This window comes from Triplophysa dalaica, chromosome 19, assembly GCF_015846415.1.
Source record: "Triplophysa dalaica isolate WHDGS20190420 chromosome 19, ASM1584641v1, whole genome shotgun sequence".
In the NCBI taxonomy this organism is placed as follows: Eukaryota; Metazoa; Chordata; class Actinopteri; order Cypriniformes; family Nemacheilidae; genus Triplophysa; species Triplophysa dalaica.
This window is the reverse complement of record NC_079560.1, coordinates 15,029,310-15,283,057: the sequence shown is the minus strand read 5'-3', so window position 1 is coordinate 15,283,057 and position 253,748 is coordinate 15,029,310. Positions and strand designations below refer to the sequence as shown.

At 37.9% G+C, this 253,748-nt stretch overlaps 5 protein-coding genes across 7 annotated transcripts; 1 reads left to right on the top strand and 4 right to left on the bottom strand.

Annotated features, from left to right (window-relative positions):
• Positions 1–62,840: 62,840 nt before the first annotated feature.
• On the bottom strand, positions 62,841–169,715 carry ebf1b (EBF transcription factor 1b). 3 transcript variants are annotated; one of them, XM_056731275.1, is made up of 17 exons: positions 169,112–169,715; positions 168,453–168,609; positions 167,537–167,600; positions 166,621–166,676; positions 159,690–159,763; positions 156,884–156,952; positions 102,436–102,517; positions 99,305–99,446; positions 93,484–93,614; positions 90,349–90,475; positions 79,504–79,592; positions 70,917–70,982; positions 70,568–70,745; positions 70,133–70,312; positions 68,194–68,388; positions 67,224–67,292; positions 62,841–65,929 (listed from the first exon to the last, which is right to left on the bottom strand). In XM_056731275.1, exons 1-16 carry the CDS (start codon positions 169,243–169,245, stop codon positions 67,225–67,227), a joined length of 1,812 nt encoding a protein of 603 aa, XP_056587253.1. In that variant the 5' UTR covers positions 169,246–169,715; the 3' UTR covers positions 62,841–65,929; position 67,224. The 3 variants fall into 3 exon arrangements, with proteins under 3 accessions (XP_056587253.1, XP_056587254.1, XP_056587255.1); XM_056731276.1 differs by having other exon boundaries at positions 70,568–70,730; XM_056731277.1 differs by lacking the exon at positions 67,224–67,292.
• A 3,098-nt stretch (positions 169,716–172,813) lies between these two features.
• On the bottom strand, positions 172,814–189,921 carry rnf145b (ring finger protein 145b). Its single transcript, XM_056731604.1, has 11 exons — positions 189,781–189,921; positions 188,603–188,814; positions 182,945–183,053; positions 182,471–182,562; positions 178,627–178,862; positions 176,900–177,075; positions 176,524–176,664; positions 176,230–176,412; positions 175,376–175,523; positions 174,908–175,264; positions 172,814–174,824 (listed from the first exon to the last, which is right to left on the bottom strand). Exons 2-11 carry the CDS (start codon positions 188,784–188,786, stop codon positions 174,423–174,425), a joined length of 2,028 nt encoding a protein of 675 aa, XP_056587582.1. The 5' UTR covers positions 188,787–188,814; positions 189,781–189,921; the 3' UTR covers positions 172,814–174,422.
• A 2,420-nt stretch (positions 189,922–192,341) lies between these two features.
• On the top strand, positions 192,342–199,666 carry LOC130408076 (15-hydroxyprostaglandin dehydrogenase [NAD(+)]-like). The gene is made up of 8 exons (XM_056731501.1): positions 192,342–192,368; positions 192,748–192,846; positions 194,936–195,059; positions 195,150–195,256; positions 197,472–197,568; positions 197,650–197,726; positions 197,829–197,992; positions 198,105–199,666. The coding sequence occupies exons 2-8, from the start codon at positions 192,754–192,756 to the stop codon at positions 198,250–198,252; spliced, it is 810 nt and encodes a 269-aa protein (XP_056587479.1). The 5' UTR covers positions 192,342–192,368; positions 192,748–192,753; the 3' UTR covers positions 198,253–199,666.
• A 368-nt stretch (positions 199,667–200,034) lies between these two features.
• Positions 200,035–205,958, bottom strand: wdr55 (WD repeat domain 55). Its single transcript, XM_056731500.1, has 8 exons — positions 205,893–205,958; positions 205,544–205,686; positions 204,963–205,063; positions 204,744–204,831; positions 204,387–204,566; positions 203,121–203,220; positions 202,847–203,016; positions 200,035–201,140 (listed from the first exon to the last, which is right to left on the bottom strand). The coding sequence occupies exons 1-8, from the start codon at positions 205,926–205,928 to the stop codon at positions 200,804–200,806; spliced, it is 1,155 nt and encodes a 384-aa protein (XP_056587478.1). The 5' UTR covers positions 205,929–205,958; the 3' UTR covers positions 200,035–200,803.
• A 2,783-nt stretch (positions 205,959–208,741) lies between these two features.
• On the bottom strand, positions 208,742–252,300 carry chm (CHM Rab escort protein). Its single transcript, XM_056731684.1, has 15 exons — positions 252,236–252,300; positions 244,098–244,164; positions 241,981–242,053; positions 241,722–241,852; positions 237,373–237,703; positions 236,976–237,092; positions 236,251–236,371; positions 234,896–235,118; positions 226,888–226,965; positions 222,042–222,146; positions 220,047–220,110; positions 217,861–217,957; positions 214,284–214,394; positions 211,172–211,329; positions 208,742–209,573 (listed from the first exon to the last, which is right to left on the bottom strand). Exons 1-15 carry the CDS (start codon positions 252,285–252,287, stop codon positions 209,307–209,309), a joined length of 1,995 nt encoding a protein of 664 aa, XP_056587662.1. The 5' UTR covers positions 252,288–252,300; the 3' UTR covers positions 208,742–209,306.
• Between the last annotated feature and the right edge of the window lie 1,448 nt (positions 252,301–253,748).

Below are 253,748 nucleotides of genomic sequence, written 5' to 3'. Positions count from 1 at the left end.
AGTCTCCATCTTTATTTACTCTAGCGGCGTTTACAGAGATGCAAACATACACATTTTATTTTGGGCACAACCAACAAGGGGGAATGCTTTTCAGGGTTGTTAAAGTAAAAGGAGCCATTTTTGAGTCACATTTCTCATCTAGGGAATGCTGAGACTTGGGCCCATGGGATAGAAGAACTCTTTTGAATGTAACAACATGAATTGTTCATTTTGTCACGTTTGTAACTGTGCTTTTAACAGGAGGGAGATAACTGTGTCACAACACACAGCTTTTTTGAACATGCTTGTTTCATTTTTTAATTAAAACCGATAACAGAACCTTGTAAGTTTCCCAGAATAAGGCTTATTACTGAGCTAACAACAGAATCTTGGTCATGGATTCTTAAAACATCCCAAATAAAGGCATATTTTTCTTTTTTTTCTAGTTTCTATCCTCATTAAGTCTCTGCATGTAAAGACACAAGACACACAATAGATGCTCACAAGCATCTGTTGTTTTACAGACACAATGATTTAAGAATACAGTTCAGACCCGCTGTTATCATTATTAGTTTATGTGTACAATGGCATTGAAGAAAAGTGATCATCTTTCAAGGAAATAGACATTGATAGTAGGAGAAATCAAACTATTTATGTTATAACTTACTATGATGAAAAATGTTGAAGTATATCCAAGCTAAATTATCCCTCAGAGTTGTTTAACAGTGTGTTTATATAAATTGCTTTTGGAAAATTTATCCTATATTCACTATTATTCCATTTTATCTAATTTTATTCTGTTTAAGCAGAGAAACTAGCAGAATTTACAGACATACGCCTTCATTTCCTGTATTGATCACAATCATTTGTCATTTTTTTGCACACACACTTGCAGGCATTCTAGTAAGAAGCATAAGCATGGTGGACATGGCCGAGATCTACTGAGGGTCTTTACATGGAGACGAAAAATATTTGTTAACCATCCTGTTCCTGAAAATCCCACTTTATTGATATCGAATGTATGGAATTAGCGTTTGGATGCAACTACATCAATAAAAGGTGCAAATCCTCAAATTTTGAACATATTTACATTTAGTCATTACATTTAGTCGTTTAGTAGACGCTTTTATCCAAAGCAACTTACAAGTTGGGTAAACAATGGAAGCAATTGGGTCAACATTAGTGCAATAAGTTTAAGGAAGCATATTCTATAACTTTTCTCATATTATTTCTTTTTCTTAAAACAAGCAAAAATATTTGCCACGAGGGGTAAGAGAAATAAATTTGAATAAAATGCTACCTCTTTAGTAGGTAACAGACTTAAATACAAATAATACAAGACACTTTTTCTTGATTGTTTGAACCAATTTGTTGAAATTATGCCCCGTATTCTCAAAACAGTAAACACAAATCCATTAAATCTCACCCAATTCCCCAAACATTCTATTTTCAGGTCAAAATGAAGCTCTCTTCTCAAAGCCATTCAAACTTGAGGGCTTGTGTAAAACAATCACACTACAACATAGTTTTAGACACTGGTGAGATCAATTCAAACCACTGTAACTCATACCTCTTATTGGGATTCAAAAATAATTAGACAGCTTAGTGTTTATTAGAAAAGAGTGCACATGGAGCAAAATGCAAGAATGAGCTTTAGGAAAAATGGAGAAGAAAACATTACAACTACTTTAAAATAGATGAAGATGATCTTACAATACAAGAAAAGTTCAAAAACCAAGGAACATTGTCAACTAGTCATTCAACACAATACAGTTTACAACTGCCCAAATAACATTTACATTCAGGCATTTAGCAGATGCTTTTTTTTCAAAGCGACTTACAGAGAAGATAAAGGAAACAAAAATTGAAGCGATTTGTCAATAGGTGGCATTGTAAAACAAATGGCATCCTCTGTACCTTTGGCACGATTTTGTAAATACAGAACAGGGAAATAAGGCTACAAAAGCACATTTGTAGACTTGACAATCACAAATTTGAGCTAAACACGTGCTACAGTAAACTGGACACAGTGACATTTCTCTCATATAAAGCGTGTACTGTAATTATACTGTATGTTTACAGTAAGTAGTATAAAGCCCAGTAGATGAAGGATGCACAATGACATGTGCTCCTATTGATATGATCCTGAAATTCTGATTGGTGCGTCATCAGTTTTGCTACTGAATGTTTACTGATGGATAAATGTGTGATATTTGAGTTTAAATCTTGACACTTCAGCTCATTATATTGTGTTTTCTGAATGAGAACATGGTCAAACCGTTGCAATATGAGGCTGTTTGTGTGTGGGGTTTGCAACGTTGGTGGCCTTCTCTGAGAATGTGTTTATTGTCATCAGAAAATGGTGAATTGTTTCATGAATTGTCTGTTAGCAATCGAGAAATTACAGAAATGTGGCAGTTGCATATGTACAGATGTACAAATTAGGTTTAAAACAACACAAAAAACATTTTACTTTACAAAAATATATTTTTGGACGCCCCAGCCACCAGAATATTATACTTTTTTACAATATGTGTAAGAAATTCATTCTATCCATCTTAGTTCCTAACCCATGATAAAAGAGCGCTGGTCAGATATTTTTCTATTACACTGTTTGATTCAGAGTCAGTCACAAAAGATAACATTGCTTATTCTTTGCAGTGGTTTATAAGTGGCCTACACTTAACAGAATTTCATCATCCAAAACACTGAGTTGCCAAAATAAACTTGTGAGAAGACGGACCTTTAACACCCATTCCCAATCTGAAGTTGTAAAACGGCTCAATTTCTGCACAAATATTGACAGTTGGACATTGGTTTCACACGGACTAATTCAAAGGCAGTGACGGGAAACACTAAACTTGCAAGGGTGAGGTCAACACAAAAATATTCCTAAATGTCATAAATATGTCGTCCTTTCAAAAAAAAAAATCCTGACTAGATTAACATCAAAACATTATGGAACACAGAAATATATAGGTGATTTAAATAGGCAAAACGTTTCTGTGCTGGACTACAAATCTCGTCCAAAGTGGGCAGTGGGAGAGTTCAGGTTCTTAAAACAACACAGGGCTGTCAAAGCGGTTCTTAAAGGGTGCTGAAATGTAGAGTTTGAAACGGTAAAGTTTTCGTTAGCTGACGTGAACCGTATTACCGCTGGCATAAACAAATATTATTGGTTCACCGGCCAGAGTGGGAGCGAGCTGCGCCTTGGAAAAGGTGTTAATTGTTTTCAGACTGTCATCTTTAAGAGCTGTTGAGATCAATTAACGTCATGGCGGCGCTGAGAGCGTATGTGTGGTGAGGAAACCCAGCTTGAGTGTGCTGTGTGTCTGGAATGTAAAGAGCTGATATAGATTAAGCGTGTGAAAGTCAGCAGTGAGGGAACACTTCAGGAGGAATGTACGGTCCAATTAGTGTCTCAGCTTGACTGAGAGAATTGATAAAAAAACATTGAAACTATGTCAAATAAAACGTAAATGACTATAATCAAGCTTTTGAAGGATTGGTTTAACCGAAAATAAAAGTTCTGTCATGATTTACTCTCATGACAAAAGAGAGTTTCAGACTCACATTACCTTTTGTAGAACAAAACAATACACTCCAAAACAATAGTGCCTAGCACTTAACGTGGTTTAACATAGGGGAGCCACTTTTTGTTTTATATAGAACCATATAGAACTATGCAGGGGCTTAACAGGTTCTTTGTACGGAAATATATAGCACCTCGGTCACCTCAAAGAACCACCGAAGCACCAGATATGGTGCTATATAGAACTTAAAGATGTTCCCCTATGATAACGAGCAAAGAACCCCCCCCTTAGTCCTACATAGCACCATTTTTTTAGTGTAACAAAAATATTCAGTCAAATTGCAGAACTGCGAAAGTTAGTGTGGTCAAATTTTTGTGTTTATATAATATGTTTATATATGTGTGTAGGACATGTATATTTATAAATACACAAACATACATGTATGTATTTAAGAAAGATGAGTAATTTATATTTATACATAATGTAACTTATAAATAAATTAGGGCTGTCAAATGATTTTTCTTGATTACTCGCATCCAGAATAAAAGTTTGTGTTTACATAATAAATGTCTGTGTACCATGCATATCAATCTTGTATTTGTAAACAAATACACGTACATGCATATTTTTCAGGAAAATATAAAATAAAGATATTAACATTTATATATATACATATAAATTATTGGTAAACATAAGTAAATACATGTAAATATTTCCTAAATATGCATATACAGCCCTAATAAAAAAATATATGTATGTATATTTATGTAAATATTTGTTATATATACACATTTGTGTGTGGATTTATAGGCTACAGATTTATATTATATAAACAAACAATTTTTTGTCGATTTGACACTACTGAATATAACAAGAATATATTGACCAGGGGCTGTCAATCTCCAAAAACGACAACAAGCTCTATAAAAGTAGTCACTATGCAACATATACTGGTATCAAATATTGTGATAGCAAGTGTTCATAGTATTTATTAATTTTTTTAAAGTGTATGGCAAGTTGGCTCATTTGTATGAATTCGTATTTTGTGAACCATACAAAACCCTACAATTATAAAAAAAGCTAATGATATAAATTCATATGAATTAACTACCTTGTGAAATAGTGACACATTACCTTAATATTATGTTGACACTACTGTATGGCAGCTACAAATAAAACAAGCAAAGCAAAATAAAAAAAGTTCATCTGAATATTTGATGGAGAAAGTTCGAAGCCCCCAACATACAGGTCTCTTTTACTGAGTAAAGTCAGGAGGCCTCGCAGTTCTCAATAAAAACAGTGAAAATTGGATAAATGCCCCAAGGCTCAACTCCACAACCACCTTTTTGGCTTGTCCACCTGTCAGTGCAAATAAATGTTGGGTCACTGTGTAGAAAAACACATTAGTGTGGAGTTCACTGAGGACTTGAGCGAAATGACTGAAATATGGTTGTTTCAGTACTAGATCCAGAGGTGTGTGTGGTCAACTCACTGTTTCTTTTCATTTTATTATAGCGTACAACGATAACAGTTTACACAGTTTTAAAATACAGTTTATAAACACAAGACTTAACTGAATCATGCCCGGTTTTACACACAAGCTCCCACACTGAAAAGTTTGCTGCTTGTCCAACTTAACTTAAGTGAAATCAAGACATTTTTTGTTAAATTCTTAAGTTTATTTTTTAAAAGTTCTCTAAATTCAATAACTTCTTATTGAAGAAAAGTTATTTGAATTGTTCCAGCAATTTTTTTTAATGCATTCATTGAATATGCTAATCAATAAATCTGGGTTTTTATTTTGGTTCATGTAAAATATACATTTAACAAACTTAATCAAGTTAATGATTTAAAACAAAGAAAAAGACTCTTAATTTGATTTAACTAATCTACATTAACTTTATGTTAGTATCCTAAATTTACTGAAATAGATAATGTTGCTTAAGATGCACACCAGTGATGTTTTATTAATGGCATTCCAATGGCATTTAGGCAAACCCTGGTCTGTGAAGCCGGGCCTCAACCATATTTTATGCTTTAGTCATTTTTTTGGACTACCAGAGAAGTTTCAGATTGGTAAACATTCAACAACTCAAACCACAGATGATGAATTTTTCATGTCATGTTTGCATGGGCTGTCCTACAGATCAGAGCCCTCGTTCATTATCCCAGTGTGGAGATGAGCTTGGCTTTCTAAAATGAGGAGGAGCCCATGTCTTCTGCCCCATCAACATTAATTGTCAGTAATCAGCGGAGGGAAAACTATTATCACTAATGCTTGGAGAAACCTGAATCTGCACAGATGGGTCTTTTCCTCTCTCCACCTACCTGTGATGAATCCTGAGAGAGTTTTCTGCATTAGATAATAGCTGTCAATCTATAAAGCAGGACAGCTTGTACTCCTCCCCGATCCTGAAGAACTTCCTCAAGACTGATCAGATGCTGTTGTTCCCACCAAGGTAGCTCAAGACTGTTTTAAAGTCCCAATTTCTCTGTATGACAGAATTATTCTGCTTATACATAAAGTGTAATAAACAATAAAATTCTATGATTCTATATATTCTACAAGACTAAATAATTCTACAACATCAACATATTTCATTTAGAGAGTAAATAGCGATCTTATATACTCCAGCTAGTGCTTATCTATAATCTAACTGAGCTATAAAAACAAAGAGTCTGAGAAACTGTCAGAAAAAGGATGACAAAAGATTCTATATCAATGATCTAATAGCTTGTTGTTAAGACTGTAGTGCTCTATATGTCTAGACCAGGGGTTCTCAAAGGGGGGTGCGCGTAACCCCAGGGGTACTTTGGGGTACTGCAGGGGGTACGTGAGAGAAACTGACATTTAGGTATAAATAATGAAAATCAATAAATTATAAGTATTTTTTATGAAATTAGGACTACACAAATATACATAAAAAATGTTTTTTATTAAAAAAAAGTAAAATGTTGTTGTCTGGTCAAGGGGTACTTGGCTTGAAAAACTCTTTAAAAGTGGTACTTGTGCCAAAAAAGTTTGAGATCCACTGTTCTAGACCTACAATATATGCAATACTCATGTGTTTCCATAATTGCAACCTTTGCAGATTTAGAGATTTGCAATTTCAGACCACTAATCAGAAAATTAGGCCAACATGTCCACTTATAGTGACCCCAGATGAAACACCCTGATACTTGATTCTAGGTCTGAGGTGGGTAAATAGGATCTCTATATTTATGCACTAATAATATATATAACAAATCATTTTCATCCACATACGTTCACAAGTTTCTGTAAGAGCCAGCCCACAAGAAAACAAAAATGGACTCATGATAGATAACTAAAGATAACTGTGCTGCAGTTTTACCTTTTCTACCAGCTCTTAAAATCTATATGGATCATAATCACACAATTTGCTTGTATACTTTATAGTTGTAGTGTGGACTCTGTTATTCTCTTAATTTTAGACTAATTTTTTTGCGGTTGTCCTTTGAGTGAACGGGCTCAATTCTCGTTTGTCTTCTTTTCCTCACACAGTTTCTGCATTTTAGCGTTCATTTTTCTCAAACAAATAATGTCATAGTAAAATCTGCCATGTGATTTCTCTTTGATTGATTAAGGAGGAGTGGACTGGGGTCAGATTTAAGGGCCTGTTTTACGAAACCATAAATGTAAAAGTGGCTCTATTTTCTTTCTCAACTGACTGTAGCCTACATGTTTGTTTGTCTGCACTCAAAAGTCTGGACCGTGACAACTCTGTCCGCTCTTGTATGTGGTTCAAGATATGAATTGAGGCATACACTCTCTCACTTTGCCCCCCACCCTCCCTTAAACTCTCTCTCTCTGTGTCTCACCCCAGGGGAAAGAGCAGCTGTCAGCCCTCAGCGCATGAGGGACCCTGCAGGGCACCCGGGGACCGAGATCCGGTCTGTCAGTGAGTAGCCACCCTCGGGGATGCCTGAAACAGCGGTTCACCCCTCTCTCTTATTCCAGGCCTTTATCTTAGTGTCTTTCTTCCTTCAGATGAGCTCTCTGTGACAGATGAGGCAGGACAGTGTGAAGATGTGCACCTGTCTATACAGCGAATGTGCATTACTGTAAGAGCTGTCCTTCACACACGGGGTCTGATCTTCTGTCGGCCCAAAGAGCCCGAATCACGTCTGCTGACACGGGACATATGTCTAGCTGAATATGAGAACGTGTTCGCATGTTTGTGACTATAAAGGTACATTAGATGCCAAAATTGCTTCTGTTTGCTCAGCGTGGTTGGGTTTCGTTTCAAACTTGGAGGTGGAATATAAATTGCATTGGTCACGCATCACAGGATGATGAAAGGAAATTGAATAGGAATGACAGAAAGGTGAATTGACTGAGCTTCAATTCGCTCCATTTTGGAATACAACACACGTATATTTAAAACATATAAAATACAATTATAATTACTATTAAATGATATAATACAATAATATGATTATTCTTCATATTTGGATCATATGTAAAATAAATAAATAATTAATATATAATAATATTAAACAATAATAATACAATTTATAATAATATAAAATGCATTCTGCAAACTTCAGTAATTTTGAACATTTTTAAATTTTGAGTGGTGAACAAGCCTTGCACAGTTATTTGCAAAACCTTAAAGCCTTTGGGAAATCTGATATATTATATATATAAATATATGATATATATAAATATATGATATATATAAATCTGAATATTTTCTCTTAATTTTTACATTGTAAATCACAGCATTTGCAGTAAACCACAGAAGGGCTGAGAGAATCTTCATCAGGCCCAGAAACCTTTCAAAACATTTAGCCTCACACATCCTGTCCCATATATTCTCTCATGGGAGCGCAGAGAAAAATATCTTCACTTCCTGTTCCAGCATGACCTCATAATGCCATTACGCCAACTCTTACAGTCTGGAAAATATGACTGCAGCCTGCGGGAATACCAGCTCTTATAAGCGAGGTGTGGTTGGACCGATCTGTAATTGTGTAAAAAAAAATGTGTTTTACTGGGTATGGCACCAAATTGTTCTCGTACAGAAGTGAGTCCTTCAACAATATGAATTTATATTTAATCTGATATTGGATATGATTACGCAGATTTTAAGGTTAAACATGATCAATCATTGAGGATATATTAAGAAATATTTTTTATATTTATTGGCATAATATGGCAGTCTTGTAAATGATTAAAACGAAAGAATTAAGTAGAATCAGAACAGAATTTTGAAGAGGACTTCGTCTGGGTGTTTTTCTATCTAAAATTTTTCTAACCACTTAAAACATCAACATTTACTAATTCAAATCTGTGAAAATAATTTTGGCATTGATTCATTTCCTTCACCCAAGGGAAAGAAAATGAGAAAATATAAAAATTTCTTAACCTCATGTTTATCTTAACTCTTATGACTCTTTTGCGCAAACACTTATGTGCACATTCAGACACGGAGCCTCGGGACCAGTCTTGGCATTAATAAACATCATTGGTTTTCGTGACAGATTTATCAGTGCTCTTAAATGTTTCGAATCAACACACCGATGAGGTTTGAAAGTTGCAGAGAAGAACTACATGAGCGTGAGTACATGATGGCAGGAGTATTATTTTGTGAAGATAAGCAGACGATTACCAATCTTAGACAAGCGTTACATACTGTTGAATTTGTCCGAGAAATTAAGGTTTAACCTAAACTTCATTTCGCCTATTTTGATTATCAAATTAAAAAGACTGAGGTATTGTACATAAAACTGACCAGAAGTAAAAAAAAGAATGAAATATTCAAACTATTTATTTAAAAGACTCCAAAGATCTGTGTGTGTTTCAAGTAATGATCTTTTGGACATTGAAATGTGTGTTTGTATGTGTGTGTTTGAGCCGGTCTCAAGGTCAGACAGGAAATGCCTTTACAGATGTTGTCTTTATGTCAATGGTTATGAGAGTATCCCAGCTCAGACAGGAAACGGGTGCGCTTTGTAGCTTATCGCAGTGTTGAGATATATCCACACTCAGATGAAATAAAACACTGAACGAGCAGAGTTGTTGAAAACAGCTCAGTTCTGTTACCTGATCAAATGCTATGACAAATGGTAAGACGAGTCTGTTAAGAAAACATTTAGAAAATGGCCTACATTTATGACATTTTGACCTCCATAACATTTTGTATATTGCACACAATCATATATCCATATTTATCTATATTTGTAGCAAAGTTCACAGTAGGGCAGGAAGGAGGTGGGAACTGGTGAACATTCAAACAAACTTTAATAAAAATGAACAAACAATAACATGCAAGTAAAAGGCCACAAGAACATATATACAAACTTAACACATGTCCGGCCCAGGTCCTCTCTTGTACGTAGTCCAGTCATTCTTCCTCTTATGCTCCCGATCTCTTCCGTGAGATATGCGGGACCGGTGTGCGCACAGCTGATTCCCACTATCACAAGAAATTCTCGCCCGGATCTGCATCTCACCAGTGAATGCCGCACAACAGTTTCACGAATGGAAATGCAAGGACTCCGAGCCGGTGTGCTACCAGGCTTCGCAGCTAGTCCGCCTCGCTCACCTATGGCTAGTCCTAGAGAGTACCACAGCATCCCTGGTCACCGAGAAGGTCATGATTGACCCCTTGCTCTGCGCGCTCCCCCGACATTTCCGGGGGCAGGTTAGTATGAGAGATCCGAAGACCTACCGGGAGGTGGTAGAGGCAATGGAGCTTTCGGAGGCGGCGCTGCCAGGTATACGGGAGAGAGAGCGTTGGTCCCGACCCGAAGGGTGGTTCCCGTATGGCAAGGTCCGGATGGTACCTCTCGACCGGTAGACAGAACAGCGGCTCCCTATTCCCGTGATATACCCATGCCTACAGAACCTGACTCCAGAGGGCCACCGGCGTGGCACTGCCCTGCGACTCTCCGTCAACTAATCTGTTTTCGGATCTGTTCCACGAGGTAACCACGGAAGGTTCCTTTGGGAAGGAGAAGAGTGTCAGGTCAGAATAGTTGACAGAGAAACACGCCAGCTAGCGCCTCACCCAACCCCACATTTTATCGTCCAGAACGTTCTTGTAGTAGAGTAGGCGGGGCGAGACCGTGGTTCGAGTCCGGTGAGTAATTGTGAATTAGCGCCAGCTGTGTGCACACCGGGCTCGAATCACGTAGGAGATGGGAGCATAAAAGGAACGAGCGACCGGACCGTCGAAGAGAGAGGACCGGGCCCGAACTTATGTTATGTTTGTATTTATATTATGTTTTGTTCGCCGGCGGTCGTCCGTGAGGGGCCGCCGGCTGTTATATTACTTTATTAAATGTTTAAATGTTTGCCGGTTCCCGCCTCCTTCCCTCAGTTTTATTGAGATTTGTTACAGTTCTGCTCTACTGTGTCGCCCAGAGCAAAGGGAGGAAAAGTGTCTACTGGTAGTCCCAAAGACTGAGACGTCCACCGTTCTGGAGGTGGGCCCCTCCAATACCCTAGCCGGATTCCTGGGTGTGGCAAACATGGTCCTACGCATTCATGACCGGTTTCACTGGCCAGGCTTGGAAGGAGACGTCAGATGGTTTTGTCAGTGCTGTCCGAGGGTACCTTAAGATGTCACCAAAACACCCCAGATATAGTGCACGAGAATATGGCTAGATAAAGCAAAACAAAATAATGATAAAGAACAATGAAAAAGTCTATTAACCTGCAGATGTGTTAAAGATTTGAGTGTCCATTGTGAGGCTGGGAACATTTGTCTGTGCAGCACACAACATAACAGTTCGTAAGCTTTGCTGCTTTTGCCATGGTGTTTGAACTTCACACATGTAAAAAACAAAAATGGCAGCGGCCCAACGGATTGACGCGTTCAGAACAAGGGGCAGACCGGGCGTCGACGTTGGCACCGTTGTAGCATCGCTAACATTAGCCATGAACGGAGGGGGGAACCCAAATGCAGGCAGGCACGATGGTGAAGGGGTTTTAACAGATATTTATTTTACAAAAGGACAAAACAAAACCCACGATGGGGAAAACAAGACTGGATAAACTATAAACAACAAAAGAACACAGACTTAACTAGAAAATAAACCCTGGTACAAACACAAAACTAGACTTACTAAAACTCGAGGAAACAGGAACTTGGTAGACAAGATTACTCATAGAGGGAACAGCAGACATGTACAGACATGTACAGACATGTACAGACATGTTCAGACATGTACAGACATGTTCAGACATGTACAGACATGTTCAGACATGTACAGACATGTTCAGACATGTACAGACATGTTCAGACATGTACAGACATGTTCAGACATGTACAGACATGTTCAGACATGTACAGACATGTACAGACATGTACAGACATGTACAGACATGTTCAGACATGTACAGACAGCTTTCAGGTACAGACAATGACCGACCCAAGACAATGAAACATGAGGACTCTTCAATGGGAACAGACACAGGATAATTGATAGGGACCAGGTGCTGAGGATTAAACACTAAAGGGAAGATAACAAGGAAACGAGATGGCGGGAAACACTGACGAGACATGGAGAGAGAGTGAGAAGGCCCCTAGGGAAACTATCTCTCCCTCCACATAACTTAAGGCTATGCCATGACTCCACTGCAAGAACAAGAATAAACATGGCATGTTAGCGGTATCATGACAACATAAGCTGAGCTGCTGGCTGATGTTGATTCACGAGGAGGTATACATTTTTCAAATGAAATTTTTGTTTGCCTCACCCAACCCCGCATTTTATCGTCCAGAACGTTCTGCTCTACTGTGTCGCCCAGAGCAAAGGGAGGAAAAGTGTCTACTGGTAGTCCCAAAGACTGAGACGTCCACCGTTCTGGAGGTGGCCCACTCCAATACTCTAGCCGGATTCCTGGGTGTGGCAAACATGGTCCAACGCATTCATGACCGGTTTCACTGGCCAGGCTTGGAAGGAGACGTCAGATGGTTTTGTCAGTGCTGTCCGAGGGTACCTTAAGATGTCACCAAAACACCCCAGATATAGTGCACGAGAATATGGCTAGATAAAGCAAAACAAAATAATGATAAAGAACAATGAAAAAGTCTATTAACCTGCAGATGTGTTAAAGATTTGAGTGTCCATTGTGAGGCTGGGAACATTTGTCTGTGCAGCACACAACATAACAGTTCGTAAGCTTTGCTACTTTTGCCATGGTGTTTGAACTTCACACATGTAAAAAACAAAAATGGCAGCGGCCCAACGGATTGACGCGTTCAGAACAAGGGGCAGAGCGGGAGTCGACGTTGGCACCGTTGTAGCATCGCTAACATTAGTCATGAACGGAGGGGGGGGGGGGGGGGAGAACCCAAATGCAGCCAGGCACGATGGTGAAGGGGTTTTAACAGATATTTATTTTACAAAAGGACAAAACAAAACCCACGATGGGGAAAACAAGACTGGATAAACTATAAACAACAAAAGAACACAGACTTACTTAACTAGAAAATAAACACTGGTACAAACACAAAACTAGACTTACTAAAACTCGAGGAAACAGGAACTTGGTAGACAAGATTACTCATAGAGGGAACAGCAGACATGTACAGACATGTACAGACATGTACAGACATGTTCAGACATGTTCAGACATGTACAGACATGTTCAGACATGTACAGACATGTTCAGACATGTACAGACATGTTCAGACATGTTCAGACATGTACAGACATGTTCAGACATGTTCAGACATGTTCAGACATGTACAGACATGTTCAGACATGTTCAGACATGTTCAGACATGTACAGACATGTACAGACATGTTCAGACATGTACAGACAGCTTTCAGGTACAGACAATGACCGACCCAAGACAATTAAACATGAGGACTCTTCAATGGGAACAGACACAGGATAATTGATAGGGACCAGGTGCTGAGGATTAAACACTAAAGGGAAGATAACAAGGAAACGAGATGGCGGGAAACACTGACGAGACATGGAGAGAGAGTGAGAAGGCCCCTAGGGAAACTATCTCTCCCTCCACATAACTTAAGGCTATGCCATGACTCCGCTGCAAGAACAAGAATAAACATGGCATGTTAGCGGTATCATGACAACATAAGCTGAGCTGCTGGCTGATGTTGATTCACGAGGAGGTATACATTTTTCAAATGAAATTTTTGTTTGCCTCACCCAACCCCGCATTTTATCGTCCAGAACGTTCTGCTCTACTGTGTCGCCCAGAGCAAAGGGAGGAAAAGTGTCTACTGGTAGTCCCAAAGACTGAGACGTCCACCGTTCTGGAGGTGGCCCACTCCAATACTCTAGCCGGATTCCTGGGTGTGGCAAACATGGTCCAACGCATCAATGACCGGTTTCACTGGCCAGGCTTGGAAGGAGACGTCAGATGGTTTTGTCAGTGCTGTCCGAGGGTACCTTAAGATGTCACCAAAACACCCCAGATATAGTGCACGAGAATATGGCTAGATAAAGCAAAACAAAATAATGATAAAGAACAATGAAAAAGTCTATTAACCTGCAGATGTGTTAAAGATTTGAGTGTCCATTGTGAGGCTGGGAACATTTGTCTGTGCAGCACACAACATAACAGTTCGTAAGCTTTGCTACTTTTGCCATGGTGTTTGAACTTCACACATGTAAAAAACAAAAATGGCAGCGGCCCAACGGATTGACGCGTTCAGAACAAGGGGCAGAGCGGGAGTCGACGTTGGCACCGTTGTAGCATCGCTAACATTAGTCATGAACGGAGGGGGGGGGGGGGGGGGAGAACCCAAATGCAGCCAGGCACGATGGTGAAGGGGTTTTAACAGATATTTATTTTACAAAAGGACAAAACAAAACCCACGATGGGGAAAACAAGACTGGATAAACTATAAACAACAAAAGAACACAGACTTACTTAACTAGAAAATAAACACTGGTACAAACACAAAACTAGACTTACTAAAACTCGAGGAAACAGGAACTTGGTAGACAAGATTACTCATAGAGGGAACAGCAGACATGTACAGACATGTACAGACATGTTCAGACATGTACAGACATGTTCAGACATGTACAGACATGTTCAGACATGTACAGACATGTTCAGACATGTACAGACATGTACAGACATGTTCAGACATGAACAGACATGTTCAGACATGTACAGACATGTTCAGACATGTACAGACATGTTCAGACGTGTACAGACATGTACAGACATGTTCAGACACCCCGCATTTTATCGTCCAGAACGTTCTGCTCTACTGTGTCGCCCAAAGCAAAGGTAGGAAAAGTGTCTACTGGTAGTCCCAAAGACTGAGAGGTCCACCGTTCTGGAGGTGGCCCACTCCAAGCCCTAGCCGGATTCCTGGGTGTGGCAAACATGGTCCAACGCATTCATGACCGGTTTCACTGGCCAGGCTTGGAAGGAGACGTCAGATGGTTTTGTCAGTGCTGTCCGAGGGTACCTTAAGATGTCACCAAAACACCCCAGATATAGTGCACGAGAATATGGCTAGATAAAGCAAAACAAAATAATGATAAAGAACAATGAAAAAGTCTATTAACCTGCAGATGTGTTAAAGATTTGAGTGTCCATTGTGAGGCTGGGAACATTTGTCTGTGCAGCACACAACATAACAGTTCGTAAGCTTTGCTACTTTTGCCATGGTGTTTGAACTTCACACATGTAAAAACAAAAATGGCAGCGGCCCAACGGATTAACGCGTTCAGAACAAGGGGCAGAGCGGGCGTCGACGTTGGCACCGTTGTAGCATCGCTAACATTAGCCATGAACGGAGGGGGGAAACCCAAATGCAGGCAGGCACGATGGTGAAGGGGTTTTAACAGATATTTATTTTACAAAAGGACAAAACAAAACCCACGACGGGGAAAACAAGACTGGATAAACTATAAACAACAAAAGAACACAGACTTACTTAACTAGAAAATAAACACTGGTACAAACACAAAACTAGACTTACTAAAACTCGAGGAAACAGGAACTTGGTAGACAAGATTACTCATAGAGGGAACAGCAGACATGTACAGACATGTACAGACATGTTCAGACATGTACAGACATGAACAGACATGAACAGACATGGAGGATGTAAATACATAATAGACAAGACTTGCAACAGGGTAAAATAATCCAGCCCGGCAAGCAGCCATCCGGTCCAGTGGCATTATGGCGCCGCTCACAGACCCGCTTATCAGGCTGGGGGTTCAAAGCTACGGAGGCGTATGTCAGTAAAATAACGCGAGAGTGACTGTAAACACACAGACCAATCTGCACTTGTCTCTCGCTGTACTTAACACAATGAATCAGCGCAGCGCTGAATTAAGTCTTTGGTTATGCGTGTTCAGGTGTGTTTTATTAGAGTCAGGGCTAATCTTGTTTGGCAGAAAGTGGTTCTCGCGAGCCAGATTTGAGTAAGGCTGCGTAAGCTAAACTTTAGCTAACTTATTACATGGTAGCCCATGAGTTACAAGCGAGACAAATTACTCATGTTTTGCTTTTATCTTTTGGATTATCAGCAGTAACGATAAAGTAGCTTAATATTTTTTATCATTACTCACCGCACACCGTTACAAAATCAACTGGAACAGGGGGGCTTAAATTCTGCGGTTCTATGCTTGAGCCTGTCTGCGATGTGCTGACAATGTTTGCTTTACCATACAGGTGCTGGTCATATAATTAGAATATCATCAAAAAGTTTATTTATTTCACTAACTCCATTCAAAAAGTGAAACTTGTATAATGTACACATTCCTTCCCCACTGACTGATACATGTTTATTTCTTTTAATTTTGATGATTATAACTGACAACTAATGAAAACCCCAAATTCAGTATCTCAGAAAATTTGAATATTGTGAAAATGTTCAATATTGAAGACACCTTGTGCCACATTCTAATCAGCTAATTAACTCAAAACACCTGCAAAGGCCTTTTTAATGGTCTCTCATTCTAGTTCTGTAGGCAACACCATCATGGGAATGACCAAAAGATGACCATTGATACCTTGCACAAGGAGGGCAAGACACAAAAGGTCATTGCAAGAGGCTGGCTGTTCACAGAACTCTGTGTCCAAGCACTTCAATAGAGGCGAAGGGAAGGAAAAGATGTGGTAGAAAAAAGTGTACAAGCAATAGGGATAACCGCACCCTGGAGAGGATTGTGAAACAAAATCCATTCAAAAATGTGGGGGAGATTCACAAAGAGTGGACTGCAGCTGGAGTCAGTGCTTCAAGAACCACTACGCACAGACGTATGCAAGACATGGGTTTCAGCTGTCACATTCCTTGTGTCAAGCCACTCTTGAACAACAGACAGCGTCAGAAGCGTCTCGCCTGGGCTAAAGACTAAACGGCAGTGGTGGACAGTAACGAAGTAAATGTAATTCGTTACTGTACTTAAGTAGTTTTTTTGTGTATCTGTACTTTACTCAAGTACTTCAATTTTTTTGAGACTTTTACTTTAACTCCACTACATTTCAAAGTCAAATATCTTACTTTTTACTCTACTACATTTTCAAAATCAGTCGTTCCTTTTTATTTATAAGTCAGTAAAAACTTAACTGGTAAAACGAGCCACCAATCACAGAACATCGCGCGCTTTATTTTGAACTTGTATTGTTTTGCCCCCGTTGTCGCCTTGGTCACGTTATCTACTTAGCGCGAAAATACGATTAAACACATCAGATTCAGTGCAACTGTCTGCAACAACATAACATTTCGACTGGCAATATCTTTAGTGAAATCATGGAAGAAACTGCAGAATCTAACCTTGCTCAAAACCCATCGTTTAAAAGAAGAACGAGTCTTTCATTTTTAAGTGCCTTCTCTGCCTGCCTCGGTCCTGTACAATTTCTTCATACAAGAATTCTCCTTCCAATAAGGGAACACATAGAGGTAAGCCATTTTAATTTCACTCATTTAAAATAAAGAGATATAAATCTAACAGTAGCTTGCAGAACACATTTTGGTTAAAATATAGACTGTTACGCTACCATGAACATTGTACACGTCGTCAGACAAGTAAACTTAGCTGTTTCAGCTTATTTCATATTTGAATTTGAAACTTTTCAAGCTGAGTGCTCTGATATTGTGAAATGGGAATCAATCGAATTTAACATTTTATTTTGGAATTTAAATTAGTTATATTTTGACTAGGCTGCACCGATTCAATTCACATTTATTTGTATTAGCGTTTTTCACAATACATATAGTTTCAAAACAGCTTGAATTTACATAAATATTTTGAGTGATCTGTTATGAGAGGTGACTGTCTAAGTTATCTAAATGTACAGTTTTAAGATAATACAAATCATGCTGTTATAGCTAACATCATGTATTCATTTAAAGAAGGAAACAATGAGCTAATTAAAGTGATTATTACAAGTTGGGAACACAATGATTATATTATAAGAAAATTTTGCATTGGTGCATGTATAATGCTAAAACAGTTGACTGTTGGAGTGGATTGCTCCTTATTAACAGGTATTGTTATTTTCTAAAGCTTCCAAAGACTGATCTAAGTAAGCCTATGCTGAAAATAATATACTCTGTATATACTCTGTATTTCTTATGACATGCTAAAAGAAAAGCACATAAAATATATTATATTAATTTTTTTAATAAAAATTATAGTACTTGGGCGTGAGTGAATGAGTGAGTGTGTGTGCCCTGCGATGGGTTGGCACTCCATCCAGGGTGTATCCTGCCTTGATGCCCGATGACTCCTGAGATAGGCGCAGGCTCCCTGTGACCCGAGGTAGTTCGGATAAGCGGTAGAAAATGGATGGATGGATGGATGGATGGATGGATAGTACTTGGATACTTGAGTACATTTGAAGGCAAATACTTTTGTACTTTTACTCAAGTAAAAGTTTAAAGGCAGCACTTCTACTTTTACTTGAGTAATATTTTTCCTTGGGTATCTCTACTTTTACTCAAGTACATGGTTTGTGTACTTCGTCCACCACTGCTAAACGGACTGGACTGCTGCTGAGTGGTCCAAAGTTATGTACTCAGATGAAGGTAAATTTTGCATTTCCTTTGGAAATTAGGGTCCCAGAGTCTGGAGGAAGAGAAGAGAGGCACAGAATCCACGTTGCTTGAAGTCCAGTGTAAAGTTTCCACAGTCATTGATGGTTTGGGTGCCATGTCATCTGCTGGTGTTGGTCCACTGTGTTTTCTGAGGTCCAAGGTAAACATAGCCGTATACCAGGACGTTTTAGAGCACTTCATGCTTCCTGCTGCTGACCAACTTTATGGAGATGCAGATTTTATTTTCCAACAGGACTTGGCAACTGCACACAGTGCCAAAGCTACCAGTACCTGGTTTAAGGACCATGGCATCCCTGTTCTTAATTGGCCAGCAAACTCGCCTGACCTTAACCTCATAGAAAATCTATGGGGTGTTGTGAAGAGGAAGATGCATAATTCCTGAGCAGTGCCACAGACTGATCGACTCCATGCAACGCTGCATTGCTGCAATAATTCAGGCAAAAGGAGCCCCAACTAAGTATTGAGTGCTGTACATGCTCATACTTTTCATGTTCATACTTTTCAGTTGGCCAAGATTTCTAAAAATCCTTTCTTTGTATTGGTCTTAAGTAATATTCTAATTTTCTGAGATACTGAATTCGGTGTTTTCATTACTTGTCAGTTATAATCATCAAAATTGAAAGAAATAAACACTTGAAATATATCAGTTTGTATGGAATAAATGTAAACATAACACAAGTTTTACTTTTTGAATGGAATTACATTAGTGAAATAAATCAACTTTTTGATGATTTTCCAATTATATTACCAGCACCTTTATGTCACTTACATTAATTGTCACTAACCCTAATAAAGAGTTTATTACATACATATGTCATACGAGAGCGTTTCTTCCAGTGCTTCACAGGTCTGTCTTCGAGCCCGTCTATAAAATCATCGTCGTTTAAAATTCATGTGAAGGTGTTTGCACATTTGTTATTTCCTCACTTGCTAAGAAAAACATCTTAACGCTGATGACAGTTTAGCCGCAAACATTGCTCTCCTTAAAACGGAATTGTGAAGTTTAAGCACAATCACGTATGTAGTAGCATATAATGTGACGAAAGTTTCAATGATGAGAGCGCATATGGACAAAAAGTTAAATCGAGTGTTTTCCCCCCAAATATGCATCTACAAACATATATCTACATATATCCAGAGGAAGTATATATGTGTTAATGATATTATTGTCATATAACATATATGACAAGATCAAAACTGATATAGGGTCATCCATGTCATATATTATATTTCCGTATAGGCGTGCAGACAAGTATCAATGTATGTCTCATGAAGCATTTATTCATATGTACATAGACATGCTAACATTTCAAGGCCAAACACACAAACTACATGTTATACATGACAGGGTAATATTTAAAGGAAGTTGGGGTAATTTTGGGACAGGATCTGTTTTTCCTTACTGTCACGTTTCTACCACCTTTAAACTTGGATGCATACATAACCAGAAACAATTAGTGTGATGCATGCACAAAAGCAACAGTGTAAGTCTCATGAAGCATTTATTAATAATTACATATACATGCTTAAATTTCAATGCCATGCACACGTTACACATGACAAGATAATATTTAAAGGGATTTAAGATACAATTTAAAGGGATTTTGGGAAAGGATCTGTTTTACCTAACTGTCACGTTTCTACCCCCTTTAAACTTGGATGCATTTATAGCCAGAAACAATAAGTTTGATGCACCCACGGAAATGTTATATATGTGCACACATTGAATATCCCTATATGAATTACATGTTTGTATTAGAGATGCGCGGATGAGCTAAAATGTCACCCGCAACCACTGCTTCAAATAAATTATCCACCCGCCACCCGCCCCCACGTATAATTTTCTCTGATATAGATATCCGCAGCTGATCGTCACTTTAATTACACTAATTCTTTGTTTTGAGCATAATGTTATCAGATTCAGTGACTTTAGAACTAAGCTGCCAATCTCTGATGGCACAATAATACGCAGATCGTAAAATGCTTTTAAAGGAACATTTATTTATAAAACAAAAGTTTGTCTTTGGCCAGATTAGCCTACACTTTTTCAATAAAATAAACACATGCTTTACTACCTTCAGACTTTGAATATCGCCGTTTCTGTCACTGCAACACACAAACACACACTAATGACTGGATAAATTGTACATTTTCTAGCACTGTATATGTCTGCAAATGCTTAAATCTAATCCTTTGATTTAGCACACACATGATGTACCATATTCAAGGTCTTGTGGCTTTCATATACACACACAATGCCTCACCGTCGTTCCATATTACATACCCATCACTTGATTCATCCTCGTTAACCACTTCGCTAAAACGGTCACACGCGGTACTTTTCTTCTTTCTTTCCTTCCATTTGTTTTGTTTTCAATTCCCCCACCCTCCCGGATCTGTTACGCCTCCATTTCTGCTTTAAGATTTATCCGCCTTCCATGCATCACTATTTTGTATATACCCAATCCATATATGTCAATATATGAAATTGTTCTATTTTCTAATAGGATTCTTATATGTCTACCCTATACAAAAATATGTGTTTATGTATGTTTTTTACGTGTATTGTCATATACAGAATGTACATAATTGTTAATATATGTGAGATATGGTTTTGTTCATACCTATCTCACCGTTTTCAGTTTGTAGGAATAATCAATGAGGTGTCACGCAAAGCACTAGTACCGTATGGCGTGCCACAGGGCTCAGTCTTAGGGCCTCTGCTCTCCGCACTGTACCTCCTACCTATAGGTGTAATTAAGAAACACAGAGTAAGTTTTTACAGCTATGCTGATGATACTGAACTCTATATTTCCTCGAGACCTCACAAAACACACCAGTTCACCAGCAAGCAACTTTTCAATGTTCAACTAGGAAAAACAGAAGTTTATGGACAGAAAACCGGCATATGTAACCACCAAAAATACTACTTAACTATGGACGGATGCTCAATAATCTGGGCATTTTATTCAATAGTAATCTGTCATTTGAAAACTATGTTGCCAACACCTGCAAAACCGTGTTTTTTCATTTTAAGAATATATCTAAATTGTGTAATTTGCTGTCACTATCGAATGCAGAAAAATTAATTCACGCATTCATGACGTCAAGGCTAGATTATTGTAATGCGCTTTTAGGAGGTTGCCCTGCAGGTTTATTACAAAAATCAAACTAGTTCAAAACGCGGCAGCTAGAGTTCTTAAACAAACAAAAAAGTATGAGCATATTAGCCAGGTCCTGTCAACATTGCACTGGTTACCTATTAAGCAACGTATTAACTTAAATCTTACTGACTGTACCTGAGTGAGCTTCTACTACTAAACCGTCCCCAATGATCACTGCGCTTTTTGGGCTCTGGACAGTTGGTAATAACTAGAGTTTCAAAATTGAGTGCAGGTGGTAGATCCTTTTCTTTGCCCAAACTCTGGAGCAGTCTTCCAAACAGTCTGTGGGCGGCAGACGCAATCTGACAGTATAAATCTAGATTAAAGACGCATATCTTCAACCTTTCGTACACAAAACTTCTATAATACATATCCGATAAGTGATTATTAGGCTCCATTCTTTAGATCAACCGGAAACAAGAAACTTCCTATAACAACTGATGCACTTGTATAACGGTATACTGCTCTCAGTTGTCTTTTCTCATTGTTTTGAGGTCTGTAGCCAGTGTAAATGGTGGAGCTGAAAGAGGGTGGTGGCGACCGGACATGTCCTCACTACACAACAACATTGCAACTGCAATTAGAACCACTATTAGAATATTAAAATAAATGTAATCTATCCCTTTCCACTTTTTTATTCATCCTAGTTATGCAAGCACTGTCAAGCTTGTAGAGATGCAGCAGTAGTGCCATGTGAGAACTGGTTCCCCTGGCTGGGAGTTTTGGGTTCCTCGCCACAGTTTATACACTGGCTGCACTTGTTTTACTCGCCGGGGGGCTGCTGACATAAGCTTTAGAATTTTGTACTCGTTAATATTATTCTTTAATGTAACATTTTGCATGAATTATTCTTACCCCATAAAGGAATTGAAAGTCTGCATAAAATATTAGCTGTGTTTCTCTTCTTTTTTCATCTGTCTCTATCTGTGTGTGTGTGTGTCTGTGTGTGTCTGTTTGGTGTGCGTTAGTGTGTGTCAGTACGTGTATGTTATTTAATGGATTGCTTAAAGTGAACATGTCTTCATGTACATCAACTTTGAAACAATGAACATTGTAAAAAGTGCTATACAAAAAAAAATTGAGATTAGTTAAATTGAGCATAATATTTATGGGTTAAGGGTAATTTTGGGGAAGGATCTGTTATACCTTACTGTCACGTTTCTTCCCCCTTTAAACGTATGCATGGATTCATATACCCAGATACAAAAAGTTTGATGCATGCAAACAAGCAACACTGTATGTCTCATTAAGCATTTATTCATAATTACATAGACATAGACACATTTCAAGGGCACACACTACATGTTACACAAGACATGACACACAATAGCTGCAAATCAACCTCCAATTCAACAAATACTGTAGGACAATTACTTCTACTACTTAAGAATTGTTTCTAGATATTCTTACTGAATTTTCTCAATTCTCTAGCATTTTTGATAACCAAGAAGATCTTGATACTATCGCGAAAATATTAACTCTGTCTAAAGAAAATGATCACAGGCACGCTCTTTAAGAAAGAAATTGAAGTAACCAAAATTAGGGGTATTTGACAAAATCCTCATTTAATTTTTTCAATTTTCATTGTTGCAAAGCGGCTGTACATGAAAACATGCTAACTATAAGCAATCCATTAAATATTCTACATGTACTTGCACAAACTAACGCACACCAAACACACTCGGACACACACACACTGCATGGGACTCCACAGGGAGTTGTGTGTTTTTCTTCCATCTCGTGGACTAAGCCAGCCGAGCTTTTTTTTTTTGCGGACGTGTGATCGGCGCACCTTTGGGAGTTGTAGAAAAACCCTGGCAGCTCGCCATGCTTTCCATTCATTAATATATGAACCTCTGTACATCTCAGTGCAGTTTCAGACTACCGAGTAACCGTTGGTACGGCTGCTATGTTATTAGAAACAAATCTGTGACCACCTTTCAATCACGCGGTAACACAACAAGTGAAAAAATAAATGATTACTCGAAAAAATATAAACAACCAGATTTTGAAAACTATTCTACATGTACATCTGCCAGACGTATAAAAACCAGTACGTATTTTATTATGTTTTGTTTGTTTTTTCTTATAGAACACAAAGCACATTGCTCTTTTATGAATGCTGTTGAGGGCACAAAATGACAAAAAATGGTGCGTGCATCTAATATATGAAAGAGTTCCAAATAAAAAGCAAAGGTGATTGATTTTCAGTTAATGCTTCTTGCTTTTGATTCATTTTGTGACTTTGCAGTCTTCTTATATTGAAAAGAGCAGTACATTATTTAAAACGTCACTTCAAAACTAGGTTCCATGACCTAAAGTTGAGAAAATAATAACAGAATCTTCATTATTAGTGAATATCTTACTTTATAGGAACCCTGTTCTTTTATTTCGCTTTAGTGTATTTGTCTAGCTATAATACAATTAGTACAACATTGGAAGAGACACAATTGCTCAATCTTCCCCATTCACTTTTTTTATGGAAAGCATGTTCAGATAGATGAATACAACAACATTGTGATTATTAACATCTGCACATCTCCGTCCGTTAACAGGGATAGAATGAAAGAGGAAAGAAAATCTGTTTCATCCAGTTGAGAATGAAGACTGGAGATGCAAATTCAAGCGCATCAAAGATGTCATCTTCAAGGGAATATGGTTATCAATCCCAAAGTGAAAATGCTTTGGCAGTGCCAGTCAATTCAGGTAGATATGTATGTATGTCAGTTTGTATGTGTGTGTGTGTGTGTGTGTGTGTGAGAGAGATAGAGAGAGAGGGTGGATTTGAAACAAGATTGTAAAGTGTGTGGACGTGTTTTCATCTTTGTGCTTCATGAAGTTTGTATATTTTCCAATGAAGTGTGTATGTGTTGAGATTTTGTGTGTGTGGAACAGGAAGAGAAAGCAAGAGGTTGTGATTTCATCAAAAGCCAGTGAAGACAAAGAGAGCTGATCTCCCCTGTGGAAAGTTCTGGAGATGACTAATTCATGAGTGAGTGAATTCAGAGGCCACCAAGAAAGAAAGACATTACCAGACTGATTATCTCCTGTCCCTCCAGCTTTCCCACAAAGACTCTAATTAAATTAAACACTCCTTGACTAGTGAAGTCCTCTTTACTTTAGTCATTATGAATCTGTTATGTTAAACGTGAACTTGATATGTTTAACGGATCAGAATCAGGATGACATAACTCCAGGGTAGCTATATAGGCTACTGTCTTTCTTGTCTAAACGGTTAAGACCGACTAAACTCATCGTATTATTACCTTTGGTAATATTATTTAGAAGGATTTTCAGACTTCTTGTCTGCTGCACTTTCCTCTACGAGCTCTCTGTAACAGTTTTGCAATTTACAGTAATTAGTACAGATGCAGACAAAGTGTTTGCATCAGGTGGATCAAACAACTCAGTCTCACGGCTGCTGCTTTCGGAAACGTTAAGTCGCTTCTTTCAGGAGACTAAAGCGCGTTTGCTACAGTAAATTTTGGGACGATCGTGAATGAATGACTTACTTAGGTGCACACAAGTCTGTTATTGTGGGGAAATATCCTCGCTTCTAAACATGGCGCGGCACAAAATGATACTGGAATGATATTCATCTTTCAGTCATATTGTCTCTTGGGCGGGCCTTGACCAAAAAAAAGAGGCCAAAGTTACCAGACCTTCAGTATGCAAACCCAACCACTGGGTTAAATTAAAATGTTAATAATTGACCCAACAATGGGTAAAACAGCATAGGTTATTTACATCGGTGGGGTTCGTCCCTGTTTGACCCAATGTTGAGTTGAAAATAACTACACATCTTTAAGAGTGTACTTCGTATGACATTTACCAATTTTTTTTTTCAAGTTATCTTATGGGCTTTTCCGTTGTGACGACATCCGCATTCCAGTGTGCCAAGCTCTGTTTGAGACAGCTCTCCCCTTCTTCTGAACTCCAAAACAGACAAAGATCTGATCAGAGCTCCTAATGCTCTGCTTGTGGTCTAAGTAGAGGCGCAGTGCGTGTACTGGACACAACACAGATGTGGTTCGGTCTTCCTCCCCGATGGGGAGTGCCTGCAAGTTCACCACCTGGTCCCGAAAGGGAGTGGTGGGAACTTTGGGCATGTAGCCAGGCAGGGGTCTCAGGATAGCGTGAGAATCACCGGGCCCGAATTCTAGGCAATCAGGGGAAACAGAGAATGCTTGTAGGTCCCCTATCCACTTGATGGAGGCGAACAGCAATCAGTAGAACTGTCTTCATCGTGAGATGAGGAAGAGCGGCATCTCCGAGGGGCTCGAAGGGGGGCCTCTTGAGACCTGCTAGGACTTCATCAAGGTCCCAAGAGGGTAAGGAGTGCGGTTGAGGCGAATTCCACCTTCTCGCGCCCCTTATGAACCTGATGACCAGGTCGTGCTTTCCCAGAGACTTTCCAACAACTGGGTAGTGATGAGCGGCAATGGCGGCTACATACACTTTCAGTGTGGAAGGGGAGAGGTTAGTATCAAGTCTCTCTTGTAGAAGGGTCAGCACGTTCCTGATCGAGCAACTCAACCACCACAGGGGGTAGGCCACTCGGGATCTCATCGTCCCATCCAGGGGCCAGACATGGAATTTCCAGATATCTGGCCTGGGATGCCATATCGTGCCCTTCCCCTGAGAAAGCAGGTCCTTCGTCAGGGGAGTCGGCTAGGGGGGAGTTGTCGTCAGGAGCATTATCTCGGAGAACCAAGTCCGGTTGGGCCAGTACGGCGCAACTAGTAACACTTGTCGCATCCTCTTCCCTGGGCTTACACAGGATCTGTGCAATGAGGCTCACTGGGGGGAAGGCGTACTTCAGCTTGTCCCGCGGCCAGCTGTGAGTAGAGCATCCGTGCCAAGGGGGGCCTCCGACAGGGAGTTCCAAAGCGGGCAATGGGTGGTGTCCAGGGAGTCAAACAGGTCCGAACTGCACCCAAAACGAGCTGGACTGCGCAGGGGTGGAGTCGTCACTCTCCGCGAGGCGTCGACTGACGAGAGAGCACGTCGGCTCTCTGGTTCAGGTCGCCAGGGATATGTTTGGCTCGCAGGGAGCGGATCACCTGCTGATTCCACAGGAGGAGGCGTTGGGCGAGTCGTGTTAACTGCTGTGAGCGAATGCCACCCTGTTGGTTGATATACGCTACGGCAGTTGTGCTGTCCGACCAGACCAGCACGTGCTTGTCCTGCACGAGAGGTTGTAGGTGGGGGCCTGTCCATCGCCACGACACTGCGTGCCCGTTGCACCCCTGCACCCCAACTCTGCAGGGAGCCATCTGTCGTCAACACGATGCGCCTCGTAACCTGCCTGAGAGGGACCCCTGTCCATAGAAAGGTCATTGAGGACCAAGGGGTTAGGGTGCGTCGGCAGAGAGATGTAATTACTATACGCCTGCTGCCGGTGTGCCACGCTCTCCAAGGAACTTGACTCTGTAGCCAGTGTTGTAGCCTGAGGGGTATCACTCCCGCCGAGGATGCCACGTGTCGCAGGAGCCTTTGAAATTGTTTCAGGGGGACGGCTGACTGCTTGAAATGTTCCAGGCAGTTCAACACAGACTGAGCGCACTCTTTAGTCAGTCGTGCTGTAATGGAGACAGAGTTGAGTTCTATACCGAGAAAGAGGATGCTCTGCACAGGGGAGAGCTTGCTCTTTTCTCGGTTGATCTGTAGTCCCAATCGATCTAGATGCCGGGCACTAGGTCCCTGTGCGTACATAACAGATCTCGCGAGTGTGCCAAGATGAGGCAGTCGTCGAGATAGTTTAGTACCCTCACAGCTCTCTCCCTGAGGGGAGTGAGGACGGCTTCCATGATCTTTGTGAAGACTTGTGTGGACAGGCACAGACCGAAAGGGAGGACTCTGTATTGATATGCCGACCCTTGAAAGCGAATCGTAGGAACGGGCGATGACAAGGGAGAATCGAGACATGAAAGTAAGCGTCCTTCAGGTCGATTGCCATGAACCAATCTTGACATCTGATAGTAGCCAGGATGCGGTTCTGAGAGAGCATCCTGAACGGCAGCTTGTGCAGGTGCCTGTTCAGGGTACGCAGATATAGATTGGGGCGCAACCCCCTGTCTTTTTTGAGGACGATGAAGTACCGGCTGTAAAACCCATTGAACATCTGGGCAAGAGGGACGAGCTCGATCGCTTCCTTCGCCAGAAGGAAGGCGACCTCGGCCCGAAGCACATTAGCATTAGCAAAACCTCTGGAACCGCAAGACGCCCAGGGGAAGTCGCTGCAGAGAGGGACAGTCCGCTGCACCACGTCGTAGGAATCCGGCAGGCTAGTAGAGATCTTATAGTCTCAAAGTTTGTTAGTCATGAGCGAAGGCTCCGAAGAACAAAAGGTGAATGAATGCAGCACGCCGTCTCCCTTTTATACCCGGATATCTGGGGGCGGAATCTGGAATGCAAATTTAATTCACCATTTTTCATTGGCCTTTTCTAAACTATTCAGAAGCTGATAGATTCTCAAGGGCGAACTCCATCTGTCGGTTCGACACAACGTTGAGAGACCGACAGAAAGGGTTTTCTTGATTTTCTTGAATAGCATCAATTTGCAAGCAAAACGTACTATGAACAAGACTAATTCTGTGGTCACACAAGACTTTGAATATGCTGAATTCGTTCTGTCAATTTGTATGCGTATGAATGGAAGTCAATGGAACGAAAAGTCAAATGACTGTAGCTTAAATAAGGCTACAGTTATGTAGGTATTTGCCCAGAGATCCTAAGCCTTATCGCCATAATCACACCCATCCTACATGTTTACATACTATATATTTCAAATATCGCACTTGAACCAAATGAAAATGCCATTTCTGTGAACTCTTGTATGGTTCTCATAAGCTCTTGTAATGTTTCAGCATTTATAGACTTCTAGAAGGACTTAATAATGACATTAAGAGAGTAGAGGAAGTTTTGTGTGTGTTTCATGTCTGAGAAGGTGAAAATGTGAAGCACTCATGTTCTTGTAGTACAAGAACGTCTTCAGAATGCCTGTAAGAGTCCAGCATATCAATTCCAATGAGGACCCAATCTGATCTCAGACGAGGCAGATTTTTTGTAAATTTGTACAACTTAGATCATACAAAAATGACCAACTTTTAAAAAAAAGCAAGAAACTTATACATCACTTGGGCAAAAGCAGATCGAATCTAAAATCATAAAATAGGACGAATCGGCAAAACTTTGTTGTACTTGCAAATAAAGACCTTTGTGTCACATTTATTGTAAAGTAAAAAATAAAGAATTCACGCTCAGACACTTTCATGGTTCAAAATTCTAACAGCAAACGGTCCGTCTCGACGTAGAACATATTTTTGTCCTCCAGAAGCTAAGCTTCCGTCTGCTTTTATGATTGACAGGTAGACAGACAGGTAAACTAAAGGGCATCTGTAGGTTTTGATAAAGCTGCCTTCATTCTTATTCAGCGTTTCAGTGTTCGCCTTTGTGGCAACTCGCATTTTCACCAACACATACTCTCCTTCTCTAGACCTCATATGCATTTTCAGGTCACGTGGGACGCCATTTGCATTAGAAAGCAGAATACAATCACTTTAATTTTTAACAACACATTTTGAATGTGCCACAAAGGCAGAATCTCGTCAACTGGCGGCGCTCACGAACGGATAGAAAAAAGGAATTATTATGCAGGGAATTAAAGGCAAGCCGGGGTTGACGTCGCGTTGACATCAATCGGCTGTTGCGAGCCTCGCGGAGAGGGAGAAATGCACTGCATCAATGTTTCTGATAAAAATAACATTAAAGTAAATCTGCCGTTAATCTTGCATATTGATCAAGGTCGGCGTTGAGGAATTAATCATGAGTAGCACGCTATACATCAAACAGTCATAAATAAATAAACAGCTCTTACGGTGTAGCGTGTCTAGGCCGGGGTCAATACCTCATTAGTGGGGGGTGTCTATGAAAACCGCGATTATTTTGAACAATGAAACTGGATGTGAACTAAAGTTTTATTTTATAAGAATTATGTTCGATTGTCAGTGGACGTGGGGAAATATCTTTGCACTTTAATGTACCTCAAAACATTCCAAATGACCATTTATATGACGGATGAAAAGGCCTTTTAAGCTTTCATGAATCTTATCTCAACTTCGAAGTCAATACTGGAAACAATGTAAAACAAATTAATTTGGCCCAAGGCCCCTTAAAGGGAGAGTTGTCAATATTTATTTAATGTCATGTCATTCAAAACTTATATAACTTTACTTTTAATGTGGAACAAAAAGGAAGATATTTTGAGAAATGTCTCAGTGGTTTTATGTTCATAAAATGGAAGTCAATGTGGTTCAATGTTGTTCGGTTTCCAACATTATTCAAAATATCTTAAATTCTGTATCTTAAAGTCATGCAGGTTTGAAATGAAATGAGTGCAAGTAAATGATGAAACGATGAAAGAATTTTCATTTTTGGCTGAACTCAGTCCAGGTAGACAATATGAACAATGATCAGGTTATCGACTTGTCGAGCAAAATATTAACATGATGTTGGCGATGGTCGTCTTTTATAAAAAACAGGCGACGAAAAGAGCAATACGACTAACCTAAAAAGTAATCTGAGACAGAAGTTGGAGATGGACAGCGATCTTCCAAACAGTTTGTGGCGAGAAAAGGTGCAGTAATACCTTAATACAAACACACCTCTTCTGTTTAATGCCAAGTTTCCATCGATACTAGACGTCAGCACAAAAAATCTTGGAGGCCAAATAGTTTCCATTTTGATAAAATCATTGCTCAAATTTCACACTTATGTAGGTTAAACAAGGCACCATGAGTTCTATCAACCCCGTGTCAGGTCTCTGTGGGAAACTCTCATTTGTTGTACTTATTATGGTGATCTGCAAACTTAATTGTTCCATTTTCCTCCCTCTTCTTCTCACTTCTTTGGTGAGGGCACTCGCCTCCTAACCACCTATTGTGTTTAGTGGCACTCATGACTGGCACAGCCGATGCCCAGTGGGGTTTAAGAAGAGGGTTCTCTGAACAGCTTCAGGACCTGCCATATACGTGTCATGTTCCACACCTTTTATCAATGGCTCAAAAGTGCCACAGCAACCCTATTAAACCATGTGGTACTGAACCTCCATTAGCACACGGGTTGAGTGTTAAGTAGTGAAATGAATCAGGGCTAATTCTCCAATGTTTCAATAAATCGAGTGCTGAATACTCATGAGGTAAATACTTTGTCATTGTTTGATCCGAGCACTTTAATAGTCTACAGAAACAAGGTTTCATTATGCAACAGGGAAAAGCTTCCTGTAACGGGGGGTTCGGTTTTACCGTTGACATCTGCCACAGTCTTTGGAGATAACCTGATCCTTTGTGGGTCAGGTGTCGCAAACAATTACACCCGCCCCGTCCTGTCTCAACAGACCTGCATATTGAGGCCGAACGCCAGCTACCCATTATCATCCCACCCATATGTCTTTAATCGTCTCACCTTCAGAAACTCATTTAAGCTGCTTTCCTTTAGGGAGTTTATTAACACTCGGCTTGTGAGAAACAGGTGACTGTCATCTCTGCTTGACTAACCACTATAATGAAGGTTTAATTATGAGAATCTTCAGAATTTCCCTGTATGGCACTTTTCCACTACATAGTACTACACGGTACGGTGCGGTAGAGCTCACTTTTGGGGGGTTTCAACTGGGTACAGTAGATAGTACCTGATACTTTTTTTAGGACCACCTCTGTTGAGGTTCCACGCGTACTGTACCAATACCAAAATGTGACGCGTTTACACACAGATCACTGATAAGGCAGAGAGAATCATTACCAGCGTCATTGGATTTGCATCACATGAATACACATTTTAATACGTAATATTGGCATTTCGTTTAATGCTTCGAGCAAATTTCAAATCTAATGATGCTCCTACTTCGTCACATTGTCCTATATTACTGTACGTGGTTATCTTTCTGTTAATCTAACAGTGTTCTTTGTATTTTCCTGAAAGTTCAGTAGTTCAGTAGGCCAAAACACAATTAAACATCTGCTTCACCATCCAAGAACAGATGTGCACCTATAAACATAATTCACATCATAAAAGTAGCAAAAGCGCACCAAATGTGGCAACAAATGTTAACCAGTGGTCGACATTTTAACAAAAATGTTATTTCATAATAAAGAGTGAAGATCTCTTTATCTACCCTGTTAGAAGACTGGCCAAACTAGATTTAATCTTTTCGTTTTGATGCAATCGGACTTGTTTTGTAATGTGGTTTTTGCAAAGCGGTTAGCAACGGCATTAGAACCTATAGGCCTATGAATATAAACCATATAAGCTGTCACCATATTTGATTGATGGAAGTGGCCTCCTGGTGTGGATATTAAGCAACATTCTTGGCTTAAACAAGCTAAATACCCCCAAAACCTCAGATGGCTATTAAAGAAGGATGTTGACATAAAGATGAGGTTAAATGCAGAGACAGTAAGGTGGGGCACAGTTACTGTGTACCCCTTACTGTTTCAATTCCTCAATTTGATCTGGCCACACTTCCTTCAAAGGGCGGTCTGGTCAAAGCAGGAATAAAACAACTAGGTTCTTACATTTTTAAGATAATGTGAGTGGTGTTTGCTATAGTAAAACCTCAGTTTTACGGCTGGTTGCTAGGGTGCTTTGAGGTGGTTTCTGGGGTGTTTTCAAAGTTGTTGCTTGCTGGATCAGTTGATAAAGAGCACATCTCAAATCACAGTGATATTTATGTTTTATTTAACAGTTATTTAACACTTTGAATTTTATAGAATAAAAATAAATTATCATCCAAATAATACTACTATGTCGTACGTCATACTATTTTGTATGATGGGGTACACGAGAGCCACATTAAGTGAAAAAGGTAGTATTTTCACTACAGAGCACTAAAATCCACAAGAAGTATGAAATATTAAAATTGTTGATGTGTGATGTACAGCAAGTCAATTCAGTAATAAGTTATAAAATGGTAAAAAATATTTGAAATTGACCAGAAAAGGGGCAGTGTTTACCAAACATTTGAAAACAGTGTTGATTGATCAATACAATTATTAATAGCTTCTTGTTCTAAAGGGAAAGTTCACTCAAAAATGAAGATTCTGTTATCATTAACTCACCCGCAAGTTGTTTCAAACCTGTATTAATGTCTTCGTACTGTTTTACAAAAAATATATTTTAAATAATGTGTGAAACTATACAGTTCTGGGGCCTCAATACTGTTTGATTAAAAACATTTTCCTAATATTTTTTTGTGTGCAGCAAAACAAAAAAAAATGTATACCGGTTTGGAACAACTTGAGTAAATGATGACAGAATGTTCATTTTTGGGTGAACTGTCCCTTCGAAGGGATGATTTTAATAAGTCCCTCTCTTTCTCTTCTCAATTGCTCTTAAAACGAAACAATATTGTGTCTCATTTAAAATTCAGTTTGTGTCTATGGGCGGCTAATACCCCTTTTGTTTTCTTTCATAACTAGCCACTTGGGCTTTGCTTAATACTATCGCATGCATACAAGTGCAAATCAGGATTAGCCATCATCCGCTCAGGCCCGTTCTCCGGTGTGACCAGCGCACTTCTGGTGGCACCTACTGAGATCCATAATGTCGAGCAGCTGTTTGAGGCATCTGGACACAGGTGAGGAAGTGCAGGATGATGCTCAACCCATGATGCAATTCTGACGGTTTCCAGTACGACTGCATTACAGAGGTCGAAAGATCATCTCCACTAGCAACAAAGAATTAAGGATTAGCTTTGTAACATAGGAGGCCCTTTTTGTCTGCAGCGAATGCTAATGGAACACACAAAACAAATGGGAGGTGATGGGCTGTCAGATTAGGGTGTCTCGATGCTGTGAATAAATTAGATTCTGAAGGGCAGATGGTTTTCAGATAATTTGCAGTTATGATCTAACATATATATTTGTTTTGTTTATTTTAGGCACTCTTAAATGGCACTATGTTTGTGTTCATTTATATAACTACAGTGACTTTTGACCTTCTTTTGGTATGATGCTTTAGGACCAAAAGAGGGCAGTATAGTTCTGTATGAAAATTATAAGTTTAGTAACTTGTTTTAATAGAATGAGATAATAACGTTATTGAAAAATGTTTAAAACAACACTTTTTTTTAAACTTGAGAAAAATTACATGTAATTTCACACAGCAATAGTAGCTGGGATTTTTTTTTTTTTTATAAACGAAATCAGACATTAACTCTGTTTACATGCAAACACAGATGGCAGATCTCCAAAATGTCTCTTTTTTGGTTTATTTTCTTGTATTTTAAGGGAAGTCTGTTTGTTGGTTTGTCCCCTGAGAGCAGGATTGATGTTGATGTTAAGAAGCATGTAGCCTATTATTGTTTATGATGGTGGTCATGTTTAATTAAAACAAACAAAACATATGTAGAAGTGAGATGTATTCATCTGAAAATTCCTGATCTGAATGCCAGGATGACCCAAAAAACATTTAAATCTTTCAGTGCAAATTGTCGTTGTACTAGATTTCATGAAATTAATTGCGTAAACTTTACTTTATAGTTTGTATTCTTATTTATATAATTATTGAGCGAATGTAACATAATTTTATCATGTTCAACCAAACATGATTGTTTATGTAAATGTCACTTAATAAGCAGTGAATTTAAAGTTCCCACCATGCTTTGCATGCAGCTGCATTACAGAGTAACTTTTGTGATAAAAGTGTTATTTAATGTGCTTTACGATAAAATGCAGGACTTGATAGTGTTTATTGTTCCGTTGTCTGCAAGATTTAGAAGAGATTCTGTTTGTATCTATCGTTTAGAAGAGTGGAGCTTGAGCTTAGGCTATGAGAGAGCTCATGATGTGTGTTTCTTCAATTAGTGAACGGTAATGGTCTAATACCAGTGGTGAGACAACTCTCTATGTTGTAAACAACAATAAATGTTAAAAAGAAGGTAAAAAAGAACAATCATGTGATATGTTCTTCAATAATTTAGGTAGTTTTACTTGATTTACTAATGGAATATTGCGTTAAAAATATGCTTTTAAAGTACTTACTAACTATTTTCTATAACATTGTTATAGATGCCATTTATTACATTGTGTCCTGTGGCAATCAATTTTCATTTATTTACATTTTGTATAGATTTATCAACTTTAAATTACAGGACACTATCTGTGGACTAACAATATATTTCACATTTTTTGAGGAAATAATAGCTTATACCAGAAGTGCATGTGATTCAGCTAATACTGGTGTCATGATGTATTAATATTAATCAGTTATAGGTTTTTAACTTACCTTTGTGAAGCTACAAAAACTCTCTTGGTTTTTAAGCACTATATTTTAATTTTATTAAAAGTAATAGTAAGTGAAATTACAAAAAAGTGAAATTGTAAGTGAAATATTAATCCATTAAACTTTGTTAAATGCAAAAAAGCAGCTATTGAGGAAGTACACAGTGTTTAATATAGTTCCTTATTTTAAAGGGAAAGCTTAATATTATCATTTATGTCGAGTCAGATTTTGAAGGAAATATCTGTTTGACTTCATTTGACTTTAAACCATGTGAGGAATATAATGTAATGCTTCAAACAGAGATGGTGACAGAGTGAGAAAAGCTACAAATTGTAACAAAAAATGTAAGCAGGCCTGGTGCCCTGAACACATCTCCATTGACCCCTGTTGGTAGTCAAAATCCAGAATTATCCAATCAAATGTTTTGAATATTTTTTTACACATCAGTAGTGTAAATAATGTTTACACATTACATTATCAAACATACATCACTTACTGCTTTCACTTGTGTGAAATTAAACATGACGTCTGCTCTTACCACAGCGTACGTCTAGACATTATCCATCGTGTCTGACCTCTTCAGTGTTGTTTGTCAGTGTTGCATTCATACAGTACCTCCACGTTACCAGCGGGACGGCACGCAGCGTCGTGCGTGGCAGATGTGGCACAGTGGCGTCTGCCGCTTCCGACTGTACATCTCTGTGTGATGTGACTGAAGAGATGAAAGGCGAGGTTGTTGCCGTGGCGGTAATTACCGCGGATACAAACGGGAACAAAAAGCTGCTTTGTTTGCCATTCTGTCACCCAATCAGTAGGGAGGCGTAAATCTATCTGATACATCTGACACATTTATCAAAACGTTTTTTCATCTCCTTACAAACTAATGATATGTAATGAATTTGATGTTATGTGGATATCATCATATACTATTGGTGTTCGAAACGGTCGTGGGTTCGATCGTGGGACCAAACGTGCTGATGAAAAACATATACCTTGAATGCACCTTAAATCAAAGTCAAATGGATAAATGCAAAATGTAGATTGTATGTAGAGTAAATCAATTGTCAGTTCAGGAACCTGAAATGAGATCCGGTGTGTTTGTTCCGCTTGCTTAACGAAAGACTGCAATTAAATGACAAGTGCAACACAAGTCAACAAACACCTTATTAGTTTGTTGGGGCCGCCGTCTTCCAGTCATTTATATGCTCAATAAATAAAAAAACCTTCTCGTTTTATCCGTTCCTTCTTGGTTTCCTCTGAAGTCTGGATGTAAGTGGTCCACACCCAGATTTAATGAGAGTGAGAGGTGTCACGTAGCATTGAATGATTGACTGACAGTGTGCCGGGACGAACTGATGAGCTTTTAAATAGCTACCTTATTTAGGATGATCATTAGCTGGTGTCAGGTTTGAGTTGTTCGGTACCTGATGCAATCACTAGCAACTATTAATTGCAAGCTGTCGTAAGTGGAAGCTTGCTAAAACGTCTGTTCTGATAGTTTTTTCGTCAACGTAATGAAGTGCAAGTCTTTATCAGTTTGCCAGCTCCCTCACTTCAGGATTGTGTACTTTATATCCTTCTCTGTATAATTTTGCTGTTTTGCTGCTTTTGGGTGTCACTTATCAGTGTTGTCCTCGCTGAGACTAAGACTAATTCAAAAACAATTGATCTAAGGCACCCGAAGAAAATAAATAAGGCGATGTGAACGGAAGCGAAAAGAGTTGTTGAAAAAGAAAATCAGCAAAAATAAATCAAAAGATTTTCATAGTCATTAAGTATTCATCACAGCATGTGGGAGAAGACGTCCCATCTCCAGATGGGGATTTTGCATGTGATGCTACAAGAAGTTACTGATATTAAACGAACACGTGCTGTGTACAGGAAGGTTTAAGGATGATAATAAATATGACCTGAGGATGAGAAATTAGGTCTCAGGTGAGTTTCATGTAACACACCTTCATAAACAAGTTTCATAAATTTGACAACATGGTGTCTACTTAAATTACTTATAGGAGAAATTAAAATATAAATAAATGAGATTACATTAAGAATATGGAGCCGTAAAATTAAATGCATTGATTATATGGATAAAATCATCTGGATTTAAGTCAATTCAATCAACAATGTTTAAGTTCATATTAAAATGTTCAGTAAATTGATTTTGAATGGCAAATATGAGCTCAGTTTGTGACATATCTTTTGAACTCTTAAAGAGACTTTTCTGAGATTTCTGTCTCTTATTCTGGGGAGAAACAGCTTAGACACAGGAGACTTAATCAAAAGTTACTACTCGCCAACATGGGAGATATTAAAGAGATCATACAATATTTTTATGGTGATTTGACTTATGTTGGATTTATTGTCGTCATGAGGTTAAAACTCACATTGTCGAAAATCATTTGTGTCTTGTCACTAATGATTTTAACATAAAAATGACTTGGCTTTGTTGTCATCTCATCTCACCTCATTAAAATACCCAATAAACTCAGGCAACGTTCTGTTGATTTCTCAAATATTTCATAACTATAACTGCTAAAAGAAAAAACATTCATTAAAATAAAATAAAAATGTAACTTACCATATACTAAACTGTAACTAATCTCATTTTTTTAATAAATTAATCAAATGAATTCATAAAATATACAAATGAATTTTTTCCTGAAAACTAAACTGTGACTTATCTTATAAAATAATACATAAATTAATGAAAATAATAAAAAATACAGTGTTCCTGTAGCTCAATTGGAAGACCATTACGTTAGCAGCACAAGTCATCGGTTCATTCCTATAGGGTCACACATACTAACAAAAGTTTATTTGTTTCTAAGCGTCTTACGAATGCAAATGTAAAACGAATTTGAAACTGCACATCTATACCAACCCTGGTCCACCAATTCCCAGCAGTTCCTAGTAGAAACAAAGACGTCTGCTATTCAAAAATAGCCCCGTGTGCAGCTGCCGCCCATTCTCTATCAGTTAACCCCTCAATCAAGACTCCGGTCCTGGGTGGGCTGCCCTACTTCCACCCCCAGTGATCAGCACTGGAGTTGAGCCAAGTCCCAACTTCCCCCAACATGACCAGTCGTCCCGAAGGTTAATGTGGGCCCAGTCTCCACTCGATCGGCTCTCATTACTAATGTTCGGGGTATGGAATATCAAATTGCTCCCAATTGGGCAAACGGTGCGAGGCTTTGTGCCCGAAGCGAACGGCTCCGTGGAAATAATTATCAGTGGTCGGCCAGCGGGTCACTACCACATGTTCGCACATACTGAAGGACATGTAGAAACAAGGCCGTGACTATAGGTCCAAGACAGCTGATAATGTTTTAAGTACCGGTGAGGTCTTTATATTGTTGCCCAAGACATTGTCAAAGCATGCCTTGTGCTTGCTAATGCTGTGTGACAGCGATATTAGATATTTCTACAGCCAGCAACAAGGGATTGTTTTAATGCTTTGCCAAGATAAGCCGTCCTAGTAGAAATTCAAACAACACATGCTGCAGTACACGGTGGGTTGGGTGTTATTAACAGGTTTTGATAGGAAGGCAACAAATACACGTACATAGGGACACATGGGCAGATGCAGGGCACACTACACCCTACGGCACGGCACGATTGGGTGATTCGGGATGTTTAAGAAAGGGGGGCGAGAAATTGGACTTATTGAAATACTCTGTCATTACAAGCCTCATTATAATAGCAATAAGGTGATCTTAGATAAGAAAGAAAGCTGGAGGAACTGACATGGAAACCCAGATAAAGATCACATCTATTTCCACTGATTGGAGCCAAAACACTAGTCATTACGCACAGGCCACTATATTCCAATTACAGACTATTTGGGCTTTTCCACAAACAAATGGGGTTACGACGACTAATCTTGCTTGTTGTTTCTGTCCGAAGTGTGCGTAATTGTGTCGGCTTCATTGTTGCTCCCGGTGCGCATTCAGAGATTTATAGTTAAGAGCATTTGGAAGTGAGTGAGTAAAGCTAAGAGTATGTCAGTGGCTAGAGGTTGTGTGATCATCCAACGGAACGACGAAATTAGTTGAACTTCAGCGTGATTATCAGCCTCCCACCCTGTAGCCCACCCACCTAAAAATTTCGTAAAAAAAGAGTCTAGCGGAAAAACACTTAAGCAGTGAAAAAAGGTGAAAATACACATCACATCCCCCTTACAAACCATCCTCACCTCGGAATGACAAAAGCATTTTTCGAAACCTGTTAAAAACACATTTCATTTCCAGGTGAAATTGCAGTAAATTGGGCCCATGGGCTTTCACAACACTCGGCAGGGCTGTGCATACGTTTCCATACCTGCCGAAGTCTCGTATTTTATGTGTTTTTGTGAAGCTGTTTCTGGGAGGCAATACGGAATATTAATATTCAATGAGGATGTGATTTTTTTACCTGTTGACAATGATAATCCGTCTTTATTTTAGGAGAAAAAAAAACAGCAGCATCACAAGTTTAAATATTAATGTGTATTAGTGCCTACTTCTGGTCAATGTAGTAAATTATATGAAAATTTACAAATGAAAAGTGTTAGGTTGATAGGTAGCTAAACACTAAAAGATAGGCTACAAATAACTGTCTGAATATCAATGTTATAGTTTCACATTAGGTCATGTTATGTATTGATAAAGAAACACTCATCAAACTGAAATAATATTATTAAATGATGATAATCATGGCTTCATTGGAAACCGCTCTTAAAGTAACAGTTCAAATTTTAACTCTGTCTTCATTTACTCACCCTCAAGTGGTTCCAAATCTGTATAAATGTCTTTGTTCTGATGAATACAGAGAAATATGTGACCCTGGACCACGAAACCCGTCTTAAGTGTGTGGAAAAGCCGACAAAACATTGTATGGGTCAAAATGATAAAGTTTTCTTTTACGCCAATAATCATTAGGATATTTAGTAAAGATCATGTTCCATTAACATATTTTGTACATTTCCTACCGTAAATACTTTATTTTTGTGAGTGAATGCAGCAAAAAAATGTCCGGAAACACACCTAACAAACTTCACTCGCTGCTGCCTGCTCTGTTGAAAGACTGGCTTTGTTGTCCAGGGTCATGTATATTTGGAAGAATGCTTGATACCAAACAGTTCTTGGCCACCATTGACTGCATTGTAGAAAAAAAATGCTTTATTAAATTCTTTGCCCTGTTGAACACAAAGAAAGATATTTTGACAACTGTCGGGAAGCAAACAGTTCTGGGAAAATTTGGACTGCCATTGTCATTTTTCCTACTATGGTAGTAGCTAATGGTGGTCATTCTGAATTTTAACCAATTGACAGCTCTCGAATGTATTCTACTAACACCAGTGTGACTGTCCTCCAGTGAGCCTTCCAGTCGACTGCAATTTAAGAATTAATCTATCTATAGATAATTAAACCTCATACTGGCCTCCAAGTTGAGCAGATGCCATGCTCCACTGAATTTCTTCAGTGCTCATTCCGCTCACCTGTTAGCCTCGTGTTTAACAGCATCCACCCGTCGTTAGCACCTGTCACACTCCCACCCCGGGCAAGAGCTGGACCCCAGTAAAAGAGAAACATAAAGGGGAAGATCCGCCACATGTGCCCTGGTGCTACTGACGGGGCTCGAGCAAGTGATGACAGACACCCACCGCTACTGACAGGCTGCTTAACCCGACTGCACACAGAGGTTCACAGAGCTACCAGGATGACATAAGTCAACACACAGATGCACTTTTGTGAATATACTTTACCACATGCCTATGCAGGGGGTCTATTGAATAATAAAAACATTTTGAAAGTTAGGATAGTTAATAAAAGCAAAAAACTGAATAATAATAATAATAATAAAATGTACTACAAAATACAAAATAGCTGTAAAACATATTTGGACGTTAAAATGCCAAACCAAGAGTTTTTATTTTGAAGAAAACACAAGCATATTTTCAAGTACAACTTTTTTTAAAAGTAAGCAAAAATAAATGCATAAATGGAGTAACATATTTAGAGGGTTAAAGCGACTTTCCAAAATGGCACAGAAACCGTGTTTTCTGAGAGAAAGCGCCGTGTTGCCAGGATTTCATTTTAATCCGTGCAAATAAAAGAAAAAACAAGCAAGGGATTCGTTTAAAAAAAGTCATGAAATATTAACATTTGAGAAAATAAATGTATATTGCTTTTACCATTTTGCTTTATTTTTGCTTTTCATTTTCTTTGTTAAGGAGCTGTCCTCAATTACTTTGAAACAGTATAAGAAAATATGATTTGCAAGATCAGATAACTTATGTATAAATTATATATGCATATGTAAATGTGTGTAGCTTCTAAAATGCATAGTGATAAGAACGTATGTATAGCCTACAGCTAAATAATATCAAGTGTAGTATATTAATATTTGAATAATTATGTTGTTTTACCTTGCATGCAAATAGTTGCCAGATAGATATTCATGGATTCAGATGTACCATGATTCTTTTCAGCATTATGCAGGAATATTGTAAGCTGCTAAAATGCTGCAAAATCCTGTTCGACTTTATTCATTTCTCCTTCATGGAGGACAGCAGGATCTTTGGACGAAGAATTACTTCACGGCTACTGTATCTTTTGTCATGTCAACTCACAGTGTTCATACAGATTGTCATATAACATCTTGTGAAAAACTCACTGAAAATACGGAATGAGTAGCAACAATGTCATTGATAAATACAGTTTTCGACATGAGAATGCTTTGACTGTTTTAAAAAAAGTAGTTATGTTAAAAACGCAAATACTGACAATTTGACTTCATAAATGTTAAATAAATTAAGGATCGAATCCTTATAAATAGTATGTAATGTTAAACAACTACACTGCAGGTTTTTGTTAATTTTGTAAAATACTACAGAAACCATTATACTGTACATCCATACTCCTGCATTTGTAGTTCTTCTTACCTTATATCTCCCAATGAAACCTCAAAAAGCCATTTTTTTCTTTTGAATTCTTTTTCAAAACTCAAGAATCCCATAGCCAAGCTCACCAATGTTCAAAGATGTGTTGACAGGTGTTGAATCTGAGATCATGCCATTAAAATGGTGGCATCCCGCCGGGAACACCAAGTGTCCAGTGCTCGAGAGATACAAAAGGTTAGCAGTTTAACATGAAGTCAAAGGATCAGAGGTACTGATCATAGTCAATGTAATTTGAAAGTAATGCAAATGTCAAGTGTGTCTAATTGTGCGGCACTTAGTCCCAATTATAGTTAAACAATTGGCATTCGTGTTTGAACAGACAGTAGTGTCATGACCTCATAGACCTGAACTTGACTATGGCCCATGCGTGACGGTAGTGTAACTGCTAGTGTTTGAAAGCTGTGAAGTGTGTTAACCTCACTTTCCTATCTCAAAAGGTTCTATAGAGACATACGATAGAAAGAATGACCTTGTAAGAGCGACCCCGTACCAGACCAACACAATTTTCGTAACTATTTAACAAGGTGGCTAAATCATATGAAATTGTAATTCGTATGTTAGAGTACCATTCCTTTTTCTAATAATCGTCAAATTTTGAACGATTAACATGGTACAAAGTCATACGAATTAGCCACCTCGTAATTAGGAAATATAAGTCGTTCAATAAAAAGTATTCTCTGGGCTTCCTAAAATGATATAAAATGGCAGATTTGTTGGTGAACTCATGATGAAGTTGTGGTGATCATGTGTTACAGGTTTGAGTCCAGCTGTTGGTGTGTCCAGAAACGACAGACATCTCTGTGACCAGTTGATCAACCGCCGTAACGAAAACCTAGAAATTCCCCGCAAGACATTAGGCTTGTATTACTGTCAATCATGTAATAAGACCTGACTTGAAACAGCAGTGAATCTGACTAAGGCACATAGAGTTTTCAGCACACGCCTCTGGGGAAGGAGTACGAGTCAACTCAATACACAATACAATAAAGAACAAAACACAAAACAAATCCAACATACCTGTGGGATTTCTTATTTCTGTCTCCAGCTGATAATAAAAAGAGAGAACAGTTGTTGTTGCATGAGGTATATTTGAATAGTCCACAAGTGTATCTCACAAAATCATGTTATCAAATCATGTAGTCTAACACCCCCCCCCCCCCCCCCCCCCGAAAACAAAATCATAATAGGCTTTCTTATAATATTGTGCATGAAGCCGGAATTGAAACATCACAAAGGCTATGATTTTGTCATTATGACTGTATATTAATTGCAATTCAGCTCATTACCGTAATTCATTTTAATGCTAAAATTATGATAAAATAGTGATATCTTTGTTCAAACTTAAAAATATCACTCTTGTGCATTACAAATAAATAAAACATTGTACTGCCTTTGCATTTTTAACTTTGGTTTATATACCATCTCAAGCATCTACATATGTGCTCTTTTTGTGAACCTGAACCCTTTCACCTGAAGTGATCGTGCATTATAAACGTAACACACTGAAAGACGAGCAGCGAACAAACACACCCACCGGGAATTGAAGTCGGGTCCGGGAACATCGCGTGGGGGAAGATGATCCCAGCCAGCGATTGCTTTATTTTCCCACTCATCACACACAATGATTGGCACCCCGAATCCATTCTCTGACTATCAAGGGCTTGTTACCTTTGACAACTCTGTTTCAGGTTCGCCTGCGCGTATGCGCGTGTTTGTAAGCGCAAGTTTTGGGGGGTACCGCAAGAGCATGTTCCATTTGGAGGCGGGGGCCAGAAAGGCAAACACTACACAGTAGTTGCCATTGCGACTAACTATGTCTGCCTTTGTAACACGAGACTCGGTGACAGCTTTTGCGCGCCAAACTAAAAGGCCATTTTACAGCTGTCAGGAGCTGACAGCCATTACCCTGCTTACACACGGCTCTCAGTGTGCACTGTCAGACGCCGCAACTCCCCACCTGTGTCAGCCGCGGCAGCTATCATTTCCACTCTAATTAGCTACACTTCTCTTCGTCGCGCAAAACAAAGAGACCTTCTATTTTTGGCCCCATATATATATTCTGACGTCTTTGGTCTCCTACGCATGTTTCGCGCTTTCTTCCTCCTCTCTTCTTCCTTTCATGTGTTCTTTCCCTCCCCCATTCTCCTTGTTTGTTTGTTGGCAGAGCTGCGCATTTCATCACCCACATCCTCCGCCGAGCGTGTGATTCCAACCGTCGTTAAACGAGACTTAAATTAAAACAGACAACGGGGAAAGTTTTTCCCTAACACCCGGATTCTCTCTCTTTTGCGGCGATTGTTATGCAGAGTTGCGTGAGGTGGAACGTTTTCTCCGTCAATGAAGGCAGTGTTCATTAAGCAAAATGCGAATAATAATGATTCCAGACGACCTGGATTGCAGTCTTGTTGGGTTAAAATCAAGTGTCACGTTCTTGTTTCTCCGAAACCCATTAGCATTCCAACTTGTTGCATGTTGCCTCAACGTAGCTTCAACAATACCATAAGCTGTCATAACTGGTTAGCGTTAAACATCACCCGGTGGGATGTCACGAAGACAATATTCTTTTGTTTATAGGCTGATGAAATTTGTAAGATTTTAAGGGCATAGCGATCATTATAGCCGGGCAGCAAAGTTTTTTAAACTTGCTTTATGCAAGAACAAAAATATGGGTTGCTTGTACAAAACAGCCCAGGTAACAATTTTTGGTTTCCAGAAGGTTCTTGACATGTTAGTTTTTGGTTCCCAGAATATTGTTTTCAAGGTTTGTTTTGGTTCCTCAGGAAAGTTTTCTGTAGCCTGTTAACTGTCACCCGTTCCGTATATGGGACACCTAAGTTTGCGTCAATATTGTGCATGTAATTTCTAATCGAATCATGACAAACTATATCGTTGGAAAGGTCTAAGACTCTAGAATACAGATTTCTTGTTATCATGTTATCATGTTTTCGCTACTTTCCTGAAGGAGATAACATATCTATGAAACGCGTAGAACTGTAGAAACAACATGGCGGGTTGTGTGGAAGGTGACCCACAGTGTATGTAGATAGAAGAAGCTCATTCTAAGGTAATACATGCATATTACTTTATTATGTAAGGTCTTTATACACATCTGAAGACAAAGTTATGTATATTAAACTGCATTTATGTGAATAGATCCTAAAAAATTTTGAAACTGGACCTTCAATGATTGGTTTTATCACTGATGTAATTTCTGACAGTTTAAAAAACTTGCACTGACCTCAGCTGTCCCAATTGCACGTAATAGCTGTCATTATATTCTTCTTATTCATAGCTGATTCAGAAGCTAATATAAATGAATATGACAAATGGCAAACAAATACCAACAAGCACCGACAAGTAAAAGATTTTTGGTACAAAAACTAAATTCCACAGCGACCAAGATCCACTGAAACAAACGTGTCTATGTGCACAATGCACATTAACAATTGCCAGCTGAACTAGTCAGATGAATCTAGTGTTTATTAACAAGATGTGTTTGTGTTTGTTAGCAAGTTTCCATGGGAGGAAACCAGCAAGTTTGCTCTGATGCAGGGGGTTTGCAACACAAAAACATTGTGTTGCAATTTTCGCCTGTACAGCCTTCACTCTCTTTGATCCCACCCCCCAAAAAACTGTATCTCTTTCTGAGATAAAAAGATTACAATTCCCCCTAAATTCCTCCATTGCAATAACACTTTTGCACAGGGAGAGAAAAATAACACGGAGGCACCAAACCGCGGGCACTTCATACAGACTGCTGTGAAAATAAACCATGCTCCCCTGTTTGCACTGTTTCGTGTGCCAGCCCCTCACGCAGTCAGAGACGGCAGGGTTGCACTGTCATGGCAGCCTTGAGAAAGAAATAAACAAGAGCTAGAAAGGCGATGAGTGTTTGTGGGTCGGCTGGATAGAAGTATAAAGCTTTTTATTCTCTGCCAGGATGTGCATGTAGATGCCAAGAGAGTGAAGCAGCGATGATGAAACTGATATGCAGCTAGTGACATATAATGATTTAAACATCATCCAAACTAACCATAAGTAAGATAAGTAAGATGAAAAGAAAACGTCATATTGTAGCCTAGTGAATGTTTTTTATACAAGCTAAGTCACAATCAAGTAAGCAATGTTTTAATGAAATAGTACTGTTTATAAAAGTAACTCTTATGGAATGAGGCTAAAATACATTTAATTTAATTGAAAACCAACTGACAACTGTAACAACATTGGCATAGCTTTAGGGAAATTTTTCTATTCTATTTTTTATTTAAAAAATGTACAATGTTAAAAAGTGTCTGCTTAATGAATAAATATAAAATGTTAACTTATGACACACAGTATAAGCCAAAAGCGATGTACAGAGGGGCATATTTGCACAATGTTCGCTGTCAATGAAACCATCAAAATATTGGCAGTCCAAAATGGACAAAACTCTAAACTTGGTTAAGATATTTATTTTATTTGGCATGTGTTCTGTATTACAAAAAGCTACAAACTACAGTGCATCAGGGAACATGGATTTTATTCCAGTAAATGCATAGACAAACAAAAAGCTCACATTAAATCAAACATTATCAGTTATTAATATCTTGTTGATCTTCTTGATTTGACTACAGTAGTTCTTTTGTAAAGAAAATGTGTTTTTCATGCTATTTTACACCCTACTTATAAATGTGCATTATACGTTTAACATTTGGACTATATTTCAAAAATATGTTAAAATACGTTAAATAAACATTACAGAAACGTAATATAAACGTATTATAAACGTTCTATAAAGCAATACTTAGATAAAATTATGTTTTTTCACTGTGCATAAGCTGCGCATGTGTTGTGGTATTTACCATTCTTCTTAATGCTGAGCTTCAGTTTACACACAACTATACAGCATGCAATGTTTGAATGCATTTTAAATATGATTAAATAGAGGAAAAATACATCAATAATCCAATGTTGGAAATCACTTTTGGCCACTCTTGTATATATGTTTCTTGGAATCAAATGTAAATACTATTATATTGATATGATGTACCATGTTATAGGCCTACATCAAAGACCCAAGGTTTGCCATTTATTACCCTAAATTGTTGCCACAACAGTCCAACATCTATCTATCTATCCATCCATTTGTTTGTCTGTGTCTGTCTTTACATCCCCATCGTCTTGACTCCATCCATCTACCTGTTTACCCATCCATCCTGCATGCTGTAATTTCTCTCTCTGCTTGTCTGTGTGCTGGTGGGGCCCCTGAGGTCTGTGAGGAGCAGCTGTTTCGCTCTAACAGTATTATTCTGCCCGCGGCTCCTCAGGGACCCCAACCGTCTCGTTAATCAAAGCCTCTGTGAGCTTTAGCCAGCGCTGGTGCATCTTCCCCTGCCCCATCCATCATAAACCCCCAGCACTGCTGCGTGCGTGTGCACGCGCTCCTCCAGGTTTCAGAAATAAATTGAGACGCTACAAGAAGAAAGCAATTAAGGGAGGTCTTTGGTCTATCATTCACGGGCTAATGGATCAACCTTAAGAGGAATCTCTTATTTATTTATCTGTAGTGGAAATGGCAATAGTTTTGAGTATTGTGAAGTTTGAGGTTCCTCCTATTCTGTCTCTCAAAAGAGAATCTAAGGGAATCTATCACGGCCCGATGTGTGGAATTATGAGCAGGAGCTGACGGACAGTCAGTGCGATATTTAGAGAGCTTGAACTGAAGTCATGAGAACATTAGACACACTTGTCATAGTCACTTCGAAAACAATATGTTTGAAATCTTTCATCATTTACTTACTGTTTGACTCTCTTTCCTCTGCAGAACACAAAATTAGGATACTTTAAATAATGCTGGGAACCAAACAACCCCATTTGCTTTCATTAGATGGACAAAAAACCATTGAGACATTTCTTAAAATATCTTCTTTTGTGTTCCGCAGAAGAAAAAAAAAAAACAGATTGAACCCCTAAGAAAGAAGATCCAATATATCCGTAGCCTGTTAACTGTCACCCGTTCCATGTACGGGACACTCGAGTTTGCGTCAATATTGTGCAAGTAATTTCTAATCGAATCATGACAAACTATATATCATTGGAAAGGTCTATGACTCTAGAATACAGATTTTCTTGTTGTTTTTTATTATAATTTATGTAGGGAGAGTGTGCTTAGATATTTTGTGATCCTTTTTAGACCCGTATTTTTTTAATGTATGTTTTATCAAAGAAAAACATAAACTTTTTTTATTAATTTTTTACAATAAACCTAACAACATACCTTTATTTTTTGTGTGTGTGTGATTTTTTTGCCACAATCATCTACTTTTCTTTTTTCAAACGACACCAACCCTAAGTCTGCATTACAAAGAATTCATGTGTCACCGCCATTTTTGTTCCAACTTGTGAAGGCTCAAAAAAGGCTCTGAAAGTTAACAGGTATCCTTTCTTATTTGATTTCACTCATTTTGTCTATATAAAACATTATAATCGGTTTCATAAGAACGAACGGACAGCAGTATGAACAATTATAATGTCTACAATATGTCCACCTGAACTTCATCTTCTATGATATTTACAAATAAATTATCTTTTCAAATATCCTTGTTAAAATCCTATCCAAACATTCCAAAGGTTTTCCAAAGATACCTTACACCAGTAAAGTGCTGTAATTTAGGGCCAAAAGTGCTGCGTTCTGAAACTGAGAGAGATAAATTTCTCTTAAATAACCTGCACTACCAGGGACAGTAATGTTATTTTGACTGCAGCTCCAGTAATGTATTCTGACTTCACATAGCACGGTTGAGGGGAGAGAGGAGAAAGAAATGGGTGCTATTGTAATGGAAACCCCATTATAGCCCAGTTTAAGGGTAGGAGTAAGTGGGTGGTATGGTATAATTACCTGTCTCCATTAAATCCCAGGTCAAAGGGTTAGACTGCAATTGCATCAAATTGACCGCATTTGGGGGTACTTGGGCAATTGCGATGTAGATAGCTCTTCCTGGCAATCTGAAGTCCTGGATTTCTATTTGAATAATAGAAATAAGTCCGGGACTGCTTTGGTTGGATTTGGCTGTATGAGAGGTGGTTAAAAGTGAATTTGTTTATTTCTTTGTGTAAACTTACTCTTCTAGTTATTTGTTGATATCAATTAAAAATACAATTTTATAAAAATAAAATGCATGATGAAAAAGGAATGGGGTTGAAATCAAATGGACATAACTGATGACATTGTTGCTAATATTATTATTGTTGTTTTTGTCAAACAGGACGTTTGAATCCAAAGCACATATACGAATGCATTTATTAAATCAGTTTTAGTAAAGTTGTTTATGATTTACATTGTAAATTTATGTATTTGTAAAACTTCTTTTCTATGTAAACAACTAATCCTGACTTCTATCATTCAGCCTTAAGTGAAACGCTCAAATTGTACGCAAATAATAATTCTTAACCATCCCTACAAAGCAGAATGTTCCGGCTACATTGCTTAATCCGAACATCGGTTCATCAAAGTGGTGCGAAATGTTTTTCTTTGGGTTCAGAGAAAGTCCATTCTCTTCATTTGCATGAACGTGCATTCATTAAAACGGAAATGTCTGTCGCTATTTTGACAAACTTTTAATGGTCCTTCCCATTGCATCAATTTGCATCACTTTGCTCTGAAACGGCCCTTACGCGCCACAGTAACGGTACTGATCACGACAGCACAGCAAATGGAAAGCAGGACTCTCTTGTAATGCGGATACAATTACTGTAGATTACTGGGTAATGGTTAACACATGGACACAACCAGAACCTGATAATCCCCCCTTCACCCCAACACATACATCCACATGCCTTCCTTACATTCGCCACCATGGACAGAGAAAGCAAAAGGCCACTGAAGAGAAATACAGACTATGGGAAAATATGTAAGCGAGCTGACATCGAGAATAAGAAACAGCCCGGATAGAAAATGAAGGCTGATGGATATTTGTATTCCTGCCCAGGTTTTCATTCTTTCTAATTTCCTGTTCAGCTTTTACATGGTGTCAGAGCAGGGGGATGCTGTCAGGCTTGGCTCATTCACACCGTTGAGCCTCATTCAACTCTTGGGTTTATCATATAGGAGAGGTTACAAGAATCCTACTGCCTGGAAGGTGACTTTGCTTGGGGTCTGGATCAGCTCTGTAGAAGTAAATCAATCTGCGGGGTGCTCAATGCTTGTTGCAGGCTTTTATTTGGGACTCTGTAAAGGTTAACAATGAGTACTGCGGTGACTTTAACCGATTACAATACTCAAGACAGAATGTTGAGAATAATTATAAGATTATGGCTCAATCTGATTTCCCAAAGGTTTATGATTGGTCACACTTAATTGTGATGGTCAGTTGACTATAAATAGACTATAAATAGATATAAAAACTCTCATTACAGTAATAGGGTAAGGAATGTGTAGGATTGGAGTTAGTCGAATAAGTTGGCATGTACTTATAAAGTTACATATAGTTAGTAGAATGTTTGTTGTAGAACCATCAAAATAAAGTGAATCCATGATTATTAAAAAAATGTTGTCCTTAAAGATGAAGTCTGAAAGTGTGACATTGCTGCAAGAAAAAAAAAAAAGTGCACTGCAAAAAAAAAAATTAACAACAAAAAATTACATATAAACTTTTTTTCTGAAAAAAATACAAATTATAAGTAATCTTAAAAACAAGGGTGACGTAAAGTGGGGAGGTAAGGATTATCTATCGCGATTCAGGGGGCCTAGAAGCGCTTGCGGTCGCTCTGGATAAGTTTGAATAGCCGTTTAGTTTGTAAAGTTTGCCTAAAGTTGTATAGTGTTTAAAGACTTATTACCGTACCTGTCAGGATTTGAGACCCCTGGTCGCGAACCAGAGAGATGATCACATGTCTCAAATGTTAGAGAGTTTCCATGATAAATAAACAAAAGGGAGACTCCATGGAGTCCAGGCCACAACAAGTGTTTGCAGGTCAAATTTATGGATATGACCCCAAAATAATGCCAAAATACTCCAAAACAGCCTCCACTATTCGCAAACAGTGGATAAAACCTTTTGAAAAATGATATATGAGTTGCCAAATAACAGAGATGCCGATTCGCACGGGACTAATGTTATCATAGGACCTCTGTGTTAATATATTGTAGGTAATTTGTGGGGAATTTTTACTTTACAAATTACAGACATGGCCGATTCGCAGGGGATTAAGATCAGGGACCTCCTCTGCAATTACTACAAATGACAAGAGGTCCCCAGGTAATGCTAATCCCGTGTGAATAGGGCTCACAGGGTATATAAAGCAATCTCCAACAAAGCAATAGTGACGCATTGTACAAAAATGTTGTACTCACAAAAGCTTGCTGCGTCATTCCTATCAGTTCCAATATTGACGGCACAGCACTGCTTTTTAATTTTAGTCTCTGCAAATCCATCTTCGACCTTTGCCTTATTCACAAGGAATCGGCAGTAATGTTTTACCCACTTGAGCTGTAACATCTTTAAAAATAAACTTCAACCACACATTACCAATGTCAGAATCCTGAGGAAGGTAATGCACATGTGTTCTACCATAACCAGGCACTAACTGCACAATATTTTTGATCTTTAATGATAAGTTTATTGATTGTTCTATCTGGTTCCACCCAATTTGTGTTACATCAGTACTGTCATGCACGAACCAGTGGGCAGGGCTGGAGTAGTAGTCGTTGATATTCTTCTGTGGAGGAGGTGTTCAACCTATCATAAATAGGTGCATTCCAGGACAATTTCAGTTGTAATTTCAGTGACAAGGGCGTTTTCAGTTCTGACAATTACAGGATGTTCATTTGAATACAAGTACTTTTTATATAACAAAAGCTCAGGTTAAAATTGATATCTTAAGTCATGGCTCCTTTAAGTGTGGTGTCAAAAAGTTTGTTTTTTGGATTAGTTCAAATCACAGCTATTTTATGTGGTGGCTAATTTGTCTGAATTCGTACAATCTTATTTGCTTATTTTAGTACAATTTGCTTTGATGTCAGTCGTGGTTACATACCTTTAGGGACGGGGCATTATTAATCTTTTTGTTTTTGGTCACCCTTTATTTTAAGGTACCCTCGTTACACATCTATTAACTATAGCATTAACAATAAATAATGCATAATAACATGTAGCTATCCCTAAACCACACATTTGATGTCTTCCAATTGTGCCACAAGTAAAGTATCAAAAATCAACCTTTACTTTTACTATCAAAATCCAATAATAAAGTCCCGAATGAATACATCATTGGTCCAGGTGGATTACACAAAGTTAAAGGCATCTATTTGAGCAGACCCAGATGAACACAAAATGGCCTTGAGTGTTGTGTAGTCTGTGTGAAGAGCAGCTGTAGGGTAGAGAGGGTCAGCAGTGGGCGTCGGCTGAGAGTTAGGGTGCATATGTTGCTGCCCAGCCCACTTACTGATTGATGATTACCTCAAACACTGAGAGGAAGGAACTGAGCCACGGGCTCTCAGCACATCCATCCATCTCACGGTCACCAGCTCGCCGGGGTGTGGACAGATGGACCTTCAGAAAGTGAGAGGGCTTGCTGGACCCTGTGCTACAACCAAGGATAGACTTTCAAGATGAGTAGGTGGATAGATCACAGTGTGTACTCTGAGGTTATAAAGGTTGATAACGTGTGCTGCAGATGTGTGGTTTATGTCAGAGAATGTGAGGTTCATGTGATGGAAACCATGGGAAAGTTTGGTTGTTTTAAGAACTAATGTGGAAAGATTACTTCATTGTGAATACTAAATCTTAGTACTGTACTGCAGATCATTACATATACAGTTACATATCTGGAAAATATCCATACCATTCACTGTGCTGTGTTTTACATTTTCTGTTTTTCTCCTGTTAAGCTGCTTTGGAACAGTCCACATTGTGAAAAGCGTTGTGTACTGTAAATAAAATTTCAAAATGATGTATTTCTAAAATTGAACTATGTGCCTCCAGAAAATAATTGCAAAAGAAATGTTCCTGTGTTTTCAAGAAAAAAATAATCTTGTATCAATGTTTTCAATGTTCTAAAATATTTTCCTACTTTTGTAATGATTTACAAAGCGAAATATTATGATTTGCTTGTCAACAACCCAGTGAAGGACAGACACATCTTTGACCATTAAAGACTTTTTATGTTTTATGCAAAGCTGTGAGTTCATATGGAGCTGTTTAAAGGGGATCTTCTGAATTTTCTCAGGGTGTAAAAAGTAATGTAGCTCTTGTGGGATGTCAGCCAACCTCCTCTAAAGCGAACTGAAAGAATGTGAGCTTGTGAGGAAAAACATATTTAAACATAAAATAAATGCCAATGCGTTTACAAAAAGCATGAAATTCAATAATTCAAGTGAATTAATGCTGGTTAGTGCTAAGCATTGTACTACCAGTCAAAAGGTAGAAAAGTAGTCAACAGACCATTCCCATATGATTGTCCTCTTTGTCATCTCTGCCGGGATGATGCTTGTCTGCCTGGTTTCTTGGTTTAAAGAGGATTCTACAAAAATATGGAATTTGTTAATATGTACTATAAATGTGGAATATTTAGGTCCACTGCTTGGTTCACAACTTTTTTAAAACTTTGAAGTTAAACATTCGTGGCTGTTATACATATTATTTTAAGCAAATGCATCACATCCGTGTTGTTTACAAGCTTTCTTTTAAAGCTGGTTGTCAAAGGTAGTCTTATTGGTTAAGATGGTTTGGTGGCCACTTCAACACCACGTATGAAAGTGGCCAGCTGTGCCTTTAATGTCAACAAGGTGATAAACTAGATGAAATGCATATGTCATCTGAATGTATCAATTACATGTATGTATTCAAGTGAGTGTATCACTTCTTATAGTGTGTCGATCACAGACGGCTTCCTCTTGAGAACATGAGTTGTGATTTGGAAAGCAGTGATACAGTTTCATTTTTAAAGAACAGAGTAATTGTTTTATTGTTTAAAAGTGAACATTAGTTAGTACCATTTGTATTTCAATGACATCAAATTCGCTGTGAAAAAAAAGATTTCAAAATCCAACAGTCCATCAGTGAAACACTTGTTTGTCCGATTTTCTTTTGAGGTTTGCAGTTGTTAGAGCACAATTCAGAGAAGATATAATAGTGTGCTATAATTTTATACGGTTCCCAACTATCAAAGTCTGGCCTGAAAGCAAGATAAATCCATCAAGAACTCTTAGACCATTCAAGCCATAATAAACATTACTAACAGAACCGGAATTGCAGTTCACACTGAACTTGATCCGTAAAATGAAGTATTCAGTAACATACCGTTGGATGTTTGTGATTCATCATTTGTGTTAGTTTTGTGAGAATAATACATTAACATCAACCTCCGTTTACCCTCTTTTCTCTCAGTCTTCCCACCCAGCCAATCCTGGATGATGCTTTCATTACAGCATTCTGGGTGTGATCAGTTGACGCCCCAGTGAACAAGAAGACGCCGCACCCTCCTTCTCTACGTCCAATCACTCAATGCTCTCAGTCTTGCATAACCAATTGGCAGAGCAGATTTGGCTTTTTGCGATCTGAAGTCATTTCTTGTCATGGCGTTATGAAATGAGATTACATTTTGAGTATTGTTCACCCAAGAACTTTTTGTTTTCAGTGTTTCTTGAAGGAAAATTTAAACATAATATAAAGTAGAATAATGAATGCATGCTCTTAAAACAGTTAATGGTCTTTGTATTCACATCTGTTCATTTAGTCAGGACTTTTGAGGCGTTCTGAAATAGATGACTTAATTTATTTTTTAAACAGTGTCTGGAGGAAATGAGAGGATAATGTGAACAAACATTCAACAGTTCACCAAAGCACACATTTGCAAGATAATCGCAAAGAGAAATACTCAAAATGAATATTAGCAGTACAAACCAGCTATAAGTCACCTTTAATTTGTTGTCTACGCTCACGTCATTTATATGCTAGTTTATTGCAGATGTTTGACATTTAGATTTTTCACTTTGTAAACCAAAAGAGGTGATGACCCATGTTGCACTCAAATATGTACAGTTACAACATAGTCCAAAAATAAGAATCAGAATGAGTCGTGGTGTCAAACCAGCACAAAATCATTGGTCATGGCTTTGACATAAAACTAAAGGCTATTTCCTATTTCAAAAAACTATTGTTTCATAGTTCCTTTATTGCACCTGCAACCAAAAAATAATATGGTTTGTCGAGATGACTTGAGAATGGGGAATTCCTGGCCAGCTTTTACATTGTTTGAAGACCAATGCCAGGATCCAACTATGAGTTCAAACCAAAACACCAGCTGAGTTTGCAATCAATGCACAGCAAAAATAGGTAGTTCTTGTAGCTCAATTGGTACAATCTTAGCTTTACATTAGAATTCAGATGCCATGCTATAGGTTTGATCGCTTTGAAGCTTAAATGCACTGTAAGCCACTTTGGCTAAATCTGTCTACAATCGATATAAATGTAAAAGTTACGCTGATGCTCACGTAAACTAGATTTCTATGCTGCAGTATTAGACTCGGTGTACACATGAATGACCATCACTGAAATCTAGTTACCAGAAGGTCATTAAAGAACCATTCCCCCCATATAGTGCAAGGCTGTTCCAGTTGAGTAACTACAGTGACAATTTGACGATCATTCCCATAGCAATTATAGGAAAATTGTGTGTGGTTTAATTACTGAGCTGTACTCGTGAGCTTGATGTACCAGTAGGTATATATTATATGTAATGCAATGTATTATTATACAATTTGAAAGATTTGCTTTTGAACACACATCTATGTTTATAATTAAATAACTCTTATACAGTACACTGACTTTTGTTTTTAAAGGAACGTGAGCATTAGCATGACATTACTTTTAATTTCCCTTTTTTCAATTTGTTCAAATCTGCCTTATTTCAACCAATGTTTACCCAATGTTTAGCTGGGCCGAGTACCGATCCTTGTGGCACTCTAGTAGCTAGTTGTTGTTTTTGGAAACCTGAGGCTATATAACATAAACTTATATCACACAAGTTTTTAAAACTGAACAATTAAACATATCAGTGAGACTAAATTACTAAAATGATCAGATAAGGTGGGAGTACACTGTTAAGAAGTTGATATGTGGCTATTGATACTGTTTATAATTCTTAATAAAACTCTAAACCGAGGAGCCCAAATCCTGTATACAGAAAATGACTGATAAGTTACGGTGATGAGAACCAAAGATTAAGAACAAAAGTGTTGAGGGCCCTTATTAAAGCTAATAAAATGACCAACTTTGAAGCTAGAGAGATCCAGGCTTAGTTTGCAGTTGAACAGTTGAGCTATGAGGGTCATCTTAAAATCAGACTGAAAGAATTGACCCTCTTGTAAGCTAAACTTTCAAGATCAAGGATGTTACATCTTTCCCCTTTTTAGGACCTCTGTGACTGTTTGGAGTTCATGGGTTTGGCATTTTACACTGCTCAATTGAGAAAATGACTGTGACTCCAGTTACTAAATATCTGGTTATTGTCTGGATGATGGTCCAATATGCAATATAGTAGCAACTAGGAAGGTTTCAATGTATAGTTACATGCATTTATTGATGTTATTTATTACATTACATTATTACATTTACACATTTCAAAAATGTTCACAGTTCAACCAAGCTTCCATACATCAATAAATATACCTTACCTAATTGAAATTAGTGTTTGTGTAAAGTTTCCTATTTTCCCTGAAATTACTCTCAAATTCCTGTGGCTCAGTGTACAGAGTATGGCACTATCAACGTTAAGGTCATGGGTTCGATCCTAGGTATTGCCCATTCTCAGATACAAAGTATAACAGAATGCAATACAATTCGCTTTAGATAAAAGCATTTGCCAAATGCGCATATTCTCATTATTTTGAGTTATTTTGTCGTTGTCATTCCACACAGCAGAAAGCAACAAATCACTCCATTTCAGTGTTTCAAATCTGTGAAATTATGTGGAGAAAAAATCAACAGGAGGCCAAGAAAAACACACCAGAGTTTTGGCCCTAGAGCACTTTGAGATTTCCTTTCACATCCTGAACTTAAATATGATCTCTGTGCCTCCTGTGAGGAAAGAATGGGTCAAAGCATAAGAGCCATGGCTCACCAAACTACGCTGTCTCTGAAAATTTCATCACAGTTTAAATGCAGTGTACTCAACACGCCATTCATACTGAGCATGTTTGTTCTTTTCATACAGGACTGTATATTAACTTTTCAAGCAGTGTTATAACATCATGGTATGTGGATGTTTTGTTTCCGTGTAAAAATATTTAAATTTAGTTAAAATCAGAAGAATATTAAATAATAGAAAATACAATCTCTTGATATAATATATGATGTATTCTCTTAAGAAACAGTAAGACACATGAGATTTTTTATGAAAATTGACAGGTGTTGTACAAACCAGGGTGTGAGATATAGCACAAGATCCCGATTATGAGTCCAGATTATTTTAACAACGTTCACAGTGATTTTACAGTGACTTTACCACAGCTCACCCAGTTATATTAGAGGTGATGAGACAATATTTCAAAATGAAGTGAGTTGTTCGTCAGATGTTTATTAGCCATCATATTAAAAACACATGCATGCACGCACACACAAACAAATTTAACACACATACACACAGAATGGTGAATTGTATAATAACAACCAGATGACACATTTTTTTTTGTCTGTAAATTGAACTAGTCATTTTGGAATGTGGAGATTTTCCAAGTTTCATTTTGAAAAATGCTGAAATTTCTCACATCTTCCTTTTCAAATGTTCTTGTTTCCTGCAAAGAAATACATAAAAGAAACAAACATATCAGAGTATAAATGTATACAAACTGTTCCTGCAACATAAAATTAAGACTTAAACCTGTCCATGAAACATTACCCCTTGGTGGCATTAATAATGTGAAAATCATTCATCATCTATGCTAAAAAGTAACAAAAATATGCTGAAACAAAACATTTTTCAAAGTGACAGAATGACAGAAGCAAAGTTAAATAGAGAAAGGACTACAAGGAAAGGAAACCTTGGAATTCACATTTTTGAGGTTGTGACATTCTTTGAGAGGTGTTTGGTTTAGCAGTGGGGTTGTGAAGGGCTGGAGGGGTAATTCCATAATTCCCAGAGTTTGAGTTGATCCTGGAACATGTTATTCCCAATCTCCTGGTTTTGGCTACATTTACACCAGCTGTACGAGGGTGGAGGGAGGAGAGTAAGTTAAACATCTTCAGATGCTCACCATCACCCCAAGTGTCATGTCATATTTCAAACCTTTTATTCTAGAAGCCTATACACAAACATAGACACCTGGCTCAAGAAAACAAAGATGTGCAATCACTATTCTGCATTGTCCGTCTATTTACAAGGGCTGTGGGCTGTTGAATGACTGGACGATGTTTTTAGGTCAACTTCCTGATAAAACACAAACTATTTTACCACATTGTCTCAAACTGAATAGGACAGGGCCGGACTTTATCCATTACGAACTGATTTGATCGTAAAAGTAGGCAATACTTGAATTGATGAATAAAGGATTGATGTTTTTATTTCTTATTGATTTAATGTTAAAATCACCTCTATATACAGTAAGCTCCCACACCATATCCACTCATATCATACCGGACCCTTCAGAACGAGTACTTTCATTTCAGACCAGACGTGTTGCTCCAAGTGTCTCTACTTGAGCTCATTCAATCTGGTTCATTATCTGATATGTGGATCCTGCATGTTAACATGTCAAATTAGCACTAATTAATGGTTTGGTCCGCAAGGGGGAGAGCCAAAAAAAGCACAACTAACTATTGCGCAAACGTGGTTACTTGATACCCTCAGGACCTGTTCTAAGGACAAGGCAAGGATTTAAGTAGAAAATAGAATCAAACATTCACCTTTGTTTGTTTTTAGTGTTACTGATGCTAGTTGTACGACATGCAACAAATCATCTAAAGTATTTGAGTCAATAAAATGTAGAAACCTTTCTGAAAGATGAATATAACACACTGTTCTGGTTTTGTGTAATACCTAACTTACTGCTTACTGTACATATATCGTCCTTAAACCAAAAACATCTGAAAAATGTGTAAATTTCAGCATCATTTGTCATGTTAACCAACAGTAACAATAATTTCCCAAAGAAAATTTGAGGTCAAGTCTATTCATGGATCTTGGTGAGATAGAAAAGCCTGATTATAGATAAAGTAATGGTGTCCAGGACGACCGCCAGAAACTTAAGGTTTCTTACGGTTTATGGTTTCACTGTATTGGGACTACTGTTGAAACCTGTTCTGTATTTGGTATAGCAGAGAATAAACTGCCTTTATTAGTCTAAAATATCCTTCATTTTAACGTTGTCATTTCAACTTTTTTAAATGTATTATGCAACTATTAGTGTGGTATTTTAAGATTGTGGAAAAATGGTGAAAAGAGAGTTGAATTTCAAATATTCACAAATCTTACTATTATATCGACCTTTAAATAGGGCTTTCAGGCAAAGTGTAAGCGTTTTCATTGAGCCAGATGTTGTTGGAGCTGGAGTTGGCCTGAGGGGCTGCCAGATGAATGTTGAATAATTATGGGAGAGGACCTTGCTTGTGTTTTAAGTGTTTTCATTATGATGAATGGCTCATGAAAATCTTCAAGCTGATCCGAGGCCCCTTTCCGAGAGAAAGAGAGAGAGAGAGAGAGAGAGAGAGAGAGAGCGAGAGAGAGAGTGAGAGAAAGAGAGAGAGAGAGAAGAGAGAGAGAGAGAAAGAGAGAGAGAGAGAGAGAGAGAGAGAGAGAGAGAGTGAGAGAGAGAGAGAGAGAGAGAGAGAGAGAGAGAGTGAGACTCAAGAAGAGAGAGACTCAAGAAGCTCAAACCTGGCTGCAAGTCCTGCCACGACCAAAGAAAAAGCAGCACAACACAAAACAACACTGACAGGACAACACACACAAACAAATGTGTGAATGGAAATATCAATTGAATGATAACAGATACTAAATAAACTTTAATTGAATAGTTGAAAAGAACTCACCCACATGTCATTCAAACCTGAATGTTTTAATATCCATCCATCCATTTTCTACCGCTTATCCGAACAATGTTTTAATATGAATGTATTTTTATTTTTTTATTCTAGAGTCAAATTACATTTTTCAAGTCTCATTGTCACTTTTATTGAATTGTATGTAAAATATCATATTTGGCATTCTGTTAAACATCTTTGTTTCTGTTTCAGTGAGGGAAAAACTGTGAACAACATGAGGGTGATTAGAGAATGACAGACCTTTCACACAGAACATGTTCTCTCTCTTACTCTGTTCACTTCTGAATCCAACAGAGTTGCATTTGTCAAGGAATTTTGCCTGTTTTGATAAATGGTTACGTGTTTTGTTTAGATAGAGTATTTAACAACATCAATAAACACAGCACATCTGAATTCATAGCTAATGGCAAAACCTCATATTGAAAGCATCAAGAGTCATTTTCAAAACATACACAAAAGAATCAAAAACATTTTATATAATATAGTTGATGCGATCCAACTATCAACAGCCAAATGTCACAATGAAATGTGTTAGTCAATGCTTGGTCAACTGCACATATTGTCAGTACCACAGAATAACGAGAGCAGTGATAGAGGCTCACATCTATGGGAACGGTGCTCTGAATCATCTTGCACAATATTCACTTCACTCAACTTAACAATGTTGTAGGGCCAAAAACCTCTGCTCATGTTAATGTTGGCTTGTGCTCATTTAGAGTTTCCAAATATTGTGAAAGTGTGGTATTCGGCCTCTAGGAGAGATTCTCAGTACTGGTCAGCGTTGGGCAACTACAGTCTTTAACCCACCAAACACAATGGAGCACAAAATGAAGACTAAAACAGATTTATAGATGAGAGGTGACGACTGGAAAAAAGACCAGAGCTGAGATAACCAGATGCAATTCTAAAGTGGATTAAACATTAATCTTTCTTCACTTGCACAATACTGTACTGCTGAGAACACTATTACAATTTCTGAGGTATTTTCAAAACATTTCTGGGTCAAAAAGGGACAAATCCATCCCAATATATAAATATATACATATATATATATGTTTAACCCAGCAAGGTTTAAAACAAGATGCATGGTTGATGCATGGTTGAATTAACCAAAGCCGATGTTTTCAACCTGAAGCTCAGTGGTTAGAGCATGGCATTATTATTAGAAACAAATGTAAAGTTTAATTCAATGTAAGTCGCTGTAAAGTGTTTGGTAAGCGTAAACTTACCAAACAAGTGAAGCCAAAAGAAGATCATTTGAGAAATGTTGTTTGGTTACCAAATTTCTTCTTTTGTGTTCAATAGATATTCATGTTGGTTTTGCATGACATTAGGGTGAGTAATTGATGACAGAATTTTCTTACTGAGGTGAACAATCTCTGTTCATCATGACAATAAATGGAGATGGAGAGACAAAAGATTTATTGTTCTGTACAATAGGGGTCTCCAGGCCCTTCATGCAGGTTTTATAATGGCCCTAAAATCTCTGACCACAGGAAGTGCCCTGTCAAATATTTAAGAGGACTTAATGTGACATCACAGATTGTAATGATCTCAATTATTTAGTGTGTAGGGTTTCATGACATCATCAGGGCCTTTCTTGGTTATGCAGTTGATTTGAAAAATGTTCCTAATAGAGTCATAATAGTCAAACATTATCTTACAGCAAGAGTAAACAAATCAGTGTTCAGATTTCAATATTAGACAACAGTGATAAAATATGAACAATGAATTAAAGATTACTCACTCACTCAATCAAAAAAAAGAATCAAGAATAAAATCCTAAACTGAGAACTAAAATAAATGAATAAAATCACTTGCACCAAAACTGTGATATCAACATGTTAAAATAATCAATAAAATATTAAAATGTATTAAAAATATTATTTTATATTTTAAATATAAATTAAAACAATAATGCATTACTGTTCAAAAATCAATAATCAAAATATAATAATATTGACTATCAATAAAAAATCGATTGCATTCTATACATGAAATGTGCACATCATCATGATAACTTTACTAACCATGAGTTCCAAATTCAGATTAAATGACATCAGGCTTTCATTTCACAGACCAAAACTGAGCCAGAATCAGCTGTCCCCTCCCTCTCATTAACCCTGCGGAAATCTCGAACCTTTCGTGGGTCCGCCACGATTTTTACAAGCTCCCTGTCAGTCAGGATAAATAGCTTTCCATCCCTGATTGTTAAATTATGTCCTTTATTATTCATCAATCTGAGCGGCTGCATTAGAGGAGGGTTTGACTGACAGGTGGGGGCGAGGGGGGTGGGATCTCGCAGGGGTTAAACGCAGGAGGGAAGTGGTGAGACACACACTCACTGATCCATTAGCTAATGGAAGCCTTAAGCACTGTCACTTAACCCCCTGTGTTCACATCACTGTCACACACACCGCCCATCCTTGTGTGGTGTGTGTGTGTGTTTGTGTGCGAACATTTGTGCTCACGTGAAGGTAATAAAAAGAAGATCAAGTGTAGTATTCATGAGCCGGGGCTTAAGAGAGCGTTACCTGTGGAAATGGAGGTGTTTTAACACAGAAGCGACCACATATACACACCCCGCTTCTTTTGGATGCCAAAACACAATCTCCCCGTTTGTGTTCATTTTAATCATTCGCCACTTCTATCCCATCATGCATTGCAGAAAGTATTTAAATTTGGTGCGTATGTTATATTATAGTAATATTTTTATTGTACAAAGATAAGGAATAAAACGTCAAACTTGGCACAGAACTAAACCTCATGTGCTGAAAATGCAGAGTGAGGTCAGATAGAAATCATAGTCGAATCACTTTAAACTATATGAGCATATCTGCTGATGACTGTAAATGTAAATGATGAATCAATTAAGTGCCGAATGCAGTTTCATTATAAGAGCAGAGCTGTAATTCATGTGTTGAAGAAACAGTGGCCATATTCTGTGTGCCAGAAGGATGTAATATATTAACTGCCCACTGTATAACTGCCCACTGTAAGTCCAGTCTACAACAGAGTAATGCATTCAACAGGAATAATAACAGACGTCAGGTCAGTGTGACATATTAACCAATACATCAATTGATCATCAAATGTTGATAACTGATTCATGACCATTTTATAAAATCTTCAACAATGGAGAAAGCCGCGATTCAAAAAGAAATAAATATGCGACACAAGTGACGTGTTTGGGGAAGCAGTTCATTAGGCTACATGTAATACAACAGAAAGTGATGGGGTGAGAATCTTTAAGACATGACATGTGAGTGTTATGGAATGAGATGTGTATGACTAAATGACTGTATAGACTCTTGTGCTGTTACTCCACAGTTTAACCTATACTTCTTTTGTAATATGCAAACCATCTAAATACATTTCTTCAAAAATAAATAAATAATAAGACATTTGATTGTTGGTACACTTCCATGAGATAACCGGGGAATTATTGAGGAGGATTGAGAAACCAACTCTTGAGAGAAAGGCAATGTTAGATTTTCTGTGCATTAAAACAATAACTCGCTTTCTTTCCGTGAGATCCCGGCAAGCGAAATTGAAAGATATGATATATTTATATTGTTTACCTGGTGAATATATTCTCAGTAAAGTATATACTATTATTACTAAATTTTGCCATCTGAAACAAAATATGTTACAAAATGCTAACAACACACAATTTCATTAACATAAACTCTAAACGCGACCACGAATGGACTAGAAGAAACATGGTACTTTGACATACAAAATTGCTATACAAATGACATCTTAAAATCACATTTACGGACAAAAAAAACATGTCGCCAAAGAGTAAAAATGATGAAAACGCAGATTGGACAACTGAAGTAGATTCGAGCCATACATACATGCATGATTCATATGGATATCCTACACATTTCTCTTCATGATCATAATAACATCCGAGCTAAACTCTATGAGATCTGCGTATGCCGTAAACATTAGATCATTGACACCAAGTTGTTCAAAGCTGCCTTTTGACTCCATTTTGATGTATAAATATATTTTAACAAGGACTTTGGCTAAAAAAAGGAGAAACTTACAAAATCAAACATATTTATCATTCTGTACAAAAGCACACAAATGTAATGGCTTCATCTATAGGTGGTCAATTATTCATTGAAAGAGACTTCACATTGCTAGAATGATTCTTGTATCAGCTCGAATGAACGTGAAATACTTTCATCGTCTCATTCCACTATCTTTGAATCAGTCATGATCTGTTTGTGGGAGGAAGCACATTGCAACTAAATGATTATCACAGTTTGTCTATAAAAGAAACAAAATTACTCAAGAAGACATACAATGAATTTCTCTCTTCGGCACATTTGAATGCAACTAAACAAAAAATCCTTCATATTTCTTTGAATAAAGCAGATAGAAAGAGCTTTAAAAAAACTTGGGGTAATTTGACCCCCTTGGCTCCGTAACTATTGTGTATTTGTGCAGAGTCTATTTTGTGTGACTATATGAGTAAGTGTTTGGTCTATACACTTTATAATGAGATAAGACTGGGTAGGGGTGAGAATGACATGTCTAATGCTGCCTTAAAGTCACATCAGATCGGTTTTAGGAGACGAGTTCCGTGAACCCAAGAACCATAGATATGTATACATAGATGCCACATTGTAAGAGTTAACATTTGCGTTTCTGGCATCTCTCACAGTTCGAAACCAATGGGTTTTCCATAACGCTACAACATTGTGTAGCTTCTGTTTGTAAAAACCGAAAAGTTTTAAATTTATGAAGGAATTCGATACGCTTTCATCGTTGAAAATGAGTTGGTTTGTTTTTATATCAAGTCAATATTTTAAGTTTTTAAACTATGATAACTTTTTAAAGTTGCGTTGACTAACACCTTCATCTTGTTGTATTTTGTAAATTTAGCAATTACAATGCTTGAATCTACACAACAGGACGTAACATCTGCATTTTAAATTTTTACATAATTTTATGTAACATTTCTTATGTTATCTTTTTTTTTCAGATTTTAGACAGTCAAAACCACTGAATTACAGAAAAAGACTGCAAATTGCTTTTAACCATGATACCGATTATTTGCCGATATATCGGTGCATCTCTAGTGTTCAAAAACTAAGTTTTTAACTGGCCATTTATTTAAAAAGTATGAAGTTAAACTGAAAGGCAGCATTATGTTAACTAATGGAACATGAGTGTAAAGGTCATGACATGACAACAACAATGCTCCATTTGGCAAACACAAAAATGATGTGGTTTTAACCCAATGTCAAAGAGCTAAATTTAATTTTTGTCCCTTTATCAGTTTTAGGACTTAGTTTGAGGGAATTTAATTCACATTGCTGGCACATTTTGTAGACTGGCTAATTGACATTAGGGCCATTAGGGTGTCCTCAAAACCCCAAAACAGGCATGGAAATTTAGCGGTACATTAACCTCCATGAACATCACTGGTAATCCTTCATTCAGCATACAAAATCATAAATAGAAACCACTGCAATACTGTGTCATCTCATAAAAATGGCGGCACAAACAAGAACACACAAATCCGATGGCAAATCAATAACTGTTAAGGTTTTTTCTTAAATAAATAGACCTCTCATGTAATAGTTCAGATAGGGCGGGTAAGCTTTGCCTGTGCTGTGCCTCTTATCTTAAAAAGTGTCAACAAGGTGAGTACAAACATTAAAACAGGGAGGTACAATAGTTCAGTTCAATGTTTTTATCTCTCTCGTATTGTTCTTCCTCTAGTTCAAAGCAGATTGTGTTTAAAAAGGGCCTGAGTTTGTTGGTTTTCATCCTTCAGAGCAGGACTGCGGCGTCAGTCCCATGCCGGAGTCTTCTGCACACGCTCGGTGAGACAAGTGGCATGACAGAGCGTTTCATCTTTCTGTCTGTCTACACACAAACACACACACACACACACATGCACGCACACACACACAAACACACCCTACATGGGAGGAACAATCATCCCAGGGATCACTGTGAAGAGAGAGAGAGAGAGAGAGAGAGAGGGAGAGAGAAAGAAAGATAACATGTTAATTCACTCTAATCTTTTAAGCATTCACTTATTGAAATATATCTACCAACAAAAGGAAGTGTGAGTGATTGAAACATGACAACCACGTGAAGCTGAAATGGAATTGTAAAGATGACGAGCACACAGTTATATAAAGACTGTATACAAATCTGAGAAGACTTGAGCTCTCCATCTCTCTCTCTCTAATAATCTTACTGTCTTGGAGACATTACAAACAGATATATTAAAAGAGATCTCATTTGTGAGTGTTCTTTGAGTTGTTCAATATTTTCCACATACTGTATAATAACTCTTTAAACACGGCAATCTGTTTCCACATCTGCGTGACAAACCGGCGGCCTTTCAGATGAGGGATAAATATAATGTCTTTTCAGCATCAGTGCAGAATTGGCAGAAACGAGACACTTGAAGCACTTTATTAAAAGTGTTTGAAGCGACTTCTAATCGTCTGCAAACAGTTTGTGTCATTGTTCTGGCTTTGTAAGGCCATGGATCATTCTGGTTTCAAACGGGTGGGATGCTTGTCAACATGTGAAAAACAGAGTGTTCACATGCCTTTCAAAAAGCTGGCAACATCCAAAAATACTGATCAACAACACGCAAATCATAAATAAATAAAATAAATAAAAATGCAAGCACCACTTATAATAATGAAATTTGATAAATGAATATTTTTTTGGTACTTTATTTAAAATTGTTATTTAATTGTTTCTTTTTTGTTATTGTATTTACATTTTATGTTATTTTGGATTGTTATTTTATTGTTTATTTTATTGTAACATAACTTATATGAATTTTATTGTTATAATACTTTTTGTTTAGTGCTGCAGATCTGACTCAGCATGAGATAGCAAATACTGAAAGAGATGACATGCATTTGTGCATGCAGACACACACAAACATTGACACTCAAAAATAATACACACACAGACATTAGTCGTGTGGACAAGTCTACAAAACTACGATTTTGCTTTCTAACATGCAAATAATAACACAATAAGATGTTAAAGTAGAGTCTGACATAATGGCCAATAACTCCCAAGTGTTTTTGAAGCACTTTTCAGGAAAATATGATCTACATCCTGTTGATTTTACATATCCGACACAATCTTATACTCATTCATTCAAATAATTTACAATCTGTAGAGTTGCAGGGGTGAAAATTCTTTGTAGTCATATGTTTTTTGTAGAAATGAGAAGGCATAAATATGAGAGCAGTATGGAGGAGTAACATACTTCAGGAGAAGGCCAGGCCCTGGAGTGCGCTGGCTGTGGAGTACTTGTTAGAGTCGACAAAAGACTGATCTGAGAACAGGGGTGGAGAAAAGAGGACGGAAAGAGAGAGTGGTTAATATCTAATGGGTGAGTATATGGTCAAAGAAAGGTTAGACATTCATTCTGCTACACTAGTTTACTACATCTACACTCTTAAAAATAAAAGTGCTTAAAAGGTTCTTCACAGCGATGCCATGAAATAAGCATTTTTGGTTCCACAAAGAACAATTCAGACAAAGGTTCTCCTTTTTGAATCTACACATGAAAACGCATAATGGGGCTAAAATGGCTGTAACTCATGAATTCTATGGAATACAGACTTACGGTTGGTCTCGTTGTTTTAAAAAGAAAAGTAGATTGCTAAAAAAAATACACACACACACAAAAAAATGAAAGGTATGTTGTAAAAAATAAATAAAAAGATTATATTTTTATTTGATAAACAATACCTTAATAAAATACGGGTCGCAAAAGGATAACAAAAAATCTTAAAACACTCTTTAGAAAAAATAATCAATTACTCTCCCTACATAAATTATTTGAAAAACACCAAAGAAATCTGTATTCTAGAGTCTATGACCTTTGTGTTATAGTTTGTCATGATTCGATTAGAAATGAGTTAACAGGCTACAGGACCATCTCTTTCTTACTTTTTTATAATCTGAAGAGCCTTTTTTTCACCACAAAGAACCTAATGTGAAACAAAAATGTTCTTCAGATGTAAAAGGTTCTTTATAGAACCAAAATGTTCTTCGATGACACCACAGAACCTTTTGAAGCACCTTTTTTTAAGCAAGTGGAGTGAAGTTTTCACAAAAAGTATAGCCCCGAAAATCTCTGCATTGCGCTGGATAAGCGGTGAGTAATGGCACCATCCCTTTTGAATATTTCAAAAATGTGTGACATTATCACTGCTGATAAAAAATGTCACCTTGGAGACCGTTTCCATTGGTGCTGGTGCATGTGGGTGGAGGCGATGACTGAGGCCGGACGACAGGAGCGAAGGCGCTCTTCTGCTTGACAGCTGAAACCATGTTTGCTGGAGAGAAGGAGAAGATGCCAGAGGAACTGCTGCAGTTTGACGGCAGGCTGGTGGATGAGGCCATGGTGGGACTGGACGGGACAACTGCAGGAATACACAAAGTTAAGTTAAGAAAGAGATTCACAGGTTGACTTTTGAGAGTAACTTTGGGGAGTAACAGAAACAACTTTACTGTTCTGCATTCGAGAACATTTTAATCTTGAAATGACATGTATTTACAATTATAAATTCACGTTTTTTATTATTTTATTCATTTTTTATTGTTGTTATTTGTGCAAGTATTTTAAGAAAAAGTTACTTTTAAAAATGTGTGGGAAAAAACGTTACAAAAATTGTAAATAAGGAAAACTTAAAAACACAAATGAACACATTTTTGTTGTTTTTTACAGTGGATGAATTTAATGTTGCCACATTAAATAAGTTGAGCAAATCAAGGCTTATCAAGCTATAACAAGGGTCTCTTGGATTGATCAGAAGTGTCTGATAGAGTCAGAAAACCTTTTAAAATACTGGATGTTAGTATTGAAATTGAATTGTTACGCCTTTAATGACTTTATTGATTTAATTACTTAAGTCTTTCATTCAGAAGACAAAATGAATCGTGTCTTTGAAGTGAAACACTTAAACCCAAACAACGTTTCGTTTCGTGCATAGAAACTCTTTTTAAGAAAGCCATCGGAGGATAAAGTGGGCAGAGATGGATTGTTAACTTCCTTCATGTTTGTACTTTTTGTAGATTTATTTTCACATTTCTCCCCAGACACACAGTCCTCACTTCAAGTGATAATTAAGTCAAACAAACACTCTCTGAGTCTCTGAACATTCCCAATTCTTTTGTCTCTCACCCCGTCTGGTTAATTGGAAAGATGGAGCAATTAAGAATGAGCGGGATAAATAACAGCTGGAGGGAGGTGGCGCTGTCAGACAAGTGGACGGGAGAAAGAAAAGGCAGAACCGGAGCATTGTGGAAATTCTCATTTGGGAATTCGATCAGACCTCCAGGCCCATACTGTCAGACATCCGGCAACATCGTGCATCAAACACAGAAGTTTGCTCTGAAACTGTGAATTCTGCTGTGAACTATGAATTAAACTATCCTTCTGTACTTCTTCCGTCTCTTTTTTTAACAATTATACAAAAACTCAACTAATCCCTGAATAGTTCTGCTCCTCTAGTTTGAGAGACGCATGACATTTCCAGAACGCTGATATTTTGTATTAATATTGGAACATTTCAGTGTTTGTCTCACTGGGTTGTCTATATTTGCAATGTGTGTATTATCTTTCAAACGTTTTGTTGACAGAGCACAAATGAACAACACTTTCTTGCTCACTGTATAAAGCGATATCATCATGCTATTGAACTGTACTGAACGTTAGCGCTAATATTTTGTGCCAATATTCACAACAGCATTCTTGCTATTAAAACAATTAATAATTTATGCAAGTTAATACTGATATTATTATAATTATTTATTACTTATTCATTATTACGGTCCAATGCTTTTTTTCACGTGGGCAAATATATTACTATTCCAGTCAAAAATGAAATAGCTTGTTCTACAATACCTGTACTGAACTGTATTTTATCTCTTTCTGTGTTTTTCTTTAATCCTGTAAAGCTGCTTTGAAAAAGAAATGCACATTTTAAAAAACGATAAATTGATATATATAAAGTTGAATCGAATTGAAAAACCCAGAAAAATTTAAATGTAAAAAAAAGGATTCGGGAACAAATAAAATGGAATAAGGTAACTAAGTGATTTCATAGGGCCCTACAATTGTTATCGAGCGGTTGTTGTTGTGTATTAACATAGCAAGATACTCACTGGCATATGGTGAATTGGCGGCGGAGCCGTTCAGGAAACTCGGCGAGCCGGTCAGGTTGGTCATGGCACTGTTGCCGTAGCCATTCATGTTGGTGGAGACCGTACTGTAAGTGCTCTGTTGAGGGGTGGAGCTTGGCACATAACCATGTGGAGATACACTACTTGTGTTACGAGAGTAACCTGTAGTCAGACGTGAAGAAAACAATATGTGGTGGTCTAATAGTACAATAAACGTGAAATATGATATTCCGTGGTATTTCAAAGAATACCAAAATATTTAAAATAAACTATTAAATCAAACTGTTAACATAAATGGATTAAGGGAATCTCTTAGTAATGATAATATAAACCAAATATTTTCACTTTATATAGTATTGGTTTAAGGTTGTACAGTATGTGTCTGTATGAAAGAGCATGAGAGAAAGAATATCTCACCCTGGTTTCCGCCCTGAGACGACTCTGAGACGTTAACAGCGAGCTGTCCAGTGAAGGAGTTCACTCCCATCATGCTCGCATGGACGGAGCTGTTGGTCAGGCCGGTCAGCTGGTTGTGGTTTCGCGGCACATTGTACAAGGCCTCAGCAATGTCAGCTGCTCGCTTTAGAATGATTTCCTAACGAAAAATGATCCATCATCTCCCAAATTTACACTTTTATTAGAAATATGATTGGGTCCTTAACTACAGACACTCGAATGTCCCAGATATTGAGTATTGAGTGCTCGGTGTGTGAATGGAAATCATATAGGCATCAGGTATCAATAATAATGTGTAATTCGTCTTCACCTGGTTGTTATGTGGCATCCCATAAAGTGCTTCCACCAAATCTGCGGCTCTCTTCAAAATCACTTCCTGTATTCAGAAAAAAAAGGGGGAAAAACACACACATTGAGACCTTTTCACATTTTACAGTTCACGATACTTCTGACTTAACAATGTGATGTTCTTTTTCAAAGATGAAAAAACGCTGCATTGAATAACATCGCAGCCAAGTGGAACACATGGAGATGATGTTTGCTCAATTGTTCAGTGTCTGTCAGGATGAAAAAGTGCAGCATTTCAGCAAACATCTGCTTTGCGTTGGGGAAGGACAATGCGATCTATGTTTGAAGCGAAGGTCACTCGGTTTCATAGCGCTCGGCAATAACTCAGCTGAAAGCCAGCGCTCATAAGAGCTCTTGTGATGACGGTACATCAGAGATGGAATCGATGTGTTCCCGCTAATGAGAAGTAATTACTTTAACATAAGCTTTTCTGTGCAGTCACATGACGGGGGAGAAGGCCGACGGGTATCATGATTGTTTAAGTGCTACGGCTGAAAAACATTAGCGGCCTTGGCATTCTTTTTATTATGTGATGATGTGGTCCGTGCAATCTCCACATTATCAAGCTAGCATGTGGTGTATTAGCATGGGAGAAGTGCATTAAATCAGCCTCTTAACCAGAATGCTTCCGTTATCATGTTTTTCTTTTTAGACTTTCTATTCATTCAACATCGTGTTGCTCACTGTATGACTTTCTTCTGTGAAACACTAAAGAAGATATTTGAAGAAATGACTCAGTGGTTCATTAAGTGAAGATCAAAAGGGTCCAATGTTGTATGGTCACCAACCTTCGTCAAAATATCTTCCTTTCTGTTCTGCACAAGAAAGAAAGTCATTTGGGTTTTGATAGACATGAGAGTGACTACAGAATTTTTCACTTTTGGGTGAACTTTCCCTTTAATGATTTTAAGGTAACGTTATTTCAACGTTACGTCAACGTTATGTCAACATTAAAGAAAAAAATTAAAAGTAACCTAGCTAAAAAGTGCTGCAAATTTCATGTTTGAGTCACATTTGACATGTTTTTCCTTTTATAAGATCCCACAATAAATAAAAAAAACATGTTTGGTGTAATTCATGAAACACAAGCAAATTTTGATATATTTATTTTTAAATAAAACTATTACTAGATTATTGTAGCATTTTTAAACCATTATTGTACAATCTGTCACATTCATATGAATGTTACAAGTCACAGCTAAATTCTGGAATAAAAAGAAACTCATGTTTCCCATGAAAGACCCATTCGTTTAACATGCGATTAGGAATTTTCGTCTGACAAACTGTTCTCGTGGTTCTCAAGCATGTATCGCTTTCACGTTTCTCTGTCATGTACGTGTGCACTTGGAAGGTTTTAAGGAGAAGTTAATGCAGAAGGGCACTGTTCCAGCTAACAGAGTGACAGGCAGAAAATTGCTCCCCCCCGCATGCAACCTTCACCAGGATCTAACCCTTTAGCATGTGTGTGAGCGCTCTGTTGGAACATATTGCCTCTCAATCAGCCGTGGGGTGTGTCGCCTCGCGTGCAGACGCTCGCACACAAACAAAACATGACGGGGGGTCAGGCGAGCCATGAGGAGTTTAGTGCGCTGTCCAAGGTGCTAAATTCACTCAATTATGGCCGTTCTGGCACTGTGTTAACCTCTCATTATCATCACGGGGAGCCGCTCGAGCGATAGATCCTGCGGCGAGAGAGAGAGGAGGCGGAGGAGGGACCCTCTGCAGCCCAGTGGCAGGGAGCGCGAAAGGGATACGGGCGAGCGAAAGGCCCTTGAATGAACGAGGGGAGGCCTGGAGGCGGCGAATTCCCTGAACGTGTGTATACAGCCAAAACATCAATCAGGTGCGGTGGAAAAGATGAGGAACAGAGGTGGATGATGAATATTGCGGCGCAAAAACACTGAACTCTATATATCATGCTGGTAAAAATATAATAAGCAAGTTTTTCATGTCTCTGGACCAGGTGCTGAAACTCATTTGTAAAAGTCAAAAAGCCATCAAATCGGTGGGGAAATCATAACTTGGTTACTTTTCCAACAAAGATTCCATCATCATTACAAACTATCACTTCACACTCCTGAAATAGTGTCTCTACAATGGGTTTTAGGGTCTTTTTTGTACAGTTTAGTGTTCTTGAGTTGGCTGTATGGTAACAATAGGGTTGAAAAGACAACTCCTATCAAACATCTTTCACAATCGATAATGGTCATGTAAACGTTTAATAATAGTGTAAAGTCACTCCACATCTCCCGACATTGGCTTTGCTCTAAACGTATAACAGGAAGTGACACAGCATGTATTGATCATGATTTTGAAAGTGATACAACTGATACACGTTTTACTAATGCACGCCGTCCGGATGATTAGATCAGCTCTGATGCAGCATGACATCATCATGTACAGTTCTTTTACAGTAACAATATGGCAACATAGTTTGGTCACAAAAAGATATCAGAAATGTGAGTTGCTTTCGAGGAAACCCTACATTTTTCTTTGACAATTTTGTTTGGTTCAGACGTATCTTCATTTCTCACATTTCAGTCTGTTCATCACATTAAGCTTTCAAATAACTTTGAATATAGTGCATATGTTGTAAAGATATGTTCGTAGTGCTTTATTGGCACTTGCTAGCTGGTGGTCACTGTTTACATAAATTACATATATTCAAAATACAGAAATATACCAAGGGTATTAGAAAGAGGGGGGCGGGGTCACCCCTGTGGTACTGTGTCCTCCAATGACAGTTTTGTTTAATATCAAACTAGTTTGAAATGGGTTGATATGAACTAAACTAAAATTAGTGTATTAGTTTATAATAAACATTAAAACTAGAGATTCACCAATATATCGGCCAATAATCGGAACGATCAGGGCCGATATATCCTGTCAATCAAAAGAGCAGAGGAAAATGCAATATATTTGTGCTCTGTATATAGAATAATGTTAAGAAACATCACCAGTTTGATGTTAAAAATTTATGTTAATTATATGAATTAAAAACATTCAGAAAGTTAAGAAATATGAATTTAATCTTCAGAATCGGTATCGGCAGATATTACTCTGAACAATCGGCTATCAGAGCATATTTAATTAAAATCTATTTAAAATAAGAAGCATAAAATTACCATATTCGATGATACATAATCAGTCAAACTAAAACATTGTGTATTGTATTATATTTTCATTATCATGTGACTTTGAATACTGTACTTGTTTTAATATGTTTGTAATGTATAAGCATCATTACAAAGTGTCAATTTATAGTCAAGTTTAAAATTCTGTTGTTCCCTGAAAAAGGTGTAATTCCAACAATTCAACAATGATTCAAAAACAAATCGATGCAGATAAACAACTGTAATAAAAAAGATTAAATAAAGCTTTAAAATGGTCAGTTTGTGTTGGTACTGTAGAAGCCACCATAACAGAAGCAGGACTCATTGTCAGTGTTGATGTCCAGCAAAGCATTCAAACTTCTGTCATCCTCTCTAATCCTTTCATACGGGCTACTACACCGTCTGTCCTTCTGCTGTGTCTGGGTTTGAGCTCAGAATAATAAAGCTTCCATATGAATCACATCTGATTGTATTGTACATGAGATTACAAAGTCAAATATCACTTTGGACTGAAAAATATACCAGACACTTTTTCAAAGCTTATGGTGAGTGTCATGACTGTCATGACTTGCTGATGACAAGTGACTTATGTAAGTGTCAAAATGTGGGGAAATAAATATATTGCAAGCATTATTTTGCAAATAAAGCAGTGTTTGTTGAAGATAAGTGCTTCATATTTGAAAACATGAAAAGAGGAGGCAATTTGGCACGACTGTGTGAATTTAAACTTTCTCTTGTACTAAAAATTAAAAAAATAACAAATATATGCTAATGCATTCATATTAAGACTAAAATGCTTTTTTTTTAGCTTGTGTTCTTATGTTTGTGTGTCTGTGTGCGCGTGTGTGTGCACGTAGGTGCTGGAATGTACAAAGATAATTAAGATGCTAGTTAAATGTGTCAAAAAATCAACTTGGGGCATCCACAAATACATTTTTAATTCAACAATTCAAAATATATATATATATATATTTAATAAATAAACTATCAAAAATGGTGCTCTATATCACTCAAAGTGGTTCTTTGCTTGTAATCATAAGGGAACCACATTAAGTGCCATACAGAACAATATCTTGGTTCTTTAGGGGTTCTTTAGCGGTTTGGGTGCTATATAGAACCGTGGAAGAACCAAGATATGAAAAGTTGTTCCCCTATGATTACGAGCCCAGAACCAATTTTAGTGCTATAGGGCACCATTTTTAAGAGTATATTTATTTATTGAATATTTTTATATATTTTGAATTGCTGAAATATTTTTTTTTCCGAATGCACCAAGTTGCAATTTGTCACATTTAGCTAGCTTCTTAATTATCTATATACACCTCAACACGCACACACACGCCTGCACCCACATGTATAGATCTTCAGCGCTTCTATATAGCACCTCAGTCACTGAAGAATCACTGAAGCACCAAGATATGGTGGCTATAGCACTTAAAGTGGTTCCCCTGAAATTACGAGTCAAGAACCACTTTTTCTGTGATAAAGCCATTTACATTTACATTTAGACATTTAGCACACGCTTTTATCCAAAGCGACTTACAAAGAGTTTAGGAGCAATAAGCGATAGTTATGATTTAATCATACTTTGGGGCATTTAGAGAAATATTAAAAATATATATATATAATACTACCAAAGGTATTTCTATATAGTATATTAGGGGATCAAATGTTAGTTAAATATGATTTAACCTAGCCTTGGGGCAATATCAATAAAAATGTAAAAAAATGAAGGTATTTGCTGTAGGTATTCTAAAATAGGCAAAAAATGGAGTTAGGGCAAATCTAATGTACTTATTATCAGCTTCAAAGTAAAGCAATAGAACTCCACGATGTGTCCTCACTTACAGTTACATTTATTCATAAAGCTTACAAATGAGAAAGCATTAATCATTTTGTCAAAGGCTCCAAAAATAATAATCAAGCAACCAAAAGCATTGTCCTCATAGCCTACAACTCAAAGTGAATGAGTGAGTGTGTGCGGCAGGCGCTTTCCCTGTCGTCGCTCTGTTTGGCTGCTATGATTGAGGTGAGCAGTTGAAAAGAGAGTCCGTCAACAAACTGTTATTACCCCAATAAGGATGAGAAAATCGATGGGGCAGCGAGGAACATAACGTGTGTGTGTGTGTGTGTGTGTGAGAGACGCCACCGCTGCCAATGGGACAGCGGCCAAGCTGTGAGAGAGAGAGAGAGAGAGATTATGTATGATTCTCTCTTCCTCCATATGTCCGACCTCTTCATCGAGCTCAACACTGTTCTGAATGTCAGAGGTGCCAGTGTGCTGGAATAATTTTTTGTAGTCGTCTCCAACACGCACACACCCGCCGCCGTGACTCAATTACTGGTGCTGGAGCAATAATAAAGTCCGGCCCGGCGGAGACTTCGATCGCTGACCTGCCAGGGGGCAACGCTGGACAGCTGACTTTACCATGATGGATCACCTCTGGGTGCCCGTGCTCGTAAATGTACGCACACACACACACCACTTAAACATACACACACGTGCATATACTAGACGCATAAAACACAGGTCACACTTGCATACAAACACGTACCTCGCTAAAGTCTGAGAATATACAAAACAAGCAAAACAGTAACAAAGGTGAGCTATCCTGATTTTGGTAAATTCTCCAAGATCATGAGCTGATCCTGTAACAACATTGGTATCAACCAATCAGATTTGAGGTTTAGGGTTAAGATTCGCTTGGATTTTATTGCACAACTCAATTGAATGCTTGATCTCATTCAAACATCAACAAAATAAACATCACAGCAGATTAAAGTCACCATTTGCTAACAGATTAAGAATGGATTAAAACAATATTACGTGAGAAACTGCCATTATGTACACTATAAAAATAATTATCTGGACTACAGAAGTTATAATAACTTAATTAAATATTTTAAAATATTTTCTTAGTGGGACATAATTTTTTTTACACAAATCCAACAGTTATTTTCTCAAAATTTGACATATATTATTTAAGTTTATTTAATTAAAAAAAAATTGTATTTAATTAACCATTTTTTCTCCACACTTAATATTTTGCGTAAATTCTAATACAAATATTTAAGTTAAAATTGTTTTACTTACATCTACATGTTATACAGTATATTTCATTGATTTCACAGTTTTAAAATGTACAATTTTTTTAGTGTAAATTGTAAAATCACAGTTAAATTTGAAAAGCTCTTCTCAAAAAAGTCTCCTTCTTAAACACTGTATCACCATATTTCATAATTTTTGCTTCATCATTATCATTTTTCATAATTTATATTTTCATCATTATTCTTAATCACCCTTTATGTTTGTCACTGGGTTTCGCAAATATCTAACCAATAAAAAGTACTTAAAAGTGCTTTGATAATACAGTATTAAATCATTTAAAGAGTTCACTTTTTTTTTTTTTTTTTCTTGAAGAACAGCGAATTTGGACATGCAAGTTTTCGGAAGGACAGCGACGATATATTCGCCACCTGGATGAATTTATGCAAACTGGTAAATTTTGTGTACTTTCCTTTCTTGGGAAAGTACGGTTAGTTGGAATATGGGGGATTCCAAAACGACTGGTGAGAATATAAGTTTACATGTGTACTTTGCACAGGGCTTTACCAAAAAATCAGTCTGTGCTAAAAGTAAATTTAATAATGAAGCATATGAGCGATACAGTTTGTCAGGTGCATCATACAGAGCTGCGTTTGTATAAAGTTTGTTTATCATTGTGCTTGTTCATGTGTGTGTTTAACTAATAGCGCACCATTATTTATTTTCGTTTTTGCAATTATAACTTGTTTTCCGGCAGCATTGAGTCCATTGATCTGCGCAATGTGAGAAAACATGAATTCTACAATTGAAATATGTCCTCTGCTTGTTCTGCGTGTCTATGAGTGAATGAGTTGCACACTTTAGCACGTAACAAGCGTGACACTTGTGGTTTTGTCTGTATCTCACTATACGAGGAGATGAACTTCATCCATAGAGTTGTTGTAAGTTTATTTTAGGAGCGTTTCACTGTTTAATTGAAGCCTCTGTCAAACACATTGAAGCTGAAGCGTCTACGCGACCACCCGCCAAAATAAAAGTCCACCTTTTGAAACAGATGATAAAAATAATTTACTTGTAGTAAATGTACTAACTGTAGTAAACACAAAAGTATACTTTATAACTTACTATAATAAGTTTCAAATATATATAGTACACAAGAATTTACTGCAGTTTTATGTAGTAAATACTAAAGTATACTACAGTATTTTTATGCACAAATGCATGACATATCGCTTTGGATAAAAGCGTCTGCTAAATGTCTAAATGTAAATGTATTTACTACTGTGTAGTAAAGCATTGAAAATACAGAACTTTTTTTAAGTAAAAAACGAATTTGGGAAGAAAAAAAAACAGCCCTGATTATGCAGCTTTATGGTTCCTCAAATATGAACCATACATTTGAGAATATAATGATAAATGGTTCTCACAGTTAAGCACAATGTCCCTATTTTCCATGATCTGATGTTTTGATCCCAAATTCTATCACTAACCCAAATATATGCCTGGTTTACCCTACCCCAAACTTAAAACAACTAAAATCAGTTGGAAAAGAAAGACTGTATGTAGTTCAAGGCCATAACCTCAGGTCTAACCTAAATCTGATTATGACAACACTGTACAAACACATTGACCCCTAAATGCACAACAATGAAAATAAAAATGTTTGGCCTTTAAGGGATATAATCCAGAGACCCTTGTTGAATATCATAATGTGCTTTATAGCAATGATGACTAAAGTATTTGTCAAAGCAATGATGTATGTAAAGACGTATTAATGCTCACATTAATTCTCTTTTTCATTCAGACCAAAGGTAGCGACCCGAAAAACAGACAATACGCTGCAGTACAACTGAATCCCCCAAGGATCCATTTACAACACAACACATGCAAAACATGCCTTTGTCTATCTGAGAAGAACAACAGCAATAGTCAGAAGTTGCGTGATGCAACTCTCTCGGCCCTTTTGCAACAGACTCGAATGTTCATCCAAGTGGAATGATTACCATATGAGTTTCATCACCATGACAATGATGACATAACAGGCCAGAGTGCCATGTCAGTCCTTCAGAAGTGAGAATTGATACTTTGATGTTACAGCTAATGCTTTAGTGCTCATTCAAAGTCAGGACAAGAGAATCTGGAGTCACTTAAGAAACGATGAAATGCACCCAACTCTCACCCAAACATTCCACTTGATGAATCTGTTTCTTAAAATAATTTTGTATAGTTTTTAGAGTGTTGTGAAATTATTTTTCGAGGAGCTGCCTAGGTTGCCACTCACGCTAAAGATTCAGTGGTAGAATCTTGACATTTCTTCTGTCTTCAATCATTTATGAAGCTGTTACCTCTGTGTTAGCTGGTGTGGTGAACATGACATTCATAATGCGTACCTTAGGCAAACGCTCAGGGTCTCCAGGGTGCCGGGGTATCACCTTCTGTAACCGCTGAAAACCGTAGTCTATGGTGGGTTCATTCAGGGCTACGGAAAGAGAGACAAGCAGAGACGATTCATTAATATGATGGAACTTTATAAAAGACTCACTTTTGTAGAAAAGCTCACGGGCAGATCAAATTGTATCTTTAAATACACCCAAATCTCCAGCCATGTAAGGTGCAGCGTATATAGCATTAAAAGAAAGACGTTTACATTTTACATTTAGCGCAGCAATTACTTTGCATAAAGTCTTTATGCTGTCACAAACACGAAAGCCTGTCACTCCAGAGATGGAGGATGGGGGAGATTTTAACATGCTATCTGACATCATTTGCTTCTGTAATGGAGAGAAAATGGAAGGAGCGGAGGACCTGTTTGTGATGGTGTTTTGTTTGTAAAGTGCCACAGTGTAAAGAGCTTCTTTTGAAACAAAAGACGATTGAAGACGCTTTATTCTAGCCATCACAGACAAACATTAGAGGGAGAAAAATCTGGCTAAAATATTCAGTAACATTTTTATTATATTATTTACCAATGACTCTAATAAACCTTATTTTCTAATGCTTGAATAGTAACTATTGCAATGTCCTTAACATTACATTTCATGCAGTGTGTAATGTTGCTGGGTGTGAATGTAAGCAGTCTGCCAATTTGTAAAGCAGAAAGTGAACGTAAAACAAAGTTCATTTCACAAATGAATATTTACACTTAAGTAGTTAATGTAGTCACAACATTTATCAAATGTTGATTTACACACACATATAGTATATTACATATATGTGTGTGACCCTGGACCACAAAACCAGTCATTGGTAGCATGGGAATTTTTTGGGCAAAACACAAAAAAATATTGTATAGGTCAAAATTATAGATTTTTCTTTTATGCCCAGAAACGATATTAAGTAAAGATTATGTTCCATGAAGATATTGTGTACATGTCCTACTGTAAATGTATTAACACTTTATTTTTGTAATATGCGATTTTATCAGTATTTGGATTGTTTACGCCCTCAGATTTTAGAGTTTCAATTAGTTGTATCTCTGCCAAATGCTGTTCTATCCTATCCTAACAAATCATTGGAAAGCTTATTTATTTAGCTTTGAGATAATTTTATAATTGACCCATAAGACCAGGTTCACATATATACATATATACATACACACTCACCTAAAGGATTATAAGGAACAACATACTAATACTGTGTTTGACCCCCTTTCGCCTTCAGAACTGCCTTAATTCTACGTGGCATTGATTCAACAAGGTGCTGAAAGCATTCTTTAGAAATGTTGGCCCATATTGATAGGACAGCATCTTGCAGTTGATGGAGATTTATGGGATGCATGAAGCTCCCGTTCCATCACATCCCAAAGATGCTCTATTGGGTTGAGATCTGGTGACTGTGGGGGCCATTTTAGTACAGTGAACTCATTGTCATGTTCAAGAAACCAATTTGAAATGATTCGGGCTTTGTGACATTGTGCATTATCCTGCTGGAAGTAGCCATCAGAGGATGGGTACATGGTGGTCATAAAGGGATGGACATGGTCAGAAACAATGCTCAGGTAGGCCGTGGCATTTAAACAATGCCCAATTGGCACTAAAACATCCCAACCATTACACCACCAGCCTGCACAGTGATGACAAGGCATGATGGATCCATGTTCTCATTCTGTTTACGCCAAATTCTGACTCTACCATCTGAATGTCTCAACAGAAATCGAGACTCAATTTTGGTGAGCTCGTGCAAATTGTAGCCTCTTTTTCCTATTTGTAGTGGAGATGAGTGGTACCCGGTGGGATCTTCTGCTGTTGTAGCCGATCCGCCTCAAGGTTGGGCGTGTTGTGGCTTCACAAATGCTTTGCTGCATACCTCGGTTGTAACGAGTGGTTATTTCAGTCAAAGTTGCTCTTCTATCAGCTTGAATCAGTCGGCCCATTCTCCTCTGACCTCTAGCATCAACAAGGCATTTTCGCCCACAGGACTGCCGCATGCTGGATGTTTTTCCCTTTTCACACCATTCTTTGTAAACCCTAGAAATGGTTGTGCGTGAAAATCCCAGTAACTGAGCAGATTGTGAAATACTCAGACCGGCCCGTCTGGCACTAACAACCATGCCACGCTCAAAATTGCTTAAATCACCTTTCTTTCCCATTCTGACATTCAGTTTGGAGTTCAGGAGATTGTCTTGACCAAGACCACACCCCTAAATGCATTGAAGCAACTGCCATGTGATTGGTTGATTAGATAATCGCATTAATGATAAATTGAACAGGTGTTCATAATAATCCTTTAGGTGAGTGTATATATATATATATAGAGAGAGAGAGAGAGAGAGAGAGAGATAGATAAAGAGAGAGAGAGAAAGAAAGAGAGAGAAAGAAAGGGAGGGAGAGAGAGAGTATGTGTGCGTGTGTGTGTTTGTGTGCGTGCATGTGTGCGCCTGTGCGTGTATGTATATCTTCACATTATAATTACATTAATCATAATTATTATATTAATTGTAAAGTTAATATATAGTGCAAAAAATATATATTCTTTAATATATTCTACCATGATCATACAAAACCTATTACATACAAAGCATGTTTATGTGGAATATTGAAAATGCATTTTATATAGAGCTTGTATAATTATATATGACATATAAAATAAGCCAATAATCTGAATGATGTTTCAATATGGGACCATTTATTAAAACCTGTTCAAGATCCCTTGATCATGTTTTCATAACTTTACTCTGTGATTTGCTTTGAATGAGGTTCAAAACCTAATCGGATCCAATAATTGGTCCAACATATGACAACATATTGCAAGACAGTCACAGTGTCTGATCCAAAGCTTGTGAATGATGGAGCTGTGAGAAGAAAGAAAGAAAAGAGGAAGAGAGAAAGACAGAGTGGTTTGGACCGTTTGAGAGTGAGCGAGTGTCAGGGGCTGCTGGGGCATGAAACGTAGGTGCTTTCCTGTCGGTTGAAGCAGATGGTGAAGAAACAATAACTTCTGTTGGGAGTTTTATCGAAGTTAGTATGTGACCATTGAGAAGATACGGGATGATGACCATGTGGTGGTGTTTACAGTTTGTAATGTGAACAAAAGTACCTTACAGTGAACGTTTAGTCAGATCTGTTGGTAGATAATCAGTCTGGACGACGGAGAAAGACATGTGATCAGGAATCGGTTTGTGTGTGCGTGTGGAGCGCATTAGTTAATAAAATGGTATGGAGATGGATGTGCGCTAGGAAACACATCCATGAGCTTGTAGGTGTCAGGAGTAGTTCATTTCACCCTTATTGCCATTGATTTCTACATTGTATCCAATCCTCTCATTCAGCCTGGGGAAAACATTCACTTACACAGAGAGAGTTAGAGAGAGAGAGAAGAGAAGAGAGAGAGGCACAGAGATAAAGCGGAGGAGTGAAAAGATAATAAATAAAATGGCGACAGAGAAATTCTGAAGACATGTGGGGAAAGATATAAGAATGGATGTTCATTCTGACAAGCAATTGCTTTAAGGAATCGACAATAATTGATGCATTGGTCTTAAAAGACATCATACATGTAAATGCAATATGGACACTTACATGTGATTTAGATTCAGTTTTGTTATACAGTTTGAAAATCTATTAAAATCCTGATCAACGGCATATTTGGTTACTTTAAACATGACATCCTTGTAAACTTGAGGAGAACTGACATTACATTGTACATCCAATGAAATTCACCTCAGGGACATTTGATTAACAACTCTGGTTGAGAAAAATGAAGCTCTGCTATTACTTATGTGTAGACATCACTTCATTTGAAATTTCTTATCTTATGCAATTTCAACAATTTCCAAACATTTTTTGCAAAGACAACACACACAGTGGCAGCAATGCTCCCTTCTCGTTGACCAGCTTGAAAAGTCAAGATCCGAACGGCTTTTAAAAAATAACCAAGCTAGACCAAACGGTGGTTTACAAAATTCAAAGGATCTTATGAAAGTTTTCAACTCTTCTCCACTTTCAACACAGGCACAGTTATCTCTGGGTTATTGGGTTATGAGTCAATGTGTTCCTCAAGAGGGTATAAAGGGATAGTTCAACCAAAAATGAAAATTCTGATTTGGCCAATTACATGAAAATTTCAACCTTACCACGAAAAAATATGTTAGGGTTTTTACCATGGTAAAGGCACAAATTTAAACATTGGGTTCAAATATAAAAATGTGAGATCTCGCTTCAAATCTGTAAAAGATTTGTTTTATTTTTAGTGCATTATTTTTCATAGTCTGGTAAGTGACATTTTCGGGATTGTCACATCCATAACACTACATATTCCTCATAAATGGACACATGAAAATTAATATAAAGTAACTATTTGAAGTTCTATAAAGAGGCATGTCTTCTCCAATTAGTGGGTATTATTGCTTCAGGATTGTGCATTTTGTTTTACAGAAATCCTATAAAGTTTATCGTCTCCCAAAATGTGGTACCAATGTCACGTCCATAATGCAAAATGTCATGTCCATAACGCTGGAATTGCCCATGTACTCACCCTCATTTTAAACCTGTATGACTTTCTTTCTTCTGCAGAACACAAAAGAAGATCTTTTGAAGAATGTTGGTAACCGAACGATGGCGGCACCCATTAGATTACATTTTGAGTCCATACAAAGATTTGTGTCCATATAATAGAAATGAATGGGTAATGCCATTGTTCAGTTACCAACATACTTCAAAATATCTTCTTTTGTGTTCTGCAGAAGAAAGAAAGTCATACAGGTTTGCAATGACAAGAGATATGTAGAACTGCTGCAGAACACTACGTTTCCATGAATAGTGGAACCATCAAGTGTTTTTAAGGCGTTAAATAAAACAATATCAGGCCAATGAAGTTCTCAAAAGCAAATGAAGTCCATCAACTTTCTAAAATCTCCACTGTAAGAGAACTTCTCCCAAAATGGGGAAGTGGGATTGTTTTTGGCCTAACTTTTCCCTGTAGACGAGCGCAGTATTCACTACATGTGAAACAAGCGCTAACCACACAGTAAGTATTTATAGCTTGGCTTAACTCCACTTCTTCAAACTGTTTTATTGTTTTTCTCATATTAATACCACATGGCATCAATTTGCACAGGGATGTTGGTTTACAGTTTTCCCTTGGTGGCTTTAGTGGTTAAAGAGCCCAAAATAGCACACCGGCCTATAAGTGACAGAAGTATCCAACTGAACTGTGCTAAAAGCTTATTTAGCAACTTCAAATGTTTCAAAAGGGAGATGTTAAAAGAATATTGGTTCAAGTAAGGGATGATGTGCTGGATAAAAGAAAGGAACCGAATGCATCTGAATCGACATGACAAATTCATATCCTTGCATTTTGTACCCTCTTTATCCATCACCTTGCTGGTGTTCATTGGTTTATGCTGGTCTCCTAGTCATGTGGTGGTCAGCCAGCTGGTTTTAAAGCCAAAATTACTTTCTTATATCATGGACATTATCATATTGATATGAATAACGAATTAATGAGAAATAAATCTCACTGTCTGAGAAAAATCATGGAGATCATGGAGATCAGTGGAATAGTTCACCTGCAAAATACAAATTCTTTCATCATTTACTCACTCCTGTGTGTCTTTCTTTCTTCCCCAGAACACAAAAGAAGATATTTTGAGGAATGTTGGTAACAGAAAACCGTTGGTCCCCTTTGACTTGCATTGGTTTTCTGTCCATACAATAGAAGTCAATGTGGACCAATGGTTTTTGGTTGCCAAGATGAAAATCACACAGGTTTAAAATTTCATTAGTGTGAGGAAATGATGACAGAAGTTTCATTTTAAAGATGAACTTATCCTTTTATGAAGTTTTATAAGGCTGTATTTTTATTTCATTATTTCGATAAAGTAGTGTATTACCAAACACAAATACAAACGTATAAAATAAAAACATAGTGGGATGAGATGTGAGTTTGAGCATATTACAATGGCATGACGGGTGCATTTGAGTCAGACATTTGTGACTCTTTTCTTATTTAAACATTTATTCAGTCAATAAAATCCAATTGAATTCAACATGACTTTTGGAATCTATATTAAAACAAATTTTATTAAAAAAACAGCAGCGGCATGACTGTATGGATCATATTTTAATTCGTTTTCTTTTAAAAACATGCTGAAATGATTCGAATCAAACTGAATGATTCAAGCCGAACTGATCAACTTAAAGCGAATATACTGAATCTAGTAGTCAGACATGAAGACATTGTTTTTATTTGACGTGCAAATATCAAACTGAATCGAAGTTCACAAATCTAAATTGTTTTGATTCTTAAACCAGCAGGCGTGTGGCTACGAGCGAATGGATCGCCTTTAACCAAAACATTATTTTTTCCCATTCTCTCCCTGCCACGGTGTTGCAGTAATGAGCAAGGGAATGTCACCATTTTCCTCCCCCTCCTCGTCTCCTTCCCTCCGTCTTCCCAAAGGGCACGCAGGGTTTTTTTACTCCTTCAGGTACGAGCTCAAGGCAAGAGCTCAGGGGGATCAATACCTGTGGCAGTGGAGCGTTCGATACCTCTGAATTATTGCTTCATTCTTTCCCCCTTATTATAGATGAGTTATTTTTTCCAAGCCACACTACTTTAAGATCAATAAAGAACAATTTTATCCCTGTGTCTCTCCGTCTCTCTCTCTCTCTTTCTGTGTGCCGCTCGTTTCTTTGTAACGTTGCATCTCTATGATACAAAACAACAGATATACTAGAAGAGATGTAGGCGGCTGTAAAAGAGGTGCTGATAAAATTTGGTTTAAAGTGTGTTCTTTACCAAATGAAGGAAACTGAACTATATAAAAAAGTAAATTAAATGTCATAAATGAAGTTTCTTGGGCAGTCTTGGACTTTTTCAGCTTTGTGTGGTGACTAATAACATATTTCAATTGTGATCTTGTTTTTCAGCTGGACAGTGTTATATAATAAAGCCATAAAACTAGTCCTTTGGGGTCTTGTTAGCAGTGTGTGTGCAAGTCTACCATTATCTACAGTGTTACTTGACTCAATTTTATCCATCGTGACCGCTGCAGAGATGTGCGCTCGAAGGACTGAATCGCTGTGACCTCGAATTGCCTGTAATCTAATTGGAGGTGCTTGTTTCTTTCGACAATAAAGCATTTAGTTGGGGACTGTAGCTATTTCACGTCACACTTTTCACATTGCTTGCCTGGCTGACAGAGCTTCTTGCACGAAAAAACTATTTATTTAGATATTCGGTTAAAATGTCCATTGAAAATGTACAATGTTTTACAGTAAATATGTACTTTTTTACCGTGAAATCTAAACTTACCCTATTTTCTTTCTTAAGGCAATTTTCTGTTGATGATTCTTTAATGCATGTTTTTAAAGAAAAATCGTACATTCATGTCAACAAGCTCTACCTCTAAAACACCTTTCCTATTTAGCTGACATCATCATCATCTCTTATTTAACTCCTCCCCTTAATTTACACTGTCATATACAAGGTCCATAATCCAATCAATGATTTACAATTTTGATCTACACTTCATCATTTCAAAACACATCACTTTATAGAAATGTGATCCATAACTGATATGAAATATAGCAGATGTAGAAAATTGCAAAATCTAGTAGGGGGATACAAAAAAAGCTATTATAAGAAAACAAATATGAAAACATTCTTTCTTTTCCATATCTGGTTCCCTATGATGTTATGGCAGTTCCATAACCAGGATTTGTCTCTGTTGCTCCAATGGTTTATCGATTGGTACTTTGAACTTCCTAACAAACACACGGCGCTGACATTCAGCTTTGGAAGTGACACGGAACCTACACTGTCAATTATATGAGATGTATTAGTTTGTCCCCAGAGATCCGTCATGGTGCCCAGTGAAACTGAAACACCACGACGACACGCCACTGTAAAAATACAGACAACACAGATAAAACCGGCCTAAAGTCTTCCTGGTCGCAGTGCTATTTTCCATTAGATAGATTGGTCTGCTCTGGTCTGGTCTGAAAAGGGGTTTGCGCACCTCAGTAACCAAACAGACCACCTTAACCCACTTAGACCACCAAACAATCTCAGGTTTCTTAATGTTTCTTTAATGTTTTAACAAGATGAAAGAAGTAACGAATGGATTTACATTACATTTACATTTAGGCATTTGGCAGACGCTTTTATCCAAAGCGACTTACATTGCTTTATCCTATAAATTTTACAAAGGTATTTGCAATCCCCTGGGATCGAACCCACAACCTTGCGTCGTTAACGCAATGCTCTTACCACTGAGCTACAGGAAAGCTAATTTACAGTTATGCATTTGGCATATGCTTTTATTTAAGAACTTATGGTGCATATTTTATTACCACATATGTTTTTTGAAATGTAACGCTTTGTTCGTTGCGTTGACGCAATTTCCACTGAAACAGGTCACAGAAACAGGCTCCTCCCCCTTTTAAAACAGCCAGTAGTGTTTGAATGAGCTGCAGTGCAGAATGATGTCATAAAAAACCTTTTCGGAATTGGTGGACGTTCGACATTATACATATTGACATCTTCTAAACCGGAATTTCGTCAATGTTGTTCTGCATGTTACTAATACATGTCCTTAAAGCTATCATAGTTCAACTTTAAAGCACCAAAATCGTTGACGTCCTCACGTCACTATCTACATGACCTCTGACTCATGTTACATTCCTGTTGCGGTTGACTGATTTAGCCATCTATGGATTCTGATGTTGCAATCGTAGTTTCCAGGTACCCATTGATTAATGCCTGGCCAGGACCTAGTGGGAGGCGTGCGTGGCTTTGCCTGTATTGATTCAATTAGTTCTGAGGGTTTGCTAGTGTTCTATGCAAATAACCGTTGCTAGCGGCCTAGGCTAAAAGAGTCTTATTAACATGGCCAGCTGTCTACTGGTTGCTTCTAATACCCCTGCCAGCTGCCATCTCCTCCTGCCAGTTGTGTAGCGCTGGTGATGCCTAGAAAGGTGCCAACTGTGATCGTTTGTCAAGAATAAGGTAAATAATCTCAATGTTGTGCTTTTGTTGAATTTTCTATGTCTGAATTTGGCTTTTTAAACATGACAGAGTTTTACCTGTAGCTTAGATTTACAAAAACAGAAGAAATTTCTCAAGATGTATTTCTCTTTTCGTAGATTGCCCACCCATCTTTCATATCGACTGATATATTCATACTTGTGGGTGAAAGAATTAAAAAAAGAAATTTACCATCTGTGCCTTCCTCCGAATGTCACTGGTTGCCACCTACAACTCTTATACCATGTTTATCATGGCACTTAAGTTCTGTGGACATGCATGCTGTTTTCTGCTCTCTCTCTCTCACTCTCTCACTCTCTCACTCTCTCTCTCTCTCTGTGTGTGTGTGTCAGTGGAATAAGTCCGTCACCCTCGCGTACGATCCATCTGTGCACCAGATCACAGCTATTTTTCTCTTTAAATTCGCCTTTGATTTCCAATCACTTTCAAGTCTGTCCTCTTGTTTGTGTGGGTGTGCGTGATGATTTAACACCCACGAGCAAGCACAAACAAAATGATGCTGAAAAAATAACTGTGAAATTTGTCAATGAGCTGTCAGAGAGATGACCTTTGACCTCTTTAAAGAAGTGGGCATCGATTGGAGGGGGATCTGCGGGTTGATTTTTGCCTAAACAATTTTTAACAACTGTTATTTAAAGATAAAATAAAAAGGTCTTGGAATCTTTCAACATGAATCATTAGATTTTTTTAAACACTATAGTAATGTATTAATAATATTGTTAAGTTTACTTTAAAAATACAAATTGTTACATTTTTTATTACGAAAAATGTGTAAGTTATTTTCAACCAGTCTGTAATTAAGTCAATCTAGTGATTCAAAAGTCTGAAGATTATTTGCATACAAAGATAGACATTAAATAAGAAAGATAAACTAGTCAGCCCTTCTGTTTCAAAATAACTTAAATATTTATTTCCACCACTGTAGTATCTACTACACAAACAAGTCCTGTCTATAAATGAATTATTGATAATAGTTTAGAATAAAGCAAATGAAGAGAAGCAACATTTATTAAAGAAAGACACAAATAGTTGCTGATGTGTTATGGTAAAATGTAGAGTTTCTTTCCAAAATGAGACTACGTTTTAAAAATTGATCAAAAATCATGTTTTTTTTATTGTGCCATCCAATTATTATCAATCAAACTGCAGTTAGTTTGTTTTGATTTATGTCATAATAACTCCAAAAATGCAGCTAATAATAAAAACAATAAAATCATGAAATCATAATAAAAAACATTATTAATATTTTCTTTGAAATCTCACTTAGGAAACAGACTCTAAAAAAATGCAAAATTATATTGCATGTGTACATATGTTTGTATGTGGTGCCTATTAAAGTGTGTAAAAATAACTGAGGTATTGAAATGTCTGTTGGTATATTTATGCCTAAACGGTTGTGTGTAAGCTGCACGGCTACACAGTTTGTTTCCATGTTTAAATGGCTTCAATATGGAGGTCTATAAAGCGCAGCTTGTTTTCGTCCTTAATTGTAACAGGTTTTATAAGCATTAGTTGTGATATTCTCTCCATCAACAGTAATTAAGCTAACAACCCGTGTTTTTCGACAGAGCGTGTTGGTGTGCAAAAGAAATCCTTCACATAACAAACCGCCCGTTCGCCACTCTCCAATAACAAAAACGAATCCTCAACCTTTAGCATCACAGATTGTTTCCACCATAGTGGGGAGTACAAACTATATAAATATAAATTTTACTACTGTACTGTAGGTTCACACATTTAAATCTTACCTGTGTAGATGAATCTGCCAGGTGTGCCTTTGCAAAACTGTTTGGACTTGTAGGAGAGCGTGACCTCGACCACCCCGGGGATGTGACGTGGAGGGGTCTGAACTCTGATGGCATGAGGTGTGATGAGCTGTGGAGGAGAGATGTGGGGGGTTAGAATCTCGAACAGCTACATTTGAAAAACAAAACAATCCACTACAAGCATATAAAAATGTGCGTTTAGCATTGTGCAGCATATGTTTCAGGCCATCCACACACAATTGACCCTACATACCAAGCCTAACACACAACGTTCAGCACTGTCGTCTACAAGCCCGCGAGTGAAAGTGGTCTTAAAAAGGAAACTATGTGAACGTGACCTTTAGAACGTGAAAGAGGAAAGCGAGCTAACATGGAGTCTCATGGCAGTTCATATGTACTCTCACAGGAATAATCAAGGCTATTTCTGACCCTCCTTAAGTGCCTGTTCGTCTCTAACTGCCCATTTGTACACTCCACATGCTAAGACGGGGTTGACGTGAGTCCACAAAAAGACCACGATTCAACAAAACCCTATGTTACTGAATGGTGCTTTTTAGGAACGGCAGACAACTATCGCTGTGTTTGGCGGACGGTGAACGGGTGGGAGGGAAAGAAATAATAGAAACAGATCCGCCTTGGTCCTATTCTCTCGTCCTCTTCCTCCCTTGTTAGATGTTATCTGTTGTAATCAGATCCCCGCTGGCACTGCAGCTGAGGGGAACCGCATGGTTCGAAACGAGGCCCCCTGTATAGTGTCACGGGGTCAGGAGGTAAAGGGCAAAGGTTACAAGGTCAACAGGAACGCCTATAGGGAGATTTCAGCACAGTGTATTTAATCGGTACCAGATGTAGTTCATCATAAAACACACACACGGTCATTAGTTTGTTTCTTTGGGAGCTAACAGCATACAGGAAGATTAAAGGAGCTTGTTGAGTATCTACAGTAGAAGGACCTTTGAAATCTCAAGAAATGGTGGTGTGTTTGTTTCAGCGTGGCAGTCCTTAAACCGCCTGTTAGCGGGCGTTACATAAGCTACTCCATTTCTTGTACAAAGACACGTCAAAACAATTGAGTATTTTTTTGAGAGTATTACATTTTGTAATCACTTAAGCACAGTAACTTAATCATCTGCTTAATGTCGGCCTAACGTGTCAGTAATGTATTCTGAAATGAGAAAGCGTGTCTTTGACAGCCGCTGCAAATGTGATGGATATAACCGTTTAAGGTAATCTGTTTAAATAACAACACAGGATGACTTCTATTAAGCAGAACATTTGTAGGAGAAATGATTTGCTTAAAGCGCTTCATATGAATTTAATATTTACACAGCTAGAAACCATTTATTTCAACTGAACTAATACTGATATTAGAGAGAAGTGTGTACGAAATAACAGACAACACAATATACATTGAATATTTAAGCATTTTTATTGGGGCTGTTAAACGATTAATCGTGATTAATCACATTTTCTTTAAATAAAAGTTTGTATTTTTAATATATTCTGTGTGCTGTGCATATTAATTTTGTTTTTATAAACACATACACAAACATGCATACATATTTGTATGTAAATGTATTTTTTATATTTATCAATAATTTAAATTATATGTACATTTTATATTTTATATTTTTCTTAAATATATGTTTGTGTGTTTATAAATAAAATGTATATATATATATAACTATACACTCACCTAAAGGATTATTAGGAACACCTGTTTCATTTCTCATTAATGTAATTACGGTGGTGGTGTAATGGTGTGGGGGATGTTTTCTTGGCACACTTTAGGCCCCTTAGTGCCAATTGGGCATCGTTTAAATGCCACGGCCAACCTGAGCGTTGTTTCTGACCATGTCCATCCCTTTATGACCACCATGTACCCATCCTCTGATGGCTACTTCCAGCAGGATAATGCACCATGTCACAAAGCTCGAATCATTTCAAATTGGTTCCTTGAACATGACAATGAGTTCACTGTACTAAAATGTCCCCCACAGTCACCAGATCTCAACCCAAAAGAGCATCTTTGGGATGTGGTGGAACGGGAGCTGCACAAATCTCCATCAACTGCAAGATGCTATCCTATCAATATGGGCCAACATTTCTAAAGAATGCTTTCAGCACTTTGTTGAATCAATGCCACGTAGAATTAAGACAGTTCAGAAGGCGATAGGGGGTCAAACACAGTATTAGTATGGTGTTCCTAATAATCCTTTAGGTGAGTGTATATATATATTATATGTTTAATATGCACAGTACACAAACGTATATTATGTAAACATTTTATTCATTATTTTGGCACAAACTTTTATTCTAGATGCGATTAATCTAGAGATTATTTAGATATTTTTAAAGAAAATTCGAAGCCCTGGAGGAAATTATTTCAATTATTTACAACCATTACTACATTTGCACTAGAATTTATTTGTCAAAATGTGTTGTAGCTTTATGTCGCCCCATTCCATTCCATTTTCTACCGCTTATCCGAACTACCTCAGGTCACGGGGAGCCTGTGCCTATCTCAGGAGTCATCGGGCATCAAGGCAGGATACACCCTGGATGGAGTGCCAACCCATCGCAGGGCACACACACTCACTCATTCACTCACGCACTCACACCCTACGGACAATTTTTCCAGAGATGCCAATCAACCTACCATGCATGTCTTTGGACCAGGGGAGGACACCGGAGTACCCGGAGGAAACCCCCGAGGCACGGGGAGAACATGCAAACTCCACACACACAAGTCGGAAGCAGGAATCGAACCCCCAACCCTGGAGGTGTGAGGCGAACGTGCTAACCACTAAGCCACCGTGCCCCCCCTTTATGTCGCCCCTTATAATTAAAATCATGTATGGCTATTCAGTTAAAGTACTTTAAAATAACCCAATGGAACATCTATTAACCAATCAGAACAACGTGTGGACAAAACGTTTAATGTGGCAGCATCATTTTTTAACATGGAAGATAGCTCTAGTACAGATATTTCTAGAGCTGAAGTTTAACTAAGCTTTTTCAACGTTTGTGAGCTTATATTCAGAGACAACTTGGCTACAGGCAGCTACAAAATCAAAAATCGAGTCGGACGTACGGCACAAAACATTCATATCTCACCTCGCTCCAGACCAACATAGTGCCGAAGATGACCTGCAGACCGTCAAAAAAGTTGTCTCCGATGATGATGACAGTAGCGCCGCCTGTTGTCCAGCCTTCACTGGGACTGATGGCTTTGACACAAGGTGCTGCTGCTCCCAGCAACAAGACGGGACCAAATTTGAGGAAAGAAAGAAAATAAACAGAATGTAATATTTGTACTTCTCACAGCATTTCAACAAATCATTGTTTGATCAGGATTAAACAGTAAGTAGTTGTGAATGTTCAAGACCAGAAAGATTTCACCCAACATTTAATGCGGTCTCTTAGCTAAGGGGTTAAAGGTGGGATTCTAACGTGGTTTATTTCCTGAGGTCTGAGGAAAGTTTTGACACCTCTCCTTCTCGCATTTCAAGGCCAGAACAGGAAACCAAAAACACACAAATGTCACCATGGAAACTCACACAGCTGGATCCAACTAAGAGTCCCATAACAGACGCCCTGGAAAAGTGTTGGTGGTTTTCACAGCTCTTGTAGCACATATTAGGCATTAAAACAAAGATGATTATGCTTTTACCAAGAAAACTGTGCCTGAGCTGATGTAAACATTAGCACTGAAGAAAACCGAATTAAACATTAACACCGAAGTGGTTTGGTACGTTCAGTGTGTAAATACAGTGACCCCAGGCCTCCCGCAGCAGGAAACACGTGTTTTTGTCACCGGGCGCCGAGGTACACAGTCTCGCTTAGCGCGCCCTGTTTGTTGCTCTCCACGGTGTCCGTGGATCTGCGGCTGAGCGAGAAAGGGACCACCACGGAGAAAGGTCAGTTTGCTTATTAGAGCTGTCGGCTCCCCTCACGAGACGAAGAGTCTCGCGCTAGCAGGGGGCAAAGAAAGCAATTTAGCCAGCCAGCGTTTACCTGCATTTAGCTCTCAAATGCCAAAGAGTCACTCCCAGTAATGAGATATAAAGAGAGGAAGGGTTGTGACCACCAGCGTGACTGTTCACTTCACACGCTGCGAGATGCGCGTCAGGATAGATACGTTGTAACCTTGCTGTGATACGATGAAACAGTCCACCCAAGAGTATTAATGATGTGAACAGTGGTGGAATGTAAATAAGCAGTTATGATAGTGGCATCTGTTGACATCAGGTCCTTAAAAATGATACCTTTCAGAAGTGTTTAAATTGTATCTTTCTTGGTGTACACTCTAAAAAAAAAGGTGCTTCAAAAGGTACTTTGGTTCCATAAAAAACCTTTAAGGTTTCACAAAAGGTTCTTTGTGGACCAAAAATGGTTCTTCTATGGTATCGCTTTTTATTAAGAGTGTAAATAAGTGTAAATTTTGTTCTATTCATGACATATATATTTCTGCATTTAATGTAATATAGACGGTTTCAGCGGAAACAACATACAAACATTATGTGGTCCAAACTTATCTTATGGAGACCGGTAGTAGTTTTAATTTAATTTAATTTAAATGTAGAGTAGTTTTAAGGTTAATTAATACAATTAATATACAATAAAATGTGAAAATTGGTTAATTGAATATGAAAAGAATGGGTATATTATAACCAAACACAGACTGGAAGTTAACTTTGGGCCGGGCGGCTGCATCCGATGAAACCATTTATAATCACAATCATTTCTAATAATTTATGTCTAATAATAATAATAAATCTGATAATATATGTAACATTTTATACCATATGATGTCCTTACAGGTGGAACATTGTAAAATTGTTGTAAAAATTAATTATGAAAGTGTCATTAATATGTTTCGATCAAATGTTTCAAAAAGATTATAACTCATATTGTACTTCCCTGATTCTGAAAAAATCAGTGCTCTCAAATACAAAAAGTTGTTGACACATTTCTAAAACCTCAATCATTTTATTATTACATTTCAATAGGCCAAAAGCTTAATCTGTGGCCAGTATTTACATTTATTCCCTGTTTTATTTTGAACAAAATCTCTAAATCCTAATCACAACAGATTTAGATTACAGAAAAGAACAACTTCTCATGTTCCCGTAAACACATGTTAATCTTCTTTTTACATATCGAGTTTGTGTCTGATGCTAGAAAGGAAAGAAATCCTGGAGGGTGAAACCACACACACACGCACACACGCACGCACGCACACACAGACGTTGGCATTGGGTAGGGTGGTAAAGTGTGGAAGATGAGGTGCAATCTGTGCCGGTAATCTTGGCGTGAGTGGAGGTTTCTGGCGGAGACTGAATTGGTAGCTGGATTAAGCAGATGGAGACGCATGAATCCATCTGATAGGATTAAACTTTCTGTGGCTTTCTCTGAGCCATCTGCTCAACACGCTGCTCCCAGACACACACATGCACACACACACACACACATGCATTTACAATGTACAAAGTCTCACACATGAAACACAAAGGCGAAAAACAGAGGTACAAACACGGGGCAACACGCTTTGAGTAATTACGCTCGAATACACGCAGTACGGCAGAGAAACATGCAACTAATGTCAAAAATAAGCAGGTTAGAGAGAAACTAACGGCCGAACAGCATGAATAACTTGAAAAACACAACTTTTTCCATCTACAATTTGTTTGTTTTGTAACACTGTATCGCACAACATGCTTCTTCTAGAATAGTCCTCTTTCTTTTTAGCAGCAGGTGAAATCTGAATCATTTCAGTTTATTGGTTCCTTCAGATGATTCAGTGAACAGGATTTGAACAAAGATTTGTTGATTCATATTGAGTAATCAAATAATGTGTTTTAATTTTTTTTATTATTAAATTACCTTTTAAATAATGTATTAAAATTATTAATAACAGTTGAGGAGTTTACTTCGAAACAGAGAAGTATTTTTTTAAAGGTAAAAAAATCATGTTTTATTGTTTATTCCAAGTAATATCAATCAAACTGATGCTGGTGTGTTTTGATAAAGTAATAATAAATAATACATATAGTTTAATAACACAACAAAAACACAATAACATAGTTTAAACATGATTTTTGATCTGTTTTTGAAAATAAACTCTTCAATTACCGATTTAAATTAACTTTTTTATTTTAGTGATATAAGCGTGATAAATGTAGCAATACAAATAATACAAATAACGCAATTAACATAAAAATAGTCCCTACACAAGGTATGTGACACACGCATAAGTGCACACCATGGCCAGATTGTATCTTTTTTTCTGTGTCCCCTGGGTTTGTGTTTGGAGTTCTGGGACAGCGAGACCATCTTCCGCTGGGATGGATTCAGCTGAGCCATTTCACCTGCTTTCTCTTTCATGTGAACTCATTTAATGTATAAATACATCCACCGATGGTCTACGTGTCAAGAGTTCCCATTAAATACTGTTATTAAGACACGTTCATACCTGATCTGGTGTCAGGCCCGTTAAAATTTCGACATTAAACTTGAATCTTTATATACCTTTCTAAACCATGCAATGCTAGAAAGTAATAAAATCAGCTTAATCTCGATTTAAGGCGAAACACAAGTAACTTTGTAAATATAGTTTGTAATAATAGAAAAATCCTTATTGACTTAATTCAGCATAATGTCGTTTTAAAACCTCAGTGTACTGTCAACCAGTTTTTACCTTAAAAAAAACTTAACAAGCATGACTGATTAAACCCGTGAACTGCACGTGAACGGCCATCTCATGAGCATATCCATCTGAACGCAATAGATTGAAACCCTGTCCAAAAACCCCATAACAGAGGCTTACAGTCAACACAAACTGTAAATCTGTACTTTCTGTCTTTCATCCAAATATGAACAGACCGCCTGATAGCGCTTGATTCCGCCAGCACACAGCCAGAGACCCCCAGAGACCATCTCAGCTTATCACACCATATTCATCCACGACCATAAATCACCGCCATCATATGTTCTGTTCTCCCATCCAGATCCAACAAATTTCCCCGGACATCGAAATCCTTGACAGACTAAATGGGACACTGATTGGATTCGCTGAACGTCTAGATAAATACTTCAAGCTTCTTTGTAAAGCACGTCAGAGTTCGGTTATGCGCAGATGGTCTTTGGATAGACTAGCGAAGGCAGAATTGACACCGAGTGACTTTACCGCACGTCAACGTGAGTTTGGTCTTGTGCAGATGGTCTTTGGAAATGCAAGCGAAAGCTAAATTACCATGGAGTGAGTATACAGACATAAAACTCACTAGTGATCGAGGAAATGACTGCTTTCTGCTTTTTAAAAGCCCTGAAAAGCCTTTTATTTTGAAGCGAATGAAGTAAAAATGGCAATCCGAGCCAATTTTTGACATATATTATTGAAGCAAAGAGTCAGCCGTCAGTAATCCATTGTGATGGATGTGGCATGGGGAGCAGAAATTTCTACCGCAGTTCATCAGCAGGTTTTCAAGGTGAATGTACGACGACATTGTTACGAATAAGCAAGTGATGCAATAAGCATACATTTTTTTATATCGACAGCATGCTTTTGTAGTCTTTGTCAACAGGAATTAGCCAATGGCAAATCAAAAAACACATTTCAGCGACGGACCAATCAAAAAGTAAAACGATGCGAGAGAATGACCTATCAGGATGTTGTATTATTTATTAACAAATGGTCAACCAGTAACCAGATTGTTCAGAGATAGGAATTGTGTTATTAGCTTAGCAACATGCTCAAGTTGCGAGTCAAGTTGATTTCAATTACCAATCTATTTTTTTTACGATTCAATTCTGTCTCCTCATAAAATCGTTCTGAATTCTCCAAAAATTAGTTTTGAACTACCCTGCAAATGCCCAAGTGTGAACATGGCTTTCATTCAGTACCATGATCTTAACATGTGATATCATACCACTGTCTCATCACTGTTCTTTTTTGTAGGGGCATAAAAATATCCAGTTGAATTTAATTTATCTGTCTACATGAATCAATTTTATCCTCCACATTTATTAAAGCCCAACATATTCATTTGCGCAGATGGAGGGATGGGTTAAAACTGAGGCGGGACACAGGTTAGTGCTTTAATTAATCTCTGCTTCATCTTTTACTCTCCTCGCATCACTGGAGAAATGACTTAAAGGGCCAAAGCTCACAGACGCCTCTGACAGCTAAGCGTTATCTCTCACCAACTCATTCACACATACTGCACTGGATGAAGCTAAAAGATTTTGTTTCATCACACTATTAATTAAATGTGGACTTGTGTGTGGTTATTGTCAGAGACTTGCAGAGGTTTACTGCGTATTTCATCACGTCGTTAATACTGCTTGAATATACATGCTGTCGGCATCTCTGTTAAACTACTAGAATCTCACAATTACTTTCTTTTCTAAGTTCTGCTGCATACCAGTTTGTTAAAGTTAACATACCGTTTTATTTTGGAAAATATCGCTCAGGAAAGTAAATCATGGTTTTTAACACCAAGTATTCGGGTTATTGTGGCTAAACCATATTATTGGTATTAACCATATTATAATTGGGTGATAATGTGGTTTTAATATTAGTAAGACCCAAAACATGATGCTTGTAGTTAAAACATTCATTATTTTAATGTGGTTTTCTGTTGAAAACGAAAGAAAATGTATTGGGTCGAAAGAATTAAAAAAAATTGTTGTTTGCATTATTGAAACACTTCTGGTGAAAACCATTTGTGTATAGAAATATAATGGAGCGACACACTAAATACATAATAATACAAAATTATTTAATCAACTGTGAAGGACTATAATTATTTTTGTGTAATGGCCTATTTTTATTTTTTAATAATTTCAGATATTCTGAATAATCCAATTGGCTAGCCTGAATTATGTGCAGATCCTCATCTATATTAATCTTAGGTTTACAGCAACAGTAACCTACCGTGCTCCAGGTATGACTGCGATCCCTCTGACGGGTCTAGTCTCCGGGCTCTTCTGCCATGTTTGGAGTTGTTGTGCACAAACATGTTATCTGAAACAGCCAGCACGTGTCCTTCTACACTCACTGTTGTCGACACAACCACCTGTTAAAAGAAGAGCGCAGGGTTTAGATGACACACATCAAAGACATTGTTTAGGTTTGGAAACCAGATTTCCGTTGTTAGAAGGTTTTTGCCATATTAAATAGCACATTTTTATAAGATGGGAAAATAAACCCACCCCCTCCCCACTTCCACAGTATCCTTTATTGGTCAGCCGTACATGAAGCCAAGGCATGTCGACTCAAACAGAGATTTGTTTTAATAGCACCTATGACACATTTCCAACCTAACAGGCAAACTTATACGAGTAAGAAGTAACTGATTTGAATTTTACCGCACTGTGGTAATCGTACACTTTTTTAACACAGGGATATTGAGGCATGTATTGCAGAAATAATCCCTTACCAGCAATACTTCAATTAAACACTAAATCTTTATTCGTTTCTATTCTGTACACTAATTCACACATACAAACACACCTCTCTGTCTATCCCACAATGCAGTGAGCTCTCTGATTGAATGCTGGCATAGCTTGGCTCAGATTAATTCGATTAAAAAGCGGGTAGCACTCAAGCGTCCTGAGACAATGACAAGAAGGTAATAAGTATTCAATTTTCAATATGAGTGGCACAAACAGGTCCTTTTGAGGCACAGAGGCCCCCTGGTACCTCTGCCTAGAGCCTCTTATTTCAATGGCTGTTGAGCTCTGAGAGAAATCCTGCCTCTTCAAAAAGAAAAGGACAGAGGCACAGAGAGGTAAGTGTTTGAGGGATGATCGAGCACACACGTACATTCTCTTTAATTCTCTCTCTCTCTCTCTCTTACTCAGCGTCTCTTCTCCTGTTGTCCTTTTGACTTGTAGAAAATAAAATCTCTTTATATTTCAACATTTTGAGGAATAATGATTTTGCGTGAAATGTGAACTACTACAGCACTACATCAGTGTGTAGAGAATTGAACTGCATCATGTGCATAAACACAATCTCCATCTATCATGCATTCTTGCATACTCATGTAAAATAGGACTGCATTCTGGTGCTAAATACATAATCACTGTGGGCTCGCATATAGTGCAGCGCAAATTATTCATTAGACAGAACTAAACACACATCTTACAGCTTACCTAAAAACTGACAACACAATAAAAACAGGCTGAGATTTTGTTAAAGGGGTCATATGACACGGCTAAAATGAATATTATGGTTTGTTTTAGGTGTAAAGCATTGTGTATACACGATTTAAGGTTAAAAAACGTTGTGTTTTCCACATACCGTGCATATTTGTTTCTCATCTTTGCTGATTTTTCATCGCTCTGAAAATCGAGGTGTGCTATGATTGGCCAGTTCACCAGTGTGTAGTGATTGGTCGAGTACTGCAAGCATGTGACGGAAATGTAACGCCTCTTACCATATTTGGAACAACAGGTCAATCGCACACCTTATTTATATACTGAATACATACATAATTTGGCCGGTCTTTGTCAGTCAAACAACGAACTGACGTAGATTTGTGGGGCTGTGGTTACACAAGGTATTTCAGGCAGGTCTGTGTGAGCATTCGCTTTTAGATAGAATGCATTTTTTGTTCCCACTCTTTCATTTTTGCACTTTTATGTGTCTAATACATGCATGTGCAACTTATAACACACCAAAGACAAAAAACACGTATTCGTGCCATATGACCCTTTAAGAAGACTTTTGGAGAAACAACTGTTGGTGGTTAACATAAATGATCAGATAGATTTTTAAATGTATAGCAGAAACTTGATATCTTCCAAGAGAATTTGATTGAACGGGGAGAAGCTGGGGCCAGATTCAGGAAACTGTTCTTAAACAAAATATATGATTATTCTAAAAATAAATCATAGGAAGTTCGTAAGAATGTTGCGTCTTAAATTATGCGTTAACAAATTCGTTAATCTTTAAAACATATTCCTTATACACAGTGAATCGCAATCAGAAAGAAGTAGATTTATATTTATATTCCATGATGGGAGGCAAGATAACACAGACGTTTCGGCTAATGCCTTCTTCAGTGTCTTAAGAAGTTCTCAAATAATTTTTTAAGAATATACTTTTTTTCAATCTTAAGAAAAAATATAACTGTAAGACTTTTTTCAGGAGTACGAAAACTTTTGTCTTAAATTAGAATAAAAAAAATATGGCAGTCAAGAAGAATTTAGGGTACCACTTTCGTTGAAGCATGTATGTATAATGCATTATAAAGGGTTGTTAAAGGGTAAAATGCATTACAATTCTTCATAATGTGTAAAATAAAATTATTTGTAATCCCTTATGTAGTTGTAAAGAATGATAGCCAATTTTAAATGTGTAGTGTAACAATGTATTGAAGTGTTATAATGTATAAACTGTAATAACAATTAATTATAAGACATTACAATGCACTTAAAGGTGCATTACAATGCTTAAAAACTACATTTATAATGCATTATACATACACAAATCAAGGAAAGTGTAACAGAATTTTCTTCTTAAAAATGTTTTTTGAATCCGGCCCCTGGTGTGAAGACTTTAGGCTGTAGAAAGTTTCTGTGTGTGCGTAGTGTGTGAGTGAATGAGGGTCACATTCCAATGAAAGACTGGAGGTCAAGGTTATGTGTTTCTTACAAAGCAGTGATAGGTTGTTTACACAACGTCTAAACACAATTACACATACCCCTACTGTGTGAGTGACAGTGTTGTGCAATTATGTGTGTTTACAGACGCAGAGGCAGACTTTACCATGATCTAACACTGAATGGAGTGAAACTACAGGCAGAAAAAAGAATATCTTCCACATTAAAAGACTTTCAATGGCGCTACATCATTGATCAAAAGATATACAAAAAGATCATAAAATGTGACCTCACATATGCAGCTGGTATGATGTTGTGCCAACACTCTGAAGTCATTAAACTGAGATCAGATCAGCAAAAACAGACCAAAGTTTTATGGAGACATTAATGGAAGAAGAGTGTTCGGAAATTATGAACAACTGGATGATGTGAAAGACAAACAGATGAACGGCTTACCTGAAAGCGTCGCATGTCTCGTGGGTTTCCTGCATTCTTCAGACAGTTCTGATTGCATTTCAGGAAAAACTTCAGGAAAAACCTGTAAGAGAAAAAAAAAAGAGTTACAGTTTGACTGAAAGAAACATGAAATGTTCAGAAAGTTAGCGTAGGAGAACCTTTGTAAGTTTAGTCAAAAACATTGTTAGAGTCATTTAAGAAACCAACTACAGCATGAAATATTTACTATATTGACCTCTTGTTGGCTGGTAATGTTAATGCATTTGTCCTTTTTACATTTATTAATTTAAACAAAGATTTTTACTAGTAATTTGAGTTCGATAGACATGGTTCATGAAAGATGCAAAGTCTCATTGTAGAGAGCATTTTCTTGTCTTTTATCCAGATGAGAAATAGCAAATAGTTATTAGAAAAAATATTATTACTACATTAATAATAATAATCAATATTATTATAATTGTTTTATTATTTGTTTATTTAAAATGATTAATTTAATGTAATAATAATCATAATAATACTCATATTTAAATAATAAGTTAATGTTATTATTATTACTATTATTGTTATATTATGATTGTTTCATTAAAAATAACACTAATATGCATTACTATTATTGAACAACAACAATAATGACAACTATAATTGTTGTTATTATTATTATTATTATTATTATCATTGTTGTTGTTGTTGTTGTTAAAAATACCTATGATAATAATATTACTAATAACATTTACTTTTTTATTTAAATATTATTATTATTATTATTATTAGAATAATTATTATATTAAATTATTATTAATTATATAACATTTAGAATAATTAAAACACATGAATAAATAAAAAACTTAAACTTAAACAATAAAAAACAAACAAGTTAACATTAAATTATGTAATAAAAAAGGTTCTCGATAAGAAAAAGGCTTCTTGCTGGACTGTATGAGCATTTACAGTACATATCCTAAAAGTTTATCAAACCAAACACGTTACACACAGCAACAGGCGGTGTGCTGAAATGTGAAGCCCCCATCTGTCACTAGGGACTATGGAAGCTCACTGATTCAAAGAGACATTCCCTCATCCAGTCACGTCTGTCTCTTTCATAATCACGCTTAAGCAGAAAAATGAGCACATTCATGGGCACTGACACAAACCCCTAACTCAAACCGTGGCATTAGAGCTATAAAAGCACAATACCAGCTGAAAACAGTCTGTTTATACTGTAACAGGATAATGCGTGTCTGTCAGGACCCTCATCATCATGTTTTCTCTCTTCTCTTCTCTCTGTGTTGGCACTTTTGTCTCTATTGTCAATATGATACTGAATGTGTTATACTGCACTGAATCAGCTCTCTTTCACACACTGACAACATTACAACAGCACGCTGTGACTCCACTCCTGAGCTTGACTTCCCTCATGGTTGCTTAAGCTTTTGACAAACGTGTATGATAATATGTTTGCAGTCAACTGCTTTAATATATTGCCACGTAATGCAAGGATATTCATCCGTTCTCAACCGCCACTTAAGTGTCCGCATAATTTCTGACCCACTGCAGACACGCGCTCTGTGTTTGTCCATTTTAATACATGCTTTTATAAATGTCACCTTAATATCAGGAGGCTGGTTAATACTTTAACCTAATGTGGCCTGACAAGCCCGGTTATACAGCAAAGAGCACTCAGGTGTGTGCGCGGATCATGTTATGAACACGCACACACTCAGAGTCACCGCATGCTTCCATAATTGATAGGGCCTTGCTGTCGCCTTCAGTTAAGGGCTCTCCAATGAAGCCCAATTACAGATGGGTTGAGTGTGGTGGGGACGTACTTACTTACACCAGCTAACACACGGACCCCTGTGACCTCTCAATAACACTCCAGATCACAGTACATCACTACTTCTGACTCCAAGAGGAAAAAAGCGCAATACACCAAATAACAACTCAAAATTGTTGGTGATGTTGTCATAGCTTTTGCGTACAATAGGCCCACTTGTGAGTTTATATTGTCGCACAATATGAACTCTGGTGATAGCAGGTGAAGGTTGTGAGATGTCTGGTGAAGTGGTTAGACTTCACACAGAGAGGAGCCAAGCACATCTGTTATGAAGGTCACATCTGGAACTGTACAACATGCAAGAAACACACACGCACTCTCTTGGTGTGTAAATATTAAAAGTATGAGAAAGCCTTAGGCATTGTTAATCCAAAAATGAAAATGGTTTTATCATTCACTCATCCTTGCGTCACAACAAACCTGTAAGACTTTCTTTCTTAAGGAGAACAGAAAAAAGGATATTTTGAAGAATGTTGGTAACCAAACACCGTTGACCCCCATTGACATCCATTGTATGGACACAAATCCATTGGAGATGATCTTATTTTCCAAGGGTAAATAAATGATGATAGATTTTTCTTCATTTGTATTATTTTTGGGTTAACTAGAATAATACTTATAATAACTTATAATAATATAATAATAATTTATTTTTTGTATTATATAAGTATTTGTTCAATTTTATTGGATTTGTTTTAAGAATTCATTCCACCATATTCATTACCTTTTTCTAAAATGAACAATTTCAGAAATTACATAATGAATCCACTTCAAAAGAGGTTCAAGAGCAAACGTGTGAAGAAGCAGGAGCGAGATTTTTAAGTTAAGGCAATCTAATTTGGTTACTAAATGCAAAACAGCCGCCATAGCTGCCTGTGCCATATTCCTGTATGGTGCGAACAGCACAGCAGCATAAATTATTCAGGGGCTGAGATGGCAATTATGGCTCTGAGCACAACCAATATTAATATTTTATGAGGGCTAACGCATACTTCCAAGTGAATCAGAGAGAGAGAGAGAGAGAGAGAGAGAGAGAGAGATCGGGGGTGTCTTCCCTATCCACTTTCTTTGTATTTTTGTTGGCTCTCTCTCTCTCTCTCTCTCTCTCTCTCTCTCTCTCTCTCTGGATCTCAGACTCATCTCTGTTTAATTATTAAAATTATAACATTCACCATTGCCCAATTTTGACCAATACTTGTGTTATAATATAGCTGTTACAAACGTTTTGTGCAAATGTACATTTCTCCGTGTATAGAGACTTTTAAATATACAGTTGGGCATGTGTACTATAAAAAGGAAAGTCTGATAAAACTTAACAATGGAAAACATCCAGAAACATGACAAATAATTCAGTCCCAATCCGCATACACAAACAATGAATGTGAAAGCTTTTCTGCATCAAAACATACAGAGACTTCGCATGCAGACATGACATGGTGCACAAAGGTTTGTTGTGCCAGAAGTAATGTCAATAACATCAAGCTAAATGGGCTTTATTTCATTATCGATGCCAAACTTGCTGTAATGCAAGTTAATAAATAATAATTTTACATACACAAACAACCATTTTTTACATCACCTTTTTACATCATTATCTGATAAAAGGCAAGCGAACTTGTGTTCCACTAAAGAAACAAGTTAGATGAGTTTAGATCAACATCATCATGAGTACTCGATGACAACATTTTGATATTGGATACATTCTTTCTTTCTTATCCCTTTCTAACTCTTCACTGACTCAGTACGGGTGTGACACCATTACTAAATGTGATGTCAACATTCCGTATAGCAATGATGTCATCCTCCGATTGAATTGGCAAATGGGTTGACTCACTGCTAACTCTCATTAAGTCTCTACATGACATACTACTCTCTCTGTATTTCTAATACACATGCAACCCACTGATTCCCTCTATAAACCACATACTACACAGAAAGAGAAAAAATGCATCATTCTAGATGAGGAACTCTTAATATGCAGAACTGGTAATTGCTGACCGCAGTGTGGAAACAGAGAGTTGTCAATCAAACCGAGAGATCTCTGGAGATATGGAAATCAAGCTGATGGTTCACCTGGATCATATTCATTCGGCATTGTAGATGCAATTACTCTATAATAAGCTAGATTGTTGGACTTCTGAGTTCAACTAAATTCTCGCGGTGCTTATGAGACTACCAACTAAAGTTAATTCGTTATAATTCCCTTTAAATTCAGTCCTATGATGTTGTGGTTCCAGTAATAGCAGTAATCCAGCTCCTCACAGCAGCATCTTGCATTGACTCAATACAAAAATCGACTTTTCGTTCAAAAGCGCACACACATGGTCTATACCTGCACATGCCTAGAAAGATGACCTGACCTCAGAACACCTTATTGAAAGAGTGGCCAACAAACCATGCCAATGAAAGAAATAGAGAAACGAGAGAGTGGACATCCAGTAAGAGAGAGAAATAAAAAATGAAAGAGGAAGACAGGTCTCCTTTAGTGTCTATTGTAACAGACAGAAGGCAAACAACTCAATAATTCATGAGAGCAAGATTGATTTTGGGGGCTAGCTCAGGGGGTCGCGGGGGGCTGGTCTGGTGGTCTAGCTGGGAAATCATTAGCCCCACAAACACACACACACACACACAGAAGCGGGGCTGATTAACGGCTGGAAGGCATCCGAGGGTCCTGTACAGTACCTTATGGGCTAACAGATTTACTACTTTTGTTAAAACGTGAAAACGTAGTTTGCTTTTTGAATATGGGCCCTGAGGTTTGACTGTACTCTTGGTCTATATCTTCAGAGCTTTTGCCGTACATTACACTTGCAGCGGGAAAAAATAAAAAGCCTTAAACCCAACTTAAGATATCATACTTTGTTAGAGAATGTCAAGCAATCATTACAGAACCGAATAAGAACCTGCAGTGTACACAGAGAGCATCTCACACAGTCTATAACACAAGACAGCTAACCCGCTCTGCGCTTCAGGCACAACGTACGTTTTTTTTGCATGTGTCAGCAGACAGCTAACACAACGTTGAGAGGCACTTTCCCGTCTACGCAATAAATCGCCTATTAAATGTCTCACTCCACATATCAAAGAAGCGCAAGCGTGTGTACAGATGTAAAAATGCTCAGCAGATACACACAAGTTCCTGAATACGGATGTTTCCATGTCATGTTTCTCACAAATGTCAAAAGGAGGAGGTGGCGTCTGAAGGGACACATTCTTTAGTCATCACTGGCTCCACAAATAATTCATAGACAACCGAGTGAAGCCACATCACTGAGAACTCAAACTGGCATCCGGCACGTCCAAATCCTTCCACCTGTCTCTTCCTGTCTTCAGAAGAGACAAAATAAAACGACAACAAGACGGTTTTCCCGCTCTGCTTGGTCAGCTGTCTCAAAATGATGACCTCATTCATGGTCCATCTGATCTGGGGGTGCTTTGATTTACAGGATAAGGGAGGAAATAGTGATGTCATGTGGTTTTCGGCAATGGCACGATTATATGACTAATACAAGACAGTTTCTACCTCACATTCATATTCTGAAAAGAGATATGTCCTGTGGTAAACTAAGTGGTAACCAAGCTAAAGCCGCTAACATCGCTAAACTTCCTGAGATGTGCTCATTAGCATGGTCATAACATCTTCGTGTTGTGTTTGCATTCTGTCTAGTGTAAGAGTACATCTTTCAAAAGTGTCCACGTTTCATATATTTACATGGTTTCTGTTTACACTACAAGTTGCTTGGTTGCTTGGAAAAAGAAAGAAGTTGCTAAAAGGTAAATTATGTCATTAAGTCTCGCGATAAATTGGTAAAAGATGGCAACATTGATCCATATGCCATATTAGAAGATGTAAACAACGCTGGTCAAAATACAACCAACAGAACATTTATAACCAACTGAAAATGTTAAGCAAATATCTTTAAGATTTATTATGAAATTGAGATAAAAAATACTATAAAAATTCAACTGGAAGTGCTTGTGTTTCAGGTCTCCTGGAAGTCAAGTTTGGGCAACATAACGTATGTTGTTGCCTCTGAAACTGTCTATAGACAACCATTCTGTTTCAATTATAGACACTTTGTGCTGGTTGGCTCCACCCTTAGGAAAATCTCATTGGACCAAAATCCCTCGCCCAAATCTAGTGGCTATAGCTCAAGCCGCTAACTTCGTCAGTTGCGCTAATAAATTTTCATAACATCTTTGCGTTGTGTTTGCATTCTGTCTAGTGAAAAAGTAAGTCTTTCTAGTGTCCGCGTTTATATATATATGTTTTCTGTAAAAACAAAATTAAGAAACCCATTTAAACCACAAGTTGCTTTGTTGCTTGAAAGAAAGGAAGAAGTCACTTAGGGTGTCTGACATGTCACTTCATGTCACAAAACATTGCTAAGTTGGCAACGCTGATCCATGTAGGCCATATTAGAAGATGTAAACAACGCTGGTTCAACGTCCTTTGAACAAAATACAACCAACAGAACATTTATAGCCAAATAAAAATGTTAAACAAATATCTTTAAGATTTTATAAGGTAATTGAGATAAAATAATAAACAATAAATGAAACTGGAAGTACTTCTGCTTCAGGTCTACCGGAAGTTCAGTTCGGGCCACATAACGTTTGTTTAAGTTGTTGGCTCCACCCATAGTGAATTCTCATTGGTCCAAAATCCCTCGCCAAATTTAGTGGCTTTAGATTAATGTTTTATCAATGTTATATTCAAATTACAATTTCTGACTAGTAAAAATTATTCATTTTATTCAATTGTGTTATAAACCTATAATTACTTATAATTATAATATACTCTAAATCTTTATATTTTCTTTATGCGTCCACACTGTTGACCCTATGTGCTCATTTTCCTACATGTACTGTTGCCTTTAGATCACATCAATCTTCAAAAACATCTTCGTTCCTTTAACAAGCGCTTTGATTGACATTAGCCGCTGACTATTTCCCCTCACGAAATCCCCCCTTTGGCTTTATCGCTCGTGTCTGGACTTTAGGTTCACTTTCTCTCTGCTCTGAACATCTGCTCGGTGTTGAGCTACAGTTGGATTCGCCCATCTTGCTCCATGAGCTCTAGCTAATTAGCGGATGGAGATTAGGCAGGATAATAGACAGGATAATAGACAGGGAAAATCTCCTGATTATCTCCCCGAATCCTGGGAAAGAGTTACATTATAGAGGAGATTCCCTCACCTTCTTATTCGCATCTGGCTTCATTACTGAGAATGGGTCAAGTTCAGAAGTGCCTTTGATAGCATGTGATGGCCACAGCTGTGTATCGTTTTTCGGTGGCTAAATAAAGAATATTGTGTGTGTTGGCAGGAAAGTTTAACAACAGGAAATACATTTTCACTACACTTGGAAACAGCAGCAAAATGTACTTAGTATTTTAATGTAGTTACAAATGACTGCAGTAAAAATGGTTTACAATGTCATGATTCCAAAAATATAAAGGTCAGTTTCCCACACTCAGATATGGCTCAGCACAGACTTAAACATATGGTCAATGAATAATCATCATTATGTAATAAAAACAGATCTGGGGTTATGTATTTTTAGGAAAGGGGTCCGAAAAGGTGGTCAAGAATTATTCCAGCGGCAGGAATATATTACGTTGAATTAAGGCAAAAAGTCATGCAAACAATTACGGCATATTAAATGCAGATAATATATGCAGATAGGAAGTGTAACCGATAAAATGATGTGGGTTTCTTCTCAATAATAACAGTCTCTTGATTTTTGGAATGTTTTCATTATTTACAGTATTCACTATTTGTTGGACTTATTTCAGTGGTTTAATATCCACTGTGCCTGAGGAAACTACCATCATAATGATGAAAGCGGTTTATAAAATTTAGGGAATTAATAAGGCTTTGGCAAAATGTTAATCTGATTTGTAAACACACTTTTTCAGTTTGCATTTGGATGTTTTTATGCACATCTTCGTACCCCCTCATGCGCACTTCATTATAAATGGCCGTGAGGGAAATGTCTTTTATTATTTACAGTATATACTTCAGGGGAAGTCATGGCTCGTATTTACCAAGCTAGAAAATGGGCTATGGAATGCTTTTTACTCTCTTTGAACAAATGGAAAAGTATGTGTGCATTCGTACCGCTATCAATAAGTGCAATTCAACGGGTCAGTAAAACAAACATTTGTCCTTTAATTAATGAATTTAAATGAAACTATTTTACCTTAAAGGGACAGTTCACCCAAAAATGCCCTCCTGTCATTTCAAACGGCTTTCTTCTGCCGAACACAAAAGATGATTTTTAAAGAATGTCAGTATCCAAACAACGGCGGTACCCATTGACTTCTATAGCGTTGACACAAAATCAATGCAAGTCAATGAGAACCGTCGTTGTTCAGTTACCATTCTTCAAAATATCTTCTTTTGCGTTCTGCAGAAGAAAGTTAGTCATACAGGTTTGAAATGAAAAGAGGGTGAGTAAATGATGACAGAATATTCATTTTTGGGTGAAACGTCCAGTTAAGCCATAGATGCATGCAATGGAATAAACGCACACAGACACATAAACACTAGTTCAGGAAGAGCAAGAGAGCCGCCCATCTGGGAAGGGTACTACGACAGCGGGGGAAGCGTGGGATTTTACGAGAACCAGTGATCCACGTTATGAGTAAGTGTGTGTGTGTGTGAGAGAGAGTGTGTGTAACCCAACCCGGGCAGCGGAGCAGCCAGGTCTAGCGTTACACAGCCTCCAGGCAGCTACATCTGCATCAGGTCGTGTCCGACAATACATAGAGACTCCAGCCAAACTCACAGACACGCTGACATCATCAACCGGTCGCTTCTGCTGTGTGTTCCTCAAACCAACAAAACACTGGTAGTTGATAAAGAGTCATACTGCTGTTCTTGACTCTGTATTACTTCATACACAATGAATGCAAAAAAAATCAGCTTCCATAGTATTTGAATGAAAATGTATAAGTTACGCAACTTTTACGACGAGTGATGAGGTCATAGCATATAAATCAACGTAACGAAGGATCAGTGTTAGTAAGTGTGGATTTACTCTGTCATTGACAAAATGTTCGATTTCCACTGTAACCCGATGTTTTTTGTGCTCATGTGTCGTGTGTTGCAAGAGGTCAACTCTGGCCTCAGAGGTCAGGGGGTCAGGACCCTCTCGAGAAGCCGGAATAATAATCAGCGTGACAGCAAACACATGTCATTCATTTGCCTCCTGCTAAAATGTGTAAACTTGTGCTTCCACACTCTCCCTCTCTCTCTGAATGCTATACATCAATGACAACTCAAACTGGATCACTGTTGTCGCGTACTGCCTTCTTCTCTTTCTCTCTTCGTGCCTCCAGGCTCTTTAAGGTGATAGATGGCGCTCTGTGTCTCGTGCCAAAAGCACAGCCATGGCAGACCCATGGGAGGCCGAGCTGCCATCAATAATACAGAAACCAGTACAGACTCTCAGTCTAGACTAAGAGAACTCAACACACTGGTTGAGTTTGGACTTCGGTCTTAAAAATTACATCATTATTGAGATCCGTCAAAATGGCAGTGATGAATGTGCCATTGTGTTCCTTGAGATTCGAACCCACTACCTGTTCACACAATGCTCAACCGATTGAGCTACGTAACACACTATTTGTCCATTTTCCATCTATTCCAAAGGTCCGGTTAAAGTATATCTGCTTAAAAAGTGTGTCCGAGGATTTATAACAAAGATATTATTTCACATTAAGAGTGTAAGATAGTCAGATGACGGCACGATCTCGCAGTGAGATTCTCAACCTTGTGACAGTAAGAGTGGGCTCAGCACACAGCCATTTCTTTTTCAGGTTCAATCTTTTATTTAGTCACAACATCCCAGCGTCATGAAATATTTATGGCAGCGTGTTTCTCGACTAATACTCCACATGTCCTGCAACGCCATGGCATCTTTAAATATTTCTCAGAACAAATGCACTCTAGCCTATTCACCGTTCTCCTGCTGTACTGCTCACCTGCACTGGATCTGATTGAGAACATCAGGTGTTTGGTGCATTAGTCATGCTGATGCATTAGAGGGGACCTTGACATTGCAGTGAAGCTTTCATTAAATGGTCGACCATATCTTTTCAGAATAATAGATTTTTTGGAAGGTTTCTAAACTGTGTTGGGAGAACGGTTGTTTCCCAGGATACAAACCACTGCTATTTTAATAAAGCAGCACAACTACAGTCAAGCTAAACTCTAAGTAGTTGCTACAAACTAAATTTACATTGTAAAAAGAATCCGGTAAAAAAAAACAAATTACTTTTTTTTAAGAATTTCAAAATACACAAAATCCTGTTAAAAAAGTATTTTTTTCCAGCAGCTGGGGTGGCAGAAAAAATCTAGTTTTTCTTGTTTTTCTTTAAAAAAGTCGTTCTCTGTAATTTGACTCTTTTTAGAGTGTTTCAAAAATATATAATTTCAAAAATATATATATATATATACTTACATTTCTGTAAAATTTCAGTTTTATACAATGAGCTAAATTAGTTGTTGTATAGTAGGAAGGGTGCAATATTTAAAAAAACTAAAAAGCTTGTTACTCTAAAATCTCCATTATTTGGGAAATAAACTTGTCACGCTTGTTAAAAATGTACTGTCAAGTTAGTATTTATTCTGCAGCACTGTAAATGGGGATTTTTATAAGGACTGGTGTATTTTTATCGTTGTTGTGACGGCCATGTAACCCTGGCCTTAATAAACCCACAAATCAAAACAGTGCCATAAGAATGATACTACACAATCAGGAGGCAGATTAAAAAAAACGAAACAAATATAGCGAAATATGTCTTGAACATTGAATATGAACACTGCCAATATAGGCCAGAACTCTTCCTGCGATCTACACCTCATTAATTTCAGCAGGGGCCAATCTGACAGGCATCAGGGGCCGTTCCGACTCTGCTTGGGATCCTGCAGGAGTCCCGAGCCCTGGCGAGGGGCTCATTTTCAGCCGCACCACCCCCCACAGTACTAATATATGGCCCTTATGGCTGACAATGACAAATAGAGCTGTTAGGATTCAATGTGACAGACTGGTCAAGTAGAGATTGTTACTACATTTACTGTATGTGCATAGGAATATTCTGCTACTGTCCGAATTACGGCCCATTCAGAGTAGTCTTCTGTCATTTAAAGATTAAGGAAACTTTGTACATGTTTATCTTAAGGCATCTGGGTCGACATGAAAGTGAATAAATGAAGAAAGACTTTCATTTTTGAGTGAACTTTCCTTTAAATCACTGTCTATCCCATAATATTAACAGTCACAGAAACTCAAACAGACACTAAAATACATTTCCCACTAAAATAGATTATTTCCATACATGTAAATTCATATGTATAAACAAAATTGTAAAAAAGCACTTTTTCCAATACTGGTTTTGTGTATTAGTGAATGATAAAATGTTAAAATTGTTGTCGGTTAAGTTTTATCTAAGAAAGTGCAAGCACTAAATATAGCATGTGTGAAAAATGATTCACTGGGTTGCATATCGCGAAAGTATTTCTGGTAAACTGTCACGACCTGAAAATCCAAATTTCGTCCTTTATGTGAATTTTACCTCGTTTCAATTCTCACTTGCACTGAACGACCTTGAAAATCTGCAAACTCCGCAGGAGCTTTACGGATTTTTAAAGAGCCAATTTCATCACAGACGTGTCGACTGATGACAGGATCACAGGTTTCAAAAAAGGTAAGAGACGTGGGGGTGGGCGCGAGTCGAATCGAAAACAAACACTCGCCTTTGAAACAGGACACTGGAGACCATCACAAATTGAGGGTCAAACCAGAAGACCCGGAAATATAAAAAGGGCCGAGATGATGTAACCGCAAGGCTGATCATGAACTACATCGATGTTCGCGCGATTTCCATCTATCACGTGCTCTCTGCGCCGTTGTCACACCCATGGTTTTCGCGGCGACTGACGCTACGGGGGAGCCTCTCGCGCCCCGCCATGGAAAGCAGATAGGAGAGCAAACGGACGGGTGGCAGAGGACGTGTTGCGGCCCCCGCCGTGTTTGTCAAACAAATTAAACGTGTTGGAGATTCCTCACCTGCCTTCCGCACCGCTTCCACATATGGCCCACCCGTTCAAAATAAGGAAATATGCATACATTACCATACCTAATAACCAACCCTCTCCATTTAATATGCAAATGCGCTGAAATATTACTGAACGCCGTCTGTTCTAAATGAATAAATTTGAATTGCAATTAGAATAATCCTTTGTAATTAATGAAAACTGTCAATTTTGGTTCAGGAGTAATTTGATTAACTGGATGATGGGATGATGGTTGGGGCCAGTTTGGGGGGGGGCACTGGGGAGGAATGCTGGTTTATTGCATCCATGACTATTCATGGACAGCGGGGAGGACCCCTTCATTATTGATTACACCCGCTAATAAACCCTGGGAGAAGAGCCTAGACCGGGAACACCGGCCGATTTGATAGGCCAGCCACCCTGAGATGTTTCAGTTAATCGGGGAAAAGCCGACATCCACCCCCCATCAGTCGTCTCCAGGAATTTGGAGAGAGTCATTACAAAAACATAAAGAAAGCAGAAACTGCTAAACTCGTCATAGATGACCTCATTCCCATCCCAAAGAAAGCCATGTGTGTCTTGACGTCATCAAGCCAGGTCCGTGCATCACCATTGTGATATTTCAATGCATTATGTGTAATAGCAGGAAATGATGTTCACAATAGGTAATCGTTTGAATGACACCTGCAAAATGAGATCTTGGACTATTTCCATATGGAAAGACGCCAACCCATCTTGAGACGCTAACACCCAAACCTCCCAATCTCCAAAAACAACAAGAGAAACAAATGTGCCCTTACCTGTTTGTGCAAATTGCGCCGAAGACCCGCGGGACATGAAAGAGAAGAAAGGAAATGCTGATTAGTTAATTATACTGTTAATTTTAAAACATGTGGCTTGAACGCCAATATCGGAATAACATTTGTAAAAACCTGCAAAGGTGTAAAGTAACAGACAGATGGAGACGGCTTACAGTTACAACACATTAAAGAGGCTGTCACAACATGAAATACATTACGAAAGCAAAGCTGGAAGGACTTCTCTGTTTGCTTTCGAAAGAAATATCACCAGGATTCACGACACAGATTTTGCGAAGCGAACTGGCAGCGACTAGATCGTCGATTTGATAAATGTGAAATGTTCAGACATTTTACGACAACTGAGGTTTTTTAGAATAACAATTGGATAAGAAACATTTGTGTGATCTTTCAAAATCACTGAAGAGTACAACACATGGGAGCCTAAAGATCAAATCTGACGTTTGAAAAGCATATATTAATAGCAGATTAAAGCCCCATAAAATAAATGTGAAGTTTAGTGGTTAAATGTCTTTATGTTTATTGAGCTTTGGCCTCAAGCAGAAAACATTTATACATATGAAAATTGTGGTTTTGCTAGGATATGACAAAAAAGGCTAATGCTAAACTAACGTTATAGACCTTTGATATGTGTTGACCCTAATTCCTGTTTTAATAAGAAATGCAGGAAACAACTGTTTCCTTCATTTCCAAGCTGTACATTTAAAGCAGAAACCTTAGGCAACCTTAACCGCACATACTGAAACCATGCGAGAAATACTGCAAAGTAATGGCTAAGGATTTACAGTCAACAAAGTCAAAGCTGTGGACGTTGGGATTGAAATAAAGGTCTTCCTCTTTTTGCCAGATTGTTCTAGAAGCAATTAAGTGTTTTCTGGCAGGTCGCTAGTGCTGCTGGACCTCGTAATGGTGTCATTTACACAGTCACAAGTAGCTGTCGCTCAGCCCTGCCAATAACCAGCCCGAGACGCCACACCAATGTAGCGGCTAATTAGCAAATTACGTAGAAAAAAGCGAAGCCCGTAATTAACAGTTATTATGGCATTTCAGGAGTTGTAGCTTTAATTAGTGCAGAATGGGCGCTTGCATTTCAATACTCTCTCTCTCTCTCTCTCTCTCTCTCTCTCTTTCTCTCTCTCACACACTCTGTCCATACTGTTTACATATTACTGTTGCATATGTTATATTATAACTCTGTTGCTTTTAAGAAAACACTGCTTGGTAACCCTTTGCAATAAAATTTGCTATTATTTTAATATGTGTTCATTTTAGTTAACTACATAAGTAACATAAACTAGCATTTATTAATCATACTGTAGTTCATGTTAATTTTTACATTAGCTCATAAAATCCAAATAAAATCCAATTCTATTATTGGTTAATGTCATAACATGAATGAATAATTAACAATTGTGTTTGCTCTGATAAACATTAGAGATGCCGTAAAGCAGTTTATTGTTAGTTCATGTTAGCTTATGTATTATTAATGTTAACCAATAGAAGTTTACTGTAAAATAACCTTATGGTCAAATAAGTCAAGTCAACTTTATTTATATAACGCTTTTTAAATGTTCATTGATACAAAGAAGCTGTCCATGAAACATGTTTACTATAAGCTAAACATTTAAGTTATACAAGATAAAACAATAAAAGTGAACTCCCTGAATACAAGAAACACTGGTTCATACACAACCACATGCATAAAACACAACTCCAGACGCGCAGAACACTGACACACGCAAGTCCGCACACATACACACACAGCGTAGTTATCTCAGAGATGCACACATTTAAAACAGAGGTGAGAAACACAGGTCAAATATTATACAGACTGAATATTCCTTTATGTAATAATAAATAAATTAAGAACAATGTTACGTTTTAAAGTTATATTAATACATACGTGTACATATGTGAGCTGGCAAACAGTATGCAAACGGAGGCGAGAGAAACCTAAAGCTCCTATAGAGTAAAAAAACATAACAACAACCATGATCGATAAGGTAAGTTCGAGATCTACCATCACTAACACAATATATGAGTAATTCTTTATGCAAAATTGTTGCGCATTTAATAATGTTTTATGCAGGAAGTTGCAGGAAACAGGTATTTATTTTGGTCTATTACTGGGAAGAGCAATCCATCATCACCAAAATGGCCTCTTCGCTCAACATTTCCTTTGCAGTTTATTGCAGTTTTTTTTGTAAATGTGTGTTATGTTGTTGTGTCTATATGGGCTTCGCTTTCATAGCAGGCACGTTCTGAGCACGACTTCATCCTGCATCAAAGTCAAAAGCCGGCACTTTAATTAAGTGACACTAATGAGCTTGTTGAAAGAGGACTACTGTAGCACAGTGGTTAATGCGTTCATACAGGGTGTCAGTCCTGATGGGTACCTCTGTCCTCATCTTCCTCAGCCTGAGGTGAGAGGACAAGAAGTGGATTTAGAAATGAAGCTGCATTAGGTCTCGGAGTATTTTATTTATATTCATACACTATGTCTTGGTGGTTGTGATGACGCTTAACCTGATGCTAATGTATTAGAATGCAATGCAATTCACAGTGGCTAACCGCTAGGATAACCCACAAGTGCTCAACCAAGATGACATGAAGTAATGTTTTAACCTCATTAAAGCCTCTGCAAAGCCTCGGTTGTACAGTTATACAGATATATTTTACAGCTGCCGTTTTGGACCATTAGACCTTTTCATGAAATTCTTGTTAATTGTATTTTTTCCTGTGATACGTCTACATTTCTACAAGAGTTTAGTTGTCATGTGATATCACAAAAATTGTATTTCTTTCTGCAAATGAGTAAATGTGTCCTGTGGTGTGCTATTTTATAATATCTGTTTTAAATTCCCCAAAATTCAGTGAATGTCAACATAAAAACACAAAAACCTATTATTGGGTATTTGTGTTTTAATTGCAATATTTACTACAGTAATAACTTTCCCCAATCTAAAATATTTTTTTCTATTCGGCTATACTCACACATTTCTTTTCCATCTCACTACTTGACTACATTCTTGTATAAATATGTACGTTTACAGTGCATTTCTTGATGCATAAAGTGCGATCTCACAGTATATTTGGTGGAATATCTTGGTGGAATATCTTTTTACAAACATCGCAAGACATCTCCCAGAAAAGTGTTTTTTTATTGTCAGGTTATGCATATATGATGTAGGCATGTCAACAAAAGCATCAGAAATACATGTGTGCATGTATCCGGTACCCAAGTATTAGGCAGTAGTGTGCATGGGGGATGATTGACAGATGGCATTCTGATCGCTCTTGGATGGATAGACAGGTGATGCTAATCTGTGCTCAGAAATGTCACGGAACACCAGATCCTACCGAAACCAGTGTCACCATTGGCTGACCACGCCTACGGCTAAATGCCAAAGACCACAATGTATTGAAATGTAATGTATGATTCTAGCGCATTAGCATCTGCATTGCACTGTTTAGCGAATTGGCCCATTTCTTGTAGTTTTACCCAGAGATTTCAGGTCACCTCCAACTCCGAAGTCACTTTGAATCCTGTTCATATGTCGACCGCTCATCTTTGAGTCCTTCCACTATCTCTCGTTTCTCCCCTTTTCGATTGTTATGGAAATTCCAAGCGTCGTCTTGAAGATTACTTATCTTTCAAACAGCGTAATCCTGCCCAGGATGCTAAATTCCTCCCTCGAAACACATCTTTGTTTCCGTTCTTTGTTGGCTTTTGTTCATTTACTTCTTGAATATTCATAACACCGATGCCGAGCTCGTTGGCTTTCCCCTTTTGTTTTTGCATTTTGTTAAATATTCAGAAAGCGGATGCAATTAACATGTTGTTAATGAATAATTAATCAGAACTAAAGCAGCCTCCAAATTTATGCACTTTAATTATTGAAACCGTAAATATGAAAACACAGTACTGCTGCCTTTTATCAACCCCTTATTTAGTGTGCGTCCTTACATTCAAATGAGTACATGAGTGTGTATGAGATCATTATGATACGCAGGATGACTTTGTGTGTGTGTATGTGTGCGCAAGAACTTTGCATCCTACTTTGAAACAACAGATCCGCAGCATCTCTGTGTCCGAGGGACGCCATTAGACATTGTCTATCCGGAGTACTGTACTTTTTATCTGTTCCTATCACGGTTAAAGAACTGGTCTAACCCGCAAAAAAATCTATATATTTTTAATACAATACTGGATGCTTTTTTCCATGTAAAGAGTGTAAATGGGACTGGGGCTTTCAAGCCCCAAATGACCAAAATGAACAATGAACTTATCATGAAAGTAGTTCATACAACTATGATTCTCACAAAGTCTCACAAAGCTGTATGATAGGTCTGTGTAAAAACAAAATTGATCCAAAACTTTTGTCCAAAGGTTTTAAATGTACACTGTGAAAGACTTTTTCTGTATTTTTTTTACAGATTTTCCAGGTATTATGTTATTTTACTGTATTTTTTGTTTACAGATCTTTCTTGTATTTTTGAAATGTGCATATTTTGCATGTAACCTAAAACGGAAAAATAGAGCAAGTTATAAGAGTTGCCTTTATGATACTTTTAAAACACAATGCGTGCGTATCATAATAATACTTTGACTTTTATAATTTGACTCACTTTGGAGCTAAACCACTCCAGTCCCCATCCGCTTTAATTGTAAAGAATGGACATAATATTACCAAAAAAACATGTTTCACATGTTTCACAGACGTCACAGAACGTCAAATAGATTAAAAAAATAATGACACTGATTAAACTACTGTAAAAATAATCACCTATTTTATTTCAAGACGGTTCCTTTAAGAGCAACCGGGCCTGATCCAATAGCACACCTTACACTGCCTACCACAGTACTGAATTATAGTCTTATTTCTTGCTCATTAAACCGTGTGTGTGTGTTCGCCGGCTCATTAGGGCAGATCTAATTATTACAGTTGCATGCAAAAGCTTGCTGGTCGTGTTGTTTGCGAACACGAAAATGTTGTCCTGAGTTGTTGCGCTCCATCTCGAATAAAACAACAGTGGGGGAAGTCGCAGAGCGAGCGAGAGAGACCTATCCGACCCAGCTAATTGAGATTTGTTTCTGGGAAGGCGGCGACGCTGAGCATAACAACAGGAACTTGACCGTACGCCACATAAAATCCAAGGCGGTCCAAAAATAGGCATTAGCGCGCGGTACATGCTTGCTCAGTACTTCAGGAAGCTCGACACACATTACGGAACCGTATAGCGAGAAATGCTGAGGCGCGTGGACGAAAATATTCGATATATCCTAATACGCCGCGCTGGCTTGTTATGAAACGGTGGCCATTTATCTTTAGCATCAGCAAGATTAAGCTGCACTCCTTATAATGATGATACTGCTGACACTTTGCACCTTGTATGTCTTTTGAGAGAGGGAGGAAACTGCTCTCTCGTCCGTTTTTTTGCTCACCTACTTCCTCGTCTTTGCTCAGGATCCATGTGAAAAATGATATGTGACAGAAAGCCAAAAATCCTGTTAATAAAAGGCCTCTTCCTCTCCGCCAACACTACATTTTAGAGCAGGAAGAGGCCCGGAGAGGGTTCTGACAGGTTTCGGTGACTGCCGAAGCTGAAGATGAATGTACGTGTGTGCATACGTGTGGAAGACATTGCATCTGTCATACAAACACACCCACGTCACGTTTGGAGAGGACTGACAGCTCACCGACTGTGGCACGCACGCACACGCGGGAGCAGATGCCATGCTCTTACCATCAGACCCAATCAAACGCTCCTCATAGCTGGCTTGCCATTGCCTGGTTTTTGTTCCCTCTCAAAGGATCATAAATAAATGACTGGCTCTAGGAAGATGAAGGCTTCGACCTGTCAGGCGGTGTACGTTCGGGCGTACCTGATTTGGCATCACATTTGCTCTTAGAATCTTCTCTAACAGGACCACACTGGTGTGTACAGCAACGGATATAAAGTTGTTATGTTGATAGACTCCTAACAAGCAGTCAGATGACTTGTGTTTTAAGATCTGAGAGTTCGCTACTGAATTATTTGTGGTGTTTGCTAAGGCAAGCGTGACTGTTGCTAGAACTTGGGATTTGAAAAAATATACATCGTATTATATCACGCCGCTTATTGCGTTTTATTGTCATCCTTATGATCAGATTTACAATTTTCACATGGTGTGAACTAAAATACCAGTTTTTAATCTTGGGCCAACAACAACTTCTTAGCAAACACCCAGAGGACCACAGTGATGCCTTAGCAACCGCTGAGAAAACCTTAGCGACCTCACAGCTACACCTAGCAACCACAACAGCTTAGTATCATGCTGATGAGTTTTGCAACCCAAGTCGCACATACACACATTTGTTTTATAAGCTGTTGATATTGTACGTATCCAAATGTACAAAACTGTTAACTTAACATGTAAATACTAACTAATATTTTCACATTTAGTGTAATCAGTGCATCTTAGTTAGCAAAAGTTACTGTATTCTAGGTATTTTATATATTTTATAATATCCTGTTTTACTTCTGTCACCCCTGTTTGTATAAATATGTATAGAGGGTTTCAAAATGACAACATAAACAAACGTAACTGCGCATGCGCGCGATTGTGGCCTGCCATTTACTGCAGGTACACATTCATAAACAATACAGTGCTTGTAGATTATTTCTGATGACAAGGAAAAGAAACCGATAAGAACCGTTACTTGGCTAAACTTGTCTCTCCAATATTTTGAATTAAGAATGCGACAACAAACTCAACCGCTAGATGTTAATGAAGCATAAGGTTTTTTAAATGTGACAAAACTACAGCACCCATTCAACAAATAGTTTTTTTTGTAAAATTAGCAACAAAATTCAACAAATTGATATTTTAATAAAATTATTATACAAGAAAATAATAACATTAAATAACATTAACATAAATAAATGAAAATGTAAATAGTTATATTATCAGACACTAGCCAAACACAGACCAGAAGTAAACTGCAGTCCCAGCACACGTGTCCGATGAAACTGTCAATTTACTGTAAAGCTGCTTTGCCATGATGCAAAACTGTGAAAAGCACTATAGATATGCATTTTGAATTGTATTTTTTGTGATACTAATAAGATCATGTTGAATATACAGAAAGACACATTTCACAACTGTGAAAAAAATTAAGATACAAATTTTAAATTTCTTTCTGTTTTATCTGTATGTACTATTTATAGGTAGCCTGTGTATAGGTTTTAGTTAGATTTTTGTTTCATTCTGTAAACTACTAACAATATTTCTCCCAAATTTTAAATAAAAATATTGTTTCTATTTACACATTTATTTGCAGAAAATGAAAACTGGAGAAACAGGTCAAAATAACAGAAAAGATGCTCTGTATTTTTGGTTTTAAGACAAAATAGTTTTCATATTCACTTAAACATGTATTTAGAAAAAGTTCAATAATATTTTTTCTGTGATAACCTGGATTTTAATCACAATTTTCATGTGTCTTGTCATGCTGTCAGTCTTTCACATTGCTGCTAGATGTCTTTTTGTCACTCCTGTGGTTTGATTTTGTTGAGATTCAACAGACACTGGACTGGAATGACCACAATACATCTATAAATGCTGATTAAATGGAAATTTGGAATGCTTTCTTAATTTTTTCCACAGATGTATATTTTGTATAAAATATATAAACTCTTCACATATAAAAAAACACAAATCAGATGAATGTCAAAGATAAAGTACATTAAACACTCAACTGTCTCAAACGTCTATCAGCTGGTACGGAGACAGATTATCTGTCTTTCCTTCACGCTTTCTCGAACATCCTCAGAATTATTTCTCTCTCATTGCTGCAACTTTACCAATAAGTCTTCAGGAAATCTTTTGTTACTGACAATCTGCTTTTCCTTCTCATAAAACTCACGGGGGGAATGAAAGAGAGCAAACAAAGCATGCAGTCAGGCCTCCGTCTTCAAAACGCTTTCTTTTAAGACAGCATCATTCCTTTTAATTAGCGTTCCGGCGGTGATCAAAGATGAGTCACCTCTGCTGCCGGAGATATCGATATGCCACAGGAAAAAAATATAGTCACGCAGACATCAACACATGCTAGGTATGATGCTGGCACCGCTAAGATCTGTGCCAAGTCGGCAATGGCGATCCGTCGAAGACACACTTATGAAAACAAGGATGAAACAGTGATGACTGTCACTTATTCATAGAACAATGACTGCTTAATTACCCATTCATAGAAACACATATTCTGATGATTACAGAACAGATGTATTATGCAAAATCAGTTGACAAACACTGTGCAGTGTTACGAAAAAACAGATCAAATAGCGTGTCAAGTTATTGACGGTAATGATGCGAGAGCTTCAGAAAACTGAGAGATGGTGAGCTGTCAAACTTGTCTTAAACATTTAAGAGATCCACACAATTCATACATGTAAAGCTGAAATTACAGCGCGGGGTTGATATTCTATAAATACTGTATTTTTGTCACATTTTTTAAAATTGTATTCAGCACAAACTGCTGTTGATAAATTTTGCCTTTGACTTGCTATCTATTTTTGTTTTTTTTAGAATTATTACACAATTAAATATTAAAGCTTAAAGAACCAATGTGTAGTTTTGGAAGATCTATTGACAGAAATGTAATAAAATATACGTAACTTTGTCTTCAGAGGTGTATAAAGACCTTACACTAAAGCGTTATGTTTTTATTACCTTAGAATTAACTACTTCTATCTACATACGCCACGGGTATCCTTACATGGAATGTCAACATGTTGTACAGTAGCCCTAAATATACTGCTCTTCAGAACGCTTTTCGTAAATACGAAATCTCTTATACGAAAAGAGCGAAAACGTTACATCTTAATCCTCTCCGTAGTGCTTCAAAAGGGAAAGGGCAGGGGTGGAGTGAGCCGTTGGTTGCAATTCGCAACCTCACCACTAGATGCTGCAAAAAAATTACACACAGCACCTTTAACATATTTTTGCGTTATTTTGAACCAGCAGTCATGTAAAATTGTGATATTTTCACAAAGAACAGTGGAAAGGAGTATGAGTAGACCTAAAAATACAAGTTAAAAATACATAAAACTCTGTGTAATATAGAAATTGTTCCTATTTCAGGCCTTTAAGAAATCAAGCAAGCCATCACAAGTTAATTTAAGAATAAACGTTATTTTATACAAGATCAAAGTCAATTTTTCTGTACTATGACAGACATTTTGGCTTTCAGACAGTCTTCTCTGAGAGTGTTTGTGTGTGTATGTATGTGTGTGTGTCTCCACCTTGTTTTCTTCACTCGTGCTGTTTTTGAAGAGTGAAGTCTCAGAGGGGAATAGAGCTGCCTGATGTTTGTGCGAGCCTCAAACACCACAACAACGTTTCTCTACAACGCTCGACAAATGTGACGTATGCCGCTCTCAAAGGCATCTTTAAAACTTCACAAAAAGGTTGGCCGAGACTCTCCACTAGGCCTAAAGTACCATCAAACATCTAATAATTGTCAGAATCACAATAATAAAGTAATTGCTGTTTTTTTTTGCTTAGTGGTTAGTAAGCAAAGAGGACGCTTGACAACCTTAATGACAACAAATGTAATTCCATTTCATGTCTCGTAAGCAATTCAAATCTGTTAAATTTGCATAAGCGTGAATGAAATTTGTGAATTGAGATGAACATGTTGGGATTTTGGGTCTGTTCCTATCTATCATATAGATTCGGGAGGTTTAAAATGAAGTGCACGGCATGTAAAACACTTGTTTTGGTTTCACTAAAAAATAAACTAAATCTTTGACATGATATGAGAGTATATAAATAATCCCGTGTGTTACTCGACTCATGAAAGCCACAAATCAGACCACCCTCAATAGAAATGATGGGTATTTTTTTGCAAAGTACAAAAGAAGATATTTTGAAGAACGTTGGTACACAAAAAACATTGCCCCTCATTAACTTCCATCGTATAAACACAAACACTTGAGACATTTCTCAAAAGAGACATAATGAGGGCGAATAAAGGATGACAATTCTTATTTTCGGGTGAATTATCCCTTTAAAACAAACACATTAGCTAACCTTAAATCTTACAGCCTGCTCTCTTTCTTTCACCAATAACAGGAACACCTCACTGCTCAGGTTGTCCCCGTTTCCATAACCAGCCAAGTTCAATTATTTTACTTCCCAAGCGCCGTTCACAAGAGACCTGAATGCATATTAAAATCTTCCTCAACTTTTACCAGCAATAAAGTATCAGAGAATAACATTACACGCATTTGCCTCTTTTTTTAATCTGGCACTTTTCCATCTTTCATACGCACAAACACAGAAGTTCGCAGTTTCCCAAAACAGCGTAACTGGTTTCAAGGGACCTAATTAACATCACCTGTGTTAATTACTGCCTCAAACCAATCAACAGCTTTCCCACTAATTGGCTTTTTTTCCTCCATCAAGGCCGGAAGTCGCCATGGAGACATGTCACCTGAGGCGTGATGCGCGCACACACGCAACAAAAGGGGACAGCCTCCAATTTAGGCTTGTTTGCGTAGCCTCATCAACACACACCTTATGGTAGACTTGAGGGATCAACATTGAGCTGTTGTTTTTCAAGCGGGCGATACGAAACGTGCCCGGGTTCGAGCAGTTGCGGGGCGCAGCTGCGAGAAACTCTCTCCCCAGAGACTCGTGCCAGTCAGGATCCCATGTGTGCAAGCGAATGCCAGATGAACGCGTGCTGTTTTCCGCGCTTTAGCTGACGCGCCATCGAGTGTTGTTGTGTAAAATTATGCGAATAGCGCACGGAATTAAAGACTGCTGAGGAGCAAAGAGGTTTATAATAATGTACGGACAGAGACGGTCAGGATGTGATGGGATTGATTTTCCGTCTTCGGGTTCTGTCATATGGACAGTTCTGGCAGACAGCGGCGGCTCTCTGTGGCCCCGTAAATGTGTTGTAAAGTTAGAGGGTCCATAGGGCTGGTGTGTCGAGCTGCCGGGGGCTTAAAAAAATCAATACAGACTTGTCAGCAGGAGATGCTGTCACACACATCAGTGTGTGCCACAGATCCACAAAGCCTGTCAGATTCTTTGAGGAAAATGTGTGTGGTGGCCTGTGCACAATATGCTGAAAGGGGTGGTATGGGCGGTTTCCAGGTGGTTGCTATGGTGTTGCTAGGGTGCTCTGTGCCAGGTGGTTGCTTATTGACCCGAGCTGGCATATCTGTACTTTAATAACTCTTGATTGTCCCAAATCTCTCGCTTTTTCAACGATTCAAAATTTAATTTTGAAGTCACCAATTGTCATTACAGACTTTATCAGCATTTTTGAATTTTATTGTATTTATGTTATTATTAATGTAAAAAAAGCAGCTTGCCAGCAACTTACTGTAGATTTATTTCACAATTTTGTTTTAAACATCATTTTGAGTTTGACAAGTCAAAGTGTTTTCATTTTGATTGAAGTAAAGCTTAACTGAAATTCAAAGAAAAACTATTAATTATGCTGTAAATGAAACTACAGTACAGAATTAAATCTTCTGTAAATTACTGGCAAACTCACAGCAAGGTTCTACAGTGTAGTTCTTGACTTGCTTTTAAAACAAATGGTTTGTTAGTTGAACTTGGCTATTATTTCTATTCCATTTTTTTAGGAGAAGAACAACAGTACTGTAAAAGAAATAAAATATGATTCTCGAGTAAGTCAACTAAAATATTAACTCAAATAATATTTATAATAAATTTGATTTGACAAATTCGTAAATCTTTTACAATGTGGCTATTTTGAAAGAATAATCGCGCCAATGACAATTAAGTTTAGGGGTGGAGCTTTATTCTTGCTTCTAACAATAATCTTATGGTTATTTACATCACACAAATAAAGATGAATTAGCCACCTCATGAAACCATCCAAGTTCCCGTGAGTTCAGGCTGTATTTATTTGGTGAATGGTCTATGTATTAAGCGAGATAATGTGCAATTGGTGGATCAATATTGCAAAACAAACCACTTTAGGGTACAACAATCATCATGGAAGGGTGTCAAGATGTCCCGTTGTTGTTATTCCTCAAATTATGAGCCATATTGGTGCTTGCTTTAGCAAAAATCGATTGAGTTCACTGCAGATACTTGCATTCAAATGTTTTCAAATAGAACATACAACATTTCACAATGTTAATAATGACATGAGATTATAATCAAACTATTCCCCCACACTGTTTAATACAAAAGGGATCTTCAGGCTAAATATTTGCGCACTGCCTAAAAAGCTAAACTGAGGAATTGAGGGATTTACATTCTGTACACAAAATACACAAAGATACAGTAAATAAACACATGCATATAGATAAAATATACTAAATAATTCAAAAACATGTTCGGGTGCATAAAGCAGACCTTGCAGCAAATATGTTTGCCTGTCTGTAATGATCACAAAAATCCGTGTTTTTTTTTTAATAATGCGTGGTAGCTGACCCATTGCTGGTGTGTACAAATCACCCCTTACGTGCATTAACCATTCCCAAGATGAACCAGCACAGTCCATCTGATCAAAAGCTCCTTGTGAACGGTGGCCACCGAGGAACGTCTTTTGACAGCTCTCAGCTATCAATTCAAAACCTCTTCACACACTCACCTCCGACCCCCGGGAAAAATCTCCTGATACGCTTCCCCTGACCGCATACGTGCGGGCACCTCATGCAATATTTAGCGCTTAGAATGGAGGCCATAAAAAGTGGCCGGGCTTCTGCCCATTGTAAATTATAAATCGCTATTGATTTTCTTCGCTTTTCTTTTGTGCTAGCAAGCACCTCGGGCTCATTGTGAGACACTACAGGCGGAGAGAGCACTTTATTAGATTAGGAGAGTCCTCACGCACACACGGTTTTAACAGCTCTGGGGATGTCATGGAATAGTCAATTCCCCAAATTCAACAATGATATCACTGCCATAAAAAAGAGGGCAGAGTGAAACCGGGTTGCACAAGACCCCTGGGCGCAAATCTTTGGAGGCCTCGATCTCGGTGCCGCCGCTGTCACCCTACATAGAGACAAAACCCCAAACCTGCATATTTGTTTATTCTGCAGCTTTAAAAATCGGTACCCCACGTGTCAGGATGCCATTTTCGCACTCCCATCTTGATTTTGTCCCCTTCCTTTGCTCCGTTTCCCTCTTAAGCATCTTAAAAGCATCTTCCAAGCAGAAAAGACCTTGGCTGAGAGCATCTTTCATGTTACCGCGCTGTCTCATTAAAGACTGCTTTGCAGCTTCCAGCCCTCCTAATTCAATTAATGTGTTCAAAGGGGGCTTAACTTCACTCGCTAATTCATCTATTCTTTAGCTACTGTGTTAACAATTAGACTCACATCGCCAGGGGTTAAGACACAGTTGGAACAACAAGCAGTCCCCCCTTCTTCTACTTCACGCTCCCAAAATATTTGGACGTAGAGTGTTTGTATTGCTCTCAGATGTCAAGAGCTTGGAAGTGGACGGCATTTTTGCGAGTGTGTGACTGTATGTTTAAACTTTTTCTTGCCGTTTTTCCAGTCTGCACGAGCTTGTTTGCGTAACACTTCTCGGCAACCCCTTGACTGCCATCGGCAAAATATATGTAAACACTTGGGCATTTATCTAATAATTCACTTCAGTCCAGCACCTCAGAGAAATGCTGGATTACAACAGCACACCGTGGTGACAAAGTGATGGTGACAAAGTGACAAAGTGATGTCCTTTGTCACCCATAGGGAGGAGTCTACAGCTCATGTAGGATTTTCTCGGATGAGGTTGAAACTACAACAGAACTTTCTAAGGCTGAGTTTAAATACAAAGTTAACTAAGCGTAAGCCATGTTTAAGATAATAAACTATTCATGGACTTTGCATTTTTATGTATGCTGTACCAGAACAATAAACGTAAAAATAAGTCTGTTAAGAGTCCCGCACTATAATTTACGGCCTGTCACAATATCTGATTTTCACTACATGGTTATTGCGTACAAAACATGTATGATTGATATAATCACGATCTATATTGAATTAAAAATAAACAAACAAATATTGCTATCAGTTCATCTTGAATAGATCATTCATTTTAATAATTTTGTGTGTAACTTACATTAGAGGTGTCAACCAGATACTGGCACTGAATTATATATGATATTATAATATGTGTAGAATTAAGAAATTAATATAAATAATCATGGTTATTCATATCCTGATTATTGGCAATACCGGTATATTTACTATAACTGTTACCAACATCAAATGATGAAAACTATTCAATGTTTATTTAAACCATTTTTACGTTCAGGAAATAATATAATAATTTAATAAATTTCAAATTATATTACTTAATCCCCATTAAAATGCTTTGAATTCGTAAAAATAGCTAACATCTTCCAATTAAAGTCTCAGGATATAAAAACATCCTTTATTGAATTGAACTACAACTGATTTGAAGGGTTCTTATACATTCTTGTTGAGTAACAGGATGGGGGAAAACACATTGGACTCTTTTAAAATAAATCTGGCTCTGGATTGCTGCAATTGTGTCAGCAGTGCTCTAGTTCCACCAGATCCTGCTCCAGATTTCATCTTAACGCTTTCTCCCTAACCTCTCACTGTCTCCTCTCACAGAGCCCCCTTCATTAGGATTTTGCAGCCATTCTAACACCCTTTCTTCTTTGACAAGGCAGGCATATCCTGTTACTGACGCCAAGAAAAAAATAGCTCTGGTAATGGCACATTGGAGGGCAAGAGCGACCCATAGGACACAATTATTGCTTCCCGTATGTTAACATGTCGAAGAAAGTGTCAAGACGTTTCAAATCAGTCTCTAACACTTCTAAAACCCATTTTACCAGCACTTTACATCTTTAACATAATTCCTACGACATCTAAACGAGTCCCTTGGTTAGCATGATGCAAGGGCAACAAAAACAACATTTAAGAGAAGACCCTTAAAATCAATATGAACTGCTTGTTTAACTCGGTTAACTTAAACCTGCTTCAATTCATTATCTTATAACATGAAAAGCAGACGTCACAGAATTATCAGCTTACTCTTTTAAATGACATGGCTGGCAAAATGTCTCAAAACTGAGAAACATATGCTAAATCTATTCCACTTTGCTCTTATCTGAGAGTGGTTAATGCTCTTATAGAAATGCTAATGATCCTCTCAATCTACGAAAAATGTCTCCATTCTTCACCCTCAGTTGTCTTTTAGTATGGAGTGGACTCTTTATTTGACCTTTGTATAAACAAAGGTGAAGTGCTGACAGTAGTACTTAAAATAGTCATGTAAGGCAAAATTTAGGAAGGAAACCTGACGATAAAGCAATGGACTTTTTGGATTCCTGTTGGACTGATGTAAACTAAGGCTGTCAAATCATTTAACTAATTGATTAATCGATTAACAAACATTTATTTTGGACTCGATTAATCGCGATTAATCGATTTGACAGCCCTTATGTAAACCTGACATAAATGCATCAGAAAACAGCCGTTAGATGTGTCATCGACACGTGAGAATGAACTTACAGTAAACATACACAGTTAAATGTTCAAATTAAGTCGACACCGTGAGGACACATTTGAGGTTTCTGTGGTTCTACATAATACGTGCTAATGAGACTGCAGTAGTGCTCAGAGAAAGATTCAGCAGTGTTTGATCTATCTGGTAGGAGAGCACAGGTGATATTGGATATCAATGGAACAGGAACACAACCCAGACTGTACTTCATAACATGAGATGGAGACGCCAGGAAGAGAGCCAGATAACATGGATAATTACAAGAGGAGTTGACACTCAGAAACCCACGGCCCAGCAGATTTCAACACAACACCATACGCTCATTAACTCTCCTTCCCACAATTACTCTCGCTCGCTCTCTTTCTCTCTCTCTCTCTCTCTCTCTCTCTCTCTCTCTGTCTCTCTCTCTGTCAGTCTTCATCTTTTAACTAGCATGTGATTCATAATACAAAAACACTAAAAGACATATTAAACACATATAATTTGATCTGTCTCATAATGTGGATTATCGCATGACAAACAACAGCTACTAATCTAGCATAACTTATCATCTCAAAAGCATCCGATTAACAGTTAAGCCTTGAAGGGAGTCCCACATGAAGCATGCAAGCATAGAGTTCGGTAGAGGCGAAACGCTTGCCTTTTTTAAATCTCCAAATTCCCTTTTCGCTATAAAGTGAAGTGCGCCATTTTTTCTTCATATCATGTCGTTATATCTTTATATGCAGAGACATATCTGTAGGTTGATTTATAGCCAAAAAGTGTAAACATGGGGGCTTTGTGGTGCTTTAAAAATATAAACCAGACCAACACAGGAATATTACCACAAGATGATATCCCTATGCTAACCTATTAATAAAACGTATAACCCAAACATAAAAGTAAAAAAACGGGAACCTTAAATTAACATTTACTCCTACATTTATGCATTTGGCAGACATTATACAAAAGGACTTCAACCTACAGATTTATTTATATCAGTAAAAACAATTAGTATTTTTGCAATTCCATTTGTCAACAATAGTTGCGGCAAATTTGCCCCTTTTTGAGTACAACATATTTTAGCGTATTTTGATCAGGCTGAGAAAACTTTTTTTATCGTGTTTTATCATGCATCATATCAACTATTATGCACGCAAAATGTCCTCTAATTGTGTCTGAGTCTGTTTATAGTTCGTGAAACCTCACACACAAACACGTGGAGTTCAGATACAGTTAATCAAAAACAAACATGCAAACTCAGTTCGACAGCGGGACGAACTGCGCTGAACAAAAGCGAGAGGCCAAAGCCCAGATCATACTTGGCGGTACTTTGACGTGTTTGTCATCTGCAAACTATTTTTTTTCCAGAGCCAAGAAAACAAACATTTCAGAAGAGCCATTTAACTGTTTGCCATTAGTGAGAGCGAGCAAAGAGAGAGAGCGAGAGAAAGATGAGAGAAAAACACAGTGTTATTTAAACCAGTCTGCCACAAAACACAGCGATAAATAAACCCATTGTTGTTTTTGCTTTAACCCGAACACGAGTGCACTGTAGAGACACCGCAAAAAAGGCTAAATGCTCTTTGTTCGGAGAATGAGGAGGGAATCAAAACACCAAGTCATTCTTCTGTTTTTATACTGGTAAGATAAACTGTGTTGAAACATCTCTTGTTTTTTTTTTCTTTGCAATCCACTGAAAGAAAAACAAGTCTGCCATCAACTCTCACAAGAGTTTGAAAACATATTGATAAGATGATTCGGCTCTATAAAACAACAACAATCTATTACACCATAAGTCATAAAATTGAACAACAGCCCTGAACTCTAAGAACTCAATAAGAGGATTGAATGAAATGTACGATATTCTTGTTTCTTTACATTCAGAGTGATTCTGTTACAATGTGCAGGATACATGATACAATTGTTTAATCTTCTACTAGTGTTGTTTGTTTCTTAGTGTGATCTGACCTGTGTTATTTGTTGTTTTATTTTGGAACTCCGGGTGATCTTTGGCAAGATGTTTCTAATGAAAACCAAATGTTCACAGAATTCACAGCAGTTTATGGGGCGAGGCACAAAGATTCAATGGCAATGACAGCAGAGAGCAAGAACAGAAATGTGAATGTTTCTTTTACAAAAATGTGAAATAGTCAAAACTGTTGGCATCTGATCAAATGGATTTAAAATGGATTATGGCCCAAATTGTCATCATGGTTTTCTTGACCAGAGTGTTTGTTTTTTTACCTATCATAAAATAACACAAATAAGGATCATTATCTGTTAAGAACAACAAAATACTATATATCAAAAGTCAAACTATAATTCAGCTTTAAACTTTAGGCAGGAAACCATTTACAGTGATATCATTTACTCTCAGTCCATTCATTGAACAGACTTGATTCAATAAAGTAATTGAGTAGTCCGCGGACGTCGACAAGACCTTGTTTATGGTTCTCATAGATGATGACAGTGTTTCAGTAGGTTCACACTGCTGCCTGCTACCAGATTTAGCCAACATGTGGACATAATGAGGCAGGTAATTGGTCGAGCCGTATAGAGTAACAAAGAGGTGCATTTTGAGCCAGGAACACACGAGTGGTTTTGGTTCAGCAGTCGTTCAAAGAGCTGCAGCAGAGCTTGAATGCAGTGAGGAGTGAGCTTTAAAATGTCCCTCTGGGCTACACTGTAAAGGCAGCATGTGCTTTTAATTAAACGTATAATTCAACGAATATAAAACAGTACTAATGTAGTAACCACACTATTTTTGCCAGGAGGAAGTGTGAAATCTGAGAGAGCATGTGGGGGTAATGACACTTGGGTGACAATGGTCCTACAAAATTTGGTGATGAGGAATTATATCTGTTTTTAAAACTGAGAAAAAAGATGGATGTATTTTCAAGGAATATAATATAAATGAAATTCTTTATTGAAGCTTCAATCATAACTTTTGCATGTCTGTCGCCATCTCTGTTTGAAACAGGAAATTGCAGGTTACTTTACTCACATTTATTTATGTGTGTTAAAGTCAAATGATGTCAAACTGACATTTTACACAAAACCAAAACGGTTCATCATTTTAAGCGTACAGTTATCAGGGTTACAAAACAGTCAAATGTTCATGTACTTACTAAACCAATTTCTGCGTATTTTTTTGGAAAAGGCTACGAAGTACAACTTTAGCATGAATATAAAACTAGTTTCAGTATTTGCTGTTGTAATGTTTAGTGATTTGTTTCTGAAAGTATTGTTCAGATAAAAAAGTATTGTTTCTTTTTTATGACTTATACTCTTATTTGAATTTAGTTCCAACTTTTAACGTCCAAAGAGTTTCAATCTGCTAAAAATAGTTAATGTTTATTTGACAGATACTGTACAAAGACTATAGATTTATGAGAACATGAAGGATTCGTCAATGGACCTTTTTCACGTTTCCGGGTTTCTCAGCAGCGGAAGTCGTCATAGTTGTGTTCTTCGATACTTCTATAGCTGTGAATGGGAGATTACCACAAATATAATTTCTGCATCCTCATTTGCTCGAATAGCAAAAGAAAAACTCAATGATCGTGTTTTCACTACTTTCAACAAAAGGAAAAAGATTGAGAGTCTGAAATATTTTGTAGTAATTTGATGCAAAGGCAATTTAATACAAAGTATAGTTTTATAAAAGTACATAGCCTACTGTTAAATTAAAAAATGGAGGATTTACGATGCTGATGACCCTTGAACGAGTTATCACAGGCTTGTGAAAAAGGTCCATTGAAGCAAACCATCATGAAATATTCATTCATATAAGTGATTATAGTAATTTAATTTGAGATTTTCATTGAAAATAAATCAGAAATGCTTTCTTTATTACAGTATTTTATAAATAACCTATTAACTAAAACTGAAGCTTAGCTCTTTGAATTCTAGAGGCATGGCACACTTGATTTGATAGATGTTTTTTTGTGACCCTGACATGTTACGATCTGTAACTAGATGCTTGTTGATATGGCCGACTCCTAAAATGTGCAGTGGGATCTGAAATGTTCCCACACAAATCATTTCCCTCTAAATAGCCCATTTACGTGTTTACCCACCACATGGTGTGTCGAGCTGCGTTCGTCTGGACAATACTGACTCTAATGATGTTTGTTGAATGTGAACCGTACATGGAATCTGTCATCGACGTTTCCCTGTTTTTGCACACTTGCACTCATTTCAAGACATTGAATGGCATACATTCAAAGAGACTTCCCACAAACAGATAAAACAAAGAAAACACATGCACGCACTACAAAGAATGCGAAGCGAAGGTCAGCGTGGTTGATTCGGGGGGAAATGCTGTTTCTCCTGCCTTGCACACAGCACAGGTTTTCCTACTATTGTCATCGGCAAGATTGATAACAGACTCATTACAGCCAGGCAATTGTCAGCTTTTCCGGGCGAATTATAAAAAGAAACAAAAGAAATCCACACGCCCTCGCATTGTAACTGAGCTCTGGTGCTTCATTCCCTCGTGCTTGACTCTCGAGAGCAAGGAATGTTGGCATGGTGCGGAAAAACATATTGCAGAGAAAAGGGAAAAAGAGACATTTTCACATTCCATGTTAGTGTTTCCCGTTGTGTCAACACGTGAAGGGAACATGTTGAGTGCTCTTCACCTCATTTGAAATGTCTTATCTTATATCGTCGTCTCTGCAGCCTTTTTGAAGTCGTTCACACCTCTTTATTGCCACTGGATTCTGGCCAATTTTGGGATTTCGAATGCTAAAGCAGAGACGGTACATGGCCTAGTGTTACCAGTTTTACAATTCGAACACAATTGTTGAATGAAGTATTTAACTGTATGATGACATCATTGCATTAGATATGCAGCATCTGCAAACAAATAAAGCTTGAGCGTTTAATTTAGATCCAAACATTTTGAGACATTTTTGCAAATACTTTTACAAGGTGGCTAATTTTTATAAATGTATATTATCTAATTTATGCTTTAGTGTGATTTGCTTTTGACCCAGTAATGTAAGGTTTAGGGGTGGGTTTGGGTTTGTGAGTAGAGTTTTGGACGTTTCTGTAAGTACGGATTACATTGTATGTATTAGCCAACTCGTAATTTTTTATGAATTCCTGTAAGATCAGGTTGCTTAATTTAACACTGATGTCCTAAATGTAGACAACTATTGTTTGAATATAAACACCTTTAAGATAAAGTTGAACAACTAAGAAACTCACATGACTCTTGCTTTATTGTTTCAAACCCCCCGAAATTTGTTTACGTACATACTGTGCAATACAATTTGACATTACATTAACGAATGCAATAACATATATACATTTTTGTGCCATACAAGTTCATCCAAATATCACATGAACACAAATTATTAACTTTATATTAAAATGCCATCGTTTTACCTTCATATACAAGACCCGACTAGTTAAAGCTCAAAAAAACACAAACATCTATCATTAAAGTATACACAACTCCATTGGGTAAATAAATGTCTTCTGGATCAAAATGAAAAAAAATATATTAGCACGGACCATCAAACATGGTGGAACGTCAATCCTTTCAAATCTCATTGGTTCTTGCAAGCTTTGTGACTATTTTTCTATAATATTTAGACATGCAAAAAACAATCCGTTTTCAACTTTCAGTACACTGAAATAACGTTTTTTTACTCAACCAAGTGAATCTTTTTTGGGTAAGGCTTCAAATCTATGTTTTATAACCTGAGCCAATGAAAATAAAAAAAACACATTGGTTCAAGTTTTAAAATAAAGATTTGAATCCTTACCCAACATCTTTTTTATTGAATAAACCAATTTAATTAACCTATTAAAACCTTTTATCAGTGTAATTCTGCTATGATCTTCAAAAAGTAAAACGTTTCTCACACACATATCTTCCAAATACATTTCTTGTTTGTGTTCAGCGGAAGAAAGAAAGTCAAATACATCTGGGATGGCATGAAGGTGAGTAAATTAACTTTCCATTAAGTCTTCGGGTATACATCATACATACATTCTTCAAACCAGAACTGGCACAAGGATTATAAATGTGGGCCAAGTAAACAATTATAAACTACCAAAGTGTGTTCTTTCTTCGCATTGGTCCTGAACATCACCCGAAACACATGCTCTTTGTCAAATGAGGCATATGGCACTGTGCCCAATAGGACAGAGTCTGATAGAGTCCCTGTGTTGTACAATCGCATAGGGCCTGGCATGATGGATTGAGCTGTGGGGAAAGAGAGTGGTCTGCTGTATATCATCTACCTAAAGCCAGAATGCAAAACCACAGGACCCCTACTGACAGCTTCATTATTTACTGTTACTATCGGCCATGGGAATGCTATGAGCCTCTCCAGTTCCAAGCTCTTTTGAAACTGTATCCAGAAATATTGTTCAAGACGTTTTTTGAATGGAGTTAATTGTGGGCTTGACTTTGTCAGCCAAAAATTGTGACAGTATGGCTTGAACAAGCATGTGAACAAATGAGATTTGTGAGTTTTGGCGGAAAGGAAGATTTTCATTAAATAATTATAGAAATCCTGTGTGCTTCCTCAGAAACATGTTGTATATTGCGTTCAGTGATCCATCAAGGAAAGAAAATCACGTGTATAAAACAACATGTGACCAAATTATGACATAATGTTCATTTGGGACCATTTAAGGTCCTGAGAACTCATGCTCAAGCTGGAGCTGAGTCTAAACAGATGTCCAGGTAGCATCACCCTCAAACATCCCTGTATTACGAAGTGCCGCCTCTCTTCTGTTTATTTTGGTCTGTCTATTTCTGGATGCTTCTAACCCAAACTACACTACAAAAACACAACTCTTACCCCCAACCGAAAAAACAGGGGAGGAACCCCCAACTCCCCGGGGGAACACATTCCTCTCCATTAGCTGATCCGAAACCCACTTCCTGTGGGAGTAGGGCGCCGCCATTGCTCTTGGAGCCAGGGCCCTCCAGAACAGGAAGTAATCCAGCGAGTAGAGGAATTCATCATTCAGAGGCTCTCCACACATCTGACGACGACATGTCAACGATTTCCCCACCTCCGTCACACACGCACACTCAAACACACTCCGCTCCTTATCTGAGCATGTGTCTGACCTCTGCAACCCGGTCTGATGATAAGGGATTACATAGAGGATGTGCTTGAGCGAGGGAGGAAACCTAATTAGATTCTCTTTCTTTCTCGCTCTGTACGTGCATATGTGTATACATGTAAAATTGTGGCCTTTAATACAGGTCAGGTAAATCTTCACTAAAAATGTATCATGCTAATATGTTCTAGAGTAAACAAATGCTACAGTACCAGAAAAGTGTTTGGGTCGTTTAACTGAAAGCATATGGAGCATTGCCATTTCTCCCAAGCTTGTGTTTAGTCTCCTCCCCCTTTGCTATAAACAGCAATATGTATGTATATATAAATATATAAGTTTTTTCACAGGAAGATGTCAGAGAATCAACTTCCTGTTAGTGGCAGATCTGCCGGGTGACCCGGACCCCATTTTTCCATTGTCAGAATTTAAGCCTACAACACAAAACCCACCTGCAGAATCGTTGAACCCAAACATCTGGAAACAAAGTATACTTTAAATGTGAAGAGAGATGTTTGCTTTGTTTGGAAAAAGCTATACATTATAAATAAAAATTAGATTTGTTTTATTTTATGAATGAAACATTGATATTTAATCATGCAAAACTTTGTACCCTAACTCTAGGATATTCTTTGTGGTTGATAGAGCTTTTCATTGAAAGAGTTTACCAATAGCCGATTATTCAGAGTGATATCCCTTGTTTCCGATTCTGAAGATTAAATACATTTTCTTAAATTTATGAATGTTAATTAATCATATAATGACTATTAATCTTGAACATCAAACTGGTGATGTTTCTAAAATAAAAATATTTATAAAGCGCACAAATTCCTTGCACTTTCCTGTCCACCTTTGATTGACAGGATACATCTGCCTTGATCATAAGCTGCTTTCGAACTATCCACCGATGGTGAAAAATAGCTTTTAAATAACCAAATATAGAAAAAAGGGATGCACTAAATACATCGGCCAATATAAGGTAATCATCGGTGCGTTTCTAGTCTATATATTTTGTTATTAACCATTCCTAGAGCGTGAAAAAGTAAAAAAACAAGTCCCTATGGACTAACACTGTGTCTACCCCGGACGCAACATGACAACCTGCTTTTTTTTAATGGGTTTTTCACGTCTCGCCGTACAGTGTTGACAATTTGTGAAATTATAATGGGTTCTAATGCATTTCTATTGTCTTTTGTTCTGTCGCGAAATGAATCAGCTTAAGCGAAAATCAATGATTAATTAATTCAAATCTTACATTAGAAATAACAGCAATAGTTATTTATGGTTTATTGAGTCCATTTTAAAGACCAATAAAGTTCAGTCATTAATTAACTTTTTTTCATTATTCCTTTAATAAAGTCCTTTACTAGAGTAGGTCTTTTCAACCTATTTACAGAATAACTGTAAAAAAAGGCCTAAATAAATAATATGATTAAAATCATAAGAAAAATGTATATATTAAAAACATAAAAGTATTGAATATATAATATATTAAATGTAGTTGAATTAGTATTAATATTAATACATATTTTATAAATATAAATATTTATATAAATATATATATAATATTTAATTAACTTTAATAAGTATAATAGTATACAACAGTGAGAAACAAAAATATAATAATGAGACCTAATAGAAGAAAATTTCTATTTTTAATTTTTCATTGTATAATTGTATAATTTGGCTGTTCCTCAATTTTCGGATGGGGGTCCCTCAGTTGAAAATTATCATTCTTGGGGGTCTATTCTATAGTAATGGGGATGTGTGGAAAGTGGATACTAGTCACAGGACAACTCATTTTTTCAATTGTACAATCTGCATCCTCCCAAAATGTTTGTACAGTTTGTCTGTGCCTTTGACCCTCCGGCGATGACAGTCAGTCTATCTCTCTTCAGCAAGCCCGGTATTCAGGCCTTGGGGGTTTTGTGGCTTTTTCTCCTGTGAAATTCATGACTATGGGTCGGAAAGCTTCACACCCTATCCTCTGCCATACATTTTGATGCTATTCCTGACCACCATCTATTATCACCTGAGGTAAACCTTCACACTCTTTGTTTCAAGATCCTTTTGGGCATACCAGGCCTATTCTTCATGGAATTACGTTAACAATGACTTTTATTAATAGGCTTATTTATTATTGAACTATACCAACAAAGACTTACCACAACATGCCAACACGGACAGAAAGATCTTGTCCTTATAACCGTGCTTTCCACAGACTAAACCCTATGTGTGCCAACGACATTGTTAATCTTACTTGATTTAGACTTTTCGACTGCTAAATTATAGGTCATGGCTAACAAATGAGGACGTGAAAAGGGCTGTTTATGTGGCGGCGCTGATTTGCCTACATAATATCCAACCGCGCTGTGATATTAAGGGATGAAGCCCTCGCTGAGGAGACTGTCTAAACAAATCAGAGAGCGTGTGAAAACAAACCAGCATGTTGTGACTGGAGCTCACGTGAAACGTCTCGGTTCCTCTGCCTGTTTATAAAACAAACCTCCTTCAGCCAGGAACTGTGAGCATCTGCACTCCGCAGGATCGTCTCTTGACTACCTTACGACTCCAAATGCCTGTCATGCCACTAGCGTGTTCTTTGTGAGAGGTTGAAGGGGGGAGATGTAAGGGGGCAGATGTGAAGCAATGCTTGTGTGTTGGGGGTGGGTGGTGAGAGTTCGTAGCAACAAGTTTTCCCCTTAAACGATCTGCACCGGAACATGACCTGAATTTATGATCTGGCTGATTGTAGCAAGGATTGGGACAGATCCAGAAGCCATGGAATAAAGCATTTTACATGCAGAGACATCAGATGTGACTTGATGAAGGGATAGTTTGCCCATTCTCTTTCTTCTGCAGAACACAAAAGACAATATTTTTAAGAATGTTGGTCACCGAACATTCGCGATACCCATCGACTTGCATTGGTTTTGTGTCCATGAAAGTGAATGGGAACCACCGTTGTTCGGTTATTAACATTATTCAAAATATCTTCTTTTGTCTACTGAAGAAAGAAAGTTATACAGGTTTGAAATGACAAGATGGTTACTAGATTTTCATTTTTGGGTGAACTATCCCTTATAAATCAACAACTCAGCAAGGTGTTTTTGCGATGACGGTTGAGTCGGCATTATGGTATTGTGTCTCTCAGTTAAAGATTTGGGAGGGTCGTCAGTTTCACAGTTTTTGCATTCTAACATTTGTGTTGGCATTACTGCATTAGTGTCAATCCTGTTGCCTGAGTGATGTTATTCTTTTCAAGAAGGACCATAAACACACAGGATAGTAGAGGTGAATGAGCAGTGTGCTAAATGCTTGACGGATGGGCCCTGCTTTGTCTCCAATTGACCGTGTGACATCAGCGATGTGAGGCCCGTGTCAGTAACGTGGCACTAATGGCAGCCTAAGCTACGGTTCCTGACTGAGCAATCTATTAGCGCCTAATCGCCACGGCTATATATCCTCAGCCAACCAGCTTTGCATCTCAGTGTGTCTGTGAAACAGAAATCAGCTGAAACGAACATCAACGGGCATCTTTTATAAAACCCTATCCTAGTACGAGAACGGATTTTAATTCCTTAAGTTCCACATTTCAATGCACCAGAACTATTGATTTTGAACAAAAAATTAAAACATGGCTTTTAAGAGATAATGACTGATGATTTCCATTGTAAAAACCAGGTATAAACTCAGCACTTAAAAATATCTATGAAACTAAACATACAGATTCAACCGTTGTCTACGTATCATACGCGACATGTTACAGTATCCGCACAAAGGCCATTTAACACTTTGATATAAACACAGTATTCCCGACACAGGCCCTCGGGAAAGATGGATGGCTCCACTTCCGCATATTATCTCGTAGAGCTCTGACATTTGTCAACAGAGGAAATGTAGCGATTTCCTCCAACAGGCCCAGATACATGTGTATCATCATGTGGGCCTTTGAACTTCTTTATTGTTTGGATGTGATTCTTATCCTCCACTCATAGGCAGACCTCAGAGGCACCACTATTAGAGACGGTCCAGAGAGACTCGAGCACAGTCAGAAAATGAGCTCTGCTTTACACAGCCTAGTTTGGATACTACAATGGCAAAATGGACCACCATTCCTGTACTAGATGGGATTTTCACAGAATGCTCCACAATAGTCTAGAATATATCTACTGGGGATAGTGCAGGGGATACTTGACTTGTAAATGAGTGACTTCTTTTGTAACCTTTGTAACCTTTAAAGCTGCAATCTGTCACTTTTGCCTCTTTTGCCTCTTTAGCGCCATAGATGTTTGAAACTTAAAACTGTGTATTACTTTAAGTACTGTTTTTTATGACATTTTGCCCGATAGCTTAAATTAAAAATCTGGTTTTAAAGCTTAACATCGGGGTAAGATAAGGCAAAAGCTTTAAGTATTGAGTATTATGTACTTGCTCAATGGCTGATTTTTTTATATTTAACAAAAAGAAGTTACAAATTACATCTTTAAAGGGATAGTTCACCCAAAAAATAAAAATTCTGTTATCATTTACTCCAAATCGGTACAAATTTCTTTGTTCTAATGAACACAAAGAAAGAAATTTGGAAGAATGCTTCAAACCATTCTTGGTCACCATTGACTACAATAGTAGGAAAAATAACTGTATTTTTTTTTGTTCTGTTAAATAGAGAACACTCATCAAAACATAGATTTCACACATCCATACTGTAAGAAACTGTACTAAACACAGCCATATTCATCGCAACACACCTTACAATTTAGACCCAAACTACAGCATTATCCTGACGTATGAGCGACTGGATGTGGAGCTGAAAGCACTGGGCTTAACCTTCGCAAGGGTCACTCGATAAATTCTGACTTAACAATTTCTCCCGTATCCACTGATCAATACCGACCGCAGCACACTTCCTCATGCCACCGTGGCATGGCGCAACATCAAGCGTTTCATTTTATTGCTATTTATTTTTCACTTTCATTGCGTTTTTCATCTTTTCTTCTCTCAGGCTTAAGGAGAAACTGTGTCGTACCCCAGGCGGCGAGCAATTATTGAAATGGGACCCAGGTGGCCTGCCATCGGTCTTGCCACTTGAGCAAGGCGGCAATGCTTTGACGGCTAATCGATTAGTGCTCTCCTGAAAGCAGCGTTGTGAACTTTGACCCCCCGGATAAGGTTCCTGCCTGACAGCTGACATGGGGAGTGCTTTACTTGACTGAATTAGAGAATGCAATGTTTTTTTGATTTCTCAGCATTTATTACTCCACCATCAGGTTTTTTATTCTTTTGCTTTGAGCAGGTATTTGAACTAAGACAGCACAACATCCTCATCAAACTAAATCTCAATCAATGAAGGGTACTTGATGTTGCCAACTGCGCATCTCTCCATAACCCCACAACAACCCAGACACGCCCAAAGAGACGCTGTTGTTCCCTGAGCTAATACGCTGTGTTTTGATCTCAAAATCTTGTTTGCCTCTCAAGTCAACAAAGAGATGGCACCAACGTAAACCTAAACTATGTCATTATGCAAGAAGAAATTATTTGAAAATGATGGTCACAATAACTTGGACAAACACAAGCTCAAAACCCATCTCAAAAATGGACGTCTAATCTTTAATCTTCCATGTCAATTTGCATAAGCTGCTTTACTGCTTTATCAAGTATCTGTGCAAATATCAACGGATACGAGGGGATGTCACACTATGGTTATTGCAAGGGTCACACAAAACAACTGATATGGCATGTAAGTAGATGTATGCAAATAGGTATAACTAAGCAGCATTGACACAACACACTCCACATTCGACCACCCAGCCCAAGTCATATGCCCGTGATCTTGGCTTCAAGTGCATCTATGATTTAAGTCAGCATTGTCTTGCAAAAGCTATATCTGTGTATGTTTATTGTTTTACAGCCATGTTGCATGTTGCCGGGGACAACCAAGACCATGAATAAGACCATCGATCAGGGCAGCTGGCGCAGGGGGAGAAGGGGCCCGCAGGGGGGACAACAATGCTGTGCTCTGCGGGACACTGGTCCTCTCTTCCTGGAGCGCTCTGGAGGGGAAGTCGTCTCTCGAACACCCTCCATGCCTGATCGCAGGACTGACCTGCCGAACAGGAAAAGCTCACTGGTCCGCACAAAAGGAGCCAACGGTATGGCCAGACACATTACATCATCTCCCATCAAGGACAATCCATGATGAAAATGCTGAAATTAGATGCTAACCGTGTTCCCGTCACAGTTTTGTTCACAGACACCGACAATCAGATGTTGCGAAGAGGAAAGGGGTGGGATGGCAAGGATGCGAGGACGCGGGCGAATGCATTAAAGTTGGCCCGAACAGCAGGAGTGGCAGCTGTGGCCGAGTTCAGCCATTCTTCTTTTCATTGTGACTCAGTTGTGAGAGGAAAGCGCCCGAGGACATGAAGCTGCACGGCTCACACTGGCACCAAAGAGGAGGGCACTTTGTGTTTGTACTGTGCCAATGTGAATTTTAGAAATACAGCACAGCTGAGAAGCTCAGGGGGACAAAGCTTTTCAATTGTAAGCGGTTGTGGTTTCGAAGACCGGCATCCCAAAAAACTCAGGACGAAAACAAAAGCACATAAAAAGACAAGGGGAAATGAGAGAGTGCTGCAGCCCAGTGTTGAAAGAGAGAGGTCAGCTTGACTTACCGCCAGTCTGATCTTGTTTTAGGATATTGTCACCACAGGGCCTGCCATGTAATTGTTGGAAAGATGCTTTATATATATTCTCGTTATCACGTGGTGGTGGTCAATAAGCCAAGAATCTTTATGAAAGTGTCTTAGAAAGGGCATGCAAGTGTTGCTGGGGTGACTACAGATAGATCATTCAATAAGAGAGGAAAACGAGTTTTACCACCACAAAGATTATCTACACACAGATACTGTAAGCTTGAAGACAACATGATATGTCATTTGCAACTTATTTTCAATTTAGACAACTTATTCTGTGGGAAATATTTTCGGATTTGATTGGATAATTATGATTGTCTGTGGATATTACTGGTTAATATATAATTCCCCACCAGCAGGTGTGTCATTTCTAAGGAAGAGAATCATTACATTCCTAAAAATGTCGCAACAAATACCACGCAAAAGAGATTTTACCACATACTCTCAAGAGGATGTCAAGGGGCTTGCTGAGAGAAGCAGATTCAAACAATGAGTGATGAGCAATGTTTCTCAAAGATGACTGCGGTGTCGGTCGCCTGTTAAGCGGTAGAGCCGTCCACACACATGGAGTGTCCCCCCTGAACCAGTGTCTCGTTCCAAAGCTCCAGATTGGCCCTCCCCTCTCCACTCCTACAAATTTTGAAGACCTCACTTTACCCGGGAAACCCACAGACTTACTTTAGCGAGAACCGAGAAATATGTCATATCGGAGGCTGCGGAGAGCTTGATAAAACACGGGTTATGCTTTTTAAGTGACCATGTGGCTCCATCTGTTAAGAATTCAAACCAGCTAAATAATTAGTTGTGGCAGCCTGAATGAAAAAATCAATGTTGTGTAGCATCCACAGCTAACTTTACCGCCTTTATTGTACAGAAAAGAAATGCTGGATGATACTTGATTTTATCCATTGTGTATTACAATAGTACTGTTTATTTTCAAGCTTGTTTTGTTTGTTCACGTTATATCCATTGTGTTCTGTGAAGGAAAGACGTGTGTTTCATCATGCTATATCACTTTGATGGCATGAGCTTTATTTTCCTGGCTAAGTTCACCCTTCACTTCCTTCTCCAGGCAGTGCCATAAAAACATAATCACACACACGTTCAGGGTTGGCGGTGCCCGGTCCACCAGCACCCCACCGCCTGTCTTAGATGTGCTTTCTGTGGACGCAACCATCCGTTAAATCTGACAAGGTTTGCGTTTTTATTCAGACCCTGCTATTAATAATGGAGTGATGTATGGCTGCAATGTCCAGAACCTCCCCCACTCTTACATTCTCTCCATATACTCAGAAGTGCTGACGTGCTACCTGAGTAACTTTGCCACGTTTTTGTCTTTCTGAACAAAACTCATGAGGCTCAGTCACCCACAAGCTCGAGCTGTATCAGGTTTTGCTGTATTACTTGCAGTCATTGGTCTGAAGTTCACACACAAACTGTTTAAGCAGCCGAAGCATGCTTGCGGTGAACGGCGGGGGCTCGAAACTTCTCGTGAAGGAATCCACCCGGGGCTGGGGTCTGGTTCTGCAACTGACAAATCTGCAAACAGCCGAGCATACGGCCTGTCAATCATCCTCGCCACCATCCCCAGAGGGTTTTCCTCCGCAGCGACCCCCACTTCCTTCAAAAAAGCTAAATCGAGGAAGAAGGTGAGTATAAAGAATTCCGGGACTATATTGGACCTACTAGCTTCAGGCACTGGCACTGAAGCTTCTTACAAAAATACACATTCGCAGACACCTCCAGGGTGGAGAATAATAAGGGCACCTCCGTGTCACCTTCCTCAGTACAGTCCTCTAAACAGACCTGCCAAATGCATAGATATCTGCAGAAGGGCTACCAACCGGTAGACACTGTGTGAATATGCAGTCTTCAGAGAGAGAAAAAGAGGCTTCCATCTAGTCTTTCATGACTCTATCATCTATCTGCAGAGAATAACGTGCTCCATTTTTGAGTGCTAAAGGAAAATAGTAAAGACTGACAGCTACCAGAGCATCCTCCATCATTCCCTGCCTGAATGGTGACAGTCCATCAAATCCCTGAGGTCCAGCTGTCCCCAGACCCCTGTCATTGTGAGACCAGTCCGGTACCCAAAAGACTGGGCGTCGACCCCGAGACTACCGAAGCAAGCAAGTGGATCATACCCCTTTGGAGCCTTCCATCAAGCTGGCAAAGTTAACATCTCATGTGTCACCCCTCCTCCACGAACTTCCCTCTCAAGTGATGGAGAGGCGGACAGTATGGAAATTAATAGCACGCTGATGGAAACCGTCGGAGAGCACTTTATAAAGACCATTTGAAGTCCTGACAGAACGGATCGGTTTCAGAATCTTTTGAGCGACGCCTCAAAAGCACGATTTCAAAACAGCTCTCCTCGTGGCTGCGAAAGGCGGCAGCGATATGTACAAAGAGCTCTGCTAAATTATGTTGAAAAAAGAAACACGGCCAGGAATGTTTACCACTTACCAGCCCTAATGAAATTACACGTGCACAAGCTCGCACACATGCAGCTTCGCAATGGGAAATTATACACGTCCATTACATTGGGAGGGGCGAGGGACGTGACTGAATCTGTCTATTGAGCGAGAGGGTGGTTGGGTTTCCTGGCCAACAGCGTCCATTTCATTTTAATGGCATTGCTAATGCAAACGCACCGGGTCAGGGGCTGGGTGGGTGCGTGGTGGTGATTTTGGAGCCGTGGGGGGGATGGGCACACAGCAGTCCATTCATAGATACACAGACTGTGAGGTCAGGTAAAGGGAGCGGTGTTCTAGCAGTGAGATATTAATGACGGTTAAGTGAGAGGAGCTCTTTCCATTGGCACCCAAACCAAACCACAGTTCCATCACCCAGTGGATGCAGTACATGTCCTCTGCCACCCTTACAAAACATTTATGTTGCGGTACAACGGTATGATGATGGTATCAGAGTTTATTACAGTTTTAATACTTGATGCGTGTACGGTTTAGTGAAGCAAAAAAGAGAGTATGAAAAATTCCGGGACTTTTTTCCAACAAAATGTTGCTAACTATCAAAAATGAGCTCATTATTTATAATAATAGGACAACAATTAAAGGAGGCCATGTTAAAGGGATGCTTTGACATTGACTTTACCTTTTATAAGTCAGAATGTGAACAGGTACAGTATGTGTATAGGCACTTACATGACTTGATACATATTGTCGACTTTTTATCAAACGTTGACTTTAAAAAAAGAAAACTTGACTTCTCACAAACATATAGCCTACATACTATATGACCCTATCCACGCTCCTTGTTTAAGTGGGATGATTGCCCAATGCATCATAGGGGGCTGGTAATGCAGGGACACATCTGTGTATGTAACATATCCCGGGGCAAGGCCATTTCTTCCTAACGCTACTTCAATTCCAGTCCTTAAAGATCCAAGAGGCATGGTTCAGAAGTACCGTGTGTGTGCCTGCCACCCCTTTAAACACCGCCTGAGGGCACTTGGCTTGGACCACCGCAGAGCAAGTCTGTCTAAAGGTAGTGGGTTCGGTTTGTGTCCAACGCAAGCTAATTCATGAACAAACCACCCCGGCTGTAATTTTCAAATGCAATGAACAGAACACAAGTTGGTGACATATTGCCTGAGTTTTAAGAAAAGGACTGAAAGCGTCTGGCGAAAGATTTCTATTGTGTACGGATTAGGCGCGGGTTGAAACTGGGGGCCTATTGTGAATTAGCATCAGATGTAAATGTTGAGCTTCCTAATGATGGAAGGTGCAAAAAGAGATCCAAAATAGGATAAATGAATAAAACATCCTCAGTTCTCCTCTCAGGTTTTTTTTCTGCCTTTCTCTCTGACACAAAGTCAATGGTATGAATAATTCACTGCACTCTCTCTCTCTCGCAGAGCCACGGGTGACCTTTCCCCACAGGAAGTGGAATCGAAACACAACAATGGGCCCCAAGCGCAGGGGGATCCCAGCTAACGGGACACTCAAAACACAGCGGGGATACAGAGAGCTGGCGGATCACATACATTATACATTCATAAATTATTCAGTTACAGTACCTAAAATTCACATTGAATAAATACAGCCACCCACATGCTGCAGGGGGAAGACCAAAGGGAAGACTCCGGTCCAACATCAAACGTAAATGGATTTAAATAACTGCATCATTGGAAAGTGTGTCTTGCCTGTACAAAACATTACAGTAATAAGAAGACAGTTTACTTAGTGTGGTTATACAGTGCAAAACCAACAAGAGTGCCTTGCTTAACCTAATATCATGAACTAAACAAAATTAATGTGTCTGCGGAATCAAATTATACAGCTTCTGAATATAATAGCAGGAAATCTAATATTGTTTGTTCATTCTCTTATCATATTGTCATGATTTACATGATATTTAGGTTTGGAAGACTTTCTGCGTTAAGTATACGATGCACAGTATGCTAATTTTCGAGTCGACAGAAAACTATCCCAAAATGCTCTTGAGTTGACCTTCTGTTTTCATGAATCGCAATTCTTAACATATCCTTCTTGACACTTTATTTAATCTGAAAGCCATGGGAAAAAATTGAAAAAAAAACTTATAGACAAGATAACTCATAGAATTGCATATGCAATGTAGTGAACTGGCAACATTGTATTATACTATCTTTAAAAGATTTGACTAATGTGTACTAATGTGTATATTTTAATAATAATTTAAAGGGAATAATTGCCTAAAAATATAAATATTAATAATAAAACGAGACATATTTTTCTCACTTTCTCACCTGCAAAAAAAGTCACATAAAAAGGAAGTGACATCAATGCCCTAGGAGTGGTCCATCCTGTCTGCCATTCTGAGCTCAGGACAAAATTCTAATTCAGCAGGAAGCAGTGATCATCATGTTCACACACAGAACACCTTATCATATAAACACACAGATTTACATGAGCCTCGCATCCATATAGCCCAAAATATAGTAATGAAATAACATCACTCGTTGAAAATGAATTTCACACATCTGTCTCTCATGGGAAAGGCAGGTTTTGTGTTCAGTTGCTGATTTCCCAAGAAGATAAACTGCAGCTTTAGATAACTATAACCATGCACACTCACACATAAAACATTGCCAGAGCTGTACAGCAGCGGTTAGTCTATCTTCAGGGTTCCAACACAGCGTATAACAAACTAATTTCAGGCACTCTTTATATTTATATTAAATAACATCTGTACGAATCATAAATAAAAAAATGCATTACGTAAATTCGTTCAAAAGAACGTGTCTTACAGAGAACGCAGAAAAACACCTTGTCAATGGATTGAAAGCAATTTTAACCAATGAAAGTCAGAAAAAAGCCTCTAAAATCTGTTCTTCTGAATAAAATGCTCATTGAAAAGCTAAAGCGATTGACTGACAGGTGCCCAATCCTCTTATGAGGTCCTGGATGGTAAGGGAGACAAGGCTTTTTTCAGCAAGACACAAACAGACATTCTGCCACTTATAGCCTTTTGCGTTCTCTCTACACACACAAATCCTTATCGCAGGCCGCTGGTTATTCTGTGGCACCAAGAGTGAAATGAGTTAATATAACCGAGTTACTTGCTACTTTATTAGACGGCAACACAATACTTGCTTTATATGGAATTGTAAAAACAATCTGAACCTAGCTGATGTGAGCGATTTAAATCAGACCGTAATAAAGAAAACATCAGAGACTGTCAGACTTTAAATCTTTTACCTCATAAATGGTAATCCTAAGAGTATCTATAACACTTTTATACGTTTTGCAGAACTCCACATGGTAACGTATTATTTATTAAACCACCAAGATAAATATTTTGGGAAGAGAATAACTTTGTGTTATGTTCAGTTTTACAGGGAGATGCTTATACTGTATATGATGGTGAGACCCTATAGTAGTTTGTCACTACTATACTTAACAGTAACTGAACCATCCCATTGTCTTAAAGGCAAAAATACATTGTCTAGACAATTGTGGTATCTCACTACAAACAAATAGCCCGATTTAATTCAAGGCATACGCAAAAAGAGAACTGAACTGAGAAGCAGACATTGATGGAAGGATGCTGAAATGATGTTTCTTTGAAAAGAATCTAGACTGAGAGAGCGAGACACGTACGGCCCTTTTGGGGTCAACCAGGCGCATGATAGGATTGTCGGCCATGAACTACAAGTCTTTAACCGTATATTAACTTGGAGAGGTAGAGGGTGACGGTGTTATTATCTGCTTTCCTGGCTGGGATTAAGTGGGCCACACGCAGCCTGTCACAAAGAGCTGCTGCTGAGAAAGCACGAGGAACCTCACGGCGCTACACTGACAACTGAGATATCTCTCTCTCTCTCTCTCTCTCTCTCTCTCTGCCATTCACTCTTTTCTGTCTTCTTTCTCACACTAGCATTACTTCTTTCTTCAATAGGCCAATCTGGACAGGATTAACCTAACAATGGTCGTCTTAGTCTAATTTGAGACAATCGTATGCTCAGCAGTGGATGCTGCTAATTAAACTATTAATGTCACAGGTTTGGCCCGTCGGTGTGGCCCACATTCAGCTCTCAATGTTTAAAGTATTTGGACTCTTAGGCTTAACCAACAGCACACCAAAATAATGCAAACACACTTTTTAAGCAAAACGTTTTGGAAAAATAAATCTTTGGTTTTGAATTGTACTTGATGTGGTTTAATCTGAAGAAAAGTATTGTTTTAAAAGTTGTTGTCAAACGTTGAAATATAGTTCCAATTTAGCAAATTTAGGAACTCATACACCTCTAAAAATGACTTGACAAATGATTAAAGCTGCAACGTGTAACTTTCACCTCAATATCGCCATCTCTGTTTAAAAAGAAAAATTGCAGGGTTACTTTATCGCTGCTGTCCTTTTGAAACCTTTGAAAATGTCCATATTTTTTTTTACATAAATCTTTGTTATGAGTCACCCTTTATGTTTGTTGGGTTTTGAAAATGTCTTTCCAGGAAAGGTATTTAAAGTTCTTGTTAACTTTGACAACACAAATCCTTTAAAGAGAACAGTGTTTTTCCCCTTCCTGAAAACATTCCAGGTTTCTGTAGGACAGCGACAATGTGTTTATGTGGATTGAAGTGAAATGTCGTCACATTGAGATTTCTTTACATTTTAATTGATAAATCCTTATTTTAACCGTTCTTTCACAATAACTGCCTTTTTTATTTTTGACCAAACAAAGTGATGAATTGCAGCTTTTAAATGAAGATTTTTTTTTTTTAGAAGATTTATAGCATCATTTGTTTGGGGATGACGACATCACGTTATCTAATCCAATGACATTGATGCATTTTTTGTTTAAGTACCAAAATACTTTTTGGAGTCTTTGTTTTGGTGTATTAAAAAGTCAAAACTGAGGCTGCCAAAATAAACTCTGTACTCAGTAAAAATGGCAATGAAAAATGTAATTGACCACACTACATACAAATTCAATCAAAATCACACCCAACATTTTAAGAAACTGCTTTTCCTAAAGATAAATTGTGTTCACATGCCATGAACTTTTAGCTTAGAGGTGCATTTTTTCAGCAGGCCATTAAATGTAAAATTCAAGGGCACAGTGACCCATTTCCCTCCATCAGCTCTGTGAATGTTGTTTTGGTTAGTGAACAGAGATCCAGATGTTGAGCTCTGAGCAGTGAGAGTCAGGCCAGCCAAGAGAGGCTGAGAACCAAGTCTTGGGGGTACAGGAAGTCCCACGGTATCCACGGGAACTCTCACATTCCATTCTTTGCCGGCCCTCTGACAGCTCTGACATCTCCCAGCATGGGCTCACCGCGAGATCCCACAGAGGATAGAAAACCTCCGAAATGGGAAGATGAGACTTGCAACTAGTGATATTTGTTTATAGTTGTACAAACTACGGTTTATGCGGACCAAATTGCACACGCCACCTGATAACATCTTAAAAGTCTGCTGGCACATTATTAAAGTAAAGTATTGTAGCATGTTACGGTAAATGTACTACTTTAAAAGACATTCTCACAGATATAAAGCCATTCACGAACCCCGCCTACGCTAGAGGATTCAACATCCCAAATATAATAGGTTGCCTGTAAGCGGAGATGTTTGAAACGAGCCGACAGGAAAACAACTCGCGACCAGTTGACATGCTACCGTCTTCCAGACAGCGCACTGTCACTTCCTCTAAATACACGGCTGCCTTTGAAAAATAATGAAAATGTTTCTCCCATAGCTAACTTGAGGGATACAGCTACTTATCCCTAGTTGTTTGGCATCCTAAACATAAACAGAAGTAAGAAGGGAGGGTCTGGAATAAAACGAGACGTGAACAATAGAAATTCAGGGCTGCCAGGGTTGCGGAGCGGAGGGAGGTGGGGGTGGAGGCCCTGAACTGAAAGTGATTAAACCGAGAGAAAGAAAGGAGAAAGTGAGGAGGCGTCTATTAGATGTCAGTGTGCCTTTGTGTCCGCGTCAATGAGAGGGAATTAAAGTATTGAAAATAATCTTTGGGAGCCGATGAAAGGTCAGACCTTTGGAGAGCGATAGGCTGAGGGGAACATATGGCCTGACAGAGTTGCTAATGTTATACCGAGGGTTTAAGACGCTACCACACACACAGAGAAAGATTCAATGCTAAACAGCAAATTCACATTTGAAATAACGTTTTAAAAATTTAATTAAATTGATGGATCAAATAGAGTATTTTTGAACGATATCAGATTTTCAATTAACGGTTATTGCTGTTGATATTATCGTGAATCTATTTTGCTGCTTTTAAAATAAACAAATAATCCTATCATCAAATTTATTATTTGTTTGTTTATCTTTTGTTTTCTCCTAAAATTCAAGTGTAAGGATTTGAAAGAGAGTTTGTAACCATTGTGACTTCAAACAGGTGCTGAATTATTTACGATATTATCATAGAGCTAACATGATATTGATAACCGCGGTTTTTAATATCACGAATATTGCCAATACCAGTATAATGTGTCACCCCTGCTGTGAACAGTTTCGTTTTGTGATACTTTTGTGGAAAAACTAAAAAATGGCCGTCGGTTAGTCAACACGGGTTTGTCTGATAGGTCATAGATATCCTTCAATAAATGGCACGGCTGGATGTTGTTTGTTTACAAACGCTGTTTACAATATAAATCTCGGTAAATACAAAATTAGTTGTTTTAACAGCATAATAAGGGTTCATTAGTGTTTTTAACACAGATTTGAAGTAGCCGTGTTCTTTGTGTGTCTAATTAGAGCATCACTCTCAATGCAGAACCAGCAGAATTAAGCGTAGCCAGACTAATTACTAGTGCGAAATCAAATCGGCTCCTTGAAAGAAGTGCGCGCTAATGAGCCCTTATTAACCGAGCTAAATAACTCAGAGGAAAAAGCCAGAACTCGGATTTATTTTCTTAAGGAAACGTGTTTAGCAGAAACAGTTAGTCATAATCGAGAAGGTTTCATTGAGCTTGCAAGACAACGTTTAGCTGTCAAGAATGCATACCAAAATTAGGTTATGTTTTCTTTTTTTTGTACCTTCCTTACTTTTTTGTTCTTCCCTGCGTGACCCATTTCTCTCGGCTGCGGAAACATGCGTCGCGAGTCGAGTGACACAATCAGATCAGATCACAACATCTAAACAATTTCACCTTCGTGACAAGCACTTGATGGCGTACAGAACATTATTCTATATGCAAAAAAAACATGTGGGAGGATTATTAAACTGATGGGGAAAATTAGGGCTGTGAGAGAAACTGACGCACAGACGTGTCACAACTATTTCTAAAACAATTTAGCATTAATGTTAAATTAGAAATTCTTAATCAGACTTTTTAAATTAATTCTTCATCATTTTGTTTATCCATCAAATTTATTCAGGACTAAATGTTACAGATACAAATGAGTAGAATGCACAGTCTGCCAGTATTGATTGAAACAAGTCTTTCAAGACCACATTATCTTAACTTTCAATTATTATATTTATTCACCCTCATGTCATTCAAAACCTGTGCATGGCTCTTTCTTCTGTGTAACACAAAAGAAGATACTTTGGGAAATGTCTTAGTGGTTTTGTGTTCATACAATGGAAGTCAATGGGCTTAATGTTGTTTGGTTACCAAGATTCTTCAAAAATTATATTTTTTGTGTTCTGCAAAAGAAAAAGAATCATACAGGTTGGGAATGACATGAGGGCGAGTAAATGATGAACGAAATTCAGTTTCAGTCAGTTTCTCCAGCAGGTTCATATGGAGTCAGTGAAGTTTAAAGGTGTGCATGTGGAAGCCTCAGCTGGCCCCCAGGAGTTCTGACCCGATTCGTTCAACTGAAGCATAAACTGTGTTGGCTGCCCACGACCGAACACATGAGTCAGGTATGGGGGGTGCGGGAGATCTGATGTGTCAGACTTCGGTCGAATAAACAGCGTCGGTCACACCTGAGCCCATTCTTTAGGAAAGGGTCAGCGACTGAAACTGAACAACTCCAGCCGTCCAACTCTTACTGCTGTCTAAACTTCAAGCCAACAACCGAAGCAGAGAAAGTGGGAAACCCTTCTTTTTCTCCTTAATTTTCAAAAATGAGCCTGAACGGACTTTTGACAAATACCACAAATCAGCAGAGTCCGGTCATCTGCACACAATAACTCTTGCGCACTAGTCCATGTGGTGTAAATCATGTAATTTTTCCCCCTTCGGCAACAGATTCTCACTGAGATATACTCCTGATTTGTGGCCTTTCCCAGTGTCACGGGCAGATTGCGGGAAAAGAGGCCATGGGAAGTTAGGAAGCTGTGAATATTCCATTTTCAAACATGAGACCAAATCAAACATCATTCTGTGCTGATTTTGTTCGGAACGGCTAAGCAACCTTTGATACCAAATGAGCCGGGTAAAGAGTCTCAAAGGAACATTTAACAATTTTTATAAAGCATAGCTGTTTCTAACCATTCTGCTGCAACAATGCGGAAAAAAACATTTTTTTCGTTCAGCACTGAGAACCATGACCTGTCAAAGCAAATGCCTTTAGACATCAGCTAATAGCTTCCACGTTACAAAGAACATCTCTTCACGACATACGCACTGTAAAAAATGAAAGAAAAAAATGAAATTGCACCTAAAACGCAATGTACAACACGCAATACAGCTAAAACGGCTGTATAAAATCAGAACAGAACATTTCTGTATATTAAAACAGTACATTATTTTCACATATTCTTTTTACAGTGTATCTCTTTTTGACCAGCCTAAAGAGTTGAAAATATGACCTCAAGTACTGGGAACAACAGCTTCAGTTGCTAAAAATACTGTTTCTATTAATACAAAAAATAATTACAAGTACAATTACATCATTCTGGAAGGATGCAGGGTTTAATTTGGAATTACCAAAATGAATATTAGGTGTAAGAGAGAGCGATGTCCCGAGGGACGAAGTGAAATGGAGAGAACGGGATAGTGAGGACAGAGGGGACCGGGGGTCTTTGGCATCTATTGTTTCACGGCATGTGGATTTGATTAAGAGGCCAGGAATACTGTCTTCTGTAACTTCTGAATGGAGGGATCATAATCCAAAAGCAGGCCAGTTACCAATTTGAAGTACATACCATGTAGATATTATCTAAATTGCTTACATGTTTACTGTCAGACCTCTTCTCAGAAGCAATTACTCACTAAACTCTTTTAACACAAAGACAAAGCCTTTAACCAGATTTCAAGCCTGTAATTTACTCAAGCAAAGATGCCAATGAATAACACAGTAATATCAACAGTTTGGTCCCAGCCAATCCTGATCCCACAAGAAAGGACGTGGTACGCAACCAATGCCCTCCTGTATTTCAAAGAGTGCTTTAAAAAACAACATGACACAGCCTTAAACTTACTGTACACATGACTCAATGAACACACCAGGCCGTGAAAGAATCCAGAATGCCCACGGAATAAGTTTTAAAGCAAGTGTGTCAAATCCAGCTCCCGGCCACCTTTTTGCATTCAGCTCTAACCATAACTGAAAACACTTAAAACAGCTAAACAAGGTCTTCAGGATTTACTGGAAAACTACAGACAGGTGTGTTGGAGCAAGAGACCTGAACTGAATTCAGAGATGAGGGATTGAAAACATGGTTCGAGAGCATCAACCGCATTCTCAATGAAACTTTCAGTTGCGCATGATGATAACAACGGTTCCAAAGGCAAGCTTTAAGGCTAGTCCCAGACCAAAATGAAAGTTTGAGTTAACTGAAAATAACATGCACTGACATACCTTAAAATATGTCATTGCCATTGCTTTGTCTCAAGATGCACACCAGTAATGCTGTTTACTGAGGCACTTTTATAAAAGCTACTTAAATATCCTAATTCCACTAAGGCACGGTCCTGGCTTAAGCCAAGCCTTGTCTGTGAAACTGGGCCTATGAGTATCAGAGACAATAAAAAAGTGTAGAAGTAGAAAGTGTTAATAAAAGAGATTCCTACCTGTCGATGATGACGGGATCGGAGGGCGTCTCGTTACGGTTCCCACAACTCTTTTTGTCACAGCAACGACTGAAAGCCAAATAAAAGAGAGACTTAAAAACAAACACAGATTTAATCAACTGCACATTCTAATAGTTTTTTGCGGACTGATCTATTGACTCAAAGATACACAACAGTAAGACCAGATAAACGTCCTTTTGCGTGCCTTGGAAAGAAGGGTCAGACAGAATGTTAGTATAAGAAATATTACAAAACACATTTTCAGAGGCAGATACTGTCTGCACATTTTAATCTCCAACTTTAACCTAAAACATGTCTCTAAATACATTTGTTGTTATGTATTTCTCTTTAAACAAACGTCAGGTCCCTTGAATATATACTGATGGTTACTGTGGAAGGAATAGGTTTAGGCCCCAAACATAAGGGGCACTACAGAATCATTCACATAACATTAGCGTGTTTTTCTACGGCCTTGTCTCTTACAGATCGATTACTGTACTTGTCTATACTGTGAAATTGTTGATACTGATACATTCAGTTAGTAACATGAATCATAACATTCAAGTCAATGGCACACGCATTATTGGCTGAGTATTGTTTCTACGCTTGTATACGTTTCCAGCCACTGAGATCAGATGATGAAGGTCTAGGAGCTTGACAAGGACAGAATATAGGGTGTGTGAGGGGCTTCAGCAGTGGTTCGGAGAGACCACCGGCATCACATTTCTGCCGCACAGATGGCAGCAGGACACTGAATAAGGGCTGGGGACAGAACTGTCACATGAAACTCCTGCCATTGTCCTTCCCTCTTTAGCTTCTCTTCCTCTTACAACTCGCTCTTTTTCCACCCTCCTGCCTCAACGTTTCTCTTATTACCTCTTTCCCAGCCCCCTGTTTTCTCCTTTGACATGGTTTTCAGAAGTATCAATAGATGTATCGTTCATTCACGGGCTATGAGTGTTTGGGAGATCGTATCTCGAGATGTACCACGTATATTCATGAACTCTATGCATTTTATTTATACAATTCGGGGTGTATTTTTTAGGTATGCGTGATGACTGTTCCGGTGTCTTTCTTTAGAAATGATCATGAATAGAGGGCTAAAATCTATCTCTATCTACATCTCTATCTCCATTGCCCCTCCTCCTGCAAGGTTTCCTCAACTAGGTCAGTGTCCTCCCAAAGGACCGAAACAAGGGATTGCAGTGCCTCTGTGTGTGTGTTTGTGAATCTGTGTGTGTGTGTGTATTTATACAGTGCAGGAACAAGATTTGTAGGAGTCTAATGATCAGATCCGGCAGAACCCATGGGAGATACGGTTCAGCCTTTCGTGATACACGCAACCTTGACTATTCAAATACAGTACATTGAGACACATATAGTCAAATAAACTACGGTGGAAAAATGCAGTGAAGCAGAAATTTACATTTTCTGAAGTGCAAAACTTGCCGTCAAGATGCTAGGGCAGTCGCTAGCACGTTGCTAGGTGGGCACTAGCCCAAGTCTCCTTAACGTCCTTGAGCCTTGCATACTTTGGGTGCTTTGTGGAGTGTAAATCTATGAGATAATTGAACAAATCTCTAACCCAAAGAAGGCAAAATGGCAACGTTGATGCCAACTTTAGCAATCGCCGCTAATTACATTATATATCAGATCATATCAGCTTATTGGTAGGTGGGGATGTTATTATCTTTGTCGCGATAAGTTCCTCCCCTAGGACAGCCGAAGGAAATCCCATCTTAGATCTCAACGCTTCCTTCCTGGTGCGGCTTTTGAAGAAAATAAAGTGCAAATCGCCTCATGTAATTAGCTGGGCGCAGTCGACGCTGTCAATTTTGGAGCCATGCTTTGAACATATGGTTTCTTTAATTCATGACGTTAGATTTGTGTCCCGACAACTTTAATCAGAAGAGCGATTTCCTCCAGTTTCATGACAAACAACAAACATCCCAAAGCGCATTTTAAGAACTGCACCCTCCTTTCCAGTTTGTGAAAATGAGACGAATAAGCACTTTTGTCCCACACATGCAAGCCGGCATGGCACCATATGGCTAATGGTGGTGCGTGGCAATTAGTGCAGCTGATTAATGGTGAACAGACTAATTTTCTGCTTATAATTGCGTCGGCGTTTGAAAGTACACACACAGCCTACCACGCACAAACGCGTATCTGCGATTTAGCTGATGGGGGGATGGGGACGGTTTCAAGCATTAAAACCGATTGACGTGTTGTTTTAAACCAATTTCCTGTGTTTTTTTTATCATGGAAGTGCTCCTTAACGTTCTGCGCCGCATCACGGGTAAAACCTGGCATATATTTCATAGCCTTCCACGTTCAGCCGAGCACATTTGTTAGTGGAGCGGACTGAAATTTCAGATTGAGTTATGAGTTTCTACTCGTCCTAATTAACCAGACATCAGGGTGATATTCAGAGGGGGGTTCAGGGGTGGGCAGCACTCTTAAAATACCACCAGAAATAGGAACGAGTCGATCTTCACAACCTACTTTAAAGCATATTCATCTTTGGATTTTAATTAAATACATAACATTTATTAGAAAAAGTCCTATTGTACCTGTTTTTTTCCTTCTGTTGTTCACAGAGGGTTTGACCTGGATAGGGTGAGTGTGAAATCAGCTCTATGTGCCAATTTCATTTATTGTTTTTGTACTTTTAAACTGAATTCCCATCAGAGCAATTACACATGAAAACATAATATAGCACCAGAGAGTATATTTTCAAACCAGGCGTGACATGTTAAAAGGATGGGACACCGCGTGATGAGAAGCTGTATCACAACAATCTCACCTGCACATGATTTCATGAGTCAGGAGGACACGGCACATCTCAGGATTCTTGTCTTGACCTTCGTAGATGATTGCCTGGAAACAGAAACAATACACGAAATCACAGTTAGGACCTTTTTTTTAAAAACAACATGAATCTATTAGGCAAATGAAACTAAAAATACATTGCATGTGAAACAGGAGGATGTGGTTAAACAAAACTGACTCCTTGTGTTCATCAAATCTTTAAGACCCTATTAAATGGCTTGATAGGAACGGTTTTAATAGACACATTTAGCAAAGAAACATATTTTGTATATTTTAAAATACCCAGTAGCCTTAAAATTTGTAAGCCATAAAAAACATGATTTGCTTGTTACTATTGCTATAATCAGAGGGAGGTGAAATAACAAAACATCATTATTTTTCATTTTATTTGACAAACATTTGGAAACGCCAGTGTAAACAAGACGAGTCAGCTTGTAGAAGTGCACTATCAAGGGCAAGTCATCATATTTGCAGTGCATTGGGATGTCATGTGACCAACCGATAATCCAAGAAAAAAACTCCATCTATCCACGCTCACATTCTTATATTTATAGCTATGAAACCTATTTTACACAATAAACACCAACACAAAGATAAGATAAGATATCAATGCTGCTTTTAAAGCATGCAGGCCAGGTCTTATTTATTAAATATTAGCATGCGTGGTGGGAAATCTTCAAAGATGTTCCAGGATTTGTGGACAGTCTGTCCAGAGCGTTGACCCCACACGGGGCTGTGGCTCATTACGTAAGAAAAACAGAAGGTGAGAAGAGACACAGTAGTCAGTTAAAGCTCTTTCTTTCACATCTTGCTCCTATTATAATTACTCTCACTGCACGGAATGAAGCGTTCAGAGGTTGAGGTGTGGTAACATGTGCTCGTGGATTCAGTTTTACAATAGCATCAGGTCTGAAAGGATTGAGGGATGGGAAGCAAGCCGAAGAACACCTGTTGTAGGTGGAGGAGCTGACAGGGAACGTGATTCACGGCTCGAATTGCAAGTGGTAATGATGAAAACAATGACAGTGATTGGTGTCGAACATCCACTGAAAGAAAGATCATTATCACGTTATTTTTTCGTTAACGCCACATGGTTGTATTTGTTAATGTGAGTAAATGCATTAGTTAACATGAACTAACAAAGATCAATGTAGTTTTTTTCATTTTATTACTTTTTGTTGATGTCAACACTAATGTTAACAGTTACAATGTTTGATTATCAAAATTGAGTAATAAATGTTCAAATTAACATGAACTAAGATGAATAAATGCTGTAGAAGTATTGGTCATTGTAATTTACAAATTGCAATTTATTGTAAGCTAATATATTTACTAATGTTAACAAATACAACCTTATTGTTAAGTGTAACCATTTTTCCAACAAAAAATTCAGCTCTGAATAAAAAAAGTAAGTACTAAATTGGACGCTAGCTTTGAACTTTAGCAAAAAAGATTTTCCTTGACTCGCTTCAATGTCTCAAGTTCGGCGGTCGTTTTTAATCCACCAGGAATGCCTACATCCCCTCATTCCATCCTTTGCTTCCTGGTAAAAATACGAAGTGCCTATGCGTTCTCTGGCATGCTACCTACGCTAGCATATAACGTGCCAAACCTTAGTTGGCGTGTGGCACAGGGGCGGTGGGGGGATGAGGTGGGTGCGAGAGAGCAGTTGGGATGCCAGACTGGAGCACGGTGCACCATCTGGTAAGGCCCCTCGATTTTCTCCCATATTTTCTCGGCTTTGCTTTCACCCCTCCTTAACGCAAAACACAGAGCTGCCAGGCTGGCAAAGCCTTGTGTGTTTTCCTCCTCCCCGAGCCGAATGTTGGACATGGTATCCCATTCCAACCAATGCAGCATTCGACGACGCCAAGCGAGTCACCTTGCTAAGATTCTGGATCTGGCAACGGATCTGTCCCGTCATTAGTCTCTCCCATGTAATTCAGCAAACCTGTCCAGGATCAAAAAGTTGTCATGTTGACCTTAACTGAACACAGCAACAAAAAGTTTTCATATCAACCTTGAAAAGGATCATTTGACGCGCGAAATATCCAGAGGCGGATGATACATTGGCTCATTGTTTGGTGTCTTTCTGATGTACTTTACATTACAGAAAGGCGCTGAAAAGTGATATTGTTACAGTCGGTGTTGGAGCTGGCAAGCTCGGAGCATTTGTTCAGATGGTTTTGCTTCACTTTGAGGGAATGGGGGCCAAGGTCTTCTAGAAGTACACAGCATGCATCACTGTCTGCCAGCCCAAAAGACCTGCTTCACATTTCTATCTATAAACACAGAATCCATCTCAACCCATCTTTGAGCTGAGATTGGGAACAGTAATGCATGATATATGAGTAATATAATAAGATATTTCTTATGAAACTAATAAACTTGTTATAATAAAAATTGTAATCATAATAAATATTCCAGATGGAAAGCATTAGAAATGTCTTAAGAAATTAAAGTTTTCTTGTAGAATATCTCTAGGCGTTATCACACTAAAAAAGAACAATAATTTACTTCATTTCGTCTTTAAAAATTGCTTTTTTAACGTAAGCGCCTCCGGTCAAACAATAAGTAACTCATAGAAAAAAATAATTAGTCTTTGTGTATTTTGTTGGTATTAAGTTTAGCAAATACGAAATATAACCCCGTTAAAATCTGCCACCTGATAATTTGGGAAGAAAATCTAAAGACCAGGAAGTGCCACGATAAACGCCGGAAATCCTTTTTGATTTAGATGAAACACGTTTGAATTCAAACGTGACAAAGTGCCACATATATAAAACTAGACTATTAACATTACATGCATGATATTTTGGGAAGACTATTCCCAAAGTGCATGACCCAGTGCGATGGAGGCATATTAATAAGCACATAATGTTCTCATGGCTTGTAATACATATTTCATCTCACCAAGCATACTTTTCATATTTCATCTGCCGTTTTTCTCAATAGCTTTGATGTGACACATGAAATCGAAAGCAAGTAAACAAGACGCTATTAATACACAGAAACTCACATCCTAGACAGTTGGCATCATCAGTTAGCATGCCATTAAAAACATGACTGCCTATTTTCCCAGGCCACTGTGCCACCTTAAAGTGTATTGGCACTGATTTCACCCTTTGTTCTCCCACACACACACATACGCAGAAGCATTCACATATACACAAGCATCCCACCCTAGCCCTGATCAGCTGTTCACATATAAAGTTTGTGAAACCAGAGAAAAGGAAGCGAGAACAAGAGTTAGGCGGACACATGGTACACGATAGCGAGGAGGAGATGGCAGAGATGGCAGAGATGGCAGAGAGCTATTTAAATGAGAATAAAACAAGGGTGGAACGTAAAGTGTTTGAGATTAGAGCATGCAGTTTGTGGTGTAGTGTACACTAAACAAAAATATTTAAGGGAGTATTTCATGTCAAAAACAACTTATGTTGTTTTATACACGTGTGACGTTTTGCTTTTGTAAAAATCACAAAGCAGAATTTTAGAGTGACGTTCACTTTCATGGTATTTATCTCATATATCTGTTATCTAAAAATGACCGTAAATGTTGAGTGAGGCATCAATAACATTTGTTTTTGTGCTTCACAGAAAAAGAAAGTAAATAATAACTCATGTAAATGACATTGAAGGCTGGAATCTAATCCTTTTAGCTTTATTTAACTTTTAATTCTTGATTAATGTTGGGTTGTGTCAAATAATAATTTCGATTTATTACTTACTTTACAAATCAATTTTATACTAAACTTGATTTTACGCAAGTAAACAGTTCATGGGTTCCATCATAACAAAATGAAACATAACATACCTGTAGAAATATTTAATACACTAATTTCTAAACATGACTTCCTGATTTTATTGTCAATAAAAATAAGTCTTTTTTTAAGATATCCCAAATGTTATTAAAAAATATTGTATAGAGTAACTTCCCCTTTTTTGCTATTCTATGCTTTTTCATAGTTTTCGCTAGGGATGCCCCGATAAGTAAATTTTGGCTGATAACCATTAATTCTATAACATTGGAAGCCGATAGCCGATATATTGGATATATTGGCCGAAATGCAGTATCTAAATATTAATATAAAATTCCCTAAGATTGAAACAAAGGGCAAAACATTGAAAACATTGACTGCAGAAAACAAGGTCACCGTCAGTTCTCTCTTCCCCTTGAAAATCATGTACCAAGCCTACTTTACACTAGTTAAGAATACTTTAACCTTCAAACTCTTCTGGTATATTTTTTATTCAATTAACAAATTATAGATGTTCTTCCAGAGCAACTGAAGTGTTATTAATAGCCACGAGTCTAACACGTCTCAAGACAGAAAGCATCCAGACAGCAGTCTGATTCGAACAATATGCTTTTGTCTCTATAATTTACACATTCATAAATACTGTATCTACACACTGTGACTACATCGACAATGTTTGGCTAATAACAGTAAGTGAATGATCATAACAGAAAGACAGTACTGTACTGTATTTTATCTGTGAGCAGCGTGCAGCTGAAGAAGTTTAACCATAGCAAATGATTTATGATTTATCGGTTATAATATATAGGCATACATTTTAATATCTGTTAACACTTAAAATAAGCATTTATCACCCAATACCAATATAGCCGTTTATTGTGCATCCCTAGTCCTCACTACATTGGACAGCTACAGTATCTCTACAAACAAAAACAAAACACATACCATTCACTCAAGTGGGCTGGCATCTGAAAATCTCTTTAAAACATCTGTGTAATAAGGTTCTTATTTTACATACCCCAAGAGCAATAAAAACACACACAAAAGAAGAAAACCTGACTGGGGTTGTCATAAATTTATGCAATAAACAGGTTAGTTACAGAAAGATTCAAAAGAAAGAAAAGGAACCACTTTGCACTGAATCTGAAACACAACATGTCGGATTCTTAGCATGTTTGCTGAACCCTGCGCCACAGCAACAACATAAACCGTAAATGAAATTTAAATGCCAAACCCTGAGATGTTTACTGTATCTGCTGAAACGAATCATTTGGCCATGACAGCAACTACCAAAATAACACACATCTTTGTGCAACTGTTGCGCAGCAGCAAGTCTTAACAGTAAATCAGTCTCGCCACACAATAACAGGCTCTGTAACCACTCGAAGAGCAATAACAACAAATCTCAACACTATTACAGCAAAAGTACACCCTGCTAAAGCTGCCTTCTCCTACCAAGACATAAACAGATGGGTCGACTGAAAATATAGTGGCCACATTGCACTGAAACACCCTAGATGCCACTTTATTCCCAAATTCAAAAGCTCTGCGCTAACTCGCATCCTCATAACTAGAACCAGACAACTACATATCCGAGCGATTATGGACAGCCGTCGGGGGACACAGAAGATCACAAAAGATTACTCAGGTTGTATGTAACCTGATAATGACCGCCAAGGAGTAGCAAAGAAGATTTTCGCTCGCTCATCCTAGCTCCATTCCCAGGAGTGCACACTCTGCAAACTGAGCCAGAGCCGCAACATGGGCGGAAACACCTGTAGCCATCCTGTGGTCAGGCCGTATCCAGGTCTCATTTCACCTCTCAACAGGTCTAACTGGCCCTGAGCGAAACCACATCTGATCCCGAACCCCTCTCTCATTCACCTGAAGAAAATCAAAGACATATGCCAACCAAACTGCGCATGCAGTGAATGTATCACTTGGGTTGACTAGTTGTGTTGTTGTGGCCGAGACGACTGTATCCTCTGGCTCCCGTTCCCTGATCTCTAAATTGAAGCACGCTTCCAATCCAACCGTAAGTGAGTCATTTAACCATGTCTTGAAAGTTTCCCGCACACAATATGGCAGCAAAATGTGATCACAGACATATTCCTTGAGACTTCCTTTACACGTGTTCTAATACCTGCGAAAAAATAATGAATACAAGTGCTAAATATACTCCGAGCAGACTGACATGAAAACTGCCGGCAAACAACTACAAACAGGGGAAGCCGAGGCGTCTGGGTGATTATTTTTTTACTTGACACTGATAAACAGCACTCCAGCGACACTTCGCTCAAAAGTGCCATGTCCTCCCACGAAGCGTCGCAAAGCGATAGTTAGGAAACAACAGCTCCTCTACCTACTGCCATGCTCGCGCTGTCAAAGTGGCAGCTACTGGGGTTTAACGTGCTTTGAAGCTCCCGCAACAGCGACATGGGCCCGTGGGTAAGTTAGCGACCACAACTTCACGTGGATCCTTTCTTGGTTTGAAGCTAATAAATAGGGGGATGTTTAATGAACACTTCGTGACAAATCACGGTGATAATCGTGACAAACCCATAAGGGCTGATCTTGGGTCAGCTTTTCTTTCTCTCGCACACAGCGCTATTTATAATCCATCTGAACCCAGACACTAGCCCAGGGCCCCACATGTCTTCGGTGACGGATAAAATCAAACAGGCAACAGGAAACAGGCAAAACAAATAACGCCGCTCTAATATAGTGTCCGTACTAGGAATAAAACAAGAAAGCGTTCAGGAGGCAGCCAAGCATGACATCTGTACCCCACCAATGAGCAACATAAACACGACCATGAATATGAAGAGAAAGCGCTACTTAGAACGTCTCTTGTGTACTTGTAAGCATATGATAAGCATCATTTGTGAAAGTAAATAAATGGACAGAACACAACGTCCTAAAGAGGCGACAGGACACCCAATGATGGCGTATTTAATGGGCATGTCAAAATGTCCCACTGAAGATGCAGGCATATAAAAACACTTTGTGTCTATTGCACTGTGAGATTCATTTTTTGCCGTGCAGAAACAGTAACCTTTAGTGTGTCTTGATGCCCCAGCTTGTCTGAATTAACCCCTGGTGACATGTGCAGATGGTGGTGTAACATACGAGATGAACCCTTACCTGTTTAGTCATGGAGTCAATTAGTCGTACATAAAAATCCTGCTCTGTTCTGATTCCTGTAACACACAGACACAATTGACATGAGGGGGAGACACAATTTGCTTTTCATTATATTTTTAATAACACATTTAACATCTGAAGGTGAATTAAGAGAGGCATTACAATGCACTGTAATTGTAAATGTTGATAACTGCACCGAGCAAACTGCACAATATGTACTTCCAATTGTAATATTGGCATGAAGAGCTTTTAACAATCTTTAAAGCATTTGAAAGAGTATTTAGATTACTCATATCACAAAAGCAGTAAGTGAACACACCTGCTCATATGCATATACATATTGTCAAATGAATTCACATAGCTAAAAGAAAAATATTCATAGTTATAAAAATGCATTCGTAAAATGTATCAATATTAAAGTATGTTGGAGAGGTTTATAGTTCGGATATTTTGAAACTGACCAAAAGACAGATGATAGGCAGCTTGTCAGATTATACATTAATAAACATGATCAATACACATCCATTCAGACTCACTCACAGAAAACACATTAACAATTAATGTTTATTGGTCCGAAATTGTTTTCTAATTGATTTAAACTTTGAATTAATTATAAATGAATTAAAATAAAACATTGGTCCTAAAGAGGACGTATTTCAATAGTCACGCTTTGATGTGAATAAAGTAAGTTGTTTATGGTTGAGCCAATTATGTTTAATTGTTAAGACAGAAACGATCCTGATGGTTTTAATGCTTGGTTTAAATCACTGCCAATCTTCGTAAAATTGAGATCTATCTTGACGGCACCTGCTGCTGCTATTTTCGTCGACTGAAATGCAAATCTCGATCAATGTCACGCATCGGGAAAGTGCGCAAACTCAAGCATGCATGGTGCGCAAATATGGAAATGTCTTACCGTTGCTGTAAAGAAGTTGCAGTCTGTAATGTATTCCATTGTTTGTCTTTTCTCCAGTTGTCTCCTGGGCATAAAAATAATTTTACAAAAGGTCTCAGAACACAAGACTATATAAACAGTCCCTGCGCAACAAAATTGTAACGTTTGGGCCCAAACTTGCCATTCTTGGATTTTGGTTGTATGCAGTGAATTTTAGTAACAGTCTTTTTTGTTTAAATCTTATAAACAAAATTAACATAGCAAATCGAGTCATTATCCAGTTAATTGTATTTGATACATGAGGGGCAAATTAATGAAAATGTAATAGATATAAAAAAACTCTTGTAATGTGTTATATTTAGTTGGGATATATATGGTGAATTTATTTAATGTAGGCCTATGTGCATATAAATGTGTTATGTTAAAATTGTTTTTCTTAAATATATGAATATGTAATTAAGTACGGATAAAATGTAGAGTCATATAAGTGGCATGTTAAAGGCAACAGAATACTTGTTTTATACTAAAAGAGAAATATTAGGCCAATTTACGATTTTTTAGGCATTAGTTTTACGCATCAGTTAAACATTAGCATACTAACTAATAAGTCAAACTATACTAATTTGACTTAATTAACTTAAACGTTTCTTGATTCCGTTAATTTTCAAACAATCATAATTGTGATCAGCAGTCATTATATAATATATATTATGACTGATGATCACAATTATGCACAATATATTAATTCATGTAATAAATACATACAAAATACATAAAATATGTATGTTTTTTATTGTACATGAGTTTATTTAGGCTACTTATTTTAAAATTGTATTCACACCTTTCAAATATACAAATATATGCACTTGTACACCGTTTACAGCGTGATGTTAAAAATAAATATAATAATGTTTTGAAGTTCATTTAGGAAACTTACCTTCTCTTTTTCCACAAATCCAACAAAAGACGTTCTCTCAATTTCAACTGGTTGTCCTTGCCGGTCATAAAGCGCTAAAACGAAGTGGAAGAAGTTGGATTTGCGAAGATTTGAGGGCGGCTGTTTCTCGAAGTGCGCCCTGGCCAGCCCCACTCCGCTGCGGGTAAAACACGCAAAAAGGATCCATGTTAAACATCCTTATAGATATTGTTTTGGACGTGTCATTTAAAGTATAATGTATAATTGTCAACAGTTGTTTGTTTGTTGTCCATTGATTAACAATGTGAGGTGTAACAATAACAACTTAAGCCATAACATTTGCGAAAGATTTATTTTGTGATTAAACTATTATTATTATTAATTTGTTGTTATTAATATGATACAAAAATCCAGCAGGTCAGCCTGTCCAGCTGTCTAAAGGTGTCTAAAGATGTGACTGCATGCAAAAGAAGGTGAGCTTTGGCGAAGTACCCAAACTTTGCATCCAAAGAAGCGCATCAAAGCTCACCAAACAACGAAAAGCGAATAAAAGGCTTAATCCTGAGAAAAATAAATCCTGGTAGGGTTTTTCCGAACCAAACCCCAGCAGCATTATCAGTCCACGCTGCGTGGTAGTCATCGCGCTGGGAGGTGAAGGCTCAGCCCCGGGGGTCTCTTACCTCTGCGCGGCCGTGTTCGCATCCAGCACCCCGGCACCTTGCATCCATGTTCGGACTGCGTTCATGCCGGCTCCGATGGGCTCTTCTTTCAAAGTACTCCCACTCCTTTGGATGCTCTCCTGAATCCCAAACATGAAAATGGGAACTCTCACACTCCCGTCCCGTCGGTGCGCGATACCGTTCTCAGGTGCCCACCTCCCGTGCGTAAAAGAGAGAGAGGGAGAGATCTGACAGCTCAGCGCTTAGATTGAAAGAGTTTGGAAACAAACACAGATCCCGTCGTCTCCAAGAGGGAAAAGAGACCGCGATATATTCAAGGAATGTGGAAACAAGACGCAGTTTCTCCAAATGTGCCGTCAGTGTATACTGGTAATGTTTCCTCGGACCAGCTGGTGTTTCTGATTTAGAAACACAGAACGATTAGGCAGATCTAATATGAAATATCATAACTCCCTTACAACTTTTCCCCTCAACTCTTCCTTTTCCTCTTCTGGTCTTTCTTAAGCAGAAAAAGGAAAACGCAAAAGTGGGTGAATATGAGAAGGCAATATCCTTGGAGCCCCAATGCCCCTCTTGTTCAAATTGAAGTGATTTGTGTCCCTTCCCAAAGGAATCAATCCTTCCTTTGACTATGAGAGGAAACTAAACACGAGCACACCAGCCCCAGAGGCTTGAAGGAGGGACCGGGAGAGGCGGTCCAAAGGCAAAGCCAGCATCAGATCTGCCCAACCAGCGCTCCCATCCTTTCTTTACATATTAAACCCCATCCCCTCTCTCTCTCTCCTCCACCCTCTCCATCAGTTTGTCAGAAGACATTACACGAGCGTTAAAAAGAGGCTGATTGGAGTTAGACGCTACAGATAAACCTCTGGAAAATTGAGTCTGTATCGATCCATCTAGAGATCTTCGTTTGATGCCATGCAGTAATTGCCGGCTTGACAATAAAACACTTTCTGCAATGCTCACGTGTAAAGGGGTAAAAGGCACTTGAAATAAAAACCTATAAGAGCCATTAATACGGACAGATTTTATGTCACTGTTTAGCAACTGTCAATACGTTACGTTGGATCAGACACAATGTATGACAATTGCATTGGCTCACATTGACAAGAGTTTACTTATATCTGAGATTACACCTTGTACTTTTTCAAACAGCAATATTTCGTTCACCAAAATTCAATTTCCAATTTGGATAAAGTCTCTTTACTCATTAAAATAAACGTTTCTTTTGATTTTCCATAATGCGGATTTACTTTGTTGTATTTTTCTAGTGATCTTTACAAACTTTAAAACACTCTGTCTTTATAAAAGTGTTTTATTTGTTTGACGTCTATATTGGTGAAAATAATATTTGTTTTGTGAGCCCGGAAATCTGCTGGAAAATGAAAAGGAATAAAAGACAGATGATGCAAAATTGCACATTACGCAATTTAAGACGCAAACCAGTCTGGTACAGCTGCTAGACTGATCCATGTCTCATTGTCTTGTAGGACAAAATCATAAATGGATCGAAAATAAAGATTACCGACAGCATGTAATATTTTACATATTTTGGGAAATGAAAAAACTCAATATCAGTTGTGATGAATAGGTTAGCGGTCCGTTTCTTCTTTTATCCAAGTAATGCAATAATACAGAATGTAAACTTCTAACGAAATTTTAAACTTACAATAATAATGCTGTGGTCGACTATTTGTTTACTGTAATTATAATTGTTTACATTTATGGACAGAGATCCCACGCTAACACGATCGATCACAGCGGAGGCTAGTTTGTAAATAAATACATAAAAGAGTAGAAAGATTATATACAACCCATCCAAAAGCAAACGTACCCCGTCTCTGGCTTAAACAAACACACAACGCAAAACATTTCTCACTGTAAACTCTTTATTTATCTGAGCTGTGAGTGACATCTATGCAGCCGCGTGCACTGCCCCCTTGACTCTCTGGATTTATAGTCTGTCCCTTCATTCTCCCACGACACAATGTGTGAGGAATAAACTCACAATCATACAACTAACACACAATCACAACATCCCAAGTGACACTCACTTATTTAATATTCTTCTTTGATCTAAAAGTAAGATGTTCCCTCTACAGATAACAGGTCAATGTCAAAGCGATTTTTCGAGATGAATAGAATAGTGGTCCTTTTAAGACTATCGATTTATAAAAATGACACAAATGGTGTACATCTGAACAAAAATAAATAAGCGATTTACACGCATAATGATGTTTTCAAAATATTAGATCAACAAAAAAAAACATTTGACGTTCACCGTGTTTAGGTTACATGTAATCTCAAACTGACTTATTTTCAGTAGCCTATACAGTTTATATTATTAATCATTTGACTCTTTATAGATTATGCAAATATTATATATAAATACATATAAATTCTTAAACTAAATTGGATTAGTTCCGCAAAATAACATTTATCAATTATTTAATTTTGCTCTTTCAGTTAAACACGATTTAAGCGAAACATCTAAACTCAATACCATGATACACTAGTGCCATCGTGTGTTCACAACAGAAAACTACACGTAAAGTTTCATTAGGTGAATTGGTTTCAAATAAATTTTCATTAGTTTCAAAATCAGTGAAGCAATTGTGTTAAATCATTTACAATAAAGGGTAAAACACGTTAATTGTTTAAAGAGCCTCAATGTGCATGTTTAGAAACTCTTGGAATATTCACACTGAAAAGTGCAGCAAATTAGTTTATTGGTTCGGCTTATACCAGTCACTTGCAAACATAATGTAATTGTAATTGTAATTGAATTATCTGGCCTGTGAAATATAGTTGGGAAACACTTTCGTTAGCTTGACTTGCCTCTATATACATTTGAATGAATGCAGAACATGTCTATATGAAGGCAAACATGGAGTTATTAAGTTAATGGGGCTATTGAGTTCATCAGACTCTGATTCTCCAGTATGAGCGTTATTGTAAGAATAAGTAAATCTTATTTAAAAACCACTTTCTGGTCTGTTTAAGATAAAATAAGATAACAAAAAGGGAATTTCTCTGTTCATCTTAACCTGACTGTGTTCATAGTTTCAGTCACGTGACCTACAGGGGGGCTCGCGGGGAAGAAAGCAGCGGTTTGTGGACAGCACAACTCGGTCAATTTGCTTCTGTTTCGAAGCACAAACATTTAAATAACTTCTTGAATAACCTCTTAACATAAACAAAAGAACTTAAATATAAACACAAACTACATGTTTTAGGCACTTGCGCCACTGTATTTATTCGCTAAAGACCGCCTGTCAGAGCTCCCTCAGTTCATGGAGGTTCCCTCATCTTATTACTTTACGTACAACAGGATTGTATATCGTATTACATTATATCATATTAATGAAAAAAGTTCAGTCTGAATAATACTCTTTATACTACATAAATATCGAATAAAGTTGCAAAAGGATGATTAAATCATTGCATTTTAAGTTTATGACACAAAAAAAATCCCTCATTTCTGGGGGGTTTCTGGAACGAGATTGTGTAGAATCACATCTCACATTTGTCTCCTTAACTGTTGGTGCGTTTAATCACACAACTATGACTACATTATTACTATTACTTTAACTAAATAAATCACTCACCTGCGGACATCGAAACAACCTTCTTTTGCCGTCAGCGGGGCGTTCCCGTAAGTGCGTGACGTCACACGAATAAATAAGATAAAAAGTTTTCGGCTCTATTCATGTTGCATTTCCATTTATTTTCTTTCAAGAAAATTGTGCAAAAATAATCAAATACAGAGCAGTTTATCAAATGGCATTTGTGATTCCTCATACATTGAATGTACTCATTCACACAAACCTGCCATTCTGAAATGTGTCACGTAAAGATCAGCACAAACGCACTCGGTGTCCAGAGATCAATCCCACTCTTAACAGTGTTCACACTGATCCTCCAGACACTTCACAATGCTCATCACTGCATTAACACTGTACGGCATATCAAAAACATGGTAAAAGAATATACATCGGATCTAGTTGCCTTCATATGTACAAACATTCATATTGAGCTGCACTTCATTTGCTTCTGAGAGCATTTGTTGCCCAACAAGACAAAATCGACTGTTATTCGATATAAACATTAGTGCAAACACATAGCATGGCATTGCTTGGAATGGCGTGTATTCCTGAAAGCTAAGACAACGATAACGAAGCGTTCTTAGTCACCAGCCATGCTTAAGAGTGAATCTCACAAATCTTTCAAAAACCAAGAGCCATAATTTCAGTCCAAAATATCGGGGTGAAAGATGACCTGAACATGTTTTGATGAGATTCCCCCTGTAAGACATGTACATGCTGAACGAAACATTTCAGTTTCATTCTAGGAAAATGTTGACCTTGAATGAAGCATCCATCCTTAAAATGCCTTCAACTGATTGTCTAATCACTAAATATCCAATAAAACCAGAAAACAGGTTTCGTCTACAATCTGCAATATGCTTTTAAAGACGCTCGCTTCTAGGAATCAAGCCAACTGCCAAACGGACAAATACACTATTTCTGACAAGTTTAACATTTTTTCTGACACATGGTTAACATGTAACAGAAACCTGTTTGATAAGCCATCTGGCGGCACACATAAAATCAGGGTAATAAAAGGAGGCTTGTTGTGATAAAACAAAATGACCTGGCACAATGGCACTTGATTTTCTCTTCTATGAACGTGTGGCTCGTTTCGGAACCATTTGATGTTTACACAATTCTTATTTCCAATAAGCTAAATCAAGCATGTAGATACGATAATGCAAAGCAAGGAACAGTTCATTATCTCCATGTACAGCTCATTAAGTCCATGTTTTGGTTGGACGCATGTTGAAAATGATTTCGACCAATGAAAATGAAATGTCTTGACCGACGATGTGAACGGAGCAAACGAAATCAATGCATACTTGAGATCATTCCAAACCGGTATGACTTTCCTTCTTTCATAAAATACTAAGTTTAGCAGATCGTGACAGCTGCTCTTTGTTATCAAAGTGAACATGTTTGCTTATGGTCTTTAAAAATAAGTGTTTGTATGAGTAAAGCACCAATTCCAAATGACTAAATGTTCTGTGAATTGAGAACGGAGAACAATTTGACTAACTTTGGAACCTGCGTCCCCATATTCACGTTCACTGTATGAAAGAGCATTCTGAACGTTCTGCTTTCATCTCCATTTTTGCTTAACGGAGGAAAGTCAACCAGGAAGTCAGAACTGGACTGAAACAACCCTTTTATCGTCTTCTAATGTTGGCAATATGGTGTGACCTAACAGGCTGATCATAGACAGCGTTTCTTTTTGCTCAGAAAGAGGAATGGAAACCCAACGTGGAGCACGAAGCTTCAACGTCCAGATCAAAAGCTGGACCTGTGCTGCTCTTGGGTTCTGACGGTGCGTCACAGTCTTTGGATGGGGACTGCAAACTCTCTGGTAAGCTCTCAAGTTCTGGATCAGTTTGCTTTGTTGCAGGCGTGCTTTCCTCCGTGATCGGTTCTTCCTGTGGTTCACCTTGCTCTGCCTCCGCTGGGTTCTGATTGGCTGGTAGAGCGTCTTGTGATGTCACACCTGGAGCGCTGACTGGCTGCAGTTGGCTTTTAAGGTTGCCGTGACAGAGAGGACAGGTCTCTTGCACGTACAGCCATTTCTTCAGACAAGTGGCGTGGAAAAAGTGGCTACAGGGAGTGATGACGGCTGACTTCATATCCTGCAAGAAGAGGAAGTGAAAAATGTTAACATTCAGAAACGACTCAAAAGATCCATGCTTAAGTCCCTTCCCCAGCTCTTTACCTGAAAGCAGATTGAACAGATGTCATTATGTTGTTGTAGCTGTAATGGAGAAGCAATAGGCATGCTTTGAATCTTGTGGACGGCGTCTCTGCGTAACAGGAAGCTCTGCCAGCCCAGCTGGGCTCTTAGCCACACGTTATAGTAGGAGTGAACCAGGATGATGGTGGAGCCCATTACTGTCCATTCTCCAAACAGGGTCTCGGAAACGCCATAAGCCACCACACAGACTGCCACCATGAACTCGAGGAGCCTGTAGGTCCCGTTGACGCAGTAGATAACTTCGTCCATGTTTTCAACCGGAGCCTTGCGAAACTCCTCCACCATAAAGAGTATGTAGATCAGAAGGGTGCCAAGAACCTGAAAGAGAACAAGCGTTCCTTTGTATTTATGCATAAATGTACATGTCCCAGCTTCTACAGATTCTGTTGACTTCTATTAGCATTTGTTCAGCTTGAGAGATGTGTCTACCTGCAGTGAGGTGAGGATGCTGGAGGAGATGATTATGAGCAGCCAGAAGTCCATGCGGAAGAACTGACAGATCATGTATGCCATATAAGCAGGAAAGACCAACAAGAAGAGACACAGACTGACGGCTCTGAAGTGTTTCCACAGGCTCCTGCAAGAAAAGACGACACAACGCATGGCAGGTCATCACAAAAATAGACAAAATAGACACAAATGGATAAATTAGGGCCTATCATTTTTAAATTTCCCCAAATTCGGTTTTCTGAGTTCTGTATTTTCAAGGCTTTACTAAACAGAAGTAAATACATATGTCCATGAAAATACTGTAGTGTACTATGGTATTTACTACATTAAACTGCAGTTAATTATTGTTTACTATATATATTTGAACCTTATTATAGTAAGTATTAAAGTATACTTTAGTGTTTACTGCAGTTAATAAATTTAATATAAGTTAATTCTTTTATCATCCGTTTCAAAAAAAGCGGACTTTTATTTTGGCGTTTTTTTATTTTTTTATTCATGATTCCTCCAATTGTTTCCCCAGATCACACGGATCATAGGGCTCTAGATGCAGCCGGAAAACAAGTTGTAATTGCAAAAACTAATTAAAACGAAATAGTGGTGCACCATAAATTAACCGCACACACGGACAAGCACAACGACAAATGCACTTCACACAAACAGCAGCTCTGTCTAATACACCTACAAACTGTATCGCACGCGTGCTACACTATTAAATTTACTTTCAGCACAGACTGATTTTTAAGTTGCATGTGCGACATACAGTATATGTCCAATATATGCGTGAACAACGACAAATGCACGTATATAGATGTGACGTATACTGCACTTACTTGTCTCTGGAAGCCCCCAGTGCCAGAACAATGGGGTCAGCGATCTCAAGCATGGACTGCAGGATGGAAGCCACCACGATGAAGAGGATAATACTGAGGAGGAACGCTCTGTGAATGACCTGTAGCTCAATGAGCCCAGTCTGAACAGCCAAGATCAACAGCGTGATGCCCTCCGTCATGCCTCTGAAAACAAGAATGAGAAGAATACTTAAAATACTTGAGATTTCTTCTACAATCTTCAAGCTTTGCTCTAAATTTGATCTTAAAACAGACCGACTTGGAGGTATTTCTTACCTGTGCATGGCGTTGTCATTGATGAAAGCTCTGTAGCCCTGCAGGTAGAACCTGCAGAGGGTGAGGACGCCCAGCGCCACAAAAGACACGGTGAAGACCAAACCCAGCAGAGAGTAGGGAGTACTACAGCACTCGGCAATACTGGAGAAAAAACACACATATGCTCTCCCTCAATTTTAATTTGTATGTGTTGTGGCCCAAGACTTTATCTTCCCTGGAATACACTATAGTTTTTGACAATGGCTCTACTCCACAGCTGTTTCACCATCTACATAGACAGTTAGTAAACTATCTGTTGCTTTAGATCCAAAATACAGAAGTAAGAACTTCCTGTTCACAGGGACTTTAATGTTGTTAGCCAAGGATGTTTACTGACCTAGTGAGGAAGAGGAAGAGCAGCCTCTCGCGGGAGGGCAGCTTGTCGCGTGTGCTGAAGTAGGTGTAGATCTGCAGACCGAACAGCACCAGCCAGAAGCACATGAAGAGCACAGGAAGAACCAGCTGATTCCACAGAGACATGCCCAGAGCCAGCAAACCGTACACCTCCACCACCTGCCCCACAGACCAGAGGAGAGCAATGACCTCATGTCCCACTGAGGGTTTAAACAGTCAGCACTGTTTAGTTTCCATTAAAATACAAGTCATTATAATGCCTAACACAAAAACTAACTCCAAATACTTTCTTTAATACTAGTTAAATGGCATATGCATGTACATTATGATTAAGCGTTTGTAGGTTGATTTCCCTGAAGTGTTAATACTGTGGTGGCACTATCAAAACAATGTTTTTTAATCTCGATCGGCTCGATACAAGAAAAACAAGATAAACATACACTCTTAAAAATGAAGATGCTTTTTGGTTCATTACTGCGATGCCATAGAATAACCACTTATTGACCCGAAACGAACCATCTATTCTTACCTTTTTATAACCTGAAGAACCTGTTCTTATCACAGAGATCCTTTTGTGAAACAGAAAGGTTCTTCAGATGTTAAAGATTCTTTATGGAACCATTTAGACAAAAAGGGATCTTCTATGGCATTGTGAAGAAAGTCTATTTTAGAGTGTATGTCATGAGTTTTGGGGCGGGACTATCTGTTTTTGTATTTTAACTACAACATTGAACATTTATTTAAATTTGTATATTTTAAAAGCAACATTTAAATCTTTTTTTCTATTTTTAACTACAACGTTTATATCCGTTTATTTATTTAACTACAACATTTATATTTGTTTGTATATTTTAATGTATTAAAATGTACAACACTGAACATGTCTTAGGGATGCAAAGAGGTTCCGAGTCGACAAAAACCAAAGGTATGTTTCAATTTCTTTCTTGTATAAATTGTTTTTGTAAATAATTCATACAAAAATTGGCATAAAAATTCTGTCAGCACTGCGAAAGTCTTAACACATAAAAAAAGTCGCAACACTAGAAATTAGTAGAATAAAATACAAATCATTTGGCTTGATTCTTATTGGAAGGGGAATAATCAAGAATATATTCTCAAAATTCTGAGAAAAGCCTGATTTGATTATAACTCATACTGATTTAATTCCTTACCTAACTCACCGATTCATCGTTCTGAATGCAATGGTTAACAAGCCATTAAAGATAAATTTCATCAATAAATAGGGGCTGGAGTCACAAGTTTCAGTGCCAGGTGTTAAAGGGATAGTTCACCCAAAATGACTCATTATACTCATTATTACCCAGGTACTCATTAGTTAGTAACCAAACAGATCTCATCCCCCATTGACTCCCATAGTATTTATTTCCCCTGCTATGGCTGTAAATGGGGGATGAGACGTGTTTGGTTGCTGACATTCTTCCAAGTATCTTCTTCTGTGTTAAGCAGAACAAAGAAATGTATACAGGTTTGGAACAATCTGAGGGCGCGGAAAAGGCAGAATGTTAATTTTTTAATTAACGATCCCTTCAATGTGTCCAAAAAAATAAAACCCAGAGAAACTTCCCTATTGTGTTAAACTTAAAACAGACAAGTAAAGTCTGAAACGACATGAGGCTAAAAACATGACAATCGTATTCATTTTTTATGTGGATTAATTTAGCATAAAATAATTGTATTATGTTGGCATACCTGCACCAGCTCCCTGTAGGCGGTTTTGGCCAGATTGTAGGGCACCAGCAAGTTTGAGGCCAGGAAGTAAAGCACCTCCAGACCAGTGAAGATCATGGCAAAGCGGTTGATGAACACGATGGTCTCCAGAGGCACGAGGCACAGTCTAGCCACCAGGGGGAGCAGGTGTGCAGAAAACAACCAGATCTGCTTTGTCTGCATGACGCAGGAACACAGCGTACACACCACCAGCTGACCTGAGGCAGAGAATAACCTTACTGAAGTGAACAAACATCAAAATACACAAAATTGCATGACACAAAGAAACCTTTATCTTTCTTTAAACGCTTGCTTTCATTGTATCTAGAAGGGGTGGACACAATGTTTGTGTGTTGACATAGTTATTACTTATTGGGTCTTTTATTTGCTAACTTAAATACACATATGTTGCAGGATGTTGTGTGTCTCTTAAAGTGGCCCTGCAACAGTGGAAAAACACCCGGCACGGCCACAGGAGAGCAGGAGAAGGAGAATGTGCAGAAACTTGTGAGCAGGAGAGACAGAGGGCATTGTTTGCGAGGTTCATGTGTTTGTTTGTTAACTGCATTTGGGAGATGAATGTTATATAAACGGTGAATGTAACGCTGGATTTGGAGATCGATTGGAACTGATATATGGAGCCGCCCCAGTGCTAAAAGATGCCGGACATGCGGTGAGTGAAACTGATGTCTGTGTTTTGTTGACAATGTGTGCGCACGTGCTTTGGTTTAGCCTACCCCTCCCCCCCGCACGCGCCGTATGTTTTCGGAAACAATCGTAAAGCTGTATCTATTTTTTATAAATGTGATCAAACTATATACTCTTAGAAGATACAAAGTATGCAATACTACTATATAGGTACTCAAGATTAATACGCTTTAAGGGTTTAAAGTATGGCTTGTCAGTCTACAGGTTTACTCTTCACGGGTTAAAGGAACTTGTATTTGAATATAAAAAGATGATCTTACCCAAGCAAATATGGGCTTAGCCTAAAGTCTTTATATGCAAATGAATAATAATTTACATGTTTTTCTGAATATTAAGTGACACTTCAACTGAACTTAGCTCAGCTTTGTTGCACGGCCGCAGCAAAACATGGTATCAGCAAGCATAAAATACTTCACCTTCTCATCTAACAATTGAAAAATAAAAATTTAAAACAAAACTGATGTGTAATAATATATAAATACATATGATAAACAACAATAACAGCAACAGCTCACTATTTAAATTCAGATAAAATGGCACATTAATGTCTATAATTAGAGGTCGACCGATTCATCGTTTTTGCAGATTAATCGGAACCGATAGAGATTATTTGAACTATCGGCTATCAATAATCAATATATAGTTCATAAATTAATTACTTCTTAACATCATGACTGCATTTGGCACTAACTTGTCATTGTGAAATTTTAAACCCCCATCAGATGTATTCCGCTCCATGCAAACTGTGGTCTCGGGTCTCCCAACCATAAGCTGTATAGCTTCAATCTATACCTGCTATCAGTTTAATTTTCACCTCTAGAGGTCGCCGTTTTACACTATACTCGGAACTCTCCACCTGTGTATCACAGTAGAGCTTTTCCTCCTGCGTCTGGATCAAATGCAAGAAGGATAAACTACCATTGGGGATTATTGGCGATAGCGTATAGTTAAAATTATCATTATCGGTGCCGATTAATCGGCAAAAACGATGAATCGGTCGACCTCTATTGTCAAGTATACTAACTATTGAATTTTATTATATATACGTTTATTTGAGCCATAGTTGATTCACCTCCTCGCAATATTGCAACAAATGCTATAAGCTATAAGAAAACCTTAGACTAAGCCAAACTAAAATGATGGATGAAAGTGTGAACAAGAAGATCCTTACTGAAACTCTCTGAGATGCTGTTAATATGTTTTTCAATAAATCACAGACTGTAAAAGAAAAATTTCCTATTTTATAATTTCTTTTCATCATATTGCGCTGCCCTTCAAGAATCTTCCAATTGGAAATGGAAATATCTACGATTAAAGTTCTCTGCATAAGCCAATTCAGACTTTAAATATATTCAATATTTTTGCAACCAATACAATTTAAAGGGCCGGCGACTCTGCCAACCATACTAAATTGACTAATGCTACATAACTTTTCATTAGTATAATTTTTCATTAGCAAATGAATTTTAACTGTATGCATATGTGCACACACACATAATGCCTGTGGCAAGGGCGAGGCCTGCAAACCCTGTGCATATGAATATATTTGTTCTCACAACATTGTAATTATACATAAACTATGTTACAGAGAGAGTATGATTGAAACTTTGGCATCGGCAAAGGTACAGTGTGTGTACTCTGTGTATAGACCAAGGTGCCACATGACATGTCACAAAAGGCCAGCCAATTATTTAGCTTTTTTATATTTAATAGCTATTTTACTCGTTTATGCTTGTGGTTGGTCAGCACTAAATTTGTGGTCAACAGCCTTGAATTTTTACATATCTTTATCTTTTGGACAGGTACATCAAGCAAAACAAATGTAAACTGGATATATAACTTTTCATCCTTTTTCTTCTCCCAAACTCAGATTCAATCTAATGTGACGTTCAGAGTGGACGGGGATTTACTAAAGCAAAACTATAATAAAACAATACAAAACAATAAGAAGTGTTTGTTTTGTTTACTGAAAACCGTTGTGCAAATCAAGCTGTTGCATTGTTAGATTACAGAAGTTTGGTTTTGTGACGTCCATGTACTTCATTCCAGCATTAAAAACACCCGAATGCAGTTCAGATACACTGCTTTATGTCATGTCAGGACTCTTCACTTTGATCCAGAGATCAAGAGGACATTTACGCAAGACTTTTTTCAACAAAAAACGGAAAACTTTTAATGCGTTTTGGCTGTTCATTTGCACGACAACGCCATTTTGGGGGACTGAAAACACAAACTTCTGAAAACGGGTCTTAAAGTGCAAGTTTTTGATAATGACAGCATTATTGTTTCCGTTCAAACTCTGAAGGTGGTGTTTTCAATCGATGACGCGTTCAGTCTGTAGTCATGCGCAAGTATTCTCCAAACCAAAATGATGGCCTCCATGCTGCTTGGTTCTGCTGCGTGACATACACATTATAATTTCTCCATCAAAAAGTATATTTACTTCACCTTAACAAGCAGCGTAGACATAGTATTTATATAAACAAACTATAAGCGCACATACATGACAACAACGTGTATTCAAAGCATTTTCCGCTTAAAACAGGCTATTTCTTTATAGAGCAACAGAACCATCCACTGGCCCGGCATAAATAATACAGCGTTTTTACTTGTTTTCCCAGATCTATGTGCATGCAGATCGTTTTGATAATGCCATCATGTGTACGTGAAACTTTTCAAAAATGCAAGCGTACTCTCAAGTCCTAATCAGATGGATAACCAGCCATGCAAATATTCTTCTAACCTCTTTCTTAAAAACCTGATTGATAAAACCAGACTAGTCCGCTCGGGTTTAACTAAGGCACAATAAAGTATCACTGCTGTTTAAAAAGGATTGGAAGCAAATTAAAGACTCTGTTTTTCATGGAAAAGTTGTGCCATTCCATGGTTACGTGCCATTCCATTCCCTCATTCTGAAAACTGGAAGTATTTCCCAGGGCCTCTATTCATCAGCAAACTGAGCACACTGAGATCTGGTTTCTCTTCATTCAGGTTTCTTTTCCAGCCAGGGTGGGAGCGGAAGTCTAGTAACACAACACCAGCTCTCCCTCACTAAAAATGCAGCCGGGAAAAGTGAATTAAATTGTGTCGTTTTTTAATCTGATGACACGGGACTTACCAACGAGTGCAGTGGTAAAGCGATTCATAGACAGCGACTCCAGATAGAGGGGACCTTCATAACCCGAATCCAGCTCACCACGTACATAATCCCTACAGAAAGAAATCATCCATTGAGCACAGTTGCACTGTGTCATTTCGATGTCAAATGGTCAATGTGGTGATCCTATAGACCACTTTTTCAAAATGTTAACACTGGTCTAGAAGCACTTCCAATTCATTTTTTAAATTCATACATGATTAAATCTTAAAGATATTCATTTAATATTTTGATTCGGTTGTAAATGTTCTGTTGGTTGTATTTTGTTCAAATGGTTTTGTAGTTGCAGCATTGGACCAGTGTTGGACCAGCGCTGGTTACATCTTTCAAAGGGTTGTTTATGTTTGTTTTATGTCTGAAATGTGTATGTTTTCAATCGCTCCAAATTGAATGTTCAAGATTGTTTGTGTATTTGAAGCAACACTGAGCACAGACCTGGAGACCTGGTGTCCAGCAAAGAGCAGAAGAGCTGTGAGCACGTAGAGGTAGAGCTGCACAAGATGCTGCCGGGGCAAAGTCAACAACACCAGACTGAGTATATAACCTAATGATGAGAAAGAGAGAAACTCGGTTACTGATTTACACCAGCCCAAAAAATATAAAGATGATTGATACAAATTTAACTGGTATTTCAATTTCACATACTTTTTAAGTTGGATGCAATATTTACAATGACAAAATTTACAGAAGAGCTGAATGACTTTATTACAGTCTAGGAAAGGCATTGATTTCACCGAGTCACACCCAGACGCATTAAACATCCACAGCATTCATACTCGTACACATGAGTTCCTCCTTGGGCAATAAACGTGACCCAGTTATAAACCTTAGGCTCAAATGGTGTCGCTGACATCAGCAGTGAGACCTTTATTCCCATAAACTGTCCTTAGTCCAGTCTAAAAACTGCAAAAGCAATTCAAGCCACAATAAAACCAAAACACTGCACGTCTACATGAAACTACAACAGACAAAACCACTTGATTCATCTGTTGACCTGGCCTGAACTTTCCTCTTGCATGGTGTGCAAATATCTCAAGGTGAGCAGGTCTGGGAAAGACTGAGGCATAACACAAACTGGTCCAACAATAGTCCTTGTTTTGGTTATTTATGTAAGCTGGTGAGATAGGAGGGAAATCTAATATGCTATATTATATTAGCATGTCACATTGGACAGCTGGCTTACTGAGCAAGTGGAAGTTTATGAAGCATTTGCTAGTGAATAAATCAAAGTGTCTGTGTGTGTGTATCAGCAGCTGCGTGCAGCTGGTCTTTTCGTTTGACTTCATCTTGTGCAGTATGATAAAGCTTATGTAATGACAAACACACACTTGCCTTACCTGAACATCTTATAACAAAGAATAACCCCAAGTGCATGTTAGTTGGATTTTTTTCATATTTAATTCACATGATGATGTCACCATATGTACCCATAGGATGAGTAGGTTTGGTCATATTCAGCAGTACATCTGTTAAGTTGAGTACACCCCCATTAGTTAAGTAGACCTTTGAGAAATAGTTTAAGGCAAAGGTCAACCAAGGACAGAAACCCACGTAATGCAAGTATGTGAACACTTGTCATGCTTGCTTTTGTTTTCACAAACATCAATGCTCAACAGGACGACAGAAATGCAAATGTCGAGAACAAATGTCTGCGCTAATAAACCAACTGTTTTCAACTCAAGTTTCTTTAAAAAACGTCCCAAGTAAGATCTTTTCACAAGTGCAAAAAATCAAAAGTGCTTTACTTCTGTTTAAACGTATTTGCTATAAATTGTGTACAGAGCTAAATTGTGCCCAGTTTCTGCAGTGTAAATGATCCAAATGATAAAACAAATAACTCTTGACCATAGACAACAGCACTATGTAAACGACATAAACACTAATAACCGATATAATGGCCATGGTTTCCCAACAAATACGTGTAATAGCTACATAACAGTTACATTCTGAAAAAACATTCTGAAACCTAAAGATGGGGTATCATGCTACGTCATGCATTCTGACTTCTTTACACTGTTGACATGCTGGCTTCTCATTCTTAACATGGTCTACTTGTTTAAAAGCGATTTGGACGTTTGACGTAGTATTTCTGTGCTTGATACACTCCCCCAGAACTCCAACTTGTTTTGGAAGTTTTTTTTTTAATTCTGGATCGTGGTGTAGTCAAAGGGATCCTATTTCTTTTATTGGCCATCTCCCGGAAAAGCACAGCAAGGTGATAGAAAGAGTCCGCCCACAAGCCAACCGACGAGACCCGCTTACCATCAAGATTATCTGTGCTGCGTCAAGATGGGCTGCGCTGCAACGCTTGCGAAAGTGAAGTTGAGGCATGTCTGTTTGTGCAAAGCAGTGATGATGTTATATAACGGTCGATATAACGCTGGATTTGGAGATCGTTTTAAACTGATAGATGGTACAGTTCCAGTGCTAAAAGATGCCGGACATGTAATCTAAGTCATACGTCTGTGTTTTGTTGGCATGTACATGCATAATGTTCAAAACACAAAGGGATTAATGTGTTGAGGTTTTGCTTGCTCGTGCTGTAGTTCCATCCCACTCTCCCCACTAGTCCCACCTCTATCAGCTTGTGTTTTTCAGGAATAGGCACTTAAGATCAATATGAGATCTATTAGCATTTTTTCAGTTTTTCTGAATTTACTATTTATAGGTATGCGTTTAGGTTAAATTACAATTTGGTTTCAGTCTGTGAACTACTAACAATAATTCTACCAAATTTCAAATAAAAAAATTGTTTCTATCTGCATTTCTTTGCAGAAAATGAATTTTTCACATGTCAAAATAAAATAAAATATGCTCAAAAAAGTTACTGCAAAGAAAACAAGTTCATATTCACTTTCAAGCAACAGTTAAATCTGCATGTATATTTAGGAAAAGTTAGAATATGTATTTTTTTATACTGATATCCTGGATTTTCATGTTATGCTGTCAGTCTTTCACATTGCTGTTGGATGTCACTCCTGAGGTTTGCTTTTGTTGATATTCAACAGACACTGGACCACAATACATCTAGAAGTGCTGAATAAAAAAAATTTGCAATGCTCTCTTAACTTTTTCCATGGCTGTAGATTCGGGCCTAAATATACACTGCTTAAAGACACAATACATGCCAATATTTGCCAAAGGATGAATTTGTTGCTTTGATGTGATTGTAGTAGTTTTATTCCCGGGGGTTATTTATTTATGAGGCAGAAATCAGTGCTACTAAAACCTGCTGGACTGGAATCAGGTGTCCAAATGCAAATAGAGAAAGAGAAGGAAGAAAGGACAGCTTAACTTTCATTCATTCTCTCTTCACTTCCCTCTGAAAGGTGTGGAGGAGATGTGCAAAACACTTTAAGCTTTATTTAGTCTGCATAAGTTAGATTTTCACTAATGTATGAGTGTGCAAATACAGCATCATGGATCACTTCAAAATTACTTTCAATCACGGTTACATTTATTTACTCTGAACAAGGCCTTCATGGATTTATATCAATGTTTTCATTTTTCAAAGTTCCTGATAAATTAAACATTCATAGCTATGCAATGAGAAGTCCGCAGGCACCTGTGTTACTTGTCAATGCAATTGGATCTTTGAAGTCTATCCCCAAAAGATTAATTCATTTCACTGCACATAAACACGTGTTAAAACATGCCAAAAGGGTATAATATGTTTCTGCTCACTTTACAAAAAATATGTTAACTTGCATTAACTGTTTAAACATTCTATGCCTTGTGTAGAGCAATGTTTTAAAGCATATATCTGCACATTATCAAGCCTAAAGTCGTCATCATTTGACCCGCACACACCAGTACCAGTAAACCAATACATTTGCATAGTAGGAACGATTAACCAACTGCACTTACAACCAAAACAAAGACTTGAAGTTCAGTAATACGGTACACCACTGGAGTGAAAATGCACGGTAGCGTTATTCCAGGCACGACAAATACAATTACAGTAACTTATTACAAATACAATAATGATAAAGTTGCACGTGATTTAGCCGCTTGTTTGTGTGAGGTTTGGTTGCCGCAGTGTATGCGAGGTAAATCAATGGTGCACCGCTATTTTAGTTGTTTTTCCGACTTGTTTTCCTGCTGCATTGAGTCCATATTTATAGCCCTGGGATTTTTGCAATGTGGAAACAGGAAAGGCATATAAGAGGCGTTATCCGGCTCTTTAAATATGTCACCTGTTTTTTTTGCCTGAATGTGGATGAGCTGTTTAACGCATTACTAGTACACGCGTGTGACGCTAGTGCATTTTTCTGCGTCGATGTACACATCGACTCCATCTCCAGAGCTTCACTGTGAGTATTTCATAAGCATTTCACTGTCTCCTCAACTACACTCTTTGCGATGACCCATCAAAATTAAAAATCAGTTAACATTAGGGGTGCAAGAAAATTTTGATTCTGAATGTCCAAATTCGATATTCTAAATGTTAAATATTTGACAAGTGAATGTTTTGTATGGGCAAGTGAGAGAGAATTGTACTTTCCCAACCGGACAAGTAACTTGAAAAAAACAACAACAACAGTGCAACATATATGTAGAGTAATAAGAATATGTGGATTAGACAAAGCTGCATGTTTGTGTGAAGTGTGTTTTGTCGTGGTTGTGCTTGTTTGTGTTTGACAATAATCCATGGCCAGAAATGTCATCTGTCTGTTCTGCGTGTCTGAGTAAATTATGTGCACAGTTTAACATACAACACAAGTGATGTTGGAGGATTAATCTGGGCCTGTACTGTATGAGGATAAGAACACATGAACTTCGTCTCAAAAGTTGCTGTATATTAAGTATACTAGAGTAAATTATGTGGACAAATGTACCACTATTGTATAGTAAAAAAGGAAAAATACACAACTTAGAAACATTAAATCAAATTTAGGTAGTCCAAAAATGATATGACCCTAATTTACCTATCTGTATTTAACAATAATGTCTTTTGTCAGTTACATGCCTATTCATGATGAACTGCACTTGCATTATTTTTTTTTTAATGACAACAGACGTGATATACTTGTGCTACAACTGTTTGGCCTGTGGTTCAAACTTTAAACCTCTGTAGCACCAGTGCTATGTGCAAAAAAAGTAAATTTACAGCCTTAACATAATAATTACTGCTTGACTTTAATTTAAAGCAGTTACAGAGAGTAGTTCTATAATCAAATTCAGGCGGCCAAAGCAGACAATAGTTACAATTCTTAGAAGCAAACTTGACCAATCTAAATCCGAAACAATTAAATTGATCATATTATAACTCCAATGATATATTTTTGGACAAGAAATTTTTGTACTCGGACAAGTGAATGACACATTTTCTTGACCAAAGGACAACCACATGACAATGCGTAATGTCAAGCCCTGCATAAGTCTTAGACTTTTTATTTGTGTGTAAGAGCAGCTTAGTATGTTACTAGTTATTCAGAATATGCCGCAGTCCACAAGCATTTTAATATTTTTCTTTTTCTGAAGGATTGCATTTCTCAGTGCACATAACAGAATGATGTTGCCTAAAAGTCTACATTTTTGTATGTGTATAGTTTTTCTAATATAACAGACGTTTTATACAACTGTTTGGTCTGCGCTACAAAACTATAAAAACTTCTATAGCAGCAAAATAACTGTTAACATACAGCCATGATTCTCCTTGCTTTCTTTAACAAAGCAAACATCTCGGTCTAGAAGGGGGTTTCATTACAATTTTATCATTTGATTAAATATTTAATGGCTAGCAGCCTAAACTTTTCCCGTCGTAAACATCCTCCTGACTCCTGACTCTGCATTTCCACTGGCCCATTACAAGAGGACTTCAGCCAGGATGCAAAAATTGTGTTGAATCCACTTGGTTGCTTGGTCGGTGTACATGCAGCCAGAAAAACAAGCACACTCAAAACATGTGTGGAATATCATCACGACCACAAACAGAAAAGCAGCCTATGTTCTTACATCGACACAGCTTTTACTTGTCGTCTCATTTCAAAGCTACTAACGCCAAGACCAAGGATCTTACACACTGTCCTGACTCATTCAGTGCCTCGTGTATAAAGAGGAAATGGTTTTGTCTGACATGCTCAGACTTACCGACATAATGCAGGTAGAGGGCGATGTACTTGTATTGGAAGAGGGGGTTATTATTGAGACTGCTTCTCTGGATCTTCTGGAAGAAAGAGCTGACGTCCCAGCGATATAGAACCTCCAGCAGCAGGATACTGGGGATCCGGAGACCCACATTGAGAACGGCCTCCAAACGGGCCCGCATCGCCATGACCAGCAGGGCACAGAACGGAGCTCAACTGAGAAAGAATTATGCAGTTAATATCAAGGATTAAACAGTGAATAACAGACAAATGCATGTCATAAAGACATTAAGGAGTTTACACGTTTTAGCTCGATAGAAGATCCAGTGAAAATATAAACTACTGACATTACACTCAAACACACAAAAGTAAATGCTAGGGCATGTATGTGAGGATGACAAACACCTAACCTATGTGTTTATTATAAGTATATGAACTATGTTGTTTATCTAAACAGAACCACACTACTGGCATGGTATCACGTCTGCAACAATTCAAATCACATAATAAAGTCATATTATTATAACTATACTCCAGCTATTATCATGATATCACAAAGCAACATTGTTTAAAGGTAACGTAACTTTGGTACGTGGAAGAACACGACGACACACCTACTTCTCTTATTACCAGCTGGAAAAACTCAACAGACTTACATAACATCAGTACATTAATATAATTGTGTTATACAACGTTTATCACTTTGAGTTTTTATATTTAATGAAATCACATTTAAATGCGCGTTCACGCGTGTCCCCAAACGTGTCTGAACTCTGGTAACCCCGACACATCAATACTAACTTAACATACACACATCTAAAATAACAATTACGAATATAGAAAAGTTGAAGCAAGCAGAAATATGACGTTAAACTATAGTTAGATAACCATTAAATGCCGAATTAAACGTAATTAGACAGAAAAATGACTGAATTTCGGTTGTGCTGAGTTTGCGCTGACTAAGTAACGTTAAAGATGTCATTAATGGCAAAGGCTCAACTCTAAATGTAAGCTCTTTGGAGATCTTAAAACAATTATTATTAAGGTCATGCTTTTAATGTGTGGAGTGTGTTATGTTTTTATCTGCTTAGTAAATAACACAGTCCTGAATGTGTCCGTTACGTTCTTCCCTCACTGACGAAGACTCGATGATGATAACATTATAAATAGACGTCACGTTACCTTAATTTGCTCACTTCACGCTGTTAGATTTCATCTCCAGCTGAGTCTCTGGGTGAATATTATCCGTTTGTTACTGTCAAAATAAAACAGAGGAGACGGGAGCATCTGATTCACCTATTCCATCGGGCGGCCATTACGGGCAGTATTTAAGTTCGAACTGCGCATGCGCGTGTTTGATAAGCGAAGCGGCCGATCGACGGCGCACATTTGAACGCATGTGCGCGCTACAACGAATCCTACTATGGTACGGGCGTTGAAAGCCCCTGTTGGTACGCGAGAGAATTGCAGGAGGTTCGTGAGTTCGTAGACTGTACAGTACAAGTTGTTTCAATTATTTTTCAAAAGTTGCAAATAAAGTTTTATTGATAGCCTAAAAATAATGTAAAATACCACTCATAATAGCGCAGATTTTTTTTGAAGTTGAACACAAATGTGTCATTACATTATTGAAATATTTCCAGATATCCCAGGAGGTAATTCTGGTAAACAATTTAGGTCAAAGGGCTGACAAAAAGGTTTGAAAAGTCCTGGGTTACGGGAATAGTTAACCCAAGAATGCAAAGCTTTTTTATCATTAACTACTAGGCCTAACCCTCATGCCCAGGTGCATATGACTTTCTTGGTTAAACAAAACCGTTCAAAAACTATTAGATTTTTACTCACCATCAGATTGTTTCAAACCGGTATACATTTCTTTGTTCTGCTAAACACAGAGGAAGATATTTGGAGGAATGTCGGTTACCAAACTGATCTCATCCCCCATTTACTCCCATAGTATTTACTGTCCCTATAGGCTATGGCAGAAAATGGGGGATGAGATCTGATTGTTTAATGACATTATTTCAAATATCTTCTGTGTTCATCAGAAAAAAAGACATTTAGGTTTGGAACAACCTGAGGGTGGGTATAGAGTTAGACTGCCATCTTCTGGACATCTAAAATTCATTGGCAAAGACAGTCATATAAGCTTTTAGTCATCCAAATACCCTTATTTGGAGATGTGTGTCAGAATCTGTGTGAGATAAGGCCCAGATGCAGAACAAGCTGAGATGGTTTATTGATAAAGCTACAGACAAGACACAACTAGCTGACATGATAGACTCTAACAACCGGGACATACACATGAGGCAGTAACAAACAAGCTGTAGGATGAGTGGAAGCTCCCACTGGACACAGAGACAAGACAGAACTGACAAGGCAGAACCTTAACACGTGTTTGTTTGTTGTAGGATAGGATGGTTGTGTCTCTTTTGCTTAAGTTTAGAAGACCGTCAGACATTATACAGACTACAGGAAGCTGATGTGGTCGGGCTGTGTGATGTATCTCACCCACGCCTCACTTTTTTTTCATTCTTGTGTCAGTATCACATTCACTGCATCTGGACAAAACCATCTGAACCATTGCTCTTCTTGCTGTAAAAAACAACCCATATCCTACAGGAAGTTGCCCAAGCACACATGTTATATCTAACCCTTTATACAGTAGTTAAAACCTTTAGAGATCCAGCACGGTGTCATTCCAGTCCAAGTCTTTCAATTTAAAAGGAAGGGTCTGAAAGGGGTCAGCGGACCATAAAATCAGTCAAAAGATTTTGCTTTGCAGTTTTCTTTACAGGAGCTTATCAGAAAGCTGTGGAATGCTTTGGACAGTAATTAAGACATTTTGTGCAACAATGCAGGGATCAGTATTGACAATATCCAGAGAAAATCTGGATTACATCCTTCCATAATCCAGTTTATATGCCCATGCTTTTTTGTTTTTCTTGTTCATTTGAGCATTATAGGCGGGTCAGGGTCACCTGTGGTTATGGAACATATAAAAGGACATTTAGATCTTTTCGGTGTTTGTAAAAACCCCAGTGAGATCAGAGGAGCATTTTGGGAGTATGTTTTTGAGTAAATGAGGGGCATTGTGTTCTCTTCACTCGCACCATCTATAGTTTGTCTACCAGATCTCTGCCTTTTGGCTTTGCATAATTGTTCTAAACTTCAATAGCATACAGTAGTCAAGGATATTTTTAGTTAACCGCATGCCTTTATTTTATTTAAATGATTCTGGTGTCAAAGGATAGATTACTATTTAAATACTGGTTAGTTTACAGTGTCAGAATTGCACATGTGATAGAATGAGTCTGAGAGAAACCAAAATACAACCTAGCACCTTTATTTTTAAAAGTGCATGTTTTTCTTTCTTTACAATGTTTTACAGTTAACAAAATTCACTTTGTTTCCTTCTTTATTTTAAGAAACTTCAAATTGAGATCTGATGGGAAATTACGCCACGACTGAGTGACGCAATGTGTGTGAAAAAATAAATACAGCTGAATCACATATGTTGAAATATTTTAAGTGCTTTTTAATAGGTTGCACTTCTTAACTTGTTTGAAAAGTACCAATGCTCTTTATATAACACTATGAACAAGATATTTCTAAGTTTTAATCAAAGCCACATGTGCAAGACAAACAGTTTCTGTGTGCGCGCGCGCGAGTGTTTCATCTGTAAACTATAAGGCAACTCCTCCCATCAGCCTTTGCCTGTGTTACACAATCACATATGATAACAGTTGCTTAGTTTTCTGGCTGCAGAGGTAAGTCGTGTTGTTCTTTCTGGTTTTATACATTTCTCTTAACGTACTCTAATGAAACATCTCGTAAATAATCGATAACAGGCTCGTCACATTGCGTTCCGACACGCGTGTATGCTTTCTAAAATATCATGCAGTCACGAACTGTGTTTTAATGATTGAAATCTTTCACACGCGACGCTTACAAATACGGCAGAATGATGAAACGCATAACGTTCGGCTTCACTGCGTGCGGCGCTGCGCAGACCGATCATCGTATGACATCACAGACCACTGAAGTCGTGCGCGATCGGTCTGCGCAGCGCCGCACGCTACCTCACACACGCATTTAAAAGCAGAACTCCGACACCGTCCTCTTCAAGCTGTTGTGTTTATTCGGCAGACTGTGATGGATTTGGAAGATAAAGTGGCTCTGGTGACCGGAGGAGCTCAGGGTTTGGGAAGAAGCTTTGTCGAAATACTCCTTAAAAATGGTGCAAAGGTAAACAGAGCCTATTACTTTATTTTATTTTGGAGTTTTTACATCCACAACTGTTCCAAGTAAGAACTGCGTTGTTACGTGTTTGATGTTTTTGATGTTTTTTTTAATATTGACGTTTCGTTCTTCTGTCTGTATGCTCGGTTGAACTTGAACTAACCTATATATACATTTACATCTTACATCATTTGGCAGACGCATTTTATCCAAAGCAATTTACAAGCAGGAGAGCATAGGGTCAATTCGGGTAGGACATATTAAGCAATTTTGACTTCTGCCATTTATTTCTATATCTATCATACACGTTAGATCAACATATTAGACTTGTTTTCTAATCACACCAGAAGAAAGAGTGTAGATATTATACCAAGAGGAGACAAGACACACCTATGAGTGTTTTTGTGCCTAATAAATTCAGCCTCAATTTGATAATATGACACAGTTCACTTTGTAATCTGGGACATGTGTATTAGGCCTAAAAAAGCCTATTAATCTATGCATGGCAATCACGAAATCACCAATTTTTAAAAAGCATTATGAAAAAATGCCAAGTACAGAAATCGCAAAAAGAAAATGCATATAGGCTATTCCAATACTTCTATCTTGACACAGGATTAACAATCTACTGTGTACATTCATTTAGATTCATTTAAAACTCTCTTAAAATGGTTTAACATTTGTTTTACATAACGATAAACAAATCAACTAAGCGTTAAAGCAACACCAAGCAACAATTTGATTAACAGATTATTCATTCAGGTTCAAATTCTCCATTAAAATTGGGGCTACTCGACGAACAAGTAGATAGAGACCCATCATCATCCATCTAATGTTCTAACCTCCAGTAATCCACATTAACACCCATTTTTAATTAGGGCATATTAGCCCTTGTCATTGGATTTATAAAGTCCCTAAATGCACATTTCCCCCATTTAAAGACTTCAAGATTACCCAAAATATGCTGTCCCACATTCTCAACACATTGGACAATGTGGGACGACACAAAATGTTTGAAAGACAAAAACCAATATCACATTTTCAACACTTTAATACATATTTTGTTGGTAGAATAGATCAAAAACATAATTTGACGGCAATTCGGAAAATTGTCTTATTTTTGACAGATTTATGTCCTTTGTAATTCAGTCAGGATCTTATGTAAAAGACCTTTGTCATGCAATTCCAGGAAAGCTTCTTGATTGACAAGTGCCCGCCCCTTTCTGGGCAACCACATGAAGATCCATCCATGCTAAAATTACAGTTGAAGTCCTATTGACAAAAATTTGATAGAACAGGAATTTCAGGAAATAAACACTACAGTTGAGGCGTCCTAGTTTACCCTAATTCACTTTATGAACATTTTGTCAACACGCTAAACACTACCTTTAGTTTACACGGCCATGCTTCTAGGAGGAATAATGCTGCAGTAAGCAAGGAGAGAAATAACAAAATGTGTTTTTGACAGACAGACATACAGAATTATTGGTTAGTCAAATAAATGCGGAACAGGTCATTTGAGCTGTTTTTTTTTAACTTGTGAAGGATACTGCAGTTCGGATGTAGGCTCGTAGGTCATTCCACCAAAGGGAACTGAATACATACCAATATTATAAAACTTCTTATTTCTTATTCTTACGAAAGGGTGGTTAAGCTATACTATCCATCTTTTTATTTCTAGTAAAACCACATTAACCACTAATGTATCATGATCTCACCATGGTAACCCCCATTTAAAAAAAAATTGTGGTTAAAACGAATACTAGTCAGTCAGCCAAAAGGGAAAAAAGTATAAAAATATAAAAACATGTCTAATACACTTTTACAATAATAAAACTGTGGTTCATTTTCGTAAGGGTTATTTAGAATAATAATGACAAACGTTGGAGCGCATGCTAGTGTGATATATTTCAAATATGATCTTTTTGTTTATAAATGCATTGAATATTTGCGATGTTGGTTTAAAAAAAGAACAAATATTAGTGGTTTCATTTCTCCAACGTCTATATATTTAGAATGTGTATTTACTATATCTATGTTTACTATACTGAACTGTAGCCTGCCCTACAGTACACTGATTCTTTTTTTATTACAGGTGGCTATCATTGACGTAAATGAATCACTGGGAAAGGAGTTAAAGGTCACACTTAACCAAGAATATGGACCAGACAGGACTGAATTTTACACTGCTGATGTCACATCAGAGGAGCAATTTAAAGGTGTTTTGTAAAATGCATTAAATAAATAGTATTATCTGTCTTTAATGTTAAAACTGAATAAAAGAAACGCCTTCATATTTTCCTTTACAGGAGTTTTTCAAAAAGTTGTGGAAAAATACGGCCAAATAGACATTGTGTGCAATAATGCAGGAATCGTCAATGAAAATGACTGGGAGAAAGCTATTGCAATAAATCTGGTATGAGGTGTCTGTCTGTCTGTGTGTCTGTGTCTGTGTCTTTGTCTGTCTGTATGTCTGTGTCGATGTCTGTCTGAATGTCTGTCTGTATGTCTGTGTGTATGTCTGTGTCTATGTCTGTCTGAATGTCTGTCTGTCTGTATGTCTGTCTGTATGTCTGTATGTCTGTCTGAATGTCTGTCTGTATGTCTGTCTGAATGTCTGTCTGTATGTCTGTGTGTATGTCTGTGTCTATGTCTGTCTGAATGTCTGTCTGTATGTCTGTGTGTATGTCTGTGTCTATGTCTGTCTGAATGTCTGTCTGTATGTCTGTGTGTATGTCTGTGTCGATGTCTGTCTGAATGTCTGTCTGTATGTCTGTGTCTATGTCTGTGTGTATGTCTGTGTCGATGTCTGTCTGAATGTCTGTCTGTATGTCTGTGTCTATGTCTGTGTGTATGTCTGTCTGAATGTATGTCTGTATGTCTGTGTGTATGTCTGTGTGTATGTCTGTCTGAATGTCTGTCTGTATGTCTGTGTCTATGTCTGTCTGTATGTCTGTCTGAATGTATGTCTGTATGTCTGTGTGTATGTCTGTGTCTATGTCTGTCTGAATGTCTGTCTGTATGTCTGTGTGTATGTCTGTGTCTATGTCTGTCTGTATGTCTGTGTCTATGTCTGTGTCTATGTCTGTCTGAATGTCTGTCTGTATGTCTGTGTCTATGTCTGTGTGTATGTCTGTCTGAATGTATGTCTGTATGTCTGTGTGTATGTCTGTGTCTATGTCTGTCTGTCTGTATGTCTGTATGTCTGTGTGTATGTCTGTGTGTATGTCTGTCTGAATGTATGTCTGTATGTCTGTGTGTATGTCTGTGTCTATGTCTGTCTGAATGTCTGTCTGTATGTCTGTGTGTATGTCTGTGTCGATGTCTGTCTGAATGTCTGTCTGTATGTCTGTGTGTATGTCTGTGTCTATGTCTGTCTGAATGTCTGTCTGTATGTCTGTGTGTATGTCTGTGTCTATGTCTGTCTGAATGTCTGTCTGTATGTCTGTGTGTATGTCTGTGTCGATGTCTGTCTGAATGTCTGTCTGTATGTCTGTGTCTATGTCTGTGTGTATGTCTGTGTCGATGTCTGTCTGAATGTCTGTCTGTGTGTATGTCTGTGTCTATGTCTGTCTGAATGTCTGTCTGTATGTATGTCTGTCTGTATGTCTGTGTGTATGTATGTCTGTATGTCTGTGTGTATGTCTGTGTGTATGTCTGTGTCTATGTCTGTCTGAATGTCTGTCTGTATGTCTGTGTGTATGTCTGTCTGAATGTCTGTCTGTATGTCTGTGTGTATGTATGTCTGAATGTCTGTCTGTATGTCTGTCTGAATGTCTGTCTGTATGTCTGTGTCTATGTCTGTGTGTATGTCTGTCTGAATGTCTGTCTGTGTCTATGTCTGTGTGTATGTCTGTCTGAATGTCTGTCTGTATGTCTGTGTGTATGTCTGTCTGAATGTCTGTCTGTATGTCTGTGTCTATGTCTGTGTGTATGTATGTCTGTGTCGATGTCTGTCTGAATGTCTGTCTGTATGTCTGTGTGTATGTCTGTGTCTATGTCTGTCTGAATGTCTGTCTGTATGTCTGTGTGTATGTCTGTGTGTATGTCTGTGTGTATGTATGTCTGAATGTCTGTGTCTATGTCTGTCTGAATGTCTGTCTGTATGTCTGTGTGTATGTCTGTCTGAATGTCTGTCTGTATGTCTGTGTGTATGTCTGTGTCTATGTCTGTCTGAATGTCTGTCTGTATGTCTGTGTGTATGTCTGTCTGAATGTCTGTCTGTATGTCTGTGTCTATGTCTGTGTGTATGTCTGTCTGAATGTCTGTCTGTGTCTATGTCTGTGTGTATGTCTGTCTGAATGTCTGTCTGTATGTCTGTGTGTATGTCTGTGTGTATGTCTGTGTCTATGTCTGTCTGAAGGTCTCTCTGTATGTCTGTGTGTATGTCTGTCTGAATGTCTGTGTCTTTGTCTGTGTGTATGTCTGTGTGTATGTCTGTCTGAATGTCTCTCTGTATGTCTGTCTGTATGTCTGTCTGTATGTCTGTCTGTATGTCTGTCTGTATGTCTGTCTGTATGTCTGTGTCTATGTCTGTGTGTATGTCTGTCTGAATGTCTCTCTGTATGTCTGTCTGTGTGTCTGTGTAGCTCTGTCTGGGAACATGATTTTTGGTGATGTGATCATTACAGGGTGGAGTGGTCAGAGGAACCTATCTGGCTCTAGATCATATGAAGAAGGATAAAGGTGGAAAGGGAGGAGTCATTGTCAATGTTGCATCTTTGGCAGGTTTGTTAAACAATTTGAAAGAACTTCATCACAAACAGAAGAGAAAACAAATTCTTTGCATTCTTTGCATATCGACTTTAGGTCTAGGGCCTCTGTTTCCAACGCCCGTCTACACAGCGACTAAACATGGTGTGGTGGGGTTCACCCGGGCCATGGCTGTATGTATTTATCAAATTTATCAAATTTTGAATGTATCAAAATTGTAGTGCAGATGTACAATGAGTTGAAATAATGTGGTGCACACCTTGCTATGCCAACAGGGAGTTTCCACTGTGGCCAATCACGGAGTGCGGATCAACATCCTCTGTCCAGGTTTTGTGAACACAAACCTTGTGACCTTATTTAGTTCAGAGGAGCACGTCGGAAGGTTTTCACACTTGAGGAATTTGTCGGAGAAGATTATGGAACAGTACGGCGTTATGGAGTGAGTTGACTCATGAATATAGACACATTCACCTTCAAAGTTGCTTGTTGAACCCTACTGCGGTTGCTGTTTGTATATCTGATGATTCTTGCCCATGTATGTTTATTTGCAGGACTGATAACGTGGCCAAGGCCTTTCTTGTTCTTGTGAAAGATGAGACCAAGAATGGAGAAGCTCTGATGGTTCACGTTGATGGTGCTGCGTTTTATTCTTTCCCTAAACAAGTCAAGGATTTCCCATCTACTAAAGTCGACCTATAGTAGCCAATCAGCTTTTTCCTTACAATTCCCTTTTGTTTATGTGCCAATTTTATGGTTTAACCTAGGGATGCTTGATCATATCGGCCATATCGGTATTATCCGATAAATGGACATTTTTAAGGTTATCATATCGGATAAAAAAAACATTCAAATAACTTGTGTGGGTTTCACTGGAAGAATATCTATAATTAAACATTATTTCAGAAAATTTTAAAAGTTAAAGAATCTTTAACTAATATAAAGTAGGTTTGGTACGTGATTTTTGAAGAAAAAAACTATATTTTACCTTGATTTTGGTAGTCAATGTTTTAAAATAAAAGCTGTTGCTTTTAGCCTTTTGTTTCAGGCTCAGAGAAAAAGATACTGCATATTGACCAATATATAATAACAATTTAGAAAAATTGGTTACCGTTATCAGACGAAATTAACATATCGTGCATCTCTAGTTAAATTAATTGGATTTGTACAGATTTCATACTGGGGCTTGATTATTATACCTTGACTACCAATTACAGTCATATAACTTTGTACTAATCTCATTATCTTGTAATATTAGAGTGGTGTTTTGATAAATAAGTTGAAAATTACTCGTTGAGACCTCTAGAGCATTTTAATACAAGGAAGAATGCAACAGATTTTTACTGTAAAATATTGCTGATTTTACAGAACTGTGTTTGCTTACATGTGTACAAATGTCCAGTGCCCCAAACCAGCCTGTAATACACAACAGCAGGAGTACAGTTAATGGTCCAGTGTGCCATTTTTTTGGAGGATCTATTGTCAGAAATGTAATATAATATACATGACTATGTCTTCAGAGGTGTATAAAACCCAATTGAAGGGTTATGTTTTTATTACCTTAGAATTAGCTATTTTTTATCTACATACACCGTGGGTCCCCTTCATGGAATTCGTGTTGTTTTAACAGTAGCCCTAAATGGACAAACTGCTCTACAGGGCATGTTTTCTCCATCGGCAAAGAAATAAAAAAAACATTTTAGTCCCGCCTCCGTAGTGCTTCCTGAGGGAGGGGTGGAGTGAGATGTTGGTTGCAATTCGCAACCTCACCACTAGATGCCGTTAAAATCTCCACATTGCTTCTTTTAAAGTTTTATTCAAGGCTAAATTCCTACTAAGATATGATGAATTGGAGGAATTGAAGACAAGAACTCTCTTTATGAATCGAGACAGAAAAAGTTTCAGGTTAAAGTCAACACAACAAGCAGTTTAACCTCTTGAGGAAATTGGTAAAGACAGACATCACAAGAAACCTGTTATCAACATCTGATGTTCAAAAGGTTAACGGCACTAGTTTGATCTTTGACCGACAGGAGTTTAATGTGTGTAGACGCTATCATGTTTCTGCACAAGCTTTGAATATTTCTGTTTCTAAATAAAGAAGAAATACTGTCAATTGTTGCCAGTGTTTGGTACTGTGTGATGATGCCAAAATCGAACACTTGTTATACTTTTTGTATGGCTACTAAATAGCCTGTATTGAAAATTGTTACTTGAATGATATTTAGATACTTAATGTTCCCTGAATGAGTCACATATTTTTTACATATAGGTTAATGGTTAAAACAGGAACACGGCCATGAATTTATTCCTATCCAATAGAACTAGTCTACACAGCAACTCATTATATAGCAGGATGTACTTTTTCATTTTTTTCATTGGTTAGGGTCTTTCTTTGGAAGAAAAACATCATTAATTATTAAAACCTAAAACCTTATTCTGAATAATGTGGCAGCAAAATGACAAGGGACAACACGAAACAGGTTATAGATAAAGACTTAACTTTAATATCAAAAATTTGTAATGTATGGTGTTTCTGAACTTTAATATAATAATAATGTGAAATTCACTTCCTTTATAAATATTGCACTACACTTCTATTATAGTAGTGTAGGCTACATTAGCCAATCAGCTTCTATCACTGCCACACCGTCTGTGGTGATGTCCTTTCAAATGTATATGATCAGAATAACATTGTTTGTCATTAAGTTAACAGTTGCTTTAATGACAGTTTGTTTTGAGCTCTCATGGACTGAAGATCGATGTTATCTCAGGATGATTTACATGTACAACAACAACTTCTTGTGCACTAGAATGAAGATTTAACACAAACATTTGCTTATATTTGAATGACCTGGAAACAGTACAGAATATCACATAACTCTAAACAAACTCATTCTGTTTGCTAAGGGAAATCCTGAAGTGTTCTGTGTATTTTCAGATTTCCAACATTGAATAGTATACGAAATACTTGGTTCACAATTTAAAATAACCAAAAGCTTGTATCCACAAGCTGAAGACATATTTGTAGGGATTTTGCTGTATGATGCAAAAAAATACAATGTTGAGAATAAGTCATAACAGACTATGTTTATGATAACAAAACTGTGTATTTATTCTTTTCAATCGAAGCCTAGCAATTATTATTCAGTGGATCAAGCCATTGATTGAAAAGATGCACTGTCCCTTTAAATAAACATGACAACACTGGAAACAAATGTTCAGGCAGTATCAAAATAAACTCTTTGTGTTTTCAATCGCTTCCACTGTCACTGTCATCGTCCTCCTCATCATCTTCCTCTTCTTTATCTTTTTCCTCATTTGTGTCCAACAGTCCAGCAAAGAAATTCTGTCCGGTATCAAAAGCTTTATTACTTAAAGCTTTGAGGCGTCCATCTTTCTTCTTTCTACGCCGATAATCATTCACCTTTATGTCAGGAACGCTGGAGATGTCCCAGAATTTGATCAGCTGGTCATGAGCACAGCTGGCCAGAAACTGTGTGTCTCTCGAGGGTGTGATCTCCTCGATGGGCTCACCGACGTGTTGTCCGATACTGCCCACCACACGGTTGGGTAGAATACTAACAACTCTGCAGAATGAAAGTAAATAATGTTTATTTTTACAATGTACGGACTTTATTTTAAACATTTGAACAGCTATCCCATTTAAAACTTGCCACATTTACACAATTTTGTCATACACAGATTATAAATGTGGGAGAATAAATGAGGAGAGCATTTTTGGGGTGAACTATCCCTTTAAAGTAATGCAGTCTTGATTGATTTAAAGGGACGGTTCACCCCAAAAATGAAAATTCTGTCAGGTGTTGTTCCAAACCTGAATACATTTATTTTATCGGCTAAACACAAAGAAAGATATTTTGAAGAACAGATCTCATCCCCAACTGACATTCTTCCAAATATCTTTCTTTGTGTTCATCAGAACAAAGAAATTTAAACCGGTTTGGAACAACCTGAGGGCGAGTAACTGACAGAATTTTTTATTTTGGGTGAACCATCGCTTCATGGTATTATTCTTGTCTAAACAGAACGGATGGAACATGAGTTACACACCCAAGTTAATACATAGTATGAGCAACACCAATGATGCTTGCCCTAGCACGTTGACATTTATTATTTCATATTTAATTATTAGTCTCTTTCATTCATGCAGGTAATGACGGGATGTGGACATAATTAGGGCCGGGCGATTTGGCAACAAATTTAAATCTAGAACATTTGACCGATTCACGATTTCTATTTTTTGTTTAACTAGTCACCATAAAACATAACTGCAACAATACAGTACTGAATTAACATTCTCTTTACTAGTAACTTTAAAAACATAAATAAGTTTTAAAACATTTCTGTATTGTATAGGCCAAGTTGTTTTTCAGTGTACTTTACAGTGGTCGAGAAGTTGTAGAAGAACAACTTTGCAAAATATATGATTGAAAACTGAAAGCAAATATAGCTTGAATTTCAATAAAACCTATAATTCTGAACATACCAGGTGAGAAAAGTCACATCATTCTGTTAAAGTCGAGCAATAAAAAAAAATAGTAACAGGAACTAAGGAGTTTGTAAATCAAACCACAAGATTTACAAAGACCAGCACTTTTTACATGATCATGAAAACATGATATTACTACAGACTTCATGACAGCAAGACCAGTTTGTCAACTATTTAAGGCTTCAAACATGCTCTAGAAAAGGTCACAACGTTCCCACTGGCACTGAACCCCAGCTCATTTTTTACAAGTTTGCTGAGCTTGGGGAAGTTTGCCTCATGCTCCTTCAACCATTTAAGTGGATCTGGATCTACATCAGGAGACATCAAAAAAAGCTGTCAGTTCAGCTTAGACTTTGTCTTCTGATTGAATGGCAAGTTGATGGCGCCGTTTCCATAAAAGAGCTTGCTATTTTTATTTCTAGCCATCGGTGTGTCTTTTTATCATATTGAATGGTGTTGGAAAATGCCGCTATTGAAACCTGGCGTTGTGCATGTTGAGGTGGATCTGTTATTTGGAGGATGGCTGACTGTGTTGTTTTCATCTCTTAATATTCCTCATAAAGCATACTCTGAGTGAGCGGTTGAGGCACGATCAGATGGATCAAGAGCGTCATCAAGTGGTATTGACAAGTATTTCCAACGTATCTTATTTGATGCGCATGATAAACTTTTGTTTTTAAATTTCGATTTAAATCGCGTTAAAAATGTAAATTCGAATGAATCGAAAAAATGAGAAAAATCGCCCAGCTCTAGACATACTTATGGATTTAGATTTAGTCTTACCTGATAACACCGTCCATAGAGGCAGCACACAGTAAACTCTCTGTAATAGGAACGATACAATCCACAGACTCTGCCTGAATATCAAAACAGTCACTGGTGGCCCCAAAACCATCCCAGTTGAAGATGTGTAAAGAGCCCTCGGTGGAGCCACACACAACCTTACGACCTCTCTGTGTGTCAAAGAAAATGAGATTGTTATAAGTCAAAGTATGCATGCTGATAGCAAAAAAGGCAAGATGACGGTTACAATGAGAGATCATCGCTTCACACTTACTTTCATTATTGAAACGGAGGTCAGATCTCCAATTTGGATTTCTGAAAGCAGTTCAAATCGCCGTCTCTTAATATTCAATACACCTAAAGTTCCATCACCGCTGGGGTTAAAAACACACAACCGTCATAAATGAACATAATAACATCATGAAATCATATTAGATAAACAACACCAGACTGGATAAAATACAGTGGCTCCAAAAACCTTTGCACAGTTGAGCAATAGATAAAACTACATTCACCGTATTAAACAACAAAATATCAAAAACAACAATTATATAAATACAAAAAAATATATTATATATGTAAATATTTAGTAATATTTCATTTTAAGGATCCACAATAATGCTTTGAACATAACACTGATTTACTGAAAATACTGTAAGCCATTCCGCACATCTGATTAACCGTAAACATGTCAATCACTAATGATTACTTCAAAATATTAGCTATTATTTGATAATTAAATGACATTTATATCTAGTAAGTGATGCGATTAATTTTGTATTTCTAACATTTTTAAAGCCAACCCTAAATTTCTTATCTGTCTTTTAACGTTAATGTTAAAAATACATCTAAATGATTGTGATGAGCAAGTGATTTATTCCATAATCAAACCAGAAATGAAACTTCATTTTCGAAAACAGGAGTCAAGCTGGAATTTATAAGTAATAGTGTCGTAAAACCAATAATTAAACGGCTATTAATTTAGTATTTATAAATATAGTGTTAGTAGATTAATCTAGATCCTAATAATACTTAATAGTACCAATTAAAAAGTGCAAACGGGTGGCGAATAAATCGTACATAGAAACTGTTAATATTATATTGTTTTATGTTATCAATATTGATATTTAAATTTTAAAATAGCATAAGAGAGATTTATCATCATAGTTGTCTTTTTTCTAAAAGACAAATTTGCATATTAGTCTGTCAACTACCCAAAGTGTTAACACTTTACAGTAATACAGTATTTGTAAATGCACAGCTTTTTATAAGTGTTTCAGCATTAACTCATCCTTATTTAAGTTAGTTAATACCACTACAATTGTTTGTTCATAGTTCATTAACTAATATTTTCAAATACAACCTCATTATAACGGGTTACCAATCAATGTAAAGTTGAATCAGTAACGGCTAATAATGTTGTACTACATATACAGTTAATAATGATTGAAACCAGGCGTATAAGTTGGAGTCAAACTACTCAAATCCCTTCCAAACCAGTCTGATTATTACTGAACCCATTTATTTGTATTATTGGTACCTGGATGTAAGCAATATCTTCTTGGCCTGGTCAACAGCGATATCACTGATATAATCTTCATGTTGCTTCAGATCCATGAATGATGTTCCTTTCCTCAGGTCCCAAATCTTCAGCGTTCCCCCATCGTCCCCTGTAGCGAATATATTCTCATCCACCAACAGCAGGGCATTGATGGCGACCCTCCAAACGAAAACAAGACTAAGTTAACCACAGCCGCACAAGTAAGTTGGATAAGAAGACTTTGTTACAAATGCAACCACACGTCACTTTAAGTGGTTCAGATGATGTAATTGAGGAATATTTGGGATATACAATAGATTACAGCACTGAAGTTACAGAAGGAGGAATGTGTGGTACTTGTGAGCTTTCGGGATGCGTGTCACCAGTTTTCCAGCCTCCACATCCATAATGTGAACTGCCTTGTCTTTGGAAACGCTGAATAATTCTGGAAACACAGAGTAGAGAATCCACACGATATCACTTGGGTTGCAACGGATCGATATTTCAGAATTGCTGTTGATGTTATACAGCACAAACTGATCTATTACTCTGTTATTCAACCAAACGTTTCCTTACTCTGTCCATCGCTGGAGAAAAGCACTTTCCTGCAGGATTTGAGGTGATGTCCTGATGACCACAGCTCTTTATTCTCTCCTTCAGTGCACGAGTATGAATATCTGCGAACCAATGATCACGAATTAAAGGAAGCGGATATTTTTCAGTTCTCAGTAAAAAAATATGGGAAAGTTAATAAAACATATTTTTTTAGTAAAGAAATAAAACAATTTTACAAGAAAATAAATTGTATTAAAATACAACTTAAATGACATTATGACATGATGTTGTATTAAATGATTTATTATTTGAACACAATTATTATATGAAGTGTTCCAAAATAACACCTATTTTCCCAAATCCTGTTTTTATTATGTGCATTATATAATATAAATCAAATTGCCGTTGATTTGTTTTGATTGAAGCCATAATAACACAACCAAATACAGCAAACTTACACAATAAAAACATATATTTGAACCCAACATCGTTTTGGAACCAAACTCTTCATATTAGATGTCTGTGACCCTCAACATAAAATCAAACATCAAACACACCAACATCGACCACGTGATGTTGATATGAGAAGGAAAATCTCTTACAAGTATATATCTCCATCGATATCTCCGGCTGCAAGGATGTCTTGGCTGGGATGGAAAGCGAGTGTGATGGCAATCGCCTCTAGTTTGATGTCTTCTGGTGTTTGTCGTATCTTTGGTGCTTTAGGTTCTTCTGCAGTCTCCTCCTGTACAACACGAAACCTCATTTGATGATAAACATCACACAGCAGACAGACATCAGTGTATTCACGTTCTTCAACAGAGCGCGGACAGTCAGGCTTATTCGTTTATTTAAACCAAACACTTACACGGAACAACTATAATCAAATAACGTGTTGTTAACAAGTACATTTGGTTATATAAATGTCATTTAATGGCTGTTTTATCTTACTTCACATGAATCCTCGTGCTCTGAGGGAGTCGCCATCTTTGTTGTAGGCTAATAATTCACTTCCGGGTCACAAGGTGACGCAGGCGGATGAGGTTTGTTTGTTTATTTAAAAACAGTGTTTTAAACGAATAATGATGCCATTTTGACGTTCACGACTTTTGTACAATAAAATAGTGGTTATATAAAATAAATAAATGAACATGCATTCACAGTTAATTTAAACGATCTACTTTCGTATACAAAACCGCTATTTTCTTACGATTTGAAAAATCTAAATAGCCTTAGCAATTATTTACTTTACATTAAGAAAACACGGAGTTTATTTATTTAACAAATCGGAAAAAAATCTAGTCCAAATGTGGATCGAGCTCATGTAATTTCCTTATTCAGCCACTAGATGTCAGTACAGCACACATTAGATGTGAGCTGATTCTCATCATGATCAAATAATGACTGCATGTGTCCTCGCGTTATTACATGTCACAAGCACGCGCTTTAGACTCATTTATAATAAATACAATTAGTAAATTCCTATTGTAGCCACTGTTCTCTCACAAATCTAAGACGTTAAGACATGTTGTTTTAAGCATGCTACCCATTTGGAATACATCATTTGGACGTATATGGATCATGGTATTCTTTGTAATAAAATGCAAAAAAAAATGATATTAATATTGTAAACAGCCAAAGTGAAATTAAAGTATAAATGAAAGTATCATTGTTTTACGGTCTGATCTTTGCATTCTGTACTTTAAAGGTTAAAGGTCATTCTCAATGGCAGTAAGGAAAACAAGACATCCGTTAAAAATTCTGCCCATTCAAAATAAATAAATAAATAAATATTAAAAGTAAGAGTAGGACTATATTTTGATATTTGTATTGAGCGGGTAGACCACATGTTTCAATGCACAGTTTAGTCTATGCATGTGATTGTCTTGTGTCCCATACGTTTACATTCCTACACCTTCAAGACAACATGTTGTTATGCGGCTTGCTAGAGAGAGATAAAATCACACATAGCCTAAAGCATCTCAGGCAAAGGAAAAAAGGTTTCCTCCATCCTTAATTTGTTTAGAAACATTTTCACAACACCTCAGAGTGAGTCCCTGAAGATTTCTCCCACCGAACACACCCCATAGTGCTGGAGAAGTGTGGGTCCCGCTAGGTGTCTCGCCTGTGGCACATTCTACCCTTTCGCTTTTGAATGTCAAGACTTTCCATGCAGAAAATTGATTCCCAATGATGCTATTGAGCAGGCAGGTCATTCAAGAGAGAAGAAAATTATATGATGCCCCCAAAACAATGAGATGAAAACAAAATGCTGAAGATAAAGGATTGTCATGGAATTAAGAAAATGGGGGAAATCGATCAAGGAGCATGAAGCCGATATAAGGCCACTCGAACAGCTATACACAGGAGACCTCCAGTTTTTGTGATGTGCGGTATTCATGTGTAATAACGATACAATTAACAAAACACTAAAGTGACAACATTTAATATGAATAGCAAATTAATTTAAAATAAATGAATATATTTTTTGTTTGTTCATTTTATTATTATATTAATAGAAAATTCTAACATGTTCCTCTTTTATTCAGTGTTTTTCAACACAATTATCTAAACGAAATGTGATCATATAAAAAGCAAAAGCATTTGAAGAAATAATACAATTCTTTGATGATTATTTTTGCTTAAATCGATTATTTTGAATCTGAAAATGAATTGTTTGCTCTAAACAAGAAAAAGCTTTATTATAATGGGGAAGGAAAATAATGTAATTTTAAACAATTGTATTGTATTGTATTATTTATATATATATATATTATTTTCCTACCTTTTTTGCTCTGGCACTATATTTCAATAATTCAGTTTTTTATTGTATATATGATTCTTGAATAGTTTAATAAATGTAAATATGAATTCATTACTTACTCACCCGCATTCTTCTGCAGAACACAAATAAAATATTTTGAAGAATGTTGGAAACCAAACAATATTGGACCCCATTGACCTGCATTGTATGGACACAAAACCATTGAGACATTTCTCAAAATATCTTCTTATGTGTGTGTGTATGTGTTTTTTAAGGATGATAATAATTGTATTGGAAAACAAAACAAACAAAACCAAATAAAGTTGATTTCCAATTCATCATTGTTTAAAAATTTCAAAGTGCTTTTGTTGAATTCTGAATTAAATGAATTTCTAATTGTCTATTAATTCTTGTCCATCTTCACCTGCACGATGTTGTCTACTCTATTCAAACCTCGGATGGGAAATATGAAAACACACATTTTGCGTTCTTCTCCATGCATACTGAAAATAAACACAAACATCGCAAAGACTACACTATACTCTATATGCTGTACAGTATGTGACACGCATCCCTCTCCATCTACTCCAAACACTCATCTGTGATCCCGGTGGCCTAGCGGGATCAGCACACTTCCTCTGGTCTGGGACTAACCTGGGCCATGTGTTCAGCAGTAATTCTTCCCCTGCAGTAGGAGTAAATACCCTCAGCAGAGCCCATATCAAATTCCAGGGAAACAAAGACAGCGAGCGCGGTGAGGGAGGACTGCGCTCTCGGAGCCATAATGAGCCATCTGTTCAGCCATGGCAGTGCAAAGCAAATGTCATCAAACTGTGTTCTTTCTCTCCTGCGTGGCAGGTAAACCCACTGCCGTTTGATTCTGCCGTGCATCGCTAATGTTTGAATCCAAGCGTCACAGTTTATACACCAGTCTCAGAATAAATTGGCGTATTGAACACACGTTTTCTTCAAACGCTGCAGCGTTGCTAGTACATTTAAATGCATCTGATCTGAACGTACAGAGAGACTTCAAATATTTACTTCAAATAAATATTTAATCCCAGCAAGCATTTTTGGATGATACAAATATAGCAAGACGCAGTTTTGAAATGTGTAGAGATATGATACAGAGAACTTGATAAGTGGGACTTTTTGTTTACATCATTCAGATATGAAATGCGTGTGAGAATGTGTTAGTCTTGCTTCAAATGTATCTTTCCATCTGATGAAAATCATTCAGCTTCAGTAACCCAGTCTTATGAAAGGCACCATGCAAAGTTGTGAACACATATGTACACAATAACGGAGAAAAGGAGAACATCCAGTTTTATAAAAAGTAATCCGTTTACAATAAACACAACAAACAAAAATGAGAAAGATTCAGCTGATGCGGACGAAAGGCACAGTCGTTTCAGTGGTAATGGACACGGGAACATATTTATACTCAATCTTGGGCACTGCAGCGTGTTGGCCCGCTCGGTGCAGACACAGATTTAAAGCAGGATATAATGACAGTGTTTTTGGGGAAACCATATGTTCTCCTCCATGGGCATTGGGAGAAGGCGTAATTACGAAGATGAGAGGAATGGTGTGTGAAGGGGCTATTCCTCAGAGGGTGGGGTCTGAGCGCTTTCCAGGGGAGTTTCCTGGGCAACACTGTCGATCTTCTCTGCGGGATCAGAGCTGTCCGTTTCCACGGCGGCACTTTCTTCCTCTGCCTGGTTTTTATCTGCTTCTGTATTATTAGTCTGGTCAAAGCCTGCGCCCTCGGCCTGCGGGCCTTCGCCGTCGTAGATGATGTCCTCGGGGTTGGGAGCGGGAGGACAGAATTCTTCGTCAGGCAGGATCTGATGAAACACAGACTCGGCCTGCGAATAAACACACAAAACACAAATGTAGAAACCATCATGTTGAAACCACTATGTTGAAGCATAAAAGTGGAGACTATGTAAGTTGTATTGATAGGTTTGGGTGCAACATACTTTAATCTGATCATTTATTTGCTTGTTTGAGATGAACTCAAAGCTTTTAATTGAATGTGACATCAAATTTGTCTTTTAGCCAATCACCACCGACCTAATGCAATGCACCATGTTAGGTACTTTAATATATGGGAAAGTTGCAGTGAGTAAAAGGGGTGTAATAATATACTGTATATAGATATATGGCATGATATAATGTGATGTAAAAATACAGTCCTATTGCTTGAGATACCAAGACATGACAATTTCAACATGTTTTTTGTGCTTTAACTGCTTTAAGATGTTCTCTCTTGGGGTTAAGCTTTCTTTCCTTTTTTATTTCACAAAGTGAAATAAAAAAATAAAAGTCCTATTTCTTCATGAAATAGATTATCAGTGTGGTTTATTCTCTTTTTAAAATTCACGTTTACTCAGAATCTTCAATCATAATCTGAAATGACACTTCCTCCCTCTAGTGGTTTTCCATCTCTGATAACATAATTTAGACAACTTGGGCGGAGCTTTCGTTAACTCCTCCCCTACACCTGTCATTCCATTTGAAAAGATTTTTTATACATCCAATCAATTCGCCATGAATAATACAAGTCACGCCCCCCCCTCATTCGATATTCCGTTTCACTCAGAAATGCATCAGAATAAGGTATAAACAACACAACTTTTAGTTCAGAGGGACTCTTAATAACATTTATTTTTTTAAATATAGTTTGTGATATTATAAAGTCACCCTTACACATACATATACAAAGTTCAATTAAACCCTAAATTATTTCACTTCTATAGACCATTTTGCAAGACATAAACAACGGTGGTACAGAAGCAGTTCCGGTTACAGTTTTTATATAATTTTTTTTAATTAAATAGTCATTTTGATTCGGTTCAAAATTTTCTGTTGGTTGTATTTTGTTTACACAAATATAATTTGTGTAGTGCTACAAAAAAGGAAATTAAATATGCAAAATAGTGTATAAAAAGATGTATAAACAAAAATAAAGTTGAAGAATGTCTATTGAAATAAATGTGTTGATTACATTTTTTATTTGAGTTTGATTCTTTCTTTAAAATATTGTTCATACTACTACTACACCACTAATATAATACTTTTATACTCTGAATTGTGTATTGTACTTATTGTATATTGAATTGTGAGCATATATAAATATGTGACCCAGTCAGTGTAAACCCACCTAAAGACATTTTTGGGTGATTTACTGTTTTCTAAATTCTGTGAACCTTGTTATCTTAAATATTAATGAGCGAGAAAGATTAAAATCAAAGTGAAAGTAATTCTTGAAATCCATTAAAAAGACATTAACAGACGTTCACAGAGACTAACACACAAGTTTGTGTCAGTTCATGTTTTGAGATCGGTCACTAACATCATACTTTTACCAATCAAATTCTCCAAGACTCGTCACAATACATCACTCAAGAGTTCTCTGATCCATAACACACAGCTGATGTTTGCCTCCCTCTGCTGGACTCACCAGTTTGATGGAGTAGTCACTGCCCAAACTGCTGTCAGGACCGGTGCACACGTGAACATTGCTCGGCAGACTGTAGCTGCTGTCGTCCAGGTCAGACGTGTCCCTCATGTTGAAGTACATGACCCACAGCACCGAGGGCTTGATGCTCTCCTCCGTATCTACAAACACAACACTCAATTTCAATCGGTCTGTCATTTGGTCTTTACGCAAAACCTTTTGCATCTCTGATGTTTAAGAACTGACTCTATATTACAGAAGCATTTTGGGACGGATTACACGTGTCTAAATGGGCCTTGGAAGAAAAAGTTAAGAAGCCCTTAGATAAAAGAAATTCAGCACCATGGACAGCGCAACATCTGACCAAACTTTAAAGAGACAGTTCACACAAACATCTGTCATCATGTTTTCATCATCATGTCATTCAAAACCTGTGTAAGAGTTCCTTTCTTTTCAAAGATATTTTGGCCGAACCATCCTTTTTAATTCAACCTGGAATATTTCTTTAAAGCCGATTTATCACAAGATCAGTCACTGCTAATATTTTGTGGGTCATCTCTTTTTCTTCCATCTCTTTCATGACATCTTAAGCTAGACGGGCTCAATGGTACGCCGTAAGAAAGGAGACTCAAGTGTGTGTGTGGCGCTTGTTCATTTAAAGCATAAAGCTGTCAGTCTGTATCATTACCCTTTAAATACACGAGCCTCTGCCGCCAAAAGGTGGGAAAAGAAAGGCTGGAAAAAGCCAGGGAGAAGGTGTCGGTCTGAAATGTCAGTACGGTCATTACCCAAATGTCACACAATTATGACGCGTGTTCCTTTTCCTGCCCGGAGTGGCCGACGATTTGCTTAATTTGGAGAAGGGGAGAGGTGTGGAGGCATCAATGTTTAACGCCGCTTCAAACACGCCACCCATCTCTCCGCCCACCCTTCCCTCTGAATGATGCCAGGTCATCCTTACACAAAGTGTTGAGCTTTCTAACTGACAACAGACTGAAGACTGAAAAATAGGAGCAGGGAGGAATGTACAGACACCGAGGAACATGATCCGAGAGGAAACATTGACAATTTAAAATGGGTTTTAGTATTGTTTTGGTGCATCTCTAATAAACATGAAACGTTACGTGATTTTGTGTACACCCAGACATTATTTGATTATCTAACACAATACAACAAAGCGAACACAATAACTAACATGACATTAAAACGATGCTTTATCCAAAAAATCTAATTCTGTCATCATTTATTCACCTTCCAGCTGTCCCAAATCAGTATACATTTCTTTGCTCTGATAAATACAAAGAAAGATATTTGGAAGAATGCTTATAACCAGACAGATTTTGCCCCCCATTGACTCCCATATAGGAAAAAATACTTTATTTTGTTCTGTTGAACACAAAAGAAGAAATTTGAAGAATGTACGACAGCAAACATTATTTTTCCTTCTATGGTTGTAGATGGGGGGCAAAATCTGTCTGGTTATAAGCATTCTTCCAAATATCTTTCTTTGTATTTATCAGTGCAAAGAAATGTATACAGATTTGGAAATAACTCAACGGTGAGTAAATGATGACCGCAGCTCCGGTGCATATTTAGCTTTCTTTTATATATTTTATATAATCCAAATGCATGCATACTACATACGATACTACATTTCTCCACCGATACCGTCAGACGATTACGGTTGTGTGACATCTGCCAATATCCATAGTTTGGTGGTTATATTAACTCACATTAACATTTGAGTTTGAGTTTCTGTGAAATCTGTGAAAGTATGCAGGAGTTGGGCTGCCAGCCAGAGAGCTGTGTCTGTTTTTGGTCATACAAACACATGCACACATGCTCCCAGATGTGACAAATGTCAGATTAGCATACAGCAGCAGCATTCGTGACGGGGGATAACACACGCCTGCAGCGGCAAAACACCCCAAACCACACTGGCATGCTGCCTCAACAGACACACACAAACACACACGAGGTAAACTGACAACTCAAATACATTTATGACGAGTTTTCATGGCCGTGATACACTCGCCGTCATAACGCTATGTGTTGCCAGGGTATTGCTAAGCGGTTGCTAAGGTGAACTGAATGATGCGGTCAACTCAAATCAAACAAGCTCGAGAATCTATGACATCATACTCTCCGAGATGATTTGTCCATAAAATAAAGAAACAAAAGACGATGTACAATAGAAGAGTTCAAATTTTCCAACCCTGGCAACAGAATTCCCCGGAATTTGGGAATTCCATCAGCACCATCTGCTGCTGATTCATCCTAATGACTCCATCGAGATGTAAACAGGCTCATAGAAGATTCACACACACACACATGTTTGACCATGGGGATGAATGAAGATCTGCCCTGGTGACTTTGTCTCTCTGACCTGTTCTGGCCCACTGCTCTCCATATCTAGCGATTCATCCTCAAGTCCTCTGCCAGTATTTGTTCTGACATTTTAATTAAAATACTACTAGCTCATTCCTGTGATAAAAAGGCTGCGTGTCGCCCAGCGGGGTCTCGCGTCTAACACCCGGCTGCCGTGCACCTGAGCACATGCGGTTACACACAGAAACAGGCACGTGTGAATGTGAACATGCTTAAATTTCATTTCTGTTGCTCCACAGCAGAACTACTCTACAAGAATCAATAGAACATATTTAAAACGTTACCTAAAGATGAAAATTATCAAATCGCATCTTTCCAAATTCCCATCGGGCTCCAGCGACCTAAAGGTAAGGTGAGGTCATACGTGACAGGACGTGCTCAGATTTGCTCTAAGGAGCCGAGCGGACCTTGACAGAGCGTAATGGGAATCAATGGGAGCTGTGCCTGGCCCCTGCCTGCCACACCACCATCAATATCAATCACAGTTATCGGCAATAACGTCCTTCTCTGAATGTCACGCCGGAGCCAGATCTTTCTTCTTTAAAGAGGAGAAGAGATGATCTCTCTCTGACACGGCCGGCAAGGTTAGTTAAGTACTGTTAGCAGGATGTATAGCAGATCTGCACGTGCAACTGGAGGTCAACGCTCAGGAGGAACTGAAGAACAGAATTGAGTTTGGATGATGGGAGGGGGTTATTGGACGGGATGGAGCTGGGGTTGGTGTTACCTTCTGACGGTTCCTCTCCGGGAACGCTGGGAACGTGGAACAGTCGAGACACAACGGGAGAGAGATCTTCCTGGGCTGAATTTAAAGACGAGCAGTTCAGGTGGACCAAATCTGTAAAAAAAAATGCACAAAAGGAGATTAGGACAAATAACGGGGGCAATTGTGTTCCCATGATATCAACATACAGCTGTGGAAAAAAAAAATGTCTTCAATCAGTATCTCTTGATGTAACAAAATCAAACCTCACGAGTGATGTAAAGTTGTAAAATGTGAAAGACTGACAGCATGACAAGACAAATGAAACTATGACAAAAATCAATGTTATCACATACAAATTAATGTTTAACTTTTCCTAAATACATGTAACAATATATGAATATGAACTGGTTTTCTTTGCTGTATTTGAAGTCTGAAGAAACACAAAGCATCTTTTCTGTTAGTGTGACCCGTTTTCATTTTCTGCAAATAAATGCAATAAGAAACTATCTTTTGATTTGAAATTTGGGAGAATTATTGTCAGTATTTCACAAAATGAAACAAAAACGATAATTTGACCTCAACACAAACCTCCACTTTTTTGTTTTTAAATGGTCTCTTAGGTCCGATTCACATTTCACGTCTTTTCCGTGCACATATTCGTTATTTTTAATGTAGACGCGTGGCATGCGCGCAAATAGGGGCCGCTCAAGCGGTGTGCACATTTTCTAGGCGCGTCGGTGCCGCATCCAGATGGAAAGGGCTTCACTTGTCAGAGTGCCGCGCACGCACCGCGGGTCATTTCAAGAGAGAAAGAGGCGCGTCTGCCGTTTTCCGCAAGGTTTTAGATGCAAAATGTGAATAAGGCTTTAATGATCTTTCTTCCCCCAAATATATTTACAGACATTTTGGGCCGTGCTACATCTTATACAAAAACAACCCACAGTTCTGCTAATCTCCCCCCACCCCATCATCCCCAGCACACAACACAGACAATAACACTGCAATTGTAGTTAGTAATTATGCAATAAATGTAAGAGGGAAAAAAAACAAAAAATGTTAATAAAAATAAAATGAATTCTCTTCTGCATGGTTAAGTGACAGGTCAATAATGTCAATACAATTCAACAAAGGTGCTTAAGAACCTTTAAAAAAGTTTTTAAAGACCCCTTTAATGAAAATGTTTTTCTTACAGCTTTAAACACAAACAAATGTCTTTGATCCATCTATCATATGAAGGAGGGATGCATGTTTCCACTTAAAGGGAATAAGCCTCCTAGCCAATAATGTGGTAAAAGCAACAACCTCCCTTGTCGCCCGAAGGCAGATTTGGTTCAAGAAACATTCTGAACACAGCTGTAAAAGGGTTTGGAGTGGCTGATATGTTCAAGTTTTCTTCAAAAATATTGGTGTGCTGGCGATTGTTGGCACCTATTGCAAGTCTTACTTCTGTCAGGATATATTTGACCTAATCTAGCGTTGGTGTAATACGTTCTGTGAAGAATTTTGCATTGCATCAAACCTTGTTGTGCACAGATAAAGGAAATTTATAATGTCTCTTAATTTTCTAAACCAGAACTTGGGCCATCCGTACAGCTTTTGTAGCTTTAAGTACAAAATGAATCTGAAATGAATAACTAAACCAACATTGTAAAAGAAACATTATTTTACAGGATTTTACTATTATTATTTTGTACAGATTTCAACATAAATGTATTACAGTCAGGAACATAAAATTACAGAAACAAGAAAAACAGATAAAACTATGTATTATATATATATCCTTATATCCTGTAGTTTTACAGGAAACATTTCAGTTTTTGTACAGATTTTATTGTACAGTGAAGCTCACTACTTTATGCTGTCAAACTAGGGTAAAATCCAGAATCTAGGAAGAACAGAGTAAGAGCTCTCTGTGAAAGTAGCCACCAGAGAGACCCAGATGGGAAAATAAGAAACGCACCTAAATTTAAAACATCAAATCTCAATCCTCACAGAGGTCTTGCAAGTTCTGTGGAAATGTCGCGGTCGATCCCAGGAGTTCGCACATCACTTCCAGGCTCATTATTACTTGTGTGTTTCTTTCTGAAGTCCATGTACGATACGGTGCGTGAGGGTTTTCTTCTCTTTGATCCTGCGGTACAGGAGCTGAGATCTGTGTCACGCAGTGGAGAGCCGCACAGATGCTGGAGTCTCTGCTGGGACGTCAGGTGTGGCTTCGCTAAAGGCTCTAAAGACTCGCGGGACGCTCCGAAACATTCCTGCCTCAGACACTAAAGGGGACGACGTAACAAAATCCTGATGGCTGGAAGTGAACACTGAGCAGTATTGGTGGATTCATAATGTACCTTTTATATTCTTCATATTCTTGAGGGAAAAAAGTTCTTTGTAATAATTTGTAATAATTTGTAATACACTAATTTATAACTTCACCCGACCATAACTTTTTTAATAAACAGGATTCGTACCACATTTCGTCTGCAAAGAAAAACAAACTTCAGCACTTTGGTTTGGACCCCAGCACTGATACGAACACAATGTTTTTCGTTGTAAATGATAAATAAAGGCCATCACACGTCTGTCACGGTCGTGATCATCATCATCATCTCATCACAAGGAAATGCTCTCAGCTAGAAGAACATTATTTAAGAGGAACGTCACGATCCATCTCTCTGTGGGATTGTGGGTAAAGAGCAGATCAAACGGGAGCTCTGGTCCGGCTCTCATCATTCCTCCAGTGAGAGGAAGTGAAGTTGTGCTGATGAAGCTCTTCATTCCCGTGAGGACCGAGTCTGTGCCGGAGCGCTTCACCTGATCTGCTCCTTCATCGTGATTGATCGCAAAATAGGGGCGGTGTAACAAACACAATAACTTTCATAAATAACAATAGAGTTAATGATGGAGTCATCGCAAAACTGACGGAGGAGAGAGCTGGAGTCACATCTATAGTGCTTTGAAGGACAGTTTTGCCATTTGGTTACTTGAAATATCAATACACGTTTAAAAATATGGAATAATTGTGGAAGTTTCATTCAGGTTAACCTGATAAACTGAAATCAAATAAAAGCTAGTAGGAAAAATAAATAAGAAGTTCTTCTTCTACAGAGTAAACTCATTTGTTTTTATTGAAAAAAAGAAATCTTTGTTACATGCTAATTTGATATGCTGTCCTGGTCCTGTAGGAATGCATATTCCTGTCCAACAATTAAAGAACCAGTGTTTGAAATATAGCAGCATCTAGTGGTGAGGTTGCGAATTGCAACCAACGGCTCACTTCACTGCTCTGCCTCCCTTTCGAAGCACCCCTTAAGGAGATGACTTATTTACGAAACACGCTCTTCTCCTCCGGGAAGTGCATTATGAGACTGTGTGGAGCTCCGCCCGAGAGAATCCTCAGTCTTTATCAATTGACGACTGTTTCTATTTGCTGAAAGGCGGGAATTCCTGCATTTTCTTCCCATTCATAATAATGGCAGTGGCGCATCTTGTTAATATATATTATCTTTAATTCAACGTTTTGTGAAACGAAGTATTTGAGCCTTGTGTGATCTAAAAGTGTGTGTTGTGAGTGTTTTTAGTGACGGTGTTGTGTGTCACTCACATGTGCCGGGCATGCAGGTCATGGATGAAGAACACAGCTCCACCATTCTCACAGCTGGTGAAGTGGAATCCAGAGGAGGAACCGTCACCAATGAGATCTGCCATTAAAACACAAAACACTACGAATTACAAAACCACAAAACAAATGCATAAATGACAACACGCATCTAATATTTTGAAGCGTTGGCTTCTGAGTGTGTTTCTTTATAAATTGTAAATATTGAAGGAATGCGCTAAAGGACTGTTTCTCCAGAACCTCATCTGTCTATAGTTCTCATGTGAGATGGTGTTTCATGTTTCTGGGATGAAAAACATCTGTAAAAAAAAACGAATGCTACGATCAGGTAGAATTATAATTATGGATGGATGTGTCTTTTATCAATAGTTGCGCTATTGTGTGAAAAAATGTAATAAAAGTTACTCGATGTAAAAAATATGTTTTCCTCGTTTTGCTTTAATTTTAAGTTTAACATGCTGAATAATTTTTTTTTATTTTCACCGATCACGAAAAAACTAAAAATTATTTTCACACATTTCGACTTTATAACTCGTACACAGAAATGACAAGGTACTGACATAACACTGACGTCAAAACAACAGTTTAACAATATAGTTACTAAAATTTGTCGTCCAAAACGTCAAAAGAGTATATTTGATCATCCTTGTTTTTTATGACTGATACTGTCCTCACGAGGTTTCAGACATCTGAAAATACGTACAGTTTTGGCTTATTTGCAATATACTGATATATCGTAGTTATTGATAAAAGTAAAAAATCCATTTGACTTAAATATATACTTAAACATTGATACTCCATGAAACTTAATATTACCACAATAGTTAGCAGCACAGAATTGTACAAGAACTTTAAAAAGGTCATGCAAAACAACAATTTGTTACACTGTGTTATTTGTAACATTAAAGTTGCTCTTCAATTTAAAGGTACAGTAAATGATCTCTGAGGAACACACTTGAAAATGGAAATCAACACCAAATGAACAAGTTTGTGAATATTTGTTAAGGTCTGTTCTGTGTGATATGAAAGAAAAATATATTGTTGGTTGTGTAAATAAGAGAAAAAACACAATGGACTGGATCGATGCACACAACAGAATAACACTCTGAATCAGAAAAGGGGGCGTGTGTGCTCTTGATGGTGAGTGGCCAGTAGTTTGTTATTTTGAGGGCGGAGCAATAAAGCCATACGTGTATTTGTATCAACATTATCAACAATATCAACAGTGTTTCTCAAAATATCACTTACTGCACCTTTAATTCATGAATGGTAGTAAAAACGACTTTTTCGAACCCTTTGAATGGCAATAATCTACATCTTCACACTACATGAACCCAAATAATGTTTTCCATACAATCCACTACGATGCTCTGAATCAAGTGGACAGAGAAACAAGATCACCGTGTCATCACGAAGTGTGTGTGGGGAAGAGTAAGCGATCCATGCGTTCCTGCGGCGACTGTCATTCCAAAGGACGAACGGCTAATTAAAACCAGGCTGAATATTTCATTACGTTTTGTCACACACAGTCATGTAATATTCCATTTCCACACTGTGTCAAGATGCTGATATTAATTTCTGTTCGCCGACGCTAATGAGCATAAATTACACACCTTCCCTTCCTGATCTGCTTTGAATATTCAAGCCTGAATTCCTGATGGAGACCAAATTGGACTAAGATTCAGAAGCCAAACTGACCTCTCCGCTTCCTGTTCCTGTGTTGGACGGCACTCAAATCAGCCTAAAAGGGACGTTCGCATGTCACCTTGCATTTTCCCGGGAGAACGAATAATTTATCCGATTCCAAACAGAATTACCTTCCTTTCATTGAACTGGTTATTTTTTCCTCTCGTAATTCACTTTATAACTTTACGCTCAAGAGCGGGACGTCAGAACGATTGTAACGATCCCGCAAACCGCCTCCGATGTTTGTTGTTTCTCTGCCTGCTGAATCTTGGACGATTCCCAAGAATCCATCCAAATGTGATATGTGGCATAAAAAAGATGTAATGCAATACATGCTGAAAAGCAAAAAGTGCAAGGCTGGCAAGAAAAAGCCACACACTGGGAGAGAGAGAGAGAGGTGAAGCAGAGATGGGTAAATGCCCTTTAAATGCGCAAAGAAAGAACGAAGAAAGAAAGACAGGAAGAGAGAGAGGGAAAGTCTATACCTGCTGATCTGATTCTGAGGTCAGCACCGATCTGTCTGTGATGAGAACTGCTCGAGATATCTGCCTGTGAAATGGAGAAACACAATTAGCACATTAAACACAAGTCCAGAGAAAAAGAGGAATCATCAGATCATATGACTGACAGAATGAGGCGGATACACTGAGGGACACTGAGACAGATATATATAATGCTTATATATCTATATATATATAGATATATATAGCTAAAGCATGTTTTGTTCTATAACTTTAGTTAAGGTAATGTAAAGTTATATATATTTAAATGTTTTGTTGTTCATTCTCTTACTCCAGCTTTAATCCTCCTAGTAGTAAACCAACGGTACTGTTTAGCGTTTTGACAAAATGTTTATATGCTCTCCTACTTTGTTTTGGATAAAAGCGTCAGTCAAATGAATAAATGTAAATGTAAACGTAAGCAGTAGAATCATATGGAGTTTTAAATTAGCTTTTAATATTTTATCAATGAAATATTTGTATAATGTCATTTTTAAAACACTCATTAAAAGATTAAATAGCTTCTTCACTGTATGGCAAGTGTAAACAAACTCTTTCCGTTTCATAAACTAGCAAGCCCTTACTAAACATCCCTACTGAAGTTACACACAAACATGTATCACATTTAGGCAATTTGAGTATTATGGATGAGACATTTTCAGAATGTATTTTATTTACTACATACTGAATCGAGTGTTTATGCTTGACTAAATTCCTGATGATGAGTCCAGACATTAGAAAAATATCAGTCTACGCACAAGTTTTCTATTTTAAAAGAGATAAAAATGTTTACGTTATGGATGTGACAAAAAAGGTCATGTTTTTGAGAAAGAACATACTTTGTAGGATTTCTGGGAATTAAAATACACAAACCAGAAGCAATTATACCCCCAAAAATGGAAAGGAGATTGCCCTTCAAAGATAAAGAAATTATTTTTATGTGCCGATTTATGGGGAATATGGACCGTTATGGATGTGACAGTTCTCTTGGTTGATTATGGAAAACTATGCTTTAAAAACACAAAAAAGCTTTTAAATCTTTGAGAGACTGGGCACTTGAGTTACTTACTAGAATTACTTCATAAATGAATCACTTACTCACTTTTATTTTTTGTTTATTTGACAGGGACATTGTACATTAATAAAAACATTTCTGTAAATATACCAGAAATGTATACAGAGTTGTTCCAAAGATCAGATTTCGCCCCATTGACTCCCATAGTATTATAAAATACAACGGTAGTCAAAAGTGCCCCAGAACTCTTTGCTGTCCCGCATTCTTCAAAATATCTTCTTTTGTTTTCAACAGAACAAAAAAATGATAAAGTATGTTTACCTACTATAGTAGTCAAAAGGTGTTGAGATCTGTTTGGTTATAAGCATTCTTCCAAATATCTTTCTCTGTGTTCATCAGAAATGTATTAAGATTTGGAAACGAGTAAATGATGACAGAATTTTTGGGTGAACTCACCATTTAAGACACCAAATGCTGACATCTTACCAATAAAATTTATGTAATTTCATCGACGTTTGGATGGAATTGCATATTTGCATGTATACATTTGTCTGACACTTATCCAAAGCGACTTCTAGTGCATTCAAGTTTAACAAAGTTAAATATACTAAATTATTAGGAGTACATTATATCTAATTATATTTCATTCACAACCAGTATGAAACTAGCACAGTTACGAGGGAAATTAGTTCTCTTGAATAACAGTTGAATAGGGTTTATTACACAAAAATATTAAAATATAACAGGAAAGTTTATGTAAAATATGAAGACACACAGCCTTTCACTTGCTCATGAGAATTACAAACATGATCCTTCATTGCAGCTTTATAAATTCTTTTCTGTTAAATGTGAGTTTGTGATTCTCATTGGATAAGAGGATCAATGTCTTTATTTTATGGTAGAAATGACATTTTCTCATTAATAAGAGAAAGTAAATTGACTTTTGTTGTGTGTGATGTGCTTACCCGTGTGCCGTGCTGCGTCTCTGTTCATCTCTGATGTACGAATCTTCCAGCACAAAATGACTGCAGCTGATCCTCTGACCGCGTGTATCAATCACGGCCTTAACTCTGTGACACGAGAGTAAAGAAGATTAATCCAAAATCAGCTTCTTTACAAAAAGCTGCTTTCACCAGACAAGACTTGTAAAATACGGTCAGACTGTAATTTGAAGCTATTAAAACCTTGAGTCTTTACAGTCTCCAATATATGAGTGTGGTTTAACTTGGCACATTTATTTACTTTTATATACATTTGGGTGTCTTTAGGGTCACCACTTGACATCAGAAGCAAAATCTGGGTCCTTGAGCAAACCATGAGAGCTACTGGCACAACACCGCCACAGCATAAATTTGACCTTTCCTCCTTTAATCTCAGTAACCGAGACAGAAAAAGAGAGGGTGAGAGAGAAAAGGAGGAGAATCTGTTGGCTTGTTATGTCAAGAGTTATAAATGTGCTTTATAGGGCTCATTATCCAAACTAATGGGGTAGGGGTGACATCCTTGAAATGGACTTTCACAACACAATAAAGGGGCAAGAAAGCGTCTCCCTCCCCTGACGAAAAGTCAAGCCTCGGAAAGAATCCTCCCCCCCGCACGCAGGTTGACTGCGGGACAGATCTGTTTATGTAAATGAAGATTTATTTACTCGGAGGAACTTGTGGAGGAAGCGGAGGGTTTCCAATCAATCGTCAACCAATGGGGTGAAAGGAAGCAATATGGGATACACTTCACAACACTAACACACCTGAGGGCGACACAGCGGGTAACTCAAACTTACAACTGCTTGTGGATCTTACAAACAAACTACAGTATATCCGTTTACACTTATGACCACAGTGTTAAATGATAAGGACCCGTGTTCACTGTGTTCACTGACCACACTGTAAAAAATATGATAAAAAAATGGGAACATTTCAGGTACCAGAAATATAAGGTAAAAGAGCGCAAAATTATGGTTTAACATAAAATTTCAGGTTTTTCTTGTAAATCTGCAGTCTGTATTTTCTGTAATTTGACATTTTTGTATAGTCCCAAAAAAACCTTAGAGTTTGTTTGTTTTCTAACGCCATGCCATCTTCCATTGTTGGTCTACATCATATTAGATGATGTAGATATTTTTTTCCAAAATGTAAGGTTAAAAAATACCTTTAAAAATATGAAAGTTTTCCAGCGACTGGAACGCCAGAAATGTACCGTTATTCTTTTTCATGTAAAATGGCGTTTTTCATGCTTTTCTTGTAAATTTGCTGTCTTTTTTTGTAATTTGACAATATTTACATTCTACTATACATTGTAAGAAGCAATAGGTTAAACCTGTAAATAACACATCTGCTTACTTATATAAACGTGTTTTGTCTATACTGTTTCAGTTTTTGTAAATAGTGCAATATTGTTTTTATTTAATTCTCTATCCTAATGTATATTTCCACTGTGTTTGCACCATGTGTACACTTTCTTCTGCACTAAGCTCCTGTCGACGAAAGTCAAATTGTAAATGTGTAAACATACTTGGTATTAAAACTCCTTCTGATTCTGATTTAAAGGGCCGCTACCCAGAAAAAAACCCTCAAAATATTTTTCTAACAGAAATTTAGTCGCCAACTTGTTTGTAGAAACACCCTGTAATTATACAAATCCAGCAACTCTGGATCTCCTTTAAACCACAACACTGACACAAATATGCTGTTTGTGATCCCCTATCAATGTGATGTCACATTGATTTACGCCAGCCCGTGACCGCTCACAGACTCCGCCTTATTTTTCTGGCAAGAGACACACACAAAAACGGGCATTTCCATTGCAGCCACAACTGGCCTTGTTCAACGTGTTGTAATGAAAGATATGTTGTGTATTTCTAGCTGAAATTTTACAGACATACTGGGAATACCACTGATTATTTTTACATCACAGAAAACACCTGGATTAGCGGCCCTTTAAAAAATGAGTGAAAATCTGTAAAAAAAAATGTAGAATTCGGTAAAAACACGCTGTATAGAGGCAGAGAGGGAGAGTTTGGAACCATCGTGTGTTTAAGGACACACTTAACAGGGGTGATGAATTATTTATATTATCATGACAATGTGTAGAATTTACACAATATCGATAACGATGTTTTTTAATATCACTCTTATATATTCTGACACCCCTAACTCCAATAGATGCCTTCACTTGCAACCCCCTGTTTGTTTTCTGTGATGTCCTGTAGCTTTCTTTAAAGTGCAGAAGACTTGTCAGTGTGTATAAAGCATTGAAATAGTGCTAATGATTCCGTTTCACTTGCAACCAAGGCCAGCGTCAGCTGTGTAGATCATCATAACCGTTCATAAATCGCCTTCATAAAGCACGTCAGCGTCCTCTGAACCAATCAGCATGTAACCTTGCACTCAACGATGCATGTGCTCAAATTTGAATTGTGGTTTTGTGTAGGCTAAACAGATCAAATGCAGAATGACACCGTGATGAATATTACAAGCGGCAATCTAATTTGTCTTTATAAATACCACATAAAAAAAATGTGTCAGTTAATGAAGGAATCGTGTTCACAAGGCTGGACTAGGCTGCATAATATTGAAGAAAATGCGATATGCAATAACATGCCAAACAATGCATTATTGGATGTGCAATATCACCGGACAAACCGGACCAGGGTGCGAGGCAGCTGCTCGAGTAACCCAGAGTGACAGTAGAAATCATCACAGACCGGCCGAGCAATTGTTTGGTTGACGCGCTGACCGCTAACAGTGGACGGACAAATTAATTTGGACGTGTGATTGAGCTGCCCGTCACCGCGGTAACTAACCGGACAGTGCCGGACCCTCCTCGGCAAGGAGTGGCAGGTGGGATTTGAGGGTCTGCTGCATTATTAATCTGCCTCTACCCTTTTCAGCTTTATGTCTGTAATAAGAGCAGACATAGGGCGGTAATTTATGACGCCAGGGAAATTAAAATCATTGTTCAGCCTGCCAGACACCTTGCCAGCTTTTTTCCTTCACCTTCATGAAACTTTTTTTGAATCGATGATGTATGGCACTAACCTCCAGAGCAGGGCTTACTTCACGCGGGCGCCTCCGGTGGAGGGCATGGGTGCTACACGCTAAACTCGCTTTTTACAAACACAGTGGCTTGGAGCTCTGCCAGCTCTCGCCCCATACCCTCACCACAGCTCCGGACTGCCGGGTTTGGCTTTAATCCAGAATGGATGAGAGAAGTTGCCTTGAAACTTCTAAGCACTCGGGTTATATGGGGGTTCTTATACTTGCTTGCGATCAGAAGGTGAAGAACTTAAATTATCAATTAAGGTCGTCTTGGTTGTTTGTCGTATGCTACGTTAAGTTTTGACGAACGCTTCCTGCCGGGTCGCTCGGGCAGAACTGACAGCGAGGATCCAGGGACAGACGTCACGTATTAAAACTGACCTCAGTGGAATGTCCTGCTTAAACAGCGCAGAAAAAAAGGGGGCTCATGAATATGAATGATATGATTTTGATGCTAAAAAAAGTGAATAACACCATCCCAGCTTCCGTGGGTATTTTCTTTGGCGGGAAAAATTATATACATTATACCAATTACATTTAGCAGACGCTTTTATCCAAAGCGACTTACAAGTTGGGTTAACAATGTAAGCAATTGGGTCAAAAATCTGTTTAAAAAACGAAGCTGGGTTGCCAGAATTATACCTTAAAGAAAATAATAATAATAATAATAAAAATTCATGTGAAATGTAATTTTTTTCATGCTTTTCTTGGAAATTTGCACTGTTATTCTGTAATTTGAAAATATTTAAAAAAGACTTGAAAAATCTGTAAAAACAGTAAAATCACAGTTTTTTACATTAAACAATCTGTAAAAAATAACAGTAAAATTACTGTTTTTACAGTGCATGTGTACGTACTTTTATAACTTGCAAACTTTTATATCATGTACTGTTTGCACAATTTACTTAAATTTATTTAAATTTAGCACACATTTTGTCTATTTGGCAAAAAGATAAACATCAAACAAATCACTGACATGTTAACTCATGTTATCTAAAAACTCATATCTTTGAAATGAATTCGTACGTGTGATTGCGATGCCCCACTATCTTATGATTATTATTTTGCTCACGAAAGCTGTAACTAGTCTCAGAGTTTTTACACTAGCTTGCTACAACACTACACTAGGAATCTAAAGCATGCGCAAGTCCCCATCCATGGGTAACATCCAGAGGAATTCAAGTCCCCCGGGGTCACTCACCGGCAAGATGAAAGAAACTCAATATATCGCTGAAGAGAAGGCCAACGAACGAGTGAGGAATAAAGCGAGAGGGGAAAAAAGGCCGATCTAACCTAGTTTATGACAACAATCCACCTTTGAAACTCATTAAAGGCCTTTCTGGTGGGGCCTGACGCACATTATCAGCACAGATTAATCAAGGGAGACGGGAGATGAACTCTCATTTTTTAAGAGGCAGCAACAGAGGGCTTTTTTGTCTTCAGATGAAAATCAATTAGTGGAGGTAAGGCCACGAGGAAAAAGCGGCATCACTCATCGCCGGCCCAAGTGGCAGAGTCTGTGATTTGTCTTCTGAGCTCGGCTGCTTAAGGGGGGGCCGGTACGGCTGTCTCCCTGAAAATTAATTTCATATCTATATTCCGAATATCCACCCCCCGTTCGCTCTTGCGCGCCATCTCTTGGCCTTGTTTTTGAGGACCCCGTACACAAATGAGCTCTTGATCAGCCTTGGGGTTGCCGAACCGGGTGAACAGACTTGTTTGGACTGTACGTTTCTGTTTTGTTTGCCTTTTAAAGGTTTAAAAGGTGACTTACTTGTCCGATGCTTTGTCCACAACCAGGCACTGCACGGAGTGTCGCAGACAGTAAATTCCTCCGAACACGGCACACATTCTGCAGAAGGAAAAGTACAGTTAACACGTATGCATTCCATCGTGTTACGTTTGATGTGAAGGGATGTTCGCGACACGCTTAAACACAGCTGATGGCGTGACATTAAAAGGGCTTATCACACCTTGTCCAGACGAAAAGGACAACATTCAATTCCTTTGACAGGGCAAAAAGAGCCGGGAATGTGTCACTTTGCAAGTAGCACCCTTTGTCATGAAGACCTGTGAAATGTGGCAGCTTTATTAGATTATAAACAGCAGGGCAAATAGATTCTGAAGGATCTTTAAAAGTTAAAGACACGACAAAGTTTGTAAAAGTCAAAAGGTATACATGTTGCTTGCATCATTGGCTTACCCTTATCTCATTTCAAACTGGTATGACTTTCTTTCTTCTGTAGAACACAAAAGAAGATATATTGAAGAACGCTGATAACCAAACATCATTGGGGCACCATTGACTTCCATAGTTTGGACACTAAACCACGGAGTCGTTTCATAAAATATCTTTTTTTTGCATTCCATTGAAGAAAGAGTCATATTCAGGTTATGAATGACAGAGGGTGAATACATGATGACACTTTTTTGGGCGATCTATCCCTTTAAACAGAAACATACACTAAAAGATATCTGAAAAATATCAATGTGTTTCTGTAGCTTAAAAGATCCCCCAAAATTATAATTCTGTCATCATTTATTCACCCTCATGTCACCAACAAAGCTGTATGACTTTCAGACTTCAGCAGAACACAAAAGAAGTTATTTTGAAGAACGTTGATAACCAAACATATTGGGGCACTATTTACTTCTACTATATGGACACAAAACCAATTCAAGTCAATGGGGATCAACGTTTTTTTGGATACCAGCATTCTTCAAAATGTCTTCTGTGTTCTGCAGAAGAAAGAGTCATGTTTGAAAGAACATGTTGGTGAATAAATTACGACAGAAATTCCACTTTGGGGTGAACAATCCTTTTAAGTTAGATTCCCAAGGAACACACAAATACACAGTGTACGTCTGAAAAAGAAGACGGTGAGATAAAAAGACACACTTTCCCTTTCACTAGGAAACTGAAAGAAACATTCCTGGCCTTGTCTGCTCAGATTAATCCAGAGACATGGCATCTTAATAAAGCACAAGGTTACACACAAAAAAATCGAGGCTAAATCTGCCAGCCATCATTGGACCCATCTCCCGTACTCCACGGAGGCGGCGGGGAAGCCCTTTGATGTCATTAACCCTAACTGACAGACGTTTAAGATGATATTACTCTAATTAACTGCCCGCTGTCGTCCGCAATGATGCAGTCGGGCGGAGTGCGTGGGTGCTGCCGTTCCCTCTCCAGGCCCCGGCGCTCGCCCCGGCGACATCGGGGCTAAATTAACAGTTGTGAAAATCCAGTACCCCACAAGCCCCTGCTCTTTATAGCCTCTAAATGGCATTTCAGTTCCTATCAAGACGGGAATCAGGGGACGTGATTTTTTAATACGGTAGCAAAACAATGGAGGCCATTAATAGCCCGACGCCGTGACAGCGCGCTCACCGATGATTTATGAGTTTGTGTATAATTTGATTATGCTATTAATTCCACTGATTACAGCTGCAGCGAGTGTGGAGAAGGTCACATCCAAAATAAATCTTCGACAACTCCCTCTTTCTCGTCACCTAACACCCTACACCCCCCCACACAACATCTCCACAAAACAACTGCCTCCAACTAGTTATTTCTGTAATTAAAAAGTAATGTAACAAGAAGCACAAACAAGCTTCGGGCTCTAATGGCAACATCACGTCGGAGCTTCAAATAAATTGAACAGCCTTGTAAGGACAGAGGGTTTTTTATCCCGCCGCTGGAATTACAACAGTATCATATCCTGAGATTTTCAGAGATAACAGATTGGGATAGCCATAGGCTGTAATCTATAACAAATTTTGGTTTGCGAGATAAGGTTTTGACCACCACTACTAGTGATCTATAATGGAAATTGAAGGTAAATTTGAAAGATGGTTGAATGCAGTCAATTATGCTGCATCGTCCTAAAAACTACTTTCAAGATGCAAACACTGGTCCTGATGCAATTTTTATTATTTATCTTGTATAATTTAATCGTAAAAATATTTGTTTACAATTTTGACTTTGCATTAATTGGTCTATTTGTTGAATTGTGCTCAAATGTTTGTGTAGTGTTTCTGGACCAGCGTTGGATCACTTTTGTCGTCATTTTCCTTAGTGGTCTATAGACGGTTTCATGTGCAACAACATAAACAAGCAATATGTAGCAAAAATTTCCCTTTCCGGTACATCTCTAGATTGAATCGCTGTTTTCTATTTAATTTCACACAATTAATATTCAATAAACCATTTATTAATATTAATATAAAATAAGTTGTTACATCACTAGCCACTAGCCAGACCGATAACCACACACAAACCGGAAGTTAACTTCGGACCAGGCGTTGTTTCGATGTTGTTTTGCTTTGGTGCCTAAATGCATGTGACAATGACATTAAACATTTCATTTTGATTGACACTTAAAGCCCCAGGGAAATCAATATATACGTTTATTTCCTTTTATTGAAATAATGTTATCCTTAAGGATGTAAATAAACGAATATCCTCCTACGCGCTGAAAAAATTCCCAGCGTTCATAACTGACAGTCTGGCACGTGCGCTCAAAAAATCAAGAAATTACATGACATCACGCTACACTGCCTCTCGTCATGCTCTCGTCCAATCAAATCCACTTTAGAATCAAATGAGTCCCGCCCCCTTCACTATGAGAGCTGCGGAAGCGGTGCCTCATATCAGCCTCTTGTTTGCTCATTTATTATGTACCGTAAACTAAACGCTATGGGTTATTTTGAGAGGGGGTGGGGCCATTCGATATGTGTCGTGTCTCTGCATTTTCAGTCAAAATCACGCCTGCACATCAAATAATGCTGCGCGTTCCAAGGTGTTTTACTGACACCGTGTCTACACCAGACGCGACTGGCACGACGCAACACAAGACATTAGAAACGCATTAGATCCCATTATAATTTTACATTTTGTCCACACTGGATGTGGCGCCTGTCGCATTTTTATAGACATGTAAGATAGGTGTAAGACTTTAAAGTTCTAGATCTTCTATAATTTTCTTTCACTTGTGGAGGAATATAAACGTTTTGGTTTGATGGACTTAATTAGTGTATGAAGTTAAAAAAATATATTAAAAACTAAATAGCTAAAGAAATTAAAATATAAACATATAAAAATATACCCTTGACTTAAAAAGTAAATCTTGAAAAATGTTATTAAATGTGACTTCATAGGTGCTTGTCATTGTCTAGAAGACCGTCCTGGAAGACAAAGTCAAGCAAATTTATTGTAATCAAACATTCCGTAAGCTTTCAATAAACAAAAATTATATTTAAAGTTTCTAAATTAATATTAACTTTTTTGTTATTTGTGTTTCGTTCGATTTCAATTTATACTTCGTTTCGGTAGTTGAACAGTTTTGAGTAATATTCCATAATCTACATCAGCACAGTCTGACATATCGCTGCTGTCCTCTGAAACCTCTTATCTCTCCATTTTATTTTTCGCCCTTAATCATTATTATAAGTATTATGTTTTTCACAAGGACTTGGAAGTTTCTACCCATTAAAATCGACATCTGAGGTTTCGGAAGACTTTCTGACACTGGACAATAAGCCCACCCTCCCCATCACTATAACCAAACAAACATCAGTCACCCAACAGCAAACAGCCCTTGGTGTTTACCGATCATGAACTTTTTTTAAATGATGACCTCACGATCCTAAAGTCCCTTATTTGTTTGCTTTTGATGAGAACCCCAAAATGACTGCTCGCCCTCTCTAAACAAAAGGAGGAAAACATTCTGCACAATTTCCCAGCAGATAGTCAATAATGGGCCGGAATTGAAGCCATTAATCTAAAAGATCTCGAATGCATCCCCGGTGACCTGTTAGATCTCAGTCTATTAAACAAAAGAAAAGAAAAGCTCGACTCACTTGATTAAGGCAACACAACAGGAAAAAAACGGATTCACATTTGGACACGCTCCTCCTCCTCAAAAGCCAAACTAGGTTTCGGAAACATTTGCGCGCCCATGGGAGGCCCCGAAAAAAGTGAGCGTTTTATACCTTCTGTGCGAGTCGACAATAAATCCCCTTAGCTTGCAGGAGATGCTAAACAAACAAAATTACAGTGCGCGGCAAAGAGCACTTACCTGTCAGGTTCATTGCCGGAAAATTCGCTTGTAATCTCGGGTGCAGGAAGCCCGAGCGGGGGGCTAATGGCTGGCCAATAATTAAAAGAAAACAAAGCGCCACGCTGGCTGGCAGTCCTTTCTCTCTGAAAATTAAATCCTATTTGGATCTGAATAAATTAAATGTTTATTGCTCCCCGAGAAGGGGGAGGAAAACCAATGACGGAGAGGAAACGTGTGAGGGAATGTTGCGAAGACAATCATCGCCACTAATTAATGCATTTGCCGGTCATCTCAATCTGTTTCTGTTTGATTGGAGCGTCTCGATCGCAGGTGCAACTCATAACCTGTCATGGCCAAATGTGTTTACGGGGTTGAATGGATCGAATGCATCGTCCCCGCGACATCCCGGCCTAGCGAGGCGGAGGAACCAGAACGGCCCGTGGAAGACAGAAGACGGCAGTCAGAGTGCCAAAGGTTATTTAGAAATTAAAAAGTCTCTGCTGTCAAAACTTGAGGGATAATGCGGGTGAGGACGGTAAAGCATTTCATCACTATATTAGCAGAGCTGCTCGCTGATCTGTGAATAACCTGCGAGAGTGAGTATTATTGAGTTTGCACCCCCATCTATCCATCTATCACCTGCAAGCAGGTATCAGCGTGATGAATGAACCCGCCTCCCTCGCTTTCTCTCCCCGCCTGACTTTTGTCTCTCAATCCCTCCCTTTTGCCCCCTCTCAGGTCCATCTTTTCGTTTTTGCTCATCTATCCTCTCCCCCTATGATCTCTACTTCCTCTTGTCATCCCTCATTTCTTCCTCGTGATAGACACTTTAAAGGGATAGTTCACCCCAAAATACAAATGCTGTCATTGTTTATTCAGCGTCATGTTATGTGTGTGACTTTTTCTCCTGTGAAATAAGAAAGAAGATATTTTGAGAAAGGTCTCGGATGTTTTGTGTCAATACATGTCAATAGGGGTCAATGATGTTCAACATTCTTTAAAATATCTTCTTTTGTGTTCTGCTGAAGAAACAAATTTATAGAGGTTTTAAATCACACATGGGTGAGTAAATGATGGCAGATTTTTTCATTTTGGGTGAACTGTCCCTTTAATGGTCCCATCTGCACAATGCAATAAATTGTGTAAATGGAAATGAAATTAAAGTGATAGTTGACCCAAAAATGAAAATTCTGTAATCCTTTACGCCCCCTCAGATTGTTTCAAACCTGCATGACTTTGTTTATTTTGCAGAATACAGAAGAGGATATTTTGAAGAATGTTGTTATCTGGCCCCCATTCACGTGCATTGGTGTTGTGTCCATACAATAGAAGTGAACGGGTGCCGGTGCTGTTCGGTTACCAACTTTCTTCAAAATATCTTCTTTTGTGTTCTGCGAAAGGAAAAAAAAGTCGAACAGATTTGAAATGACATGCGAGTGAATAAATGATAAAGAATTTTCATTTTTGGGTGAACCATCACTTTACCTCAAAACATTTGACAGCTTAAATTATTTGATATGACTTATGTTTCACATGCTATAATCTTCCCTTTTGTTGGAAATCGCTTTAATTAAACTCACTTGCAAACTTTGTCACTTCCTTTCCATTTAAAATTCATTAAATCGCATTCGATGATTAAAAAGAGAAAAAACATATTGGCTTCATTTAAAAAATACAGTCATGGAGAAACAGAAGTCTACGGCGACAACTGTTTCTTGCGTTCCTGCACAGATGATGGACAGCCTGCAGGTGGGTTCACGCCTCGGTGAGCTAGCGCGCTTATCTGAATGTCAGCAAGGGTGATTAGAGGAAAACTATGGAAATCAAAAATGCTAATTAATCTGCCACACAGAAGAGACGCATAAAAATTCGACAATCTCTCCAACTACATGTGCAAGCCTTAACTGCGAGGTGATGGGTAAAGTTGCCTTTACGTCATGTTATGATTTTATGACATAGAGCAGTATTACGTCACAGCTTATACTGTTAGAATCACTGCAGATACAAACTGCAAATCGGCAATAATTTATTATTAACCACAATGGCCTCTCACAATCATTTTGATGCTAAAATACTGTTCTTACTTGTCATTGTTTATAGAGATCTCCACCACACTGATATGTGCATTTTTAGATAAACACTTGACTGGCTCCGTCTGTCTTTGGGGAGATGTTCTCTGTAACCTGGCCTGACGCCAGCGTGTGGTTTCTGCGATGATGACTCTGCTCGGCGGCGTACGGCTCGTCTCTAAGTGCCACAGATTCACAGCGCTGCTCCCAACAGACTCAAAGTGCTAAAAGCAGACATTCACGGTCCTGCAGAGGTCTCACCCTACCTTCCCCCATCATGCGCTGAAATCGTGCGAGCTAAAACAGACTTTAAAGGGATGATATCATGCATTTGATGTTTTTGCGTGGATTTTTCTTTTAAGACTTCTACCCCTCTCTGACCTTTAGAATTAAATGGGCGATTTTTTGCTGATGTGCTTTTAAGTTCTGCAAATGTGAAATGAGAAACAGTGCATCACTGCACTTTGTTCATTTTCACCCTATAACGTTTTTTTTACGAGAAAATCCAATCTTTTCAATACAGTTTTGAGTCTGATAGTTCACGCAAAAATCTAAATTCTTTCATCATTTATTCACCCTCATGTCACTCCGAACCCGTTTGACTTTGTCTTCTGCAGTAGAAGATATTTTGAAGAATGTTGGTGATAACCAAACAACATTGACCCCCATTGACTTCCATTGTATGGAAACAAAACCACAGAGACATTCCTCAAAAAAATCTTCTTTTGTGTTCCACTGAAGAAAGAGTTATAAAGAGGATTTAAATGGCATAAGGGTGAATAAATGATGACAGAATTTTTATTTTGGTTGAACTATCCCTTTAAGTGAAAGAAAACAAGTAGCTAACCTTAACTATATAACAACTATATCCATAATCGTGATGAGCGAAAAGGCCAGTCAGAGAAGTCGCTGTTACCATGGAAACATAAATCATGAAAAATATAACCTAGCAGCAACCGCACACTCCTATCAAGCGTGGTAAAACAATATTTGATGTCATTTGTATGTAGTATGTTTACAGAAATATTTCGCGACTTAAACGGTTGATCAATACGGTAAGCGTGCACTTTGTTATCAAATGCACAGACAAGTTGGTGTGTCCCGCCCTTCAATAAACCAAATAAAGATCTCTCGCTATCCTACAAAAAATTTGTTGGAACACAGAGTCACACCCACAATGATTACATCTTCATTTTGGACCAATGGCAGTAAGGCGAGTAAACTGAAAACATTAAACTGACGTTTTTCCACATAAACCACCAAAAACTCAAAAACACCTTAATTCGCTATAAATCTATTGTCACCTTTCGCAGACTATGGTAATGTAAAAATATGAGAAAAAAGGTTTCATATTTTAATCGAGGCGTTTCAGGAAGGTCTGGGTGAGTTGAGCATTCGCTTTTAGATAGAATGCATCTTCTGTTGACACTTTAATTTTTGCACAGAAAAGTATGTGTTCAGGCCATATGACCCATTAACTTGTTTAGTAGTACACTGAACTCAAATTTGAACTAAGACAATGAACTTAGAATTTTCCATATATGACGGTGAGATGTTGAAATAAAGCACATTGATTTTTGCATGGTTTCGTTTCATTTTGTAAAACGAGATTTTTCTCCTTTCTTCGACAAGAGCATCCATCATCATTTACCTGCAAAAGCACTGTGGGATCTCTCCTAGGCCGTACAGTGGGAACAGGAAGGGAGTGTTGCCGTAACGACCCAAGCATCGCAGGAAGTGCTGCGTGGCCTTTAATCCCACGTCTGTAAGGGTCTCCTGCGGCACAATAGCGATTGAGTGGAGGACAAAGTCCTGCAGATTCTCCGTCAGCTTCTTGGTCTTCAGGAAGTCCCGAAATGGTTTCTCTGAGTGGTCTACAATAAGCACAATTTGAAATCTGTTATAGATTTAACGAGAACAGGACCTGCCACTGTAAGTGAACAAAAGACAGAACAAATAGACTAAACATTTTAATTTGGTTATTATAGATGTTGGCTAACATTAAAATAACATGAAAAATCAATTTATCTTGTCAATGTGACAAATGTACATTCAGTAAAGTGGATGTTTCCGAACCAACCCTCGAAAACATAATGAAGCTAACTCAATACATCACCTCAATGAGAATATACATATTCAACAAAAAGCACGAAAGGTTAAATCCCAAGAAGTAAAAACGGCTAATTGCATAATTGGGAATTTTGCTTCAGAATTAAGAAAATGTTTATCAAATTCGACTTTTCAGTAGATTTTCTCTATTATAAAATGTGTATATCGTCGCTGTCCTTCTGTATTATCGGATGTTAAATTTCATAGTTTTTAAACCGGTTAAACAATTAAATACTAATGTCAAACTTGACAAGCACGTTTTAATACTTTTTATTGGTTAGATATTTGTAAAACCCAGTGACAAACATAAAGGGTGATTATTAATATGGATTCATGCCCCTAAAAAACAATAACAAAAAAAAAATATGTGGATACGAGGTTTTAGGACAACAACGATATCTTGATTTATACAGTCAAAAACAAAAAAAAGATGATGATAAACATAAAATGAACTGATGTTTCTAAGATCAAAGGGTTATAACATTTCAATTAACATTTTTTTTTGCTAAACTCACAGGAAGAAATTTGGAAGATTTACTGCCATAGAAGGGAAAATAAATACTATGGGAGTCAAATGGGGGTATGATTTGATAATCTTCCAGATATCTTCCTGTGTGTTTAGCAGAACAAAGACATTCACACAGATTTGAAGCAAGGGGGAGCAAACGAAGACAGAATTTTCATTTTAGGTGAAGTATCCTTTTAAGAAGGTAAAGGACAATTTTCATTCCTTGTTATATCAAAATTCTCAGCCTTAGATGAGACTGTTGTCCTGTGTGACCTTGTAGAAAAAAATCCAGACAAGTCTCTTATAGATCTCTGGTGTCCCATGTGAATCAGGGAGATGTAGAGAGAGGGAGAGAGAGAGAGAGAGAGAGAGAGAGACATGGGTCATACCCTGGTACTCCTCTGGGTGCTGCTCAAAGTCCAGACAGAAGGTAAGAAACTTCATCAGCATGCGTTTCTCCACCACAGTGAGCTGTTTACTGGCAAACACATCAGCCCGTGAACACGGGACCTTCAGGAGGAGAGACAGAAACACAGGGTTAAAGAAGTGACATGGATGTACGAATACATAAAAGAAAGAGATGGATCAATTGTGATAAAAAGGGATTTTAACTTCAGCCCTCAATTACTCGCACAGATGGATTTTGCATTACTATTAATGTTTTTAGTGAAATGAGGAACATCTTTTGTGTCAATGCTCTTATCAGATACATTAGTAAATAGAAACGGATGAATCCAGCGGGACCTCATATAATCATTTAATCTCAACCGGACCAGTAACTGAAATCAGGATTCTTCACATTAGGACAAAAATACAACACCATCATTAGGAAAGCAGATTGTCTTTGCATGTTGGATGAAATCAGACTGTGTTTTTGCATCAGAATAAGTAATCACAGGAATGTTTCTACATATTGAAACTAGAAGACCAACACTGATATGATGTTGCTATTAAATGTAGTAATAAATCTGCTATTTACTATTAAAGCCAGAGAATACTTTATTAAATATCAGCAAGCTTTATTTATATTGGAAAACATTTTACTTACGTATGTTTACAATTACCTAACAGTTTTAACAATTGTAAGATTTTGTGTAAAAAATTTGTTTTCTACCTGTTCCACTTTTTCATTTCTACAAGTGAGGATGCGGCCGATGTTCTTGAACTCTGCGTAGCGGCTCACATTAGATTTGATAAGCAGATCCACCAGCGCGCCACGTGAATACATCAACTTTGAAAGGGGTCAAAGCAGAGAACACAGTAAATTTCATTTCATTGCCGTCTAAGTCCATTTAAAGCTAGCTATCGGAGAGCAATAACTACATCATGCTTTTAACTTCCAAAGCAACTGTTCATACGCAGGAGTAAATGTGAGGACATTCACGATGTTAATTATTTCGATATCTTTATATTGCAACTTGCACCGTTTTATATTTAAATTAACCAGAATTTGATTCCTAACATGTTCCAGATTTATGAAATAATGAATTATTACATAACTGTATACAAACCTTGGAGACCAGGTCGATGTTAAATCTGCGTCCCTCTTTTAACAGTGTTTGATATGTTATCTTCTTTTTCACCTCCGCAGGTGGATCTGCTGGGCTGCTGATTGGCGGCTGCTCTTTCTCCTCTTGTGATTGGCTGGCGTCTGAAATCTCATGCTGCTCTTGTATTGGTTCAGACATTTCATCCTCAGCGTTCTGCGTCTTCACAGTTTCTGTGCTACCGTCAGTGATAGCCGTGTCTTGAGCTTCAGTAGAGGCTTCATTGGTCTCTTCTGATACAGCATCACTGCTTGTGGCCGATGGCTGTGTTTCTTCTACTTTCTCTTCTTCCTCACTGCAAAAGACATTTAACTCAGAAAAACTAGGAGCAAAAATTTCAGTCTTGATCTTTATTTTTGATCTCATACATTGCTGTATACAGCAACTGTGTTATGTTATACCCGCATCATGAATTTTTGTCTATAAAGCATCTTCATCAGAGAAAAACACAAGATAAATAAATGTTAAGTAGCAAAAGATTCACACTCAGAAATGGAAGTCAATTTAACGCTGACTCAGATTTTATTTCATATTGGCCGCTGTGGGGGGTGAAATATGGTGTACAGTCTGTCTCTTCTCTCTCACTCACTGGCACTGCCATAATCTCTGCGGTTGTCCTGTCTTTATTGTTTGGAATGTTATTCGTGTCTTGGATGAGAAAATACAAGATGATCAACACTTTTTTCTGAATGAATAATAATACTTTCTATTATAATGGCTTTGTGATGGCAACACATAGACAGATTCATTTTCGCAAACTTTCACTTTAACTCTAGTTTGATCTGACCGATCCATAGAAGAAACATCTACAGTTAAAAACACAACTCTTTTGTACGAACTTTTAATTAAAAAAAGCGTATGATTTATTTCTAAATAGAGACGGGCGGAATGGCCAAAAATCACGGAATGAGTGATCTTATTTTACGTTAACAATCTCTCATTATAATTCTATATCTTATACCTCGTTTCTCTTAGATTAAGATTTCCTTTGTTTATTTATTAAAGTTCATTTAAATGCTCACCATAGTTAAATACGCAAGTTATGAAAATGTACTTAAGATATCAGATCAAGTTCTGATAATGAGATTTATTATTTATTTATATTTTTGTAGGAAGATAGACAACATGTATAACAATGAAGTATGAACATATACATAAACAATGTGTGTACAGTATATAACTGGTGTTCATGGGGTCTGTACTGTAGGTCTTTATTGCTCTTTACTCTATTAGATGAGGATTTTACTGTGTTGCGTCTTTAGGTTTGTTTATTCTGGTGCTTGTCTTTGCACTGCGAGTCTCTGGTGACTCCACACCCGTCTCCCAAAATGGGGGAAAGTAGCGAGTCATGTCAAAACGCAAGTTTTCACCTTGGCTCGCCTGAAGTTAAACTTTATTAAAACTATTAACAGCTTCACAAAGCAATCTGACTTCTAAGATACGTGGTGAGAATGAGCTTTTCTATATGCTCATGCAGAATTCTGCACGTGAAATGCGATGTTGAGAGAAAGCGCCGGAGTGGAGCGGATCTCTAAACCACAGACTGAAAGAAGTTCAAAAGAATATGTGACATGTTAATTTGTTATGGGTGGATTAATTCACTTGTTCTTTCAGAATAACTCCCCACTTTCACAGTGACTAGTTAACCACGCCTATTTATTTACATTCCACTGAATACATGAAATAGAAAAGTAAAAAATAAATACGACCTCACATTGTGTTAATCACATTTATACACTGTATTTTTTGGTCTGCCATAAAAAAATTCGGACCGGGTTCGATTTTCTGCGTTTTTCCTATCCGTCAAGCATTTGGAGTCGCCTTTTATAACAATTCAGAGACTCCGTACAAACGAGAGGCAAATACGAAAAAACACATACAATTTTTTCGGACTGTATGTGCCAAGAACTTCACGGTTGACATTTTATTCCACGGTAACGGAATATTCTGTCATACCGCCCAGCCCTCTTTCTAAAATACTGTAGCAAGCGCTTTAGTTGAACTAGAAATCGATATGATCAATTCAATATTGTACGTTTTAAACTGTTTGTAATGTTTAAAAGACCCAATTGGATGAAAGTCAAAAATATTCTCTGTTAAGTGCTATTATCGGGTCCCATGTGCATCTAGAAAAATTTTGAAAACAAAAATCCCAGTAACTTACTTCGTAAGCCTTTCTCTGCAAGCATGTGAGAAATCAAACCGTTCGGATTTTGCAACTGATGTGATGTAGATGCTGGCTCTTATTATAATATTACCACCCTTTAATCTACACAATTCCACCTACGGCGCTGCCGCCATTGTTGTTTTCACAAGCGACAGCGGTGTACCTGATGCCATGGTTCATGGACAACATGCAATGTAGTATCTGCACAGAGTCCTAACCTCAGATTGGAGTGGATTTATTTAATTTTTTGTGGAAAACCTGTTTGTTTGCGCAAATCACTTCAAGCCGGAGTGCTTTATCAACCTGGGACAGTACAAGCAGGATTAGCTTCAAAGTTTTTTCTCAAGAGGGATCGAGACCAACTGAACCAGACAAAGCTGCCGATGTAAGAGGATAACGTTAGCATATGATAGCGAAGTCAGTCACAGGCTAAATTGAACATTCCAGGCCAGTGTTAAAGTTACTCTATATTTATATGTTATTTGGCAAATGGGGACTTGGGAGTTTAGCTGTATGTATGTTAATAAATTATGTGCGTTAATATGTTCAGCTTTGGCAAGCTGTTTTGCTAATGAACAGGGGCGAACACTGCAGTTAGTTTCCTTTTTAACGTCTTAAGTAATTTTCCCTTAGGCTGAAAAAGCGGTCACTGCATACGAGTTATGCTCTCATGTTGTGTGTGTAACGTTAAAACTTGTCAAATCCGTGGATTTTAGGCAAGCATACATACACAACATGAACGCTGTTTGCTGTGACAGATTTTTTAGTCTCCGGCCGAATGATTTGAGACGTTTAGAAAAAAAAACTAAACGCAGAGGAGTTCAGTAAACATAATTTAGCAAATCCATTGCCATGGTAGTACTACATGTGTGTTGTGTTGACACACAGGACGGAACAGGGGTGGTGTGCGATGTAACTCATTATCATAGTTTAGAATGGGTACCCTCACAAAATGTTCATATTTTTTGAGGGTCCTTGGCATCATAAATAAAAAAAACTCCCTGACGTAGAACACCAGTTAAATAGGACTACTACTAGACAAGCACCTAACAAAAATCTTTTAATCCTTGACACAGGTGCCTTTTTATTTATTTTTATTTTATAATTTATAATATTTTTTCTTTATATATTTATATGTATTATTCTATATTCTATATCTATTTACTTATTTTTTTATGCTTTATATAATTCTGTAAATATATATTTTAAATTCTATAAGCGTATAATATTAATTTATCATTTTTGTAAAATTATATTTAACAAAAATATTTTCTGTAAAATGCTCAAAAGACAATTATATGTAATTAAAAAAATCAAATGTATTTGGTCATGTTTAGTCTCTAATATATGTTTGTCCTTTTAAAAACATAATGCACTAGATTTTAATGCACACAGGACCTCATTAACATGGTCACAGAACCACAGCGAGTGGCTACACTTTCGGGTCACAAAATGCTGCTTTTATTAATGCATTCTGGATTACACCATCTGTTGTTCAGAAAACAGCGAGTCCGCCTCCCCGCTCAATGCATTCATTGAGTCACGAGTTTCAGCTCTCTTAGGCAAGTTTCTGTGAAAAACATGAGAGGACGGGGTTTGCATTCCCCATGGCTCTTAGTCAGCGATCAGAGTTTGTCCATTTCATTAAAGAGACCCTTACAATCCCCAGAATGAAACGGGACAGGTAGGTATATTTGTTTTTACAGTGCCATGGCCAGCAACTTCTGTTTTTTAATGCATATGTAAAACCAACCAGAGTACTTTCCGTCTCCGTTTTCAGAGTGTAAACTCCTTATTCCAAACACTCTGAAGGTAATTGATTGCTAAAAGTACGAAATTGGGGTCCGAATTTTCGCATTTTAAAATATGTATATGACTTCACGTTGTGTCAATCACATTTACACACTGAATTCGATAATTTCATTTGTCATAAAAAAAATAGGACTGGGTTTTATTTTCTGCGTTTTCGCATTCATAACAAGCATATTGAGAGTTGATAACTCAGAGACACCGGACAAACAAGTGCGACATATGAAAAATTCTGACTGTATGTGCAAAAACCTTACGAATCAAAAGATTAAAAAATATGTAAATACATTTTGTGCAGACTTTTGAAAAAGAAATGGGAAGGAAACAGCACGCTCACCTGGCATAACAGTAAACTTCTATGTTAGAGATGGATGAGTCCACTGAGCTGAGAGGAAGCACATCTTCTCCCTCCTCCATCAGACTCCTCCATGCCTGCTCAGATTCTGTGGTATTAACTTCCTCCTGATTCTAAAAACAAACAGTATACACTCCAGTCAGTCATACATAAACACATAAGATATAGAGTCAAATAGCTGACTGTTACATATTAACTGTCTCCCTCCATCAGTTTTTTTACGATATGACAATTTACTGACCTTGTAGTCCTCAATCCATGACAGGAGGCCATTGAATGTGAAGCTAGCCCAGTTTCCAGCATAGTAGGTTCTCCTATGACATACAAAAAAAACTCACTGAAGGTGCAACCGTCTGTAAAAATACATTAGACTGTATAATAGTCTGTACAGTACAAAAAAAAGACACCTTTAATCATGAAAGGTCTTTTCTGGTAAATCTTATCCAGTCTAGGACTTTACCAGACCAGCCAGTCACGATAATCAACTTATCGAGCAAAATATATAAACAAAACCTTGTATATTTAGAAATTCTTAATCAGAAAGTAGCACTTAACAGCTAATATTTTTTTAAAATTTCATAGCCTTGTTTGAGTAAAGCTACTGTCAGACATGCACTAAAAAGGTCTTTGCGACCACCCATCAAAATAAAAGTCTGCTTAACTTAATGTGGTGAGGAAGGCGTGACGAGAGCCGTGAGGCGGGTTCCCGCATATCTCACGGTGGAAATCGGGAGCATAAGAAGACGAGCGACGGGACTGCTGACGAGAGAGGACCGGGCCCGGACATATGTTTTAAGTTTGTATGCATGTTCTTTTGGCCTTTTACTTTCGTGTTTTAGTTTGTTTATTTTATTAAAATTTTATTTGAATGTTCGCCGGTTCCCGCCTCCTTCCTTACTTTTATTGAACCTTATTACACTTAAATTAACTATGACACAACCACATGAATAAACTATAGTATAGTATAGTTTTACCTTTATTAAAGTAAATGTACTAGTAAGAAAAAAAAGCTTAAATTTAAGTAGAAGTAAAAAAACACTGAAGATGCACTGGAGGTGCTGGTTTATATTTTACTGGTTTATACTATGCTGAAGTATTTTTCATGTGGGACAAGATACTACTATTGTATCGTAAAAAAATAAACGGAAAACACAGAGTCCAGAAAAATTACAATCGAAAAAAAGGAAATTTGGGGAAAAAAATAGTTTTCGTAGGGCCCTCGATAACATTTTAGCAGATTGTTCTGTAACATTTTGTGAGGCCTTCCTCAGATAGGAGTAGTGTTCTGTTATCAGAGATCGTAAACATCAGACTGAGCTAAGCGCTAAACTACTTTCACTTTCATCCCAGTCCTACAGCTGGTAATAAGAATTCAGCTTCACACATTCTAAGACAACCAACAGTCAAATAACAGCTTCCATGACTTTAACATCGGCTATGAAAGGTGTTCCGTGTAATACACCAATATTGTATGTGTGTGCGCATCCCACTGTCTATAACACTTCTATGAAACATCCTTTGAAGTACTGCTTGCAAATGTCTCCTGGTCAATCTGCTTTTTTTATTATCCAACTTGGGTCCAATTTAAAAAGGCAAAACTAACGCTTTTGTTTTTAGTGTTGATTAATATAACCGGTCTGCCGCCATTCGGTCCGGTGTCATTTCCCTCGCCTCGCAGGAAAAAAATTGAAACACAAAAGGCTGACGTTTGGGTATGCACTAGCAGACCTCCGTTACACTTCGATCGATCCGCACGTGTTTAACTGATAACATTAAGTTGACGCCATTGTTTCGGTTTATTGCTAAAAGCATAAGTTTATGAATACACGTGCACTGAGAAGGGGAACGACCAATCACAACAGCCTGAGAAGCGGAAGCTAGCTAGTATGGTGTGGGCTGGACATCTTCACATACACTAAGCGGAGAACCAATCACGACAGACCTGGTCAGCTTTACTAATCAGAGTGTTTCGGAAGGAGGGACTTTACATAGACCGGTAGAAATCCAGTCGTTTTGTAGAGGGACATCGGTGAACAATAGTCTTGAAATATGTGAAGTATTAAAGGTTTTTTTAAAATTAGAAATATGAGCCTCCATTGTTAAACACCCAAAAAACATCATCAAAGCCTCAAAAACAGGAAAAGACTTGCTCCTTTAATAAATGCTGAAAAACTAAATTGTTCATTGTTATCTAATGTTAGTAAGTGTTACTGATTGTTCTAAGGTTGCTCTCATAATAATCCTGTTTCACTTCATGGGGTCTTCAGCCAAGAAAATAATTACACAACTACACAAAATAAAACGTCAGTCCTATTTTCAACCTGTGACACAACCACCAATGTATTATGGGAATAATACCTGTCCAGATGAAGAACGCTCTGGCCGACTCTGGAGCAGGCCGCTGCGATGACAGACTCTGTGAGTCCTGGAAAATGAAGCCAGACAGAGAGCATTGTTACAGACCAACATTAAAACCTGCTGCATGACCTCTCATTCAATGAAACATTTCAGTCAATTCGCCAAATGTGCCTTTTTGAGCATGCATCGCTGAAAAGGCAAAACCGTCCAATTACATTGTCACAAATGTAAAAGCAATAAAACTCACTTGAGTCTCATTCACTCATATCACAGCTACAGTTAAAAGCATCAATTCAGCATGAGGAAACAGAATTAGATGTGCATCTTCGTGCTACTTTCTGTGTGTAGTCTTGGATAAATGCAAACGTAAAAATACTGTGAAAGCCGCAATCCGTAACTTTTGCCTCTCTATCGCCATCACTGTTAAAACATAAAATTGCAGGTTACTTTCCTTATTTTCACGAAGGTGAAAGTCAAATGGTGTTCAACTGATACTTGCTTAATCATACCCGACAGATTGATACTTAAAATGAGCAGTAATACAAACCAAAAGCACCTACATGTCCACTTAGCACATTTACTAGTGTACAAACTATGTTGGCCGTGTGGTTTACATACTCCACATTTCTGCCGTACAGGGGCAGACGGAGCATGTGGGGTCCCTGAGAGCAAGATTGAGCAGCACCGGGGCTGAAAACAACTCCATTAAGCCGCTGAAGCGTCCCTGTCCCTCCATCTTTCTTCTTCTTCATCTGGCCTTGCGCAACGCCATCTCACACACACAATGGAAAAGTGATTTATTCCGCGAAGGGCGTCGTATCTTCCCCTGCAACGGCCATTTCACTGATGGACAATCCTGGGATTCTAGACACCCACATGTTTGTGTGGACCTGCGGTCGGTTCCACAGTTTGATCAGAAACCCAACACAAAATCTTTGTAAAAAATCGTAATTTTCTTTCAAATAACTCACTTTTTCCAACTCTTTCCTCCAGCAAAGTGGCTCCCGTTGGGTATACATAAAAACAACTTTTCACAATCTAACCCATTCCTAATAGATTAAATCCTACGCTATATATTCTTGTTGAATTTCCATTTTCACTGAAATATGTCAAGCGCAAAATGAAAAAGCGGTTGTCGAACAGCTTTTCATGGCTGTCTAAACATTTCCTATGAAATTTAATAACGCATCTGAATTTACGTTCTGGTTAATTGCAATGACATCATTTTAAAAATGATCATCTAAGCTGAGAAAACCCATTTAGATTTATGAAAAAGTATCATATTAACACGCATGGCCTTTTTAAATCGGATGCATCTCAATTATCCAGCCGGCAGAACCGCAGCGGTCCAAGTTGCTTCTATATATCTGTCCAGATAATACTGAAGATGTTTTTAAAAAGTGTAAATAACCTCCCGCCGCCATCTTTTAATGCCATTTATCCTATCCAGTATTGATTTTTCCACATCATGTTTGCTAAAGACAAACATTACCTGCCATAAAGTTCTGATGCCACATAGACATGCTGGGCGATAAATAATAGATTTGTGCTGGCAGGACTTTGATGACCGGGCGAAGCCTGAAATGCTTTCAGCAGGAATTGTATGAAATCATAAATCACTCTTCATTTTAGAGAACATTCCAAATGGATTCTATCTGTGCACCTTGAAAGTCATTTTTCGGTTATTTATAGTCGAGGCTGAGGGAGCGAGAGAGGGATTGTATGCGAGAGAGAGAGAGAGAGAGAGGTCAGTTCTCTTTTACACTCCACCCCTTTGTGTCACCCATCCTCTTTATCTATCGCCTCCTCTCTGTATCTATCTCCTCCTCACTTTTGCAGACCTTTGCTGTATGCATTTGAATTTGTGTTTGTATGATGATGTGTTTTGTCTATTGTGTATATATATGTCAATTTTATTAATTTATATGTTTTTTACTTTGTTTACTGTCATACTGTGCACTGGATATTTCTATAACCAAGGAAAAATCCCTGTGAGATGCAAGAATATCTCATACTCTTTAATACGTTAGTTCACTTTTAAATTCATTCAATCGTTTATTCATTCATTTGTTTGTTCATTCATTCATTTCTTTTTTTATTCATTTAATCGTTCATTCATTCAGTTGCTCGTTCCTTTATTCATTGGTTCACTCATTCGTTTCTTCATGCATTTTTTGTTTGTTCCTTCATTCACTCAATCGTTTATTTATTCATTCACTCGTTTGTACAGTCTTTTGTTCCTTTACATTAATTAGTTTGTTCGTTCATTTTTTCATTTGTTCATTCATTCAATCGCTTATTCTTTCATTCATTCATTTCTTTGTTCATTTATTTATTCATTCGTCTCTTTGTTTATTCATTCTTTTATTCAATAATTTGGTCATATGTTAGTTGTTCATTCATTCCCTCATTCAATCATTTGTTCATTCCTTCGTTTTTTTTGTTTGTTTATTTATTTAATCATTCATTTGTTTGTTTATTCATTCTTTTTTTCATAAATGTATTAATTCGTTAGTTTGTTCATTTATTAATTCGATATTCATTCATTAATTCTTTTGTTGATAATTTTGTTTGTTATTTCATTAGTTCACTCATTCATCCTTTCATTAGTTCGTTCTCTCATTCATTTATTAATTAATTGATTCAATAGTTGGCTTTTTCATTAATTTGCTAGTTTATTTGTTCATTCATTCGTTTGTTCCATTGTTCATTTATGAATTCAATTGTCAGCTCATTCATTTAATAGTTTGTTCACTCATTCATACTTCAGTCCATTCATTCATTCGTTCACCCATTCATTCATTTACTATCTACAAAGCGATAGTTTATCATTTAATCATCCTCATGTCATTATAAACCTTTGTGACTTTCGGTCGAGCAACATTAACCCCAACTGACTTCCATTGTATAAACCACTGAGAAATTTCTCAAAATATCTTCTTTTGTGCTACACAGAAGTAAGAGTCTAACACTTTTTTCTGAACTACATGAGAGTAAATAAAAGGTGACATAATTTTTACTTTTAGGGGAAATATATCATAACATTGCATTGAATATATCGTCTTGGACATTCTGCAACACTACATTTGATTTTCATGGAAACAAATTATGGATGAATTCTTATTAGAAATAAACAACCTAATGCTCTCAGTCATCGAAATCAAGCTGCAAAAATTTCTTCAGACGATCTACCACAAAATCAGAGATAAGAATCAAGTTTCGCAGCCGTAAACGCTCGCAACTGTACAAAATAATCTCCAGTGATCTAAAGGGAGTCTGCGTCTGCGGAGCCTATTGGAGGTTCTGCTAACAATCAATTCCACGCTAATGCTGGAGGGCCGTGAGAAATCAATCACCTGAAAAGAGCACAGCAGAGGTCTGGATATCTGTGAAGGTGTTCTGTAATCACATGACTGCTAATAGAGGCTATTCAAGCTAAAGGCACACGGCTCCAACCAAGATGAATAGTTACATTAACCCGGGCTCAGAGAACGACCCGGTGAAATGGCTGGCTTGTTTTCTTCATTGCTGCTCTATTAGCGGCTGGCGAGAGAACGGCTCAGATATGAGATGAACTAAACGTGCATCTCAGTCAGGCCTGTCAGCCAATGATTGCTTAGCCCTAACCATATTCCTCAATAAAGACCACTGTACCTTCACATTGTCTACATCCTTAAGTCTCTCCAGCTGTCGAGTGTATGCTCTGATGTGCTTCATTGAATGGTAATTATGAAATACTGTTAAACTGTCAATTGGACGGAGTAACAGAGGTATCTTAATGAGTCGTAAAGTTTGTTTGTGATATACCAACAATAAAGTAAAGCAGAGCTGTACAGTACATAAATGTCCCACATGGTAGTAAAAAATCAGTCTGTGTTACGAAAAAATAAGTGATAGTGTAGCACACGTGCGATACAGTTTGTCAGGAGCATTAGACAGAGCCGCTTGTTTGTGTGAAGTGCAGCATTTGTCGTTGTGCTTGTTAGTGTGCGAGGTTATCTAATGGCGCACCAATTTTTATTTATCGTTTCGCTATTAAAACTTGTTTTCCAGCAGCATCAAGTCCATTGATCTAGAGACCTATGATCTGCGCGATGTGGGAAACATGGAAGGAAGAACAAATACAAAAATAGCATATGATATTATGAAAAGATCTCCGTGTAGAAGCACTGCGCACTGAAACCTATATAAGTTAGTTAGGCTATAATTTTACCTGCAAGCTTTTGAGGCGTCTGATCAAATAGTGAATGGTGCGGATGAAAACAGGACGAGATAACAGATATTATTGCCAGGAATGAGACAGAATCCGGCTAAAGCTGGTGGGAATGACATCGGTCCCGCGCCAGCTCTCTTGGAACAGCCTCTTCTTAAAGGTACAGTGTCAAAATCACATCACCTGCGACTAGTCGACATCAAAAAGGTCATGTCATAGCATTGATGCCCACTTGTTGACTAGTCAACTAGTTTGTGTAACCCCTAGTAGTAAATACTACCCCTAGTAGTAAAAACTAGGGGTGGGACAATATATCGATATGGCGATGTATCGTCGTCCCTCTCCGTGCGATACAAGAATCGATACGCTGTGCCAAATATCGATGTTTTAATTCATTAATAAAACAAGACGCTCTAAATATATTTCCTATAGCATTGTTACATCATGGCTCCACTGGGTGGCGCTTAACACGCAAACGAAGGAAACGTGAACAAGCTAGTCTGAGAAAGAGTTTAGGATTGCTTACGTGTAAAAAAAATATGATCTAGGTATATTTGTAAATGAACGTTAATGTGCTAAGATTTAATACAAGTTCCTGCACTCAAATGTTTTTTTAGGTTTCTTTTATTAAAGCTGGTTAACACTAAGATGTTCCCAGGTTTAAAAAAAGTGGCTGTTAAATTTAGAAATGTGGGAGTATTTTAATGTGTTAAATGTTTGAAATGTGTCAGTTTACAAAGATAAGCTTTTAATTTAAGCATAAAATATATTCATTTACCTACTGAAAAAGTTTTGTGGACTTCAATAAAGAGACAAATGTTGCACTTAATCTTTTCATGGGAATTTTGTTTTCATAGCTAGGCAGATATCGCGATGTATCTTCATAGAATCGGAAAATAATATACCGATTATCATGGTATTGCCACTCTGTGATAGTATTGGTATCAGGAGCTATGTATCGCGATCTGTATCGTATCGTGAGGTGCCCTGGGAATCCCACCCCTAGTAAATACTATAGTATACCGTTTTTTTTATAGACAAATACTTTTAGTCCATTGAAAATACAAAACTTAAAAAATGTAAAAGAAAAAACTAATTTGGTTCAAACTAAAAATGATATGGCCCTAATTCATCCATTTGTAAAACGTTAATGTACTTTTTCAGTTACATGTCTGCTTATGTGATGACCTGCACTTTTTAAAAGGATGATGACACTCATATACTTGCGCAACAACTGTTTGGCCAGTGATATAACTTTAAACCTCTGTAGCAGCTATGTGCAAAAAATGTTAACATACCGCCCTGACTATGGCTTTCAACGGGAGTCTCCGTATAGTAAAAACAGATTTCCCAGCCATCTTTTCATCAGAAACTTTTCATTAGCACGGCACCAACTGCAAGAAAATAACCCAAAGCCATGGGGAATTTCAGTTTGCCATTTTGCTCTTGATTATTCTATTTCACTGTGGGACTCGGAGCCAAACAATATAAAAATGAACAGCCATCCACAGGCATCTGCTTCCAACTTACCGTACCCTGAGCACTGACTCTCCGGGGACAGCCAGGTCAGGTGCGAGTTCACCGGCTGACGGGGCGCAACCGACGGGAACACAGTCCTTCACACAGTCAAAGGGTCTAGCAGGGATCATTATGGGGGCCGTGGTATTCATTAACAACTGTTCCCCGTCCGTATCCTCATTTACACCTGTATCCAGCAGCAAAAACGGGGGTAACTAGGGAGTCTGGGACAAGCACGCTTGTCTGAGCAACCTTGACACGGAACAGAGTCTGAGCAGAAATAGTCCAGGCTGCGAGTGTTCCCGTGTCACCGCTTGCCTTGGGACCAACTGGCTCTGGTGGTTTTGCATGAGAGGAACCAGAAGTGGGCCAGATATATTCATTTGCACACCATCAATCACAGCACAGGACGTTGCTCTCAGCGATCAAAGTCTTTTCAGTTTTTTTTCTCATCTGCCTTTCCTTGCTGTTGTGAAGAACACTGGACTGCAATTGGGAGCAACTTTATCTCCTGCTGGCTTCAGCATTGTCCTGAGGACCTGGCCTGCATATAAACACACTTCTACTCTCCAAATCAGGACACTGGAGAGATCGAGGCCAGTAGAATTCATTCAGACCATTCAGTCCAGTAGAAGAGGATACACAGAACAAACCAACAGCTCACAACCAAGTTCGATGCAGTTCAGCTACAGTTGAACTGAATTCTAGACTGCGATACACAAGAAAGTAGGACTAAATCCCAGATCAGGCCTGGAAAACTGAAAAAATACTGAGTAATAGAAACTCATTTACTAACAAATAATTCATGCAGACATATGCTGTGTAAATATTTGAACACAATAACAGCAAATACCTTCATAAATTCATACAATTGGCTAGGTTGCATTTTTAAAGGGATACTTCACCCAAAATAAAATTCTGTCATCATTTACTGACCTTCGAGTTGTTCAAACTCGTTTTAAATGTATTTGTTCTGATAAATACAGAGAAATATATTTTGAAGAATACTTATAACCACCAGAAAGATTTTGCCCCCCATTGACTACCATAGTAGGAAAAAATACAATGGTAGTCAAAAGTGCCCCAGAACTGTTGCTGTCCTACATTTTTCAAAATGTCTTCTTTTTTGTTCAACAGAACAAGATAAAGTTTATTTCCTACTATGGGAGTAAGATCGGTTTGGTTATAAGCATTCTTCCAAATATCTTTCACTGTGTTCATTAGAACAAGGAAATTAATACAGATTTGGAATAACACGGAGGTGAGTATATGATGAACATTTTAGGGTGAAGATTCCCTTTAAAAATAAATTAAATGATACTTCATGAAGCGACTCTAAAATAATACGCAAAAATTGCATTCTCCTGGCGGTCTTTGAATAAAGGTTTCAGCTGAAATGTTTATTCACAATATATGTGTATATATGTCTTTTACAGCTCGATCTAGTTTAGGTTCTGCAAAAGGAGAGGAGTTTAACCCTATATGAAAAGTTTACCTAAAGATTTTAATACTATGCATGCATTGAGATGGGAAGGCAAGATACTCAGGAGCGAAAAGCCTCCATATTACAATATAATTAGCATATTTATTGTGGAATTGCTTTAAGAAAATACTTAAAAAGAAAAGTACTACATAATTGTATGCAACTAAATAACAGTTGAAATAAATTATTAATGAATAAGAGACTATATTCTGTGTCAGACTAAAGCTAGCGGTTGTTGGTTTGAGCTTTGCATACAATATATAACCATTGTTGACCTGAATACAGGTTGCACCAAAATAAACGTTCATGTATTACAGTAAGTTAAATGGCTATTTAATGGTTGAACTACAAAACATGTGTGCTTGTTAAACATTGTTAACCTGTTATCTTGGCACGCCCTGTAGACATTTCTGATGACATTTCATCCAACATCCAGCTATATCAAATGTAAACCATTACAGATGTATCCTGTTGTTACATTACTTTGATTTGTAAGCGAAAATGATGCATTAAATAAAATGCCTCCATGTTAATAATCAATAAGCCATATGACACAGTGACACAAAAAGAACTGCTGTCTCAGTCTCGAACAGATCATCTGTGAATCAGCATCACTGACTCATGTCACAGTCTGTCACACACGTGATCCTTTAGAGATTTCTTTAGCTCTTCTTTACATTCTTTGTCATGTTATACATGTTATACAATAAAACTGACTGCAGACATCAACACATAAATGCACTTGTTCATGTGTCAACCACAGTCAGTTAGCTTTAGCATCCCTGAATAGCTGCTTTTCTGCGTCTGTGACAAACACAAGAGGCTCGCATACCCCGGTCATGCTCCTCACCGTTACGCGACACGAAATACACACTCGGAGAACAGACTATTAAAAGGTGACATATATATTTAGTTATTTCTTACCTGTGCCGAGAATGACAACATCAAATTGAGACGGGAGCTCCTCAGAAGCCATCTTGAAACTACAAACTGTCACGTGACATGCTTGGGTGACGCACGAATCATGTTTTTTCTACACAGGTTTTTAACCACAGCCAATAACACACTACACAAAATATATGATTTTCAAAACAACTCTCGGTAGGCAGAAACGTTATAAATATATATTCATAAAGGGAAAAAAACGATATAAAAAAGCTATTGAAGCAGTATTTTAATGGTTTAATGTAGAAACGTAACGTCGTCTTATATTGACTGGAGAGATGTTATGTTTTTTCTTATGAACATAAAAATTTCTACCAAATATTGTAAAATGGCAAAAAACAAAGACACGCGAAATCACGAATCCTACTACGGCGATGGTGCAGCTCATGAATATTAAACAGCTAATGATGACGTATCTGTCCTTCGTTCATCGCATTCGCAGGCACACATGCTAGCTAGACTACTAACCTTCGCATTAGTAAGATTAATAAATCTAATTTTCAATAACATTATTTGAGAAGTACAAACTTTTTTAATTCGAACTTACTGACAATTTACTGACATGACAGCCAGCAATGAAGATGGATTAAAAAAACTAATACAAGGGATGCAGGCTAATAATAAATAAATAATACATATTAAAAAAGGAACACATTTATTAGCACATCAATATTATGCGTCTGAAATTTAAAATAGTAACAATTTGAAGTAAAGCTATTGAAAAGTCGTTTGACCCTTATTTTTACCTCACAATGTTACTTTCTTTATTCGACTTTTTAATAGCATTACATGAGATTGTTGCTGAAGTAAAGCTTCTCATGACAGCGGTTTTCTTCAATGCAAGTCTAATTTTAGATCCAGAAATCTTTGTATTTTCAGTATTTAATATATTTGTCCCTTTCACTTCTAATGTTAATGCATTAGACGTTTTGCTTGTTTTTAGAAACTGTGAAACAAATTTAAATTGAACTCAGAAATGGATCTATAACACACCACATTGCATGTCTTTTATTTAAAATAAATTGGTTGATGATATAAATTCACCGCTTTAACTCTTGCCAGTTCATTTTTACACAGATCTCCAAGATTCTGACCTGGACACAAAACAATACGGGCAAGCCACTTATAATTCACACTTTTCAAGAACGCTCCCCTTATCTTGAGAGATGCCAGAATGCACCAGAGAATATATTTCAGAGCCCTTTCTTCTATTCCTATCTGCATTTACCAGATATTTCTGTGTTTTTTCAGCGCTTTTTAATGGTTTAAATGCATGCTATGGAGTGCTTGATATTTTCGAGGATCTGAATGTTGTTTCTTGGGCACAGTTTATTGGTAAACCAATAGATATGACCATATCTCCCAAAACAGGATGACCCTTTGGACGTCACTTTTCTTCAGCTTTCTTGAATTACCATCACAGATATTGTCAGTGATACTTATTTCCTAAGCCAAACGGAGACAGGTGTTTATAGCTTCAAAAAAAGACAAA

Coding starts and splice junctions, on each gene's coding strand:
- ebf1b (XM_056731275.1), bottom strand. CDS start 169,245: ATGTTTGGGATTCAGGAGAGCATCCAAAGGAGTGGGAGTACTTTGAAA. Junction 167,601..168,452: donor GATTTGTGGAAAAAGAGAAG/GTAAGTTTCCTA, acceptor TTTTATGCCCAG/GAGACAACTGGAGAAAAGAC. Junction 102,518..156,883: donor GATCCCGTCATCATCGACAG/GTAGGAATCTCT, acceptor TTTCTCTTACAG/GTTTTTCCTGAAGTTTTTCC.
- rnf145b (XM_056731604.1), bottom strand. CDS start 188,786: ATGGCGATGCGGGCCCGTTTGGAGGCCGTTCTCAATGTGGGTCTCCGG. Junction 176,413..176,523: donor AATGACAACGCCATGCACAG/GTAAGAAATACC, acceptor TCTTGTTTTCAG/AGGCATGACGGAGGGCATCA. Junction 175,265..175,375: donor GCATCCTCACCTCACTGCAG/GTAGACACATCT, acceptor GTTCTCTTTCAG/GTTCTTGGCACCCTTCTGAT.
- LOC130408076 (XM_056731501.1), top strand. CDS start 192,754: ATGGATTTGGAAGATAAAGTGGCTCTGGTGACCGGAGGAGCTCAGGGT. Junction 195,060..195,149: donor ATCAGAGGAGCAATTTAAAG/GTGTTTTGTAAA, acceptor TTTCCTTTACAG/GAGTTTTTCAAAAAGTTGTG. Junction 197,569..197,649: donor CAATGTTGCATCTTTGGCAG/GTTTGTTAAACA, acceptor TATCGACTTTAG/GTCTAGGGCCTCTGTTTCCA.
- wdr55 (XM_056731500.1), bottom strand. CDS start 205,928: ATGGCGACTCCCTCAGAGCACGAGGATTCATGTGAA. Junction 204,832..204,962: donor TTTCTCCAGCGATGGACAGA/GTAAGGAAACGT, acceptor CTGTGTTTCCAG/AATTATTCAGCGTTTCCAAA. Junction 203,017..203,120: donor CCTCCGTTTCAATAATGAAA/GTAAGTGTGAAG, acceptor TTTGACACACAG/AGAGGTCGTAAGGTTGTGTG.
- chm (XM_056731684.1), bottom strand. CDS start 252,287: ATGGCTTCTGAGGAGCTCCCGTCTCAATTTGATGTTGTCATTCTCGGC. Junction 244,165..252,235: donor TGTTGTCATTCTCGGCACAG/GTAAGAAATAAC, acceptor TTCATTTTCCAG/GACTCACAGAGTCTGTCATC. Junction 241,853..241,980: donor CATGGATTGAGGACTACAAG/GTCAGTAAATTG, acceptor GTTTGTTTTTAG/AATCAGGAGGAAGTTAATAC.